This window comes from Aythya fuligula, chromosome 1 (assembly GCF_009819795.1).
Source record: "Aythya fuligula isolate bAytFul2 chromosome 1, bAytFul2.pri, whole genome shotgun sequence".
Lineage (NCBI taxonomy): Eukaryota > Metazoa > Chordata > Aves > Anseriformes > Anatidae > Aythya > Aythya fuligula.
Window position 1 is genome coordinate 181,009,156 of NC_045559.1, and position 242,998 is coordinate 181,252,153.

Genomic DNA, 242,998 nt, shown 5'->3' on the forward strand with positions numbered 1-242,998 from the left:
TTATCTGAGCATCCTCAGATAGCATTACAAGGGAATCAAGGCAGTGGATGGCTGTTAGGAGATTCTCCTCTTGAAAGAACTAGAAAAAGGATCAGGAAATGATGGTAGGAGCTGGTTAAAGGGCCGCACTGATTGGAAAGGAGGGATGATGGAGATGAACTGATGTGATGGTTTCACCCTGCTGGGCAGCTACAATACACCACAAATGTTCTCTCACTGCCCTTCCATAAAGGAAGATGGGGAGAAAATATGATGGAAAGGGCTCAAGGGTTGAGATAAGGACAGGGAGTTCAATTACCAATTAATGTCACAAGCAAAACAGACTCAGCCCAGGGAGATTAATATAATTTATTGCCTACCACTATCAGACAAACATAATGAGAAACTAAATGCAAACTAAAAAAACTTCCCCCATTCACCCTCATCTACCAACTCCCCCCAAGTGGAGCAGGAGAACAGGAAATCAGTCTCTAATGCTGGGGTCAGCCCCTAATGCTTCATCTCCACCACTCCTTCAGGGTCACTCTCTGCCCCTGCTCAAGTGTGGGGTCCCTCCCATGGGATTCTGATACCCCCAGATCCCTGTTCCTGCAGGGGCTCTCCATGGGCCACAGCCACCTGCTCCACCAGGGGCTCATCTATACACCTGTGTGTTGAATTTTCTTAAGATACTAAATTTTCTGGTCATTTCTGTAACTCATGGGAAGGGGAAAAACATGCTAGAAAAAAAAAATAATAATAATAATCTATTTTCATGTGAAATTCGTGGTGTAACTTTTCAGCTTTTGCGGAAAAAAAAAAAAAAAAAAAAAAAAAAAAAGATGTTTAAAATGGTAAATACACTATGATACTGATGATAAATCTACAGTTATTCAACAGGTGGGCAGAGCTACCTAATTATCTTTAAAAATAATATTTAAAAAAAGTCATTAACACATTCTAACAAGATGCAGGTGCACCTTTGGAAAGAAAAAAGAGGATTCTGCCCAATGTCTCTAACAGAGCTTGATTTTGAAGTGATCATTAATTAGGGCTTATCAGAGGCTGACAAATTTAGCTTCTATTTTTTGAATAAATTAGCGCTAGTAAAAAAGTGTGTTTTTTTTTTTCTTCTTCAGTCAGAAACCCCAAACTGTCTCAAGGAAGAAGAAATATAATTTTTCAATAGCAAAGATTAATGCCATGAATACTTGTGACCTATAATTTTTTTTTTTTTAAGGTATGAAATCATGTTTTTATTTATAACAGGAAACTAATTTTCATGTATAGCAAGACATACATGTTCTTGGAGTAAACTCACTGATAAGGTAAACAAATGACAACAATATCTACTACAGGTAAGGAATAGTGTTAACACAGTAGTGTAACACATATCAGTGGAGCCTGAGTTAGTTTACATGTGAAATTCGGAAAAAAAATGAGTCTTTTAGCCATCAAAATTTGAAGTTCTAGATGTGCTTTTCCACAAGTGTAATGCAAAGCACTCAATGCAACTTGTTTTAAACAGAGATTAAGACATTTGTAGCTGGTTCTTTCAGTTTGACTTTGATACTAGGTTCAACGTGGTGAAAGGGTTGACTCATAAGGGTGTTTTTGTGTGTGTGCTTAAAAACTGCTGATAAGATGAGAAAACATGCATTAAAAGCATTATCAGCAGTATGTTTTCATCAGGAAACAGAAAGAGAGGATTTAATTCTTATTTGATTTTTTCCTTGAAAAGAAGAAAGCTCTGCCGTGAGATCCAAACCAAATAAGTTGAAAGTTAAATATCTGTCAGACAGAAGAAAAGATATTTAGGGAGATAGCTTCATAACAGGAATTTTAATTAAATTCCAGGTTTATATTATTTCAGTGCTCACAAGCAATGTTGATGTACATTAGAGAGGTTGTTGGCCTTCATTTTGTCAGTGTTTAAATACATGTGGAAATCTAGTCAGCTCAACAAATAGAATATGTAAAAGTACTTAAATATGAAAGCAGTTATTCCATGAAGTGTTTGAGGTGTCAAAATGTGGTTTATTCTGATTTCATTTATTCATTATATTAATAATAATATAATGAATAAATAATAATATAATTAATAATAATAATATAATTAATAATAATATAATGAATAGCTTTTAGGTATAGCTTTTAGATATAAAGGACATTCGACAGTAGTGGGTCTGAATACAACGCAATATACATTTCCTATGCTTCTGAGATTTTTTTTTTCCTACAGGCAATTACATTATATTTTATATTGCCTATATAGTTCCCACTTCAGTAAATAAACAAATAGAAATCTACTAAGCTCTTGTAAGAAAGGCTTGAAGTGTGAAATGTATGTCAACTTTCATTTGTCTCAGCGAAACCTTTTCAGCTTATACATAGTCTGAAGGAATTCACAAAAACAAATGACTTGTCTAAGAGTGTTTGAGGGATATAGGCTACAATTAGAGATTTGTAAACAGAGGAGTGGCACTACCCTTACGTAGACAGGCAGTAAATTTAGATGTTACTTTTGAAACCAAGGAGGACCCTGCCAAAAAAAATCCAGTTACAGAAGTGACTTCTCCAAGGCTGAGTCAAGAGGGTTTCACAAAATCCTGTGATATTATCCTCTTCTCCTGCAGTTCTTATCTCAAAAATGTGTTGTATTTTCTTTGGAATAAAAATATATTGCATAAACCCATGTAAATTTAACACTAACCAAAATACTAGGATCTGAATGAACTTTGATGAAATGACCAATCTCATAACCTACGATAGAAACTAATCTTGCTAAATATGAGAATGAGAACACTTTCTATGGAATGTAAGAAGTTTCAGACAGAAATGGTCATTTAAATACACAAACAAACAAACAAAAAACGGTTGATGATGCATTAAACATGACTGATCACTAAAGAAGCAGATGTTTTTGTTCTCCTGCCTTTCTTTCTCAAAATGATTATCAGTAATTTATTTGCTTTTCCTATGAAAAGAAGAAAGACCAATATTTAGAAAGCCCTCATGTGATGGCATTTGCATGAAGTAGTAAAATCTTTAAAGTAAAGTAACTTAATACTTGGGGCAGTTGAGAGAAAGAAATAATTGTGGGTTGTTGATGTTTTTCTTCTTTTTAATGGCCCTGTCCACTGTCTTGAAAATATCTGAATAACAATAATAATAATAATAAAATCTAGTCATCTGTGGTGTTCAATACATATTGAGACAAAAGAATTTAATTTTCTCTTCATAGCATATGAGAATATCAGAAACTGTGCTAATAACAGATCCATCTCAAACTAGCTGTTAGATGAGTGAGTACCAATATGTAAAGAAGAATTTCTAAAAAGTAACAAATTTGCACCTCGGGCTGTCCTTTCTTTGAGGTATAGCTTAAAGAGGTTCTCTTGGAGCACTACAGTTAAAGCTTTTGTCTTTGTTGCAGAATTTTTATGTATGCTTTGGAGACTCAATTGTTTTTTGCAGTGCACAAAGCTCATAAATTGGACACTTCAAAATTGAGGATGTGAAGTTAAGAAATACTCAGGCTTAGAGAGTATATTTATGGGATCCTGTAGCAACAAAGTCAGACAAAAGACTGCAAAACAGAGACAAGGCAGTTGTTTAGCATGCATACAATCTGGGAAATGTAATTCTCTATTTCCAGACGCTCACATTCTTGCACTTCTTTGCTGGCACAGTCAGGAGATGAAGCCACAGTTTTGGCAAAATCTTGGAGACAAACAATGGTAACTGCTTTGGAAACTACTGGTACCTCATGTTTCCACAACATACATGTATGTGTGCATTATAGTTCCATTTTAAGAAATATAGGAAGTAGGAAAATATATGATGCTTATGTTTATCATGTAAAAACCTATCTCAGAAGCAATGCAGTCATGCTGAAAGTGGAGAGAAATAAGTGTTATCAGGGTGTAATTAATCTCTTCCTAAAGCATAGGAATATAGGCATATTGATAAAAGGATTAGCCCAGCTAAAGGATCTCCACAGCTGAAGTGGGAGAGAGAAACCAGTTTTTACACACTGTTGTGTGCCATAATCATATAGTTATAGTTGGCATACTACAGGTAATATAAGCTAAAGACATCTCCACTATCATCAGCAGAGCAGACATTAAAAAACACCCACCTTAACTCCCTTGTTTAGTTATTGAGATATAAAACACAGTGACTGGCAAGTTATCAACAACAACAAAAAAAAAAAAAGTTGCAGATAATTTAGGTTATCAAATCAGAGAAGCAGGTCAGCATATTCCTGAATTTGGAAGGAGAAAATAAGCAATTAAGACAGCAGCCAACCAGCATAGACCTGTTTTTTTCTTACAGTCAAGTAAAATACAGAATTTAAGGAAAGATTAGAAAACTGTTGGAAAGCTACAGTTCTCCCCAAGATATATCAATCACTGTCATTTCTCATGTGTAAGCATAACACTGCCTCCCTTTTAGGCTGCAAATTAAAGCAATTAATATATTGCTACGTGAAATTTGAATAATTTAAAAGTGTGACAACTAACCTCATTATTTAGTAAAAAGAAAGGAAGTCTTCACAAAATGCTCTTCGTTACTAATATCAATCCATTTCTGCCTTTCTAGTAACCTCTGAAGGCTAACTTAATGGCTTTGAAAGGTGTTCCAGCAATGATCCAGAACCAAAATAAACATCTTGCCATTAGCAGTCGCTCAACAGGCAGTGAGCAGGGGGAAGACTATTTTGTGGTTTGGACTCATTTGCTACATAATGATCCCCAGTTTCTTCTTTTCTATCTGAAAACTGCATGTAGAAGTGCTAAAAGGAATTAGGGATGATGGATACTTAACTAACCCATGAAGGGACTTTTGTGATGGTATTCCAAGAGCTGGGCAATGTGGACAACCATGGGTTTTGGAGTCAAAACAGAGGTTCAGTGATATGATGAGCAGTTCCAGACTAGGACTGTGAATGAGTGTGAGTCTAAAGGCATTGGTGTTACGGTGTTTAAGGAAAGGTTGTTCCTAGTGATTAGGGATGTGGGTTAGTGGATTACACTGGTGGTAGAGTGAGGGTCGGACCAGATGATCTTGGAGGTCTTTTCCAACCTTAATGATTTTATGATCTAACTGCTGTCAAATCTGTGTGAATGAGTTGATTCTGATAAATGTCATTTCACCTGAATATATTGTCAGCCACATTTAATTTACTTGTATTGACACATCCTGTGACTGTATTTGGGTGAATCCCTTAATTCCTCTCTACATCCTCATTTTCTGTATGTTTATGACCTGTAAACTGCAGTGATGTTGCCTTACACATAGTGCAAACCTGGATACATACTTGGGCTAATCTAGTGATATATCTTCTGAAATAGTCTTGTAACCCATTTCATAACGTGTACTGCTTATGTGAGTAAATTAAGAACTTTAAATTTTAGAAGTGGCCCATTTAGAAAGAAGAATTCTCACAATTTTATATTCTGTCTGGAGGAAAAGAGATAAAATAAATAATAATAATAATAAACAACACTTTCTATGTTCAATTACTCCTTTAAAAGTAAGGAATAATATTAATAATAATTAAAAAAAAAAAAAACTTGAATGAAAAAATAGTGTAGTCATATTTTTATCTCCTTAGTCTTTTTGATTCACTGTGGCAATGACCCATCTGTGTGATTTTCTGCAGTACATGACTCAATTACTGAAAAGCATTAGCTCTTGTAGGAAGCTTCCAAGCAAAACAGCTCTGTTCCCTCCTTTTCTTTCTTCAGCATTAATCTGAGCATCATGGGAAAGATGAATTCTTTGGTATCTACTTTCTCATAATATTTAGATTGTTGTGTTTCAAAATAGAATATAATCCCCAATAAAATAGAAAGTAATACTCCAGAATAGTTTTCAGAAAGTAGATTATGAATAATAATTTATTAGAATTGTACTCAATTAAAAGGAGTCAGAAGGTAAGAGTAGTTGCTGTGTTCTGCAGCTTGTACTGTGTCAGACTTTCTCATCTCTGTACTTTCATTTTTGTTCCAGAAGAAAACCCTAGAGTTTGATGCTTCTGGATGCAATGCATTAGTGGGGAATTAGTTATCCAGTAATCTTTCAATGCAGAAATTGTGTACTGGATGACTACATGCTTACTCTTGAATAAAAGTATACAATAGAAAGTACCAAAGTACTACAGTACTAAAGCAGATCATTGAGGAGTCCTTGAGTTATTTTATGTGTTTCCTTGGTAAGATATATATTTTTAATAGAGGAAGTCTTTGCTTTGGGAGGTGTGGGGGGTGTCAGATCTATTTTCCCACAGATTCTATGTAGATTTTAATTAATAAGTTGACAGTCACTTTGCATTTATTAGTAAAAATAAACTCAATGTTCTTTCACTTTCAGCCTTGAACAACAAAGCCAGTTTTGAAGCCAGATAGATTTATTGCTTTATGCTATGTTTCTTCACACACTTCATTTAGTGAGCAAGTCACAGTGGAAACAGAGTGACTCAGAAGTAAAAGTAACAAATCACAGAACACTTTGACCAGATGAAATTAGTGACAGAGAACCTAATCTCAATAATAAAGAAAAACTGTTGGGAACAGGAGAAAAATACAAACAAACAGAAAATCTCCACTATTTACTGTGTTTTGGTTGTGAGGACATATGGCACAAGGTTCATGCATAAAACAGTAATGTGGCAGTCTACATCCCTCACTGCAGTATGTAGGGTGTGATTCAGACATACAACCATAAGTGTCTACTGTCATTTTTGGCACTGTGAGGATAGTTACCAAGTTCTGGTTAAAGCTTCAGAAAGTTTTAAGTGGCCTGTACATACGTGCCATCTGTAAACAGGTATCTTGGATAAAACAGAACATTTTAAACAGCCATAAATGCCTACAGAATAAGACAGTCCAGTCCTTACCTTTTTGCTGAAGTATATTTTTTGGTGTGTTTACACATGTATACATGTATACAGCTATGTATTTATGCTGTTCACACAGTCCACAGTCAAAGGAGATAATCTATATTTATGTATAAGTATCCATATCTAAATGCACTTTCCTTTTTTATTTTTTTTTTTAATAATAATAATAATAAAAGGCTTTTCCCAGACTGTTCCACTACCTATAGTTTCCATAGGATATATTATATCACTGTAGCTGGTTCTCCAGCCCTTTCCTGCACAATGAATGCAAAATATTATTTTTCGCCATGTAACATTATTTTAGGAAGTTAGGCAGTCAGTGTTTTATAAGCATAATCTGATTTTCTTTTAGTCTAGATGATCTGATCTTCTGGTGGGGCTGATGAGTTCTTCCAGCGAACTGTCAGGGACCATCTGTTTTCACAGACAAGGTCTCATTCACCATTTCCCTGCTGCTGAAATATTGTCTGTCATTGGCTAATGTTTATGATGTATAATAGCATTGAGGTATTTAAAGATCCATAGTTTCCTCTCTGCCCCCAAAGGTGCTTTATAATTATTATTATTTTTTATTTTTTTTTGGGGTGGGGGGAGGAAGGAGAGTCAACATGGCTAAGGGGAAATTCACTCCTTGTTAATGAACACTCAAAGTAAAAATCAGACCGTTCTCTGAATCAGGTGAATCTGTTAATCAAGTGGGAGGCATAAAGATGTACTCCAGTCCTCTTCACAGGTGCTCTGAATTGTTGATAGTGGCATGGAAGTGGCCATAATTAACCAAGCAGCATGTCACCTCTTTACTGGGTGTGAACTGAGTGCAGTCTTGTTCTCTTCGCCCTTTTAGAAAACAAGACAAGGCTTGATGAGGCAGAGAAGGCAGAGAGCAAGTCAGTCTGGGAAACAGGATCGCACTCTCCATCTTGCCAGAAAAAAAAACAGAGTCAAAATTCTGCTTTTCAGCAGTAACTTTGTATTTACTTATTTATCTTTCCTGAGGGACAATCTCTCTTTGACTAAGCACCTACAGGCTAGATTTAGTACTTATAAACTAGAAAAAATAAATTTCTTTATGAGTGAACTATCATACACAAGTTACATCTACCATATAAATTCAAGTTAATAGTTTTAAATGAGTACTGCTTTTCTTTTAATAAAAGGGCTGACATACAGTTATACAATCAAACAGTCATAAAATGATTATAAAAGTTTTCATATTTTATGTAGGAGAGATGATTTGTTTCAATTAGAGCAAAGTACCTTACAATAATTGCCATTTCTCTAAGAGTTACTTTCTAAGAAAAAGCAATTAGAAAAAAAAAAAAAAAAAAAAAGTTTGAAATGAAAATTGCATTTAGAACTGTCACTCTTGTCCTGTTTCACTAACCTGTGATCTCAGTTGGAAAGAATTGTGTGATGATTATATTTTTGTACAGAAAGGAAGACTTTTATTTATTTAATTATTTCCTCTCCTGGTATATATCTTCATGGATCAGTCCTGCTGGATAGATTTCATCTTCCCTGTCTTTAGCCAGATAAATGTTAGTCACCCAGTTTTATTTAATTTCTCTGGAATTCCCAGAGACAGATGGGCACCCACAAAAGACATCTGAACATTCTCAGCTGTTGAGTACTATATGGCATGAATCGTACTCTAGATCATATTACATTTTCCTGGTAACTATAAAGAAAGAGTAAATGGCTAGTTTAGCTGTTTACCACTGCTGGAGTTGTGCTACGTGAACTCCATTCTTTTTCTCAGCATGACTTAATTTTTATCACTACAATTGCATCATTAAATTCATGCTGTACTTTTAATTACAATCCACAACAGATTCTAACTATATTTTGAGTACATACATCTTTACTGACAGGGCACTTCCACTTAACTTTTTCAAATAGGACAGCATCATTCCTTGTCCTCTATTCTCCAGAGGAAAATTCTCTTCCTACTTTGTTTTCTACTGTCTTCATTCTCTCTGGACTTTTCTCAAGATGACAAAGGAGGGTTAACTAGTAACTACGTTAAAAATAAAATAAAATCTAAATTTTCAGAATTTTCCGAGAAATGCCAACCACAACTTAGGACAATATTAGACAGCAACTAATAAAGCATTTTAAAATTCCATTGATGAATTTTAAAAGGTTTGATTACAGAGTTCTCTTGTTATAGAATATTGATTTGAAACAATTCTTGTAATACCAAGAAAGTTCATAAAGACTGGAAAAGGTTACTGTTGTACTCACAGTGTTGCTCAAATTAAAAATAGACCAATCTGACTAACATCAGTAAATGTGGGAATGGATGACACTCTGTTAATGAGTAATTAAGGGAATGATTAATCATTTATGGAAAACCATTAGATCTTTTCCAACTAGTTTGCTCTTTTAATGATCCCTGTTTGGTTAATAAAGGTAATGGACACTAATGTAACATACCTCCACTTTTTTTTTTTTTTTGTGCTCATGACTCAGTATTGTTTGATATTTTGATTAAGAACTATAATGACCTGAAATTAGTATGATGCAGCAAATGCAGACATTAAAAATAGTCATGAAAGATCTCAAAGGTAATTAAAGAACCAGCCAACTGTATTTCTGAGAGAGCAGAAAGATCTGTAAAGGTTGATTCTTAGTTTTATAAACCATCTACTTCTTTACAAAAAACAGAGAATAAAGCAAAATCACTACTAAAAATTGCTCATAGCACTTTATTGGAAAATAACAAATGCAAAGGAAGAGGATAGATTCCCCAGGTTTGAACAAATGGATTGTTTTGTCTGCTGAAAGGAAGCAAATGAATTTTTATTTTTTTATTTTTTTATTTTTTTTAATTATTCTGTTAGTGGGAGTTAAAGATTTTGAAAAAAGGTGTTATTGAAAGAACAGAACTGCTGTTTAGCAGTGCTACTGGAGAGGACTCTGGAGTGACAGAGGAGTGGCAGTTAAATCCCTTCCAGAATTTCAGAAGATCAATGTGGTGTCCCAAGCAGGACCTGCATGGTTACTTTTCCTTTGTAATGACAAAGCTGTGGCTGTCACTGTATACCCACACACTTATTGCAATTTATGAGGGATGTTGGTAGCCTAGAGACTATGAAATCAAAAATCTTGCCTTGTAAAAGCATCCTGGGAGCTGAAGCAATTTAGTTTATCAAAAACTATAGACTAATAAAGACTTCCCTTAAGTACCTACACAGAAAGTAAAACATAGATAATGGGTACTTCAATCTTCCCTCTAGCTGACAAAGTTATAACAAAATCCAATCCATACTGGAAGCTAAGCCTACACAAAGGATTGCTTAGATAGAGAGGTGTTTTTCAGCTTTCAGTCTAATGATTCACTGAGACAATTTACAATAACTTCCAGTGTATTCTGCCTCTGAAAGCTTAAAACTAAGATGAGATACTTATTTTAAAAAATGGAAGTTGAATGAAAAGCTGGTGAGATCTCATAGATGATGTCTCAAAAAATCAGATTGATTTCTCTGCTGGGAACCCTCAAATATATATATTTTTGTAAACATTAGTGAATGAAGGTAGTTGACCTATGAGATGTAAATAATGTTACTTTTTTAAAAACCTTTTCAAAAGTATTAACATCTGAAGTTCAGTCACCTGTCCAGCATCATACAGGATGTATGCAGCAGAATCAGACACTATATCATCACCTCTGGTGTTCTGAATACACTCTTCTTTCTCACCCTTTGGGCATCGTATGGATCCAGCACCATCCATGTTTTGAAAATGACAAATGTTGGAAATAATCAATGGAAATATAAATGTATTTGCAAAAACTTTTGTTTCTGATTCATTTTCAAAAGACTTTTAAGCAAACAAAACAGAACTCAATCCCCACTGTATGCTATATATGATATGGTTAACTCATTCAAGGTTGGGTAGTGTTGCAAAATCTCTTGTTTTCATGTTTTATATCTCTGATTTTCTTTATAGACTTGCTAAGGCATCTTTCCGTGCAGGCTATACTGTTTAATTACTGTACATTAATTACTGTTTAATACTGTATGTTACAGCCTCTACCTAATGTTGGTAATAAATAAATAAATAAATATACCAACAGCCGGTATCTCAACCTTCAAATGGCCTATGAAACCTTATGGAGAAGCACTTTATACCTTTCACACAGGCTAATTTTTTTTTTTTTTTTTTTTAATCTTTAGCTGAATGGCTGGCACCTTAATACTATCTACTTGTTTTATTTAAAGAATTGTTATTCCTTTAAGAATAGCATGCCTTGATGATTTGTATTTGACTTGACACCCAGACTTAAAACATGTATCAAAGTAAAAGAGAATTACATATCAAAGTAAAAGTAAAAGAGAATTACATGTAGAACTCAGAGTTTGATATTTGGACTAGATGCAGTGGTACCCAAGATCCTTGTGGTATACTATGACTTGTCCTATCAAACACATGGGGCTGGACAGATGGCTGGCACCACAGGAAATAGAGACATGTGCAAAGACAACAAAATATATGTAAAACTGAGCTTTAATGTTTTGTTTCCTCAAGTCCACCCACACTTCAGATGTTAAAAAATGAAGGCCCCATAAAACTTAATTATCTATCTGTCCAGATACAGTCATGAATTTCCAAGGACCTCTATGGTACATTTGTTTTACATCAGTGTTTTTCTTCTTTGTTTATTAAAAAATGAACCACTTTTCTTAATTTATCATGCATGAAAACTAGAAAGATAATTTCAGTTCCTTCTTCTAGATGCTTGCCGTTTCTTTTCTAACTTCTTAACTAGAGGTAGTTAAACAAGAGAAGACACTGGGGGAGGGAAAAAAAGAAGGAGAGAGGGAGAGGGAAAAGTGGAATAGCAACATGTTTTATGGACACATTACAAATTCTCATCCTGTGCATCAGTAAAGGTGTAGGTGGCTGAAAACTGGTAGGTATGTAGTAACCTACAAGGAAAGAGTTACTCAGTATCTTTCTTCATGTGGTGCCAACATAATTGTACATTAAAACATTACCTCAAAACATCCCAAATATTTCTTAGCGCGTTTCCTCCCCCATAAAAATGGGCTCAAATCAGAACCATTCACCCACAGCCTTACAGCCTTCCTGACAAGGGAGCTGGAGGTATCAGTATTCATGTTTCAGCCAACCTGCAAACAACCTCATCAAGCTGGCTAATGTGACAAACAAACAAAAAAATACCCTTCCCATCCTTGTGGGAAACCACCCTTGTTTCTCTCTATCCCATGCCCAATCCACTGAGCAGTTGTTAATTGGACACAGGAAGGCTTTCATAGTTTAGGACTGGTGTTTTGGTATTTCAATTTGGCATAGTATAATTGAAACTTATTGGCTTCTTTTATCTTCCATTTAAGCTGCTATATTACAAAAGCAGTACAGAAAATATCAGATGTTCTGGGAGCTGGGAACTTTATGTACAGTTCAGGAGACAGATTGTGATCATCCCATAGCAGAGTTCATATCAGTCCGTATTGTTTGTTAGGAGTGCTTTTTCTTAAGTATATTAGTTGAAGAAATGCTTTCTAGTGATCCAAAAATACAGAGTTCAACCAGGAACCAAGACTTTGCATCCAGAACTGTCACCTTTATCACTCTGCAAGTAATACTAGCCAAAGCAAATGATAGCCCCTCAGCCAAGCAGCAAGTCCTCTTTGTAACCACTTCCTAGGAATCACTATGCTATATAAGCTATGTCAAATAGCAGCTCTTTTATCTTTCCATAGACATTTTTATCCTGAAAACTAACACCAGGTAAGAAAGTTAAAGGTTGCCGTCATGGGAAATATTACCTGTCTCATTATATCAGGTAAGAAACAAAAAAAAAAAAAAAAAGGGGTATGTTTTAGCATGTACCTTTGCATCCATTCCTAACACACAGCTTGTTGCACAGCCCACATTCACTGAACTTCTTTAACAGCTGAGAAAAGAAGCAGTGAAATTGAAATGGGGAGGAGAGAGGGGAGGGAGAGATGAGAGAGAGAAAACAACATTTTTCCTAGGAAACTTAGAGTTTGAAGCAGTTCCAGAATCCGTACTAGGTCAAGCCTCTCACTTTAGTTAAGGTCACCATTCAACCATGTTTTTTCAGGTATGCTTCGTTATCCTAAAACTTTCAGTCCTAGAATAAAACATAGATAACCCAGAGTCATGAACCCTGTTGTTCTGGCAGACAGGCTGTTGTAGGTTTAGGAACACACTGCTTTTAGGGTCTTAAAACAATTCATCTTCATTTCCAAAGCAGATGTGACAAATTACTTAACACAGGTCTAGGAACTCTGAAAACACACATTTTTTATAGGGTAGTACATCAGGTATCCAGACCAAAATATTTCAAACTGACATGTTAGAAAGTAAACATTTCAGGCTCAATGAACTAGAATTTTCTGCCAAATTAGGTTTAGATAGATTTTTCTTACTATTTCTAACTCTGTACATCATAAGCATTGAATAAAATCGCTACAATTATATGGTCAGTTAGGGCTACTTCTGCAGAGCAATCAATGTATTGGGATGTCTGTCTCATTGGGCAACACTTATGTTGTAAGTAAATATTTGGAATAAGATTTGAATAACTGAGGCATCAAATGACTAGGTCTCATTTTCTCTATACAGTGTTTCTAAATTGCATTCCTTACTTTTGACAGTTGTATTCTGTTTACATTGTTTATTTATTTTATGCTATGTTTGCAAACTCTGTGACATGCAGCTAGCAGTATGGTGTTTCAATACCTTCTTTATGGTAAAACATCATCCAGACTGGAATAGTGCATATCTCTCTTAGAAGGAAAGTACTGTTAATAAGTAATCAAGATCTGAACCAGAGAGTTTATGCAAGATTTGTTACAGAACGAGACTTCAAAGCAGTCTCAATCTGTGCCAAATCTCCTAATGAATACAATTTTCATGTTACTGTATATTGTACATGATCCAAAGCACTGCATATATATTCTGAAGAACAGAAGATCCGTCACATACTACATGACATATAAAAATAGCAGTGCAAAATGCCAGGTCCCTAACTCAGGAGATACATAAGAATAGCTCTAACATAGCAGCAAGGATGATTTACACTGGGTTTGTAATCCAACCTTCTGGCACTGTTGCAAAGACAGTCAAATTGTTACTGAAGAAGTTACTCTGTTGTTGAATTTCACAGTCAAAATTGTACAGATTCTCAAAGTTAAAGAGCAAAAATTTTGAAATTCTACACTCCAGACTGTGGCAATCATGGAGCTATTTCACAAGAAGTGACCCAAGGACCTGAGAAGCAAACTTGTTCAGCTGTCTCTCTATCAACAACCCCAACACTTCAAAAACTGGATCTTGAGTGGTCATAGCAAGATCCCTGCATTTCTGCACAGGGGTATCCAGGCTAGGAACATTGTTACATTGAATCTGGATTTAAAAAATGTTTCTCTTAGGTCTATCTTTGTATTAAAGAACAGGATTTTGTTCCTAATTGATGCTAACACGTACAGTACTCTGAAAGTGCTGTTTGCCTTAACACAGTCACCCATTGGAAAGTCATGGAATCAGAACTTAACTATTATTCCTTATTTTAAGCTAATCAAGCCTCTGCCTAGCAATAGTGTCCTTTCCATGTCCTCCTACATCTCAGTGACCATTTTCATAACAGCATTTGTCTGGAAGTGATCTACCTAGCAGAGTATATCATCAGTTATAACAGCTGACTGGCACACCTAACACTCTGCCTAAATGGTTAACTCAATTACTTATAAGAATCCAACAGCTTAAAGAATTAACTTGGAAAAATTGAATGTGTAGACTGTTAGGTGCTAAAATTTTGTACATTCAAGTCTCAAAACAGGACCAAATGATCAAAGTAACCTTGATCTATGCTAATGTTAAAAATTGCATCTACAAAATATGATATATTTTTTTTTTAATTTTATAGGGGAAGTTTTTATACTTCAGAGTATAAAAGAAGTTACATATGAGTAAAAAGGAGAAAAAAAGAGTTAGAAACTTAAAATTTGTACAAGAAAATTTCACCAGATAATGTTGATGATATTGACCCCTTTCCTAAGACCTAGGCAGAATGTGTGTAAGCTTTTCTTTTTCTAGTTATTTTTCAAATCTGTTAGTGCACTGATATTTGTTACTGGCTTTCACAATAATACCTGGACTAGAATACCAGGAATAATAAAGATAAATAATATAGAAAATATGGTTTTTTTTTTTTTTTTTTTTTTTTTTTTTTTGTATCCCTTGTTTATTACCCCCTTTTGTTTCAATTTTTATTTCTTCTTGTTTTCAGTTATTTAAAAAAAAAAAAAAGAAATGAAACCAATGGAGATATAGGAGAGAACTAAATTCCTGGTTTAGTGGGAAATTATTCAATTAAATTATTATTATTGTTATTATTATTAATATTCTGAACTGGAATAAGACCAATGAAATTAGAATGTGTTATGAAACAAAATTCTGATGGAAAAAAATAGAATTCCCCAGTCTTAGTTGATAAGCATATGTATAATTATTATTTTTTTAATGTTCTCACTTCAAATTAAAATTTTAAAAACCTTTTCCCTGCCTAAATCTTTCATAACTCTCAGTTCCTACCGTTCCTTGATTCAAGGTAAATGTTCCCTTCTTTAAACTGTTGTCAGAGAAGGAAGATTCTTTGGGGAACAAGGATGAAAAGACAAAGGAAAGCAAAGCAGAAGGGAAAGACAAAGTATAAACAGAAAATTTCAGTAGATCTTTCCAGAAGCTTCAGCTACAACCAGTCTACCAGTCTTTATTTTTACTGCTCTACCTGGTGTTACAAATCAAGTTTGTTTGTTTGTTTGTTTTAACCTTTATTGAAGCTGTTTTGCTTTCTATATAATGATCTTAAATTAAGAAAAATGTGAGTTCAAATTCTTTACTTTGACCCAGAAAAACTTCCAGCATGAAACTAGTGGTTTTTGTAGCAATCTGACACTGCTATTTAACTTCCTTTAACACTCCCTGTTAGTGTTTCTTTCAAAGTGTTTCTTTGCTGAGGTAGGCTAAATATGTATGCTTGCTGTGCTCTGATTTTTATTCTTTGAAATAAAAATGTTTCACAACAAAAGTCAGGTTCATGAGCTTGTCAGTAGCCTACAATGTATTGTGTCATCCATTTTTTTAGTAAACAGCATTGTGAATTTTTCCAGAAAAACAAAACAAAACATTTTTTTAATATATTTGACACTCCATGCTATCTTCTTTCAACTGTGTTACCCTCTCCAAAGAGTAGAGGCATGCAAAACTAAGAACCCTTAGGATTTCTCTCAGTTCTTTTACCACAATTGAATGTTTTCTGTTGAAAAGAGAGAAATACTTTTTCCACCTCTATTTCCAGGGTGTGGAAACACTAAAATCTAGATCCAAGGCATTCTGCTGTTTCTGTGCAGGATATTTCACATTTATATCCTTCTGTTTTGATCTAGCCCGTGTTGGCTCCACTCTATCTGGCAATTTGGGCATCACCTGGCTTGTGATATCAGTGTGTAAGAGGGGACAGGGGCTGCTGCATATACCTCTGAATTCTGATGACAGAGACCCTGTCTTCCATATCCCTCTCCTTTAACAAAAGGAATGCCTGGGGATATACACATTTTGTGGAACTACTGACACCTTCTCCTGACATCACAAGTTAGTACCGCTGTTGTTCCAAGGTGGATTCTGAGGTTGCAACACCATGGTAGTGACAGATATTTGTTTTTTCTCCAAATCTGCAGATCAGGATTTTCATCTGTGGTATGAAGAAATACAGGCCTGATATGATAGCAGAGCTTCTGAAAATTGGATACACAGGATGCAGGATGGAGGAGTGCAGAAATGGGATAGTAAGACATGGAGCACATGTTGGCACTGGGCACTTCATTGCTCGTCAGTGATCAACTACAGAAATGTAAGACTGGAGTTTGACAAAACAGGTTTTAGAGTTAACAGAACAAAGTAGTATATATAAAGTGTAACAGGCAATGTGCATAATAAATTCTTATGTAACAGCATTGCAGACCAGAGAAGAAAGATCAAAGTGTAGAAAGAAGCATGTTAGCAAATATAAAAATAGGCCTGCATGGGTCCTAGAATGAGGAAGAAGAAATGATCAACATAAGCCTTCACTGAGCGAAGGATGCCAGCTGCTAAACACTACCTGTAATACCTGTGTGACCAGCACCAGGATGAAACCACCAGTATCAATATCCAGAGGATGTGTGAGAACAAGAAAAAGGGTAGAAAATAAGAAATGGTTTAAAACAAGTTTAACAGAATTATTATAATTTCAGGAACTTTTCTGCATAGATATATATTTTCTACAACAATTACTTCTGGACTAATAATGATTCTTATCTGACTGATTTTAGTTATACTATCTTTTAAGATTTTATTTAACAATAAATTCTTGGCTTTACATGAGGTGTGTTTCTTTTCTTCAAACCAGGATTTTGAGTGTAATACTAGCTTGATATCCCCCCCCCAAAAAAAGTAAGAAAACTGCTTACCAATGGTACCAATAAACTACATTGTTATGACCACAAGACATAGGTATTATGGTCATCTGACACCCACCAGTTGTGATATTGATATAAGAACAGGCCACTACATGGATCCCTGAAAAAATGTCCTTTAACCCACCTTCTGCAAAATGAAAGATCCAGGAAAAAAATGAGCAAGATGTGTGTTTATATGGCTCTGTGTATGAACTGGTCTGCTGTTTTGCCTTGCACTGAAATAATCTCAGATGATATGAAAAAATCAAAGAAGGCTCTTCCTTAGTCAACAGAGATCTGTAAGACTTGAGCAGTGGATTCTGTTCAGCCCTGGTTTTCCATGCCTTCCTGGATAGAGTGTTATTTATTGTCTTTTCATGGAAAGAACTAGAAGAATACTATCATGTTTTAGGTTCAATACCCCATGTTTTAGGTTCTATTACTCTTAAAATATTCAGGGTTTAAAGTTCACACCAAATCTGTAATTTAAAATGATAGCATTTCTCAAGTTTCTGTAGACTCAAATAAAATGCCTAAATATATCAAAAGAATTGGCTTTACAGGCTATAATCCATTACCCTTAAGAGTCATCATCTATCACAGCCAAAGACAATTTATTAGTGTCAGAGAAAAACTGGCATTCCTCCTGTCAGGACAAATTCTGCACAGACTGTTACTCAATGAAAAAGCCATCATACTCCCCTTAATCAGCAGACAATACTAAATGAAGAAGGAAAAAAAAAAAAAATAAAAAAGAAAACCAACGTTTTTTTTTCAGTTCCAATTTAAGGAGAAATGAAAAGACTACAGAACATTAATATGGGACAGCAAGGGACAAAGCACAATAGTGAATGTCAAATATAGGGTATAGCATTTGTTCTGAAGGCTCATGAGCTAAAAGACACGACCAAAAATAAGGACAACTGGTCCAGTTTTAAGTGTTAAACGGGTTACAATTTCTGATAGTGGGAATCAATAAGACAGACAAAAGCAATTGGACACAAAAACAAAAGAGGAAAACTGCCTCCATTAGACATACTTTGAGCTCAATCTGCTTCCTAATGACCCTGTACTTTAGTAGTTACACTTTCTTCAGTGGTGTAAACTCTAGATTGACACTGATAAAAAAAGATTATTCCAGATTTTTATACAAAGATTTGTTCCAGTTACTGTGGCTCTGCTGTAAATACATCATCAATTTCTATGCTTTTTCTTTGGATAAAAATGAGTAGTCGTAATTTACACAGCACTGACAGCTCCCTGCATATTTGTTGCTGTGCCTTGCAGGGATTCCTGTCAACTGGAGTCTCTCTGAGCCTTCACATTTCTAGTAAGTCTGGCCAGACCAGTTGCCATTTTGGCATTAATAATTTATACTGCAGAAGATATCTTTGCTGTGTTCCTCTTTTTTGGGGGGATATATTTTATATGGCTTATTTTGTTACCCCCTTTCCTTTTTGTCTGTTTTGTCTACAGTTGAAAGTAAATCCTACAGATACAAAGGACTAGCTGCTTTTGAACAAGGAAAACAAACAAAAAAAAAAAAAAAAAAAGAAAAAAACACAATCTCAAAATATATTATTTTAAAAGTAGACTCAAATCAGTTCTACTAAGTTTTATGAGCTCCTACAAGTAAATGAAACACTTCTTTTAAATCATATACACCAAATTAAGTCACATATTTGATCTTGAGACAGACTTTACACCTTCACAGGTGTTCCTTTACACCTAGGATGATGAAGATGGTGAAGGGCCTAGAGGGGAAGACATATGAGGAGTGGCTGATGTCACTGGGCTTGTTCAGCCTGGAGAAGAGGAGGCTGAGGGGAGACCTCATTGTGGTCTACAACCTCCTCGCAAGGGGGAGTAGAAAGGCAGGTGACCTGTTCTCTGTAAACACCAGTGATAGGACCCGTTGGAATGGTGTTAAGCTGAGGTAGGGGAAGTTTAAGCTTGACATCAGAAACAGGTTCTTCACCGAGAGGGTGGTTGCATTGGCTCCCCAGTGAAGTAGTCACTGCACCAAGCCTGTCTGAATTTAAAAAGCGATTGGACTGTGTACTTAGTCACATGGTCTAAACTTTTGGGCAGACCTGTGCGGTGCCAGAAGTTGGCCTTGATGATTCAAAAAGCAAAAAATGAGGGTCTCTCTTTTGGAAGATTGTTGCCAGAAATAAAACATAATAAAAGATTATTTTCTTGGTATTGTAGAGAATTTACAATTGATATTTCTCAAAACCAGTTTCAATATTTATGTATTTATATATTTATTATTTAAGATTTTTGTGTCCATTCTGCCTTTTTCACATCTACCACTGCTCTTAAAATGTTGTGCACATATACCCACAGTTTGGCTAAGCTGATCACTGGCCGTTAGCCTAATGTGACTCTCAAGGCTCATTAAGGCTCTGACTTAGTATCCTGTTCCATGGAAGACATGGATCTCCTTCCCATCTCTCCACATCTGTTCTTCCAGATAAATATTTTATTCTTCACCTGGAAGTAGCTCTGACAATCACTAGATCCCTCCATCAGTTGATTAAATTCACTATAATGTCAGAAATAATTATTTTAATAAAAAATGTAGAGAATTTTGTGACTTTGCTTTCATCCAAATCCAGCCTCTTTACTTGTTGAATGTGCAAGAAGGAGATGAGAATCAGAGAATAAATTTATTAGGGTTACTGTGGAGCCATGAACTAAAAGTTTTATTTTTTAAATATTAAAAGTTTGTTTTTTATATTAAATAACCTCTTGTTTTCCTCTTTTATTTTGAGCAATAAAATTATATGGCTTGCAGTAAAGGGAGACAGAGATGAATCAGAGTCATATCATATTAGTTAGAAGTGGTTTTGCTTTTGAAAGCATATGGCAGGAAATCATGTAACATTCTGAAAAAAATCTCTAAATAGGTGTAAGCAACAATCCAGTTAGCTGATCTTTTACAAATAATTTGCCTGAAGACAGCTTGTAGCACATGGAACAAATCTGAAGACTTCAACTGTCCTATAAAACAATAAAGGTGGATTCAAAACTGGATGAATGGCCAAATTCAGAAAGTGCTGATCAGTGGCACAGAGTTTTGCTGGAGGCTAGTAACAAGTGAAGTAACCCAAGGGTCAATACTGGGTCCAATTCTGTTCAACACCTGCATTAATGATCTGGATGATGAGCAGAGTGTACCCACAGCAAGTTCACTTATGAAAAACAAACAAACAAACAAACAAAAAAAAAAAAAGGAAGAGTGTCAGATACACTAGGTTCATTCTTTCGATCAGATGGAACTTGACAGGCTGGGCAAATGGGCTGTCAGGAACCTTACACAGTTTAATAAGGGAAGTGCAAAATCCTGCAACTGGGGGAAAACAAAACCAAAACAAATAAACAAACAAAAACAAGAAAGAGCAAACAACAACCAAACCAAAAACAGGTACCAGTGCATGCTGGGGCCACCCAGCTGGAATGTTGCTTTGTAGAAAAAGAACAAAGGGTCCAGGTGGACACCAAGTTGAATGTAAGCCAGTTGAACATGTGCCATTACAGTAAAAAAAAAGCCAAAGGTATCCTGGGCTGCATTAGGAAAGTGCTACCTCTCCTTTAGGAGGAGGTGAGGGTGAGGGAGGTGATCCTCTAGTCATCACTAGGAACACCTGCCCAGTCCAGTACTGTGCCCAGTTCTGGACTCCCCCGGTACACAAGAGGCATGAAGCTACTGGAGATTCCAGCAAAGTGCCACTAAGACGATGAAGAGCATCTCTCCTATCCACTTCAGTGTGTTCTTGGATTGCTTAATTTTGAGGAGAGGAGGCTCAGAGGGGATCTCATCAGTGTCTATAAATAATTGAAGGGAGGATGTAAAGATGAGGGAGACAGGTTGTTTTCAGTGTTACACAGAGACAGTACAAGATGCAATGTGCACAAACTGAAACACAGGAGGCTCTGTCTGAACATCAGGAAACTTTTTATATTAAGTATGAAAGAGCACTGGTACAGGTTGCCCTGAGAAGTTTTGGAGTCTCCCCCTTTGGAGATATTTAAAAGCTGCCTCGGCAACCTGCTGTAGGTATTCCTGCTTGAGCAGGAAGGTGGGTGGACCAGGTCCCTTCCAACCTAAACTATTCTGTGATTCTCTATGATTTTACATCTGAAACAGCCTTTTAGCATCATTTACTTCATAATAACTACATTTCTTTGGACTGATCCATGGCAGACTTGATCATCTCAATTTCATAACCATAGAACAAACACTCATTTCCCAGTAAACAAACTTCAGGATTCATCGAACCCGTGCTGTCTCAGTACAGAAGTTTATAAATTTTATTCTGACATCAAAAGACCTTAGAATAACTGTGTGGATGAACAAGCAATATGCAAGTTTCAGAATTAATTCACTGAGACTGATTACGGACAGAACCCCCATTCCTATGGGAGAACATTTTTGTCTGTTCAAATTTTTTTCCCTCAGTTCTGATCCTCTAGAACTTCAAAAGACATCATAGAGCTAAAGTTCATTACTCATATGAGTATTATAAGCAGGAAGAGTAATTTGGTCTCATGTTATAATTTTTGTTGTACCATTTGTACTTACCATTTCGCTTCACTGAGCTTTGTGTGATTATTAGACAGATTCCCCAGCTGACCAGAGGGGCTAGCAATCTGGTCAATTCTCAGATTGTTGCTGTTGCTCTATCTGTATCAATCACCTTTTTTTTTTTTTTTTTTTTTTTTGCATAATGTATTTCGGTTAGAACCAGACCAATGTTTTTCAAACTGTAAGTAGCTTTGATTTTTGTTTTGTTTTGTTTTGTTTTACCATTTAAAACCCAAAGAAGGAGTTTTGTGATGAAGAAAAAAAAATCTATTTTTCCAATTGTTTCACTTGATGAAATAAAATATTTATTCTTTGAAATGTTTGCTTCAGTGCTTGTAAATACTGAAAACTGTCAATAAAAACTTCACAACTATGTTTGTACAAGTCAATAGCCAATCAATACATGGACTGAGTTACGGTAATATAGTACTACTTTCTAAAATGTTATTATTATGATTTTTAATATTGCATGCAAAAGTGTGTTCAAAATGTTAATTAACCAGTTTTCATATCAGTTATCTTTTTCTAAGAAATATTAAGAAATATATTCATTTCAGACATGAAAGGCAAGACAATCTACTATATATCTAAACTACAGTCTTTGATTTTACATTTAACAATAAACTGTAATATGACTCAGTCTTTTTAATCCTTCATTTATATTTGAAGCTCAAACAATCTGATGCTACATCTTCTGATGTTAAATTAATTCACAATGATAAATCACTCCTCAACCTCTTAGCCTCTTCTGCCAGGATGTGAGAAAATATATCTGATATAACCATGAATAATTTGATTATTTGAATGTTTGAATGTTAAACTTAGAGGAAATGATTTATTTGTAAAATTTTAAGGAAGACACGTTTGTATTCACTAAATAAGATTTGACTATTAAAAACAACTCTAAATATTCTTTATTAGAACAACTCTGTTTTTATTAAAAACAACTCTAAATGTTGGCTATTGAGAACAACTATAAACCAGATTCATTTTAAGAGAAAAATATTTCTAATGTTATCGTATCATTAAATATAAGGATTTATCATGACTTAATTAGACTGATTGAAATGTAACTGTGGTAGAAAAATGAGTTAATCTGTAAAATTTGATTGTATGAAGTTACAGATGGAAGAAAATCAGTTTGGTGTTTTAATAATTACATTTTGAAACAAAATAGTTGAATGCTGCAATTATAGTGTTAAAGTACTGACTAACTTAAAACATCCATAAAGAAGAAAGAACAAATGTTCCAAAGGTTTTTCAAACACTAATAAGTCTAGTGTTTTTTAATTTGATCATGGTCTCTATTCTGCTAGCCTTCCTCATGTACATGTATATCCATTTATTATAAGAGCATCTTCCAAGACTAAACCTTTCAGCTTGGCTGAAAGTATTAGTCTACATTTAGTTGAACACTATTATGCATGTGTCTGCATTTACTAGTTAACATGAAAACAACATATTTTTCTATCCATATTTATGTTTTTTCATTTTGGGCTCTACATCACATTTTCATTTATCATGATGATACCTTGCATTAATAGTTAAAATGCAATTTAAAAAAAAAATGCATTATAGCTATCAGAAAAATAACATGCAAATGTAAATCCAGATAAATCCTGTTTGAAACTGTGTTCAAGCTATGCAAAAGCTTGCAAATATTGGACTTTAAAATCATATCTGTATTACAGAAGTGAAAGCTTTTCATAGTTTCAGTGTCTATGTGTATACTCTGCTAACATCTCGCCATCCTTAAAATATGATTAAGGAGGAACCATCACATTTTTTACTGTAATGGACCACAATTTCAAAGTATGTTATGGTATGCATTAGTCAGTATCTCTAACCTAGCTTTCAAGACAAATTCAGCATGGAATCAAGATTACATTAGCTTCTCAGAGATCGTTGGAAAATCTGTGGAGGTAAATATGAGTCAGTGAAATTTAAAGCTAAGATTACTTAGTACACTAAATTCAGAGCTATAACATCATACTGTTATACAATATATTATAGGTTATAACATTATCAGAGTACTATTATATAGCAGTATAATATAATGTGCTACGCTGTTGGGAGAGTGAATCTAACTTTCAACTCCTTTTAACCAATGAAACTAATCCAAATTTTTTTTTTTTTTTTTTTTTTTTTTTTTTTTTTTTCCTGAGATGAATGATGAAACTATGGACTTTTTGCACAAAGACAAGGTATGCCTCAGATTGATACATGTATAGCCTTTTCTGCCCTGTATAAAATTTTCCTTTGCAAAACTGGGGAACTGGGTTTCTGACTAATTGTGTTTTGTTGCTAATACCTTCATTTTTTCCATCACTGATGTTGGTGATGTTTGCTTTCCACCTGCGATAAAGTTTGTGACTCCCAAAGAACCAAGAAAAACCTAAAACAGTTTAGCCTACATCACAGTTTGTCTTTTACAGACACCTTTCTGGACTAGAGACTAGATGCTGGGCTAAAGCTTTGTCCTTCTCAGATATTTCTTCTGCTTTGGAGGAGAGTAAGTGAAGGTGTACAGATGAAGAAAGAACAAGGCCCAAATTCAACTAATTCCTCAAAAACATCAAAAGCAGTATATTTAGTATTACGTCAGTTTCTTTCTCCAAGTGCTTCTACAGATTTTCTCCATTAACTTTCTTCATATTTTCCAGTCAGAGGCTGAAATGAGATATCACTTGAATCACCATACTCACAGCTCCTCTGGGAAGAATTTTTCTCATTGGCTTCTCCTTGAAACAGGTGGATAGCAATACGCATGTGCTGGGCCAGAGCGTCACTAAATCTTCCTTTCCCAAAGCATTTTTGTATGTGCTTGTGTTTTCTGTTAACAGATAAGTAGACAACCATGAAACTGATCAAACCTAACTAAACCCAATAAATATAAACCCTAACTAAACCTAACTAAACTCTGGCCACAGTGACACAATAGGTTTCCTTTTTAATTAGACTGACACTCCAAAAGAAGAGGCCATATGTTGTGAAAAAGGTAGGGCAAACTGTGTGACCTAAAAATTAACCTGTGTAGAAGTAAGAGTGTATCCATGTGGAAAAGCCATCCTGTAAATTTACGACATTTTTTTCACCTGTTTTGCCGAGTCTTTTATCTTTATTGATCCCATGTGAGCCCTGTCAGCAGGAGACATGTCCAAGTAATTCTTCATTGCCCATGATTTCCAGGCAAAATATGTGAGATTGAGACAGTGCTAACTGGCATGGGAGCAGGCCAGATCCTACCACAGACCAAAGCGGGACCCACACTCTGGTCCCATTTGCTTTACAATATACAGTCAGGAATTTATTTCAGTGTTTTCTGTTCTGTTTTCTGGTGATAAAGCAGTGACAGATCAAAAGTTGAATCCAAGATGGGGACAGGGAGATCTTCTACTGGAAATGTTTACAGAAGAGAGGAAGACCTACCCCAGCAGACCAAGTAATCTAATAATCACAGAATCACACAGAATCACAGAATTTCTAGGTTGGAAGAGACCTCAAGATCATCGAGTCCAACCTCTGACCTAACACTAACAGTCCCCACTAAACCATATCCTTAAGCTCTATAATAAAAGATTATGGAGAATGCACAATGCAGAATGCCATGACCACAAGGGTTTGACAATTTGGGACTGAATTTTTCTCTATTATATGTGGAAAACTTGGATGTGGTTTTTTTTGTTTGTTTTTTTTTAACCTGGGTGAAAAATGAAAATGTTTTTGAAATCTTGAATGCTTTAATGGCATAAGAAATATGACTGTCTGTACTCAATAATTTGCCCATCACTGGGCCATTGATGTATGGGTATTGTCTTAAAAGATATTATCCTGAAACCTCTTAAAGCCATTCATTTTACTTTAAAGTCGTAAAATCCCTTTGTCTTATCTACCATCTCGTATGTAAACAGTACTTTTAGAGCCAGAACCAGGCCAATTGGAAACATTTTGTTCTCATAGTCAAGAGGGACTAAATTTAAAAGTGCTAGTGAGCCAACACCTGCTATGAATAAAAGATAGGCCCAACTGCATTCTCCAAATTTATTTTTCAGTGCATCTGGGAGATGTGATAAATCTACAATAGGCTGCTCAACAGTTCATAGGGGAAAATACACGTAAAGAGTAGTAGTATAATAACAAAGTATCATGCTGTGTAAAGAGTAAATCTTTCAATGGATTATATTATAGTGAAGGGATAGTCTCCATTTTTAAGCATTTTGTTATGGATTTTTTTTTATACCCAGACTGGTTAAAATTTAGAAGAAAACTGCATAAATCCGTCTCAGAGGAAACTGAATGTAGAGAATAAAAAAAATATCAGAGGCTTTAGCAACATGTTTGATTCAGAGATGTAGTTGATGAGATTAGACTTATATTTGTACTTCTCAGAAATGACGAGGGGCAGTGAATCATGACATTTCTCTTCCGGCAATGAAACGTACATTTAGTTCTATTGTATGCCCAGAATAAGATTTTAAGGCATTGCATATGTTTACTGCTAGTTCTCCACACAAGACAGAAAGTTGCACTGAGAACATTGACTACCTATAATATAAGTGGAAAAAAAATGAAGTTTGCTTTAAATATAATTTGAAACTTCAGTGTTACAAATATTAGATTTCCCATGCTTGCTCATTTAATCTTTTAAAAAATATATTTTCTGTGTTGTTGCATATGGGTCTCCTATGGATGGTAGCAGTCCAAAAAAAGACTTTGTCTGAATAACAAATCCAGCTGCATGCAATCATACTGCCTCATTATCCTCCCTATGTCCTTCCCTGAAGTACTCTTCTGCCAAGATGTCCACCAAAAGGATAAAATCTAGTTATGTTTCCTATGATTAAATTCATCAGGCTGGTGAGTTAATACTTATTCTTGTATTCTCTCCATCCATTCTATTTATTCACCTGTGGCCAGGTCCAGATAGCTTTAATTCAGGCATGATGTCACAGGCTTCAATGAAATCTCCAGATGCATAGCAAGGCACACCCTGTGCATGTGCCCAGGTCACTAGTGTATTTTGAAATCAATAGTGAACATTACTATTACTATTGTTTCCCATGCTACCTATCTTAAAGCTGGCATTGTTAGGACAAATTACAATATATGTGAATAAAATTTCTGAGCCTTCAAAACACAGATAATTTCTTCTTTAGATATTATTAAAGAATCTAGCTTTGACCTCTAGGAATTACCTTGCTAATTCTAGTGTTACTGCTACTGCTAAGAGGCACATGAAGAAATTATTTATTTTCTTGTTTCCTTGTTAGACTGTGTTTCTGAGAGCTTGAATAATGTAAATACACTCTGACAGCACTAAGACAGTACTAAGACAGTACTATCAGACTAGATGGAAATTACCATTAAAGCTGCTCATTTTATTGGATGGGTCATAGTCTGCTCTCAGCAGTTTCAGAAACCCTTGAGGTTGTCTCTGACAGTCAAGTTTCTGGATGACATCTGTTTAAACAATAATGGAAATAAAATATATTTTTTTTCTTGCTATTCTAATAGTTTTGAGGATGTGCAAATTACATAGTTTTCAGACTCATAAAAAATCAAAGTAGATCTATACATAGCTACCTTTTTCTGCCTGCTTGCTGCTCAAAACATGTAGACAGACAGTTAGTGATTCTGTTCCATCAATTTTAAATTATAAGGCTCTTCTTTTGCTGGGAACTGTTCTTTGTCATTATTATCCTCCTTTGTGGAGGACCACCAGTAAAACAGATTTTTGGTGTATGTCTAAAGTGCTAAGTAATACATAGGGTAGTAGAAACTCAGAATATTTTCCATCAAAGTAGAGATGGGGGATCTTGTATTTTGTCTCTCCTTTCCCACCAGTGATTTTGCCATGAGCTGTCTTTTATCAGGTTTGTAAAATCAGACTCAGAGACAGCTCCCCAGTTAGCACCCCTCAAGCTATAATTGAGTTTTACTATGTATTGATCCCATTTTATGTAGACTCAAAATCAGGGTTAGATTGATATAAATAAAACTTTGCTACTTGCACTTTATAAGTGTTTGGGATTCATTCATTCCTGTATGGATAAAGCATTCAAACTTAGATATTTTGTTTAAACAGACATGGATGACAGCTTTTTTTTTTTTTTTTTTTTTTTTTTTTTCCCCACAACAACTGTTTATATTTCATTGAAATTCAAATGATTAAAATATTTGAAAATTTGAAAACAGATATTTTAATATGGAAACATTATAACAGCTTTTACCCAAGCCTGATAGTAAAAGTAGTTCACATGCTTTCTGATATTATCATCCTCCATATGACAGAGTCTCTGGCCAGAATACATATTCCTGTAATGCACTATTGCCTGTTCCTGGGACTTCTATCTCAAGTAAATCATTGAAGTCTGAGTCTGCCTGGGAAGTACAAGAAGGAGAAAATGATGATATCAAGAAATCATATGAGAACTTCTATGACAGAAGCATTTCTAAAATGAAATAATTAATTTTTTATTCAATTACATGAATTCTGTTGTGCTCTTCCTCTTCCTCTTCCCCTCTTCCTCTCTTCCCCTTCCTCTTCCTCTTCCTCATTAAAACTTATACAAGTCTGTTATCAAAACATGATTTCCAGTATGATTTATCTTTTTTTCTCACTACACAGTGTATATGTAACATGCCAGGAGAAAACATGGAAGAATCATTTTGAAAGCTGCAGTTATACAGACTATTTTTACAGTAGCAGAACCAGCAAATCGTTCCTTTTCACACTCCTCTGAAACCCCTTCCCATGACAAATTATTTCCAGCTCATTCTACACCCTCAGCTGTGCTGTCACAAATCCTGAAGGACATGAAATACCTTGTTTAGCTTCTCCCCTTTTGTGAGAGGCACAGGACATTACAGTTGTATGTGGTCATAGTTTTCATGTATTAAGACTTTAAAAAATAAGTAACTAAATAAAAAACTTATTTTTTAATAGCCTACAAAAGACTTCCCGTAGCAACATTTTCTATTTTCACAAAATTAATAATTACAAAATTAACTTCAATTCAATCTAAATATTTTATTTGCGGTACTAAATAATTCTCATTATTTTATTTACTTATAAGAATGAAAACTATTAAGAACATATTTTAATATATTTGTTAGTTATTTTGATAGAATTGAGAAATATTAAATGACTTTAGAAAAGGCAGAACAGTATAGGCCTATTTTTTAGTAAGACAATAAATTATCGACACATAAAAGAATGAATTTTTCTTTGCATTCGTGATTGTTTACTTTGTTTCAAGACTGTAAAAAGGTTAATGATAGCCATATATTCAGCACAATTAAAATTAACAACAGAGTCACAGTTTAAACCAAAAAGACAATATTTAAGAGTATCTAGAGTTGTCGACAACACAAGTACTACATTCAGCTCTGGGGTCCCCAGGCTCACGGGGGAGCCCTCAAGGCTCCCCAGCCCCAAGCCCCAACAAGAAAGACATGGACATATAAGAATGAGTCCATAGGAGGGCCACAAAGATAATCAAAGAGCTGGAGCACTTCTCCGTTGAAGACAGGCTGAGGCAGTTGGGGTTGTTCAGCCTGCAGAAGAGAAGACTCCAGGGAGACCTCATTGCAGTCTTCCAGTGCCTAAAGGGGGCCTACAAGAAAGCTGGGGAGGGACTCTTTGTCAGGGTGTGTAGTGATAGGACAAGTAACAGTTTTAAACTCCAGAAGGGTAGATTTAGATTAAATATAAGGAAGAAATTTTTTACTCAAAGGGTGGTGAGGCACTAGAACAGGTTGCCCAGAGAAGCTGTATATACCCCATCCCTGGAAGTCTTCAAGTCCAGGTTGGATGGGGCTTTGAGCAATCTGGTCTAGTGGGAGGTGTCCCTGCTCAAGTCGGGGGGGGAGGAGAGGGGTTGGAACTAGGTGAACTTTAAGATCCCTTCTAATCCAAATCATTCTATGATTCTATGAAGACATATATTGCAGGATTCAGAACAAAGTGTCCTTAGCAACAGATCCTGAATAACTGGATCAAAATATTGGACAATCCCATTAAGTATTTTAAAAAGATATAAAATAGTGATCTAGGAAGTTATAAATGAGGTAGACAAGAATAAGTATCAAAAGGGATCCTGCAACAAATCACAGAATCATGGAACTGAAGGGGTTGGAATGGACTTTGAAAGATCATCGGGTTCAACCCCCCTCTTTAGAGCAGGCTGCTGAGGTAGGCATACAGACGGGCCTTGAGTATCTCCAGAGAAGGAGACTCCACAACCTCCCTGGGCAGCCTGTTCCAGTGCTCTGTCATGCTCAAATCATGCAATTTTAAAATTGTAAATATTGAAATACATCTCATAAAAAAGATAGTAAATGAGAATGATAATTTACTATCAATTCTTATACCAGTTAGATATATTTTTCTTCTTTAACATAACTTTTAAACCATCAGGTAGGAGACACATAAATGATGTGATAGATGTACCTTGAGTAAGGCTTTACTATCTCCTAGATTTTACTCCTTTAAACAAAATGGAGAACTATGAATTGGATGCAGTGATATTGTAAGGTAAGTACTAACTGAAAGATCATGTTCAAAGACCAGTAAAATACTTCAGTCATATTGAAGGAGTCTACCAACAGAGTTTCACAGGCTACCTCTGGAGAGAGTACTGGGGAAATGTGTTCCTGAACTTCAGAATCTAGGTCCCCAGGATGCCAGGACAGGAGTTGGCTAAAACACACTGTGAACCCCCTCTTCCCTCAAATTTTGCCTGATAATTTTTTTACACAGAAATCAAAAGAGAAATAAAATTCAAAGACAAGAATACAAAGGGGGGGAAACTAGCTAGATACAGTTACCATTAAAATGCATCTTGGTCCAGATCACAGGTGAAAAAGGAGTCATTGGAATAATGAATTATAAAAAAAAATGAACAAACAAAAAAACCTTATCTATAATTTTGAAGCGCACTGATGAACGTGTTATATGTAAGAGATAGAAACTCCTTAGTTATGTTTTGATGAGAACACTTATGTTCAGTTCTGGAATCCGCACCTTTAAAACTTTAGAGAAGTTAGGAAGAGTTAGGAGGCTGAAGGAGAAGTGAGAAAAAAAAAAATTAAAAAAATGAGCAGAGCATGGGTGAGTTGCATTTTTGTGTGACTTGGAAAAACAACCAGAAGAGGTGACACAAACATGTCTTTGAAAAGAATTCACTGGTTATTCTACCCCCATTTTCCTTCAGGGCAAGATGAGTTGTACAAAACTTATGTTGCAGAAAATCTGATTTTGAAAAAAGAATAATGAAATTATTCAAATTCTTTCTAATTTAAGGTTAGGTATAGCACTAAAGCACACTGTATCAGATGTGCAGATTCCTATCAAACAGGATTTTCAACAACTAATTAAGCAAATATTTGGAAGGCTATCATATGTGAGATATACTTGATTCTGTCTTACAAAACAGGATGAACTGCAGGTCCTCTTGCAGCTCTCCCTAGCCCTACATGATCCTGTATATAATGAGCTTCAACATCAAATTATTTTCACAGACTAAGAAATGAGGACCCAAATGTCAAATTACTTGCATTGATTCATGCTAATGTAATCAGCTAGGTAAGTGGTGTTGCTCCTGATAAGACATAACATGAGCAGGAAACAGAACATCATTTTGACCTGGGTTCAATCCTAATTAAATGCAGAAGATATACTCTTTCACCAGTGTTATGAATATTTATTCTGGCTCTCTTTTTGTAGGTAAATATAAACACATTCATGGAGATCTGAGAAACATTCATTTTGCTTATTCCTAATATGAGTGAAAAGAGGACCACACATGATTTCCTGATAAGAAACAAAATAACCATTGCAGTGCTTCAGGATTTGTTCTTTTCTTGGCCTTCTTCCCCCCAGTGTTAACTGGGAAATACTCACTGTTCAATGATGCATCACATAATCTTATTCTAGCTCTTGAAGTAACTTTTCTTTTTTTCCTACACCTGGCAACATGCAACTAGATGTTTTTAGTGGTAGAACTCAAGGTCTTCTTCAGTTAAATGATAGCTCATAAGTAGTAACTGGACTTTGGATTTTACCCATCAGTGAGGAACTTGGCAAAGCCATTCACTATGACTGCTTGCCAGCAGCACAGAGGAACACAGAAGCAGCGAGGAGTTTGGCACTTCCCTCTCTCCCAAATATAACCCCTTCACAGTGAGCAAACAGAATCAAGACTGAATGACAGTCTTTTGTTGATATGCCATGCAATTTACCTCTCTGTTTTTAATGTATCTTTCTGTGCTCTGAGCCAGCCCAAGCTCTAAATAATAATCAATCATAATCAGGTAATAGTACATGAGTTTCAGGCACCCTTAAGAAAAACATACCTTTTGAGATGGACTGCAAACACATCAAAATTAAATGTATAAACACCCCTCTTTTTGTTAATCTATTCTAGAGTGTCTTACGGGTACCATCATCATGATGTCCATTCTCAGATTCAGGAGTTTCCTACCAGTATGTTTTAGAAGTGATGTGCCAGCAGGCTGGTATACCACCTTGAGTTTTGACAATTTGTTTCCTCAATGTTATAAGTAATTTCCTCCTCCTTTCCATTGGCTACTGGAACCGACAGATGCCATTTCTTTGGGATATGAGGCTTTTCACATCTGGCAATAGTTTTCTCTGGATGAGGCAGTGAGTTCCTGTATTTTGCATATTCCCAATTTAATATTTTAAAATTGTTTTAGGGTTTTAATTTGTAGTCAGAATTTCCAGCTGAGTATTTCTGCAGCACTGCAAACTTCTCCATAGAGAAGTCCTGAATTAAATTATTTTGTAAAATAATCAGATTGAGAAAAGCATTAGATTTATGAGGCATTATCTGTGATACTGATATATACTTTTATCACCAATTCTGGGTTATATTCCTATCATTTGGCTGTAAAGTTAGGAATAGAATGTCTAATGTTACCCACCACAGTCAATAAGATGAAGTCATTGTAATTTTCACCACTATAGTAAGAGTGTTTCTGTTAGTGACAGGTTATAACAAGGTGTGCTTTGTTGATCTATATTAAGCCACTGACTTGCCAATTGTTATTGAAAGACTTCAGGTTTTTTCTTCTGTATATAAGTTGAAATATCAGTTTTGATAAGTTACTGAAATTCTTTTGTTCCCTTTCTCCATACTCTTGCTGGCTCCTAACTACAACCTTCCAATGTGATTTAAATAATGCACAAAACATGACTCCTGCTGATACCAGGGGAGGATATGCTGGGGAGACATTGCAGTTTCCATTGGAAACCATACAAAGCTCTACAGTTTTGCATGGGAACATAACACGTTAGCCTAATGTTTTGCTTTGAGTGTTAAGAGTTTTATGAAGCCAGAACTCCCAGAGTGAGTCTAAGAAACAAAAGAAAATGCTTACATGGAGTTCAGCAAGCCACTTGAAGATTGTCATGCAGCTCTGATAATGAATACTGAAGTTTTCAAAACCTTGGTCAGAACTAACTTCTGCCAATCTACATGTTTTCCATTGGCTTCATTAGTGCTGTAAAGAGGGGGGTGGGGAGCAGAGAAGGGGATTATAGTTAGCATATTTTAGGTGGCATGCGTTGTCTGTGTTTTTTCCCTTGGACATTGTCCTATTTGTTCTTCAGAAACTCACCCAAGCATATTTGGATATGTTTTGTTGTTGTCTTTGGTGATGGTGCTTTTGGTTTTAGTTTTATTTTGTCAAGGAATCTTTATTCACTGATCTTTGTGTTTTCACCCACTAGTAAAGAATATTGTGTACATTTGAGTACCTTCACCTCTGACCACTGCATGCGTCCTCTTTATCTGTGGGACTACGTGCAATTCAGGAAAAGTTTATCTTGTAGTGAGTAGAACAGTCTACCTTCACCATTATCTTTTCTGGGGAATACTAACAGTGGTTCTTGGAACACTACAGTTTTTTTTTTTTCTGGACAACTCAAAATTGCTTTTAACAGTAGTGGTGTAAATTTTTCTACTATGGCCACACAATTTATTCTATCTTGTAACAGGTTGCTCCAAAATCTCACCAGCTGTCTTACAGTAAATGAGAAAGCAAAAGGCCCCATATGATTTTTACTGATCACACACTAATGTAAAGATTGATTCCTATTGTGTGGAATGAAGGAACTGTTGTCTTAAAGAAACAGAAGAATGACAATTTTGTATACTGTATACAATGTCACATATACAACAGAGTCAGAAAAATGTTTTGAAGGACCACACTAAGAAACCACATTTTTCCAGGTTTGGTGTAAGTATTGTCTGGATCCTCATCCTTTGGATGAGGTGTGGTCCCAGAAATAAAAAAGAACTAGTTTTATTCTTATGATCACTCTAATTCCTCACTTTGATATTATTGTTACAGTCTTATGCTCAAAGTGACTCTGTTCTCACATTTTCTGTGAAATTTCTGCCACTTTCTATACTGCTTTGCCAAAAAGGACCTGATAAACTATCAATGTGCCTTTACCAGTAACAAGGCTAATGGTATTCTGAGGCAAAGTATTGCCAGCAAGTAAAGGGAGGTGATCTTTCCCTTCTACTTAGCATTGGTATAGCCATACATGGAGTACTGTGTCCAGTTCTGAGCTCCCAGTACAAGAAACACATGGAAAGAGTTCAGTGAATGGCCACAAAGATGATGAAGGGATTGGAGCATCTCTCCTATCAGCAGAAACTGAGAGATCTGGGACTGTTCAGCCTGGAGATCTTACCAATGAATAAAAATCCCTAAAGGAGGGTGTGCGAAGAGGCTTCAAGAGAAGAAATTATCTTTCCACATAAGCACTTAACTAGTGTTCTTGAAGCACTGTTACAAAAACACCAATCAGTAGAATTATTTGTAGCAACAGGACAATAGACCTGACTCTTGGTGGAAATTTGTGTTGGATAATTACATTTTACATGTTGCAGATATCTTTGAGGTTCAGTTGAATGTGAGATTCTTCCTGCCTAAATCAGCTGGGTACAGATGTTATTTTATGTTTAATGACTATCTGTTTCCTGATTTTAATACAGACATCTCTACTTTGAAGGCGAGAAACATTTTATCTATGTGAATTCTTTTCCAGAAGTACGTAATTTGTTAATAAATAAAATCAATTATTTTATTTTATTTTATTTTATTTTATTTTATTTTATTTTATTTTATTTTATTTTATTTTATTTTATTTTATTTTATTTTATTTTATTTTATTTTATTTATTTTATTTTTATTATTTTTACTAAAAGTGAAATAGACTATGGTGTATTCTTTTTTTTTCTTGCAAATGAAAGAGTTCTTATTAATTACTTACTCTTCTTTTATTTTGTTCCAGGATTTTTCACTACATATGAAATAAAAATAAAAAGAACATCTGTGTTCAGTAATGTTTACAATTTTAATAAACAAGAAGAATGGAGATAAACAACTACTTTCAAAAACAAAGATTAAGTCATACTTAAGAAATGGATGTGTTTTCCTTCACTCATTATTTCCATACTTCTTTTAGGCATAAATGGGTAGAAGACCAAAAGAAATAGTTACAGTCATAGATGTTGTAAGGAAAGATTTTATGTTTCTTCCTTCAAAGAGGTACTGAACCAGAAAGTAATTTCTACAGAGGTTCTTGCCCTTTGCAACAGCAAAACATGTAGTCCCAGTATTTTGCAAGATATAATGCAAAATTCTTTAGTAACGTGGCTTTGGAGACTATTTAAACGAAATCTTCACCAGCAGTATTTGGGGCAATACTTCCTTTCTTAGTGTGGCCCTTCTATACCTGTACCAGAATAAAAAGCATCATCAATCAACAACCTGTAAACACAGCTAACATGCTGGTGTAACCCATTGACCGTTTGGGTCAATGTCACAAATATATCTATTAGAAAACAACCTGATGTCCAAAGAGCAGGCAGGAAATATGTCTACAACATATTTCATGTTGTAGAACCGACTGTGGAAGAATGCTAATAATTTGGACATAAGTTGTCTAGAGAAAAGTTATGTTCACTCTGATGTCATCGTCAGGTTTGATTCATTGTTTCAAAAGCTTGATTTTAAATATGTGTAGGGTATTTGGGGTTCATTCTTACTATTTTGGATCCAACTGTGGTTTGATAGTGTGTGATGCTGTCTCACATCGACATAGTTCATTATTCTGGATGAACAAAACTGTAAAAACTTCTTTGAACAGGAATATTCCTGTCTGTGAATGTGGTTCAAAGAAACATAATCCTTATCACAGCTACCATAGTTAACAGTCTTTTAGACCTGCAGTCCTCTCTCATTATTCCTACTCTTGCTCTATTAGTCATCACTAATGCTATTTTTATCTTCAGAAAGATTTGAAAAGCTCAGTTTCAGAAGAAAAGAGCTGTCCATTGCAATTCTACAAAACTGCAAGCTAACTTAAAATAATAATAATAATAATAACCCCCCAAAATTCATTGCTTATATAATCACAGCTATCACTTAGAATGTCTTTCTCATTGTGCTTTTAACTGATTTATTCTTGGCCAGGTTACCTAACTCTTTAGCTGAGACATAATTTCATGTCAATTTATTTTAAAATGTATACCAAATGTATATTTAAATTAATAAATTTAAGGTGTAAATTTAAGATGTTGTTAAAATAACCAGCAACACTTCCTTATTAAACTTAATTGTTTAGTATGAATTGTTAAGTTTTTATCAATGCTTATTTTATCACTGATATTATTATTTTTTTTCTTTCTTAATATGGTATTTGCTGTAGTTGTTACAATTTCCCTAGGGACTGATATTGCCTGCCAGACAGCCCTATTTTGTTCTATACATTTTGACTGGGGCCAGTTGATGATCACTGATTCTTTCCAAGTTTCTGTCATGATGTTTGGCCTCTGAATGTGCTGAACTAAATAAATTATTAAGCGATTGGATTATGTTCTCTACAACAGTTGAGTGAAAGGTCTTCACTTACATTTATGCAATAAAGTGTCAGATAAATAAGCACTAGCTTTATAATAGGAGGCATTTCAGTATGCTTCTCATAATTAAGTATATATTTGTGGTTAGGAGGTCTTTCATCAACTTTCTCAGTGGCCTCAATATTTTTTCACCCACTTACTGACTTGCTGGATTGCCTGCATAGTCTTTCAATTTGTTTTATTCTTATTTTTCATTGCTATTTTCAAACTGGCATTGCTTCCTAAATTCACAGGCTATGAGGCCAAAAGGTCTGTGGAACCGGACTTTGGTGGCCCTAGTAAGATCACATGCTTGTGACAAGAGCAGAAGCTGACCACTAGCCATGCTGCTACATTTAGCCACCTGCACTAGACAGTGCAGTGACTGCCAGAAGCATAGCAAGTTCTTAGTTTTTATATTGAGAGGTTTAAGCATCCTCTGATAAATAGTTATAATTCTTCATGAAAGACAGAGGTGATGGCAGTGGTATCACTGTAATGAAAAAAAATGGCACCCCATCACCCCTTAACACCAGTTACGTTCTGCTGATTTTTTTTATTTTTATTTTTTTTAAAAAGCTCTGTAGTTTCTATACACAATAATTCTGTAGTTCTAAGCAATTATATTTTTCAGTCCATTCTGACACTTGCATGAATCCTACATAAATGCGTTCTGTTAAAAAAAAAAAAATGTATATATATATATATATATATATATATTTTACTGAGAGATAGGTCAAAAATCTTTTATTTTAAATGGAGATGTTGAGTTATTTCTATTTAAATAAAGCAACGCAGTGGTTCCAATTTTGCATCTGTGTGTTTGTGTTCCTGTGTGCTTATTGCTTCTCAAACCAGAAGTGCCTACAGTAGAAAGAAAGAAACAAGAAATAGTGAAAATAAGGTACATAGAGAAAAGAATGAGAAAAATGGCTTCCTATCTTACAAAGTTAAAATAAACGTGGTAGTTTTAGGGTGCATTGATGATTTAACAGAATTCTGTACTAATACATGCAATAACCCACTTAATGTATTAACTTCTGAAGTCCAGCTCTAAAACACTTTAATGTTAAAAGTTAAAACATAAATCAAATATTGTAAATATATAAAATTTGATCATTAAGCCACACAAAGTGGGATATAAAAGCACAGTAAATCATAAATAAATATGTGTTTTAAAATGTTTGTAATTATTTTCATGAGAGCAAAGGCTACTTATGTAAAAATAAATCTATGCAAGTATCTTGCTAAGGATATTGGTGACTTCAACATGAAATAGATAATATGAACTGTTGGCTCTCTGAAGTGTTATAACATTCCTTCTTAGGATAATGAGGCATTTGCATGACTTTATTTATGAACATATTTGCTAAGTGAGCAACAGTATTATCCCCACAGAAATAAATAATAATAATAATAAAAAAGTCATCTATAAAGAAATAAACAACCAATATCCTTGCTCTGAATTGCAATAAGTGAGCATAACAAAAACCTCAAATATACGGTGCTACAAGGAATCTCAGCAATAACCAAGTCCAAAAAAGAACAGCGCAAATACATTTGAGAAAATGATTACCACCAAATACACACAGCACAGCTTAGAAACATTATTATCATAGCCAAACTATGTTCATTCATGCATGGTAATACATTTATTCATCACAGATTGATGTCATAGATCAACATACTCTCTGTACAACAGGCACCTCCATGCAAATAGATGACAAAATTAAACATGCAAAATGAACTTTGGTAAATTACTCTGTGGACTATTCTGTCATTTGTGCTGCAGCTAATTAGTGGGCCCAAAATATAGTCAGAGAATGAGCTAAAAAATGAACTGTGTGGACTGGTAAGGTCCTGGGTCCAAGCTCACTCCATGACTTTTTTTTTTTTTCTTTTAAATATATTTTCCATCATGGTTATATTCATTGTGCCACTCTGTAAGTGACTATTTTAAAAACAGTTAAGAGGAAACACATGGTATTTGTTATCTGTGATACTCTGGGTATTTCTGCAGTGTCAAAACACTTCTCTCTATTGGCCTTTGTTCACAGATTGTCCATGCAGCATTAGCATTGTTTTATGCTAGAGTTTCTTTTTGAGTGTTCTGCTCACAGCAAAACCTACTATGGCAGGATGGGTGTGGAGACATCATCTCCATCTCCCTCCCCTTCTTTCCAACATTATCACAACAAGGTTTGTGCTTGTGCGTGTGCTTGACCCACGTAGGTCACAACTCTGAACATTCAAATCCCACTTCTGTTTCTTGACTTATAAATAGCATTGTAGTACAGCACTCCAATTATTTTCTATGCTTTAAAATGGGAAAAAAAAATACACAAAACCAACCAATCAAATCAGAACTAAAACAGAACTCAAAGAAATAATAGATCATACTATGTTTTATGTTTGCCACTAAATGCTGAGCTGCTGTGGTGATGACCTCTGTTTAAAAAAATATAGATGCTCCCTGTGCATCACTAATGACATAATATGATAACAATGACACACACGTTACAAAAACTACATTTTTAGGGGCTAATTGTTGTTAATAGGGCTAATTGCTGAACAAGACATTTACAAATCCTTGAATGTCACCCACATGTTCATACAGATTGGGTACCAGTCTGTGAAACACACTCATTAATGTCCTGGATCCTCCTAGAGCATGGGTTAGAGACTGTCTAATGAAGATTAATGAAGAAAAAAGAGAGGTAAAAACCAACAAGCATATTCATTTATTACATTAAGCAGAATATTACAGGTGAGACACCAATACATCTGACAAAATGCTAGACTTGAAATACTGTCTCTTTATTACATGAAGAGACATTAATCACAGGAAGGAAAATCACATATTTTTTCCTTCAGCTCCTCTGTTATTTTCCAAGATAGATTTATGTTTCATTAGTGACATGCTTTTACAGAGGATAGACAGAAAATTGCCAATGTTTCAGAGTCTGGATCATGTCCTGCTATTACAGGATATTTATCTCTTCACTTAAGCTGGCAAGGTGAAGCAGATGGTGACTGAGACCATTTGTTGCTTAGAAATATGTAATACATATATATATATTTATTTATTTTTCTAAAGGGGGTTCACAGCATAGGGTTAACTTTCCATGCAAGGCAATTCTGGATTAAGCAAGTTTCTTCCAAACCTTCTCATGAGCTTCAGTAGCTGTGAAAAACATTTCTGAAATATATCTGAAAGTAATTCTTCAAAGCAATATGTCAAAGTAGCAAAATTAAAGAATATTATTGGAGTACACCTATGAAGGTCAACTGAGTCTGACTTTCAGAATTATTGTTTCTGCTCCTGGTGAAAAATTTGCACATCTAAACAGCTTTTGATCTTTTAGTACAAGCCCATTAAATTGTGTGAGACAATACCAATGGAAAAAAAGCATTCTTCTTCCTTAAAAGAGATTTCTATATAATGTTTGAACACAGAATGAAATAGCCAGGGAAGTTTAAGCATATGTGTGTGATTTAGTGTCCCTAGAAGGGTTTTTAATAAAATATTTTAGGCTTCTAGAATAGTTTTATCTCTTTCTTCTTGTGCTAAAGAATCAAGCACTCTCCACAGTTCATGTGTGTGGTTCTTTTTTATTTATTGGTTTTTATTATCATTATTTTATTTTATTTTATTTTTAGAATTAGAAGTGAGAAAAAGAGGGAAAGAGGGAAACTTTGAAGCAATATGCAAGAAAAAAAAAAGGGGGGGGATATTCTGCTATTTTTAGTAGATAAATGTAGTTTGGATGGGCACCTGCAGTCAGTAAATCTCTGCTGATTATGGATGGAAAAGCTCACCCCACTGAGTTGGCACAACTTCTGTGGGTATGTGTCGTTTTACAAGACACCAAAATGTTATGAAAAGTTGTTCAGACCCATCCAGCCTTTTGACTCTTACTGTCTCATGCTTGAACAATCACTGGCAAAGTCTTTGCAAGATTACAAGACAGTAGAGCTACTACTACTATCCATGTCTTTGAGCAGATGCAGTGTCACTCTGAATGAGAAATGTCACTCTGAAAGAAGATAAAAGACAGTTCTTAATATCTCAGATGCTTGCAGATCGATGTAAGAAAAAAAAAAATAAATAAAATGAAGATATAAGTCAATGTTTTAACATTAATATAGAAGTGCACAGATTGTTCAGATAGGAGAGATGAATATTTATTTGTATAGAAATGGTCAGTAATAAAAATACATGGCCCAAAGTACTTGTATTGGCCATTTAGAGAAAATAAAATCAAGAAGAAATATGTAAAACAGTTTTTAAGCATGCACGTGAGAGTTGCCATAATGAATTGGATAAAGTCTTTCTATAGAATCTGAATGAAGTAGTTAACATTACAAAATGAGGAATTAGCCTAGGCTTTAGGAAAGCTCTCTTTCAATACTGATAGTCAAGCACTAGAGTGATTTAGGTAACAGGACTGGGGTATTTCTGTCTGAAAAAACAGCGCTGCACAAGCTTCTGTCAGGAATGTTTCAGGGATGGGCAGTTCTGTTTTAGGATTGTCCTGGTTTCAGTTAGGACAGAGATAATTTTCTTCCTAGTAGCTGGTAGAATGCTGTGTTTTGGCTTAGGATGAGAAGAGTGCTGATAACGTGCATTAGGTACCCTGACACAGAACTTCTGCTCCTTCTGGAAGCTCCAGAAAGTTCCTCTCCAGTGAGACTCAGCAGTCACCAAGCCTGTTGTGCTTCAGGACTTACAGAGATTCTAATGCAGAGCCTAAGGTTGAGCATCCTCACTTTTTAATAGTCCTTTCCTCTAGCAGCAAAATTGTCCAGCTGCTTTTTTATTTTGAAGAACTTGCTTGTTGAAGCTGAAACAGAACACAGTGCATCTCTATTCCTCCATCATCACTGTGCCTCTCAGGGCTGCTTCTCTCCTCCTGGCTCCAGCAGCCTTCTCCTGTAGCTGCAACACAGTGACAAAGTGAGCAACATCACCCATAAAGGGTACTTTTTCACCATGATAGGAGGTCTGTTTCCTCTCTAATAGCACAAATTAAAACCAGTCCTATCTGTATCTGGCACTGGCACTGTCTTCTCACATGGCTGAGACTGGCAGAACAAAGAACTGTGAAATGTAAGGCTGAACTCCATGAAGAGGGTTTCTCCCCTCCTTCTCTCCTGCAGGATTTCTCCAAAGTCCAAGAATAACCTAACTATACATGCTTTTAAAAAACTTGTTTATTGAAAGGAAATGGTGTTATGCCTTTATTTTTACTCTGCATGTATAATTTTACCAGAAGAAGTTTGACTGTAACCTAATTTGGAGGATCCTCAAGCTTCAATTCTAGCTCTGAAGAGTCAATGAAGCACTGTCTTCATTAGAAGAATTACACATATCTCATGTAACATGCCAGATATACTAAGAAGTGTTTCTAGGATGACCTCAGGGAATTAAACTGCTTTCAGTTTGAAAATTTATGACTAGTAAGAAAATACTAATGAAAAATGCGTTTGCCTGACCCTTTAAGCTTGGCTAGCAAGTAAACATCACAAAATGTTTATATTAAAGAAAGCCATTTCAAAAATAAATGTTAGTCATGTCAGTCCCTTTTTTTCCATATCTCTTTTCTGTAAAAACTTCTCTAAATAAGGTTGTTGTTTCTTCTCTTTGGAAAACCCTGTTTATGGAGTAAGTTTCTAGTAATACACTGTCATAGATAAAAATAGAAAAGAAAAGAAAAGAAAAGAAAAGAAAAGAAAAGAAAAGAAAAGAAAAGAAAAGAAAAGAAAAGAAAAGAAAAGAAAAGAAAAGAAAAGAAAAGAAAAGAAAAGAAAAGAAAAGAAAAGAAAAGAAACAAGATTCAAAGCTGAGAACAGTCTTTGATGTTACATTAACTCTTTCATTAACTGTAGTCAGGATTAAATATGGTCAGCTGACAGAAGAAAGATGGATAACAAATCATGGATATGTCAGACCTTAATGTTCTTGATCCTCTTTCCCCATTTAGGAAAAAAAAAAAAAAAAAAAAAAAAAAAGATATAAAGAATTATAGGAAAACCCAGTTGCCAGTCCTGTAGCAAGCTGGTTATCTGTATAACAAAGCTGTAAAAATTCTGTATATAATTACTGTTGCTGTAATTTTGGACTGAGATTCCATATGGCTGTGTTCTGATCTTTCCCTTGTCACTAGCCCTGTATTGAACATGTTTGATCATATTTGTGAATGCCACATCCCTGGAAATGTTTAAGGCCAGGTTGGATGGAGCTTTGGGCAAACTCATCTAGAGGAAAGAATTATACATTTAATTTCATGATGTCTTTTCACTAACAGTAACCTGTTAAGATTAAACATGCAGAAGGTTATTTTTAAAAGATTTATTGCCTCTAAATAAAACATATATATATATATTTATTTTTTTTTTTCTAGATAGGAACAAGACATAAGTGTCAGGTTTACTTTTTAATCATTTTCATATTCAGCATTTTATATGGCTGGTATTGACTATTTTGGGAACTGTTGTTTAGGAGCCAAAGCAGGAAAAATGTTCTTCATTCATGTGTGAGATATGAAAGTAGCTAGTCCATAGGAAGTTTTTTCTAGAGTGACAGATGAAACAGTTTATACATTAAAACTAACTAATAACAAATACAAAATTTTAGCAGAGGCAAAGGTCTCTGTAGACTGAAAGTTGTTACAGAAATCACTACAAAGAAAGAAGATTAACTAATAGTCACAAGATCTTTGATTTTTTTTTTTTTTTTCCTGTAGTTCAAGTCATGTTTTAAGTTTGGAAAACTATTCATAAATTTTAACATGCATAATAAACCTAAAATTCTTGAAAATAATGGCAATCAGTTGCATAAATGATACAATTACATAGAAGTATTTCCACCCACAAAATTATCTAGGAGGAAAAAGAAAAAAAAAAAAGACTTCTTGCAAGCCATTAAATGGTATTTTATGTATTTAAGCAAGGAATTTGGATAGTAGTGCAGAGTATAAAATCTCAATGAAAGTTACAGCAATATATTATTTCTGACAATGGATATGATGTCTCCAATGGTTAAGAAGGCAGTTAATGATAAAGCTTTTGGATATTCATATTCAGTTTTTGTTGTTGTTTTATAAAACCATGTCTCCAAGTTCTTTTTCCATTAACTCCTACTGGATAAAAGTCAAGGATTATCTCTTACAAGTCATTATTAATAAAAGTGTTGTGCTAGTTTACATAAGCACAGACTAATCTATTGCAATAAATATCCTTTGTTCAGTGAGTATGCTTATTTATTACCATTCTTCTACAGCAACGTGTATAACTTACAAATAGTTGCCTTCTAAATAGACTTTCAACTCTAATCCAAATTATCCAAACAGCTGCTTCAAATATTTTGCTACCCTAGAGAAGCATTATGAGTAAAGTTGGAAGATTACTGTAAACACATCCTCATTATCTCTCATTCTAATATTAAAAATGTATTTAACTACATCTTCTTCTTTTGTGTGCTCATCTCCTTAATAATTCTAGTTAACATATTCGTACTCAGAAATTTTCAGAAATTTAGTGGATTTGAGAGTATACTGCAGAGTATTTACAAAATCTAGATACTCATTACTGACCGTGAGTGAACTGGAGTTGTAGAAAAATGTTAAGGAGAGGATTTTGAACAAGTAATTAATGTCAAAGAGATGAAATAATCATTTCACCATTTTGCTCATTTCTATCTCTGATGTCTGAGTAACAGTGATTACAGAGTCTTTATACTCTGAGAAAGGCAATCCAGTAACTCCATTAAGAGTACACCACTGAGAGTAGAACAAGATAGTACAGGTCCAAAAGATATGAATATCATATCCTGTTGCCTCATAGATATCTTCAGCTGAAAAATGGTGCCATTAAATTCAGTTGCTTCCTTATGGTATCTCTCTTAATTACTTATCCCATCTCCATTACTGACACATCTAAATTTTCTTACTTGAAGATGTAGTATACCTTCATCATCCAATCATTTTTAGGTTACAGGACCAGGAGACACAAACCACTGCTGCCTGATGAAGTCTTTATTAATATCAGCTCCCAGTTATGGTATAGTTTTATGGATGATGCAGAATGGACCAATCCCCCACACGCTTATGGCCCACATGATGTCTAGAAAAAGAAGGATTAATTACTTATCAAACAAAATGAATCTTGACTTAAAGACTTCATCTGAGGTAATGCAACTCCAGTTTACTCTATACACAATGGATATCATTTTTATAAATTCCACTTTCCAAGTTGCAACTTTTCTTACATGTCCTTTTCCAAAGGACCATGTTCAGTTGTGTTTCGTTGATGTACAAGGATGGGATTCATTGCAGATGTTTATATGATGTCTAAAAGTGGTGTTCTATTTTTGTAGTCATTGAAGAAAAACAGGCAGTCCTATGGCAAGGTTCACCTTCTCTATGAAAATATATTGCTGAAACATTTTGTCTGCATATGCAAGGAAGTGTCTCATGCAGACATCTGTACTGTAGATGTTTAGCATCTGGTCAGGTGGATCTCACTAGAGGTCCTAGGAACTGCATACAAACTAGGCACCCATGAAAGCAGGATCTGAGCATCACATTAAGTACCAAACTATCCTGAGATACAGAGGATCTCATGGAGAATTTGCCTGTCGTACATCTCTATTTTCTTGATCCCCAGTAGTGATCCCACCATAGCATTGATGGAATATATATTCTTCTTGTCTACATCAGTCAGCCTTCCTGCAGCAAGAGCAGCAGTGACCAGAAGCAGCAAACAGACACAGCAAAGCTGCCACCCCTTGCTCCCACTGTTGCTGATTAAGTGACAAGAACTCTGTGCAAAAAGCTCTGAGCACTAAGACACACCTATACAAAACACAGAGAGATGACATCCTATACCACAGACTTTCACCAAAGCATATCAAACCAAGATCTATGATCAGTTTACAGTGAGTACAAAACTGAAATAAAATATTGGAAAGCTTAAATAAAAATGAAAATACCTAGATACATACACACACGATACATATTTCTCAACAAGATCATAGATGATTTCTGTTCTTTGGCTTAGAATTGAGCATGAAACTTTATAAGGCAAAAGTGTGTGTAAGAAAAGGGTGTGTAAAAAAAAAAAAAAAAAAAAAAAAAAAAAAAAAAAAAGAGAAGAGTAGAATCAATTCTTTGTTTGAGCCTATTTCCTACCTTACACAGATGTGTATTAATAAAATGATGTGCACCTTGCACATCTGTACAGTAATTGCAAATTGTCTCTATAGCACCATCTATCGGTCTTTCATTGATGGTAAATCATACCATGGAAAATACACACCTAGAAACCGTACCCCTCACGGCTATATTAATACTCCCATACTTTCTGAATGCTTGATCTTCCTTTCCCCCTGCCCAGCTTCTGTAACTTCTCTTGAGCTAATAATTATGGGAAAAACACACTAGAAACACAGGGGAAAATAATGGTATCCATTTAATGCAGGAAAAATAGAAGTTCTCTCTCTCTGGATTACTCATTAAGCAGCGTTCTGAAAATCTATGCAACTAATTACCTTGCTTTTCTGTTACTCATAATCAAATACTAAGTAAATTTCTTTCTGGGTTTAACGCTACTTGGAGAATATATACCAAAAATGTAGCTAAATACTGCATTAAGCAATTTAAAATCCAACAAGAGCATTTGGTATTCTGTCATACACAAAAACACACAAAAAAATATTGAAAAACCTTCCAAAGTACTCTAAAATGATAATAATAAAAACATGAGTTAATCCTCTTTTGGGTTATCTCTGCCTAGCTATATACAAGCATAAAAGATCTGGCTATCTTCCTGATACCTTCTGACTTTTCTAAGCTCACTAATATGATCTGCCATAATATAAATAAATAAATAAATGTGTATATATATATAGTTATACACAAACACACACACATAATTAGTAAGCTTAACTAGTAGAGTGTCTCAGTATACATAGCAAGACGGAATATCAGAAATATTTTATACACAGAAATAATCTTCTCCCAGTGTTTTACATTCATGAAAACATCTGAAACAAAGATTAACTTCTGTTATCTAAAATGCAGAATCAGTGCAGCATCCACCGTGGGTAAATCTCTTGTTGTTACCATTGTTACTATTTACAGGGGGTTTAATGGCTTTACAGACATTTATGATTTCTTCCTAGATACTGAGTGCACAATAATAATGTTCTGATAGAAAAAAAATAATATATATTGCCACATCACAGGTAAGAAAAATGAATATATAAAAAAATAATAAATAAAATAATAATAATAATAATAATAATAATAATAATAATAATAATAATAATAATAATAATAAAATAATAATAATAATAATAATAATAATAATAATAATAATAATAATAATAATAATAATAATAATAATAATAATAATAATAATAATAATAAAAACACAAAAGAAGCATTTACAAGGTAGGAACAGAACTGATATTTCAAGCCTGAATATCTTCCTTCCCCTTCTTGTTCTAGTGTCCTTCTGCAAATGACTTAATTTTATATTCTATGTCTCAGGTTTTACATACCTTCAACACATCCCACCACCAAGCTGAACTGTTGTTATTCTTCAGACAGTAGGAATTAGTATACTGTAAAAGCCATACATTTCTAAAAGTGTGTCCCTTTTTGATGCATTGAAAGCATTACTGATGGATTTCTTTGTCTGATGGAGAGAGAAGCAGAAGAATCATGTGGGGTTAATACTTATATATATATTTATTAAAGTTTGGGTAATTAGTCTATCATTTGCTTTTAAAACAGTTTAGTATCAATATCTCTTACAAATAGAAGTCAAAGAAAAATATAAAAATGTTAGCTAAAAAAAAAAAAAAAAACAAAAAAGGAAAAAAGTAAAAAAAAAAAAAAAAAAGGAAGTGAAAAACTAAGAATGCTAAGAAAGAACAGTGGAACACCTGGTTGGTGGGATATCCCAGTTGCTTTTCTGGGTGGGTGCAGATCTGCTGTCAGACTGGGACTACATCTGCTGGCCCTGTGTGGACCTCCACAATACACTAAGGAATCGAAAGTGGCCTACGGTTAGGCATATAAATCCTCATTTAAAGTCCTATTGTCCTAGAACACAATGGGCACAACCTGCATTTACATGAATTATTGTCATATTAGAATCACATGAAAGCTATCTGAAGGACAAAATTCACCATTTTCATACATAAAGGCCAGGACAGAAACTTTACTTGCTCTCTTAAGCTACATATGCTTCCAAATTTGAGTCACACTGTTCAAATGGCATCTGAGGGTGCAAACAGATTGGCTGCATGTGTCTTTTAAAAGCATGAAAACTCAGTTTCCCAAAATGTCATATAAAAAAAGGGGTACAGTAAGCTTTGGAGAAAAATCTCTCATTATGGCCACTTAGAGAATCCTAAAATAGGAAAAACAGCTACTCCCAGGAAAAGGCTCACGAGTGTCAAAAATAAAGATTCCACAATTTCCTGAAGTGAAATCTTCCACTGTTTAACTCTTTTTTATAGTCTGAAACATTCTACTTATGATTAAGCTTAGATTTTCCTTGCTAAAATCCAAAGTTGATTACTTTACTCCTCTATCTGTTGAATATGCTAGCTGTCTTTTTACAACTATTTTTAAACAACTATAAACTATGTAATTATATAAATATAATTTAAAGGCATCTTTTCTTACACAGAACAAGCCAAATACATTGAAACATTTCTGAAAGGTGACCAGGCCTCTGCATTTATTTATTTTTTTCTTAACACCACTATCAAACATGAAGTCCAAAGCTGACATAAAGTGATGCTTAGGTAGAGCAGAACAACAATTTTTCAAATATCATAACTACTCATTAGTTCTTGCTAATATATTCTGAAAGCCTATGGCATTTTTGCAGTTATTGCCTTTAAAAATATATATATGTATATTTTATTACTATTTTTATCCCTTTTTTTTTTTTTTTTTTTTTTTTTTAAAGTACATTGTAATTACTCCACTGCTTATTTCTATTATTTCAAAGTCACTATTATCAGATTTGTCTGAAGGGCACCCACCTGCATTTTCAGTTGTTTCTCTCCATTAAGACAGAATAAAACCTAGTTAAATACACTCCAAGTATTGAAGATGCAAAGCCACATCTCCAAAAAGTTTCCAGAAAAGGTTCCATTACTTTTTTTTTTTTTTTTGATTGCTTAAGGTGTTCAATGAGTTCTCTCAAATTGATAATTTGAGTTAAATTTGGCTAAACATCTCTTTTGAAATCCTGTTCATTCTCTGTCTAGAAACTTGTCATATGTCATTTCTTTCAGAAGATCCTAAACACGTTCCTGGTAATGTAATGTTTTTTTTTTTTTTTTTTTTTTTTTTTTTTTTTCTCCTGCCTTTCTTTCCTGAACAGCCTGTATCCTTCTATATCAACACTCCAATCCTTTGATTTATCCTACAAAGTCTCTGTCTTGCCAATTAAGTTAATTAAGTTATAGCTTTGTTTGTGCAGCAAGACATCTAATTCTTTCTGTTTATTCCCCATACTCTTAGAGATACCTAAAATGTTTGGCTAGTTGCCCTGGAATTCTGTTTCTTGATTCCCTTTTGAATTCCCTTGATCTCCCAGTTGAAACATCCCATTTGTTTCCACAATTTCAAACCTTTTACCATGTTACTATCCTCATAACCATAGGTAAAGGATTAAACTTTTTCAGAAAATGAGAAAAGGATGTCCCCCCGTCCAGGAACAGGACAAGGAGTAATGGTCACAAGATAGAACACAGGAAGTTCCGCACCAACATGCGAAAGAATTTCTTCACAGTGAGGGTCATGGAGCACTGGAGGGTCACTGGAGCCCAGGGAGGTTGTGGAGTCTTCTTCTTTGGAGATATTTAAGGCCCATCTGGACACCTACCTGGGCAGCCTGCTCTAAGGAACCTGCAGGGGGGGGTGGACCCGATGATCTTTCAAGGTCCCTTCCAACCCCTTCAATTCTGTGATTCTGTGATCATTGCTTAGGTTTGTTTTCTATTCCTTTTCAATAAAATTACCTTTTCCATCACTGTCTTAATGCTTTGTCATGCAATTATAAGGATTCATACATCTGATTTTATGTATCTGTAATGCTGACATTCACATGTGAGATAGGGGTCTGATCTCCTACTAGAGCCAAGAGGAACTCAGTGTGGATTCAGGTGCCTGTGCCTGGGTGTCCAATGCCCTGTAAGAGGCCACAGAGCATCTGATCTAACCTCAAAAAAGGTACAGATCACGTAAGACAAGTTCTTATTAAAACGAGGTGAAACAAATCCTATTTGCCTGCAGATGTCCTATAGACTGCAGATGTCTTGTAGAGCCTTGGGAACCTCAGACAGCATGAGACACCTCTATTTTGGTGTCTTCTCCTTTTCAGTATGGTGCTTAGACTATTCAGCATATCTTCAAGTCAAAATCCATATTCAAAGATGAACTTTTCTATGATTCCTTAACTGTATTGAATAGAGTTCTACTGACTATAGAGGGAGCTTAAAATGCTCATTAGTTCAAATATGTACACCTAAATAATGATGTCTCTAGTCTGGAGCTGAATCCCAATCTAGCACTGGATTTGTTCCATTAGATCTGTGTTTTACTAAAACTACTAAAAGACTGTGTCAAAAATAAATAAATAGATCAAAAAGGCAACAGCTGGGTCTTCTGAAAGAATATAAGTGTTTACTGGAAAGCACAGATATCTGAGAATAATCATGGAGGACAAAAGCTAAACAGTTTTGAAAAACACCAAAAATTTAAATTATGTCATTCTACTGCTGAGATCAATACTTGCCTGCTTTAAGGACTTTAAGGACTTAAGTGCTTTAAGGACTATTTATTCTCATCCCCAGATCAACATCTCACCTTTTACTTATCCTTCCCTTCACATGTTCCTATCACTTTCTCTCATGGCCCTTTTCTCTCTGTATCACAAGAACATTTTATACCCCAAACATTCCCAATAAATGCTTAATTAAAAATGAAGCATTTATGCTGCATTTTTTTTTGTTTGTTTATTTTTCTCCTCTCTCCATTCCTTTCATTTTTTTTTTTTTTTTTTTTTTTTTTTTTTTTTTTTTTTTTCCATGTTCTTCAATCATTCAATAAACAGAATCTCTTTTTCTCAAGTCTTTGGTCTTGGAAACTTTAGTTTTGACTAAAGTACATAAATGGCAATACACTGAGTTATGTGGAAGGAAAAGACTGAAGAGTATGGAATGCCTGGTGTGGGCTGGCAAGAACAATTTACCACTTGCAAAAAGTTCAGGCTGGGAGAACTGCATGGCCTGTAACAATAGAATTAATTGTTACTGTAACTTGTTACAGATTTCATAAATTAGAGTAATACAGTGAAAAAATGATAATCTGTATTTTTTCTAACAATGTAGTCTCCAAAACAAATGTAGAAAAAAAACACTAAACTGCAACAAGACATATTATTGTATTTTGTGATTTCAAGTTACATTATTTCTAATGTGTAATATATCAGTAGAAGCATACTTAAAATCATACGTAAACAATAGAAACCTGAGGAAATCTTCCTCCATCATCCTAAATTAATAAAAAATAAAATACATTTTTAATTAATTGACTAGATTATTTCAAATACTTGCCATAATTTTTTTTCCTAATGTATGTAAATTTTCGTCTTAGTAAAAATGATCTTTCATGCTGATATTAAGAAAAGCTTTCATTGATACAAAAAGAAAAGAATCTGAGCAAGAAGAATGTTAGCAGTACTTTTTACCTGGTACTGAGCAAACCTGCCTAGCATTTCTGCTGTGCTTTTTCTTTCCTTACGGATGTAAAAATAATGAGCTATGTCTTCGGTAAGCTGATTCAGCTTCACTGGTTTTGATAAAGTCATCCTGTCTCACACCTGCTGCAGATGTTCTTACCTATAGACAATGATATTGCAAGGCTAAATCAATTATCATTTGCTAAATTTTCAGCTTTCTCTTATTTTTCAAGCTTCCTTTTTTTTTTTTTTTTTTTTTCCTGTGTCTAGTGGTTCATGAAATAAAATACACCCTAGTAATATTCGCACAAACTGCAGAAAGAAGGGGGAAAAAGCAGCATGGCTGTTATTGCAGACACATAAAATTTAGCTGAACTGCAAATGGTCAACTGGTGGGCATTCATCAGTAGGTGTTCTTAGGAAAGTGGTGTAACGAGAGTGGTAGAAATGCACATCCCAAGGGAAACCTAATTTGGTGTGACACTGTGCACAGATAATGGAAGGCCCAGACATGCTGTTACAGCATAACTTCTACAGACACAGTATGTGTTACACATTTCACAGTATGTTTAATTTTCTCCCTATACCACTCTCTCCCTGACACAGTACCTACTGCTGAGAAACATTTGGCGTCTAGCTACATGCTGGGAATAAAATATACTAGCATACATTCAGGACATTGCAAAGATCCAGACCCCACTGTCCTGAATCAGAGATAAAATTCTATTTATGTTGTTTTCTTCTGAGTAAGACCACAGAGATTTTATCTGAACATTAATTTAATTGGGAATTATAAGCACTGGCAAGACCCACAGGAGACTGCTAATGGGTTATCATATGTAAAATGCCAGAAACCATAAAGCACATTGATAGTGCCATGTTGCATTCACCCCAAAAAGAACCAATGTCATGATACACATAAAAAGGCACAGGAAATACTGTTAATTATAGAGGTATTTGCTAGTGATAAATTAAACATGATACACTCAAAATAGAACTTTGCTTCTCAAGATCTAATAAGGAAATGCATGGGGAAAAAATGCTCTGTTCTTGGACATGAGCATCAAAAACCTCTGAAAGTTTTGTCTACAATTCCAGTGTGTAGTAGTGCAGTCTACCCTCACTACTGCTGATAGCAGATGAAGAATTCATGCACAAGGTGTACAAATACAATATCTAGATCAGCTCTCAGTAGCAGTTCCAATGCAATATAGTGGTGTAGGCTTTTCTGTACTTCAATGCAGATTGTCATTGTCTCTATGGAGTACCTCTACTCTCTCCTTATCTTTGCATGGATTTCAGGCGTATGACTACATGTCTGCGTATATAGAGAGAGATATACACTTATATGCATGAGTGTGTACTAGAATGAGTGGATCAGCTTACCAGAGCAGCTGCTTTTGCCATTTGATCTGTACTTGAATCAACACGAGTTGATCTCATGAGTGCAATTAACATCTCTCAGGAAGAGCCAGGCAGAGAGACCTGTTACAGCGTGTCTGGATTGCGCACTGCACTGCTCAGTGGCACCAGGCTGTTTTCTGCGGGGCTCCCCAAAGGCGCTATGTTCTGCCGAAATCTTAACAGTAACTAATTTGGGGCATGTCTAAAATATGTATCACAGTGGTTCACCCAGGAGGTACAGAGGCTCAGTGCTGCAACCGTGACAGTCCCAGAGCAGAATTAATCTGGCATTTTCACCGCTCAGCTCCTGCTGAGCAGTGATGCAGAGTGGCTGCATCATCGCTTCCTTTTTCTCTGCTGCCCGTGGAGGTCTGGTGCTTGTACAAATAGCTGCCATCGAAAGCGGTGCATCTGGCAGTTCCTTAACGCTTGCTGTAATGGCATTTCCAGGCGTGTGCGCTTGCCTGCTTCATCAAGCGTTTCACGTCTGTGTGCTCAGGTCTCCGCTAGAGATGTGGGGTGATGCATTTCGCATTGTTTTGCATTCCTCCTCCCCGCCTTGGACAGCCTTGCCCTGTCTCCTTCCCTCTGCTCCCCTGTGCTTATTTCCCTCTCCTCCTCCCCCGCAACCCCTGCTGTTCCCGGGAGCCCGGGGGTGGAAGATAGCCTCCCAGGGCTTCGGGCAAACTCGGAAAACTCTGAAGCAGTGCTTGGTGGTGGTGTAGTCCCTACGGACAACAACAGTGTCGGGCCGGAGGCCGGGGCGGTGCAGGCAGGGCTGGGGGGGCGGCAGGAGCTCCAGGCTAGGGGCAGGACCCTGCACCTGTGGGGCAGCAGGTGCCTGCCATGCTCCGTGCCTGACCCCAACACGGGCACCGAGCCCCCGAAAAGGTCTCAAATAAATAAATAAATACATATATATATATATATGTTTGTTTTTTTGGTTTTTTTTTTTTTTGGTCGTGCTATTTCGGAAACTGGCTCAACACTCTGCGTCTTTTTCATACCATTTCTAAGCTCGTGTATGTCCTAATTTTAGGGAAAAGAAAAGTGAGGAAATGGTACCTAGCCTCCCTCCCTCCGCTCTGCTATTGTGAATCTTGGCTCCGGCTCGGTCCCTAAAGCCTCAAGCGTGACTCTTGGCCAGCCGGACCCAGGGGTGCCGGGGCAGGGAAAAGAGCAGGGACCCTTCCGGACAGGGCAGCAGCTCGGCGACAGCCCTGCTCGGAGCGGTCCAGGTCTTCCCCAAAGATGCGAGAGCAAAGTTTGCAGATACACCGTCCGGCACGGTGCTTTCCTCGGCTCACCCATCACGCCCCCACGTTCCGATGGCCCTTTTCCCCTCTCCTCAATCCCCCGGGGGGACGCTTCGGGGTGAGAGCAGCCAGGGCTCCGCCGAGAAGCGGGGCCGGGGGGGTGCGCAGGAGCGCGGTGCGGCCGCGGGGGGGCGCGGGTGCGGGCGCCGGGGGCCGGCGGGGGCAGCGCCGCGGGGGCGGCGGCGGCGGCGGGAGGGGTCCCCCGGAGGCAAACGGTGCCGCCGGCCGAGGAGAGAGCGCCGAGGAGGGAAAGCCCCGGTGCTTGCCTCTCCGTGGTCTTCTCGTCTTCATTCCTGCGCCTTATCTCCCGCCCCACGCCTCGCAGAGCTGCGCTCCGGGGGGGGAAGGAAGAGTCGCGTCGGAAGGAGCGGGGACTTTTTGCAAGCAGCATGAGGTTCTCCGAGGCGATGAGGAGATGCCACACTGAGGAGCCGGGGTTGAAGCTGCCTCTCATCTGTTGCACCGGTGCCCGGCGGCTGGCGCGGTCCCCTGGGCTGGGAGTGATGGAGACCCTCTAACTCGTGGGCGTGAATCCGAGCGTCTGAGCGTGGGGCAAAGATGAAGAAAATAAAGTAAAAAAAAATAAAAATAAAAAATAAAATGGGGAAAAGTGCCTGAGGCGGACGAGAGCCAGTGAACTAAAACGAACACCTCTTAAAGGGATTTAACTTACAAAAAGGATTGAGAAGGGTACTGCCGAGGGAAAATGTGACCTGTTAAAGCTGTTGAAGGAAGATGCCGGTTGTCAACGCATACACCTAAACCAAGTAAGTTCTCATTAACTTTGTTATATTTTCCTTCTGAATCTTTAATTCCCTTCTTGTCCTTCTACCATAAATAAATAAATAAATAAATAAATAAATAAAACTCCCCAGGACGGTCTGAGCTAACTTTTGCGCCGGCACAAGCGCTGAACGACATTGCGCACCTCCATGATCACAGTCCAAGAAGAATTAGGACCCTTTTCTTTCCCCTGTACATAATAAAGGTATTTTTTTTGCCTCGCAGCTGCTACCGTGGGAAGCGGCATTCCTCGGTGGCTGGGTGAAGTGTGACACCTGCAGGACAGCTGAGCTCCCAGGGGCCGGGGGATGCCGGTCAGGGAGAGGGCAGGGGACGGCTCCCCGGCGGCTCACAGGGGAACAAAGTCCCGCATTTGTCCCCTGCTTCGGTCAAAAAGCAAGTGAGGCTGCAATGGGAGGCTCCCGCCCCCCCGAGGGGACCTTGCTCCCCGCAGAGAGCCGCGGTGCAGCCCGCAGGGAGCCTCCTGGAAAGGTTGTGGTCCTGCCGGGAAGGACCTCCTGCCTGGAGGATGGAGAAATGCGAGGTAGATAGGAGAGGAGCATGATAAAGCTCCTGGTGGGATTCATCCGTGCGTTAGGTTTACATTTGCAAGGTGCTCGCTGTTGGAGAGACAGGACAGAGGCCGTAGTCTTGTTGGAAAGAAGCAGTTGATGCCCTGGAGCCATGAATGCCGACAGAAAATTGCACTCTACAAAAAGGCAGATTTGCAAAAATCGCTGCTATTGGAGAAACCTGAAGTCTTGTTAATCTAATATATTTCCCCATTTTCACAAGGAAATGTCATTTATACACTTTTGTTTTACTGGACTCTGTTGAGTGATTTCCTGTTAGCATGGCAACCAAAAATTACATTTATTGAAGCATGCCTTAAAAGTGAGATGGCTCTTCCAGTTCTAAAACACCTTTTAGGTGAAAGTAAATAAACCCACTTTCCAGTCTCTGCCTTTCTTCAGAACAGGCACTCCTGAAAAAAATGGGTGAAAAGATGATAAAATGGAAATTGCATCTTGATTACATTTAAGAAAGGAATGCTTCTTTTTACAAGAATCTGATCACGTATAGATTTTCTGTAGCATACAGGAAGCACAGAATGGAAAATAGTCTTTTTTAGGTCCTACTTGCTTAATTAACGCCAACATTAAAGCACTTTTCAACACAATCTACTTAAAATTTGAAATGTAATTGTACTGCAGTGACATAGCACGTTTCAGTGTTTAAGCTTCTTTTTCAAAACCCAGACCCAGATAGCTTAGCAAGGTTACATATGGAAATATGTAGAATTTTCTATGATTTTATCTCATTCACATAAGCAAGAATTTTACATACAGAGAAGCCAAGCATGAGTGAGACTACTTTACAACTGTCTTGGAATAACAAATTCTGGATTTACAGAGGACCTGAGTTTACACCACTTCTTCAGGCAGGACTTGGGAATAGTCCTTTAATGTCAAAACATCTGAAACTTTTATGACACTCTCATGTTTTAATTTTGGTGTTACCTTCTATACTTAAAAAAAAAAAAAAAAAAAAAAAAGTTGTTTTTGCTTGCACAAGGATGATGTTCTTTACTACAGTTTTTGTTTCTCTTCTCTTGTTCAGACTTTGGAACAGATGAGGCTATATTAGGAAACAGCAAAGCATAAATATGCCTGTCTTTTAAATTTAACTTCGGCCACTTATTCTGACACTATATATAGTAGTCGATGCACTTAAAATAGCTCCAGAAAAAAATCTCATTTCTTCTTATCTCATCTTATTTAGAACCAAATACTGCTAGTTGAAATTTGAGTCAGTTGAGGTCACTCCAGATCTGGTATGATTTTGCTTCTTTTTGAGTATGCCCACTGCAAATACTGGGTCCTGATCAATGGAAGTGGATTTGCATTACCTCAGTTTGGAAAGTTTATACTGGAGGACACATATAGAGAAAACTATTAAGAGATTAGTTTTCAGCTTTGTGTATACACATACATATTTTTGTATTTTGTATTTTGCCTTAGGTGACAAGCAAAAATGAGCATGACAGCACCTCCTAACACCTGAGACCTTTCTCCATGCCAGTACACTGTTTGATCTGTCATTTTTTTTTTCTGGGACATGATTCATTGCAGTGAGGGGGCAAAATCAACAGGGAAAATCTTGTGTAGCATCTCTGCCTGCTCTGCTACATTGGTGATTCTGGTAATCAGTGCTAAAAAGGACTGTATTCCTTTTGAAAATGAAGAGCAAGTCAGCATGACTTCTCTTATGGAAAGGTAACATAGAAGCAGGAAGAAAAGGCATAACCTATTTCAAGAAAAAGCAGATAAAAATATAGAAAGCATTGTTCTACTGAGATATTTAATGGCTTTATGTGTATCAGATTTACCATTACCATTTCTGTTCAGTTTTAAGGTGTATCGGGTTATAGTTTGGTTATTTTATCAAGCATAATATTTTAAATTATTGAATTTACGTTGGAGATAAAACTTCATTTATAAACCAGTTTTCCATTACCATGTTTGTTTCAACAAACAAAATTCCAGGAACTATCTGCTTAAGAAGCCTTGATTCCACTGAGGAAGATAAAAGACAGAGATGTTCCCTTACTCTGATTTTAAGTACTGGGGCATAGCATAACACCAGCAACAAGGGTGCCAGGATCTTCATGCCTGTTGAGATTTGCTGCTGGAAAATAAATTCACCTGATTAAAAAGATATTAATTATTTTAGTTTATACGGTGAAAAAAAGAGAAAGGCTGAGCAAATTGAGTCTTCTTTTTGTAACAGATATCCATGCAAAAATCATTCATAGGTGCATTAACTCTCTGTCAAATAGACTTTGAAAATGGTAAAGAGCAATGGTAATTGCTTTGCACAGTGAAGTTTACAAAGGAATTAAAAGATGTGTTGAATTAAAAGTGTGCTGAACAAACAATAAATATATAATGCACCTTTTAAAATCATTCTATTTTTTTTTTTCAGGGATTTCTTTTTCCTCCTTTTTATTTTATTTTTTAAACTTCTATTTTATTCTCAACCACTTATTTCTAAAATAGATAGTGACTGGTGTGGGACAAGAATTGAAAGGAACCTTCGATAAAAAATATAATTTTTTTACAGCTAAGCTATTTTTTCAGTGATTGTGGGCTGAAGGAGGACAGGAAAAGCTACTTCAGTTTGGGTGAATTTTACATGTATCAGGGAGTCAAATTCAACCTGTAAAGTCTATGGCAACTTGTGCAATTGCTTGGTCATTGATTGAGCCTGTTCTGGATATGCTCACCTGAAGAGCTCCTCTCATACATATGCATGTCAGATGAACCATTTGAATATTATGGTAATAATATTGTGTAATATTGGTAATAAATCTGGTATTTTGTAATAATATTATCTGGTATTTTATGTAACAGGTAGAGAGGGAAACAATAGATGGAGAAAGACTTCCTCCTGGGATTTTCTGAAACAAATGTTATGGGTTATTCCATGGATACTTCCCACATACTGTGGAAAGCTTCTGAGGAGCAAACAGCCTTCCCCAAGAAGGCAAAGGCCCCATCCTATCAGTTGTGCATATATGGTTGGTGAGCAGCCAAGCCTTGCGGTGGTGCCCTTGAACTCTTCCAGTCCTACCTCAAACGTGCTTGTTTTCCATGCATGTGCTTGAGGTACAAGTTTTTTGTTTGTTTGTTTGTTGTTTTGTTTTTTACTTTTTTTTTTTTTTTTTTTAATGTGATTCCTTCTAATACCAGTTTTAAGAAACAGAAATACATCCCTATTGGCTCAGAGAAATGTAAAATTTGTGTCATCTACACTCACACCTAAGATCAGACTGGAAAAACAGTTCTATGGGCTCTTGCTCCTTGTGTCCTTATGCCAGATAGTCATGTAATGTGCTTTTCAGTTGCTGATACAGCAGTACATCCTATCCTTTTAGTTGATTTAAGGTATGTTCACTGACTGCTGACTGCCCCTTATTCTAGGAGGGCACCAGTGTCTTATAGGTCATGTACCACACAGGCCAGCCTTTTGTGGTTACTTCTGATACCCTGAACTGATGCCTAAATTGACATGAAATACCTCTGTGTTGGCTACTGAATCCTTTCTCTTCTGGAGAAAGAAAGGCAGAAGACAAGAGTAAACCATCCTCTGTACTTCGACATCTTCTTTGGAACAGAAAAAACATCCTCCAGGAGTGTCTGTCTCTCTTTGCTCACGATGCAGATATGAGATAAGAAACCTGCCTTCTTAAGCTGGGTTAGTTGAATCCCAGCTGTGCAGGGTGTACTGTGATAGTACAGCATGAAGATTGCTATAAGCAAGATAAAATGCAGGTGAAAAATAAAAGACATGCACATACATACACCAAACTTTGAAACAACCTGTGAATAGCGTGAATTTATGACTGTTTGTTGGATGTACACTTCTGGAAGGTTGCCACCTACTACCTCTGCAACCCCTTTTCCTTACAGAGGATTCTTCAAAACATCATCTTATGCAAACTGGCAATAACAACCTAAAGCTTCTGTCACTTTTTGGCTCGATGTCTGGTCTCATGTCCATCATAAAGAGGTAGAAACAGCCAAGAGAGACAGCGATGCTCTTTGTGATGGCCAAGTATCAGGTATGATTACTAACCCAGGCCATAAAGCACGAGAGGAGTATCAGTGCAACTCTGCATTTACCGTCCCGAAAATATATGTGAAGCTGGCCTGGCCTGAGAGCCTGGGAGCTCCTTACGAGATGTGGGCAGTCTGCCAGTAAGGACCTTCCTATGGTAGTTTCTGTGTTGGATTGACTGAGAATTCAATTTGCTCACTTTAACCATCATTTAATCAAAGTACCCGATCACATCACAGGAAGTTAGCAATCCTAGAAAAATCAATGCAGTCCTCTCTTCATTAGATTAATGGACAGACTTTTGCCTGTGTTCCTTTTTGTGTTGCCATAAATCAGGAGAATACTGAAGGACAATTTTTTGAAGATTAAAACTGCAGTATTCCACAGCATAGAGACTGTCTTTAGCAGACTGGCAGTCTAATGTGAGACCTAAATGTACTGGACTAAGAAGGGAGAGCACCAAATTTATTTCCAAGGAAAATTACATTGTTTTCTGAATTAAAACATTACTTTTATTTGAAAAACTGAAATTCTTTAAATATAGTTTTTTCTGTTTTAAAAAGTACAAACAATCAATTTATTTTTTGAGTAAAGGAATTGACAATAGGGTTTTAGCAGAAGATACAGGGTCATTTTATGTCTGATTTAAGATTAGCCCCAGTGAATTTGTATATTGTGATCTATGTCAAAAATATCTTTGCTGGTAAGTCTTGAAAAGTGCTAAAAGGGTTTTTTTTTGCAACAAATGTTGGATTCATTTCACCTAGCCACTATGAATTTGATTGCCAGTTGTAAACCAACCATCTATGTTCCTTGTATAGTCTGTGGAGAGATACAGAAACTGCCAGTGGACAAACTAGTCCATCTAATTCATACACCTGTAATAGAGTGGAAGGAATTGCTCTCTGCAGGTATATATTGTTGCTGATGTTGGATTTCATACAGCTAAATTTAGGTGAGATGATTTTTCCCTAATGGTATCAAAGGAAAATAAAACCCACATTCAGAGGTGCCAGAAAATAAGTGTCTTTTTAGTTCTGAAGTATCTCAAGGTCCTACTGACCTTCATGGTACAGATGCAGACATCTTAGCATCAACAAGATGACTCTACCATGGTAAATTAATACAAATATCCTGTTGTCTGTTCCCAGAGTTTTTAAGAATTTGTGGTTTGGTTAAGTATCTGAAATACATCTTGTAGCTGTGCCAAGGGAAATGGGAGTGTCAACTGGACCTTTGTAAAGGGAGAACACACAGTTCTGCGTGCTCACAGCCTGCTTCCTGTGAGTGCAAGATGTCTCTCTTCCAGAGAGCACATTCTGCTTCTGCAGAGCAAAGGAAAGCAAGGACAAATTCTTCTCAAATGCTCTCAGCATTGCTATTTCTACAGTGAACCATAGTGAAATGAATACATAATTACAATGAAAACTATCTTTCAGAGATGATATCATTGTTTGAATCTCTGTTCTTGTAGATATGTTTGTTATTAGCAAAACACTTCAAAATAAACTCTCTTGTTATGCTTCAGCGCTGACTGCTGCATATACCCTGCTTACCTTTTACTGAAAAATAACTAAAATATCCCATTTGTGTTTTGCTTATACTGAGAACATTTTATTTTAAATTGGGAGAGATGTTTACCTTTCATTTTTTATGGTAATGACATAAAGTGATTGGACCTGCAGTAAATCCCTTGAATTTTGTGCTGGCATGGTGAGGTTTTTTATTTATTTATTTATTTATTTTAATTTTGTTTTATAGTACATTCATAGCTGCAAAAACTACTGCCACCAGTTTCAAAAGCATACACTTTCACTATGGTGGCTTTAACTACCTAGTAGATACCATACAGAAGGGATTTTGGCCATGAATGAAACCAAAACCAAGTTGCCTACAGATTGTTCTCTAGTTTTCCTTACACATCTTAACTACAAAGTTGACATTCCAAAAACAATAACTGCTTGTCTTTGAATGTATTTAGACACTTTAAAAGAATCACAGAATCACAGAATCATCTAGGTTGGAAGAGACCTCCAAGATCACCTAGTCCAACCTCTGACCTAACACTAACAAGTCCTCCACTAAACCATATCACTAAGCTCCCTTTCGGTAAAGAAGTTCTTCCTAATATCCAACCTAAACCTCCCCTGGCACAACTTTAGCCCATTCTCCCTTATCCTGTCACCAGGCACGTGGGAGAATAGACTAATCCCCACCTTGCTACAGCCTCCTTTACTGTACCTATACCTAATGTACCTATACATTAAACATGACAAACTTTGTAGTCTGTGGAAGGAAATTAGTAAGTTTGTAGGGTGATTGATGTGACCTGTCTTGAAGAAGGTTAATTGTCCCGTACAGGGCAGTGCATTTCTTCCCATTACTAAGGAGGATTGGGATGACAAATCAACTTTGTATATCTGTTTTTGGGATTCCTACACTAGTAAATACTAATCTCACCTTTATTCTTAAAATGTTTTTGATCAAAGTACTTCTTAATGGCACATAATGATTAATAAAGCTTCATAATGATAATATAAAGAATATATTAGTATTTTAAAAACTGATCAGGAAGCTAACACAGAAGGCACTGAGGTCACATGTTGCAAGTTGATGGCATAGGTACTTAGTCCTTAGTTTGTACTTAGTCCTGTGCTATAATTACTCCTTTTTTTTTTTTTTTTTTTTTTTTTTTTTTCTTGTGCGGAGCAATTACAAAAGTGCATTTTGGTCTGCACACTCACATAAAAACATTTTATTTATGACTGTTTAACTTAGCGATATTAACTTTGAACATATTTGTTTGTGGACTGAAGCCAGTTGTACCAAATACGGAACTGATTTGAGATGATTAAGTACATTTATCACTACACTATCTTAATGTATAATGTATAATGTATAATGCACTATCTTAATGTATAATCTATAAACTTCCTTAAACTTATTACTTTTAATAATAATAATAATAATAATAATAATAATAATAATAATAATAATATCTTGTTTGAGGATTTGTTTCTTCCACAATATTTAAAACAAGGGCTCTGACCAAAGGTTTGAATCTCCTCTTTTCTGAGAGTGCCTTTGTCCATAGGGACAAAGTAGAGGATTCTTGGTGAGCTGGGTTGCATTTCAGTGGTCAGGTATTTGTCCTACCTGAGAGCTTGCACAGTCTGATCTAACTGACACACTGAATTTTGTAGGGGTGGGTTAGGATAAAAGAAGGATTTATTGCTTATTGCCAAAATGCTTCCTCTTCACCCACTTACTAGGAACCACCTGCTTTTCACAACTGCCTCTGCTGGCTTCAGGCCCATTGGGAACTTTCCTCTATTTGAAGAATTCCTGTGGGTTAACTGCAGACAAAGATCTAGCCTTTTAGGTTTTAATAATTCAAAAAATGTCCAAACATGAGATAGGGTCTGGATGAAAGCCTTTTAATCCTCCCTTTCATTGTATTTTTTTGAAGGGACGTTACTCTCATCACATTCTGTTTCCTTGTTAGGGCCATTGGTGAAGCACCACATTGTTTTACTGATGTCTTCTTACTGACGTGCCTTTGATCTTTTGCCTTTTACCCCTTATTTCCCACCCACTCATTCATTATATTAAGTCCAGAAACTGTAGTTGAATTCTTAGTGACACTGAAGTGGATTTCATTTTAGCTTTAGTGTCACCAAGCACAAGACTCTGGGATGTAACTGGCCATCCAAGCCATTAGGACGACAGTACCCATGTGTGTGCCTGCAGTGTCTGTCCGATGAGATATGTGCAAGGACCTTTTTATCTGGTCAGTCCTCAAAGCATCTGTAATTCTTCAAGACAATGCTAATAACACCCAGGGAACCAGTAACCTTGCACAGAGTATCCTGCACTACCTAAAGTCCACATTTCAGGGTCCTTACATTCAGGAATAATCATTGCTGATGTGGTAACATCATTGTGGTAATCATTGCTCCTCAGTGGTAACATACAACTACACTTGTCCTTTAAACGAGGTTTTACTTACTTACTTTGGACAAAGTAGCAAGTGCATGAATGAGACTTCATGGAAGACAGAAATAACTTGACATTTCAAAACAATAATAGGCAAAACAGTTTTCATTTCAAAGCCATCATATATATATATATAATAAATAAATTAATAATAACAATTAAAAAAAAAACAAACAACTGAAGACAGTTGAGACACTAGCACATTCAAATAGGTCATCTCTGATCATATTCTTCATGATATTCCCATTGGTAGATAGATAAAAGACATCTTTCAAGGCTTGATTTCCTTATGGAAATATACGTGTTTGGTAAACAAGTATTCTAGGACAAAATGACACTTCAGTCATCTTCCATTAGTTCTTTCTTGCTTAACTCAATGTTTACTGTTATTTTAACACTTTCCTTAAACCTTTCTCTTAAAAACAAATTTTACAATAAGAATTACCTACATGAGTCAACAGCTCAAAATAGTTAAGCTTTATGGTCAGCATGCAACAGATTTTATTTTAAAGAAACAAAATGTTCCATGTGTTTTGCAATTAAGGTCTTGATTCAAGGAAGTTTAAAGAAGTCTTGGTATTCTACTGATAACAGTAGAATGCTATCATTCTACTTCTTGTTAAGTGTTCACTTCATTCCTTTCCTCAGTATGAGACAGTTGACTGAATGTAGGCTTAAGTGGTATAATTTGAAAGATCAGGTGAATATTCTCTATATTATAACAAGGAAAATATTAGTACTATACTAACCCATTATGGAGAATCCAGCATAAATTTAAGAACTTTACATGTAATGTAATTATGGTAAAGATGTTTCTAATATGAATGTTGGCATTTTTCTGTGGAAAGATTACTTTGGTTCACAGAGATATGATTTTTTTTTTTAATTTTTTTGTTTTTGTTTTGGCATTTTTTTCCATTCCTTTATCACAAATGTCTGAGAAAACTCCTATTATTTTCACTTTTATTGTATGGGTAGCTGTGATTTAACAAGCCCATTTTATAGCCAAAGATGCCATATTCAAAAAAAAAAAAATTAAAAAAATTAGCAGCTTTTGCATATCATAAAGTTTCCTAAAATCCCACAAGCTACCTGCTCTTCTATTTATTTGCATACTTGTTTGCTCTAAATTGCAACTGTGTGCACTGTTTGGGGTGGAGAATATGAAAATCACAGGTTAATTAAAATTATGATAATAGTAAAATTCCTTTGAAATTCTAGCTCCCTATTGTGAAAGTCTATGAAATACAAAATGAAACTATTGTGTCTTTTCATCAGTCATACATGCATTGGTTTAGACAGAAGATGATATTTCAAAAATTTGCCCCCTTGGTTCCAAGAGAATTATAATGCTCTGGCAGCTTCTTGTTTCTTCTCAATAATTCATCAGTTTATAAAAAATAAATTGTCTCATTCTCCATTCCAATGCAGCCAATGCAATTACAAGTTGGGGAGAACCTACTCTAAAAACTTCCTGCTGTAGAGTGTTTTAGGAAAACATGTAGGCCTAAAACACTCATCTATTTGCTGTCATTGTTACCACCCATGGTTGCAACCCACACAGCTACCATAATGTGGCAAGGGCTTGCAACCATTCTGTCATTTTATTCTCTATCTAAATTCTTTATTTTTATTTTTTTCCTTTTGCAGTTCACATTGAATCTTTTACTGAAGGGAAGCAGTGAATCTTCTCTTTACATATATAGACATAGTTAACAAGAACTAAAATCTCACTGTATCTGATTATAAGAATCCCTGCATTTTTCTGTTGTTGGTAAATTAATTTTATGAAACCAAATTAAACAGATGATGACATCTGTAATTTTTAAAACAAGTGTTTTTTTTTTTTTTTTTTTTTTTTTTTTTTTTTTTTATGGTTTTTAGAACATTCAGGAACCATTCTGAACAGTTTTTGTTAGCATCACTAGAAAACTGGTTGCCAGTTCAAGATTATGGCACATCAAAGCAACAAATCAGTCTTGGAAGTCTCTATTACAAGCAAAACTCTAATGTACTCTTACATATTCAATACATTCAAGCTGTTATTCATAATTCCAGTAAATGACATATATTTCACTGAACATAAGGAAACACAGTTTTCATTTAATGTCTTATCTATTTATGTCAATTATGAAACCAGGTGCTGTGTAATGTAGGAATCATCAAGATTTTTGTTCAGTTTCCCCAACTTTGTTTTATGCCTTGTGATATCTCAATAACTTTACATAGTAATAGCTTGAAACATTACAATAATATTAATTTCCAACGTGGGGATTTCATTAGGAATGGAATATTTTATAGGAAATACAAGAAATTATGTTTATAGTTTGAGTATTTTGAAGGAAACGATAGTGTGTACATTGATCATCTGAAAGATTTATAGATTTATGGATGTCCAAGTTGTATTCTGTGACAAAATATGTTTTTAGATATATATGTATGTGCATGCACATTTGTACAGTATACACATATGCCTATATATATATACACATAACAGAAAAACACGTACATAAGTTTACATATACATAGATATTTATCTGCACTATGTGCTTGCCTTTTACTGGGACGCGTTAAAAGTTAATTTTGCTCCTGCAAGTGTAAGAGAAGGTCTATGCTGAGGTCCATAACATAACCTATTAAAGTATCTCTCTGTCTTGTGTGTGCATATGCAGGAAGTTATCTGCATTTTGTTGGCTGGGAATATTTAACTCTCTCTGCACTGGCTCATATGATTTAAAAGATAAGTGTTTAAGTTAAGTTCTTGGCCAACTGTAGCTTAATTGCCCCCACAAGCAAATAAAGGCTGTAAATTTAACTATAGTGGCAACCTACCAGGGTATGGAAAATTAATAGTGGTCCAGAGACATTTCCTTTCCTTACAAGTTCAGAAACTCCCAGGAGACAGAGGCTTCTTTAACAGCCAGCAACTTCTGGGCATGGAGCTGATGAGCCCTGACACTGTGCTAACAGTCACAGCTTCTACTAGAGAATGTTTTTCCTAAATCTGGTAGCAAAAACAGCTTGACTAAGATGGAGCCAGTATTTTTCATTTTGTTTATTATCAAGAAGGATTTTTTTCTAGACTTTTATGTAAAAATAATAACTCACCCATTTAAAAACACAGCAATCTATTAATCACATCCATGTAAATCTAGCAACAACATTTTTAATCCTAACATGAACTGAACAGGGCAGCTGTTAAGGAAAGGTTTTGAAAGCAGACAGGATACTCTCATGCTATGCAGCTTCAATCTTCCTCAGAATCCTGCTTCTGAGATTGGAGACAACAGTGTGCATGATACAAAACGAAAAAGTAGTTGATCCTTCAGCATCCTGCTGGTTGTTTCACAGAGGTGTTGCAATGGCAGATGCCTGGGAGCTGTGTTTTCTGATCTTCTGTAAGAACTGTAATGAGAATAGAGGAGGAGGATACAGAATACAATGAGAAAAGGTATTTTAGAGTAAGCAGTGTGTATCATCTAAGCCAATATAGAAAATGACAGCCTGGCCCAATAATTTCAATCCCCCTGTGACATGCACCTGAGTGTGGTCCTTGTCAATTTGTTCAGACAAGCAGTTATTTGAAATATCTAATAAATCATCAATCCAACTTGTTGACTTGGACTTCTTGAACATCCCTGTATTCACCTATCTACAGAACACTGAATAAGCAAATAAGCAGCATTCTTTTTGCATGGGTCTGTGAAGTAGCTGCACAGAGTAATTGAGTGTAAAGGGCTGAAGAGGACAAAACCAGACAATTCCTCTGACTTCTCTATATAACACTGTTGGAGTTAGTTACAGACTCATCCATAGCAATTACTTTTCAGATCTTGATCTCATATGCTTTAAAAAATATTTATAAGTTTTCTGAACTGTGGCACAGAAAGGTTAAATGGTTTCTTACTCAATATCTATCATCCATAGACAGTATTTCCTTTGCTAGCTAATAACTTATACAGTGGAACTGGTAACTTCAAGTGAGAGTAATAGCTAATACTAAAACAAAATGGGTAAAATGTAAAGATTTGGCTTGGGCTGCCAGATCAGAAACAGAAATGATAGCCAAAAGTAGTTTGCAAAACAGAACGGCTGATTCAAGGGAAGTCAGTTGCAGCTGTTCTGAATAACATAGGTAAAAAAGACAGACTGACCTTTGCTCAGGTCTATAAAGAAGGCTCTTTTCATCATTATTAGGGAAGATGATATGATTTTCAGTCATATTTTCGGCGTGTTTTCTCTCCTTTAATATTGTATCACTTTTCGCCTTATTGTTCACAATCATATATTCAATTTTTAATCATTATAATAATCGTCCCATGTCTCATCAAACAAAACACAAGAGCTCTGTCCCAGTGTTGGAGCAGAAACAGACATTGAGGGCACTTGGATTCTTCCTTCATCTGTCTAAATAAACCTCGAATGCTGGTGCAAAGAAACTGAATATCACTCTTCAGGGGCAAATCATCATCTCCAAATATACTAGAGGCTGAAACAACCTCTGGAAGCCCCTTAGTGAGTGAAAAATCTTAAGTTATCTTAGCTTAACATCTCCAGAGTTCTTACAATGAATCTGTTCCTAATCAGAGGTCTGAAGTTGCGAAGTGTGACAACTGTCATCTTCACTTCTCCCATCTTCCTCCATTGTCTTTCTAGGTTTCAGTATTTGTCAGAAACATGACTGAAATAATAGAAATAAATGCAAGCATCCTCAAGTGTTCTATAATGCTAAAAACAAGAAGAGGAAATTTCCAGAATTTCTACATCACATTATATATATATAAATTGGAAATTAATTGATACAGGATTACAGTTATAAAATAGATTGGAGATGAAAATAGAAAGTGGTAGTAATTAAGACTGACTTAAAAGAAGGTTTAACAGCTGTTCAATTCCAAACGATTAAGAGACTGTTTAAATAAAGCACAAAGAATAGGAGGAAGCATGCCAGGGAACAGAAAAATACTGAAGAGATTGGAAGAGGTTTTAAGAGTAGAAAATAAGTGGTTTGTTGAAGAGGAAAGAGATGGCTTGAAGTAGAAGATTAAAAGATTGAGTGGTAACACTAAAGCCAGATCACAGTGAGTCAAAAAATGAAGAAAAATGTTAGTTCTATCATTTGCTACTGTATATGATATCGAAATAGGTAGTAGTAATTTTAGATTACTAGTAGTAATCTACTAGTAATCAGTAGATTTTAGGATGTTCCAGAACTATTCAACTGTAATTGTAATGTAGCAGTATTGTTATATACATCATGCATGTCTTCATAGTTTTCTGATCTATAACATCTGTCACATTTAAACAGAAATCATAGATTCATGAATTAATTTATCATTTCCTTAACCACAGTCTTACAAAAAAATTATTCCATGCACTGTGAGTAATCTCCTACCCAGCTAAGTCAAAGTTTGCTTTGCCAGTGACTTCAGCTGTTACGTTACTTCAACTTCTGAGTAGTCCTAAGGCCTTTGATATTTTAGAAGCAATAAAGATTGAAAGATAATATGAATGGTGGGTCAGGCTGGCTTACTGGAGTGTTGGCATTTGAGGATGGAACATGTTACCATATATCATCTTGGAGATTTCACATTAAAGAAATCAAAGGGTAGACAAGAATGTATTTAAGATTGCCTGGGAAAGCAAAAGAAAACAAATATGATAATATCACTACAGCCTTAAATAACATTATATGAGTGACACCAAAAGTCAGATATGTAGTATCATGGTGTAGTGGTTTCACACTGATGGGCAGCTAAGCTCCACCATACTGCTCTCTTATTCTCACTCCTCAAAAGAACAGGGAGAGAAAATATGATGAAAGAAAGGCTCATGGATTGAGACCACCATACAGGGAGATGACTTGCCAATTACTATCATGGGCAAAAGAGACTCAGCATAGGAAGATAAATGTAATTTATTATCTATTGATAACAGACTAAAAGTAAACTTAAAACACATTCCCCCCCTCATCAATCCTCTTCTACTTCCTCCTCACCCTAGGCAGCACAAGGGAACAAGGAATGGGGGCTGAAATCAGTCCCTGACACTTTGTCTCTGCCACTTCTTCATGGTCACTCTTTGCCCCTGCTCCACATGAGGTCCCTTCCAGGGGATGCTGTCCTTCCCAAACTGAACCTGCAGGGGCTGCCCACAGGCAGCAGCTCTTCAAGAACTGCTCCAACATGGCTCCAGTACTACAGGGTCCATCTGTCAGGAATGGACTATTCCATCATGGGTCCCCCACAGGCAGCAGCTTCCATCAGATCTCCTGCTCCACCATGGGCTCCTCCTCAAAAAGCTACTGCTCTGTCCTGGAGTCTGCTCCTGTGAGGGATTTCCATGGGCTGCAGCCTCTTTCAGGTCAGCTCCACCTGCTTCTTATGCTGATGTTCTTCAGTAGCACCGTTCTTGGAAACGTGAACATGCGTATTTCATATTTTTACATCAATGCTTTCCACTCAGGCGGCAATGTCTTGCCACAATACCAGCCCATTGGGTTTAACGCTTTGCTGCCAATTGTTTCACTTCCACTGCTGTAGTCACCCCCACTGGGCATTTACCACCATCTATGTGTCAGTATAAAGATAGAACACTGGCCACTTTTCTCTTTTGGCAGCTTTTAGGGCCAGCTGAATGGCTTTATTCTCTTCAAACTGCCTCTGAGCCAGACATAATGGGGTGATTTTGCCACTCATTCCTATTTAGGCTCACTTTGGCCTCCAATACTGACAGCTGTTGGGATCCCTTTGTCACCCTTAGAATCATAGACTCACAGAATGGTTTGGGTTGGAAAGGACCTTAAAGATCATCCAATTCCAACCCCATGGACAAGGGCAAGGACACCTTCTGCTAGACCAGGTTGCTAAAAAAAAAAAAACATCCAATCTGGCCTTGAACACTTCCAGGGATGGGGCATCCACAACTTCTCTGGGCAACATGTTCCAGTGTCTCACCACCCTCATGGTAAAAAATTTCTTTCTTATATCTAATTTAAATTTACCCCCTTTTAGTTTAAAGCCATCACTCCCTGCCTTATCACTACACTCCCTGATAAAGAGCCTCTCTGCAGCTTTCATGTAGGCACCCTTAGGCCCCACTCTAGAAATACAGAGGGGTTCTGCCTCTTGGTAACTTGTTGACATTAGGGTACTCTGTGTGCAGGTTGTGAGAAACAATCTGTAGCCCATAACACAGGCTCGGGAGAGCATCTCAGTGAAGTAGCATTTTTACTCACAATTGTAATGGCAGGCATCCTGCAAGAAGGAGCACCCAGCAAAAGTATATCATAGCCTTATATTCTGTATTACCCAACAATTGATTCTCCCCCTGTTTCCTAGTTGGCTGAGTACTACTTATTTTGGGACAATGGGATCTTCCCCTTATCTATTTATCATACTCCCCACTGTTATACCACTGTTATGCCTGCATAATCACTTTTGAATATACAAGTTTAGTGGAATTTTCTACTGCAAAAACACAAATTTATTTCTCACAATTTGTCCACTAGAGCCTTGTACTCCTGTGGGTCTGATGTGCCAGGTCATCATATCCAAACAGTCCAATAAATCTGGTTGTCCCTTTCTTCTGCCTATCCAGAGGCAGGGTCCCTCTAGTCCTGACCATAGTCCTGACCATCATTTAATTCTTTCAAATGTGAAACAGAAGTCCCTTCCTAAGGGTCAATAGTAAGATGAGCCCTTCTGCTCCTTCTGGAAAACTTCCCAATAGAAACTGGAGCAGTAATTTTCCTAGAAGAACACCTTTTGGCTGCTATTTTTCCTTGCAGTTCACATACCCAAGGTTCTAGGCTCAAAGTGTGTTTGCCATTCCACTTCCTCACGTCCTCCTTATGGCCACTCAAATAAAACCACAGGGAGCAATGTGGTGCGCATCCACAGTATCCTTTCCCTTGAGCAGAATAGCACTGTCTCTGAGGTACCTCATAGCTGAGGTACTGGTCCATATAGGTGAGAAGGAAAATCTATGCTCTTCAAGCTGCTGAACCTGTTGGGACAGTTTCTCCACAACTGAGCTGCAGGCCCATAACAGAGAAAGGAGATATTCGTATTGAAAGAATTGGCAGACCACTACGTCCACTGTTGGTTCCTCTGCATCTTTCCAGTCCATTGCTGCCACTGGTCTGCTCTGTACAAATTTCCACCATGTAGACCACATGACTGGATCTTTGGATACCTGCTTGTCATCCATTTCACTATAAATCACCTCCAGCACAGCTATCTTACTCAGGCACTGGATATCTTTCTCCATGGTAGTCCACTGGGCAACATATAACATCTCCCTCGAAGTGTTACCAGTCCTTCATGCCTAACAGGAGGTGCCTCCAGAGTCGGAGGACTGGTGTCCCTTTCTCAATCACTTTGTCAATGGTCACTTCCCTAGAGAGGGATCCCAGCTGCTTGGCTTCTCTATCCTCTAAGTCCTGGCAACTGGCCCTGTTATTCCAGCATTGGAACAGCCAGGTGACAATGTGTTCACCTGGGTGATGGCTGAAATGTTTTGCATATCTGTCAACTCACTCTTCTCCTCCAGCTGCTGATGCACAGCATTTATTGATTTATTTATTTCATTTAATCCATGTTTGTCCTCTTCTTGACACCCATAATTACACAGATTGATATTACACCTTACGTTAGTCTTTCAAATTTTTTCAAACTTTAAAAAAAAAAAAAAAAAAAAAAAAAGATTTCAAACTTAACTTAGTCATTCAACTTTTGGAAGCTTTTCTGTAAGTTTAATTATTCTGTTGCCCTTCTCTGAGCGTTTTTCAGTTCTGCTGACTATTTTTTGAGAGGAGGACACTAAAAATGCATGTTCAATCCTTTGTGCCACTCTGAAATGAAAGAAAAATATATATTTCCATTAGTATAAGTGAAGCAAATTCTTTTTGACAGAAAATGGACATATTAATTAGAGAAAATTAATCTTATCTTTCTGGAACCATGACTGCAAATTCTTTGCCTTTCCCCTTGTTATAAAACAAGAGTAACAGAATACTTTTTTTTTTTTTTTTTTTTTCCTGGAACCAACTTGGCAGAGGTAGCTGAGACACATGGGAATGTAAGTGGTCATGACTCATTTAAGCTTAGACAAGAAAAGAAGATTTATAAAATATCTGCTATTTTGTTTATGGAAGTCTATTTCAATGCTGGGAGCATAAATTTTATTCTTCTATTTGAAATACAGATCAAATGGCTTTGTAAAATCTGAATCATTATCTTTTGGAAATGCTTGTTAATATCAGCAATTAGGACTTTTAATTCCCATACATTTGTTAAAATTCTGCTTATTACTCACTGCAGCATATGGATCAAATGCAAATTGCATAAAACTTCCATTATTCAGTTGAGCTTTTACTGTTTTTGCACTCTAATGACTCTCCACCCAGCTGATCTTGTAATTCTGAGTTTGTTAAAAACACATAACAGCCAGGCCTGTGAAACTGTAGAATTTAAGAGAATAGGAATTTACTGAGTCACTTAATAATGAAAATAAAAGCAGGGAGACTACCCACTGAGCCATTCAGAAACTGCAGTTCTTTTCTGTCTTTTATGGTCTAATTACATGTATCACAAAGTTACATTCACTCATTGAAATGTAATTTCAGTACATGTGTTCCTCTTCAAGAAATCCAAGGAAAATAAATTGGAGATCCTTTAATAAAAAGTTAACAGAATACCTCATTTGTCTTTCCAGTTGTCCATTGAGGGGAAAGGAGTCATCATTCAATCTCATTTTTGTCATGTGTACCTGAAAAATTAGAATCGATATTACAGTACTGTTGAGATGCATTCGTAGTCAAGTTCCTACTCAGTTGGCATTGACAGAAACATAACCCAGCCATGAGCTAGAGAAATTTTGATTTTCATCAGGGATATGTCTGAAGATTTTGTGCCTGTCTGAGTGTTGTCTATTCCCTAACACTGTGAGGTGTCGTCTGTGTTTGACAACACAATATATGAACAGCCAAAGTACAGGGAAAGCCGAGTAGGCCAATGCCCCACAGAAAACCTGTGGCTGAGACGTTTCCAAATTGTGAGAAATACCACTGACCTTATAAATGTTTCACTGTCTACCTTCCACATCCTGTCTTATAATCCAGTTTTTAGCTACAGAAAATATAAAGGTAGTATGATTCTATCATATGCATCTATGGCATAGCCTTAGGGATGATAATCCTGTAGTTCAGAAAATCCGTGAAGTCTATAACTCCAGTCACTGCTATATAATCTGAAAAAAAAAAAAAAAATTAAAAAAAAAAAAAAGTTGACTGTACTTTTCATTTCCTGTTGTGTTGCAGAGTTCTTTTCTCAATGGCTGCATGGCAAAGCTTATTCTGCTTCTGATGTGTTTTGATCTGGGATTCACTTGATTCCAGTAGCACCCCACATCTTGATCTTGTTGACATAGATCATTCTGGTTGATAACATTTCTCCATGCAAAGCTTTGGAACATTTGCATTACTCTTTCATAAAGAAAAAGGTTCAGTCTGCAATGGCTCAGTCCTACTTTTGCTAAAAATCTTGACAGGGTTGCAGAACCATACAGATAAGGTTTAGTCATATTTGACTCAAGAAAAAATGGTGAAAATAAAAATGGAGACATACAGCATCTTTGAGGTCCCTTGGTTTTCCCTGCTGGACAAGAGTAATTAAAAATCCTTACTGTTATATGTGACCAACTTTGATTACTGTACCCAAAGGGATTACTCTTGCCCCATCCCAATGGGTCGGAGGCTGCAGTTACATGTCCACATGTCCAACCCAACCCATGTATTCCCTAAAGACGCATGTGCAAACATATGCACATATAGAAGATATAGCCACACAGATCAACACAGGCAGAACATAACACCTCTACCAGTGCTTATAAACTATATTCACATAAAAGCAGGATTACTGCAGAAGTTCTGGTCCTCCTCCTCATCTCTATGTGGTTCCCTTTGGTTGCTGACCTTAGGCACTCAATGTAGCCAGTAGCTGGCTCCAGATCCCATCTCTCCCTGATGTTGACACCTGCTCCTGAAGTTCATGGTTCCCCTCCAAGTGCTGCTACTCAGACTTCATAACTACCTTGCCTGCTAGTTAGCCTGAAGTTTGCAAGTGTTCACTCACAACCACTCAGAGTAGACAGCACACCCATGCAGAAGGTGGTGAAGAATAGAATTTAATGAGAAGGTGAGGTAGACCACAGCAATCAAGTGCAGGCTTTAGTCAAACAAGTGTGCTGACCAGAAACCTGTCTGAACTTGACCAACCCTTCTTATCCCATTGTCTATTTTCACATATTTATTTCTTCCCAATCCACTGTAATCTCTCTCTTCCCCTCCTTTTGATCCTTCTTCTAAACACACCATAATAAATTTTGTACACGTCTCAACTCCTTGGAGCATTCTGCAATAAGTTTTACACAATCCTAACAATTTCTTCTCCCTGAATCTCACAAGAAGTTCTATGCCTTGTAGGCAATAAACTCCTCTTGTTTGCATGGACTTATAGAGAGAGTTTTCTGCTTTGACTCTTCTGGATGAGTTTCACAGCAGCAGGTCAAATTGCTCAAAAATTTGAGTAAAACCCTCAAATCCCCTTTGAGGGTTTTAGGAAGCAGACAGGTTCAGATGGGTTATTGGGTTTCCTTCACTTGCTATGGTTCCTTTGGCTCTCATGGATCACTGTTTACTGCAATTAGCCTTAAATCAGATGATCTAACACTTAGTATCTTCTTGGTTAAACTCATGAATGAGCCATTATGTTGGTAGTCATCCTAGAGGGTAATTTCACCTTTTTAATTCTCCCTATGAAAACTCTTCAGTTCTCACTGCAATTTGTACCATGTTTGATTAAAATCATCTCAATAAAAGTGTAAAATATGACAGCAAATCATCATTAAGGAAAAGGCAAACTATATGAATGCAAAACAACAAACAAACACTCCCCCAAAAAGCAAGCAAACAAACAAACAAACAAAAAAAAAGTGGCTAGATTTTGTCCTTTTTACTTCAAGCTGATGCCGTTGGTCTTCTGGCAGAATTGTTTATGCGCATTGTAATCCTTTGCTTTCTTCACTGTGTCACAAAGCAAAAGTGCCAATAAAACATAACTGGACCTGTCTCAAGAGCTTTGGGGTAGGCATATAATCACCTCTGTACTGTGGGTCAGCATAGATATGATATTCTTTTCTTTCAGTATACATAATAAGAGACAATATTGTGCTCTTCAGCTTCCTGGACAGAAGACAACAGGTGTGCTATCTAAAGCTCAGCTTCTTTATAGCTTAAGGTGATGTTAAACTCTCTCTGTGCAACTCATGCATTAGAGACTGGTATTTTATAAAATCTTGGTTTACCTAGAAAATTCTATTAGACTCCATATCTTTGCTTTCTCTTCCAGTGAATATAAGTTGCTTGAAGAGAATGTTGTTCCTTCATCGTTTAAAATGTCTGTGATCATTCACCAAAATTCATAACTTCTACTGTGATGAGAGCTACACACTCCATTTAGGGCTCCGCTGAGCCCCAGACTAATCTAAGGCTTGGCCTATTAAATTCATGCTAATAGTTCAAAATCTTTACATTAGATCTTAGTGGCTCTACAATTAAAAGATCTCACTTCTGATTAACCAGTTCATCCCTTCTCTCCCTGATGTCATTGTATTTATCTGCCATGATCCAAAACATACATTACTTACCCTAAAGAATGATATTTCCTAATGACATGATTATTGTCAACAATAACACATTATAAGACAGGAATTGGTCAGTGATTGGCTACATTGTTTTAGGCTTTTTTTTGTTCTTGTTCTGTTTTTGGTTTTTAGTTCTACCAAGATGAATAAAGAAATAGTCATCCAGAATTTTAATTGTGCGTAAAGTAAAAACTAAGCATATGTCCATTTGAAGGCTGCTTGGTATGAGAAGTTTTATACATACACTTTAGAGGTAATTATCAACAGAAATTATTATTTTGTATATAAGAATTAAGATAAATGTTCTATCCTGAGACTCAGAAATGAGTCAGAGAGAAGCAGGAGAAGAGAGAAAGTCCTATGAGCCAGCTCAGATAGACCTCTGTGCTCCATCAGCATTGCTAGAAGCATAGCTAATGAAGGTACAAACCTCAAAGGCAGACATTGGAAATACATTCCTAAGCAAGGCATCTGGATCTTGCAGTTGCCAAGTGTGGTCTGTTTATACTTATCGTAAATGTTAACTAGAAGAGAAAAAGGAGGAAGAAGGCAGGACAAAACAGGAGTCATAGCAATAACAGAACACGGTAGTAAATCATCCTACCTGAAATGGACTGCTTATGTTAAGAGAGATGAGGTCTTACTTCATTCTAATCATCCAGCTATGCATTTACAAGTTGTAGGTAGCTAATAACTACTGCCTTGGTAAAAAAAAAAAAAAAAAAAGAAAAAAAAAAAAAGAAAGAAAGAAAATAAAATAAAAAGATCATGTTTTAATAAGGGACATACAATTGCAGATGAGTATTGTTGAACTGCACATTTCACCTATCTGACTGTTAGAAGAAAAAGTACCTAAACGAAAAGTCATGCTTTAGTTTTATCATAGTACTTTTAGTGTACAGTAGGAAAAGTTAAGAACTAAGAGATATATATCAAAAAATATTGTCAGTACTTCCTTCCAAACCAGAGACTGCACTAGACTTTTAGCAGTGAACAGAATAATAAACATTGTAGTATGTAGGTGGGACTACTTCTGCAGGGAAAAAAAAAAAAAAAAAAAAAAAAAAAAAATCTTGAGAGCTTGTGATAGCTAATCTAATGAAATTTTTCCTAAATAATTTCTTAAGGAAAGTGCTGGCCCTTGTATTTGATAGCATCCAAATGATTTTAGAGAAGGGATTAGTTTTGTGTCAAGCTTCCTTTTGTTAACAATTGTAAAGTACTCTTGTAAACATTTGCAAAGTACTCTGTGATATACCAGAATGAAAAACAACCTGTATATACATTATTTTCTAACTATCACGTAGAGAGATACAGGATGGATATTTGTGGTCTTATCTAGTATCAGTAGTATCAGTCAAGACTTAGTACTATTTTGATTGCTTTAATAAGAAAAAAATATTTTAATCTGATGAGATTTATTATTTTTTTCCCCAGAAGGTGTTTATTCACTACTATTTTTTTCAAATGACAATTCAGCTCAGTTTCCATGAAAATTTTGTATGACAGGGTTTAAAACTTGTTCTTTATAGACATTCCTGACTACATGGGCTAAGTTTACTTAATCAAGGAACAGAGGCAGTGCTAACTGACCGCAAGAAATACATTTACAATAAGCATGCCTGCTACTCCATCTGTGTTGTTAAAGACAGATTTTTTAAAAAAAAAACATTTTAAAAATACTCTTAGTTATGGTGATTCTGCACCCTTTCCTTCACTGTACTTAGAATTAGTTTTCTGTTGATGTCACAGCTAATTGGAAATGAATAAATAAATAAAAAAAAATAGAATAAAAGTGAAGAAAATTTTGAAAGTATGTTTTAAAAATGATATATTTAAAGTAATTGCTACCTGTACATATATATCTCAAAAGAAATCTGAGAGCAAATGGAGATTTAGAAAATTTCTACTTTTCTCTCATTGTGCAGGCATTCTCTAAAAGGAATTTTAGTATTTTAGTAAATTTAAATTTTTAGTAATTTTAGTAAAAGGAATTTTTTATTTTAAAAGTTTAAATATTTAAAATATTTCTTGGAAATTGGGTAAAAACAGCATTGTTGAGCCAGTCCAGCAGCTTATGTGCAGTTTGGATGCATATACAAGTAGGCTCAGTGGCTTCATCCCAGATTCATTCCAACTTGTGAATGTTGACTTTAGTTTGAGTTTTGAGCCATATCAATTTGTAATTTGTTCATTAAGTTAAATAAGGGCAGTATTAGACACTGTTCCCTTGACAGGAATGACAGTAATAGTTCTTCTGCATGCAGCACTTGTCCTGTGGTAAGCCAGTTTCATAATCCTAATTCTGTGAGTCACTGGGCAATGTGACTCACCCAATCTCGCTGATATCTTGAATTCCAGCCCAATGCCTTGCTCACCAGGTAACTGAACACAAGTACAGCTATTCTGATGTCTTTTGTTCCACTTCTAGGAGACCCTCCTAAGCACGTTATATAAGCATGATCAAACTTTTCACTGATGCAAGAAGAGCTGTGACTATATATGAGTGCATATATATAGTCTGTAATATGGAGCTGCATACATGAGTTCTCTTTATTCAGTGTTGCGAAATTTATGTCTTTTTGTATCTTTGAATGGAGGTGAAGGTGGTATGCAGCATTATTCTGGAAATAAAATATTTGCAATTCCTAAGCATGAGTTTAGGGTTTAACTAACACTAAGATAGCACAGTGAACTTTTAATGTCTTAGGGAAGGGAAAAAAAGAAAGTGTGATAAACTGATCTGTAAGCGAAAAATTCAATAATTTTACTGTTGTTGTTAGAGAGGTCAAAGTTAAATGCACTGACTACACATTATATTCCTTTTAATCAGCTACATTGCTTGCATTTTAAATGCAATGGAAATTTTTGCATGTTCAGAAATAAATTCTCCTTTTTTTTTTTATCACCTGGCATTTATGCTCTGAAAATATCACACACTTTTCTTGAAGTCCAATTATGAAATACAGAAACCCAATCTTGAAATCCAGAAATGTATGGCTTAATTCTGAAATGCATTACCTCAGTTTGACCTAGATCTTTTGTTTTGTTTTGTTTTGTTTTGGTGATGGGTGTTTTCTTGGTGGTGGTGGTGGTGGCGGTGTGGGTTTTTTTGTTTGTTTCTATGTTTTTGCCTTTCAGGATACAGTGTTCAGGGAGTGATGTAAGTAAATATAGGTTAGCAAAATGATCTAGAATAATGGTCTCCTTAGAATTTTGCTTCATGTAAAGTGGTGTGACTAAAGGGAAGATGCAAAGGTTTGTATAATCCAAATGTTCTGTGTCATTCACAAATACTTGTAATGGCTGTGTAGGGCAAAGCCCATTAAATCCCACTGAGATTTAAGTAGATGCCAAAGTGTTTTCTGAATCAAGGAGCTTCTATCTCTGCTTGGAGGATACTTTTTATTAAAAAATAAATAAATAAAATAAATACATTTAGCATTTGGGAAAATAGTGGGAAATACATTATGTCCCACATCTAAATTGAAATCCATCATAGTCCATTTGCATCCTGGTCCCACAGTTGCTGATTTCCCATGTGCGGGTTCAATCAGTAGTGAGGCTGAGTGTGTATCCCAGAGGCACACACAACTGTACACAGAGGGCAATAACTGCTAGCCATGCCAACTGTCACAGACAGTGCACAGACTTCAACAGCACTCACACTTAATGCTACCAGAGCTCGCATACACATTGTACAGGTAGTCCAGTCTTGTTCTTCCTTGACAGCTAGTCACTAGTGAGAACACACACCCCATCACTGCCCAGATTCTCAGGCACCCCCACAATCACCCCCACAAGCACGGGTTCTCAGGCGTGCTGTCCAGCCTTGTTTACACATGACCAGCTCCTTTGATTGTCCCCTCCTATTTTATTTTTCATGCTTGTTTCTCTCTGCTCAGCCATGACCCTCACCTTTTCCTCACTCTTTTCTCCTCCAGCCCATAATAAAAAATCACATAGTACCATAAAATATCCCATAATAATGGTTTTAATGTTAGTCTTTTTCTTCTTATGAGTTACAAAGTTGGGGATAACCCTCTTCAGGGTTGACCCTCTTTGACTTTGTGCCTGCGTAATTTTTAATGGCCTATCAGTCAGTGGCTAATGAGTTCTGGTCTTTATTGTCACCTTTGTCACCTGCTTCTCTGTTTTGTTTGCCTGAATGTTTAATTTATCACTTCATGTGTTATTTCTTGTTTCTTTTATACTAAATAATCCCTAAAAGGATAAATTACTGAATCAGACACTCTCACATTCTTCATTTCCTTACAAAAGGCAGCATCCTGCTTATGAGAGGAACCAACATAGCTGGAGAAGTCCTGCCTTGTGTACTGCCAGTTTTGGGCTGAGCCAGTATATGGGCTCAGGAGAACAGCAAGGAAGGCTTTATTATTTATCATATTTTCCCAAGTAATAATAACATAAGTGGTAAAAACTCTCTAGCTGTACATCTTGCAGTGAATTTACTTTGAAGTCATTACTGTCATGTTGCTTCAGTATGCTATGATATTTGAATGTCAGTGCCATATGTCACAAAATGTAATTTATTTTAAAAATAGTTAAAAGAATAGGAAAAAAGAAAAGTACAGGTTTCTCTTCCAAAGCATCTAACTTGTGCCTGTTCTAATGTCAGTAATTAAAGTGTTCCAATAAATATATTAGGAGTTTCAAAATATTATAGGATCTTGCCTCCATTTCAGCTGCAATCTCTTGGCATTATAATAAATTAAGGAAAACATAGCAGTTTTTATTCAATATTTCTTGATTTGATTTTTCCTGTGATTATTTCTTGATATGTAGTAAAAAATGTGTCATTCTTAATTAATTTTTAGAGTTAAATAATGTTTAACTATGATACTTTTAACAATAATTAGTAGAGAAATCCTTTGCCTTTCACTAACATTTTCCCTGTCAAAAGACTTCTGAATAGACTGAGACTATTTATTATCACTACTTTGATATAGCTGATTTGCAATGTGAATTGTAACCCAGCCTCATGTATCCTTCAGGCAAGGAAAACCAAGGCACAACTGAAGTAAATTTTAACCAAGCAAAGCAAAATCGCACAACCAAACAAAAAAATTCAGCCTTTGGAAGCAATCTTCATACCCAGACTGCCAGTAATACTGTGTGAACACAGTGCAAGCTGTTCAGCATTTTGCAGATAGTAAAACTCATCTGTAAATTAATTTGAGGTGTGTGGCACCTGAGTGCTCCATTGCCTGATGAGGAGAAGTCTCTTGTACAGCAGTAAGGCAAGATTGCTTCTGATGAGGCACAGCTTCTGTGAAGAGTGTGTTATCCCAAGCAACAGGGCTCTGTGCCTTGTGGGCAGAACTGCTTCATTATTCCCATCATAGGAATTTTAAGTTGCTCAAAAAACATGTAAATGTCTGTTATTTGAAGTTGCCATCATATTTGGCAGGGTTTGAGATCTGTTCCATTTTAGTCCTTTTACAGTACATGTTATGGGGTATTAGAGCTTCTGCCAGTGCAACCTTAAAAGATTTGCATAGGACCTTTCCCAGGCAGTCTGATTGCATATCTAGCCCAAATGGAAGAATAGTGAAAACAAATATATATATATACATACATACATACATACATACATATATATATATATAAATTATGGCATTCTGTTACCTCAGTACGAGGCTTAGTATGGTTGAAGCTTATTCTCTTATCCACCTCTGTAGACAAGACACAAAACACCAAAACATCATATTAACTGTAGAGGACAAGATGCCCAGAGAGGAAGACATACACAATTCTTCTGCACAAATCTGCCCAGAAAGTGGAAAAGTAGTGTGACACAAGTTGTGTCTGGACCAAGGGAGGAAACTGGGTCCTCAGCTCTGTCTTTATCCTTCTGTCCCCATTCTTGTATAACAGGACACAGGAGAAGGTTGCAAATGGGTTGATTCAAGCTCTTTAGAACATATGAGTGGGACAGTCCACCAACAGCAAAATCCCCTCAAAACTAGAGGGCATCCTCCCTGTAGTCCTCAGTAAGTCAGAGGCTACTGGGTCTCATGGCAGTGTGGTACATCACCTCTGAAAACATTTTGCTGTGAGCAACAAAGGACCATTGACAGATCTTCACAGACAGCAGGAATGGTGGCAGGCCAGCATAGTTAAGCACTGTGAGGATCAGTAAACAGCTGAATAAGGCTTTAACTTACATGTTTGGTTCTATGGAGATTCTTTAATGATACTTCTATTGTGCCTGTTATGGTGTGTCCTAGGCTCTTACAAATTCTGTCTCCTTCATGAAGGTCTCTACCTGTGCAAAATATCTACCTCAGGAAATGCATCAGCATTCTGGATTTATTTCAAGCAGTTAAACATGGGCACATGGGACCTCTTCTATTTTTTTTTCCCCCTCACATTTCTAATTCCATTAAGGTGTAATGGACCTTGCCTTAGGGTGCTTTATGCAGATCACCTGAATTTTTTATGGCTTCCATTTGCATATTTTATATAAAGAACCCTGAATCTCAATGTGGAGTCCCTCCTAAGCAAGCATGCACACACAAATCAGAGGGTTTTATTAGCTAACTTTCATTTATAATGGAATATTTCTACAGAAATATGTACTCAGACTACATTCCTGTTATATGATAGAAATTTCTTTTAATATGATTTGGTGTCTATGTGAATTAATAGATTCTATATATAGTAGGCCAAGGGAAACCAGTTGATGCAATCTTTCCGGATTTCAGCAAACCTTTTGCTACTGTTTCTCACAGTATCCTTCTGGACAGAAAACCCAGCATACACCCAGAAAAATACAATACAATGACTGAACAATTGGCTGACAGGTCAGGCTCAAAGGGTTATAGCAAAAGTGGTTACATCAGGCTGGTGGCCAGTCAGTAGTGGGGCTCCCTGGGGCTCAAATTTAAGGCCAGTTCTCTTTAATGTTTTTATAAATGATACTGGCGCAGGATTCAAATGCATACTGTGTTTGCAAAAGATACTAAATTAGGAGGAGCTGTTGACTCTTTTAGTGGTAGAGAGGCCTCGCAGAGAGATTGTGACAAATTAGAAGGCTGGGCAATCACTGATCACATGGACTTTAACAAGAGCAAGTGCCAGATTCTGCACCTAGGAATGGGCAGCCCTGGATATATTCACAGACTTGGAGATGAGAATCTGGAGAGCAGCCCTGCAGAAAAGGATCTGGGGATTCTGGTTGATGACAAGCTGAACACGAGCCAGTATCATGCCCTGGCAGCCAGGAGGACCAACCATACCCTGGGGTGCACCAGGCCCAGCACTGCCAGCCAGGAGAGGGAAGGGTGCCATGGTGTAAGGAGGGCATAAATCTATTAGAGAGTGTCCAGAGGAGGGCTATGAAGATAGTGAAGGGTCTGAAGGGCAAGTATGAGGAGGGGCTGGTTTGTTCAGCCCAGAGCAGAGCAGACTGAGGGCAGGCCTCATGGCGGCCTGCAGCTCCCTCACGAGGGGAGCAGAGGGGCAGGCGCTGAGCTCTGCTCTCTGGGGACAGCGACAGGACCCGAGGGAACGGCATGGAGCTGGGACAGGGGAGGGTCAGGCTGGGGGTTAGGAGAAGGTTTTTCACTGAGAGAGGGGTCGGGCACTGGGACAGGCTGCCCAGGGCAGTGTTCACAACACTGAGCCCACTGGAGTTCAAGAAACATATGGGCAATGTTCTCGGACATATGATCTGATTTTTGGGTGGTCCTGTGTGGAGCCAGGATCCCCATGGTCATTGTGGGTCCTTTCCTACTTGGAATAGTTTATGATTTAGGATCGTAAGATTCTATGATTCTATGATTCTCTTAAATAAATCACATAAAGTGCTATATATACCATACATTTAACCTTACATTTTGATCCAAAAGTCTGTTTAATGTTACAGAGATTTGGACCTATTTCAGTCTTTTATAAGATAATTGCAATTGATTTTTGTCTTTAAATCTGTACTCTATAATAAAAATATCAACACTTTTAATAGGAAATAGAAAATATATATATATATTTATAAGTATTTAAATATAAATATCCCAGTAGGAATACAGACCTGTTATACAGTAAGAGCATCTCTACTAATTATTGTTGATGTTATATTTTGTTCAGTGTCTACAGATTTAGTAATGTGTATTTAACAAATGAAAAGATAAAACAACTTACATCACTGCTTCTGAACTATGAAGCAGAAAGTAATGAACATAATCCATTTTGTTAATGAGACTCATGAGTTCCTGCTCAGTGTAAATCAAAGCCAGTAAAATTTAAAGGTGGTAAAAATGAAGACATTAAAATTTTGTTCAACATACACCAGAACGGTTTATATTAGAATTGTATTTTGTATGAAAACTTCAGGGGCAGAGAAATATTCTCACAATGTTAAATCGTCAGATTTGATATTTTTAGAACAATGTTTCAAGAAGCTGTTATTTGATTTTTCATTTTATTTTCAATTTATTTAAATGCACTATTTATGTCAATATTGTAACATTTTTCTTTGCTTTTGATTAATCAACCTATTCTTTCTCCCCGTACTTTTATCTCCTGGCACTTTAACTTCTTGAAGAATATTGAAAAAAAATTTCATTTGGAACAAAGCCCGGTTTTGAAATTTTGAACTCCACAGTAAAATGTTGTTTTGAACTTCAGCAGAGCCTTAGCCTGTCAGTAAATAATGACCCCAAACTGAAAGAACTTGTCAGTATTTCAGCTTGACCACTATGGACCTCCATCAGAATTATCTCTGGCTTCACCCTGCCCAGAGGTTGCCCAGGGAGGCTGTGGATGCTCCATCCCTGGAGGTGTTAGATCAGGTTAGATGAGTATGTGAGCAACCTGATCTAATCAGTGGAGTCCCTCCCTGTGGCAATGGGGTTGGAACTAGATCATACTTAAGGTCCCTTCCAACCTGAGACATTCTATGGTTCTATGATTTCAGCTCATATTTCTTTTGGCAGCACATTTCAGAATAATCTGTAAATTTTAAGAATTGATTAGCATGTTCATTAGCTGTTTGTACTATTGATATAATGATGACAAAATTTTAATGTACTTTGTGTTATGAATTATTGACATAAAATCTGCAGAGAAAACAAGGCCCAAATAGTGCACTCTGACTAACTAACTATCGCAAGTATTGTGCATTTCAAGCAGGCTTTCTAGGCAGAGGGGGTGAAGCCACCGCCTCTGGCATGAACCTTACATATGATTAATTTTTCCCACAAAATTACTTTGTGTTAAGTAATAGATAATAGATAAACAGATTAATGAAGGACAAACTGAGTGCACATTGATCAAAATTTGCATAAGTTTTCAAAGAAATGCAGTGCTGATGGCTCTTTGGCTCTGACTTGAAGGTTTTCTCTACAGAGAGAGCAAAGGAAAGGTGAAAGAAACTACACAGACAGTCTGTTCACATTAACTTTATTTTCCTGAACACTTCCTTGGGTTGTTTCTGCCCTGGGGAAGAGAGTGGAGATTAACTAGTGTCATTTAACAGTTATAAGCTCTCCCTCTGCTCTCGGCAGGGTTAAATTAAATGATTTTTGGAGCTCTGTCTGCAGCAATATTCCCTAGTTGGAGCTAAAGTGGGACAAGTGGCAACACTGGAAAATTTAAAAACAAGTTACCTACTGAAAGATTAATTTTTAAATACTGTGAAGCAGAAGGAGGACAAAATACAAAGGAGGAAGCTTATTTTTATTGGCTGATATGACAACATGGTTTCTTTGTTACAGTCTCTACAAGCTGGTGTTGTGTTGAAAACACAAAAGTAAGGGTCCTTTTTGCTATTTCTGCGGAAGGTCAACAGGTTTCTGCACCAGTTGATAATGAGCTACATATTCACATCAGACAGTGAAGCTCCACATTAATACAATGACAGCAAATAATCCAGAACAAACAGCTCTGAAGAAAATACAGGGGCGTGGAGATGTGTGTCCAAACATTGCTCATGTGACGTACTTATATTAAACAGGCACTTATGTGAGTGCTGGGAAAGGGCTGTGCAGCCATGTGCTAGCATTCACACCACTCAGCACAGGGTCACTAGATGCTCCTTAGCATCAATGAAGGACTAGACCCACCCTAAGCCCATCAGCATTGCTTTGATTAACACGCTTTCTGAGCAGATATGAAAGACAGGTGTAGGTTATGTTTTCAAACATTAACACAGCACACTGTTTTCATTCAGAAGGGCTACAGGGAGTGTAATTTATTTCAGATGAAAATTGCTGCATTTCACTTCTTCCATAGAAAAGAAATCAGCAAAGAGAAGATTACTACTCCAACTTTAATTAAATAATTCTACACCATCTAGCTCCCAGGTTATTGTTTACTCCAAGTAACTTTCTCAATCTCTGTTGTCCTTCTACTGAAATAGACATAGTTTGTAAGAACTACTACTGCAGCCCTTCATATATATAAATACTGTATCTCTAGACTGTAGTACTTGGCAGTAGCAGCTTATACCCTAGTATCTTACCCTTAGATCTGTGTGAACAAGAATTTGATTTTTTTTTTTTTTTCTCAAATTTGGGTATTTTTCTTAGATTGAAAGTAATATATTGAATACAACTATATATAAGTAGAATAGAATTTGTCAAAAGCTTTTTTCCATAAACTTTATTCTACAAGCAGGAGTATGTCCACATTCATGTCAGTGGAAGGTGATGAAATAACTTGTCATTATCAGTAAGGCTACTAATCTCAAACCTGAATTTGATCAAATCATAATAATAAGCACACCTCAAAGGTCAAGCTGAAAAGCACCTGATGTCATAAAAATTATGAGCAGTATAATCTGGTTTACATTTGCTAATATACAGGATTAAACAGGAAAAAAAAAATAAAAAAAAATGGAGTCTTATCTTTATAGAGAAATATCATGAAATATGGCTCTTCAATTTACTAAAGTAATCTCAGTTATGTGTATTATTTTCTTTGGACAGTTATGATGGGTCTTGAGAAAAAATAGGTATGGAGATGCTATCACAGGTGTGACTTGATACAAGAAGTTCGTCGTTCTGAAAAAAAAAAAAAAAAAAAAAGACAACAAAAAAAACCCTCTTATTTCCAACTCAACTGTGTTCCCCTTCCAGTGTACTTCCTGTATCAACATTTATTCTGTAGTTTATTCAAAAGACCTTGTAGCAAAGAATAAACACCATTTGATTCTTACCTTGTGAGACAAACATGTATGGTCATTAAGGTTTTGCCTTATCAGTGACCTTTTATGGTCACTATGGTTTTGTCAGTTTGTCAGTTTTACTTTAAATATAAGAATCACGCCAAAAATCAGCTATTATAACTGTATGTAAAGATATCATATTTGATCCTCTGTGTTAATATATTCTGAATATTTACAAATAAATCTAGGGATCATTTAATAATCATTTTAGTAATCATTTCAGCCTCGTTTCCTATTAGACTTAGCAATTAAGGTTGTGCCAGTAATCGGTGATTTTAGTTTAAGATCCTATTTTCAAGACTGCATTCAGAAATGTACTTTTGGAGAGGACATAGTATATCTAGTGAGTGTATGTTGCTGTTTTTTTGTTTGTTTGTTTGTTTGTTTTAATAATCTTAGAAAAGATTATTAAATACAAAGTCTCTAAAACACAGAGATGAGAAGTTAAGAATTTTGACATGATCCAAAGAAAGGGAAGAAAACCTTTAATTAATAGGAAGGGATAGAAACACTGAGGGTAGATAAGCCTTCAGTCATTTCATAGACTTCTTGCTTAATTTTGAGAGATGTCTATTGAACTATTTTCCTTGCATATTTATGTGATTTAACTGGATGAGAAAAGCTATACTCATCAGCAAACACACCTATACTTACAAAAATGCTATGGCAATGGTTGAATGCTTTTTTTAGCATAGATTACGTCATTTATGGAAGTACTGAAATTATTTCAGATGCAGTCCCCTGAAATGTGAGATGTTTTTCCACTTTCCAGTCTTCACTTAGCATGTTTCTATCCAGAGTGCAGTCTCTAAGGGAAGTTACTGATGGCTCTGGAGCTTTCCTCCTAAACCATTGTCTTATTCTTTCCTGATAGTGAAGATTTTATTTCTCCACGCATTCTCCAGTCTTCTGTGGATTGCACACTTCTCTGTCACTTTTCTGCAATTGGTTTTCCTGGATGTTGGTATCTGAACTTTTCAAGACATTGTACTCAATCACCTGCCTCCTTCTCTGCAGGTCTCCTGATATGCTCATGACTCTTTGCACACCTGAAATGGTGACAACTTCATGCATGAACACATTTCCTTTGTTTCAGTTCAGACTCATCATGATTATTGCCTGATTCCAATTCATTGCTGAACATATTCAAACATTAACTATATTCAGAAGCTCATCATAAAATGAAAGGTGTTGTGTCTTGATTTAATAAAGGTAGGTGAAAAAGAGGTAGTCACAACAAAATGACTGTCTGTGTGGAAGAGCTTGCTGTGCTTAAAAACAAACGTGAAATTTTTAGTGGATTAGGTAATAAGCAAGCATTTTCACGGCTTATTCTCAGGGTGTCATCTGATCGACCTTGATCTTTTTATAGGACGACAAGAAAGAAACTGTGATTTATCAGAGCTGGTGAAGTTCTGTTACATGGCAGATATAATTTGCGTACATGCTGCAAAGACACTTATTTCTAAAGATTTTTATTTATTTATTTATTTATTTTGTAGTCTTCTATGTGGCTTTAGTGTCTCTTTAAGGCTGTTGTGTGGGAATGAAATGCTTAGTGGTGAAGGATCAGATCCAAAAATAGAAAAGAAATACTTTTGTACATAAGCAACCATCTGAAGTACAAAGCCTAATGATGAATATCATTATTAAAAATAGGAAACAGTGGTATAAATGCTACTGAACGATTCCTTTCTACTAGCAGTTTATTTGTTCTGTCTCTAGGAAGATAAGGGTTCTGGAGAAACTCAACAGAAAGATGTTAAATTAAAGGTAGTAAATTAGAGTTTCCCACCACCACATTTTTAAAGCTGAAGTGTACACTCCATTACAGCAGAAACTCTGGATAATTCTTCCTTCTAGTTATTCATATGACCAAATTAGTTACAAAAATTAAAATAATTAAAAAAAAAATATATCTACAGAAGCTAACATCTCCTTAAATTTTCTCTTTCAGAGTTTTACCAGCTGAAAATCCTAACAATAAATGTATACGCTGTTTTTTTGTTTGCTTGTTTTGGGAGGAGGGGTAGGTTTTATCCAATTATTTACAACTACTGCCCTGGCTTGAGGATGGCTTTTCCTAAGTAATGTGCAAGAATAGTTCTAGTGATGTCTCAGCCCATATGTACCCTTTCTCAAGTGGTGTTATGTGAGGCAGATGTTGATGTTTCAGTTTGCAAGGTGAAGGGTCATGGAATGTTTTGAGTCTCAATTTAGGCCCAGGAACAAGCCCTGCAGCCACTTGGGAAGAATATTCTCAGCTGAGAAACAAAACATTCCACGGTCCTTAACCAACTCAAACATCAACATCTGACCTTCACACACAGGCATGAATGAAAGATTTAAAATCCAAGAATCGTACCACTTTAGTTATGAGTTCTTCAATGTATTTGGCATTGACATATGGTGACCTAATAATTTTAAGTTACACACTGTACCAGGGACATTGTGTTCATTTAATAAGTGAACAAAAAACATATTCACAGATCATCATTTCTCTTATATACCAAGTATATAAAGGACTACATGGTTTGGGGTCAAAGAAGTTAGTATGAAATTATTTCATAAGAGATTAAAAATAAAAGAAAATTTTCTTAAATATACAATAATATAGTTTCACAAAACTGATAATCATAGAATTACAGAATCATTTAGGTTGGAAAAAAGCCATAAGATCATCAAGTTCAACCATCACATAACACTACCAAGTCCACCACTAAACCATGTCCCTAAGCATGTCAAGCTTCAGAGTAACTGCTCAGAAACATAAATTAAACAAAGACCTATTTTAATTAAGGTTTAAATTACAAATAATATGTTAAAATTAGGCATGTCACAATATTTTTAAAGGTATCATTGTTATAAAAGTTAACATGACTTCCACAGAACAAATCAATTCTAAATCTATAAAAAAAAATGTTTACTATGCATCTAAATAGCCATCTATCCAAAACACAATTTAATATTAGGCCTTCTCCTCCTGCCTTTCATCACTCATCTGTGGCCCAAGTGAAAGGAGTTTAGGAGATAAATCCATCTTCTAAATGACCAGATAAGAGTCTTCCTACTTCATTTAGGTATGTCTAAATTGAAGCAAATCAATTTCAGCCCACCATGTAGTCCTCAAGACCTGCAGAAAGAATTAATCTGATCCTAAGGAAAGTATCTAAGACATGCATGAGGAATCTCCCCCTGTAGCAGCCTGTTTCACTACACTGAGTATAAAGGAGGACTCCCCTAAGTTAATCCACTAAATTTGACTAAGCCTACTTGTAGACAACTAAATTTAGATAACTAAACTTAGGTGGGAGGAATTCCTCCCCAGCAGTTTACATGCAGTTAGAAATTATGCTCGCTGTCGTGGGCAAAGATGAAACTGGCTGTTTGTCTTGATGAGACTGAAGGCATAGTATCAGGACCCAGGGAGGATTTCACAATTGCCCTGTTCTGTGTCTGTTTTGAGAACCTGCTAGAGACTTGAATTAGTCACTCCAGTATGTTCCTCATACAATTCATTTTAAAACTGATAGTCATTTCATTGTAATCGTATGATGATTAGATGAGTTTCTTCACCTGTATCCTCTCACTCAAGCTGAAATAGTTTGGTATACTCTTAAAATGTACATCTCTGGGTACGCTTGCAGTGTGAAATAATGGCCAAGGATCAGGAACACTACAGAAAAATCTCATCTCTTTTTTTCCAATAAGTTTTTGGCATGGTATGTGATACCAGGCATTTATGGTTCTGTTTCCTTTTTCATGCATCATCTACTGCAATTCAAAGTAACTTTTGCAAAAGTAACTTTTGCAAAGTAACTTTTAACTACCATTATGGTAGTTTGCATTTCAACTATTAGTTTCTAGGTATTCCAATAACACTATATATATATATACACACACACACTATACATATATAAACACACTAAATATGTATATGTATATGTATAGGGTTTACGTGGCAAGGGCTTAGACTTGCGTAGCAGGGGGACTGCTGGGGTAGCCTCTGTAAGAAGACGCCAGAAGTTGCCCCACATTAGTTCAGATCCAGTTTCAGCCAGCTTCAAAGTGACCTGCTGATGATGATGAGAACTGAGCCAATAAGCAATGATGGTTGGGCCTCTGCAAGAGCAGATTTAAGAATCTGCTGCACAAAAGCAGCTGGCAGAGAGGGGTGAGAACCATCCCTGCAACCCCCAAGGTCAGTGCAGCAGGAAGGCAAGAGGTGCTCCAGGCACACAGCAGCAGTTCCCCTGAGGCCTGTGGAGAGGCCCCTGGTGGAACAGGCTGTCCCCCTGCAGCCCATGGGTCCTACATGGAGCAGATCTCCACGCTGCAGCCCGTGGAGGAGCCCCCTGTGGAGCAGGTGGATGTGGCCTGGAGGAGGCTGCGGCCCATGGAGAGCCCCAGGCCGGAGCTGCAGCCCGTGGAGAAGAGCCCACACAGGAGCAGGGGGTCTGGGAGGAGCTTCTGCCTGTGGGGGACCCGTGCTGGAGCAGTTTGCTCCTGGGGGATGGAACACGTGGTATGGAGCCATGTGGGTGAAGTTCTTGAAGAGCTGTTGCCTGTGGTTAAGGCTCCGTTTGGGAAGGATGGCATCCTGTGGGAGGGACCCCATGTGGAGCAGGGGCAGAGAGTGACCGTGAAGGAGAGGTGGAGATGAAACGTTAGGGACTGACCACAGCCCTCATTCTCTGTTCCTCTGTACTGCTCAGGGGAGAAGAGTTAGAAGAAAGTGGGCATGAGGAAAGTGTTTTTTTTTTTTTTTTTTTTTTTTTTTTTTTTTCCAATTTGACAACTGTGGAAACTGTAGTTAAGAACAGCTTATTTTAGTTACACCTTTTCTTGATTTACAAGGTCATAATGGAGGACTTAGAAATATTCACCTGTTGGCTGACAAAGTGTAGAATTTTGAACTTGGCAATTGACCTGATCAGTTTGGGATTGACAGTGATGGTCTTACAGGAACAGTATTTATTTGTAATGCATTAACTTGATGCAATATGACAGCCCCATTTTTATGTTGTATTACAAGTTTGATGGAATATTCCTTAGAGTTTCATTATTCTGCAAATCTCCATCTATTAAAAATGATATAGCCAGATCCACTTTATAGATTGTTTAAGCAGCAAGAAACATCTTCCATTCCTTTTACTTGGCAACATACTCTGCCTCCATCATCTTCCAACTTCATTTTGAAAACTATGCTAGTAGAAGATTCAAGTCATATAAATGTATTTTGTAAACATTCATGATGAAAATGTATTCGATCCATACAATCCCTGTGATTTAGAATACATCCATGTCCACTGTTCCAAACTTTAAAAAGGAACAAAGTTGCATCATACAAGGAGCCATTTTTAGATATTTTTAGCAATAACTAGAAATAGTATCACAATACAATGTAGCTCCATTTAGGTATTCGTAGATGGTATGGGAAGAACATTATCTTAAGAAAAAATATACAAACTATATTTATTTAGAATCAATGTAGCAGGAAACAAAACAATTTACTTCTAGATTTAAAATGTCATGATGTAATTAATTCATGAACTTTATGGTTTTCTAGATTTTTTCTAGAGTTGGTTACAATCTGGAACTGAACATAAGCGATGGAAATCCCTCAATTACTGTTCCTAGAAAGCTTTTCTGGAGGTATTCTAAGCATAAAATAGTTTTCCTTGTCTTACCATCTGGATCAATATTTCACTATCAAGGTTGATTTGCAGAATTTCTGAAGAATAGTTATTAAAGCCAATGAATCTTTTAGTATGCCTAGAACATTTCTTCCTGTGTTGTTCCATTGTATATAATACTTTTATAAACTTAAAAACAAACTAATGAGCAACAAAAACAACAACAAAACACCCGCAGAGATTTATTTTCAATCAAGAAGGAACAGAAAATAAACGTAGCTAGAGACAAATCACTCTTGACTTGTTCTGGGAGTCAGTACAAAACCTTGGGCAGAGTTTAATGAATATAATTGAAAAAGTGTGCATTGCCATCCAAAACAAAATGCCTTTTCTTTGTTTAGCAATTATATTCTATTACTTGATTATATTCTACTTTCTTAATCTGTACTGCACAGTGCATAGAAAGCATAAATCCAAACTCTTTTCAATGCTGTTCAAAATTAAAATTATATACTGGCAGAGCAAGACTTTGCTAAACCTAGTTATAACTGAGGCATTTATTGGGCAAATCGAGTTCCTGTATCAGTTAATTTCCTCTATGCGTAGAATATGAATGTATTCCTATTAGCATTCTGCTGTAATTCTACCATTGTGCATGGTAAAAGGCAAGTCTGAGTTAAGAGGTTCTTCTTTTTATTTTACCTCCCGACCCCTTAGTACCAGTCAGTCCTGAATGTAGAACCAAAGACTGACTCTTCCAAGTGCCATAAGCAGTTGTCTTTGGCATCACACTCTCATCCCTTGTCTCTAGCCTAGTCAGATTTGAATCTCTTCTTTAGTGGTTCAATTCAGAAGGAACACTGAAAGATATGATCCTTCATTGCAACACTGCCATTAGGAGACACAAGTTTAAACCATTTCAGGATATTCCTACATTATTTGGCCCAGTGCTATAAGCACTGAACCATTTCATGAAAACCAAGAATAACGTCTCTTTCTGGTTTGAAAGCAGTGATGCCAACTCATTTGCCTGAAAAACAGGTTAGATGGTCTTACCTTTAATAAAGAGTTTCTGACCCTGGGTCTTACCTGAAGTAGAACAATTTCCTCTAGATCAGTAAATGAGGGTGGCAACTGTCTTCCCAACAAGAAGTGGGATTTACAGGCATCTGTTCTCCTTTGCTGTGTCTTTTTGCAATACTGTCACTTTGAGACCCCATCCTGAAAGATGTGCTTTGCTATGCACATAGTAAGGAATCTATTCATGAAATACAGGATAATTCTGTTATATAATTGAAGCCTTTTATCGATCAAGCTGAGTGTTTCTTTAAAACATAGCCAATTGTGTGTACAAGCCTCCAGAACCCATGAAAATAACCCATAATACACTCAAGTACCAGTAAGACGGGGAACTTTCGTGCATATTTAATTATCAGAGCAATTTATATCAGTGCTATAGTTTCAATTCTGAAAATAATGAATTCAGCTACTGTAACTGCATCTACATCAGTGTGCTATCATATCAAAAAAGTATTATTTAAGTGAATTTCGTCATTTTCCTTCTCCTACCATGCTTTGTCTGATACTGCAGAGCAGCTTGTGGCATGAGAATTAGATTCCTTCCCAATTACCCAAAGCTAAAGCATGCACTCCAAGCATATGCCTAGTGCATCCCAGCTGCTGCTTCAGTTAATAACACCGAGACAGAGCTCATGTTGGGTAAGTCCCTAGAAATAGAGGGTTCTCAGAACCTTCTGTGTCACTTCAGATATCTGGTACTATTGCATTACATTAATTGCTGAGGCAGGTGCAGTGTTAGAATATCTTTTCCACTGCATCTCACAAAAAAGAAAAAATAACAATTTCTAGTGCACTGTTGTGACCCACTAAAGGCATGCAGATGCTTTTAAGGAGCATAAAGCAATTCTCAGAAAGCAAACTGGTGCCTTTCTTTATCCCTGGTAGCAGGTGGTTTTCTGAATATAGCCAAGACAACAGGTTCTTGTCATGTCAGGCACAGGTATACACCTGCTCCAGCTTCCTCTTTGGTGGTTGCTCTTGATAAGGCTTGATTGCTTTTCACAGTTAAAAGCAAGATTGCAATGTTTAGTTGTTTTAGCAATTGCTCAGCTTCTCTCATCAAATAAGCCTGGACTTGTAAGGGAAAAGCAGAGCTGGTCAATAGCCAATTCAATTCTTCACTTCTACCTTCTCACCTGACACAAACTGAAGTTTGGTAGATCGGCTGTTAACAGCTTTTTCAAGATGGCTGACTTGATTTCCTTACACTTACTATTTTTGGTTTAGTCTGGGTTGTTTTATCTATTTATTTATTTATTTTGGAGGAGAGGTGTGAATAAAACAAGAAGTTAATTGAAGTGTGAAGGAAAAGGTAAGGATAAAAGCTCTTGCTTCAGAGGTGGCACATGATATTGAAGTCATCTTATGTTGTTACCTCTGAAAATATTACAGCAACAAGTTGTGAACACATTAAAAATCATTGCTCATTGTCCCGTAGCAAAAGGCACACATATAACCAGTGTATTCTAAATCTTTCTAGTTAATAGATGTCATAGATAGAAATAGCTAGGTGGAATGGTTGTCAATAAACAGGCAGTTAATAAAATTTGTTTAAGTAGGTCATTGTGATTATAATTAGAAGTAAGAGGGTAAAAGTTAGCGGAATAAAATATCAGCTAAATATCTCAAAAGCATTTTGAATAGTGACCTGTGTTGGACTGTGAAACTTTTTCCTCTGGTGTTGAAATACTTGCATATGTATTCATCATTTATAAGCTGTGGTGTTTTGCCTTTCTAATGTGGTATGAAAATCATGTTTCTATGAAAATTATTAGGAAATCTTGCCGTCTCTGATTTAATTCTAGCAGTGTATATCTCTAATGGGGCAAATAGTGAGCCAAGTATCATAGATCAGAAGCAACCAGATGGCAGCCCAGAAGGGCTCTGACGTCTGCTCAAATGTGGAGTAACAAGGTACCAAACTGTGGGATGATGACACCCTGTTGCCTGCTAGCACTTTGTGTCAAGGCAAAAACTTTAATTGCCCCCAAAGTGCCTGCAACAGCTCTATATGTGCCAAGTGATGACTGCTAATGCATCTTGTCTTCATTTTTTCATCAGATATAGATTTAATGGGAGACATTCTTGACTTCATTATTAGAAGCAACAAGTGCAGAGTAAACTAGCTCATGCAATGAAGTACAGCTGCACAAGCATCTCCCACCAGTACGTTGCCAGCATCTTCTTTGAATTGTCAATATTTTCTAGTGTTTTTAGCACTACAGGAGAAAGAGACATGCTCCTTTCCAGCCTTCTGCTCTAAGGCATTTTATAGACTGCACAGCCAGGGAGCAGTTTTGACAGTAACACCCCTGGCATTGCAACTGCCTTGCTGTGCATCATGTGTATTCCTCTCTCCCCAGTGGACATCTACACTCAGTGTATTCCTTGGCTCTTCTTAATGAGTAACCTGGCAGAGCATACCTGCTGGGGAGGCAGCCTGTGTCCTTCCTGTCATGACTTTCTCCTTACCCGGTTCAGTGTTCTTTCTCTACTGACATTTTATGTCTAACAACTATTAAGTTGAGGTTACTCTGGGCAGCCATGTGGAGAATCTGTGAACTAGAGCTTGCACTGCTGATCTGAGGCTTGGGACTGCTTACCAGCAGCATTGGTTCTCAGGCAGAACCACACTGCAGGTGTGCGTGAGCCAGAAACATGTCTTGCCTGTCTCTCCAGAAGGGCATGGGTCTCCCGCTGGGCTTGTTTCATACCTCTTACTCACTTGTTGACATCTCTGACAGCCTAATATATCATCTTATGCCTCTACACACCACTTTTCAGACGTCTTGAGAATTCACTGAATTCTGCTCAGCATGTGAGATTTGGTTCCAGATCTACACAGTGTCTGTATGGAGGTATATATGAGCATCTTAGGTGACAGTGTAGCCTTGAGAGTGTTGCAGCTTACCCAAGATGAGTTGAACAATGTTGCATGTTCTCCTAATCCTGCTAAGGTTGTTGTTACGTGGCCTAAAGATAGATGTCTAGTGCCATCTGAAATGTCATCTTGTCTGCCTTCTACCTGTGTCCAAAGAAGCATATACTCTTTTTGGCTAGTCCCCAGGAGTGACTCAGACATATCTCAAAGATATGTTAAAGGTTGTTAGACTCTTTGTTAGTAAAATTAAACCAATCCTGGCTATCCAACAACAGAGGTCATTCAGGGACTTAGCTCAAATGTTGGTGTCTACATTTAGACAGTTAACGTAGGTGTCTTAACCCTGAGCTGAATCCCACCCACAGTTTTACCCTCCAAAAAGAAGTAGTCTAAAGAGATGAGATTGCCTGAAGCAAAACGACAAGAACTTGCCAGTAAATGATTGTCATATATATGCAGCACTTTGACATAGCTCTCATTCAAACAGTTGGTTGCTTCTTGTAAATAAATATGAGTATACTTTTAGGGTCCCTGGCAGTAGGTGTGATTCTCAGTTCTGTGTAATTTACTGTATTAAGATGGATACATTCTGTTTCTTCTTCCACTGCCCATTGTGTGTGTGTGTTACAATTCATGTATGGCCCAGTCCTGCCAGTTGGTAAGCCACTGCTAAAAATGGTGAATATTTTCCACTCTTACTGATCTCCACAATTTGCAGAATCAAGCTACCCTCATTCAGTCAAACAGAAAAATTGTGTCTCAGAAGAGGAGAGTTTTATTGCCAGCTGTTTTTTCTGCCTTGGGGTTGACCTTATGTTTTTATAAAATTAAGTTGATTAAGTTCTCCCTGACATGCCACTATGCAATAAGGAATGGAACTACTCTGCACAGAAGTTTAAATTATACTACCTTTGAATTAGTCCCACTTGTCTCACTAACTAAGCAGCTCTGAGTGTAATTATTCTAGAAACAGTTTGACCTCTGAAAAACAAAGTTGATGATTTTTGCCATGAATGGTTACTGTGAGTGACATTAAAACCTCTTCCAAAATTTACTTCCTCAACCAGAGTTGAATAAGCACTCAAGAAGAGCATGTACCAATGACAATTTTGTTTCCCCCCTTGTTCCAAGTAATGAGTATAGAGGACTGAGGAATGTGTACTCCATGAACATGCTATCCTAGGCATCTGATAGCCTAGCATTTTTTCCTTCTGTAAAAATATGACTTTGAATTTTTCAGTTCTTAACCTTTCCCAAAGGGATTTTTCTTTACATCCACAAGCCTTCACTTTAAATGGGGTGATTTAAAGATAATCGACCTCTTTTCCCCTCAGGGTCCTCGTAAAACAGTATTAACAGTTTTTATGGTAGATGACAGGTTAACAGTTCCTTATCATTTCTCAAGGGCTATTGCACATCTGGAACTGTAGCTCTCAATGGAAAGAATGTCATTACATAATTTTAGATTTCCTCAAATAGAAACCACCAGCGTTGGCTAAAGCATCGGTACACTAACCCATTACAGAACTGTTCAGCACTCCTTTTAGTTGGCTGTGGCTTGCCCAGTGGCCATGTGTGCCATGTGAGTGTGGTGGTTTTACTCAGGTGGGCAGCTGAGCTCCACCACAACTGCTCTCTCACTCCCCTTCGTCAAAAAAGGAGAAAATAAGATTAAAAAGGGCTCAACGGTTGATAAAAGGACAATTGCTCAACAATTATCATCACAAACAAGACTGACTCAGTGTAGGGAGAATGGAGAAAATTATTGCCTATTACTAGCAAGCTAGAGAAACAAAGAAAACAAACTAAAGACATCTTCCCCCCAACCACTTTCTTCTACCTCCTGCCCCAAGGCAGCACAGGGGAAAAGGGAGTGGGGGACGCTTAGTCTCTGCCACTCCTTCATGGTCACTCTCTGCCCCTGCTCCATGTGGGGTCCCTCCCACAGGATGCCGTCCTTCCCAAACTGATCCTGCAGGGGCTGCCCACAGGCAGCAGCTCTTCAAGAACTTCACCCACATGGCTCCATACCATGGGGTCCATCCCCTAGAAGCAAACTGCTCCAGCACAGGTTCCCCACAGGTGGGCGGCAGCTCCCCCCAGAGCAAACTGCTCCTGCATGGGCTCCTCTCCATGGGCTGCAGCTGTGGCCCAGGGCCTGCTCCTGCTGGGGCTCTCCATGGGCTGCAGCCTCCTCCAGGCCACATCCACCTTCTCCACCGGGGGCTCCTTCATGGGCTGCAGCATGGAGATCTGCTCCATGTAGGACCCATGGGCTGCAGGGGGACAGCCTGTTCCACCAGGGGCCTCTCCACAGGCCTCAAGGGGTCTTCTGCTCCATGCCTGGAGCACCTCCTGCCCTCCTGCTGCACTGACCTTGGGGACTGTAGGGCTGGATCTCACTACTCACTCTCTCAGCTGCTGTTGCATAGCATTTTTTTTTTCCCTTTCTTAAATCCGCTCTCAGAGAGGTGCAAACAACCTCGTTTATTGGCTCAGCTCTGGGCAGCAGCAGGTAATTTTGGAGCCGACTGAAATTGGCCCTTATCTAACATTGGGCAGCTTCTGGATTCTTCTCACAGAAGCCTCCCCTGCAGCCCCTTGCTACCAAAACCTTGTCACGTAAATCCACTACAGTGGGGAAGCACAGACCAGCAAGGACTGGTGGAGATCCCTGCCGAGGACACCAGGAGACAGTTTGGTGATATGGAAGTGATGGCTGGAGTGTATGTTTCTGAGATAAAATGCACTAGCTGTGCTTTCAGGGAAAATGCTATTGCCAACCCAGAATAATGTGTTCTTCATTTAGTTAATGCACCCCATGAGCATGGAAATCATAACAGTCATCATTAATTTTTCAGCATTTTCTTTGCTGTTTCATTTGTGCTCTGCTGTTCTCCCTAAACATGTGTCCTGAATACTTGTTTTTGTTTCATCAGTTCCTTATATGTCCCCTCCTACCAACTTCATGGACAATTTTCTTTGTGGCTTTGCTTCTCTCTTTTACTTTAGCAACTTTTCATGGCAACTCAAATTCATCTTGGCCTAGGTTTTTGTCTTCTGTGCTGCACTGGAACCTGAAGCCAACTTATTCAATGTGGATAAACTTGTATTCCAAAATCTATGTGTAAACACTGAGATGTGTTCTGATTTTATAAAATACAATTTTCTGCAAGTCTGCATCGACTTGGATGGAACCTGATGAATTTATGTTTTTTGTTTGCTTGTTTGATTGATTGATTTTGGTTTTTAAATCATGGTAAAATGTGCTCAAATGAATGTTTAAACCTGTGTTTTGGAACAGTGTGCATATAATTCATAACATTGGCCTACTCTTATATTAACATAGCAATCTAATAAGTGAGAAGAAATGCTGTAGATTGTGTCTAAACATATATTGCCTTTACAAACTCACTGTTTTTTATAGCTACATCAATGGTTTTCTTTTATATTAGTAATATTACTTTGTTCCTTGCTCACAGGAATAAGTTTGTTTCAGAAGTTCAGTACTAAAATAACATTATTTCATTTTTTTTCTTATTTCCTGAAGACAGAGATAAAGTTGAATTCCTTCCTAAATGGAAAATGACAGTGCAGGTAACCTATCTATTGCTGCTAAAGATAACTTTAATCCCTCATTTAAAATGAATCCCAGAGTGACTCAGAAATTCAGTCAGCATCAAAGATATTATTGTTTTCTACAAATGCATCATGAAGTTGGGGAGTTAGAAAAGTTTCTTTAAAAGCCGGTGCTTGAAGAAGAAAAAGTGGCTATGAGCAAATTTAGACTTGAAATTAAGTTTTTAAGCAAATGTGTTGTGCAATGATATTCTAGAAGAAGATATTCTAGTATAAGAAACTAACTACTTTCAAGATTTCTTAGAAGTATACAGCAGCGTTACAAATAGCCTTTTTGTTTTTACTAACAGTTTTTCATTTGGTTTATGTGAATTATGATCAGCTTCAGTTACCAGACTCTCATCTTTAGAAGAAAAAGTTATTTGTAAATGGAAACTTTGTCACTAGTAACTGAATTTGAAATAATTCCTACATTCAGTATGTTTACTGTGCAATGTTAGCATGCTGGGGACAATAAAAAATACAGGATTCACCTGCACAGTGATGTTTAATTGTTTGTATTTTCACCTTTATGTACCTTAGGGTCAATTTCAAGGAAACTAATTTCAAGGAAAAGTGGGTATTACTTCCTGTATATTGTACATATATATCCTTTTAACATAGGTGATCTTCTTTGTTCTTTCAAGGTATTTTAGGAGATTTCCAGTGCTCCCCAATGGTTTGGAATGTTGGTTTAGCATGGTATCTGAAAGAGGATGTATGACACAAGTTATGGTGTAGGCCATCACTGCTGCGATATGCATACATATTTAGAAGGTAATTAGAATAGGAAGTAGGTTTTCTGTAAAGTGAATTTTTTTCCAAACTCTGATAATCTCAGACCTTAGACTTAGTTAGGTCATTGCTTTACCCAATTTAAAATAGTGAAAGACATTATCCCACATAAGAGGAGATGTCCCTAATCAAGGCAGGGGCATATCTTCCATCATCTTCCTTTAGTTTTGACAAAATGCCAGGTCATATTTACAATTTCTTTTCAAAATGAATATTTTGAACATATTTGCTTAAGAAACATCTTACCATGAAGATGTTCAAGCCTATGATGTTCAAACCTACCCATCAACAGAAAAAAATGTGGATTTAACTGAATTGCTTGCAGCTGGCCTCTCATTCTCTTTCTCCATTAACTTTAGAAGGATTCCAAGATAAATACATTCCAAATAAGCAACTCTAGACATGTATCTAAGTTTAGGTAAGTTGAATCTAGGTGCAGCACTACTTAACATGTTTATCTACAGTACTGACCCCTTATATTCCACTAGTATGAGATGGCTTCATTTTATTGACTTGAAAAACAGTAAACACTATAAACTTCTCTTCTTGATGACTGATGTCTGGTTTTGGTCACTGACAAACCTGATATACTGGAAGAAAAAAAGATTTTAAAACTCAAAGAACAAAATACTTTCTCATATTTATGTTTTACCTATCTTGCTCGATAAAGAAAAATGATGACAGGTATATTTAGAACAAAGTTTTCAAGAAGAAAGTTCATGCAGTTCACAGGGAACATTTGACATTCATAACTACATGAGGTCACAGAGTCAAAGACTTACTGAGTACTAACAGAGCCAGAGAAGTATGTGATGCATGTAAGTAGAGAAAACTGACTAAAAGTCAAGCACTGGGGAGGAAAATGATTACTGCAAGGGTGAAAGAAAAAAATAAATAAGTAGCAAAACTTATATATATGTTTTACCACAGAATTAAATACATTCATCAAGAGGCTTCTTTTCCTTTTCCCTTGAGACCAGTTATTTCACTACTGCAGGAAGCAAAGTACAAAAGTTTAGTCTAATTTATCTAGCAGAACAAAATACAAAATTAATACACAGACTTATAGAAGAATATTTTTTTTTTTCTTTTCCCATAAAGCATAAAGTGGAAGCTCATTGACAGAAAACATCTGAAGAAGAAAAGAACATGAGTTATCAGCAGATTTAAGATTAAGATCTAGAACTGTATTAAGCAAAATATCTAAGCATGAGATATGGAAATATTAAAATAATTGTCCAAGAGGGCATGGAAGTGTGTCTTGAAGCAAAATGCATCCTTCAGGTAACACAGAGAAAGATTATGTGGCAAAGCAATAGTACAAATGTGAAAAGAGACAGAAAATTCAATTTGATTGCCCGCTTGTAAACATTTATTGCCATTTGAATGACTACGGGTACCAGGGTGTTTGGTGTCTGACACCAAGAGCTGATGGGAACCCGTGTCCACCCAGGGAAGTGGCTGTGTCATGGATCAGACACCCTGGGATATTTTAGATGGTATCGAAGCATGAGCAGCTGGCCAGAGGTATAAAGGACCTAGATTTGTGCAGCCTGGCAAAATGAAGTCTAAGAGAAGAGAGAGCTTTCTCTGCAAGTATGGGAGGATAAACCTGACAGCAGTCCTTAACAGCTGAACCTTATTTAGGATTGAGGAAATTGTCTCATCAGAGAGATGAGTCTGCCACTGCTAACAGGAACAGAAAAGAAGGTGGGTCAAACTGGGCAATCCCAGCTACTTCTAACAGGATGTCTGATCTGCTCTAGCAAAGATTGTCTAAAAGTGACAGTGCTGCCTGTGATAAAGAGGCTGGGTTTGGTGACCCAGACTCTTCTAGTTCTGGCTTCTCGGGACCAGAAAGCTGTGCTGATTAGACCTGTCTGATGACAGATTTCAGCTGAGATATTTGAGCTAATCCTTACGTCTGTGACTTGACCACAACTTCTGAGCTTCTTGAAAGAAAATATTTCATAGAATCATTAGAATCATTAGGGTTGGAAAAGACTTCCAAGATACCTGGTCCAACCATCACCCTCCCACCAATGTCACCGACTAAACCATGACCCTAAGCACCACATCGTTCCTTTCCCTGAACACTCCCAGGGAAGGTGACTCCACCACTTCCCTGAGCAACCTGTTCCAATGCCTGACTCAAAGAGCTCCTGGTAACCAACTTTAAGTTTGCTAAGGTTTTCATAGAACTCCTTGTTCTATTCAGCTTTTATTAGATTGTCTTGCCAAGCAAGAATTCCCATACTGAGAATAATGCTTGCAGCTCCGAGTTTGGCTAGTTTGTGTTTAGATGAACTTGTCCCCTTCTGGCTCTAGGTGCAGGAAACATACCACAAATGCTTCAAAATGAAGCTGTGTACTCCCTAATTCCAGAGATAGATCTGAATTATTGCTTTTTTAGCTAGATGAGTGGAATCATGGCCTAAATGAGTACAGAATTAATCCACTGTTAATTGGAAATCATGGCAAGACGTATTTTCCACATTGAAAGTTTCTACATCAATTATTTATTTCCTATCTCTATCCCTGTCAAATAGTTTTCCTATGAATACCATACTGGAATAATTATGTGTCTGCAAGAGGAGTCATTATTTAGGATAAAAAGCTTCACATAATATTTGAGAAAGCATCTGATAAGTGAGTGCCGGCTAGCTAGCTAGATTTGTTGTGAAGATTTTCCAGTGATCTGTTTTTAAAGGCTTTGTGTTGTAACATCGTGATGTACATTCTTACTATCTTCTGACCCAAGAAAGAAAATACAAACTTTCTGAAGGCTACTCAGAGTACTTTGACTGTTACCAAGCTAACATAATTACTGCTAGATAGGTTATCTATACAGCAGTATATTAAACATGCCTGTAAGAGTCAGGCAATCCACATGAAAACTTTCTGGTTTCAACACTTCCTGGGAATGAGAATTCTCTTATTGTTACTCTTTATATTTTTAACTCCTATTCTCATTTAGCAGGAGACTTTTAGTCCTCCATTTATGCAAATGCATAAATCACAATTTGGCCATGCAGACAATTTTCTGAAAAGAAATGTTCTTCTGGATTTAAGCAGCCTTATGTAATACCTCATCAAAGTATTCATTAAGGTATGTTCTGTGCTATACATTTAAAGGTTCTGAGTGACATGAAGCTGTCATTTTATGACTTCTGGTAAATAGAATTTGTCAGCTTTCTGGTTTTATATTCTATTCTTTGAAGCCCTTATTGCTACAAGGGCAAGAAGGGGTTAGTCATCATATATGATAGAAAGTATTAAGGAAAAAGATTATCATTATTTTTGTCAGGCTTTGGTCCAGACAGTAGTTTGGTTTTGGTGTTCATGTAGTTAACAACCCAAAGTACAGATTTGAGTCATTTCAACCATTTTGTTATTGTCATTGTTGGGGCTTATTGCCAATGGGCAACCAACATTTTTAGTGTTGTATAACTATTTTTTTTTTGTTATCCAATAAGATTGTAGAACATACTATCAAGTCTAATTGGTGTGCTGTGATCTCAGTTTGATTTTGATTTATCTTTATAATTCTTTTTGCTTGAGCTAGTGTGGTATTATTAGTAGCTGGGCTTAGGTGAAAAGCTTTCCTGATTTTATTTTTTAATAAAGTCTTTTAGTTAAATATACTAAAATGCACTGACTCATGTGTCTCTGAACAAGAAGTGTAAGGGCAAAACCATTAAGGGTCTGAATGGAAGCAGGCCAGTAAATTCCAAAGACTGACCAGCTTCCCCTAATTAGTCTTCATTTCTTACCAGCTTTTGTTTTGTTTTAGTTCAGTCTCTTTCAGAGCTCCCTGCAAAATACACATACCACTCTGAGGGCAGCAGCCAGTAAAGAAATGTTTATGTGAGCACATATATTTGTACACAGATCTCTTCACAGCTGGCTTGCTATCAGTCCTAAATACTAGAAAGTTTCTTAACTTTCTCGGGGTGGCTTAGCTTGTACATCTGAAAATGGACCCCCATTGGAGTGTTTTTATTAGCAAGTCTTTATTAAATGTATTTGGGCAGTCTGCCCACAACCTCCCTTTTCTGGTCAGACTGCATGCTGCTTGGAGCTTCTTCATATGAAGCATGGAAAGACATGTGGATCTGCATGTAAACACATTCTGAAGCACAGAAATGTCACTCCCACTTGTAGCATAACTCTTACAAGCAATGAAAAGAAAAGGGTCCTGCCCTATATTTCCCAAGCTGTTCTGCCTCCCCTTCCCTTCCCTCCCCAAGCCAACATTTACATCTACACCCTTGCTGCCCAACCATGGTGTGAATTCTCAGCAGAAATTGCATACTTGCTGCTTCTGCCATGCTTGGGAAGAGTTTAGAGAAACCCTCCACCCACCCTGTAAGCATAGGACAACCCCCTCCCCAAATCTCCTGAGAAATGTTGATGTACTGTAAGAATACTGCAGGATCACACCCACAGAGCATAAGGTCAGTGCTACTGTTGGGAATGCTGGAAGAAGACCTTCTGTGTAGCCAGATGACACTGGAGTACTTTATCTTGAAAATTATTTTGGAGAGCTCCTTGAGTTTGCCCAGGAGAATAATCCCAGCCAAGCAGACAGGGAGGTCAGCTCAACTGGATGGTGCAGCAATTCATTAAGATCATTATCTGTGTTACTGCCGTTTCTGTCCTTCCCCCCTCAAACTGTCTGCCTACTCCATGTAGCCTGGGCTTACATCATTCATGCTCCATCATTTCAAAGAATAGGTATGTGTCAGTCCATGGAAAGAATTCTTTCTCTCCTTTGTTCTGCTAGTATGCTTCAATATTCTCCTCTGAGCAAGAGCAAATAGTTCAGGCTTCAGGCTCATTCCCTCACTTTCCTGAGGGTATTTGCATACCGCTACTCATCATCAAGATCTAACCATGGGTGCCATTGGGTTTTTTAAAGGAATGCCTCTTTCTAGTCTGCATAAAACTGGAAAGATGAACTAATATATTATGTACTAGAGAGTTGCTATCATCTAATAATATTTTGTGTGTTTGTTTGTTTGTTTAATTCGAAAAGCTGTATTTTCTCTGATAAGTTAAATGAAATTATGCTCGGTTTTAGCTGTATTTGAAGAATTGAGTTGAATACCTCTTTTTAACACTAATGCAGATTCACAATAGCAAGCGCCTGGCCCCAAATCATCCTACCCTGATATGATCCTTTGGTCTGTATATGGCATTTCTAATATCTCTCAGTAAGTATTTTTTTCCATAAGCCCCTGAATCTGATCTTTTGGTATTTCTCATTCTGATAAGAATCCTAATCTTAAATGTCACTGTTACATGAAGAACCTGTCATTTCCCACTGAGATCTGATGTGATGTCAGCCCTAGGAGATGAAAGTTCTCTCCTATTTGTGTAGACTAAGTGAACATACAGAGCATACTTAATCTGTAGAGGAAGCACTATACTTTAAAACCAAGATATTGCTATGAAATTGCATTCTGTCTCAAAATTGACACAAAATCATCTAAGCAAGTAATCCATGTCACTATGTTAAAGGTTTACCACATTCAATGTCAGTATTGCATTCTCTTGGGAATCAGTCTTTAAAGCTGCTAATGTAAGAAACTGGTAGAATTTCATCAGTTGTATATCCATTCTGTCTCAAGCTCTGGAATTTAAGAACAACTTCTTAGCTGATGTCCTGCTTTGCTGATTGTGAAGCCAGAATATACATAAGCAGAAAGCATGACAGCCTGCCTCCCGTCATCCACTGACAGCTGTGTACTACGTCATGTTCTTTGCTTTACTGCAACTTGGGTTTCAGTGTACTTTAAGCCAGAGAACAAACAAGAGATTTAGCTCTATTCAACATGAATCAACAGCCTTGTAAGGAATGTATACCACATTATGCTATTCAGTTTATCTCCTAATTACATGGCTATATGTTAAAGTCCAGATTGCTACTTCTGTTCTTGTTAGTTTTCAAGTCTGAAGCTGACTGTAGAGCTAACTAACAATGACAAATGACTTTCAGGAGAGGACTCTGTATATTATATTCTCAGCTATAACAATTGTATAATAAACAGTGCTGGAAGACATATATGGACAGTGGAACTCCATTATCAGTCCCAAGAATGGTCTTGGCTCCAGCAAATTACATTGTCCCGTGCAATTTTCAGACACAGTTTGAAAGTTAGCATGGACCACAAATTATTCCCACTAAACAGTTTTTATTCAGCCGTCTTATTTTGGGACTGAGAGAGTTTAACAGTATGGGCACAGCTTATCCAGTTGACCTCAGTGTTAGAGATATGCTTAGTTTACCTGTCTAAACATGTGTCTATACACAAGTATTTGGACAGATTCTGGGTTCATAAAAGGCATTTCTTTTGTTTTTGTTCAAAAAACAGTCTGTCCTGGTGACTGAAAGTAAAGGAACTTCAAGTTTCTTTTGGACTGAGGCTTATAAGAGCTGTAGTCTTGTTTTGAAAAATTCACTTTGAATATCATTTTTACTGTGTATCAGATAGGTTTCTGTGTCAGATTAAAGCTGGCCTGTCACATATCTACTTTAGAAAGAAAATTTCATGCTCTCATGAATATATCAAATGTCAGAATCTCTCCTTTGTCATGAAAAGTGCATATAAAATAGTTTCAGGAAGTCACACATAAATCCATGAGTTATTCACTTGTCATAACTGTGCTGGTTTCCTGAGAAAGGTATCTCCACGGTTACTTCTGAAGTTTCACTTTTTTTTTTTTTTTTTTTTTTTTTTCACCCAGTCTGAAAAACAAACCGATAAGCAAAGTGTGGTGTTTTAGTGTGGGCAGCTAACCACAACCACTCTCTCACTCCCCCTCCTTAGATGAGGAGGGGAAGAAGTAAAGCAAAGAACAACTCACGGGTTGAAATAAGGATAATTTAATTAAAGGGAAATAATAATAATAATAATTAAAGAAAGATTATTATGAACTAAACAATTGAACTAAAGGGGAAAAAAAAAGGGGAAAGGGGAAAAGGGAGGGAAAAAAAAAAAAAGGAGGAAAACAAACAAAACAAATGAAGGCTATGTGGAAGTGCAGAGGAAAGAAATTACTCACTACTTCCCACAAATGAGCAATGCTTCACCACGTCCTTGAAGCAGGGCCTCAACGCACGTAGCCGGTGTTCGGGAGGAGGACCGATGTTTTCACGAGAGCCCACCCCTCCCCTCTTCTTCCTGTTTCCACCTTTTATTGCTGAGTGCGACATCATATGGTATGCAATATCCCTTTGGTTGGTTTAGGTCAGCTGCCCTGGTGATGTTTCTCTTCTCACTTTTTGCCCACCTCCTAGGAGGGTTAGAGAGAGTCCCGATGCTGTGCCAGCACTGCTCAGCAGTAGACACAACACTGGTGTGATACCACTGCTGTTCCAGCTACAAGTGCAGAACACAGCACTGTATGGGCTGCTGCAGGGAAAGTTAACATTCCAGCCAGACCCAGTACACAAATTCAAAAGAGTACTTCTGATGACATCACAGTAGAAGCTATAAAGTGTCATAATGCTTTAGTAAGTCTAACTTAGAGATCAGTGCTGGAAGTAAAGAAGGTCAGTAACAGTGATAACTTGAGAAGTTGCACATGCAGGTACTGTGGAGCACACCTGTGTCAATCCAGCTTTCCATCTGAAGGAGATGTGTGACTGGGTGTCTCTTACTGTCTCTAAAAGGGTAATAATAATCAGGCACTGAGGCTAGCAGCAGGAGTGGTTTGTTATGGAAGCCCTTGATGCCTGCTAGTAGGTCACTTTGAAATCATGCTGTGTCCTCTAGTACACTGTGGGCTACAGTAGCGTTTTTGGGTAGGAACATTGGAATGCAAGTCAAGGTTACAGAATCATAGAATCATAAAATGGTTTGGGTTGGAAGAGAGCTTAAAGCCCACCCAGTTCCAACCCCCTGCCATGGTCAGGGACATCTCCCACCAGACCAGGTTGCCCAAAGCCCCATCCAACCTGGCCTTGAACACTTCCAGGGATGGGGCATCTACAGCTCCTCTGGGCAACTTATTCCAGGGCCTCACCACACTCTGAGTAAAGAAGGGTGGTGCAGGTTTTTCAGATTCCCCTAGGGAAAAAAAAAAAAAAGAGAGAGAGAAAAGAGAAAAAAGAAAACAGAAAAAAAAAAAAAAAAAAGTAGTGAGGATATGATTGTGCACTTAGGGAAAACTAAAGGTTGAATAAAATCCAAGGAGTTCAGATTGCAATAATTTAGCTTTAACTTTGATTGGGAAACTTCTGAGTAGCTTTGGTTTACAGTATGTTTACATATACATTCAAAATATAGCAGCAGAAGGTAATTTCTGGTGATTTCTTTTAAAATCAGTAAAATTAGTATCAGCTATAATCAGTAAAATTATTATAATCTTTTCTTAAAAGTATTAGACTTCAAGAGTAGAAAAAATTAAGTTTGCAAACAAGACAGAACATTTACAGAATATTTTATTTTTCCCTGGAACAACCAATATATGAAAAATTGTGTCAAATCATGTGAAATATTAGTTTGTAGCAGGTTTACATGAAACTGCTTCTGTAAATGAAAAAAACCTTTTCTCATAAGACTGACTTCACATCAATTTTCCATTAAGTATTATGGCTTTCTCCTTTTATAAATTTCTCCTACTCAGATACTGATGATGTTTTCCTGGTTTCTGCAAAAGGCAGGGAGCACTATACAGTGTGTGGTATGTTAACGTGTATGTGCGTAGACACACTTTGATGTATACAGCTGCTGTGAGACAATGATAGCTGAATATCTCAGTTAATATCTTGTCTTCCAATATTATAGTTATTTTGCTTATTTTCCTATAACACTGGCTTTCTGAAAGAGGGGGGGACAATGGAAAAGCCAGTAACTCAGTAATTACCAGGCCCTCCTGATAAGAGATTTAAATAAGTTCTTCTTTCTTTAAAAAAGAAAGGGACTGTTCTGAGCCCTAAGCTACTACTTATTCCAGGTCTGTAAATATTTTTTTTTACTTTTTTTATTTTTTTCCCTGCTGGAAATAGCATCAAACCATTGAAAAACAAATTCTGTTGCTGCGACTACTACACACTATATATAATTACCAGTGTATATGAAAAGTGTATATCTAAGCTTTCTGAATTTCAATATGCTCTCTGGCACTGGTTTGTTTCCTTACATCAATATCCAACTCAAATTAATTTCACTAATGCAAAGGTGTGTTAGAGTGCTTTTGTTTTTTGTTTGTTTTTGTTTTGTTTTGTTTTGTTTTAAGATAAAAGCACAAATGTAATTTAAAATTTTGCTTCCAAAATAAAGATTTTAAAACTATGTGGAAAAGGGTTTAAAAACTAATTTTCTTAGTCAACTGTTTAAAAATGAAATTAAGAATAACTGGGAGACTACAAACAAGTGAAAAAGGACTGATCAATACAATAAAATGGGTTTTATAGGTCACAAAGTGCAATACTGTAAGAGTGGTTATCATAAATCAAGCTGATGAGACACTTGAAAGGGAAATTATATTTAAATTATTTTTTAACCATGTTAACAAAGAAGGGTATGACTTTTTTGTTCTATTGTATCTGTCTAAAACAGGCCAGACAAATCACTCTTGGGAAGTGCTTTACTCTCAGCTTTAAACTCTGAGGGCAGGAATCAGTTGCCAAGGCAGAATATGGGTGTTTGGGGCCATCTGAAATGGCCAGGACTTCAACACAGGGCTGGCAGATGCGACATGAGACCTGCAGGAGACCTCTGCCCTTCTGTAGAAACAGCAGAATATGGCATGACATACTCTAGACAATGCCATTATGATAAATGTCAATATTTAAATAAATGAATTATGGTCCTAAAATTAATTGAGAATAATCTTCCATTGGAGGTTATGCACCATTCAAAAGTGTCTCATGCCACCGGAGAAGCCCTAAAGCATACTGCATGGCCTTGTGTCACTGGAAATTGCTTGACTCTAGGTGGTCTGTAGTTAATCCATTATATTTCATCAGTTATAATTACCTAGCCTATAGCTAAACATTTTACAAATGTTGAGCTGCATTTTTTGGTAGATTTAGTACTTTATTTTTGAAAAATTCATTGAGATTCTTAAAGTATATCATAAGTATAGATTAGAGTATGTAGTACGTGGTATTAGAGTATACATGTATATTACGTGGTTAGACCAATGGGATTAAAGTCATTGAATACTTTTTATAATAATGAATATAAAAGTAATCAATATCTGTGTTAATATTTGTTCTATCATTTTTACAAATAACATGAATAGCATAATTGAAAATACTGCTAAAGAAAAGAATAAAGATAAATTATTTGGCACTATTTGAAGCTGATTTGTTTTATCTAGTTGTGGGAAAGTTAGTTTCATTTTTTTAATGGTTTGTAATTCTATTTGGAGAAACATGCACTTTTAAAACAGATATATTTTCAGCTATGACATAATTACCTAGTAAAGATTATTTCAAAATAAATACCTTTTCATTAATGCTTTTTTAATGCAATGATATATATAGATATATATATTTTAAATCCCTAGCATGAATCTTAATCTTAAAATGTTCCACAGCTGGGTTTTCAGCTAGACATCAGAATTTCAAATTATTCTGTGCATGTTTTATAAATAAGGAGAATAGGTATTGAGGTATTTGCAAAACACAAAATGCAATATAATCTCTTCATCTGAAGGGTCTTAAAGAGTGAGCATCATACTTGCACAGTTATTAAGTTTTAGCTCTTTTACTGACAGTGCCATAACTCCCTTATCTGGATTAACAGATCATGGATTAATAGAGAAGATTACTGATCAAAATACTATTAATTTTTAAAGCAGTTGTAATTTTCAGTGCTATCAGTTGCGTTAGAGGTGTCATGGTGTCATCCAATTTCTTGCAAAGTTAGTTGTAAGAACTTGTTTTGAAAGGAAGGAAGGAAGGAAGGAAGGAAGGAAGGAAGGAAGGAAGGAAGGAAGGAAGGAAGGAAGGAAGGAAGGAAGGAAGGAAGGAAGGTCTGATGCTATTTCCAGCAGGGAAAAAAAAAAAAAGTCTATCTATCTATCTATCTATCTATCTATCTATCTATCTATCTATCTATATATTTACAGACCTGGAATAAGTAGTAGCTTAGGGCTCAGAACAGTCCCTTTCTTTTTTTTTTTTTCAGGGTAAGTCTCCTCTGAAGTAATTTTACTCTATTAAGTATCAGGTGTGTGGACTGCAGAAACTGTAGCTCCACTCTTGCTAAATTTTGGACCTTATGTTTCATATTTTCTTTTGTCCCCCTGTCACTGGTCTGGTGTACTGGACCTCTTGTTTCTTAAAAATCTTGATACTGCAGAGGAACTCAAGGCAAATAGAGACATTGGTCATCTCAGCTTGCTACTCCCAGCTCTTACAGCTTTCATGGTATGCCCTTGTAGATGTTATACATAACTTTGCAGGTGACAGCATAGTATATTTGTCGCACAAAACTATCTGTACATAAAACCAAAATAAATATTTTACTTCTCTAAACACCTGTGAGCTATTACCTTCATAGTATATATGATCTTCCAGCACTGTACTGCATCATCTGTAAATCTTTACTTTCTAATTGCATATAAGGATGATTACTTTCAGGAAGTGTTGGGTTTGAAAGAAAGACTAGCAGAAGAGAGTTATTTAGGAGAAGGACAATGTCTGTTAGAGGTGTCTCTTCTGTAAGAGAGAAACTAAGCTTAAATCTAATTTTTCCCATTTGATAATCATGAAGAAGTAAACACAAGAGATTCCAGCAAGTGTTTTCCTTAGGGCTTACCATGAAGCAATATAAGAGCTTCTTCAGTCTTTTAAAAACAAGCAAGCAAACAAACAAAATTATACTAATGCAATCATAATAGATCCCGTCTGTAAATTACAGTACTTCTACCATAAACATCTCTGTGATTCCCAATTTCAATGATCCAAATTAGTTTCAGGTTAAACTACCAATAAATGAGTAGGCATCTATGCATCTATTCTTTCCTGTTCTTTCAAGAGGCAGGAACTTACAGCAATGGTGTCCAAATTGCAGTCACTCGTTTTTCTCCAGGAGTCTTGAGGAACTCTGTAGATATTAAGAAACTGAACAATATTAGTTCAATCCTACATTCAGCAAAAATCAGGGAGTTATTCAGCTGACCAAGTGTCGGTGTCTATTTTAGCATAGTATCAATAGACTTCTAGGCTGCACTTAATTTATTGAGTAGGACAACATTTAATTATCCTCTCTCAAGCATCAGAGAGACTCTCATAAACCATAGCATTAACCAAAACTTCTCTGTGGAGCTGACAACTAGGAATGAGACCCCATGTGAGACCTAAGTCATCATGATGTGGCACCTGGAGCTAGGCAGGATGCCCTTCAGCATCCAGCACCTGTTTATGGGCAGTTTATAGGCAGTGGAATGGAGCCCTAAATCTCCATAGCTGTAATGAGAATGTAGCACCTTATCTTTTAAGTAGATATCCACACGTAAACATCTACATTTAGGTTTGTTAAATTGGAAGTGATAGTGATTTTGTACATCCTTTTTTTTCTTCTTGAACCTAAAAAGTAAGAGTGAAAGACAAACTATTAAATACAATGCATTAAAAATAAGAATATGCTATATCTGTTCCAGGGACATAAAAATGTACAATGGATATGTGCTCTACATACAGTGAGTTTACCAGAACATAATCAACTGTCTGTACAACTTCTAGTAGTCCATGGTGCAGACAGATATCACCTCAAGGCAGAATTCAGAAATATTTTGGATGCAAAGTAGTGCAATCACTTAGTTGCTGTACGTGGATTTGGAGGGAAATTCTTTCTAACGTATCTCCTTTGCTGCTACATACCTGCCTCAAGTGCTGTTGATCTGTTCCAGAAAATGAAGAAAACAACTTGGTAACAGCCTTTGCACGCACTTCTCATTGAACTGCATATGGAGACTGGAGCAGATGAATCACTGTTTCTCACAATGGCTACTGAAAATTTTTGATGAACTGAAACCTCACATAGTAAAAATAAACTCTGCATTTCCAAAATTAGATTCTGACAGAAATTTGTATGATTTTTAATGACAGAAGGAAATGGAGGAAGAGTCCTTGTGTTTACCAAACTTGCATTGTCAACTGAGAACAAGACAAGAATCTATAGTTTTAGTTGATTAACAAACTAGGTGGGCCTTTGTAAGCCTCCTGAAGTTCAACAAGGTCAAGTGCAAGGTCCTGCACCTGGGCTAGAGCAATCCCAAGGCCTTTCAGTACCTAACGGGGGCTTACATGAAAGCCAGGGAGGGACTCTTTGTCAGGGGGTGTACTGATAGGATAAGGAGGATTGTCTTTAAACTAAAAGAGGGCAGGTTTATATTAGACATTAGAAAGAAATTCTTCACTATGAGACTGGTGAGGCCCTGGAACAGGTTGCCCAGCAAAGCTGTGGGTGCCCCATCCTTGGAAGTGTTCAAGGCCGGATTGGATGGGGCTTTGTTCTAGTGGGAAGTGTCCCTGCCCATGGCAGGGAGGTTGGAACAAAACCATTCTATGGTTATATGAAACTGCTCAGCCATTACTGGAACAGCATTTTTGTGTGTGTGTGTCTGCTCTGTTCTTTTAAGTCAATCATTTTCTCTCTCTTTTTTTTTTTTTTTTTTTTTTTTTAAGGTAGTAGGTACAGTCAGGATAAATTGTTCCTGTTAGAAGGAACTATTTTTGCAAAGTTCTTGCACAAAATGTACAGACTAAAAGAGGCATTAAATGCTTTATCATCTGTAAGACGTTAGAGTTGCTTTATAGTTGTAGCATCTCAGTATTCATTCTAGTTTAGATTTTAATAGCTCAGAATCAAAGCCATGATCTTTATCTAACCAGTCTTTGTGACTTTATCTTATATGGCTTTTGTTTTTCCTTTCATGCTCTGAATTCTAATTAATATGTTAGCAAGTACTGGCTGGAAAAGTATTTTGTATGACTGTTTTTCTTTATAGCATATGAGACTGAATCAAAATCTTAGTAGGAAAGCACTCCATTGAACTGTGGAATCTGGGTCTAACTATCTCAGATAAGTCAGGAGAAACTAATTCAAGTTTAAAGGGTATTTCAGGAGCAGTCAGAAAAACTGAAGTCTAAACCTATTCCAACTCTAACTTATTTTTTCGACTTATTTTCCAAGCTAAAGATTCAGACAAAATGGTCTGTATTCAGTGGTCCACACACAACCACCAGTAACACCTGGGTTGCATGGGATATCAAAGACATGTGTATGCAAGTTCTAAATGTGAAAGACCCGTGTCATAATGGAGTGCTGGTGGGGTACCTAATATATCTCAAAGAGGACTAGGTACCTTTAGAAGGGCAGATGAAACAGCCTCTAAGTGACATAACTGTTACCACAATCAGGCTCAAAAAGTATAAATGCCCTGTAGTAGTGGGCAGCAGTAACTGTGTATGAGTGTACTCTCGAGCTGTGGCAAACGTGAGGTAGCAGAATTTACTACAAAAATAAAGGATGAAGTGGGACTACACATTTGGTGCAAAATGCATTATATCACCTCATACTACATGTTTAAGGGATATATATATGGGAATGGTGTGCTGACATGCTTTGGCTTGGTAAATTTGAGCAAGATGGTTATGTTTTTGTTTCGCACACTTTGTTGGTGATCTCACAATTATTTTTTTTTGGATACTTCTTAAAGTTATGTTTATTTTCAACATCAGTTTATTAGTTTATTATTTAGTTTAAATTATTTCTTATTTAAATACTTATATATTAAAAATATTAACTTGGTGTACTGTACCCCAAAATACATTATTGATTTATTCTTTCTTTTCATATTTCAGAGATAAAGTATTAGAATGGCATAAAATATGGCCCAGTTCTACTACAAAAGAAGTGTCAATGCTCCCTACAGAGATCGTATCCCTCTTCGTATTGTACGAGCAGAATCTGAACTGTCCCATTCAGAGAAAGCCTATCTGAATGCCGTGGAGAAAGGAGATTATGCCAGTGTGAAGAAAGCTTTGGAAGAAGCAGAAATTTATTTCAAGATCAATATTAATTGCATTGATCCTCTGGGAAGAACTGCACTCCTTATTGCAATTGAAAATGAGAACCTTGAGCTAATTGAACTGCTCTTAAGTTTTAATGTATATGTGGGAGATGCTCTTTTGCATGCCATACGAAAGGAAGTAGTTGGTGCTGTGGAGCTGCTGCTAAACCACAAGAAGCCCAGTGGGGAGAAACAGGTATGTACCAGGTTTGTTCTAGGTTTTTAGTCTGCTCTGATGAAAAGAGAAGAATTTGCAAAGGGAGTACACACACACAAAAAGTAAACTGTCATCCTTGCACACAAGTATTTCAAATGAGAAAATCAATGGTTTTGATACTGTGTTTATTCTAAGACATCTCTCTCGATCAGTCAAATCTGCACATGTCCACAGGTTTATTGGCTTAAGGTAGTTGTCACTTGAGACTTAGCTTCCAACTAGTACAGATAAAAACAATTGCATCCTTTTTACACCCTCAAAACACTCTTTTGGAACAGTGTAGTGAAAATAAATAAATAAATAAAGGCAAAATTCTTCAAGTCAAGAGTTTTGCAACCAGGATAAACTCACTCAGGAAAATCTGGAAGTTGGTAAAATTGTTTTGCTTGTGAAACTGCTGACATGGTTTAAAAAAGTAACTCCCCACTGACTGCCACCTTCTGAGCATAGATTGAGCTAAGACTGCTGGAGACTGCCACATAACTCCCTCTTGTTTTCTAAGCCAAATAAAACATTTTCTTCTACTTCAGCAAGAGTTTACATAAACTTGCTTTAATCTGCACTGAATTTGCACTGAAGGCAAATGCAGGGTCCTGCACGTGGGGCAGAATAACCCCATGAACCAATACAGGTTTGGAGCTGACCTGCTGGAAAGAAGCTCTGTAGAGAAGGTCTTGGGAGTCCTTGTGGACAGCAAGCTAACCATGAGCCAGCAATGTGCCTTTGTGGCCAAGAAGGCCAATGGTATCCTGGGGTATATTCAGAAGAGTGTTGTCAGAAGGTTGAGGAAACTGATTCTTCTCCTCTACTCAGCCTTGGAAAAGCCACACCTGGAGTACTGTATCAAGTTCTAGGCTCTACAGTACAGGAGGGACATAGATAGACAATGCTACAATGGAGATCCTGGAGCGGGTCCACCAGAGGGTTACTAAGATGATTTGGGGACTGGAGTATCTCTCATGCGAAGAGAGGCTGAGAGAGCTGGACCTGTTTAGCTTGGAGAAGAGCAGACTGAGAGGGGATCTGATCAACGTATGCAAATATCTGAAGGGATGGTGTCAAGAGGATGGGACCAGACTCTTTTCAGTGGTGCCCAGCGACAAGGCAGAGGCAACAGGCACAGACTGAAACACAGGAAGTTCTGGCTAAATATGAGGAAATGTTTCTTTGCTGTAGGGGTGACAGAGCACTGGAACAGCTTGCCCAGAGAGGTTGTGGAGTCTCCTTCTTTGAAGATATTCAAAACCCACCTAGATGCAATCCTGTGCAATGTGGTCTAGGTGACCGTGCTTGGCAGAGGAGTTGGACCAGCTGATCTCCAGAGGACCCTTCCAACCTCAACCATTCTGTGATTCTGTGAATTAGGCAAATAATATTCATGCAGTCGCGTGTCAAGTCTCATCTAAAGAGAAAGGAAAAGAAATGAACAGATGAGAAGCAAACCCAGCTAATACGAAGGTATCACCAGGAAATGATGTATTTTCCAGCTGTTTGGCCATTCTGCCATTTCACTGGTATTTCAAAGATATTTGTGGGAAATCCTTATTCATTCAAAGATGCAAATCATTCCAAAAAGAATAGCACTGTAAAGACATGGTCTATGGGAATTAATTTAGGAAATCCTTTGAATCATAGATTCCCTTGAATCATAGAATCATAGAATGGTTTGGGTTGGAAGGGACCTTAAAGACCACCTAGTTCCAAACCCCTTCCTGCTAGACCAGGTTGTTCAAAGCCCCATCCAGCCTGGCCTTGAACACTTCCAGGGATGGGGCATCCACAGCTTCTCTGGGCAACCTGTTCCACTGCCTCACCACACTCAGAGTGAAGAATTTCTTAAATTCAGTAGAGGTTTTAATGTCTCCATGTAATGGAGGCATCTCTCTGCTCATTGTAAGACACGACCCAATTAATCAGAACTTCAGCCCTGTCTTCAATTTATGGGTGATGGCATAACCCATAAATTCTGATATTCTTAAGACTATTTCAGGAGGAGAATCCTTATAAATAGTTATAATGTTGTCTTCTATTTTCATCTGTTTCATTTTTTGTATATTATAGTTACTGTATGAGTGCATTTCAATGAATAATAAGTTGAAGTGATTAGAGATGTCTCAGATAATGCATACAATAAAATTTAATTACAGTATTATGTACTTGCTATAGGTAGAATTGCAGATGATAAGTAAGTGTATAATTTTTGCTGATAAAATAACATGAATTATATGATCTTTTTGTTAAGGAAAGAAAGAAATATAGTAGGTCTTTGTACAAATGTGAGTGTCTGCCTTATCTTCTAGACAGTAAAAGCAGAATTCCTTTATATGACAACAGATTTATGTCAGAGAAGGGGAAGAGAACTAGATTCACCTTATTTTTGGCTCATTTCATTATTTCCCCACTGACAGTACAGATAAGAATACAACAAATGGAACTTCTCTACGTGAAGCACCAGAACCCAGAAGGTTCCGTGCAAAGCCCAGTGCCAAGTCAGTTAAATCACCTGTGTCACCATTCTCCAGCCTCTGTAATGGAAGCTGCCATCTGCAGAGCAGAGTTTGTCTCACTGAGCAGTAGCCACCTCTGATCTGGCTGCCTGGGATCCCCTTACCAATGGAGAAAAATAGAGATACTGGGGGAGAAATTCATGCTGCCTTTCCAAATTACATGTCTTAAAACAGCATAAACCACTTTTTGGACTGTAGAGAGAGCCTGCGTATTTACCTTGTACTACGCTCTTGATTTCAGACTGTTCTTTAGACTTTCTGGGCTGGTGTGTGCAGTCTCCACAATATAAGAAGGACATGAACTATTAGAATGTATCCAAAGGAGGACAACAAAGATGGCAAAAAGTCTAAATGGGGAGCCATGAGGAGCGACAGATCATTTAATTTGTTCAGCCAAAAGAAGAGAGAGACTGAGGGGACTCGGTCCCCACAGAGCACAGCAAGCTGAGGGGATGCCTCATGGCAGCCTGCAGCTTCCTCAGGAGGGGAGCGGAGGGGCAGGTGCCGAGCTCTGCTCTCTGGGGACAGTGACTCAGTGCTGGAGTACAAATAGTAGAAGCTCACAGAATCACAGAATCATCTAGGTTGGAAAAGACCTCCAAGATCATTGAGTCCAACCTCTGACCTAATACTAACAAGTCCTCCACTAAACCATATCACTAAGTTCTACATCTAAACGTCTTTTAAAGACTTTCAGGGATGGTGACTCAACCACTTCCCTGGGCAGCCTGTTCCAATGCCTAACAACCCTTTTCGTAAAGAAATTCTTCCTAACATCCAACCTAAACCTCCCCTGGTGCAACTTTAGCCCATTCCCCCTTGTCCTGTCACCAGGCACGTGAGAAAATAGACCAACCCCCACCTCACTAAAGCCTCCTTTAAGGTACCTGTATAGTGCAATAAAGTTGCCCCTGCTATAGCATACTATAGAAGACAAAAGATAGGTTTGCCTGTTGAGTACATACTACAGTGTTAAATTAGGCACAAACTGGTTGGTCCAAAGTGGAGGGTAGCACTATTGGCTCAAACTTAAAAATATTTCAGTGCCACACTCCACAACTGGATGGTATGAAGAGTACTGCTTCTTTTTCTTTTCCCGTCTTTCCTTGTGGGATAACAGTATTTACATCCTCCTCACATTTAACATGGCAAAGTGTTTTACAAAAGCTCTTTTTTCACAACATTTGCTAAGGGTCTGCCCACTACTGTAAAACATGAAGAATAATCACAAATCACTTGAAAAGTAACATCTCCATTTGTGTCTGTACAAGGCTAGGTCTGTCCATTGCAAAGAAAAATATTGCCTACAAGCTAGTGCTTGCAAAAAATGACCTTTAAAAAAGCTGTGATTATTTGCATGTTCACACCTTTGTTTGCACTGGTGACCCCACCAACCACTATGTTTCTATGGGTGTTGTAAATGTAGATAATAACATTGGTTCATTTTTAGGAACAGTTCATGATGAAGTCAATGCAGATATAGATTACATTTTTGTAGTAAGCATTTTGCTGCAGTGAAGCAGATAATACTGAATATTTAGCATAATCAAAAGCAGCACTCTGGCTGAAAATTCATTAAAACGGATTAAAGATATAAAATCTGAATGCTTAGAATTATATACTAAAACTTATATGTTCAGTATTTAGAAAGAAAGCTACATTTTCCCTAGAGAATCAAGGTCCTTTCAAAACTCTATTTCAAACTTTTATTTGATTACTTTTGTAATTTATAAATATTTGCCATATTGTTTAGATGACGATTCATTTTCAGACTCTGTACTTTAAATAGCATGATATCTTTGTCTGTTTGTTTTCTTCTCCTTTGTGTAAAGCTGGTCATGTGTGCTAAAATCCCAGCCCTTGATGTTAGTGGGGGTTTTGCCACTGATTCAGTGAGGTCAAGATTTCACCCTTTTGCTTTTTTATTTTTTATTTTTGTTCTCCTTGAAGAGAAGTTATTTGCAGAGATGGATGAATAGGGAATTAGAAAAATGTGTGTGCTAAATACTGCCAAGCTCAAGAAAGAGTTTAGATTCCCAAATACTTTATTGGTGATTAAAGTTGTAAGCATACAAAGAATAATATAATAAAAAGTAATAATATTAATAAGCATTACTTATGATTTACAGTTAAATCAATTAGCTTTCACTGATTTATATTAATGAGATAATATCCTATATATGAGGTATAGCTAATTTCAGCTTCATCTTCATGCAATAATGTGATAATATTCATAAAACTAAAGGATTTTTAAGCATAGGCTTTCAAGAGTTTATTAGCAATAACAGAGAGCCAAAAAAAATAATAAATAAATTGCTTGTTGTCAACAGAAAGCTACGATTCTTTAAGACAGTTGAAGTATCTTTTGAAAGAACTATTTTTTTTCTCAAAATTTTGATTCTTTAAAACATTGAAATATTTAAAAATAAAAAAATAAAAATCTGTAAAGAGATTTGAAATCTTTGCCTCAGTCTTCATTAGTAGGACCAGTTGTTCTCTGGGTGCCCAGGCTCCTGAGCTGTTTGATTGGGACAGGGAGCAGAATGAAGCCCTTAGAATTCAAGACAAAATAGTTAGTGACCTTCTACTCCATTTAGATGTACACAAGTCTATGGGGCCAACCAAGGGTAATGAAGAAGCTGGTGAAAGTGCTCACTAGGCCACCTGACATCATCTGTTGGCAGTCCTGGCTATCAGGGGATAGTCAACTGGCAATAGCTGATTGAATATGAGCCAGCAGTGCCTCAAATGTCCAAGAAGACCAACAGCCTGTACTAGAAATAAGCTTGTATTAGAAATGGTGTGGCCAGCAGGATTAGGGAAGTGATCTGTATTTGTTCCCCATACTGGGCCCTGGCGAGGAAGCACCTTGACTACTCTGTTCAGTTTTGGGCCCCTAGTTACAAGGGCATTGAGTCCCTGGAGTATGTTCAGAGAAGAGAAACAAAGGTGGTGAAGAGTCTGGAGAACAAGTCTTCTAGGAATCAGTTGAGGGAACTGGGGTTATTTAGCCTAGAGAAAAGAAGGGTCAGGTGAGACCTTATTGTGTTCTACAGTTACCTTGAAAGAGGCTATAGCAAGGTGGGGGTCAGTCTTTTCTCCCAAGCAACAAGAAATAGGACAAGACAAGATGGCCTCAAGTTGCACTAGGGAGGATTAAGTTGGATATTAGGAAAAAATTCTTCACTGAAAGGGTTGTAAAGCATTGGAACAGGCTGCTCAGGGAAGTAGTTGAGTCCCTGGAGTTTGGAGTAGTTTTGAATCCTTGAAGGCATTCAAAAGACCTGTAGATGTGGTGTTTAAGACATGGTTTAGTGGTAGATTTTGCAGTGCTAGATTAATGGTTAGACTTGATGATCTTAGAGGTCTTTTCCAACCAAAATGAAATGAAATGATCCTAATTATAACCAAAAATCAATGCATTTAATTAAAATAATGGTATATTCCTTCATTTTTGTAAAAAAATTCCAACCATTATCTTCAGATTTGGAAGATGTATCTTCATCTTTGATGTTTCCCTTCTTCAAAAAATAGAATAAAATAAAATAAAATAAAATAAAATAAAATAAAATAAAATAAAATAAAATAAAATAAAATAAAATAAAAATCAGATCTTGTTAAAGCTTAATATAAGGTCTGCAGTCTACTGACCACTCAGCTATTGGGAGCAACTTAATATCCATAAGTGATGTGCTTTGCATTTCAATGACCACAAGGGTTACAGTAGCTTTAAGCTGATTATCAGTATATGGATATATCTGGTGCCATCTGGTGACTACGGATGAGCCATGTATATTTAATAGCTTTGATCTGTATTTGACTCCTACTGTTATTCAGTTTCTGAGTGAGGTTTTTATGGTATACATCAACATAACTAAGGAAAAGGTTATTTGTCAACTGCATTATATTTTCTACACATTTTAGCTGCAGCAGCTGCTACAGAGTACATAAAAGAAAATAACACAATTTAAGGTGAATGAATTGAAGAAACTTGCTCAAGTACTTTTAAATTATCAGTTTTTCAAAGCCATATGTCCTGAATTATCTGCCAAGACACTTGTTGCTTACCCTGATAGATAGTCAAATGCCAAATTAAGAAGGGAAAAAGGCCATCGTTCTTTAAAAATTAGTATCTGTCAGAAATATATTTATATTATTAAACTACATATATCACCATCCACAGATGGGATGTGGGTTAGGAAGCACAAAAAAAAAAAAAAAAAAAAAAAAAAAAAAAAAAAAAGGAAAAAAATACCTGTATCTAAACCACAATATGCTCTGCTGGTTGACAAACCCAGGCATCAGTCTCTACCTGGGTGGCTGACTTCCTAGATATGCATTTATATTCAGGGAAGATGGCAGCAGCCTCTTGAGGATGCTACAAAACACATAAGTGAAACTGAAGTCATAGTTATTTAACTTGAATCTATGTAGTACCATATTACCTGACAGTCTAGATTTAGGGCACTGGAACATAACTGCAGTATTTACAGGCATTGCCTGCCTAGCAAAAGCACATGGTAGCGCCTCCCTGTTTACTGTTAGAAAATGATCTTGTGACACTGCCAGTATTTTGAAAAGTGGACACCCTGGAGATAACTTTTTGCAGGTGTCTGAAAAAAACAACAGGCTAATGCCAGACTAGCATTCACAAATGTAAGGGGATTGCAAGTGGAAGGAGTAATTGAGGACAGTACTTCAGAGAGTATCCTGTCAAGGTACATGATACTAAATTTTTCTTATCTTTTGTATACGTACTTTGTGAAGACCTAGCTTAGGAAATGCCTGTCAGAATTGCTTCAGTTAATTCCACCTTTGAAAAAATGTTGTGAGATGCATGTTTCATTTACAAAAGGGGGAAAAAATGATTAATTAGAACAAACAAAACCCAAACCTCCAAAACTTCATATCTACCGAATGAGTTAAATACATTCAGCATGTGCCTTGACAAAGAGCCTATTGCATATTGGTGCCAGAAATGAGATAAAAGAGTCTGGCATGTGTTTGGAAAGTGGTAAAAGATGCTTATACCTGAATTAGCATCTCAATACCTTCATGATTTTTTTCTCGCCCTTTCAAGACTACAAGTTAGTGAAAATGGAGATAATTACAGCAGGGCTTGTCAGTGCCAATTGGCTATAGTGGACCTGGAAATGTCCATCCAACCACCCCAAAGTAACATATATTCACTTTACAGAAACCTCTTCCACCACCTCACTTCTTTCCATGCTTTCTACTAATCTGGTTAGCTATCATTTAGGTTGCACTCAGAGCTCTGTGTTCAAATTTCTGATTTCACTACAGTATTATGAGACTCCTTCAGAAAAAGCATATGTATAGTTATGATTTTCTCTCCAGGTAGACTCGTGAGCAACCCTTCTTCCTCAGTTTTTAAGGACCTCTTCAAGTAACTTCTCTGGTCATGATAGACTACAACAGGCATTTTTCTGAGCAGCTGAATAAAAGGGATAGTATGTTTTATCCTTTATCACTAAGGGAAAGGACTGAAATTAAAGGGATTAAGTTTTGGTGAAGGGGGTTAGGACAGCAAACTGTGACTATATGTTTTAATTTTACAAGGAATGTAGCATCAGGCAGAGATAGGTGAGATGTGAAGTATGCAAGAAGGTGACAACTCTGATACTGTTCTTACTAGATGTGAATCCATCCATATAACTCAGCCAAACATATACTAATGGTACTGTATGCCACATGCACAATGCTTGACATGGACATTTAGCTATGTATGAACAAGAGGATCCAGGACACACTGGAATTCTGGGTCCCAGGGCATGGCGTGGCAGCACCTTAACTCTGGGAGGTCCCAGTCCATCGTCCCACATTTGGGTGTTGAAAGAGCTAGAAGACAGCTACAACAGGGTCTGGCTAACTTCTTGCTTTGGGTGACAGGCAGAGCAGCACCTCAGAGCTTGCTCTGGCATTTATGTGTATTAGCAACCAGTGTGTACTCCTGGACAGGAAGAGTTACGGCAGAGTATCAGCTGGCTGTCCCAAGAGTTTTTGGGAGGTGGGTTGAAGGGACATTATTGTGCTGTCACAAGCTAAAGTTATATTTTATAAATCTTGATGACTTTAGCTGATTGATAATTATTTGGAGTGGGGGAAGGCAGAAGAGAAGACGAGGTGTTGACAATAAAAGTTGTGTTTCACTTGACTCTACTGCATGCAATTCTGATTAGAATAAAACAAGACTGATCATATGTTCAACATCTGTTTGTTTTTGTTTGTTTTGTTTGTTTGCTTGTTTTTGTTTGTTTTGTTTTTAGCTGTATTGCCATCTAGTTTGGGGAAGAATGCAAGTATGTGGGAGAACAGCTAGGGAGAGGAGTGGCCCCATAAAAGCATGTGTAAAGAGTGTTGCACAGTATAGTATCTAAACCATTGACACTTGGATGTTCAGGCACTCACTTAAACTGACTAGGAAAGGACACAAACAGCAAAGCTAGGCAGCTTTTCAGGCAAAGTGTCTTCAGTCTGGCAGTATCCCAAAAATAGATAAAAAGTCTAAAGTTGAAAAATCAGGAAACAGCATGAAAGCAACACAGAGCCTAAAGAGTCATTTTCCTTGATTGAGATGGTAGCAGCCTAGATTTGACACTTCTTTAACAGAAGCTGACAGAGCTCTTGGCTCCTGAAAAATCCCCCACATGTGGCCTCATCTCCCACTTAGTAGACTCTTAGTAGACCCAGAGTATTCAGTTAGCTTCAGTCCATTATTTTCCTTTCAGGCCAAATGAGATAATATCATTGTCTCAGCTCTGTGTTGCCCCACAACCTCATAGTGTTTGGGGGTTGTACCTCCTCATAGTAAAAGTGCAGGTCATGATGGAGAGGACCAAATGAATATGTACTGGTTGTAGGCCTAGCTCACCCGCAATGGACTTTAAACCCAAAGATGTTGGATCTGATATTTTAAAAGGTTATTTCAGATTTTCACCCAATTACAGAACTGGGACTTATTTTGATGAAGCTGGGGCAGAAAGAGAAAGATTTTATGAGGACTGCATGATGCCTTGTAGTTTTTCTTATGTTTCTCCAGTAACTTTGGAAAATATCAGTCACAGTCACTTTTGTAATGCTCTTCGTCTATTGAGATTAAAGCATCACTTTTGTTTTGAAAATGTCTCCCACAAAAGTTCATGAACTAAGTGCCTTTTTGAATGTTCTGATTAATGACAGTCTAGCTAGTAAGGAGTATGGAGGAGGGAAGCGAAGCTATTTTGTAAGGCTTCAAGTACATAGGCTTGAAGTGGAATATGAGGACACAAAGTTGAATCTTCCCACTCTGAGTGGGTAGACGAGTTATTTATTTATTTATTTATTTATTTATTTATTTATTTATTTATTTATTTTTCCAGTGGCATCTTATTAATTTAAATTCTCTGGCAGGTTTTAAAATATTGATAGACAGAGATGAATGGGAGAGGCTGTGTAAAGTATAAATCAGTTTATTAATGAAATTTATATAAAAGCCTATCCACATATTCAGTTTTTAATACAACATTTTGGGCACATGCAAAAAAAAACACGTAACTCTGAAGGAGAAATGTACCATAAAGGCATCAGTGACTAATTGCACAAAAGATGGAGATATGGATTTACAAAAATAATGTTCTTTAATTCATTTTTAGAGAGAACTGTTTTCAAGTTCAATAATAATAATAATAATAATGAAAAGAAGCCACAAGTGACATTACATCTTGGCAATAAACTCACATATCCTATGTTTATATGCATCAGAAGTAGGGGGGTGGCTGTATAGAAAAGAAAAAAAAAAGAAAAAAAAAGTGACAATCACTAAAGAAAGACTTCAGAAGCTGATATTGGTGCCCTTAAATAGAGCTGTTGGCAATTTCAGTATTCTACAATATGCACCCATCACCTTGTAACAAATGCTAAATCATAAATTCCAAATGTAAAGCACTGTCAAACAAACTAACAAACAAACAAAAAATAAGCATGCCAAAATATGGGGGAATGTGATAGTTTCTTGAAATGTACAAAATGATGAGCCATTTTGCTATTGGCAACATACATATATACATAACAGTCTACAACTTCCTCGTAAGGGGTTGTCAAGAGGCAGGAGACCTTTTCTCCATTAACACTAGTGACAGGACCCGCGGGAACGGGGTTAAGCTGAGGCAGGGGAAATTTAGGCTGGACGTCAGGAGGGGGTTCTTCACAGAGAGGGTGGTTGCACACTGGAACAGGCTCCCCAGGGAAGTGGTCACTGCACCGAGCCTGTCTGAATTTAAGAAGAGATTGGACTGTGAACTTAGGCACATGGTCTGAACTTTTGGGTAGACCTGTGCGGTGTCAAGAGTTGGACTTGATGATCCTTAAGGGTCCCTTCCAACTCAGGATATTCTATGATTCTATGATTCTATGATATTGCCAGAGTGTCATAGTCTTTAAGACTAGATTATTGGTGGGTAGCAGTATCAATGGTAATTTAAACAAAGTATAATCTAATCCTCCATTTTAGCAGTTTGTAGAATTTAAAAAATAATTAAAAAAATAAAAATAAAAATTTGATGATGACAAATATACATTTAGTTCAAAGACAATTGGTGAACTAAACTTCTACCCAAACTCTAAATGTTACCAATTTGTAATAATTATTTTATGTCATTATTCACTTGCTTTTTCACACTTCTTTATTTTAACTTATCCTGCAAATAAAAGCACTTTTCTACTGCAAGGAGATGCATGAAAATTAGCCATAAACAATTAAAAATCTAAACTATATTAAAATCTTTAGAAAATTTAAAATAAATCAAAATCTCTAAAGGATTTATGCAAAAATGAGATCTGTAGAAAAGTCATATTTCTCCTCAACAGTTCCCATATTCAATACTGTCTTCTTTTCCCTTCTTTTTATATTTGTTGACTGCCATTTTATGACACTCATTCAAGTTTACTATCCAAATAGGTACAGCATACACATAGAAAACAAACAAAAATTCTAAAATCTCTGCCTTCTACAGTTATTAGACCCTGTACTGTTATTTTCATAAACCCCCATGCCTGGAATCTATTTGCTAAACTTGTCTGCCTTTACTTCTCGTTAACTCAACAGCTATGCAGATAGTTTTGACTAAAGATTCTAATGCTTTTGATGCTTGAAAAAAAATCTAAAAACCTAGCCCTGACACCAGTGTTATGCATCTATTAAAAAGACTGAAAGGTTCAACAGACAAAACCTTCTTTGATTGAGGTAAGGTCTAGAAATGCACACAGCCAATTACTTTTCATTTGGCTGTGCAAGTAAACTTTTGAAGTTAACAAAATACATAGACATTCAAGAAGCAATGTAAACAATCCAGTGTCTCTTCTGACTAGAGCAGCTTCTCAGAGGACAATTAATGGTTTTGTCCATGATGAGATAGACTAAGATATGCATTATATATAAGCAATATGTATACAGGTATATTTATGTAAGGGCTAGGGTGTCCAGCTCACGATTCAGATTCCTGAATGTAGTGCAATGTAGTACTAGAGCCGTGTCTTTGTGAAGAGATGTCTTCTGCCTCAGGACAGGCCTGGCCTCCACCTACACTGCCATCCAAATCTGAGTGTTACCTTAAGCTATGAAAAATAGTTCTGTAGACCTTATTGACTGAATTGACCAGGGGCCCAAGTCAGGGGCTTACGAGTCATTACCAAGTGATATGTGAGGCATTCTAGAGACATTTCAGAGATGAATATGGGGCTGGAAATACAACACAGGACCTCTGAGAGACCAGTGCCTGTCTGGAGTGACAAGTGGAGGTCAGACAGGACACCTACAGAAATATCTGAAATTGCACCTACATGGGGACAAGTGAGCTGGGTCCTAGATTTGCACTGGGTTTAATGGAAGCTCAAAAACCTAACTCATATGTAGACACTATAATTGTTTTCAACTGGAGATAAATCCCGTCCTCTTGTCACACTCTTGTCACAGGTCACCTTTTGTCAAATTGTTCTATAAGAAGTGAAATTTATGAAATCTGATTTTCACACTACCATGTGCATTATGATAGAATTATATTTGTTTTTAATTAATTATGAATACTCATAAAAGCTTTTTAAGAAGTTGGTGTTCTCATTATATATATATATATGTATATACATATACATATATATATATATATATATATATAATTATTTTTTTCCTTTGGTAGGTGTGTGTGATTTTTCTGGTATTTATTAGCATAGTTGAGATGACACTCCAGAATTTTCTTAAGACCTCAGTCATCCACCTCCAGAGCATTTTCAGGAAATTTTTGGGATTTTATTATATCTAATATTCCTTCCTGTTAACATTCAGCTGGAACAGCACAACAAATTCAAAAATCACAATGGGGTGGCTGACAGAGTCCATTAACATGATTACAGAGGCTTATTTTTCTTAGATTACTACCAATTTACCCTGTCAATTTAACAACCACTTTCTGGGTGGAAGTTTCACATGTCACATATTGTACTGATAGAAGTCTTTTAATTGCGTATCATGCCAGTGTCAAGATCCATATCTTCTACATCTTCACCCTGGACTGGCAGGATGCAAAATTATTTCTCCTTCAAATTAAGCTAGTAGAGGCTGGTACTAAAATATTATCGAAGTCCTCAGGCTTGTCACCATGTGTGAAGCCTTGTGGCAGGAAAAAGGAAAACCTGAAATATTCACCACCAAAACCTTATATTTCATGCTATGTACTGGCCCAGGTGCTGCTGAAAATTTACAGAAAATCTCTGCTTATTAGTTCTCTGTAACTGCCATGTACTTAATAGAGTAAAAATATATTTTCTTAAACAAACAAACAAACAAACAAACAAACTTTTTACATCTTAGAGCATCGTAGAATTAGAATCATAGAATGGTTTGTGTTGGAAGGGACCTTAAAGATCATCCAGTTCCAAACCCTCTGCCATGGGCAGGGACATCTTCCATTAGAACAGGTTGATCAAAGCCCCATCCTTGAACACCTCCAGGGATGGAGCATCCACAGCTTCTCTGGGCAACCTATTCCAGTGTCTCAACACCTACATTGTGAAGAACTTCTTCCGAATATCTAATCTAAATCTACCCTCTTTTAGTTTAAGCCATTCCTCATCCTATCAGTATGCTCCCTGACAAAGAGTCCCTCCCCAACTTTCTTGTAGGCCCCCTAAGGCCACAATGTCTCCCTGGAGCCTTCTCTTTTCCAGACAGAACAATCCCAACTCTCTCAGCCTTTGAATAAGAGAAGTGCTCCAGCCCCCTCCTCTGGACTCATTCTAACACTTCCACATCCTTCTTGTGCTGGGGGCCCCAGAGTCATACACAGTACTGTGTATGGGGTCTCATGAGAGCAGAGCAGAAGGGGAGGATCTTAAAGCGTCCATCATTAAGGAAATGAACACAGATGAAGTTATCATTAATAAAATGTAGTTGACAATCTTTTACCTCTCAAAGAAAGTTCAATTTTTCTATGCCAGCATGGCTGCATGAGCTTCAGTCTCCTCAATTACACAAAAACAAGTCTTGTTCATCTGTCAAAGTCGGAAGACTTATAGTTTGATGGTTGGAAAGTTAGAGCTGCTGCTTAATAACAAACCACTAACTGAGCAACATACCAGAAATAACATGGTTATGAAACTTCTCACTATAATATTTCTCTAAATCCTCTCTATGGTTTATGGGGGTTTGTCTCTGCCATACTCTTTTGCATTCATTTGTCATAATATTTTGAAAATATATAGAATCTTTTTTCCTTAAGTGTTTTGCAAATTTGTCTGATTCCCAATTTGTTCTTTGAGTGTATAACCTTTTTTAATTTTCTTAGATGTGAAGTTTACTTCCCAGCTGTGAAGATATCTCAGATTAATTTATAATGCTAAGTAATTGCAATCAGCTGTAAAGAAGTTTAGCTAATTCCTGCCCTTCCCTCTGAAACACTTTTATATCCTAAACAGTTTGTTGATTTCTCAAGATGCCACCAATCTATTATTCCTCTTTTTTCAAAAGCTCCTTTTTAAAAACCACGTTTCTCATTCCACAGCCAGCAGGACACCTTTTCTGTTTCTAGAACTGTGAAATTCAGGAAATAAACAAAGGATCCATTTCAGACTGTTAGAACTCATTTTTTACCATTTTTTTCAAGACCTCCCTGGAGAAGCAAGTCAATTTCTTCTGCCTCTCCCACTGAGTTTTGGAGCCAGCTTGGGTGAAGGCTAAAACTAAGGAAGAGCAAGAGCTTTTCTTCTATGGTGTTTTTGATCTGCTAGAGAGTAACAAGAGCCTGCAGAGGGACCTGGACAGGTTGGATCAATGGGCAGAGGCCAGTGGGATGAGGTTCAACATGGCTAAATGCCTGATCCTGCACTTTGATCACAACAAGCCCATGCAGTGCTACAGGCTTGGGGCAGAGTGGCTGAAAAGTTGTGCAGAGGAAAAGGATCCAGGGGTGTTGGTTGATGCTTACCTGAAGATAGACTAGCAGTATTTCCAGATGGCCAAGAAGGCCAACAGATCCTGGCTTGTATCAGGAATAGTGTAGCCAACAGGACCAGGGAGGTGATTGTCCCCCTGTACTCTGCTCTGCTGAGGCCACACCTGGTGCTGTGCTCGTACTGTGTTCAGTTTTGGGTCCCTCACTACAAGAAGGACATCAAGGCCCTGGAGTGTGTCCAGAGAAGACCTACAAAGGTAGAGAAGGGCCTGGAGCACAGGTCCTGCGAGGAGCAGCTGAGGGAACTGGGGGTGTTTGGTCTGGAGAAGAGGAGGCTCAGGGAAGAGCTTATTGCTCTCTACAACTTCCTGAAAGGAAGGTGTGGAAAGCTGGGGGTCAGCCTCTTCTCACTGGTAACTAGTGACAGGACTAGAGGAAATGGCCTCAAGTTGTGCCAGGGGAAGTTCAGGTTGGAAATGAGGAGACATTTGTTCTCAGAAAGAGTATTCAGGTGTTGGGATGGGTTGCCCAGGGAAGTGGTGGAGTCACTGATCCTGGGGGTGTTCAAGGAAAGGTTGGAAGTGGTGCTTAGGGACATGGATTAGTGGGTGATATTGGTCATTGGGGGACAGTTAGACCAGATGATCTTAGAGGTCTTTTCCCACCTTAACGATTCTATGATTCATCCTGATAGCTATTGAAATTACAGTACACAGCTATCTCTCACTCCCTCTCCTCAAAGGGACTGGGGGAGAAGATACAATGAAGAGGGGCTCAAAGACTGAGAGAACAATAGGATATTGCTCACCAATTACTGTCACAAGTTAAACAGACTCAATTTAGGGAGAGTAATTTATTTCCTATTACTAACAGACTAGACCAATGAGAAACTAAAAGCAAATTAAAACACCTGCTCACCTCATGTTCACCCTCATCCCACATCAAGCTCTATCTCTTCCTGCTGAGCAGTGCAGAGAAATGGCAAAGGGGAGTTGTGCTTAGACATAATGCTTTATCTGCTGCTCCTATATCTTTGCTTTCTTCCCCTGTTCCAAACTGGAATTTCTCCTACAAGATGTTGTACTTCTTGAACTGAACCTATATGGACTTCCCATAGACAGAAGTTCTTCAAGAACAGCTGAAATATGGATCTGGACCTTGGCATCCATCCTTCAGTACCAAGCTGCTCCAACATTGGTCCGCCACAGGCAGCAGCTCACACCAGGCCTCTTGCTCCACTACGGGCTCCTCTACAGGCTGCAGTGTGGAGATCTGCTCCACCATGGTACTCTGTGAGCTACAGGGGGACGCCCTGCTCCACCAGGGTCCTCTCCACAGGCTGCAGGGGAACTTCTGCTCTGGCACCTGGAGCACATCCTGCTCTCCTTCTGCATTGATTGTGGTGTCTTCAGAATTTTTTCTCCCTACAGTTTCTCCCTCCTCTCCCAGCTGCTGTTGTACAGCAGTTTTCCTCTTTCTTAAATATGCTCTCAGAGATGTGCAACCAGCATTAGTCAGCTTTGGCCAAGTATCTTTCAGAGCTGGATGGAGCTGACTCTTACCTAACGTGGGGCAGCCTTTGGGCTCTTCTCACAGAAGATATCCCTGCAGCACCCCTGTTACCGAAACTTTGCCACATCAACCAAATTTTTCTAATTAAAGCAGAAACACAGGACCTCTGGGGAGAGAATGTCAGATATAAACATAGTTAAAATGATTTTGCCTTTACAAACCATTTTGCCTTTCAGAAAAGAATCTACGCATGCATTTAAGAAAATTCTCTTGGGAAGGACCCAACCACATCTACTTCTGAATATTCAGGAAGTTTTGATATTTGCTTTTTTCATCATGCTAATTTTGTGAGAGGCTTATATGAGTTTTATTATGATGTGTCAGAAATAATCTGAGTTCTCCTTTAATCATTTCCATAATAAGATCTTTTTTCTTTGTCAGGTCTCTTTTTTTTTTTTTTTTTCTCAAATCATTTCCATCTTCTTCTTTCACTGTTCTTGAGTGAAAACAAAATTCTTTGATTGTCATTTTTCATTATGAACACTCAAGGAATGTCCAGAATTCCTACTTGAGAAACCCTTTATTTGTGTTGTTTCAAAAAGATGTGCAGTGAGAGGGCAGGTAAGAGTTGCAGAGCTGGAAACAAGCTCAAACTATCTTGACAGTCACTTATTGTGAGTCTATTTTCAAGTCATTTCCCTCTGTTGCTCAAGATATTGACATTGACTGCTGGAAGGACATATCCATCCACTAATAATGCTCACAGGAAAACATTAATTGAAAATGACCACTTTCTCAAAGAGAGAGAGAGAGAAACTGCTGAAGGCTTTCTCATCAGTCACACCCAACAAATGCATGTCCCAAATCTATCAACTCAAATATCTTTTTCTCTTATTCCATCTGGAAACTGTCATCAATTCCTTTTTGCAAGATTTTCTTTCCATTCTCTACTCCCCTTTTTCAATAAAATAAATCCATACTTTTATCACAGCAGGAAGGATTCTGAAGAAAGTAATCAAACATCCTTCTTGTAAGCATCAAGAAGAAAACCTGAGTATGCGTAGCAGCCTACCTGGATTTGTCAAGAACAAATCTTGTCATAACAATATAATTTTCATTCATCACCAGATAGCAAGCTATGTAGGTTGGGGCAAAGCATATCGTATAGCTTGAGTTTTGTAAGATTTCAGAACCTGTCAATCAAAATATGGTCTAAGATGAAAACCACAATCATAGTAGTTGCCAACAGTCCTCTGTAAAACATGATGAGTGAATCAAACAGAAGGATGAAATGAGCAATTCTGTAAGGGTGTATCCCAATCAATATATTCATTCATGACATTTAAGATGAAATATAGAGAGAACATGTTAAATTTGTAAACAACATAAAACTGAGGGCATCACAAAACTGTTGCAAGACAGAAATAGAATTCAGGATGATCTTGGTAAATAAGATAAATGATTTTGTAAAAAATAAAATAGTTCAGTAAGGAGTACAAGGTTATAAATGAACAGATACAATCAAGTATAAATTGAAATGGAATATGTTTAAGGCAACAATTTTGCTTGGACAATTAAAACAAGACAAATATAAAATGGCTAGACTATACCATGTTGGTGTGAAAAAGTCAATATCACACTCAGTTACATCAAACAGGGTACAGAATACAAGTAATGTCAATTTGTCCTTTGTTATACTGAGAAGTGGTAAAGAATGTGCAGGAGGAAGTAAGAAGCTTCATAAAATTAGGAAATATACCCCATAAGGAAGTCTGAAGCAAAAAGGGTGTTTAAAAGAAAAAACAGGAGGTATAGCAAATAAATAAAATATTCCTTGTATCCACATTTTATAAAATGGGTCATTATAGGCTTAATCTGCACATAGGCAAAACAAATTAAATATCAGAAAAGTTACCTGGAAAAAGTGCAACATATCCACCCACTGCTGCAGGTCATCACGGGATGATGCAAATCATCCTTATTTAAAAAATTGATGTTATTTTCAGTGAGTTACTAAATGTTATTGTATTTGTTTATTTATTTATTTTAAATATATCAATACCTTTCATGCAATATGGCTGGCACAGTAAAAGGAAGTCATCAGTCCATGTTGTGATTATTGAGGCACAGAAACTGATTTGGCTGTAATAGCATGAGCATGATAAATCACTAAAAAAAAATCTTATGGTATTTTAAGTGTAACTGATAAGGGAAAAAATTAAGGTTTTGAAAACCCAGCTCACACTTGGATAAAATAGAATTAAAATAACTCAGGCTTGTAAATTTAACTGAAAAATTCCTATATATATGACAAGATAAGCACTGAGGACACCTTAATATGACATGGATTTAGTATTGGCTGTGGCAACATCCCTGTTCCTTGTCATGTCCCAGCTAAGCTGAAAGCAAATTTCCAGCAAAATAAATGGATGTGATATCACATAGTATTCTAACTAACTGGGTGTGGGGTGAGTGTGTGGGGTAGTTAACCCTTGTGAATAGGAATGCATATTATCAGCAAGTAAAGATATATATGCCTGATCTCTGGACAGATTTATGGACGTTATGTTGTACACTGAGAAAGGCTTTCAGGAGAACCAAAACTGGCAGCTCCCTGCCATACTAAAAGGAGACAGAAAAAAAAAAAAATCCTAAAGATAAAATATTTAGCATAAACTGTTAATATCTTCTTTCAAATTCTGGAAAAGAGGATAGAATTATAAACCCAGTTCTTTTGAAAAATATCCAACTTGTATCCTACTGTTACAGGTTGTGAGGCATGCATTATGGTCAGTTGCAGGTTAGTATTAGCATGGGATAGCTCAGCCAACACATTTTAAGCTAATTCATAACATAGATTGTTAAATAAATTCTGTTGATCCCCAGGCTAAGGGGAGTATTAACCAACTTGAGCTATCTAAAGTTAGGTGTTTCTTGCTGAAGTTGCCATTTGGGTGAAAGAACATCTAGAACTTTTGGAGCATTGCCTCCAGGTGGTTGTTGAGCAAGTCAAGAGCTTATAGGTAAGGGTTAAAGGACAGACTAACGATGGGGACACTATTGTGGGTATTTGCTACAGGCCACCTGATCAGGAGGAGGAAGTAGAAGAGGCCTTTTACAGACAGCTAAAAGCAGCCTCGAGATCACAGGCCCTGGCTCTCATGGGGGATTTCAACCACCCTGACATCTGCTGCAGGATCAACAATAAGGCACAAACAATACTGGAGGTTCCTGGAAAGCACTGATAACTTTCTGATACACGTGATGGAGGAGCCAATGAGGAAAGACATTCTGATGGACCTTGTACTAACAAACAAGGAAGGACTGGATGGAGATGTCAAGTTTGGGGGCAGCCTTGGCTGCAGTGACAATGAGATCCTGTATTTCAGGATACTGCAAGGAGGAAGCAGTGCAGTAATATTGCAATCGTGGACTTCAGGAGAGTTAACTTTGCCCTTTTCAGGGATAAATTTGGAAGAATCCCATGGGATCAGGCCCTAGAAGGAATACAAGATAGATTGTTAATATTCAAGGATTACTTACACCGGGCTCAAGAGGTGCATTCCTATGAGCAAGAAATAGAGCAGAGTGTGCAAAAGACCTGCAACAAGGAACTCCTGACAAAACTCAAACATAAGCAGGAGATGTACAAGATGTGGAAGCAGAAACAAGCCACTTGTGGTGAATATAAGGATGTTGTCAGAGCATGCAGAAATGTGACAAGTAAGGTCAATTTGGAATTAAATCTGGCTAGGGAAGTCAAGGACAACAAGAAGGGCTTCTTCAAATACATCAATAACAAAAGAAAAAATAGGGAATATGTTGGCCTACCAGAAAACTGGTGACAGAGAACAGAGTGAAAGCAGAGATACTGAATGCTTCAGACTTCACTGCCAAGACCAGCCCTCAGGAATCCCAAACCCCTGAGACCAAAGAGAAAGTCTGGAGAAAGCAATTTTTTTCCTTGATTGAGGAGGATCATTTAGGCAAATGTGATGTCCACAAGTCCATGGATTCTGCTGGGATATATCCATGAGTTTTGAGGGAGTTGGTGGACATCATTGCTGTCCATCATATTTGAAATTTCACGGAAATCAAGAGTGATAACTGAGGACTAGAAGAAAGCTAATGTCACCCCAATCTTCAAAAAGGGCAGGAAGGAGGACCCAGGGAACTACAGGCCAGTCAGCTTCACCTCAGTCCCTGGCAAGGTGATGGTCATTCTGGAGGACTTCTGTAAGCATATGGAAGTCAAGGTGATCAGGAGTGGTCAGCATGGATTCACCAAAGGGCAATCATGCTTAAACAACTTGATTGCCTTCTGTAGGGGAATGACTGGCTGGATACATGAGGGGAGAGCAGTTGATGTTGTCTACCTGGACTTCAGCAAGGCTTTTGAAATGTCTCCCATGATATCCTCATAGGCAAACTCAGAAGTGTGGGCTGGGTGAGTGGACAGTGAGGTGGATTGATAATTGGCTGAATGGCAGGTCTCAGAGGGTTGTGATCAGTGACACAGAGTCTAGTTGAAGACCTTTAGCAAGCAGTGCCCAGCATGGTTCAATACTGGGTCCAATATCGCTTAATTTATTCGTTAATGACTTGGATGAAAGGATAGAATGCCTCCTCAGCAAGTTTGCTGATGATACAAAACTGGGAGAAGTGGCTGATACCCCAAAGTACTGTGCTGCAATTCAGAAGAATGTCAACAAGCTGGAGAGATGAGAAGAGAGGAACTTGTTGAAATTCAACAAAGGCAAGTGCAGGGTTCTGCACTTGGGGAGGGATAACTCCATGAACCAGTAAAGGTTGAGAGCTGACCTGCTGGAAAGTAGCTCTGTGGAGAATGTCCTGGGGTTGTGGTGGGCAACAAGTTAAACAAGAGCCAGAAATGTGCCCTTGTGGCCAAGAAAATAATAATATTATTAGTATATATATATATATAATAATAATAATAATTAAAAAAAAGTCCAGAATTTTTGTTCAGAAAATTCCACACAGAAATCTTATATTTTAATAATTATTTTTTGCTAAATCTTCTTGACATGAATTCATAACTGCATTTATATCCTGTGTCAAAAAAAAAAAAAAAAAAGTGGATACAGCTGGGAAAAGAAGGAGAAAGAGACGCTCTTCCTAGGCAACCTGGAGTTAATAGCAGAATTGCGAACAAAACCTGAGTTCTGACATCCATATGAATTGTCCAGCTGCTATTGTCTTAAATCAAATTTACTGTTTTTCCTCCTGAATAAGTAATTTTTTCTGTTCACAGCAACATTTAAAATCTAACAAAAAATATGTCCATCTCAAAGCTGCAACACAAAAAAATCATTGCACCACAAAAGCTGGACTTATAGTTAGAATTTCAGCTAGTCACTCCTTCCATTTTGCTGTGAACCAGTCCATGATTTAATCCAAATGGATTATTTTATGGTTTTATGAGTCTAGCATTTTGAATGTTAATTTGAGGTCGTCATATACTTTATATAAGAATCAGTATCTTAATATTTTAAACATACATTATTTAACAACCAACATTTCTTTCAGATTCAAAATATAAGAATCCCTTAACCTCACATATGTACTGCTCCATTTTTATTATCATTCTTGCTTGTGGTTTGAATACAGAGAAAAGCGAAAGATGAGCATTAAACACCTTGACAGCACTGAGCTGAACTGAGAGTGAAAATGTTAAAGGACACAAATTGAAACGAAACCTTATGTGCTAAATTTACATAGGGAGCATTTCAGCTGTTTAATTAGTATTCAAAGTGTGCATTCTGTAGAAGTTATAATATCTCTAAAAAATTTCAATACTCATTCATGTGTTGCTGTACATTTACATCTAGCTATCTAGCTATCCTCCCCCCCCCCCCCCGCCCCGGCCCCAGACTGTTGTTAGTTAACTTACAGTGCCTTTGAGCAAGGGTGAGGTTTTGTGAATATGTCTGTATATATATATATATATATATATATATATATATATAAAAGTATAGAGACAGAATTTTGTAAAAGAAAGAAAAATATTTCAGTGGCACATAAAACATGTGGTACTTACATCCCCAAATAGTTTAGGAAATGAAATGAGTCCAAGGGCAATTAACAAGTTGAATCCTTTTCAGAGAAGCCAGGGAAGCTGCCTATGGAAAGCAAGAAAATATGCCAGATGGCTGTTATATGGCATGTATCACACACACTGCTCTGAAATTATGCTTTTCCTTAGCTCAGTTTGATGACTTCCTTTCACTTGTCTGCCAGTGGTGCTCAGTAACCAGGCAACATTCCAGCTGTGCAAGGCACAGTGAATACCCTGGAATGGGGAGTAGGACCTTCAACCACATCTTGGCCACTACTGCCTCCCTGCAGTTTTTGCAGACTTGTGAGGATAGTTTCAGCAGAGCTTTCAGGATAGACTAAATCCAGCCCCTTTCAGTGGTGTGACAACTGAATTCAAGTTGTCTTGAAATTATATCTTCAAGTTATTCAAATTATATATATAGCAGTTTATCAGCAGCAGCTTGGTACATTTGGAAAGAATAGAATTAGAGTGATGTTTTTTCATTTTTTCTTCATGGAATAACTTCTATGATCATAACGTGTTTCAGCTGATATTATAGTAATATGGAATCAAAGAAGGGAAGATTTCAAAAACATAGAGGCTGACTGTATATGCATAGAGATATCTTGTATACCATGGGCTGTACTGAAATTCAGAGTTCAGCATTTTCAAGGAGTTCAGTTGATTAACAGCTACAGAGCAAGAGTTATGAAATAACTGATGAGCTTGATAACACACCTTTATAATATTAATTTCCTAATATATTGTGGTACTTCATCAGAACACATATGCATTCATTTTGTTATTTGTCATATATATACGTATTTCCTTTGCTTTATTTTTTCCTCCTTTTTTTCCATGATTCCTTCATTCATGCTGTCATGATTGACATAGCTCACTAATTCATTCATCTAACTACTTGCAGTCATTGCAGGATTTGCTTCCCTTTTACAAACAGGCAAAATAACTGTAAATAAATAAACAAGGCAAGACTTGAAAATTAAACGGGAACTGAGCTATCCAAGGAAATAGGTTGCTTTACATAAATTCTGAGCTCTTGCGCTTAAAAACTAAGTAAACAGGCATTTAATTTTTCATTCTTTCTATTAGAATACTGCAGGAATGAGGGCTACGAGAAACCTAGATATGGTTTGTACAGACCTGGGGTTTCAGTTCCTCTTTCCAAAGTGACTATTTCCTGAATATCTAACAGATCATAACAGAGCAATTGGTCTTTCTACCTTGATATCATATTGTTAGGAACAGAAAATGTCTCAGACCTGACTGGCATTAATTTAGACTCTTTCTGTCATAGCAAAGGGAGTTTTCTTCACATAGACCATACAAGGAACTTAAACACATATTTAAGAGGGTTGTTCCACTTGGTACCTAAAAAATTCTTAGATATCTAAGTCAGACTGACTCATTCCCACTTACAGCAAGCACAGGGGAAAAGAATGCAACAAAAAGCTCATGTCCTTGAGCAATGAAAAGTACAGGCTTTGAACTATGCTTTCTTCTTTTCTGTTTTTTTCCTACTCATCCCCATACAGATAATCATACAAGCATGCAATCCTCAAACTGCTTTGCTCAGCCATATAAATAATGTTGAAGTAGGAAAAAAAAAAAAAAAAAAAAAAAATAAATGTAAGAAGGCAAAAATAATTTGACCTTTCTAAGTTTAGGCAGCCTCACACTTGATATATTAACTGCAAAGTGTATCATATATTCACACAACTCCTAAGCCTTGGGGAGTTACAGTCACAGTCAGTGACTGTAAAACCCAGTAGCTTTCCATCCTCCCAGGATTTAAGGAATATTCATATGTTTTCTGTGACTGCTTTGTCAAAGATTAAAATTGGGTGGCTAATATCTGTGAGTGCTGATTATTTGTTTTGGCTTACTTAAGAAGAATTGTTTTCAGTAGTTTGAAAGTAAAATTCTTCATAAGTCTGGTGATTTCAGAGCAAGTACAAGATCAACAGTTAAATACAGAAATATCCTGAGTGTCTTGAGAGCACTCAAAACTTCAAAAGATAAGTACTTCATTATGCTGCAGATAAGGGAATAATTTGACCTTATTGCTTTGGCTTTCTTTATATCTTTGGTTTAAGTGAGTCGGAAATCTTAAAATAGGATGTGAAGGATCAGGGGTTAAACTCATGATGTAATTAAAATTGCAGTCTTAAGGTTTGCCCTTTAAGCTTAAATGTTTCTGTAAGTTAAGGCTGAAATGATTTAATGCACACTACTATATTTGGGTAAATTGTGATGTTATGAATTCCAGAATGTGTGCATCAGCTGAGTTCCTTTAACATGAATGATTTAGATAAACTATGAGGGGAAAAAAAAAAAAAAAAAAAAAAAAAGCAGCTTTTGAATTAAAGGACCCCACATACAAGTCAGTCATTGTAATGCTGTGTTGTTTGGAGCTTTGTCTCTGTTAACATTTAAGAGAAGATTGAGGTTAATGACATGTTACGATAGCCTTCAGTCTGGAATGGCTGGAAACGAATATTAGTTTAGTACTGCCAGACAATTCAAACATAATAACATCCTAAGTGACACAGAAATACCCTGAGCAGTCAGCGAGATTTGGAGCTATGTCTTTGTATCCTTAAGCTTTCTGCCCTTCCAGCTCTCACCTCTGTGCTGTGGTACTCAGACCCCAGGGCCAAGAGGGGAATCTCACTAGTTGTGGCAGATGCTGTCAAAGCACAACATATTCCTCTCAGTAATGTTTGTTCAGCCAAATGATAGCCCAAAGCTTGCTTCTACTAATGCAGACTTTGAGCCTCTACTGCCATTTTCTTAGCATAAAAATGTTGATTACGGTTGCAATTTAGAGAACAGAACAAGTGTGTGTGCATGAGTGTGCTCCTTTTGTTTTCTTTTTTTTTTTTCCCCCCCATATAATATGTAACAGACAAGACAAATCTATGATTGAAATAACCAGTGAGGTTTGGGGATTGGAATTGTCTCATTTTGCTCACGGACACCACAGACAAATGAGAACACAGATGTATTTCAAGTCCCAGACCAAACTGGACAGGCATAATGAAACAATCCAGTGCCCAAGGTGCTCCATGCAGTAGCTAGTCTGGAGGTGCCAGATAACTGTGGGTTTCCAGCACTGGGAGAGACCTGACAGAACAATGTGGACACACAGAGAGTTCTCTGAAAAGTCACATGCCGAGGTTGTGCTCTTGTCCTGACCATAGCTGACACCAGGAATAGTGTAGAGACCTTCTGCTTGTTCTTGTATCTGAATGTCCTCTCCAGACTTACGTAACTCTAGTATATTCTCAATCAGGTTATTTACTTCCTGAGTAATATTTGAACACATATATGGGAAGAGTGACTGATGTCATCTACCTGGACTTCTGTAAGGTCTTTGACAAAGTCCCACATGACATCCTGGTCTGGATGAGAGAGATGGATTGGAGATAGATGTATTTGATGGGTGAACCATTCAGTGGATAAGGAATTGGCTTGAAGGTTGCACCCAGAGAGTGCCGGTCAAGTCCAGGTGGAGGCCGGTGACAAGTGGTGTCCCTCAGAGGTCTGTCCTGGGAGTGGTAATTTTTAAGAACTTTATCAGTGACATAGACAGTAGGACCAAGCGCACCCTCAGCAAGTTTGCAGATGACACCAAGCTGAGTGGTGCAGCTGACACAACAGAAGGAAGGGATGTCATCCAAAAGGACATGGACTAGTTCAAGAACTGGGCCCATATGAACCTAATGAGGTTAAACACGTCCAAGTGCAAGGTGCTTCACCTCGGTCAGGGCAATCCCAGACATGAGTACAGACTAGGAGAAGCACTCATTGAGAGCAGCCCTGCAGAGAAAGACTTGGGGGTTCTAGTGGACAAAAAGCTTGATATGAGCTGGTAATGCACGTTTGCAGTTCAGAAGGCCAACTGCATCCCAGGGCTGCATCAACAACGGAGTGGCCAGCAGTTTGAAGGAGGTGATTCTCCTGCTCTACACTGCCCTTGTAAGGCCTTACTTGGAGTCCAGGTCTGGGGTCTCCAGCACAAAAATGATGTGCATATATTAGAACGGTCCAGAGGAGGGCTACAAAGATGATCAGAGGGCTGATCAACTTTATTCACCTATGAAGAAAGACTGAGAAATCTGGGGATGTTCATCCTGGAGAAGAGAAGGCTCCAGGATGACCTTATTGCAGCTTTTCAATGCTTAAAGGGGGTTTATAACAAAGATAGAGAGCAACTTTTTGCTCAGTCACATGATGACAGAACATGGAATAGTTTTAAACTAAAAGAGGGGAGATTTATATTAGAAGTTAGGAGGAAATTCTTCACTAAGAGCATGGTGAGGCCCTGGAACACGTTGTCCAGAGAAGCTGTGGATGTTTTATCTCTGGAGGTGTTAAAGACCAGGGTGGATGAGGTCCTGGGCAATCTGATCTAGTGGGTGGTGTCCCTGCCTATGGCAGGGGGTTGAAATCTTTAAGCTTCTTTCCAACCTAAGCCATTCTATGATTCTATACACACACTATGCAAAGATGTTACTTTTCATTTGCACTTCAGAATATGGAACATGAAAGCAGAAAAGAACTTGCTCAGGAACTGCTGGGTTCACAACTGCCTGCTGTAAACATCCCCCATAAGACGTGGGAGGACTGTGAAGCTGGCTGCTCCTTCTGTATGTGGTCGTGAGGGTGGGTGGGCTATCTCAAGACACCCTGCAGCCCTGAAACAACATCTGTGCCAGCTTTACTCAGTGCTTCACAGTTAAGTATGTTTGAAAGCGTGGGAAGGGAGAAGGTGTTTCTGCCTGTTGAATTCATGTACTGTCTCAGATCTGGTCATCAATACACTATGGATGGGAAGAGATTTTTTTCCCTAGGGATGTATGATTATACTCCTGAAGGCTGGATCTATGCTTTTGACTTTCTACCCCTTTTTACTTGAATAAATGGCCACCTCTCAAAGTAATTCTGATTCAGCTGATTACTGCTTGAGGTCCTTGTTTTACAGCCCACACGCATAGCAGTTCTTATACGTAGATGCAGTCCCATTGAACAAACATAAGTTGTTTAACATGCAGAACAGCTAAAAAAGGTACAAAATATACACAGTGTGTTCATTAGAAAGAGGGGGAAGGGAAAAAAAAAAAAAAAAAAAAGCCATGATCTTAATTAAAATCAAAGCCATGATTTTAATTCTGGATTTAGATCCACAGAATACTATTTGTTTTCAGTTTAATTTCATTCTAGTTTTCTTTTCTCTTGCATTTCTGCCTGATTCTGTGCATTTCATTTTTTGCACCACTTCTTTCCCTCCCAAGACTCAAAATGTAGTTCATCTCAACTAATTCTAATACTGTCCTCACATGCTTTACCTGTTTCTTATTAGCTTCTCTTGGATGTTTGTAGTTTTTCCACTTGGCAATGAGCTAATACTGCTGTCATAAGACTATTTTCAAATATTTTTTCCTCCCTCCAGTGGCCATATACTTCACTACGCTTCAGCTAACTTTTAGCTGGATGTTTTCCCCTTTCCTCCTCCTAAATAAGCATTGTCACTCGAAGTACCTCGCTGACTTCTTGTAGCATGACAAAAGTCACATTGTGCATCTGCTTCCAAGACAGCTACAAAATCAGAGAGTAGTACTGTGAATAGTAGCTCTCCATGTGCTGTTCTGCTTGTTGTGCTGATATACTAATAAAAATACTATTTCCTAGCAGCACTGCAAATCTATCAAGGGCAAGAAGACTTGTCCTTTCTCTCATTGCCAGTCTGTGTTGTAGAATTGCCCTATAAGGTCTTACATGTATCAGTAGTGACCAGAGATGCACAAGGGAAGCACTTCAACTTCTGGATAATGCTAGCAAGTGGATTTTGTGTATTCTGTACTTTGAACGTTGTTCTGACTTTCAGCTTGGAAAATCCAGAAATGGAGTGGATGTGTTGTGTTTGTCAGTTTTCTTCCTCAACTATATGACTCAGTAGTGAATAGACCAAAAAAGAAAATAAGTCCTGAAGTTAAAATTGAGTAATAAAAGAGAAATGCTGTAGATCATATAATACAATGATATGGAAGGAAAACAGATGGAAGAAACATGATTATATGCTGACTGATACATACATCAGACAAATCTACATATCCAGATACATGATCGTGAACTTAGATTAATATTGGTCACCTTCCCCCTGATGCAGATTGAGTTTGCACTAGGTTGCTGAACTAAGAACCAAAGGTATTCCATAAGCAATGCTGCCAATATTTTTTTTATTTTTATTTTTAATTACCATTGGCTAATCACACTTGCCTGGCTTCATTATATGAATCTAATAAGATGTCTTGATATATGAAAAGCATTAAGAGTCAGATATTGTAAAGTATAGAAAACAGCATAAAATGAAACATCTTACAATCTTCTGATAAAATACATAATATAGCAGAAAATTAAAAATGCAGTAATGTTTCTTCTTTGGGAATCCTATGTTACCAACTGTCCCATTTTACTACAAAAATAGTATGTTTATGCATGCAAATGTAGAAATGAACCTTAAGATAGTAAATTCTTTGTAACAGGTATCTTTGCTTCTCTGCACGCCATGTTTCTAACCTTCTCCTTCAGGAAATGTATCTTTTCTTTCTCATTTACTTGCCATTTATATTTTGTAACTCCAGCTTTCCTGCCCCTGTTAACTGCTTCCTTCAGAGTATCATAATTATGCCTCCATGAATCTCTTTCCTTTACAAAATTGAAATTAACAAGGGAGAGACCAGAAAGTGTTTACATCTTGCTCACAGCTGGGACTTAAGAGACTTGACAGGAACATTTGTGTCTAACTCTTCCTTGTGTATCTAATCATTTGCTCTAATGAATTGCTGCCTATGGACTGTTTACGTACAAAAAGGCTTTATGAAAAATCATACCCTGTTTATTGCAATTTATGAACTGAAAAGAGGCTATCTTGGTTAATTGAATTGTTATATTTAAACTGTTTCTTTCACCTCCAGTTGGAAGCAGAGATACATGAGAGAGGGTACAAGCTGGTAAACTATTCATAGTATAATTTTCTGTAGTTCTTTTTCTATTTAGAGGCCTGTAATGGTTTTTGCCTTTTTTATAGGTGCCACCAATACTTCTGGACAAACAATTTTCAGAATTTACACCAGATATCACACCCATTATTCTGGCTGCCCACACCAACAATTATGAAATCATAAAGCTCCTTGTGCAAAAAGGTGTCTCTGTGCCCAGGCCACATGAGGTCCGCTGTAACTGCGTTGAATGCGTATCAAGTTCAGATGTGGACAGCCTTCGGCATTCTCGATCCAGACTCAACATCTACAAGGCTCTGGCAAGCCCATCCTTGATTGCTTTGTCCAGTGAGGATCCTTTCCTTACTGCTTTTCAGCTGAGCTGGGAATTGCAGGAACTGAGTAAAGTTGAAAATGAATTTAAGTCAGAATATGAGGAACTGTCGCGGCAGTGCAAGCAATTTGCAAAAGATCTTCTGGATCAGACACGGAGTTCCAGGGAATTGGAAATTATTCTTAATTACAGAGATGATAATAGCTTGATAGAAGAACAAAGTGGCAATGATCTTGCAAGATTGAAACTGGCAATTAAGTACCGTCAAAAAGAGGTGAGTGTGATGAAGAATATTTAAGCATATTTAATAATAGTAATGTGATAGATAATAGCTTGAAATACATCCTTTTAAATGAGACAAATTGCTGCTTATTTTTTTCTCTTCTTCTACAGATTTCTTATTTTTTTTAATTAGATTAATTTGAGTAACATTTTATGGTTTAATAGTATCAGAATCTGAAATGCTTTGTTATAGCACAGATCCAAATAAACTTTTATTTTCCTTTTACATCTGAATAGACACTGTCTCCAGTAGCTGTGCTACTGAAGCTGTGCTTCAGATCTTTTTTTTTTTCTTCCATAAAATCCAAAATAGAGATACCCGAGCACTGTTTTTCATAACAGTTAGAAAAACATGAATTTGGTTTGTTGATACGGATATTCAGCTGGAATTGGAGGATGCCTGCATTTCTTTTAAAAATATTGAAGTTTTTACATGCATGCAGAAACAAAAGAATCAAGACAGAAATATGGGTTAGGAAAATAATTCTCCTGAGATTTCCAAAACTTCACTTGATCTCTGCTAGAAATCACATCAGAATGTATGTTGTCATCTCGTTTGGAACCTGCACATCCAAGATAAAAAGAAATGTGGAAATGTATAGGCAAGAATAAAAACTTTAACAAATAAACAAATATTACTTGTTCATATTAAGTATGGTAAGTGCTTAAGAAAATTCTGTGTTCTGTTGAGCCAGTTTATCCCCATTAAATCTCTGTTCTGCGAAATATATTAGTAAATGCATTAATATTTTAGGTACATGAGAAAAGCTTGCAGGAACAATAACTATTGCTCCCTACAACTACCTGAAAGGAAGGTGTGGGGAGCTGGGAGTCGTCCTCTTCTCGCAGATAACTGGTGATAGAACTAGAGGGAATGGCCTCAAGTTGCACCAGGGGAGGTTTAGGTTAGAGATTAGGAGACATTTCTTCTCAGAAAGAGTAGTCGGGCATTGGAATGGGTTGCCCAGGGAGGTGGTGGAGTTACTGTCTCCGGGGGTGTTTAAGGAAAGGTTGGACGTGGTGCCTAGGGACATGGTCTAGTGGGTGACTTGGTAGTAGGGTGATGGTTGGACCAGATGATCTTGGAGGTCTTTTCCAGCCTTAATGATTCTATGATTCTGTGATATGTAACAATTATTTTGTCCATTTAAAATACAATTTAGTAATGTTAAGAAGGTATTGTGAAGGTAGGGACCCACTGAAGTTCTACTACAAAAATATCTGAATTGGTCTCTAGCTTCATGATAAGTATTCTAATAAAAATCTTTTCCTTCAATAAATGTATTGTGTTGTTTCATATTTGATAGTATAATGTTTTAGGTAACATGTTCTCTGCCTTTGCAAATTCTTTTCAGATGATGCAATACTAGACTTAAAAAAAAAACAAAAAACTACAGTTTCCTTCAATAATTACAATTTGGATTTCTTGAAATGCAAATCCTGTATTATAATGCATAGTTAATGCATTATAATGCATAGTAGAATTTAAGAAATTCTACTTTCACTGAAATGCTAGAATACATATGCTTGATATATACAAGGCTTGAATTTCCTTAATTTGATATAGAGACTGCTGAGGGGAAATGATTTTTATAGTCACATCTGATTCCCTTGCCTAATTAAATTGCAGTAACACAGTTGATTATACTTTATTGATTCTGCGTAATAGCAAACGTTAAAGCAATAGTGACATAGTCACAATAGTGCAACAAGTCCAAATCAGAGGATCTTTTATATTTTACCTACATTTTTTATTTCTATAATTATTTACCACTATTACCCTGTGAGTCTTCCTGAAGTAAAATCAGATTTTATTAAACTCCTTATCTGTGGACCTTCTCAAAACAAACGAATAAACAAATAAACAAACAAAATCAGTGAAAGGTACTAATCTTCATTTCCAGTCCTTTTTCACTTGCTCCAGGTTTGTGAACATCTCTTTCATACACTGTCAAAAGACATCTCAGAAGTATCAGTTCTTAACTCATGCAGGCATGTCAAAGGGAACCTGCTGTGTACTACCAAAGAAAAAGTTCAGTGATAAAACCAACTACCTTCTTTTATTAATAATTAATAACATTGAAATTAATGTACGGTTTCATGTTTGCACTGCAGAATGATGTCTGACAAGACTCTGCAGAATATCTCCACAGTGTTTGGTGGCAGAACCAGAGTGTCCATCAGCATGTACATTTTTTGTACTTAGCTGCAGCTTTTTTACAGAATAGCACAGAACACCCAATGTACAACTTTTTTTTCTGTTCATTTTGCACCACTGTTGGTGGTTGGTTGTAAGAAAAAACAAGCTGCTTATGCTTATAGTGCCCATTCCTGACACCTACCATTTCCTGGGCTACAATTAGCAGCAAATAAGAGACATTCCCTGAAGTCATGCAACTACTCTGCATTGGGTACAAACCACTTGTTAACTCTCTACCATATAATATTATCTCAACTAAGGCAGAGTTTGGTTTTATAAAGGCTGTCACATTTTCATTGTGCTAGATTGTAGGCATACAGTGAACAATGAGAAATAGTTTCTTGTTTTGCTGAAGCAAATAAAAACATTGAGTGAAATAATTGTTTCATTCGAGTACGTAGAAGGAAAATCCCCAATTCTGTATATGATTCACAAGCAAAAGTTATTCTCATATGTCACATATGACTCATATGTCATTCTGACTTAAGCAAATTGCAAAACTTTAGTAAAACAGTACAATTAAATATCAGAGAATAATAACAGTCTATAATAAGGAGTAGATACTGTCATTGTTGCCACTGATTGCAAAATACATGTTGTGTCTCATATATTGGGAATTTGTAATAGAGAAATCCCAGTAAAACCACATTGTCTCCCACTGCTCAATTATCTTGTTTTACCTACGGTTCTGTTTAGGTGTTACGCATATATCTACGCAAATGGGAAGAAGTGTTTACTAAAATGCTTACTAATTTTCCCACATACCTGAAATAAAGAGCAGGGAGATTAATAGAGTGAATCAATATCCTCTGGTTTCACGACAACTTTTGTTAGGGCAATTTGAATAATTATACTTGTAATTTACATCTCTGTCTTGCCTGGCCTGCCCAATACTAACTGGTCAATGTCATTTAAACAGTTGTAGTATGAACTCAAACATGGTAGCAGGGTGTGGTTGTCATTACTGGCAGTACTATCTCATTTTGCTTTTTTATTATACGTTCAGTTACCAACACAGAGAAAACATGAAATTTTGAATATTAACCTATTAACCTTTTCTCCAACACTTTCCAAATAAATAGATACTAGCTTATTTTTGTTTGTTTTGTTTGTTTTTTTCCCATTCTTATTTTACTGTTACCATTTTTTTTATTCCTCTGTAAGTAGAAGATAAAAAACCAAGCCACCTTCTTTGTCTCTGGCTCCTAGTGCAACAGTTTTTTTGAAGAAAAAAAAAAAAAAAAATCATTAGAAATGAGTAAGAAATACCTTTGCAAATTTCATTTTTCCTGGGACTGTACAGTCACCTTGTCTTTTTGATACCATTAGGATTTCTATACAAAAATATATATTTTATTTCTAATAAAAAATATTTTGTGTTCTACTGAGAAACATCAGTTCTGTGGTAGAAGAGTGAGTGAGAAATCAAAAGCAATGTGAAGGCAGATCTATCACATTACAGGATAGGAAATAAAAACAAGAACTACCAACAGAATATTTGAAGATTAAGAAGGACATTTTTTCCTGATCCTGAATTATTTTTCAAAGGTTTGATTTAAAACATAAAACAGTTAATAAATTTTCATTTCTCTTCCCAGTATTTTTTTTTTTTTGAGCTGAAACCATTTTTTTTTTTTCAGTGAGGATTTAGCTGTCTAATTACTAAAACTTTTCCAAATGTCTCTTGTTGGTCTTCTGAAAGTTCCCAGTTCCCAGGAGCATGCTTATTTCTGAGTCATTGGTACTTGCAGAGCCTGAACTAGCAGAGACAATGAAACAGGGAGAGAGGGACAAGGTCTTAAGAGCACGGTTAAAGACAATTAGATTAAAAAATGTACAGAATTTATTAATTAGAATTTCAGGGAAAATATTTCAGGGAAATCAGCTTCAAACTACCTTGATCACTTATTTGCACTGAATTATTATATTACCAAATTAATATATCACTATATTATAACTTATATCTATCCATATATATTATTCATTATATAACATACTACATTATATACTAAATTATTATATCATTATCACTGTACATTATTATACATTATAAATTATTACGTCGCTAAATTATTATGTCACTAAATTATTAATTGGTTAATTAAATTTTAAACACAATAAGATAATATTCATATTTCATGGATCAATTCTTGTTTTCTAAGAAAATTAGGATACAAGATAACGAAAAAGTTAGCTTTGTCACTGACAATACAAACTGTATGCTCTTCTCAATACAAAACTTTTAAAAATACCATCTTCCATTTTTCACCAGTTCTCTATGTAAAATAAAGCCTCCCTGGAATGAAAATGTTTCACAATAATGTCATAAATTCAGTGAAATTTTCAATGAAAACATGTCAAATCACTTAAGATCTGTCATTTCACATTGATGTCTAAATACTTCGTTTCAGTAAAGCATTATTTCGCTACTGTTTCTTATTTCACTTGGACTTTATCATTTTTGACAAAGCAAAGTTTATACCTAATATCCTACATATCATATTATTGTACAAAACAGTATAAATATTACATAAGCAAAAAATATTCCTTATTATAATTGAATATTTCAACAAGGCTGGAGAAGTATATTTGAAAGTACTAGAATAAAAAATTATCATGTTCTAAGTAATATGTTCTAGTGTTTAAACTGTCATTCTTTTGGAAATGTTAGCTAACATGTAATAAAATATATGTCTGAAAACACTGGAAATTTCCATACAGCTCCTCTAGCAGTGATACAGTTTAAAAGTCTGAGTTAATTTTCCTTTCGAACCACAGGTTGATTTTGAGTAATTTTAGTGGCCATTATAATGTGTTTCTGTTTAAAATTCTTTGAGATGCAAAAGCCTGAATTATTGAGTATGTGAGGAGAAATAAATTTGGAGACACATCTAAGAACTACCTTATATTTAAAAACAATTAATCTGAAAGATAAATGGAAAGACAGGAGACCTGTGTTAGCCAGTCACTGTAACTACATGAATATTCATCAAAAGACTGGAAAGGTTCAGTAAGAAATTCCATGTAAAAATACAGAAAAACCACACACACAAACACACACAAATATGACTCTGATAATATTTGGACGTTTTTAACGCCAAAGGAAGATGCGTTTAGTCTATGAATCTTGTAACTGAGAAGAGTGATGTATGTAGGTTTAGGATCATGTCTTCAAAAGACTTATTTCTGCAGATTCGCATTCATAGTATTCAAAAAGTTTGATAAACATTTTGCCAGGCAAGAGCCAGGTATTCTTAAGCAGGTCATATGTTTGCTTTGTAGATAACGTAAATGTCTCTGTGTTTACAGATATAGACTCCACAAACTGTTATATAGCAGAAAATATGAAAGTAGTTTATCTACTATATATACTTGAAGTTTTATTCTATTTGGTTATCTATTACCTCAGAACTTAATGTAGTATAGGTGTCCCAGTGGAAGCTGCAGTTAGTGCTGCTGGAAAAAAAAAAAAAAAAAAAAAAATTAATTACAGGGTGGGAGCACATCTGTTTCACATGGGTATGTAATTTTTCCTACATTTTAAATGCATTGTGAAACAATCATAAAGTATGTGAGCAAATTCCATATACAGTCAAAAGAGAGGTGTATGCATTCAGGGAGATCCCATCTTCTCAAGATAAGACATCTAAGTTAACTCTGAAGACATCTCTTTCTGCTCTCAGCTGGGTAAGGAAACAGGAAACTTCAATCAGTAGACATTGAAAATGTGCATGCAAGTTACACACCTGATTGCAACAACTGCAATTTCTACCCTGTGGTAATAGAGATTTTAGATTCTGAAGGCTCAGAGCCCACGTAAGGGGAAATGAATCTCAGCACTAACTTTTTAATGATGTCTCAGAAGGCATCAATAATCTTTGAATGCTATATGCTGCACACAAGTTCCAGTCATCTCATCCCAGTTCTACTTAAACTATTCATGAACTGACACCAGCATCTTTTTATTTTGAACTCTTGGCAGAAATAATTAACTCAAGAAGGAGGAGACTTGCTGTTAATTAAGTACAGTGTCAGTCTCTCATTTCAGTTCCTTTTTTGCATTATCCTTCAAAGAAATGCTGCTGTGATGTCTGCCTTAAGCAGGAACAAACAGTATTGCATATCCCTAACTAGCAATGCACAGTTTTTCTATTAGAATATGACTGCAAGCAACAGAAGTTCGCACATGGTTTGAAGGAGTCACTAATAATGCACCAACAAGCTTCCCTAGAAACCTTGGATATATTTAGCCCCAGGAACTTTTTTTTTTTTTTTTTTTTTTTTTGTATTTAAAGCCATAAAGCTTTGGCTTAAGAAGCAAAATATGAGAGACAAAAAATCTTTCACATAGTGGATAAATAAGGTAGCACGCAGTATTTCATCGGGAATGTAGACCTATACCTATAGGAATTTTACAGCTCTCTTTTCTCCCTTCATGTACTACCTTGTGGTTTTGCTGTTCTTCCACCAGCCCCTGCAGGAGCTACAGTTCAGATTCATTAGTTTTGCTGAGGGATGAACCCCAGCATGAGCTGTGGAGGAATTTGTTTCTGCTGGCTGCCTCTAATCCTCCCACAGTCACCTTCAGTCCTTCCTGATGCTGCCGCCTCCTCCCTAGTGCAGCTAGCTATTCCTTTGTGCTCCCCACACATGCTACTGTAGCTGCACCAACAGCTATGTTTCACCCCGTTCTTCTCTACAGGTGATTTTGGCAAAGTCTAAAAGCTTCAGATAATTTATGCTATTTCAGCTCTTAGCTCTTAGTATCTTTTGTTTTGTTTTGTTTTGTTTTGTTTTGTTTTGTTTCCTAGCTCCTACAATGCTCTTAAGCAACTCTTCTTCTCTCATATATCTTTTATGTTTTTCTCACAGAAAGCTTTCTCTCCTCCTGTCCAAGATCTAACCTTTCCATGTCTGTGCTAGGAGCAATTGACCTATGACTGCTTAACCAAGACACATTTGACCAGTTAGCTGGCTGAAACTTCTGCACACTGTTGTGGTGAGATATTTTCCCCTGGCAGGTCTCCCTCCATTAAGGTTTATTGACCAAAAAATAAAAAATAAAATAAAAGACAAGCAAAGCAAGCTAGCCTGTCTGCTCATTCTTTTCATATAGCTTCCCTTTGCTCCACCAAGTTTCCACAGAGATTTCTCTCTTCCCTTCTGATCCCCGTTAAAAAAAAATAAATAAATAAATAAATAAATAAAATAAAATAAAATAAAATAAAATAAAATAAAATAAAATAAAATAATAATAATAATAATAAAGTTAGTGCACTCATGTCTAAGGAGAGGTCAGATTTTTTTTTTTTTTTTTGGTAGAAAATAAGTCCTTCTAAACTTTATAGCTCCAGGTAGAAAAAATGATGGAGAGGTGCTGAGTATGGCACTGGCTTGACAAACAAGGACGAAGGTTTGTGAAAGCCATGTAGATCTCAAGTTTGACTGGTGGCATTTGAAATTCTATTTTTTCATACTGAAAATAAAATGTTCATACAAAACTATTAACAAGTAATCCTGACAGAGATGCTTGGCTTTCTTTTGAAAAAAAAAAATAAATAAAAAATAAATAAAAAAAATAAAATAGAATGACATTCCTCCCCATCTCATTCCCTCTTCACTAGATCATCCTTAGACTATCTCCACTGGCACGGTCCAAGAGTGGATCTTCTACCCATTTCCTTCTAGCCCAACACTTCATAAATTCTGATGACCAGTGGGGGTATCACAAGAAAGGCTAAATTGCCAGTCTTCGTGGCTTATAGACAATTATCCCCTAGGCTGACCATCAGGAAAACAGTGTCTCAGATCCATGCAGTGTCAGGCATTTCTGTTGAATCTTGTTTTCCCTAATTTAGTGACTCCATCTTGAGACTGAATAGATCAAACAGAATTCCTGAGACCAGAAATACTTGAAAAGACACATGGATCATAAAGGAAAGTTCTTTTGTTTCTAAGGCCAAGTTACACAAGAGACAGTATGGCTAAGTAGATCAGACAGGATTTTAGTCCTTCCTCTAACACCAGCTTGCAGGTTACTTTGGAAAGATGATTGCACATCAGATTCACAAATATAATATAGGTATCTTCAGCTTTTGTCTGTCTTTGTAAGTATGTAAAATCCCTAGTCACTTATGAGTTCAGTGGAATGATCACTTCAGTTGCTGTCTGTTCCTTCTGGATATTGATGCAGTCATTGACATGTTTGTATGTTGACTTGCCTGGTGCCATATTCATAAATGTATCTGAAAAGGGTTCCTGAGGAGGGACTTGAACTCCCTTCTCTGTTTAAAGGACTGCTCCTTGAGGGTGCAATAACCATGGAAAGTGCCACAATTTATCCTGTCTTAGGGCTGTCTGCACTGGTGTGGCCTCACCTTCAGTACTTTGTACAGCTTGAGGTACCAAAACAGAAGGAAGAAATAAAACTATTAGAGACTGTCCAAAGGAGGGGTATGAAGATGGGTGAATGGTCTAGATGGGGAGATGTAAACAGCTGAAATCAGTTGGTCTGTTCAGTCCAGAGCAGAGCAGGCTGAGGGGAGGCCTTATGGCGGCCTGCAGCTCCCTCATTAGGGGAGCGGAGGGGCAGGTGCTGAGCTCTGCTCCCTGGGGACAGCGACAGGACCCAAGGGAAGGGAATGGCATGGCACTGGAACAGAGCAGGGTCAAGGTGGGTGTTAGGAAAACATTCTTCACCAAAAGATGGTGGTCGGGCACTGGGACAGGCTCCACAGGGAAATAGTCACAGTACCAAGCCTTACAGAGTTCAAGAGTCATTTGGACAATGTTCTCAGACACATGGCCTGGTTTTTGTGTGGTCCTGTGTGGAGCCAGAAGTTGAACTCGAAGATTCCTGTGAATTTCTTCGACTTGGAGTATATTATGATTCTGTGATTCTATGATTGTCTCAGTCTTGACTGGTGAAACAGACAAGGGTGCTTCAGATCAGATAGCAACGTGGGCTTTGGGACATAGCCAATCCAGAGATCAGAGCCTCAGAGCTTCAAGATCAATTTCCATGTCAGTCCCACTGAGCAGATCTTATGTCCTGTATGTGCTATTGTAACACATTGAAAGCAATAAATACGGTACAAGTGTGATTGCAGCTCCTCGTGGTGAAGGGCGTAATATAACAGGAATCGCTTTCTTTATTTCATAAGATTTTTATTTTACTTCTGTTATGTATAATGTATCCATGACGATGGCAAAACAAATCACGTAATTCTTCTTTTCTGCTGAATCCAACCTACCTCAGCATAAAGAGGGTACATTTAGGCCAGCCCATGGAGCTCACTGACTCAGCTTCTGCCTTTGTGTTACTTGATAAAGATCCTGCTTAGGCCTGTTGTGGAACTGCAATTTCTTATGCTTTACTGATATTTTATGGACATTTTAAAGTTGACCAACCAGCCTAAGAGAATGTGTTTTTGAGACAAGAACATTTTTCTTTGCTTCTGAAAATACATTCTCATTCACTTCTTTACCTTAAATATTTTTAACTTACTTTTAAAACTTGGAAAAAAAAAAAAAAAGAAAAAAGAAAAAGAAAAAAAAAAAGATTATGCCTTTTGAGGGCAAAACACCAGAAGAAATAAATTGCTGATGTTATTTGCAGCTTCAGTTGTCTGGAAAACAATGCATCAATATCTGCTAAGTACTGATTTGGGGACTGAAGGAAGAATTGGGAAAAAACATCTGAGTTGTTAATAGAAGATTGTGAAAAGCTTGATAGCTTTGTTGCTTAAAGAAATAAGTTTTATTTTATTGCTATCATTAATTAATATAAAACATAACTGCCTTTCTTTTTTTTTTTTTCTCTGTTGCTTCAGATTTCCTGGTAGTTTCACTTTATATAGTGCTAGATTATCGGACTGATACAACTTAAAACCAGTGCAAAAGTGTATTGAACCAGAATAAACAGGGGAGACAACTGAAAACATTTTTTTTTCAATGTTCTTTTCCTTTTTACAGTACATTTGGCTTCACAGTAATGGAAATAGACAATTTAGAAAGTTATCTGCTGCAAGTTGTGCTCTGCAAACATACTCAAAAAGTAGTTTGTTTATCTGATATGTAAGCTCTTTGGGTTTGATTTTCTTTCTGCCTACGTAAATGCTTAGCAAACCCAGAACAAATAGCTGAGATTTCAGACTCATCCAGTCTTTTACACTCACTACTAGAAGGTGTGTCAGGGGCTCAACAGATTAACACTGTTTTGTTTTGTTTTGTTTTTTTATGATAACCCACTTTTCCTATATCAGGTATGTGTCTTATGCAGATGTCTTGGATACGTTTGGGCACATCAAATGGTACAACACATGAAAGAATTAAGACCTTCTCAATAAGATAAGATGTTTTGAGGAAAGATTTTAAGAAAGTGAAAACTCTTTTGCCAGAGGCAATAGGCTTGGTGTTAGTGAACACTTGCAAATAAGTAAGAACTTGATAAGGAAGTATTTTGCAGAAAATTTTGAAGAACAGGGGAAAGCCAAAGGTGAGTAGGTGAATGTATATGAGGAGAAATGAAACCAGAGCTGAACAGAGCTGAACTGAATAGTATATTCTTTAACATATCATACACTTTTATTTTTTCTCTGACTGTGCTTCATTCCTGAATAATGTTTAAAAAAAAAAAAAAAAGTAGCATACAGATCCTTAGCATCTATAGAAGAGAAAAGACCACTGCAGACCTTCAACACAGAAATTTCTGAAGGTCCACAGTGAAGATAATGCACCTATGCTCTGTTGCTCAAGTACAAGGTCTGGCTCATTATTTTTTAAGCTGGATGAAGAGAAAAAGGAAATGTTTTACACTGCCTGCTGTGAAGAAAAGATAATAATATTTAATTAGCAGGGTAATGTATTCATTTAAATTAGAGGTTGTTTTAAATAGCTAACCTTAAAGGTTTCATTAGCAGCCCTGTTAGGGTTCACAAAAAGACATGACTCAGTTATGCAGCATTTGACATTAAGCTAAGCTGAAAATGTAAGAGAAGGTAAAAAAGGTTTGACACGTTATTAATAAAAGTAGTTCAAGGCTTGGACTCTTTTTTTTTTTTTTTTTTTTTTCCCTTTTTATGGCATGCATATTGAAACCAGAAATAGCCATTTTTGTAGTGTGTTGGTTGGTGCTGTGAGTCCTTCCACATAACCAGGTATTTAAGTAAGGTACCTGTCAGCATCTTAGCCTAGGGTCTTTTCATATTTGATGGGAAGAGACAGACATCTCCAGATAGCAACTCAGACTGTCTAAGAACAAAATTATTTTTGGCACCACCTACGGTTCTTCCACTGATTGCAGAGGAGGCATGAGATAACTAGATGTGTTATACAGGGTAAAGAGAAGGTAAAATTATTTAAGAAGGATAGAACAAAATTTCTGGAAGGTAAGTAGCCTTAAGCTAATTTTGTGAAAGTCTTAATATTCTATTCTGAGAACTCCTTAACTCCTCAGTTCTCCTTCTGAGAACTGAAAGCTCCTTAAAGTGGGATAGATGAACCTGGAGTGTCTATTCACTGGAATCTCTTTGGAAGTCCAAGATACAACTTCCCTTCTGGGTCTGTATTAACCAGAAAGTTCAGAGACAAAATTGAGTTTCCCACAGAGACTCATCTACATTGTTTATACACTGTCATGTGTTTAAGCATGGACTTAGACCTCATTTTAGAGTTCTTTGGAGTGTAAAGACAGAACATGTTAAATTTTTGTACTGCTTTAGGGAGAAGGTATCATTCATACAGTCTGGACAGGTTGTGTTTGGTTTAACAAAGTGATTAAACATAGTCTCAGATCAACCTTTCCTAAACAATGTTATGTTTCTGGCTACGTACAGATTAAGAGTCAGCAAATTTAATAGAAACATGCAAGACTGTGTTCACTGAACTGCTGTCCATATTTGAACCTGCTCTTCACTTTTCGATGAAATATAGCTTTCCTTTAACTACCATAACCCATGTATCTACCTTACAGAGGAGCTGACAAAGCTCCATGGAAAATAGCTTTATAGGACTTATACTGGTCATACAGGTATCATTTTCCTCCCACCAAAATCAAGTGCTTGGGAGCTCCCACCAATATACAGAGATTGAATGATGACTTTGGATTTCATGTAGAGAAATAAACATCATGTAAAGCTGCATTCCAGAGTTATGGTTTGAGGGAATTTTACTTGATTTTCAAGATTAGATGGAAAGTTTGCAGGGAGTAATGGCTGTTAGAAGTATGGCAGCCTGCAAGACTCCTCTCGTATCAAGCCATCTTTTCATCATTATTTCCAAAGCCGGAAATCAATAGTGAGCTTATTCAAAACCAAAGTCAAAATCTTGAAATAAAAAGCTTTTATATGTAATGAAACAAAAACAAAAACAAAGACAACCAACTTTTCTTTCACTTTTTTCTTGAATTTATTTCTCAATACAAATACATTAGTCAAATCACATTAAAGGTAAGTAGAATAATTACACTTGAATGAAGAGAAACCATTGTCATTTCCATTAAAGTAACTTAAGGCTAGGTCTTCCTAGCCTGGCTGTGAAAAATTGTTCTTTGCTCTGTACTAAACCTTGGCAGAATTGATCTGGGAGGGAGAGAATTTTTATTTTCAGTGACAGATCTTTCCAGGTATAATCATTGCAAATTATTGTGTAAAAATGACAGTTAAACAAAACCTAGTGAATACTTACAATTATACATGTATAGATTTGAAGATGGCTTGCTTTTGAAATTAAACATTCCATTGAGACTTTTGCAATCAGAATATACATATTTGCTTGGATACTAACTAGATTTGTAGCCAAAGAGATTTCCTTTATCTTGACGTTAACAAGACTTTCAACACCATTTCTTGCTATATTGTTGTGTCCAATTTAGGAATTAGGATGTTACAGACTGGATAGTACAATAAGATAGGTAAAAAACTGGTTGGATGGTCAAAGTCAGAAGTTTGTGTTTAATGAGCCATACTTTACCTGAAGATGAATAAAAACTTCAGTGCTGCAAGGATCTGTACCAGCCCTTTGCTTATTCAACAGATGTAGCAGAGAAGTGAAGGTGATAAAGGAGTCCAGTCTTGAAATCTTTGCAGGTGACACCAAGTTAGAGAGACCAGTTGATATCCTCAAGGACATGGTTGCGAGGCTGGAGTAAGAGGCTGACAGGCCTAATAAAATTCAACAAGAACAAATGCCACGTCCTGGACCTGGGAAGGAAGAAGCTCCTACAATGACACAGGCTTTGGGATTGACTAATTGGTAGCTTTGCAGAAAAAAAAAAAAAGCTGGAGGTGTGAGCACCTCCAGCCAAGCACAGGCCAGTAGCAAAGAAGGTTAATAATAACATGGGCTGTAGTAACAGGAATATAGCCAGTATATTTAGGCAAGTGCTTGGCTTGTCCCCCTTTAAATAACACTCCTTGGACCACATGTGAATACTGCATCCAGCTGTGGATGCAAAAGTGACATCAATAAACATGAGATAGTCCAGAGGAGGACTACTGAGACTGTGGGGAGGCTGAGTTACTTCCCCTGTGAGGAGGGACTGAGGGAACAGGGTTGGTTCAACCTGGAGCAGGGACAGCTAAAGGTGAGCCAACATGACCTGCCAATGACTACAGAAAGATCATTGAATATACGAAGCCAAGCTTTTCACAGGGGTGCACAGTGGAAAGACAATAAACAATTGATATCATTTTCCAGAAGAAAAATTCAGTCCAGATATACAGAAAAAAGATTTACCATGAAGACAGTCAGGCAGTGGAAGAAGTTTTGCAGAGAGTCTGTCTCCATCCTTGGAGGTTTTCAAGATTCAACTGGATAAAGCCCTGAGCAACCCAGTTTGATAGCTGACCATGGATTGAGCAGGAGGTTGGAAAAAAGACCTCCTGAGGTCCCTTCCAAACTGAATTATCCTATGATACAATGACAGAAATCAAGGAGTCATATACATTGAGGCCAGTGTGCTTGGAAGTCTCTGTGAACCTGTCATCAATTGTACAGGGGATGACAGATACTTACCTCTCTCTCCTTCTGTGACATTAAGAATTCTGGTCATGTGAGTCTTTCTTACATGTATTTACCAGTATATGTCCTGACATTTCAGCTGAAATCATAAAGAGAGGAGCATTTTTATATCTTCTTCATTCTTAGCACCTTTTAAGAGTACAGAAAAAACATTGTTGTTGTTATTAATATAGTAGCAGTGCTCCAGGGATATTTAACTTTACATATATTTTAATGCATCTGAAATAACCAAGCAATACAATTTTTTGTATGATTAAGGAAGAAAAAGGGTAGATCAGTACAAAATGATTTATCATATCAGAGGAGAGAATATGGAAGTGTTCGTTTACAGATTTTTTTTTTTTTTCCCCAGGAGTGGAACACACAGTATTGGAACTAAAATTAGAAACAAAACAAAACAAAACAAAACAAAACAAAAAGGAAAAGAATGTTTTTTTTAGCAAATGTATATTACTCTTCCTCTATCAAATGTTGAACAATTATTGTGATACTACCTCAAAATACAAAATTCTTAGGTGAAAATCATTATCTTGTAATTTTCAAAGAGAAAATAAGGCAGCAAATTTCCTTGGATTTCTGCGTCAATTTCTTTGCAATTAATGTAAATTGACCATAGTTGTAACAATACCAATACAAATATTCTGCCCATACAATTGCTCTCTCAGCTGTGGGTCCTTTAGCTTTTGTCCTCCCTGAATTTCCATGGAAAAGCTGGGTTCTGGAACAGGTCCAGAGGGTGCAGAAAAAAATAAATAAATAAATAAAAAATTTCCCCAAAACAGGAGTGAGATATATCTACCATCCAGTCTTCTCTTCAAAATAGGAGGTGAGTTTTTGCCCTTGCAATCCATCAAGGTTGAACAATTAAAGGTTTTGTGTCTCAGATCCCTTGTTGAGATTTTTTTAAATCACCCATACACAGAAAAAATAAATAATAATAATAATAAAAAAAAGGCTTGTCTTTGAAGTTCTGAAATTAAGCACTAAAGAAGCTTACAGTTAAAACTTGAGAGCTGTTGCTTTTTCCCTGTCGATGAAGATGTAATCTAGTTAACATTATAGTTTAGTTTCCAACAATGGATTGTTTTGGCTGACATCCTCTCTTCCTTTCATTGAAGTGTAGTGATAGAAGCTGGAAACAGAAGCATTACAGCATCTGCTGGGGTTTGACCTAACAGGAGGCTCAGCGAGGTGGTATTTAGGGAGTAAATTTGAGAGTGCTGGTTAGTAGGAAAGAAGCTTTATTTCTCTGATTACCATATTTGATGCTATTAGCATTAGGCATTTACAACTGCTGGGTGGATACTGTGGAGAAGAATAAAGAGATAGAATAAATAAGAAGCAAGATACTAGCTCAGAAGACATCACCCAGCCTGCCTGTGGGTCAAGACAGAAGTCCATCTGGCTGATTTTGTTAGCACCTGCATGTTATGCTTAAGTGGAGGAGATATGGAGGGCATGCGCAGTCTAAATTTAAATCACACGTCACATAAAAGCTCCAATGTTTTTGTGGTTTTGCTTGATTTTTTTTCCTCCTTATTCCCTTATCTTTTACTCTACAATAATTTCCTTTATTCTTAATTATAACATATGTCTTGTTCTTTAATTAAATTTTAGATTAGGGAATCGTGACTTCATGCATATGATCAGATTGCATCTGCTTAACACAATAGGAGAGTGAAAAAGAAGCAACAGATAATATTCCTTCAGAGCACCAGTGATATGTATTTCACATGGATTAAAGAGCAGCTGTTTCTTACAAACATATCCTTTCTGACATGCTGGAGTAGAAGCTGGGACATGCATGTCATGCAATGTCAACAGCCTATGGAGTGTATTTCTCTGCCAATGAACAAATTGTCCATGATTTCTTAAGGAAGAATGTGCCCTCAGACCCACTGGGACCATAGCACAGCATTTGCTTATATCAGTGCATATACACAATATGTCTCCTCCACTTCTAGCTTTTGGCAAATGGTAATTTTTTCCCATATTTTTAAATAAAATATACCTCTTTACCTAAAAAATATAAGTGAATGAGTTCTGCTCCATCTCCATAAGAATATCTGTGGAAGTTGGGCAAAAAAAAAACATCTTCAAAACTTTAGAAATGTCAGTCTAATGTAGAAATGCACCATGCAGTTCAGTAAAATATTGTTTACCTAAGTGGTATCTGAGGCTTTGTCTATAATGCTAAATGAAAGAAGACCATAGTTTAGCCCTGAGACCAAGTGACACTAAGGGCAGTTGCAGATGGCAACTGGCATAAAGCCATCTGGAGTGGTCAAAACTGGAAACAGACCAATAGGTAGAGTGAATGACTGGGATCCATTGCTCAAACTCAGTCACTATTTGATATGTTGGTGTAAATATAGCCTGAACATCCCTAAAAGTCATGCATATGTAAAAATCAAGTACACCCTTATTGGTTCCTTCCTTTGTTCTGGGTCTTTACCATGAAAGAAGACAGTAGTGTTCTGACATCTTTCTGTACAAGAACAGTGAGCAATGTTTCATTGAGGTACCAGACTGCAATGGCTAGCTACAAATAACAAGGCTTCAAAGGGATAAAAAGACTACCAAAGGGCTGTCATTATTTCTCAAGTCTGACAGATTCCTGATACATAGAATTTCATTAACAGCTATTTTAGATATCTTCTCATTATGGGGAAGTAAGTATTTCTTAGGTCTGTTCACAAAAGAATGACATTTTCTTGAACCACAGTTTGCTCATAAGCATAAAGGAAATTTTGGAGCAATTATACTTCTTGTAACCCTTCCCAAGTTTCATATTCTGTGTTATAATCACATAAGCTGCACATGGTGGTTGTAAAGAACTGTGGTTCTGAACTCACATAACGCAAAAATGGGAAGAATGGTGAATTGCAAAGATAATGAACTGATGAAAACCACCATCTCTGAAGTACAGAAGTTCATGAAGTGCACACTTGACACACAATTGATGCATCGGCTATAGACTTACTATGAAACATGCATTTCTCCTGCAAATGGTCTCAGAATCATGCTTACTGACTGTCATTGCCAAAGACCTATTATTTCATATGAGTCTTTATGCAGGAACTGGGTGGTTATCTGATTTTTTAGGTAAATGCATAACCATATTAAACAAGAGGAACTTAAAGATGGAAAACATTGAAGTTTCTCATTGAAAGAGAAAGAAAAGTCGGTTGAGTGACTATATATATTCTTTTCATGAATACTAATGAAACTACAAAGCCAACCCTCCCTACAACAGCTTAATAGAGAACTTTACAGAGAAAATATGGAGTTTATTGTTTTATATAGTCTAAATGCCTTTGTAATCAGTCAGTGTGTTTATTTTTCTGTCATTTCCCTAATTCTGTATTCAAGCCTTCAAATGAGCATCAAGCTTTCTGAAAACAGGATTTACACTGATTTGGGGAATCTTGGGAGAACAGTTCCACACAAGCTTCATATAATAAACAGATAGTTCCAAAGAAAATGGGAAACCTTGGAGTTCAGCATGACTCAATTGCTGGCTCTCTGATCACTTGGCTAGAACACATAAGCTTGGAGTCAAAAACATTTGTGTTCATATCCATTTTTCACATCAGGATGCATGATGGTACCTCATAAGCTAAACCAAGGGAGTGAAACCAAAATTTGCCTGGTACTAATGGAAGGTGATTACCATTGTTTTTACAGGAAGAAAAAAATAAATAAAAAGAGCTCATCTGTAAGTCAAATGACATGACAATACATCAGTGCTCCAAGAATTCTTCACAGAAAAAGGCAGAGCCTGACAATGGAGAAAATAAAAATAAAAAGTTTTGTTTTTTTTTCTCTGTAGTCAGTTTTCTTCCAAATAATGACCTGCTCAAATCTGAAAGAATGTCCAAAAAAAGGAAAATGAAGCTAAAAATGTCACTCTAACTTGTTTGACCCCTGCTCAAAGGAGGAGCAAGGCAGTCTCCAGTGATGTCCGTAGAAATTCTCAGATAAGCAAGTATTGTCCAGAGAAGGAACCTAATTTTCTAGCCCCTTTCCTATCCTTCCCTTACTCAGAGCTTTTCCCAGCTAATTCTTCTTGAATTGAATCTTGCTGCTTTCCGTGCTTCAGTTGCTTTCAACGTATTTGCAGTACCCTCATGAATTTTGAAAGGTTGGTATATTAATTTGTAACTCTTCCTTCTGGCAATCTGGCAGCTATAAAAAATAGACAAAATGGTACAATGAGCTGGATATGAGTGAACTCACTGATTCTGTCATACTCTGGGTTTGTAATAGAAGCCTTAGTGATACAGGACACAAAAACAGTTTCAGTGTAACAAAGATGCTGCTGGTATTTGCTGAGTGGTTTGGACTCCCTTACTTCCTTTCTTTCTTCCTTCCTTCCTTCCTGACCATCTTTTGTATAAGTGCCTGTTTGTTCCCAAATCAATTTGACTTGATAAAATGACTTACATGAACTTTATGCTATGAGTGACCCATGTAAATATATGAAGTTGCTTAGAATATATATTGATTTTGGTCTCCTAAAGTTATGAATAAAAGTGTTCATAATCTCATTTTTTTCAGTGTTAGAATGAGTACTGGGAGAATGATTATCTTCTTTTTCTATTCTCTCAACAGTTAGTTTATTTTGTAAAAACTATTGGTGCAAACAGAAAACATTGTCAGAAATATCTGAAAACAAACAAACAAACAAACAAACAAACAAACAAAAAACACCTTGGGAAATAATAAGATTGAAGTGATAGAGAATTAAACAAATATTTTGACTATTATGCCTTTTTATCTAAACATGATGCACGTATTATTACAGCACACATTTGGAATAGCTGAAATGGTTTTATGTATTTAGCAATAATACGGTTCAGTGATATCAGGCAGACAGGCAGAAAGTCTCTTCCTCTTTTCAGAGGTAATAACCAACCATGAAAAAGATCTTAGCAATAGACTGTGTTCCTAGAAAACTTATTCAAACCTAAATATATTAATTCAAACCTGTAAACACAATTACTATGGCTCTTACTAAAAAATGTTTTAGTATAAGTCAGATCATGAAAATGCTTACTTCAAAAATACCTCTCAAGCTCATCTCATTTGACCTCATTCTCAAAACCAGGCTAATATCAGAGTTAAAACAGGTAGCTAAGGAACTTTCCAGAAAAATTGTGAATATTTCTGAGGATGGAGAATCTGTATCTTTCCTTTGCATCCAGTGCTCATAGGGAATGTAGGAGCAGTTTTCCTTAGATCCAACTAGAATTTGTCTTGCTGCAGCTTGTAACTATCCTCATCCTTTCTTTTTGTACCCCCCAAAAAAACCTGCTTTTGTCCATAACCTCCTTTTTGTTTGTGTAAGACAGCAAGTGAAACCTATGATTTGTCTCTCAGGCTCACAGACTTCTTTTCTTCTCTCCCTGTGCATCATGCAGTCAAGTTCCACAACCTCGTGGGAGTGCCCTGCTTGACTTATTCAAATTTTCCCATATCTCTGTCATAGTGGGGGACCCAAAACAGAACACAGCATTCCAGACGTAGTCTCACAAGTGCCAAATAGATGGGAATTACCACCTTCCTTGCAAGTAATGCTTGCTACGCTTGCATTACTGCAGCCCAGTGTGCACTGCACAGGCACAGTAATGTTCAACTTCCTCCTTTCTGCTGTCCCAATGTCTGTTCTATACAGTCAGATCCACCCTATCCTGTTGCACAGGGTTATTCTGTCCCACGTGTAGAACCTTGCATATAAATATCAACCTTATTTTTTTAGATTATTATGCATGAAAATTCACCAGCTAGCTATGTAAAAATAGCAATCTGATATAATGGCAGCAAATTCATATTGTATTTTCTCTGTAGATATTAACAGATGTTCTTTAAATGTTTTGAAATATTTTTGAAATATTTCTGAAATGTTTTTGAAATATTTTGAGTTGTGGTAAGCCTAATACTTGCCCAGAAAGGGAGCTAGAGACATTATACCCACATGTTAGTTCTGAAGTTTTGAGCTATTTACATACTCATCCCCAAGCCCAACAACTGATTATTTTTTCTTTATTACTGGAAAGTCTAACAAGGCTATTCATGCATAGCTGGTTCCTAAGAATTGCATTCCGTTTTCAATGGCTATTGCCTTTTCTAAGCAATTAATCAGAGTCATTCCAATTATAGATAAGTCTTCACTTATTAGATATTTAATAGTTTTCTGTGTGCAGATTCATTTCACTGAAAAGTACTGATGAATCAAATGGAAGGTTTCTGCTTGTATTGGTGTGGCAAAAAGGAAATTTAAAATGTTAAAAGTAAAAACTACATCATTATTTGTACAATAATGTTCATTAATCATTTTAATGAAGCATTTCAGTCTTTGCTTTTATGTTTTCTTTTTCTTTTGTTCCTTCTCTTACTATAAGTTAAACATTAGGATAGGAACTCAGCCCAGAAAGCCAACTGTATCCTGGGCTGCAACAAAAGAAGCATTGCCAGCGGGTGGAGGGATATGAGTCTCCCCATCTCTTTTGCTCTTGTGAGACCCCACCTGGAGCACTGCATTCAGTTCCGGGGCCCCCAGCACAAGAAGGACATGGAATGATTAGAACAAGTCCAGAGGAGGACCGTGAAGATGATCAGGGGACTGGAACACCTCTCCTATGAAGACAGGCTGAGGGAGTTGGGGTTGTTCAGCTTGTAGAAGGAAAGGCTCCAGGGAGAACCTACAGTGGCAGTCCAGTACCGAAGGGGGCCTACAGAAAAGCTGGGGAGGGACTCTTTGTCAGGGAGTGTACTGATAGGACAAGGGACAATAGCTTTAAACTAAAAGAAAGTAGTTTTAAGTTTTATATAAGGGTGGTGAGGCACTGGAACAGGTTGCCCAGAGAGATTGTATGCGACACATCTATAGAGGTGTTCAAGGCCAGGTTGGATGGGGCTTTGGGAAACGTGATCTAGTGTGAGGCCCATGATGGGGGGGGGGGGGGAGGAGGGGTGGAATTACATTATCTTTAAGGTCCCTTCCAACCCAAAGCATTCTACAGTTCTATGATTCTATTTTATAAGTACTATAGAAAACACTGGCATAGTATGCTGTTCTCCGTGTGAGCTGTATAAATGCATCTTTATGAAGACATCTATGCAGTCAATTTGTTTTGCTAAAGGAACTGAACTGAAGCTGATTGCCCTTTCAGGTAGTATCCTGAGTTAGCTGGTTAGTTTCATTAATGACAAAGCTACAGACAGAGCTGAGGAAAAATTGACCCAGGTTTGGTTCCTGGAAGAATCATCATTATAACAACATCCTTCTCCAGTTGGCTAGTGCTTGCACAGGATGGACATCAAAGATTCATAGCAATTGGCACAGGAGTGCCCAGGTTCCTAGCCTAAGGCAGAAAACAAACAGTAGAAATGTAGCCAAAGGAGTCCAAAGAATGATTCCTAGCATTTAGAAAGGAAAATGTAGTGCTGGTCAAGGAAGTTAAAGAATTTAAATTGCATTTCAATGTTATTTGACTTGATGAACCAGTCCTCACAAAGTGCCTAACTCTATAAATATGCTTTATGGACTTAGGTCAATAAACAGGCTGGGGGGGGAGGGGAGCAGGAGGGAAGGAGATATAGAGGAGAATATGTAGTAATGTCTCTAGAAGGAGAAAGAAAAAAATATATACCAACTTTAGGAATCTACTTAATGATACTGGAACTCAAATCTGTCATTTGTCATCTGGCAAGCAAATACAATTTTCACTATCAGTAGAGAAAGAATTTTGACATCTAAATTTGAAGTTACATATCAAGAAGAGCTTAGGTTTTCATAACGTATCTGGGAAAATGTGTAAGCTAAGAAAACATAAAACATTCTAGAGAACGTAAAAGAAACTGTGCTTAATTTTTGTTGAACTGGAGCATAATCATTGCAAAATGTGTGTGATAAAGTAGAAGACATCAGTGCTAACCTTTCCTACCAACTTGGCTGTAATGGCAGTAGAAAACAGCACAACAAAGAACCTGACCCATGGCTTTAAAAATATATTATAAGAAACTTTGTGATAACCATTTATTTTTCCTTCACACCCTTCCCCCATCTCTCCCCTATCCCCAGTGGCTTCTTTAATATTAATGCATTAGAAAATGATATCAGGGATATTTTTCTGTATTACAGCATAAGCCACTTATACATAAAGTCAAAAAGATCAGTTTTCTTTGGCAACTTTCTATTTTTAGATGATAAATCACATTCTTTTTACTTGTTATATATACTAAAACACCTATTAACCTCAGAACGAGAATTTTGACCTCAGATTTTGTTAGACTGCTTTGTAAGCATAAAAATGAGCACTCTGTAACAACTGTTATGTTTTGCTGAATGTTTTTGTATATTTCCTAATATAATGAAATGAATACTTAATGATGTTGTGCTACAGGCAAAAACTAGCTTAACTTAAAATGACTGATATCTACTTCATAAAAATACTTATATTTATAAAAACTATTACTTCTAGAAAGTCTTTATATAGTTAACAGTACCACTTATGTTATTATTTCACAATTTCCATTCACAATAGAATATGTATTATAGCAAAATTACAGATCAGATGTAATAAGCAGTGAAAATGAATTTATGCACAATGTATCTACTTGAGTATCATTAGAATCTGGCTCTGCTATTATTTATATCAGACTGTTTTTTGCTGGCACTGTGAATAATTGCTGATGAAGAAGAGAATGAATACCAAAACATTTTTAGACAAGCAGACATTGTGAAGTAGCAAAAGTTGTGCAACTAGGAATAATCATTACAGCAAAATCCCTCACATAATTATAAACTGCTGGAAGCTAGTGGAAGGCATTGTAATGTGAAAATATAAACATACTGATTGCTAATTATATGGAGACAATGTCAAAGTCAAATAACATAGCACTGAAAGTACAAAAAATACTTTGAATTTTAATGTAATATCTCCAATTAAGGAAGAAAAAATATATTACAGTGAAAATATTTTGGCATAGGCAATGCAGAACTGGCAAATTACTGTCACAGAGTACTCTTAATTTGGCTAGTTATAAAATATTTGTGCAAAACATATTTATTTATTTATTTATTTATTTATTTGTATTTTTTATATATATATATACATTTATTTTTTTTTAGACCCTCAGTTCAGCAGAGGACCTATATCATCCTAGATGTGGTCCAACCCGCTTATAGAGGAAGTATCTTATTGCTTGGAGCATGTCTTTTTTTTTTCCAACCACATCTCTCAGTCCTTTCTAATGGAAGAGCGTGCAATAGTTAGAGTATAAATCTGATGTAAGCTTTTTTTTTTTTTAATAAGATTTTTTTACCGAATTAATCAAAATGTCAACTGGAATACTCATTCACAATCACTAATAAAATTGACCTATATAACCATATGCAACATATGAGTTATATCTCTGAGACAGCCTATACAGGCAGCATTTACACAGTGGGGCCCAGGAAGATCTTCCAGCTCCCAGTTCCTATATGATGTGCTCAAACACATGAGAACAAAGCGTGGGAACACATCATCTTCCCTTCATTTGCTTGGGAGGAGACATGTCCCCAAGGACAAGAAAGGAGATGCAGTGTTTGGTAACAAGTTCCCCCTCTCTGGGAAGTTGAGAAAAAAGCCAGTAGGTTCAGCACCGACTGCTGCCATCTGGGTGCCTGAACAACTTTTCTCCATTTAAGAATGTGCCACATTCTTCAGCTAATATAGTAAATGTAGTTATCACCACTCAACAACTTTTGCCACACATGGTGACAGTGCCTTCAGCACAAAACATGGAGCCATTAGTCAAATGGTGGAAACTAACATGGACATTTTAAAAAATGTTATGCAATTCCATAATAAACAAAAGCAGAAAATAACTCTAAAAGAAGTGTCAGCAAGATATTTAGGTTAATTTTCTGGATACCTGAAGACACTTTAGAATAGTTCATAGTGTGTATATATATATATATACACATATATATATATGGCCAATGGAGCTCAGAACCATAACGAAAAGACTGCAGTGAAGAGTTTGCTGCTTTAGGACATTGTTCACTAACATTGCCAACAGTGTTATTCAATAAAAGTGACAGCATGAAACTAGCTATCTGGATCTCCCAGAAATTGAATATATCATCTGTAGACATTGTGTTGTCAGTTCTAGTTATAGTCCCTTGCCCACACTACTAGAACTGCTTCCTTACAAGTGCAGTTCATAAGTGCTGACATAGTATTTTATATGCTTGGTCCATACCATCCAATTATTCCTTTTATATTTGTTTTATATTTGTTAATTCATTTAAAGTACATTGCCAATGGTAGTCAGCCTAACTCTAGCCACAAAAATGTATAATATAAGTTAGTTTTCCCTTTATTGTCAGAGGGATCTGAGCGCTGCGTAAATTGTCATGTCACTCTGGTAACAATCATGAGTTACCATAGAATCCAGAATACTATGAGAGATAATTTACTGAAAAAAATAGAATTATATGGATATTAGGAAGCAGCAAATTTTTTTTATGTCTGCTCAGGAAGTGTTGCAATTATACCTCCTTTCCTTTATTAACACTGGATATTTTGCATTATAACCGGTATAGAAGTTAGGACTAAGCAGGCTACTGCCAACAGTGTACAGCATCTTCCTGATGGTGTTGTCGACAGCCATCTTTCTCTTCATGACAAGAGATAACTTCTGCATCAATTCTGGTCTACACTGTCTCAGAGCAGCCCAGTACTTGGTGGACATAGGGAAAAAAAATAAATAAATAAAATAAAAATAAAAATAATAATAATAATAATAATAATAATGTCAAGGAGTATGCCACCCTGCATCCACCACTATCCTTTGAGGGTAAACACTGGAAGTTGTTCCTTCACTTGGGTACCCAAAATAATGAGGGTGGCCTAAAAGATCTTGAGAAGGGGACAGAGGCAAGACTAAGGAACTACTTTTAGAAGTGAGAGGATTTGTATTAGGATACATTACAAGAAGGTGAAGAAGGGAAAACGAACATGGATCTGACACACTTGGAAGGAAGAGAGAGTAAGGAAAATACTGTACTCAGGAATTAATCCAAAAGTCATATTATTTTCACTAGTCAAGCAAAGCAAGAATTTGTGTCTACCCAAGCAGTTGAGGTGAGATTTGTTTGTAGGGAGACCCCCATTAAAAAGTTTGGCAACACATAACTTAGAAACTGTCTGTTCTGATTATATGCAGTATTATTCTAGGCATTTGTATCTTGAAATAAACACCTTGAAACCTTGTGAATGCATTTTTCCCAACAGAAGAGAACACTCTGTTATTCTTTTTTAAGGCTATTTTCAAGATGGTTATGGTTTGAGTAGATTATCTTTCACAACAGGCAGTTTCAGTACTGGTGTCTGGTAGGCAAATATGTCTCTACTAAGGACACTGGCATTTCATTAACATATATCAGGTCTTAATTTGGCTCACATTAACATTACTGACAAGATCCAGACATATATGGAAAGATGCATGCTGACTCTCATTTCATTCCAGTCTAAATAACATTTTCTCCTAGTAGGATTCCCAATAATTTCAGAAACTCTTTAAGTTGCCTATTACTCATCAAAAAGAACTTGGCTTCTCTGGTTACAAGTGTTGCCAAAATCATGTAAAATTCAAAACTAGGTGCATTTAAGTAGGACTCAAATATAAAAATATATTGTGTAAATTAACATTTTTATTATTTAATAAGATAAAGAATTTCCTACATAGCTTTATTAAGTCTTTCTGATTTAATCCAATATATTATGATGTATGTATGTATGCATGCATGTAAGGTAAGAAGGAAAAAGATTCTTTTGCTAATTTTATTTTAAAATAGAAAATAAAAAGTAAAAGAATACAACTGGTTCTCTTTGGTGCATATGTTGCTTTTATTCTATATTTCTTATGTCAAGTCTAGCATGCTACTACTGTATGTCCCCTTTTAAAAAAGAAAGCATTAGGGAAAATAGGAACTAGTGATCAAATAAAAATATGACATAAAAGGCTTGAGTATACTTATAGAGAAAAAATAGCTGAAACAAAATATTTACTGATAGATTTATTTTTGTTGAAAATAAATTTTAAGAATCATATTTTAGAAACTGAAACTATATCATAGAGAATAGACAGACCATAAAATAATGTACAAAATAGGAATATAGCCTGACAAGGTTTAGTGAAGCACTGGGGAATGCTAGTGCTTAGTTCATATTGTGCAAGCATTGTGTAATATATCTGTAGGAACTTTGTCTAGTATAAAAGTATGTAAACTTGATTCTTAAAGAATTAGCAGGGAACATACTGAGAATAGTTAATTTTGGCTGTTGAATTCAGTTTTTCTGTTTACAGATCTATATTTTGCTTTGGTAAGAAATATCATGCTTTTCATTTTCATAGTGTCTTTCACCTGGTGTTCTAACTATTTTCCACAAGTTTTGTTATTTAAATAATGGAAGCAATCTTTGTAAACATATTTTTGAATTTGAAATCAGGTTTTGAAGTATCTGTGGTTTACAGTTCTTTCGCTCCCTGTGTACTATAACATGGGGAAGTCCAGCTTTACTGTGAAAAGTGAATCTTGGGAGGATATGGGGTTCTAAGCATATTTTTTACATTGAAGGAAGGGAAGGCTGACCCAGCCCTGCCTTGCTGTTATTATCACCATGAATGGGCATGCGAAGGCTGTGGATTTTTTTATTTTTTTTTTAATCTCCATCCAGAAGTTAAATATTGTAACATGAATTAACTTGTAGAATGGAATGAACTTCATAATGATAATAGAGAAATAACTGTCTCCCTTTCTTCTTCTCTCTGCAGTTTGTTGCCCAACCTAACTGCCAGCAGCTGCTTGCATCCCGCTGGTATGATGAGTTCCCTGGATGGAGGAGGCGACACTGGGCTGTGAAGATGTTGACATGTGTTGTGATAGGGACTTCCTTTTCCCCGTCTTCTCTGTGTGCTACCTGATAGCTCCCAAAAGCCCATTAGGGCTATTCATCAGAAAGCCATTTATCAAATTATCTGCCATACTGCATCCTACTTGACTTTTCTGTTCCTGCTACTGCTTGCCTCTCAACACATCGACAGGCCAGATGTGAAGTTGCAGGGACCACCACCAACCATCGTCGAGTGGATGATATTACCGTGGGTCCTGGGTAAATGTATTACTAAAGAAAAATACAGTGAAAAGTGTTTTGAAATCTGTTTCTTTTTTTTTTTTTTTTTTTTTTTCCAATAATTTCTGATGCAGGAAGATATGGTGGAGAGTTCTGTTATAAATTATTGATATATGAGAACAGGCAAATGGTACATCTACTCCAGTACTTAGTGGGATTAGTGTACAATTTGGAAAGTGTTTAAAAATCCAAAGTGTACCCACCCAGTAGTGTCTGACATACTACAGGAAGGGAGAAGATTAAGCAGTATGTGATTAAGTGGAGGCCTGAAAAAGAAATTGTGATAATATTTTTCATATCTATCTTCTCCTTTTCTCTGGGGCAGAAATTGCTCCAATTCCTCTCATTCCTTTATTCCTTTCTAATATCCTTTCCTTTTTTTTTTTTTTTTTTTTTTTTTTTTTTTTCCTTCACTAGTCTAGCTTTTAAAAAGGGGTTTCTTTACCACTGAAATATTTTTCATGTATTAGAACAAGGTACAGTGCTAATTATGGTGTTATCACGGATCTTTGTTACCTATGAAAGTAACAAATACTTAATGTCACAGACCCACCTGTAGTAAATAGTGCTGAACAGCATTTTCAATCGACTATTTTTAATTAAATATCCATACAGAGTAATTTTTCTGTGCCAAAACACTGATGAGAACTTGTCACACAACTTCAAGCAAAACATTTTCTCACCAGAAGGCATAAGAAAATCTGCTAGGATTTTTTCAAAAGAGGGAAAAGATTAACCTTCTGTCTTGATAGTTCAAAATAAAATTTCAGTTTGGTTTTATTGAAAGGCTATTTTGTATAGGCCATGTCAGCTTTAAATGACTGCCTGTGTGATTGCTCTGTCCTATAAAATCACATTATCTTTGGTCTTCCCTGTACTTGCCTTTCTTCCCTGCTAGATGTTACCTCTCTTGGCATGCTCTGTTTCTTGTTTCAATCAATATAAGTTGATTCCTAACCACATCAGGCCAAATATACCTGGTCTTGACTGAAAAGAAATTGTAGAAAGGAAGGACTTAGGAGGAGTTTAACTGCAAGGATTTAAGTTTAATATTTTCATATCATCACCACATAGACAAATTCATGCACAAACTCTCTGAAAATGTTTTGGTGTGCTTTCGTTACACTTACCTCTTCCAGAGCCTCCCATTAAGACGCTGCTTCTCTTCAGTTTTGCAACTTTTTCCTAGGCTTTTTTTAGAGCAACAAAATCAACAAGGCTTTTGGCATCATATGCTGATATAATTTACAATGTAATATTGAATTTATAATGCACTAATTGGCAGTGTCTGACACACAGAAGGAGAATGAGTCAGTAGATTTTCCTCTATATGTTCCTTAGTAGAGCACTTGGCCACTACTACATGAAGCATGAGGCAGAGGTACATACTTTGTTCACTTAATCAAACAAGCAAGCATGACCAAAAACATGTTCACACTATTTGGGAAGTTCTCAGAAGGAACTACTGTCTGTGGTTTTCAACATGATAGCACAGCATAACATAATCCTCACCACTCACCACCAGTCTTCACTGTAAGGTGTATTTTCCATTGCATGAGTAAATATTGTTGCAGCATGTGACAAATATGTCTTTTTTTTTTTTTTTTAATAAATTAATGTCAGATAAAATCTGATGCTTTCTATTCACATATATATATATAAACTGTGGTCCGGTCATCTTTTAGTAAATGAAATTACTTATTTTGTTAAGTTCTTATCAATAACATTAGGTTAGTTTCCAGGACAAAATTTAATCTGTTAGCTAATCTCTTCACAGTATACTGGTATGCAATATCCTTAAAGAGTATATAAAACACTCTTGAATTGCATGAGTTATCCTATCTCAAAGGTGCAAAGATATATCTTTGCATTTACGGATGTAGATGAAAAATGTTGAAGTCTGAGATGAAACTAATATAACACAAGGGTTATAGCTTTACTCTGAAACTGGGAACATGACCAAGTAAACCCTTTTCCCAAATTAAGGTTATTCTGGAACAAATACAGCATGTCAAAACTATTAACATTTTAAACAATATAACTCTTTGTTTGTCTTTCTTTCCATTAAAATAGTTCTGCATGTAATTTACATTTTAATAGCTGTATTTTATATACCTCTATAAAAATGAAGAGAGGAAGAGAGGTTCTGCTTTCCAGCTTCTCTTCCAAATGAATTTCAGCATTCATATATTTCAGAATTTAAGAGGTTTCGGGATTGTCCATAGTGAACTTAGCTCTCCAACAAACAAACAGTAATTAGCATTTACCTACTACTTCGCAATAGAAGACTGAATGTGCATAATTAGCACATATTAAAAGTGTCACTAGAGTAGGAGGTTCAGAGGAAAAAACCTGTATTGGGCTACATTTCCATGGAGACTATCAATTTTACATTTAAAAAGTCTCTTAAGGAAACTTCTGCATTAATTTTGTCTTTTACATGATTAGATGATTACACAAGAGATTACACAAGGTGATTATCCATGGAACAATAAGTCAGTATAACAAGGCTGATGTTATAGCTTTAAGAAAGAGTTGTGGAAAGCTCTGCAGGTAAGAAAAGTTGGAATCTCCTGTCCTTACATATAGGAAAATATTAAGTAGGCTTTTGTCAGTAAGGACAATTATATTTTTTTCTTCTTATCAGCTGTTAATTCAAATTTCCCAAGCATGCAAGATGCTTCACGTTACAGAAATATAGGACCAGCTTCTACACTTGAAAATCTGTCACCACTGGAGAAAGAGAAAAAGAGAAAAAAGAAAAAAAGGAACAGCAAACCCCTATTGTTAAAAAAGTGAGGAAGAACATTAACTTGCATAATCAAATTTCCTTTCCAATTCCTGACTTGCCTTGGATCATGCAAGAAGGCAACTCTTAGTTGATGAGAAGCTGGTAATGTGCACTTGCAGCCCAGAAAGCCAGCCATATCCTGGGCTGCATCAGAAGTAGCACAGTCTGCAGGGCAAAAGAAGTGATTCTTCCCCTCCGCTCTGCTCTTGTGAGACCCCACCTGGAGCACTGCATTCAGTTCCGGGGCCCGCAGCACAAGAAGGACATGGAATTATTAGAACAAGTCCAGAGGAGGACCATGAAGATGAGGACGATCAGAGGGCTGGAATACCTCTCCTATGAAGACAGGCTGAGGGAGTTGGGGTTGTTCAGCTTGTAGAAGGAAAGGCTCCAGGGAGAACCTACAGCGGCCTTCCAGTACCGAAGGGGGGTGACAGGAAAGCTGGGGAGGGACTCTTTGTGACTCTTTGTCAGGGAGTGTACTGATAGGACAAGGGACAATAGCTTTAAACTAAAAGAAAGTAGATTTAGAACACTATCTTTTTTTTGTTTTTTTGTTTTTTTTTGTTTTTTTTTTGCTTTGTTTGTTTGTTTTTCTGTCAGGGATTTATGCAGATTATTAGAATGTGTGAATCTACAGAGAATATTCAGGAACTGTGCAAACTGCAAACATTCATGGTCAACAAACTGCTATGGGGAATATACACTCTTGCCAGTACTGAACAAAATGAACATCCATACTGACAGTCTGGATGAAGGGATCATAGAGGTGGCATGTAAACTACACATCATATTCTAAATTTGGTAGGAAAAAATATGTGTAAAAAAAATATGAAACAGTACAAATTGACATGGTCTGGGGAGCAGATAAAAGGGATAATACAGCCAGTAAGATGAAACAGTACATAACCAATAGTGACAAGTAAAGTGTAGTGGAGGAAAATAATACCAAAAAAAGCCGGAACACAATTTCAGTCACAAAGAAGGATAATGCACATAATGACCACTCAAGGCCTCTTAATCCAAACCACTGCTCAACACAGGCTACCTACAAAGATATATCAGTTGCTCAGGCCCTTGTCTAGTCAAAACTTGAAATTTCTCTGGGGATGTATATTCTACCACCTATTTCAGCAACCAATGCCTACATTTAGCCACTGGTGATTTTTTTTACAGGTATCAATGGGAATATCCCATGCCACAGCTTGCAACTTACCTTTTTTCCTTTCAATATGCACCTCTAAGACAGGTCTTTTTTCCAATTATTCATAAGCAGCATTTTCATTAGTGGATGACAGCATTAATATCCTCCTATTAGTGTCCTCTTCTCCAGGCTGAACAAATCCAACTCCCTCAGCCTTTCCTTGTACATCACGTTTTTCAGCCTGCAATCAGTTTGATGGCCTTCTACTAGGTTCAGCTCAGTCACATAACATCTTTTTCTTGGGGTATCCCAAAACTGGATCCACTAATGAAGTCATTTATTTAAACATCCAGAGAGTCAGTTGTCACTAGTGCCTGAATCTTATTGTAGCAGGACCTTTTACTTAGTTCCTTGGAGATTTACCACATTTCAAATATTTGAGCTATATAGATGATTTCATTTTATTTTTTGGTTGTTGGTGGTGTTTGTTGATATGTGTGTTTGTGTGTGCAAGATTTAGCTTAGAATTGTCTTGCCATTTCCAAAACTGAGGCCAAAGAGATACATCTTGTTTTGATTATGATTATAAAGTCAGAAGACTTTTTGTTTGGGAAAACAGTTTAATTGGCTCTGTAAATTCCACCTAAGCATAGGTAGCTTTTATGTATTTTTTTCTGTTTTAGTAAAACTCTATCCTAGATTTGAAAAGCTTTTGGGAGTATGTCTTCCATCTACAATGGAGCTACAGCCTGTTTTTTGGTTACTGAATACCATCCATAGTGTCACAATCAGCCATAATCAGTGGCTCTTAGTCACAGTAGTGGAGATGTGGTATCTGGATCAGGATATCCCTGAACTTAGGAAACCTGGAAGTTAGTAGAGACTTTACCTTACCCTGTCTTCAAATCCTTTCCCTAAACATCCAGAAACAATCACAGCTGAATGGGGGTTTAGGCTATATGGAGCAGTTCTCTATCTTTACTGTCCCTTTTCAACATTTAAATAGAGTACAGAAAATAATGGACTTTGTTTCCTTAAAACTGAGTGTTCAATTAGCATTCACTTTTATTAGTTATGGAAAATTTCCCTCCCACAGGCAATATCTGTAAATGAAGATTCTGCTTGTACATGATAATATCATATATAGAAAAGTATTCAAGTATAGACAAGTATTCAATGCAATCAAATGTTTTCTTGAAATTTGCTGATGGAAACAGGTTTTGACAGTATCCTGAGATCATCTTCAGGCCTCAGGCTTGTTTTCAGTGTAGTACCACTGTACTTGGTCCTCTAAAATTCAAATATTTCACATTTAGACATTATAATCATATAGCTTAAGGATCACAGAATCAGAGTCATAAAATGGTTTGGCTTGGAAAGGATGTTTAAAGGTCATCTAGTTCCAATACCTCTGCCATGGGCAGGGATACCTTCCATGAGATCAGGATGTTTACCTGATCAGGATAAAGATCTTTACTTGATCAGGATAAAGCAGCGTGTGTGTGTGAAGCCTAGCTTTGATGACGGTGCTTCCTAGTAGATACCCTAGTAAGGAGGCTAAAAACACTAAGCTTGTCACTGAAGTTGTGGGTTGTTTGTTTTTTTGTTGTTGTTTATTCATTTGTTTGGATTTAGCTTCTTTAGCTCCCTCTTCTTCAGTTTCCCTTTGTCCCCATTTTTATCAGGAAGGTGAATGTTTCTCCCCTCTCTCCCCTTATGCCTTCCCTAGTACTCTTCTGAGAAAGAGGTTCCATCTTCCCTCATGCTGAGAAAAGGCAAGTTTCCTGTTCCCTGAGAAAGAATTTTACCTATAAAGCTGCAATGTCAAATGTTGACAACAATGTTGGATATAGTTTCAGCATTTCAGGAAAGGAAGGTGCTCTAAACTCTGAAACTCAGTCTCATGTGGACATTTAGATGAAGGTGTGAGATAGGACGCTAAGTGCTGGTGAGATACAAGACTCACTACTCTTTCCACTTCTTGTTATTCCTTCAATGTGTCATAACTGTCCACATAACTTGTGGATCTCAGCTCAACATCTGAAACTCAAAATGAGCATAAAATGGAATTTATGGGGAATTTAGGTGCCCTGCATGGTGAATTCTACATTCAGTACTGTGTACTTAAATTAAGCATTGAAGCACCAACTATTTCAATGACTAGACTCTTTCATAAGATTTCATTCTCAGATATGAAATTTGGATCCTCATTATCAAGAACTTCAAATCCTTACGTGCCTGTTAATAGTGTAGAAGCAGATGAGTAGTTTCAGATATCCCTAAATATCCACTTCTGGCCTTAGCTGCACGTTTAATGCTGTGCTGCACTGTTCAGAGCTCCAAGAGCTTTTAAGCAATACTACAAAAGACTTTCTGTGCTATACATTCATTTATTCTTCCTCCAGGTCTTGCATCTTTTTGTGGATTTAAGACTTGCACACACTTGAAAAATGTTTTTGTTTGCTTGTTTGTTTTGTTTTGTTTTTCTACTGACTGCATAATATCTTTATTATATTATTCTAGCAACACCAAGAAAATGCAATTAATGCTGGGAGCAATAAAGAATATATAGATGTTTGTAGATACAACAGTTTAATGGGTATTAGACTGCATGACCCTACTTCTAGAATATATATATATTTATAAATTAATGCTTTCTTTGGAAATAATGTATCAGCTTTGCTCTTTACCCTTTCCACAATATTTTTTGTGAAAGTAAGAAAATAATTTCTATATTAAATCAACTTCAGCCAATGGCTGCCACGAAGTTTCAATGAAACCATGGAGATTAAAGGATAATGAGTAAAACTTTGCATGCTCCACTCCTCATGTAAATTTGTAGAGCCTAATAGAGATGTGCAAGCACTAAATGAGGATATATTTTTTCTTTAAAGGTATTTACAGATCCCTGTGCAAAAGTACCTGAGAGAATGGACCGATACTTTGGATAGGTAAATTTCTATCTACAACATTACTGTAGACCTGAGTTCAAACAGAAATGTACAGAATTTCTGCACTGTACCTCCACATTTATATCTGTCCATAATCCCTTACTCCAAACTCAGGCAATTAGCAAGTCTTGTCATTATGAATTAGGAGATTAAATCAGAGTAAACATAAAGAAAGCAACTCAGGTGCCTACAAAGATGAAACTGTTACCAATTTTGAAGTCTTTGAGAATTGGATATACTTACTGAGAGGTTGTACCTCTGATAAATACCCTACAGGAAACCTGTACCTTTTTTTGACAATGCATGGGATGGCCAGTTTGGATATGTATCTAAACTAACACCAGACACTTCTGTTTAAGCACACAATCCATTCCAAAAATACTGTCTTTCATGCTTCTCCAGATTATGACAACTACATTGTCACTGTATACAGTCCACTGATATGAAAAAATTAGGTACACAGAAAGGAAATGTTAATCCAGGATTTACAATTATTTTCACGTACACTACAGGAAGAGGATCTTAAATACTTTTTTTTTCTTTTCTTTTCTTTTCTTTTCTTTTCTTTTCTTTTCTTTTCTTTTCTTTTCTTTTCTTTTCTTTTCTTTTCTTTTCTTTTCTTTTCTTTTCTTTTCTTTTCTTTTTTTTCTTTTCTTTTCTTTTTTTTTTTTTCTTGTAAAACCTGTTTTTTTTGGAGGTGTAAAAACAGGACAAAGAAAGGATCAATAAAGTTAAGATAGACATACTAAGTAAAATCTCCTTTAATCTTCCACTATGAAAATGAACGACAATTCATTTGCATTGCACCGCATTTTGAAAAGGAAATTAAAAAGATTAAAAAAAAAAAAAAAAGTATGCTAAGTACATATATTTTCTTTTATCACTTATGAGAGTACTGCAAAATTCAGACTTCTTGTTAATTAAAATACTGGGTCAATGGAACAGCTATCCCAGTTATATGGACACCTTGCTGCATAAGTACTTAAGCAACTGAATAATCTGATAGTTGGTGAAATATTAAGCCTTAAATATTTGAGGGTCTGTTTGACGCTGATTGTCCAGACTGTTTGCATTTGCCATTCCATAGTGGGTGAAACACATATATACATACTTCACAATGTTCCTAGACCATTTTCATTTGTAACTGATCAGTGTTTCTTGGAAATTGTAATTTTCTTTGAACATGAGAGTAAATATACCGCTGATTTATAATCAGCACTGAATAGTTTCAGCTCTGATATAGTACATTTCATCCAGAAAGTTTGAATCCTTCATAATCTTCATATTTTCCTTTATATTCTCCCTATACTCTTGAGGCATTATCAAACTAGTCTTCACTGTTCATGCAGGGGAAGGAATTAAGCTGAATTGTACAACAGGAAAGCCAGGACAGAGAGTGAACTGAGGTTAGATATTAAGTATTCTCAGTGTTGAGTTGTGTGCTCAGATAATTCCCAGATTCAGATCACTTAAGTGTCATTGTCTTGAGAAAAAATCTGGAACAACAATGCCTCTAGCTATGTCATTCCCAGCCTCTTGCCTGACCTGACACAGGACACAGACACTGCACAGTTGTTCCCCTCACAAACATCCATTTCCCTATTCCTAGGAGAAAGCAGAAAACTTGGTTTTAATTTTGTGTATATTCCTTTGAATAGCTGTATTTTACTTTAAAAAAAGAAAAAAAAAAAAAAAATCCCATAGATTGGGAACCCATGAATTACAACAGAATGTCTCACAGTTCTTCTCACAACCTTCATACCTCTTCAACAGAGATCAGATGTCAGACCAGATGTAAAACAGAAGAGAGATTTCAAGCCTTATTGATGCTCATTTAATTCCTTGGAACAAACTCTCCTCAGTTCACAGAGTTTAAATCATTAGCAACTTGTCTCATTTCTTGTACCTGTGAAAAACTTGAGTGCATTGCAGAGCAAAGTTGAGTATGTCAGTTAAGTGGTTTCACAGTCCAGTGAAAATACATTCTTCGAGAAACATACTGAAAGGTTGTTGTTGAACTTGGCATGTAGAGACTGATCCTGAGGAGCCTCCTGCTTCCCATCACTAAATGGTAAGGAATGAAAATAGAAAAGAAAAACAAATCTTTTTTCAGGAAAGGTAATGCCAAAATTAGATAGGAATCCATTGATTCCTTCCATTGACTGAATGCATCAGTCAAGTTGGACTTCAGTCAAATGGTTGCAAATTGATCAGCTTGCATGTGTAATAACTCACAGTGCTTTACACAGTCTGTCCTAGGCCTCATGTGGGGTGTGGGGTTCTTGCCCTGACTTTAAGTTTATTTAATTCCATTAAAACTATGGGATGTTTAATCACATTTGTTTCTATCATTTCATCCTGTTTCCAAATATCCATGTTGCTATTTCTCTTTTACTACTCTAGCTTTTAATTTATAAATGATGGTAATAAATGCTTGAAAGTATCACCTTCAACATTTTGATTTATTCCTCAATTAATGAGGTGGAATAGCTGCATAATATTGGTAATTTCCTTTTAAGTGGAAATAAATGATAAAAGCAGAATGATGGGGAATGGACAGGTGAGGCTGTAAGAGACAGGTGTGAAATAAAGATTACATGAAGAGTGTACAGGGTCTGGCTGGGATGTTAACTTTCCCTGCAGCAGCCCATACAGTGCTGTGCTCTGCACTTGTAGATAGAACAGCAGTGGTATCACACCAGTGTTGTGTCTACTGCTGAGCAGTGCTGGCACAGCATCAGGACTTACTCTAACCCTCCTAGAGGGTGGGCAAAAAAGTGAGAAATGAAACATCACCAGGGCAACTGACCTATACCAACCAAACAGATATTGCATACCATATGATGTCACACTCAGCAATAAAAGGTGGAAACAGGAAGAAGAGGGGAGGGGTGGGCTCTCATTGTGAAAAATGTCGGTCCTTCTCCCGATCACTGGCTACGTGCGTTGAGGCCCTGCTTCCACGACGTGGTCAAGCATCGCTCATTTGTGGGAAGTAGAGAGTAATTTCTTTCCTCTGCACTTCCACATAGCCTTCATTTGATTTGTTTTGTTTTTCCCCCTCCCTTTTCCCCTTTCCTTTTTTTTTTTTTTTTCTTCAGTTAAATTGTTTAGTTAATAATAATCTTTCCTTAATTATTATTTTTTTCCCCTTTAATTAAATTATCATTATCTCAACCCGTGAGTTGTTCTTTACTTTACTTCCTCCCCTCCTCATCTAAAGTGGGGAAGTGAGAGAGCAGTTTTGGTGTTTAGCTGCCTAGCACAGTAAAACCACCACAAGAGAAAGGGTTGGAAGAAGAGAATTGGAGCAAAGAGACAATCAGGATAAAGCCAAGTTTATCCAGCTACCACAGTGAAATCTGATTTGTGTGGAATTATTTCAACTAAATACAAGCACCTGGAAGTTAGACATCTGTTTTAATTCAAGCTAATCCTCCACAGCTACTTTTTCAGTCAATTCAGCCACCTGCAGATGACAGGATCTTGGAGATGATTCTTTCCTGCCAGAGAGACAAAGGGAGCTTTGGGCAATTAACTTGTTCCCAATCTAACCGTCTAAAAGTGTTCACTTGTACATCTACCCCTTATATTTGGCTGGTTCCTCTTAGCACCTAGTACCAGGGTACAAGGAGAGGATGCACTCCTCTGTTGTATTGAGATATCCTTTTTTGTTGTCACACATGTGGCTCTACCATTATGTGATAGCATTGCTGCTTTTACACAATAATAATTATGCAATGCCTGGACCCTAGATCTCTTTCCTACCTGTAAGAATGCACACATCAGACAGTCTTGTCTCTGTATCTCTTCATCTCTTATGTCAGGTCATATTTTGGAATTGCCTAAAAGACTCGTTAGATAATAATGTCAGGTTGTGTCCAGCTACCCATAAGTCCACCAAGTAGAAAAGGGAAGTGTGTACAACGTCACAGAAATAATACTGCTTTGATCTCTGGGTGTTTTTGTTGTTGCTGCTGTTGTTGTTTTGTTTGTTTTTGTTTTGTCTTGTTTTGTTTTGTTTTTAACACATCTATTTATGTATTTATGTATATGTTTAACTGATTCTCCCAATGAATGTAAAAAAACAAAGTTGACAAAATGTGTCAGACACTGTGGAGAGAACTGGCTGATGTCTTCTCTCTGATGACTTTTCTTGCGAAAGTCTACAACAGGATTTCAAAACCTCTGGATATGTGACTGCAAATTAATCCTAAACTGCACAGCTTGGAATCTCTGAGGTTCCTTGCCCAGAATAGCTCCATCATGTAAGCTTATCAGGCCTTCAAGAAGTCTTCAGAATGCAGAAAGGCTATCAAACTTCAGAGTACACTTTCTCAGGCACACCTGGGAGGACTTACAGGATGCTAGAAATTCTAGTTCTCCCCTCATTCACTGATTGAGCACCTCTCAGGGCACCTAGGTATAGAGATCTGGTACCTCCAAAGACAGAACTTGGCTTTCATGTTGTGATTACCATGGAGTTATGGACTTACACAATCCACCTTAGGAGTTTCTACTTTCCAAGATTTCTCTTCAAAGAAAGCATAAGCATTAGGTATCTGGCATGTCTGAGAAATGCTACTACACATGTATGGATAGCATGTGTGTCACAAATTTATAATCAATTTACCTGGAATATCCATCTCAAGCCTAGTCAGCTGACACCCAAAGCAGTGTTAAAAACAGAAAACTACCACAAATAGGTAGAGTCATCTGTCTCCAAATTGCATTGTAGCATCATGGGCCCTGAAGTCAGGGCTGGAATGTCCCAGGCTCTGAACTTCAAGACATGGAAACTGCTCAAAAACAGTAAAATTTTTCAAAAATGATGGAAATAAATGAAATCTTTGAAATGCTCTTAATCATACCTTTCAGTAATTCTTGCATTACGGGTAGACTGCGAGTATGGGATTCATCCAACTAGATGTAGACATCTGCAGTGCAGTGTCTGTGTCTAAGCCAATCCCCAGAATCAACTCTCTCTCTCCATTGATTTTAAAGGGAAAATAGGGTGGTTACTTCAGGTGGAGCTGTTTGTACTGTAGAAAATTAAAGCTAGGTAAGAAAAATCTCCTCCTCAAACACAATGCTCCATGATCTATCCACTGAATTTTTTGTGTCAGCTGCTGTATGGAAAATAAAAAAATAAAATAAAATAAAAATATCACTTAATTATCACTTAATGGAGAAATAGAGTCATCCTAGCTTCAAGTTCTCTTGGGTCCTATAAAATCTTAGTAACTGTACTTATTTGAGGAAAATGCACTTAGATTTTGGCTGGCAAGAAAGATTAAACTATCATATCTCCCACATAGCCAAAAATAATGTAGGATTTCCAGTTTCTAAAATCATTTGATTTAAAGGAACAAGCCCTACATCAGGATAAACATAAAAGTAGTCTTGAACCAAGAAAAAAAAAAAAAAAAAAAAAAAAGAGTGAATCACCAATATTATAATGTCAAACTATACTCCGAGCTTTTTAACTGACAAAGGACTTCAACATTACTGATAGTTTGGGTTAATTGTGTTTCTCATTCTAAATGACAAAAAAAAAAATATAACAGGAATATACTTTATTTCACTAGGATTCTTTAATTGTTCAGTATTTCTCTGCTAATATCAAATTTACAATTACATTTCATTTTCTGAAGCCAAGGAAATTGTTGGACTGAGTCTGAATTTCACTTACAAAACTGATCAAATGCAGAAGTATTAGTCAGCATTTCTTTTTCAGTCTGTACATAATTCTATTATATTTCAGTCGGTACTGTCAGAGTATGTGATGCTGAGCAACAGTCTTACAGAGAACAGCCCTGTTACATTTGTGAAAGTTCATGTTTTTGTCCGAGTATGAATCATAGTATATCTCAGTAGAAGACTTTAGGGAATCTACAGCCTTTAGAATCATAGAATCATAGGATCACAGAATCATAGAATCACAGAATGGTTTGGATTGGAATGGACATTAAAGACCGACTAGTTTCACCACTCCCTGACATGGGCAGGGACACCTCCCACCAGATCAGGTTGCTCAAAGCCCCATCCAGCCTGGCCTTGATTACTTCCAGGGATGGGGCATCCACAGCTTCTTTGTTCCAGTGCCTCACCACTCTCATAGTAAATAATTTCCTCCTAACATTTAACATAAATCTACCTTCTTTTAGTTTAAATCTATCCCCCCCGCTCTTCCCCCTGTCCTATCACTATCATGTAAAAAGTTGCTCTCCATTTTTTATTAGCTCCTTTTAAGTACTGAAAGGCTACAGTGAGGTCTCCTTGGAGACTTCTCCAGGTTGAACATCAGCTCTCTCAATCTTTCTTTGCAGAAGAGGTGCCCCTCTGATCATCTCTGTGGCCCTCCTCCGGGTTTGCTCTAATAGATCATATCCTTCTTGTGCTGGGGGCCCCAGACCTGGATGCAGTACTCCAAATGGGGCCTCATGAGGGCAAAATAGAAGCATGCTTCCTCTAAGCCTTCATCTTACTGATTACCCCTACGCTCTGTTTTTAAAGCATGTTTTAAAAGGATTGTTTAACTGTGATGAATTAGAAAAGAGCATATTTAGTTCTATGAATGTGCGCTTCAATTTCTGTGAAGTTTTTTTTTTTTTTTTTTTTTTGGGGGGGGGGGGGTGCAGGAGGAAGGGAGATTTTCTGTCAATGTAACTGTCTACTTTCTGACTCACAGGAGTCATCCTAGTGTCAAGATCACTTAATTAAAAAGGGCAAGAAACTGTTCTCTAACACTAAGGCTTAGGGACTATACCTGTATTATACAGCCTTTGGCTCCAGATCTCTTCTGAGCCCCACCTCAGACTCCTGTGGCACAATGGTTAATTTTATACACTCTTCTGCAGTTTGAGCAGGAGCAATTCAGAGCAGTGTCTGAAATGTGAGGCATATACTGCAGCCCACAAAACCACTGCTTTTACGACATGATGATGCTCAAAATATTGTGCCTAAAACATACCAAAAGACCAAAAGACTGAGCAGAGATATTTGCAAGTACATGGACTATATGCTGAATGTTAGAGGGGATTGTGGAGCAAATTGGGAGCCAGACCTTCTGGCTCATATTGTGTGACAGGAGTGAGCAGCTCTTTGAAAGGAAGATGTCTAAATCTTTGCCCAGGCTGAAAGTGGGAGGCATTTAGGAGCCCGCCTGGTAGCCCTGTGATGGTGCTTGTGCAACAGCAGCAATGGACACTGTTAGTGGACACTGATACCTGCCATGTAATAATATTCAACTCTTTTCTCACTACGAATCATTACCTTGGATAAAGCATTAAAATAAATGTTAGCTTCTTATCAGTGTTATATTTTATGTATTAGTTTTATCTGATCAATTAAAGTAGAGTTGCAATCAGCCTGTCTAGGCTGATGTAGATATTAAATTGGCATGTCCCTGTCCACATGTTCCCACTATGGTCCTTTCTCAGAATGTGTTCCTACAGATCTGCAGATAGAAATAGTGATGTTGGTGTATCTGAAAAGGAACTCTATGAGTATAAAATTTGCTGGATCTATTAGATGATTTAGGTACTCTGAAGTTCCTGATAGCATGCAGGAACAAGACAGGAAGGTGTGGCTGAGATCAGAAGGGGCAAAGCTGTGAGGAAGTTTTCCTTTCAAAAGCAATCAGGAGACAGAATGACTTCAGACAAAACACTACAAAATTAAATTGTACTTGTCACACCTACTCCACTCCTCTAACTCTCTTTACCATTGTAGTCAACTAGAAGACCACTGAAACAAAATGTTGAGTTTCAAGGTAAATTAAGCCCTGACTACAGTGATGCAGGACTCTGAAAATCCATGTATGAAATCTGTTCAACATTTTTTAAAGGAACTTATGATAAGCAGCTGGAGGAAAGCCATGATGAAGTAACTGTATCTCAACATCCATATGTTTTAGATTGTCCTCTTAGCTGTAAATGTTGTCCCCTTAATGAGCACACAAGTATGAAAATCCTTTCAGCAAAGAATTTACTATGGAACATGTAGAAGCTCTACCGAGACTGGTAACCAAAAAGCTTTGTAGATAATAATATGAAGTATGCATATAAAGATTACATTGTTTTTTATATATTTTATCATTCTGTATTATAAAATAATGTGGAGTATCCTCTTCAGACATTTTATTTTAATGTTTACAGTACTAAAGTCTCCATACAGTTGTCTCTGGAGCTGTTAAATTGAGGTTATGTCAGACAACTCGCAAAATGTCCCACTGGGATTGAATATTTCTGTGTCACATTGTGTCCAGAGCAATGCATACTTTGCACACCTGAAAACAACTTCTATTCCTTCCAGTCCCAAAGGCAAGCACCAACAAAAAAAATATTCCACTGAAGACAGTGGTCTTTCCTATGGGAAAGGCAGACTTTAGTTTAGCATTGACAGCAATAATGAAATCCTCTCACCATGTTTGTTCCAATTGAAACAAAATAATGAGCTGGGTTGGTTCCTGTAGTCATACAGTTTACAGTTAGAGTTACATTGCAGCAGATACTGAGGATAAAGTTGGCAATAATAATTGCTTTGGAGACCCTTTTTATACTTATTAGGTTATAAGGGAGAAGGAGATTTAAGAAAACCAAATAAATTGTCCTCGTATAAGCAGGTGATTTTTTGTTTGTCTGACAATTCCAAAAATATTAATTGAAAGATAAAATTTCACATGACTAGACATGTAATTTAGAGCAGTCATCCACTTTTCTTTTGTAATTATTGTAGGGAAGCTCAATCCAATGTGAGATAAGTGTCTAGGATACTCACAGACTTTTTTTTTTATTATTATTTAGCATTCATGCTTAATGAATTATGTTCTGTTTACAGGCTTTATCTGGGGTGAAATTAAACAGATGTGGGATGGTGGACTGCAGGACTACATTCACGATTGGTGGAACCTCATGGATTTTGTAATGAACTCCTTGTACTTAGCAACAATCTCTTTGAAAATTGTTGCATTTTCAAAGGTAACTTTTATTTATTTATTTATTTTAATTTTAGCAAAATATTTAAGTTAACTGAGACTGGACCTGTTCAGACTTTCTTTTGTATTTGATGGTTCTCAGGTCTAATAATGTAAGAGATGTTAGATTTGCTCACTGAATCTTCTGCAACTATGACAAGAAGCTAGGCCAGAATAAGAGCAAACAAAAGATTACAAATTATTATTTTTTCTGTATTTGGACCAGACAATCTCTCTCTCTTGTTCTGAATACTCATGCTATGATATTCTTGGAAAAGGCAAATCGTTCCTAATACTTACACTGCTTGCACAATGTTATGTTTTGTGTTAGTCTCTGCCTATTTTCCAGTAGGAAATTACAGCCCCTAAGAAAATGTTACCCTCTATGCTAAACTTCAGGGCAGGACTGCATGAAAAATATTTACTCAAAATTAGGGGAGGGGGAAGAGGAGAGGGGAAAGCTAAAGAGTAAGATTTTAATTTTGTTTTGAAAATTCATGGTAAGTGCAACTTGATTAAAAAGTAAAACTGAATGGGATTGGTTGGATAAGAGGTTGGATATTTTCTCACCTGTTTCAAAGGCTTTTTATTACCAGTGTCTGAAATGTCTTCCAGCAAAGTAGTTCTTTGCAAAACCACAGAACATGTTGCATTTTCTGTATATTCAATGTGAATTTATAATATATAATAAAATCCTTGTAAAAATGAAATATTTACATCACAAAATGGCCTCAAATGCAAGGAAACCACTTCTGAAAGCATTTCTTAGTATCTGTCTTAAACTTCTTGTCATACCCAAGATAACAAAGCCTTTTTTACTGGCCACTCTTGCAGCATTGCATTTCAGCTCTTTCAGGTTTCCTGACACCAGCTACTTCATATGTATGAAAGGAGTGTCTCTCCTCTGCCAAGACTTTTTTTTTTTTTTTTTTTTTTTTTTTCTGGAAAGAGCTAAAAAGCTATCAAATAGTCAGTTACAGCTCCCCGTCCCCCCAAACTGTTGCTGTTCCCATTGCAGCCCTGCCATAAGCAGAGAGTGATATAGGAATAATTTATATAACCTGATGACTATCCACAAGGGTCAACATCAGCTGATGAGCGACAGGGATGAGCAAAGACTTGATCAATTGACACAACAGCCTCCCCCATCACAGAATGTTTCTGATTGCAAACACTTGGAAATCTTCTCATTAAAATATATTTGGAACTGTTGCCTGAAAGAGCAAGAGGCTCAAAGATGTGGGGAGAGCTGTAATATAAAGGTGATGAAATACTGATCATAGCTAATGAAAGCCTCATCATAAAGTGACTGGAAAATAAATAGTCATTTCACCTTCCCAGGTAACAAAGCAAGCAATTCATTGAAAATGCATGTTTCCAAAGCATTGGAGATGGCCAATTATTCACTTTAGAATGATATTAATTACAAGACATTACAATCCTTTCATCTCCCAGACAGTTTCGTCTCATGGCAATCAGATTCCAAGGTGACAGTATCAGTGTTAATGTGCATCCATTACTCTCCAAATCAGTGCTTGCATGTCAATCATAAACAACACATTGCATAAAGCACTATTTTTGGCTCTGCAGCTTTTTTTTTTTTTTTTTACTGCATGTGCAATATTGCACCCAAATACTTTTTCTGTTCTTCTTTAGAAGAGCCTCAGTTTTAGTAGACAATTGAAACACAGTGTGCAAACAATGAGCAGAGTAATGCAAGAGTAACTTACTGCCCCAGCCATGCTTCAAATAGCTACAACAGAGTTCTCCAGCTCTGAGCAGGGGTTTTGAAGGTAACTGGTACATTTTGGTACAAAACTTTCATTTTCATTTCCTAAACCTTGGAACACACATTTTTCAAAAATACAGCTTTTCTGTATTTTTTTAATCAAATCTATAAGCAAGTTTTTAGATGTATTTTACCTTTCTGTGAGTCACTGTAGCAGCTCAAGCCACCTAAGAAACTATTTTTAACTAAAACCTTTGAATATAAGGATGAGAACACCCTCATATCTCCTTTGTGATAGATGTTCCCAGAGACAAACTTACTGCCCATTCTCTGACTGACATACTAGATAAGAAGATGGTTATTATTAACAGCAGCTGATGGGATAGTGTAAAACATACCAAAGAGTATAATATCAGGATGAGGGAACTGCTAAGACAACTCAAAGTTATCTGCTTCACTGTCAGCATTTAAATAAAATGACTATATTTCATAATTTTCAAAGGGCTATGCTTTTTGTCTCTGATTGTATATCAGTGTGAGAGATTTTTAAATTATCCACTGAAAATGCTCTCTCCTCGATAAATAGCATGTGACTATAAATAGTGCACTGTCACATGTTTTATATGAGTACAAGATGACTGATTTTAAGCAACACATCTGTTTTGATCAAGGGTTATAAATATAAACAGAAGCTGTTGAGCTCTAAGAAAAATGGATGCTTTCATGTTTTTGGAGGATTATTTATTTTGTACTGATAGGTCAAATGATGTGCAATGGTAAGTCATGTGCAGACACCACTTGTTCTACCTTAAATATTTACCGGGCTTGAGCATTGGATGCAGTGCTTTTTTCCAACTGTACTAGAGACAGCATGCAAATTCATATTACTGATTATGTGAGTCTCAGCTGCTGACATGAAAATCTAGTAGGAAAACATGTTCCTATTCAAGGCAAAACTCTGAAAAGTAACTGAAAATAAATTATTTGTCTCTATATTTATTATCTTAATGATCACCATGTCAGATCCATTCTGCTTAGTAAGAAATAAGATGATATTTCTCTACTGTGACAAGTTCTGCAGAAGCTGACAGTTTTTCTTCTCCCTTTGCACTGTAAAATGGTTTTGATTGATGTTTCACTGGTTTCAAAGACCAAATGTTCATCTAAATGAATATTAACCCCCAAGAAAAATTATTGACTCCATTCCTGAGTGTAATTAATATTTTAAAGATCTTTGCTAGCCCCCTCCCCACTTCCTGACTCTTTCTACTTTTAATTCCAACTTCCCTACTCTGAAACACAGCAAAATGAATGTAAAGATTGAGGCACATATTTTAAATAGCAAGAGTTCACATGCATATATGGCCTTTGGAAAAGGATTTAATGTTTTTGTGTTTGTTTGTTTTTATTATTATTTTTTAATTTTATTATTATTATTTTGTTGTTGTAGTGATTTGTTGTTGTTTTTTCTGCAGTGGATAAAGTTATTTAAACTTTCTTTTTGGTAACAGAGTCAAGGTGTGGTGGTTTCACTCAGCTGGGCAGGTGAGCTCTACCACAACCATTCTATCACTCCCTCTCCTCAAAGGGAAAGGGGGAGAAAATACAATAAAGAAGGCTCAAAGGTCGAGGTAAGGACAGGGAGATCACAACAATCATAATCACAAGCAAGATAGACTTATTAAAGGGAGATTAATAAAATTTATTGCCTATTGCTAGCAAGCCAGAACAGTGAGAAATGAAGAAAACAAGCTAAAACACCTTCCCCCACCCACCCACCCTCTTCCACATCTTCCCAGAGTGGCACAGGGCAACAGGGAACGGGAGCTGTGGTCAGTCCCTGATGCTTCGTCTCCGCCACTCCTTCATGGTCACTCTCTGCCCCTGCTCCACGTGGGGTCCCTCCCATGGGATGCCATCCTTCCTGAACTGAACCTGCAGGGGCTGCCCACAGGCAGCAGCTCTTCAGGAACTTCACCCACATGGCTCCATACCATGGAGTCCATCCCCTAGAAGCAAACTGCTCCAGCACGGGTCCCCAACAGGTGGGTGGCAGCTGCCCCCAGACCCCCTGCTCCTGTGTGGACTCCTCTCCACGGGCTGCAGCTCCGGCCTGGGGCTCTCCATGGGCCGCAGCCTCCTCCAGGCCACATCCACCTGCTCCACAGGGGGCTCCTCCACGGGCTGCAGCGTGGAGATCTGCTCCATGTGGGACTCATGGGCTGCAGGGGGACAGCCTGTTCCACCAGGGGCCTCTCCACAGGCCTCAGGGGATCTTCTGCTCCTGCCATCCTTCTGCACTGACCTTGGGGTCTGCAGGGCTGGTTCTCGCTCCTCACTCTCACAGCTGCTGTTGCGTAGCATTTTCTTTTCTGTTTCTTAGATCTGTTCTCACAGAGGTGCAAATGACATTGCTTATTAGCTCGGGTCTGGCCAGCAGTGGGTCTCTTTGGAGCTGGTGGGAACTTGTTCTGATCTGACATGGGGCAGCTTCTGGATTTTTCTCACAGAGGCCACCCCTGCAGTCTCCTGCTACCAAAACTTTGCCATGTGAACCCAGTGCACAATGGTGTCGTATTTGACCAAGGCCCCGGAGCATATTCAACACTGAGGTGGCCTGATCTACCTTTTAACTGATGTCTGTTGGTGATCTCATTAAATCTACAGCTAGTGACTTTAGTCCTAAAGAAACCTAGCATTCTTCTGACAAATAGTTCAGATATTAGATTTTCATTTGAATTCCTCTGAATAATGACCAAAAATTGTTACCTTATATTCCTTGGGTGATATCACACACTCATCATACATTTGCTTTGATGTTCTATAGTTTATATGCTGCTCAATTTGTTCTCTGGTCTTAATTTTCTATTGACATGCCACATGCATTTTTTTCAACCCATAAGCCTATGATAGTCATCATTCAATCGTGCTTTAAAAAATGGCTGGCTTTATAATCTATCAACAGATTGTGTTTGCATTTGAAGTGGAGTCAGAAATTCATCAGGGCCACAGAATAACAAAACAATAACTGCAGAGAATTGAAATCTGAGTTACCACAAGCTTGGCATTGCTATATATGTTTACTTCTCTAATTCTGTACAATATGGATTGTTTAGTTTTTGGCCCTAAACTATATTTTTTCTTACCTTTATATGTGTATACACACACACACACACATACGTACGTATATGTGTATGTGTATATATATATATATACTTTTATTGCTTGTTTCTGGTTTTAACGTGCCTAGTTTCTTTGCTCCTCTGCTTTCTTTTCCTTTTCATGTAAGCCTCTTTGTCGTCTTAATTCTTCTTTTATCTTGCTAGATTTCTTTTCAGTGTCTTCATATCCTCATATCTCTGCCTCCTCTAGTTAGTAAAGTCAATGGGGTTTTGTTGTCAGAGCCATTTCATACTCACGATTTTCTTTATCACATTTATTGTCTTCTTTCAGCTAGTATGTTTCACAGATCATTTCCAAACCTACTTCTCAGGCCTTTACTTCTATCACTATATATATATTTTTTTTTCATTTCTCATCTCTTAGAGCACATCTTTTCAAAACTAAATTAGCCCTCATTGTTTATGCCCTCATTGCGTTTATGACTATGAGACCTTTTGCATCATCTCCACACATAATGGAAGCATTTGGGTCCAAGAAAGGCAGTCAGTAAAGCTGAAATAACACTGTTGTGACTTTGATTTCCCATTTACAGACCAGAGGTCACTTGATCTTTTCTTATTTGGATAACAAGAAATAACAAATAGGTTGTGTTAATTTGTTAGACTGGGATATTCTGAAACTGACTTTGAACACACCAGTTTTGCATCTTGGTCGAGATCATCACTGATAAAGTCCTTTCTTCTCTTTTCCTTAGCTTCATCATTTCCTTTAGAAAAAGTGACATTTTGTCAGACTACTTCTTAGATATCTAAGATAACTGTCCCCTACCCCAACTCATATAACTAATAATGAGAAAAATATAGTGTTAGACCACATGTGACCTATTTTATTTATCTGCTTTCCTACTACTCTAGAAATGTGAATGGTGACTGTAAAAGAAGCTGACAGAGAGATCGGATGTGGCTGTCTTCACCTAATTGTTTGAATATGATCCTTCTACAATAAATATGATCTTTGAATATGATCTTTCTACATCATATGCTATCTCTGTTCATTGCCATGTAGTTCTATGTTTTTCTCAGAAGGGTATTTCCTTACTTTTTTAAAAACTATTATTATTTTCTACTCTTTATTTTATTTATTTATTTATTTATTTTTACTTGCTTGTTTAACTTCCTTGGAATCTACTACTACATGCCCTTCATCTAAAATATGTTTGCAGATGGATGCTTTTGTATATACCAAAAATTCCATGTCTTCTCAGTTTATTTTTTTTTTCATTAATGGATTTTACCTTATTCCAATAACACACAGAGTATACTTTTCCCTAATTTGAGCATTTATTGCATTGTTCGACATCTAATATTTGCTTATACTGGCAACTGTTCCCAGTTATTTAACAGCTATGAGTTTTCATACACCAGGACTTTAAAGTACCACCAGAATTCACAGTAATATATTGTATAACATTATGCAAAGACACTATAGAAAACACACAAAGGATTTCTCACCTCTCTTTTCTCAATAAACATTGTAAATTTTCCATATTCATTTTATTTGTGCTTTAGCTGGGGGCTCTGGAAACTCAGTTCTGTTTTCTACTGCCTTTATCATTGATCTTGAGTCAGTCAGAACTGAACTGAAGGTCAATAGTAAATGAGGCAGAATAGCATCTCTCTTGGAGTTACAATGTCAAATATAGTAAGACGTGATTTTACAGCTTGGTCATTAGAGAACGAGGTAGTCTAATGAACAGAGTAATGACCTATGACTCCAGCAGGACTCGATTTAATTTACTGCTCTGTAGAAAACAAATATCACTGGTGGTTGAAGCATAAGGCAATGTGGTTCTTAACTCTGCAGTAGACTATTCTCCAGTTCTGCAGTTCCCTTCCCCCAAACTGCAAGACTGTCAGATACTGTTGGGACTACATTGTATATACTTATACATAAATAAAACTGCCAGGGATTATTGTGGTGCACTGGCACTGTGCAGATTGATTGGTGCACCTGTCCTGCAGATTGATTAAAGCATCCTCAATGTGGTAGGGTATTGTGCCAACTAGTACTGCCCCAGAAAATGCCCAGATCCCATCTGCAGTTCAAGAGCAGTCATGCTATTTGGTGGCTGAGCGTGGTGTTGAAATTTTGTGATGCCTGGCTATGTTACATCTGGCCACAGCATTAGGGAAGGGTACCTTTCCTTACTACTGAGGGCATGTTCACCATCTTTGAAGGATGCATCTGGGTGGCCCAGAGTGGGTAAATACAGACTTCGTGACTGTCCTTATTTGTATCTGCTTCATATTACATTATTGCGTGGTTTTAGAGTGCTCCATAGCTTAGATCCTGTCCTCTGATACGTCCTATAAAGCAGATTAATGAGACCCAATAAATAATAATGAGTCTGACACGGTAGTTAAGCCTTAGTTCAAAGTAACATCTTTCATCTTCAGTAAGTGCTTTGGTAGAACTGGAACAGTAAAGAATCATAGTCCCAGGCATAAGACTCTTTGATAATGAGATACACAAGCAGTTTGTCATGGTTCATTAAAAAACACTTTTTCTTTATTGGTCCATTGTTTGTGATTAAATATTTTCTTCCAACTTTTTCAAAGTTTTTTTTGTGTTTCTATTCATAACTGTCATATCTTCACAGTTCTGCAAAAACAAAGCAGTTGAAATTTTCATCAGTTCTAAAAATCTAGATGTTCAAAAATGGTTGATTTTCTCAGATTTGTTAGACATGCTTTTGCTACTGTAAAAATCATAATCAAATGCAAAGCACAATAAAACCCAAGAAAGTACAGGCTATTCTGCAGATGGAAATGAAGGACAAGTACCCAGACACCATCCATTTTAAGTTTTGCTAAAATACAAAGGTCTCAAACAGACATTTTTCTCCAAAATATGTTTATTTTTATTGTGCTATCATCAAATTAATGGAATGGCTCGTAAAAAAAAAAAAAAAAAAAAAAAAAGACACTTTTTTTTCCTGCATATAAGTAGTGAAGTAATTTTTTTTTCCCTTCTGCTTGTTTTCAGTATAGTGGGTGTGTTCCACGACAGAGTTGGGACATGTGGCATCCGACGCTGGTGGCTGAGGCCCTGTTTGCAATTGCAAACATCTTTAGCTCTCTACGTTTGATCTCATTATTCACTGCAAATTCTCACCTGGGACCTCTGCAGATATCTCTGGGAAGAATGTTGCTGGACATTTTGAAGTTTCTCTTCATATACTGCCTCGTGCTGCTAGCTTTTGCAAATGGATTGAACCAGCTGTACTTCTACTATGAGACAAATGAAAGCAAGTGTAAAGGGATACGATGTGCAGAGCAGAATAATGCATTTTCAACGTAAGTGGCTGATCTACTTCTAACCCTACCCCAATATTTTACTCATGTAGATGTTTTTCACAGGAAAAAGGCTGTCGTTTTGTTCCCTATTTTTCTTACAGACGCATCCTGACAGATACTCCTAAAGACACTCTATAAATAAATAAATAAATGTTAACATTGTATCAGTCTGAAATAATATTCATCCTATAGTGGGATTTTTTAAAAGTGGGATTTTGTTATTTAGCTTCCTAGCTGCTGTCCCAAACTTCTTTAAGAGAATACCATAACATTTAGTTGTAAAAGAACAAGTGCTATATGAGAGTGGCATGTTTGCTTATAAATATTTCCATTCTCTATGAAAGCAAATGCATGATAAAGATAGTAATGCCCTTCTAATTTTAGAGTATTTTTTAATCTCAATGATTCTCAACACAAAGTAGAAATGGCATAAATTGACAACACAGAATAGGTACAAAAATACCATAGTTATTTTAACATCTTGCTAAAACACAGTCAATGAGTTACTTTTGGATCCTTGTTCTACACTCTAAAGACAAGGCAAAGGGCAAAATACTTCAAAGACAAGTGTCCAAAGTAAGATCTCTAAAATGACATCTATCCTTTAGGAGTTTGAACAGAATCAGCCTTGAACTCACAGGTTTACTTATAGATTCAACATTGGATATCTAGAGGTTCATATCTGAAACATTTAGACAATGTTTCTCCAGAAAAATATTCCATATAGGTTGCCTATATTGTGAATCATCCACCTCAATCAATTCAACGACATTTTGTGGTCAGGGGAAAAAATGAATAATCTGAAAAGTATATGCATTGGTATTATACAGATATTCCTTTTGGGTTTTGTCTTTCAGATTATTTGAAACGCTGCAGTCATTATTCTGGTCTATATTTGGACTCATCAATCTCTATGTGACCAATGTGAAACCAAAGCATGAATTTACTGAATTTGTTGGGGCTACCATGTTTGGTACCTATAATGTAATCTCTCTGGTTGTTCTACTCAACATGCTAATAGCCATGATGAATAATTCTTACCAGCTAATTGCTGTAAGTTGATCATTTGTAATATATACCTTCTCTCTGTTCCTACATACCACATTTTTTTTCTGTCAGAAAATCTTTTTTGAAGACTGAATGTAGGGTTTGTTCTAATTCTTTTGCGCTATTCTGGAAGGACACAGAAGCCAGACCACAGCTGAGTTGGAGCAGAGGGGAATTTCCCCAGAACTCGGAATGGGGAAGAGGTGGCCCCACTGCAGAAGCCAGCTTGAGGGTAGAGAAGGGTGTCCTGGCAAGTGACAAAAGCTTCAGCACTGCCCTAACTGCTCTGTGCAGGACCTCTGTTCTGAATGAGACGCAGACATAGAATATTTGATCTCTATTTTTAAAGTCTTGATTAACCTTTAAAAGGCTGTTATCTTGTAATTCTTATATAGTACGGACATATAGTGAAGAGAAATTGGATGTCTGCATTTTGTGGACAATTTAGAACCCATTAACAAGTGAAATAAAAGGTCATGACACCTCATTAAGCAGTACCTTGTTTTCCTGTGTAATGAAAACTGTCTTTATCCTTACCAGAGCTATTTTTATTTCTCATCTCTCTATTATGAGACTAATGAAATTAAACACTGGTGTATTGTATAGTAATTCAAATATGATCATGCAGAAAGCAAACAATGAAAGAAAACTACACATCTTTAAGATTTTTTAAAGGGCTGCTTTTTATTTTGCTTTTTTTCCCTATTTTGGAAATAAATTACAATTTTTTCCACAGATGAAATGTGTTTATATAACAGTAGTTGATGAATTCTATTACACAATACCATGATGTATTAATGTTCATCAAAACTCATTCTGCAGGCAGAATACTTTCCTGATAAAACTTCTTAATTACTGTTTTGGTTATAGTAAATCTGTCTAAATATTAAAAGTTAGGGTTAGGTCTATAGAGTAAGTTCTTGGCTACTATTTTTTGTTGTCAAAATCAAACATTATTCCTTTAAAATTCTTGTTCAACTGCTAAGACTTAGCAATCTTTTCAAGCTCTCAGTTTTAGTTTTGATTTTTTTTAACTTTTCAAAATGATTAATATAATATAGAATTGAAAAGAACCATTCAAATTCAAAAGAAATAAAGAAAGAAAGAAAGAAAGAAAGAAAGAAAGAAAGAAAGAAAGAAAGAAAGAAAGAAAGAAAGAGAGAGAGAGAGAAAGAAAAAAACAATACCATAAACAATTCCAAATATACAATTTTGAAGTAGTAGAAAATAATTCTGCTCAACTCAACAGTTTTAAGTAACCTCATGATTTGTTAGATAGGTTATTTGTAAATTTCAGGGGCTGGCAACAAATGAGAGAGTGCATGAGGCACAGACGTGTTGAAGCTGCTACACAGTAGAGTAATTAGAGTGATCTATGTGGAATAATGATGAGCTGCTATTATAACAAAACATCTCTACCAGAGATGTAACATTTTTCTGCTTGTAATTATCCTTTGTTTGAGAGACTTTGTTTGAGAGACTGTTAATTATTTAAAAGCCCGTAGCTAAGCAAGAAAGGTTGAAAGTGGAGATATACTGTATGTATGTAACATCTCTTTATTGGAGTAAACCAGCTTAGCTTTGCTTTGTGTTAAAAACTTTCTGCAAAAAGAAGGTTCCAGTATTTTAAAAAGAAAATTCATTAGAGTTTCAGGGTTGTTCTAGCTTTATGTTCAGTTTTTTTTTTTTTTTTTAGAGGTTTGTTTCATCTCCTTAATTACAGCCACGTATGTGTTGTTGTGTTTTTTGTTCACAGGATCATGCAGACATCGAGTGGAAGTTTGCTCGGACAAAACTTTGGATGAGTTACTTTGAAGAAGGAGGGACTCTGCCCACTCCTTTCAATGTCATACCAAGTCCAAAGTCCCTCTGGTATCTGATCAAATGGTTATGGAGACACCTGTGCAAGAAAAAAATTAGAAGAAAGCCTGAAAGTTTTGGAACAATCGGGGTAAGTCCTATGTGCTACTCTGCTGTTAATCCTCCTCTTTCATATACAGATAAGTCTTTCTCAGCCTTAGAGAGATAGAAAGGCTCTGAACTGTCAAATAATGTGAATAGGAATTACAGAGTAATTCTAGAATTCAGAGAATTATTTTTTTATTATTATTATTATTTACATTCATGTCAATGTATCTGACTGGAGAGAAAGCATCACTGGATTTCTGCACAATGACAGTATGAAACATGACTATGTCTACCAATTCCAGAGTTCTGGTTAATGCTCTCCAGCTCAAGTGTCACAATGCAATTTTGATCAAAGTTTCATGAACCACAGAATTGTATAGAAACAACTTGTCATGGCATATTCTCTCTCTACATGTAGTGAAATGGGTTTACATAAAATCATTCTTACCAAAAGCTGTTCACATTAAATAAAACATTTTGAAAGGTAACCTATTACTTAGAATTGCTTACCTGAATCTTCAGGTCGAGTTATTTCAGAATCATATTATTGCCCTATTCTAATAGTGCTTAATAGCAGTAGAAGTTTCTAGGGGAAAAAAAAAAAAAAAAAAGACACATGAAGAGATCAAGAATAATCCTGCATTTAGGTTCAGCAGATGTCTGCGTAATACCTTAACCACAAACTCTCTGGTAGCTGCAGTGCAAGGCAAATTTGAATTTGCTTCTCATATATTTATTCAGTTGAGATTCTCCTGTAAGCAGCACAATGTTCCTATATTGTCAGAGGAAATAGTCAGGTAACAACTTGACCAACCAACAAGTAAATCTCTCTAGGAATATTTCCTTCATTTCATATATAAATCAAGTGAGTACCTTGTTAACTAGACTGCATTTAGACAATTCCAGCATAAAAAAAGTGAACAAACAAATCAATCTATTGCGAGTAAAATAGGGTAATTTTTTCCCTATACTATAGGGATTTGATGAGTACAAATGTTTTCAAGTCTGTTATGAGCTCAAGTGGCAAAGCATTAAGGAAGTCTATATGATTTCCATGTATGGGTAATGGGAAAAAAGGATTGTAGTCCTCACAATGTTTAAACTATTAGCAATACACTAAAGAAGCTGGGAGTATGATATGATTCTTTGTTGGACCATTATCTACAGACATTTACTCTACGTACCTTCTTTTCTTGTGTGTACTTCTTCCCAGTTTCCTGAGAAAGTGAGAGAAATAAGTAATTTTTTTCTTATCTATTCTCCTGTCATATCCTGGCATTCAGCTTTATCATCAGATACACCTCAAGGAACAAGTTTGCAGAGATGCACAGATATGTCATAAAGAGGCAGTGTGGCAAATAAAACCATTTCACATTTCCTTATCTGATTAGTAGATTATGCAGTCTGTGAAAAGCTTTTAATCAGGCTTATTGCAATATCCTGATCTTGTTGGACATTGTGAAAGGAAAGTATGCTTCACTTAGCTGTCATACTTGTAGATAGGAAAGAAAGGGACAGAAAAGGTAGCTTATAAAACATGAGGATGATATTGAAACAAACTAGCAACTGCAGAAAAGAAACACCAAAAAAATCCTTTGGATTAATATTAGAAAAGCAGTGAAGACAAATAAGTAGTAATTCAGATAGAAATAAAAATAAAACACATGAACTGAGAATGAATGGTGAAGAACTTCAAGAACAAAACATCACTGTGTAATCTAGCAAAGAAAAGAAGTGCAGAGAGCGACTGTAGGAAAAACTGTGAATTTTTGTTAGAAATAGAGAAACTGATGTACTTGTGTGTAGGGGAGAGTGGGTAATACTTCTAGGCATTTGTTGAGCATTTGGTAGGGATGATTATCTAGTGTAAACTGATAGAATGATATTAAAATTAATGGAGAGATGCCAGTGCGTAGCAGCTGAGTATCTATACTTGGTTAACACAATATCTGTGTTTGACTGGGACAGATTATGAATACTCTTATACATCCCAGAAAAGCCTTCAGGACAATATTTTCTGACAGACTTTCAATCCAGGATAAAGGACTTTTTTTTTCTTTTTCTTTTTTTTTTTTCCTTTGTTTCCCTCTCAACGTGCAACTCTGGGAGTAATCTTATTCCTGGCTGTCTGGAAGAAGGAAGAAAGAGACAGGGTGCTTCCAGCCCCCTGCTGATTTACATGGTGAAAATGTAAATGGGGGTTCAGACAAATCACCCCCTGGTTCCTGCAGCTACCCACAGCTGGGGGAATAAATAAAAGCTTCTAGGTATCAGGAGATTTGTTTTCTGCAAAACTGTTGCAGCAAAGGGTCAACAAGAGTGTATACACAAAGCTCTCTGGGAATTTTTTCCACATAGCATTTTCCTTACAACCTTTTTTTTTTTCATTTGTTTGTTTGTTTGCTTGCTTATTTTCTTTTTCATAAATATATACCAGTTCCAGAAAACTTTTTTTGTTGGGAAAGACAGATTCAGGACAAAATTTCTTGTTGGAGTACATGCTAAAAATAGCTAATAGTTTGGGCTATAGGAGACCCAGGTTCACTTCCATTCTCCAGTAAGTACTTCATTATTTATGCCAAGCATAACAGCTCTGACAAGAGGTGATTCCTGTCCCAAAACTGTGAATCATAGTCATAGAATCATTTAATCATTTAGGTTAGGAAAGATATCTAGGATTATCAAGTCCAACCATTAATCTAGCACTGCCACCACCAAACCATGTCCCTGAGCACCTCATCTACATATCTTTTGAATACCTTCAGGGATGGTGACTCAACAACTTCCCTGAACATCCTGTTGCAATGGCTCACCACCCTTCCATTGAAGAATTTTTTCCTATTTTCAATTTAAACCTTCTCTGGTGCAACTTGACATTTCCTCTTGTCCTCTTGGTTGTTGCTTGGGAGAAGAGACCGACCCCCACCACATTACAACCTTCTTTGAGGTATTTGTAATGAATGATAAGGTCTCCTTATCATTTCCTTATCATTTGTGACCTGCTGGCCACACTATTTCTTATACAAGCCAGGATGCCATTGGCCTTCTTCGCCACCTAAACACACTGCTGGCTCATATTCAGCCAGCTATTTATCAATACTCCCAGGATCCTTTCTGCCAAACAGCTTTCCAGCCACTCTTACCCCAGCCTGTAGCATTGCATGGGGTTGTTGTGCCCCAAGTGCAGAACCTGGCACTTGGCCTTGTTGAACCTCATGCAGTTGGCCTTGGCCCATTGGTCCAGGCTATCCAGAGCTCCTTGAGCAGATCAATACTCGTGCCTAACTTGGCATTATTTGTGAACTTATTGAAGGTGCACTTGATCACCTTGTCCAGCTCATCGATAACGATTTTGAAGAGAACTGGCCCCAAAACTGGGCCTGGGAGATACCACTTGTGACTGGCCACCAACTGGATTTAATCCTATTTACCACAGTTCTTTGGGCCCAGTCCCCCAGCCAGTTTCTCACGAGGGTGAGGACACTGGGGGAAAAGGTGTTCTCTTCAGACAATGTAAAAGAAGGAGATGAACCCAGCTTCCCTATGATCTGAAAGTGAACTTCCAATAACTGACCTCTTTGAAAGCAGTGGGCATAGGGGAGGGAGAGATGTAGGGGGTTGTTGCTGTTGTTTTCTGTACAGTAAACTTAAAAAAAAAATGTTTGATGAGAAAATGCAAAAATTATGAAGCTCTGTGAGACAATAGGGCCATGTCCATCACTAATTATAACTATAGAACAGACAGCTGTAAGTGTAGCTGAAATCCCTCTGATGCAGAGTGTTCACCAGCTGAATCATCACAGCAACAAGAATTACAGCTTCTTGGAAACGGTGAACGGCTGTGGTCGACCAGCCAGATTCAGTCTACATATCTGGGCATCTCATAAAACTATGAAATTCTTAAGCCATACTCAGGTGTAACAGCTGCCCCAATAGAGCTGTCTACATTATGAATATTTTGAAGTTTCTAGGCCCAGCTATGCACTCAAGCTTCAAAATGGGCAAAGATTGGCGTATGCGCTATAACTTCTGCATAAGGAAAATTTATCTGAACATGTGTGAGAGCCACTCACTCCATCATTCAGTTCTACACACTGTCTGGGCAGATGTAAAGCAGACACTGTTAAGTGGATTTTCTCCAATAAAGAGATTAAGTTGTTAAAGAAAAAATGGGCACATTTTCATGATTTCAGAGTTTGTCCTGGAGAAGTGCATTGTTTTCTGATTTTGAACAACTTATTATCATCACCTATATCACCCACAGCTCAGCCTTTGTGTTCCCAGAACTCTTTCAGTTGTCCCAACAAACTGTACCAAAAATTAAATTTAGAAACTTTATACCTTTACAAACAAAGAGAAATGAAGAGTTATCACTGCCTTTTGTTTGAAGACTTCAGCTGACAGCTCTCTGACTCCAGCTCACTGGAATTTCTGCCTCAGATCTACAAGATAAGCTTTTTTGGGAAATATTTCTCTTCACTGAGTCTTGTATTATGAACTCTGATATTTTTTTTTTTTTTTTTTTTTTTTTTTTTTTTTGTGATCAGTAGTGGGGAAAAATGCACTTGACTCCATTTCAGGCTCATTTTCTTACATCAGCTAAATAGATGTATGAATGCCAGGTTGTCTGTGATGCAGAAGTCAGATCTGAAAACATTTTTTTCCTGAAATTTCTGTATGCTAACTTTGCTATTAGGAAGCTGTGATCAGCAGTGGCATACTGTGGTGTTTTCCAGTAGGAAAAACAATAGTGAGCATCCAAAGGCTGAGTCAGTGCTACAGGGTAAAAAACAAATGATAGACAGAATATAGGTGTCATGTTAAAGCCAGCATTTTTCAAGGATCAGGCATAAGATCTGCATAAAAAAGCATCAATCAAGAGCTAAAAGGAATCAAGGAGGTATAAATGTGTCACCAACAATCTGCTCTGTGTGTATATATATGTATAGTATATATAGATTATATAAAGATAAATATATATAAAGAATATATATATATACACGGTATATTGTTGGATTATATATGTAATGTTAGATTTAATACATATACATAAAGAAAAAAGCGCTTGAAAAATTATACGTAGGTAGAACTTGTAAAGAAAGGTTTTAGGGTCAGCATAATTTACAGTAGCACCCAGTGAAAAGATTTATGTGGCTCACACACAAAAAATGTCAGTAGAGATACCTTTGTCATGATTGCTTGGGAGGACCGTCTACAGTGCTACTTACAGAAAAGCTATCGTGGGAAATAAGAGGGTCTGCATGGAAGTGAGGAGCCTTTGAAGAGAGATGATGAATTTTATTCTCCTTGACTGTCAGTTCTGTTTCTAGCATCCTTTTTTTTGTACCGGGACAGATGAAGAGGTGGGCAGTGGAGTCAAGTGGAGCTTTTTCAAAGAACAGTATCTTTCTCCACAGGCTGCCCAGCCATGTTGATGGCATGATCTTTAGCCACAACTACAACTGGCTTCCTCAGTACAGGAAGGACAGTATGCTCACACATGATTCACTAGCACTTCAACATGCTATTAATCAGACAGAGATCTTCTGCCTTTTCAGATTTCAGCAAATTTTTATTTTGTCATTTTGACATATCCCAGGTACGCAGCATTCTCTTTAGCTTTTATTACAAAGTATCTCCTACACTCAAAACTCTGAAATAACAGTGTGTGCTGCTCTTAAAGCTATATATAGCAGTTCTGCCAACTTTTTCAGCTTGCCTTTGCAAAAGCCAGAATGGTAATTCAATTCCGTTGATCAGGCTGAAGTTTTCCTGACTACCCTTTGGGTGTCTCAAGGTTACTCCTGTTGGTCATCTGAAATCTATTGATATACTCCTGTTGGTCATCTGAAATCTATTGATATTTCTAAAGAGAAGAGATGTAAGAAAAGAAACCCCAAGCCCGCTGGAATAAATTGTACTGTTTTCCTCAAATTATATTTCAGTTTGTGTCTGATCAGTCACCAAAAATTTTTTATCTATAATTTCAAGAATTTCAGAGGATAAAATTGAAAGGACTTGCCAGACATACCTTCAGTATTTTTTGCGCACCTAATGTTTAGATAAATAGCTACTTTTTTTTTTTTTTCCCCTAGCTATCCTGATTTTCTTGCCATTTTTTCAAGCAATCTACATTACAGTGATAAGCATTTGTCAGAGAAAATCTTATTTCGCATTCTCTTAGCCTTCTTTCTCCAAGTGGAAAATGATGCAAGTCCTCAGTCAATACAACTGTTTTGTATTTTCCTTGAAATGTGTCTTGCTGAAAACTAGGGCAAAAACAAACCACCTTCCACCTGGAATGGAAATCACTAATCTGGAACACATATGTTGTATAACCAAAGACCACCATCTCACAGGGAAACCTTTCTGAAGACACAGATAAGTTCTTTCCCCTGTACCACTGTAATGTTTCAATTCCAGATGAGGAATATTTTTTATGACTTCAGATAATCATTACATTTTCTGGACCTTTATCACCAAGCAGTTTGAGGTCAAAGATAGATGTGAAATTTGAATTCATATTTTATAAAGGATATAATTTTGATAAATCACATCAAAAGAACTAATTTGACTTTTTTTTTTTTTTTTAACTGCTAAAGAAATTTTTCTTCCAAAAAAAGTACAAATTACTAGCAATGCCATATACAGGAAGACCAAAATGATTGTCAATGCCAGTAAAGTGCTGTTAAAGCTTCATAAAACATATTAGGGGCCCCCTTTGGGAAGTGATAAAACATTTCTTTTTATTTCGCCATCTCAGACAATATCTCCATCACAAAACTGTTTCTTCCCTTGTTGCTATTTTTCAATCAGATTTAACGTTTAACCCTTTGTCAGCCATACTTTTCAACAATTCTTCTTGCACACAGCACAGCAGTTCCTTGAAACAAATTGTGAACAGTGACAGGTTAGACTATGACCAAGTAGAGAAAAGCCAGCTAATTATAAACTAAATAAAGAAAAGAAGTGTCAATATCATTTTTTGTATCAATTAAATATCAATTTTGGGGAGTAATTTGATTTTCAGACATATTTATTTAAAGATTCGTTCCACTTTGACAAGGAAGCAAAAGGAGATTATGATCTGGGGACTGAATCTGAGCATTTAAACCAGAGATAATGAACTGATGTGGTTAATAACTTTGATAGTCTAGGTGTATGCATATTCCCTTATGCTGTGTCTATGTGTATGCAAATACACCCTTAAATGCATTCTCTTTCAGCTTCTGCTTGTGAGTCAGAGCAGTTGTGGAAAGCTCTTGTACAGCCTCAGATTTCCCTAGTGCTCTCTCAGCAGGAATGAAATACCTCCATCGTGTGGTCAACTGCAAAAAAATCTTAAAATTAAATCTGCTTTAAAATAGGTGGTGGGAGGGTATTACCTTTCCCATAGCTACCTTGTCCCCTTCAGCCCCAGCAGTGGACACAGACTCCCATCCCTCCCTCCTTAAATATGAGGAATCGCATCCATCTTGCCTTTGGATGTGATATAAGATGCAGAAACACCATATGGAAAAAACTTTGAAAGCAAAATGTTTATGTACAAACTCATGGTATCTGAGCAGTTTGGAAATCATGGCTTTCCCCTTTACGTGTATATTCTCTTTTGCCAACCCTAACCACACAGGTACTGCATCTCTCAAATTAATTACAAAATGAAATCAATAATAAAATGGAAACTATTCCCAAACAGGGAAATTATTAATCATAAATAAATTGCCAATCAGTTTCAAGTAACAGAAGATGACAAAATACCTTGTTGTGCCTGGCTCATTATGAAACTGAGATCAATTTTATTGAGTCTCATGGATGCCATTTTATCCTGTTTTAAGATACTCTAAGTGTTCTGTTTTGTAGAAATATGGTTAGTGGTCAGACACCTACTTTTCTCACCAGCAGCAGATATAAGAAGCCAAGTAAAAACTATATGACTCTCTTCCACCAGCTGGGGATAATTAAGGTAGAAAATAAAAAGAAATGTTACTCAGTATGTTGAGGACAACAGTAATTCAAGGCTCTTTTTCACCATCTTCTTCTGGACTCCCCCTAGATATAGCAGCATAATCTAATGCAACATTTTCTTGAAGCCTATACTCTATTTTCATTCTGCTAAGCTTCTTTTTGCTGTTCCTCCTCATAATTGCTATCCCTTATACCCTCCTTCCTTATTAACATAGAACTCTCTATCACAAAGCTAAGTTTCTGTCTTTCATACTTCTCTATGTATCAAGTGGCTTTTTAACAAAGAACTAAGCAGGGAATTTTCTTTTTAAAATGGTTTTATATTGCAGGCTGTGGATAGCTCTATCCTAAATGAGATGTAAGGAGACAGCCGTAGGTAACACCTTGTATATGTCAAGCTCTTCTCAGTTCAGTAAAATATCCTTCAATTTGCGCAAATGAGTGACATAATCACATCTTCTATCTCAGATCTGTGACTTCAAAGCTTTGCAAGCAGAGACCTCGCTGCTCCACCACATCCACACCAATGCCAATTCTAGCACCACACAAGAAAATGTAGAAAATCAACTTTGCCTCTCCAGTGACGACATACTCCCTTCTGTAAAGCTAATGACAGGATTCACTCTAATGTTGCAGTTTTTCAGCAGACATTGAACCATTGAACCATCTCTCAGGTTGTTAGATACCCCACAGACTGCACAAACCTGCTGTTTTGCCATGATATATTTTTCTACCAGATAGAGATTCATGTTTGTTTGTGGTTTTTTTTTGTTTGTTTGTTTGTTTTGTTTTGTTTTTGTTTTTTGGTTTTTGTTTTTTGTTTTCTTCCAGAGGCGTGCAGCTGACAATCTGAGAAGACATCATCAGTACCAGGTAAAGGTCCATGTGGTTTTTTTTTTGTAATTGTTTTTCTATGGCTGTGAAAAAGTGTCAGGAGGAGAAAGGGAAAATTTTCACAAGAAAGCAGAGAAAAATACCAAAGGGAAAAAAAAAATAAAAAAGAGAAAGAAAGAAAGAAAAAAAAAAAAAAGCAAAAGGATAGTACATTTTGTCTTGAAAGAGCATTTGAAATATAGAATTTTCTTCTCTTGGGGTGCAAAATGATATTTCCTAATGCCACAGTATGCTGACTAGTATTTTATCCGCTGTAACATAGAATCACTGAATCATTAAGGTTGGAAAAGACCTCCAAAATCATCTGGTCCAACCATCCCCTTACTACCAATGTCACCCACTAAACCATGTCCCTAAGCACCATGTCCAACCTTTCCTTGAACACCCTTAGGGATGGTGATGCCACCACCTCCCTGGGCAACGCATCCCAATGCCTGACTGCTCTTTCTGAGAAGAAATATTTCCTCATTTGCAACCTGAACCTCCCCTGGTTCAACTTGAGGCTATTCACTCTAGTCCTGTCACTGGTTATCTGCAAGAAGAGGCTGACCCCCAGCTTTCCACACCTTCCTTTCAGGAAGTTGTAAAGAGCAATAAGGTCTCCCCTGAGCTTCCTCTTCTCTGGACTAAACAACCTGAGTTTCATCAGCTGCTTCTCATAGGACTTGTGCTCTGGGCCCTTCACCAGCTTTGTAGTCCTTCTCTGGACATGCTCCAGGGTCTTGATGTCCTTCTTGTAGTGAGGGGCCCAAAACTGAACACAGCACTTAAGATGCGGCCTCACCAGAGCAGAGCACAAGGGGACGACCACTTCCCTGGCCCTGCTGGCCACACTATTCCTGACACAAGCCAGAATGCCTGTGGCCTTCTTACCCACCTGGGCACACTGCTGACTCATGTTCAGTTAAGCATTGACCAAAACTCCAAAACATTTTCCTCTGCACAGTCTTCTAGCCACTCTGCCCCAAGCCTGTAGCATTTCATGGTGTTGTGACCAAAGTGTAGGACATGGCAATTAGCTATGTTGAACATCATCCTGTTGGCCTCTGCCCATTGATCCAACTTGTCCAGGTCCCTCTGCAAGGTCTTCCTACCCTCTGGCAGATTGACACTTCCCTTTAAAAAACAAAACAAAACAAAACAGAACAGAACAAAACAAAACAAAACAAAAAGATAGTTCCACCTCCCTTCTGGGATTAACCAAGTCCATATGTGCAGCTAACTGACATGCTCCATCAGAGTCAGCTCTCCATCTCTCTCTATCCCCAGTTCTGTTCTCCCATAGACACCTCCTTGTTCCTTAATAATCCCTTTCCCTAGATGCCCTGTAAACTGTTCTCCATCCTTCCTGCTTCAGAGTCTGGATTTTTTGAGATTATTGTAGCATAAGGAATTTTCAGATTTATTTTCAATTTTCATTCTGTTAAAAGGGGTGCAAGTTCACCAAGATGTGGGCTGTACACTTATAAATTTGGTAATGAATAGATTCCATATGGGAAATGACTGAGTAAACCAGGACTTTCCAACCTGAAAAACAGACAGCTGTAGAGAGTACAACAGGGATCTATAAAATCATGGAGAAGATGAACACAGAGCAGCTCTTTACCATCTATCCTCAAACTAAATACCAGACAAGTACTAGGCTTCATTAATAAGGCTGTAGGCAGCACTTTGAGAGAAGTGATTATTCTCCTCCAGCCCACACTTGTAAGTCTGTATCTGGAGCACTGTGTCCTGTTTTGGGCCCCCTGCTGCAAGAAAGATGCATCAAACTGGAAGGAAATCAGCAAAGGGCCACCAACAAGGTTAGAGGGCTGACCTAAAAGGAGAAGCTGGGATCCATGTTTTTTTAGCCTGGAGTAGGTTTGTGGGGGGGGGGGGGGGGGGAGGCAGAGGCATGCTTATTGCTATCTTCAATATCACAATGTTGGTTAGAGAGAAATGGAAGCCAGATTTTTCTTGGAGGAACATAGCAACAGAACAGGAGTCAATGGACACTAGTTCCACAAGGGAAATTCTGTAAAGAAAATCATTATCACGATGTGGGTGGTAAAGAACTGAAAAAAAATTGCTCAGGGAGGCTGCAGCATCTCTAGCCTGGGAGTTGTTCAGCACTTAACTGGACCTGAGCAACCTGATACAACTTCAGAGATATCCCTGCTTGGAATGGGGCAGCTGGATCAGGCTGTCTCCAGACATTTATTCCAACCTAAATAAATTTAAAATTCTTAGAAGTAGAAGGCAACACTGGAAACTATCAGAGAGAAGATTAAAAATAAGCAAAACCCCACAAGGATTATTCTATCTATACTTTGGTTTATATCTAGGTTTTAGTCTATCTATACTGTGGAATTCATCAGGAGAGAATTTGTGGATGCTGAAAGTTTACATGAGTTCAAAACCCATGGGGAAAACCTCTCATGGACCATTAAACATAAAACTAACATTTCTGATTCAAGAAGTCCCTGAATCTCAGATTGCAGGAGGCTTGAGAGAGTATAGCTGTAAAAAAAACATTATACAATTGCCCTAGACTTATACTTCTCATGAGGCATCAGCAACTGCTCACTGTCAGAGAAGACGTTACTAGCATGAGGCATACCTTTGATCAAAGCCAAAGCAGCCATTCTTAGGATAATTAATTATCACCTCTTTCAATTGAAAAGCAGGACAAATTTTTAACCAGATCAAAGGTTTATACATTTTTTTGTCATGTTCCTTAAACACAAGAAGACACAGTGAGTGTAGATTTAGTAACTATTACCAAGAAAACTAACACAATATTTTACATTTTTAGGAAGTTATGAGAAACCTGGTTAAGAGATATGTTGCAGCAATGATAAGAGATGCCAAAACTGAGGAAGGACTGACAGAAGAAAATTTTAAGGTATGTATTTAATTATATGTTCATGCATGTTTTTCACTTGCAGCCCCAAAAGCTAACTGTATCCTGGACTGCATTAAAGAAGCATAACCAGCATGGCGAGGGATGTGATCGTTCCCTTCCACTCTGCTCTTGTGAGATTCCACCTGGAGCACTGCGTGTGTGTGCACTGCGTGCTTGCAGTCCAGAAGGCCAACTGGATCCCAGGCTGCATCAACAGAGGAGTGGCCAGCAAGTGGAGGGAGGGGATTGTCCCCCTCTACTCTGCTCTTGTGAGGCCCCACTTGGAGTATCGCATCCTATTCTGGGGCCCCCAGTACAGAGAACGGTGTAGATATGCTAGAACAGGTCCAGATCAGTGGTCTGGAGCACCTCTCCTATGAAGAAAGGTTGAGAGAGCTGGGGATGTTCAGGCTTAATAGATGGAAAACTTAAATAAGGAGTTAACTATTAAAATCTGTTTTATCTGAAAGATTAAATGAACAGGTCCATATGTACCACAACTTTTACATTAATCACTGTGTATTTCTAGCATCAAACATTTTGTTACTATTAGTGCCTCTACCTTCAAATATCCAAAATTATATCCATCAGTCTCAGCTTTGGCAAGAAGAAGATACAGTTGGAGCCTGAGCTAGCTGCTCTAATATTCCTCTACAAAAAATGAGGAGAAATAGGCATTTTGTAAAGGCAAGGAGTTTTCACCTAATACAGGTCTTTAAGAAATAGAGGATGCACTGGCAGAAAGTAGTCTGCAATGATTAGCTCTTGACTTACCTGACAGCTGCCCAACATTTAAAAGAAACGCACAAAGTCCTACCTGCAGTTCCTGCACGCTACTCATAGGGAAGCAAGCACATATGTCCCCCATAAGATCCTCACAGAGAAGCTGTAGAAGTACAGGTTCTATGAGCAAAGAGCAAGGTGGATAAAAAAATGGGTGAACTGCTAGACCCAGAAGGAAGTTGTCAATGTACAAAGTCTGATTGGAGGCCAGTAATGAGTGGAGTTCCTCAGGGGTCAATACTGGTTCTAGTCCTGTCTAATAGTTTCATTAAAAATCTAGACAATGGGGTAGAATACACCCTCAAGAAATTAAGATGATATGAAACTGGGGGGAATGGCTGATAACCAAAGGATCATGCTGCCATTAATAGGGACCTTGACAGACTTGACAGAAACCCCATGAAGTTCAACAAGGAGAAGTACAGAGTCCTGCACATGTGGAGGAATGACCCCAGTCACCAGCTGGGAGCTACCCAGATTGAAAGGAGCTCTGCTGAAAAGGAGCTGGGGGTCCTGGTGGATACCAAGTTGAATATGAGTCGGCAACATGCCCTTTCCACTAAGAAAGCCATTGGTCTCCTGGGCTGCCTTATGAGAAGTATTGCCAGCATGTACAGAGAGGTGATTCTTCCCCTTTGCTCAGCACTGTTGAGGCTGCACTTGGAGTGCTGGGTCCAATTCTGGGCCCCCCAGTAAAAGGGAGACCTGGATATACTGGAGAGAGTCCAACGGAGATTCTCATGGGACTGGAGCACCTCTCTGAAGAGGAGAGGCTGAGAAAGCTGGGACCTTCAGCCTGGAGAAGAGGAGGCTAGGAGGGATCTCATCAAGGCTAGGAGGGATCTCATCAATGTCTATAAATCCCTGAAGGAAAGGTGCAAAGAGGTTGGAGCCAGGCTCTTTCCAGTGGTGACCAGTGCGAGGACAAGAGGGAATAGGCACAAAATGGCACACAGGAGGCTCCCTCTGAACATCAAGAAGCTCTTCTGTGCTGTGCAGGTGGATAAGCACCGGCCCAGGTTTCTTAGACAAGTTGTGGAATCTCCCTCCTTGGGGATTTTCAAAAGCCACCTGGACGTGGATCTGGGCAACCTGTTATGGGTGTCCCTGCTTGAGCAGGGTGGTTGATCCAGATGATTTCCGGAGGTCCCTTCCAACCTAAACCATTTAGTGATTCTTTATGCCTCTTTGTGTGTGTCTGTATATTGGGGATAGTGTTAACATCTGGTCATAAGGCCGTTATGATGATGGGACAACACTGTCCTGCAGGTGTTTAAGTTATCCTTGCTCCTTCCTCCACCACTGTTGATGATTTCCGTGCTAGGCCAAAGTACATTTCCTTTGAAGATTCCCCTGATAACATTGATTATCACTATTTTGCCTCACCTGGAAGATCCATTAGACAGAGTATGCAAAGCACCTCAAAGATCTCAGGTATTGTCCAGATGATGAGGCTTCTTATTTATCCCTACCATAACTAACTTCTTTATCCCTACCATAACTGACTTCTTTTTTCTTTTTTTTCTTTTTTTTTTTTTTTTTTTAATTACAAGATGAAAAGTTAAATTAGTGTTCATCCTTTGATGTTTCATCTTTCTTCCTCATTTTTAGGAGTTAAAACAAGATATTTCCAGCTTTCGTTTTGAAGTCCTGGGTCTACTAAAAGGAAGCAAGCTTTCTAATTTGCATACTCCAAAAATGAACAAAGATGCAGCATCTCTGTCAGAAACTGAAGAAAAGAGTGAGAGTGAGGGAAACAAGAAAGGAAAGAAAAAGGCCTTTAGCCTTTTTGACATAACTACAATGATTCACCCAAGATCAGCCACTATTGCCTCTGAAGCACATAACGTAAGCAATGGCTCAGCAATGATGGTATCAGAGTCTTCTAAAGAGAAACAAAAACGTGTGAATTTTGTAACAGACATAAAAAATTTTGGGTTATTTCACAGACGGTCAAAAACAAACTCTGTGGAGCAAAGTACAAATAAAATATACACCGTTTCTGAAGAAGTTTCCCGTCAACAAGCAGAAGAACAATGTGAGAAAGCTGATGAACTGGAAGAGGGAGAGCTGACCATGAACTGTGAAGTAAACACCCAAAGTCCTGATGAAAAGTGCATGTTAGCTGAGTCACAAAATAACAGCGACACTTCAGATTCGCAGGATGAGGGAAGTATTTGTGCTTTAGAAACAGAGAAAACGGAGTTACACAACTCTGAACCAGCCACACCACAGGATCAGCAGGACAAGGAGTTGGACATTAGCATTGACTGTGATGGGAAACAGGAAACAATTGATCAGGGTGACTATGTGATAACAAGGTTGTGATGCTTACAGGAAGAAGCATTTACAAATATATATATTTTGCATAGTGCTTTTGGGGGGCAATGTTTTAAGAACATATTAGCAAATGCAGAATTACACTTTATAGTACTCAACTGTGGCACATGATCTTGTAACATAGTAGTCAAGAGAAAGATAATAAAGGGACCTTCTGTTTTGTAGCCTGCTTTAGCTTTCACAATTTGTTTTACATTTTTTAATAAATGGAAGCATCTTGTATTCTTGTACTGTTGCAATAACCCACAGAAACTTTTTAGCTATCTTTTTCAATTACAACAAATGCAATTTCTCTCATATGATAGTTGACTCCTATGATAAATATTTTTCTATGCAAATAAAAAGTAGCTTAAGAGACTTGTAAGCCTTTATTTAACTTTGTAGGTTCTTAAAAGATTCTGGACAACATCATTATCATAAGTGGTTCCTGTCAACGTAATTCATGTCAAGCTATTAGAATCATTTATTTAAATTGCTAGAAAGTTGATTTGCTTCAAAATCTATGAAGAAACAGAATATAAAGTATATTCTTTTATTTATTGAAGGAATATGAATACCTGTAAATTATGAATGATCAGTCTATTTGATTATTCAATTACATCTTCTCCCACCCAGGAAGAGGACTATTACCTTCCTGATACCAATGTTAGGAATGCATTTTGCAGGATCTGAAGACTGTAAAAATGTTTCTTATGGTAAAAGAAATATTTGTGGCTTGCTAAAATTTGATGACGGATTACTCCTCAGGAATCCGTAATCACAACAGCTACTGCTTCTTCAACCATTTATTTTTCCAAATGTGGACAACCTATGCACTTTAATGTTTAACTGCTTATTAGCTTTTGCCTTCACAATACACTTGTATTTGCGAAGAGAAAGATACTTCAGGAATAAACAAGCATACAAGGATCCCCTGAGTACTTGGGAGGACATGACAATTTGCTGAGAAGTTTTTAAAGGCAAAACTTAGGAGAGTTTCTTCGACAACTTCAGAGTTTGGGAGAAACTGATTGGAGGTTTTATAAAAAAATATTTAGACATTTAAATGTATAAAGATAACATAATAGTATTTTTCTTAACGGAGTGACTTATTGTCTTAGTCAAAAACAGTATTTTTAAAATTAAACAGTCTGTTGCTTTTTAATCAGTGACTGGTGTCATACATTATTAAAAATAATAAGTTTACAACTGACCTAAGAAAGACCACCCTTGAGCTCCCAGCACCATCCTTCTTCTCCCATGGAAACATGAATATACCACTTCAGTGTGGTCATTTCATTCTGAACTTCCCTAGCCCTGCTATAATAGATTTCGAAGTTCATTTTACCCTGTATTAAGGGATGTGCAGATGCATAGAGTACACTTACATAACATAGCCCTATAAATATAAAACAAGAAGAAAATGAGGACAAAACAGATGGAATCCATGACATTAACTCTCACCATGTAGGACATGACCTAAAGCCTTTAGGTGCATTCTGTACCTAAACTATGCTTGTACTTTACTGAGTTTTGAAAATTCAGACTAACCTCCTCTCATTGCTATACATTTGGGTGTGTTTTCCTGCTCTGCTTTACACGTGTACTACTCTCTCTGAGTTCATATATTGAGAGCTTCCTTCCTGTACGCGTACCTGTGCCATGGGACCTAGGAGTGAATTAGTTGAACAAAAATGGACAAGTAATTGGGAAATAGTTTGTATGGCTTTGCAACACTGTGTTCACATCACATTTGATTACTAAGTTATGGTTGATTTCCACCTTGGCCTCTTGAATGCTCTGTGAAACTCTTCTCCTCATCTCTCCCCTTATCCACCTTTAGATTGTGAGCTCCTTGGGGCAGGGCCTGAAGCTTTTCTGTTTGGAAAGCACTTGAATTATTACAAGCATAACAAGAAATAAATAATAATAATAATAATAATAATGGTGGAATAACTTCATATCATTTTTACCAGGTCAACTCTTTTAGAGAGTTCTCTTTTCTTCTGTAACATCTGTGCTAAGAATGACATAAAGTCAATGTGTCCCATGTAGCTTTCGTCACAATCTTCTCTATATCCCAGTTAACAGTCTTTTACCATCACTGATTTCATATAACATTTAAATCATATTTTATTAAGGCCTGTACAACCATTTGGGATGCTAAAATTTGCTACTCCAGAGATGCAGCTACCCAAAGATACTGGATTAATTTCCCATGAGCTTTTAGAAACTTTTTTTTCCTTTCTACTTCTCCCTTTGGCATCTTGCCATTCTGCCCATTTGAATTGGGATGATTAACTCATCTGGTTGCCTGATGTTTTGCAGTCTAACATAACACAGAGAAAAGTATCCATGCCAAGCACTCATGTTTTATAGACATATAAAACAGGGCACAGATGAGTGAAACCATAGCATAGGTGTCATTGTAAATGATTTCCTCTTCCATCACAACAAATGAAAAATGCATTAGTACCATAATGACTCTACAGGTTCTTTGTTAATGACAAATGATGGTGACTACAACTGTTAAAAAATTGTAAAAGAGAAGGATCTCAGTACAGGAGATTTCTCCCTATGGGAATGTAGAGTGCAGCTTGAGTGCAATGGCACAAACTGGCATCTGCAATTTTACTGTAATCATGGCAGAATTGGAACTTATGAGTCTGTGAAATGTGGCTACATTTTCTGTCCATGAGCATTGCTTGCCCCAAGTAGACAGGAACTGTGAAGAGTTCCACCTTCTCATCCCACAATGACTTTCCTAATCTGAAGTTTTCTGTGAATAAGTAGTGTCTACTTTCAGGACAACGTGTATCTTCATCATAACTGTAATTGTTGAGAGGTATAAAAGGCAATGAAATTTGGGTGTATGGGCACCAAAAAGTTCTTAAAAGGAATGCTTGAAACAAGAATGTCTTCCTTCAGAGAATCCTTGAACCAATTTTCAGGATAATTTCTGCATAGTTACCTCACATACATATATTGTAGACAAAAGACATGAAGAAACAATTATATGTTCATCTCAAATTCTACTATATATATGTATTCCAGGCCATAACACCCCTTTTCCTCTCTAGATTTCAATAAGCAATTAGATTCTGGTATGGAAATGTAGGGAAAATAGTGAGGGAGGTAACAAGAAAGAGAAAATAGGTGAGCCATATGCTTAAAGAGGGTGGTGAGGCAATGCATTTTTGCTTCCAGTTCAAAATATTTGTTTCTATCTGGTATCAAGACTTTTTATGGGAATGTAGAGACATAAATTGGAGAAGATTATAATCCATTTTCATTTTAAAGTCTCTTAAAAGAATCCAACACCTTTGCTGAGTAGGGCAACCTCATAAAAGAGTATTAGTAATGGCAATGGTAATAATTATTACTAGTAATATTAAATGTAATAATAGCAATCTTGTACATTTACCTGGGAAACAGAATTCCTCAGTTTTGACCCTTATTCAGAAGACTTTGTGTCTTCCACATCAAACTATGGGTTGATAATACCAGTAAGCTGTCCTTGGGGCAGGGACTGGAACCTGGAGTTTCTTCCTCCCACAGAAGTACTTTTAACCTCTAGGCTAAAAATCTTACCTCTCCATGTTTCAGCTCTTTGACTAGCTTTAGTTTTGAACCCTACAGCCACTGTAGCAAGAGCAGATTAGAGATCCTCTGAGACAGTCCATAGTTAAGTAGTTGGGTGTGCTCCAAAATAAATCACCAGAGTTAAGGGTGAGTCTGAACCCTCCAGATATGAAAAGGATTTGAACACATTGAACAACATCAAATCAAGTTCAGTAACCACTGATCTAATACTTGAGAGTTACCTTCTTGTATGAGTTTAAAAGAATGCAGCAGAGAAGGCTTTTCTTTATATTAAACAACAAGTTTCAGTCTTTCACCTTCATGAACATAGGACCGTAGCAAACCAGTCCTACAATATACTTCAGTTTTTTTACAAGTCGCCCCATCACATAATTGTCATCCTAAATCAATCAAATCCTCTGTTGTTGTTAAATATAGTTCTGAAATGTTTATACTCATGAAATATTTCAGCTGTTTTTATTCATACATTTTAGGTGGTCAGTAACTTTTAACATTATAGCTCTTCTCCATCTAATATTTGTTCTGATAGCATTCTTTTCCTTTCATCTTTGTTTTTCTTTGGGTTTAAAGAAATTATGCTGTTTACATTTCAGCAAACACTTTCTGCTCTCTTTAGTTGACCATCATAGTTACTGTTGAGTGCTGTGCAGCATTGGGTGTCATAGTGTTCACAGTGGCTTTTCAGCCTGGCCTTTAGCCATTTGTAATCTATTATTCTTTTATTGTGGAAAGCAATTGGTACAGAAGCCAACGCATCTTATTTCAAATTGAGAGATACTTTTCCCACTTTGTACTTTCTAAAGGGAGTTTAGAAAGCTGTCTATTACTAGAAATTTAACTTTCCAACAGCTGATGTTAGATACCAGTTCCATAAGGTGCTTCTTCAGTTTATTTTCTCTCACCAATTCTTCTCTTCTAGCTTGCTGATAACAGACTCTCATTAAGGCAATATATGCACTACTGTATTTTAAGAGTATAAGAGCAGTGCTTGCATCAGGAACAGAAGGAGTGTTCAAGATGTAAAACTGGAGCTTCCAACAAGACTAAGCCACAAAAGACATTGCTATTACTTATGTTCTCTAGTCTGGAAATTAGTAATAGAACCTCACTCAAGCAGAACTCATTAGAAATTATTCAATCACATGAAATCAATAATTAATTCAAAAGAGCTTGCACACTTTTCACTCAGTGGAACTGAAAAAGCAAAGATAACACTCCATATTTGTTACATATGATCAACTTAAAAAAAAAACAAAAACTTTATTATATAATGATTTTCTAGAAATCCATGTGTTTCAATTTAGTAGCTTGGTGAAAGGAGAAAAAAAAATAGAAGAAAAGAAAACAACAAGAAAGGAAAAATAATAATAAAAAAAAGAACAAACAAACAAACAAACAGATTTCTCAGACTTCAGAGATTTATAGTTTTTCTTAGTATAATTAATACCCTCACAACATCTGAAATCATTGAACTAACCTTTCATAAATTGAATGGGCAGCATAAACTGCTCTTTAAATGTAGCAAAGTAAGAATCATAACTGCAGAATAACTCATTCTGGTAAATGACTAATGGTTTTAGTACACAATATGTAATTTACAAGGTGGGAGATGCATACATCAACCTTTGATGAGTGTCACGTATGCCTTAAAATAAATATGGTAAGTATTCATATACATATAGAGAAAGCGTACAAAGTTCTGTGCAAGTGCTTATTTCTGCAATAATTTTCATCATTTTTCTTTCTTTCATCTTCCCTTTTTGATGATTTGTTTACACGGAGGATGTGTTGTTTCCCCAGTAAAGATACCTTTTACATTTTTCCAGTATATGCTTTGCAAATGTAGACACTAAGACCCTTTAGTGCAATATTTTATGTCGCATCATCTGGTGTATAACATAGGTCCTTGTGTCCATACCATAACATGAAAGTTTATTATGAAATACTAGAAATAATTTTTTTTGGATGAATTACATTTAATACTGAGAGATACTACAAACATGAATACTTACATCCAGACACCAAAGCATGGAAATAATCTTTCTCCATGACTAATTCAATTGAATACAGTTCTAACTCAAGAAGTAAGCAGCAAAAATAAACTTTAAAAAGACACATATAAAAAAAAGAAAAAAAAGAAAAAAAAAAAAAAAAAACATAAACTTGGTATAGTTTTTTAGTATCCTCAGTTCCCTTCACTTTAATTAAGTAATATTAAGGGGTTTGTTTTTTTAAGTATTTATCTTTAAAATTATAGTTTCTTTTTAGTTTTGCTTTGCAAAAGATGCAGAATTTGTATTTAATAGTTAATGAAAGTTTCATTAGCTGAAAGATTCTAAATCATGAGATGTTAAGGGAGATCTCATCTGAGAACTGGTTCCACTGATTTGGTTTTTACAGAACTGTAACCTCCCTGAGTTATAAAATTCACTGACCATTTTCCAAATAAAGTCACAGTCCTTGAATTACATTGATCTGAACTGAAATCAGATTCACATAGAGGAAGCATTAAGATTTCAGACATAGAGAAATATGCTGTGCTCATTTTGAGAGTCTGCACAAAGAATTTGTTTTCAGGAGGGTCACCCATTGAGTATCATCATTTAACATAGTGTCAGAAGAACAGTACAAAAAATAGACACAAGCAATATATGCTGAATAAAAGAGGGGATAATCCATGTTTTAATATTGAAGCAACAGACAGTCTAAAACATGCCCACCCAGAACCTCAGTCCAAACATCCAGACTTTTGGAAAATCACACTCAAACCTAAATCTGGCCCAAATTTCCCCAGAGAAAAGAATACGGCTACTGCTTTGCTTGTTTGTTTGTTTTCTATTTCTGCTGAACACAAATAAACTCTGAAATCTGACATATTCCCACACACTCACACCCAGAGTCTGATGAAGAGAGAACCAGATGTATGATACCGAGCCAAGAGTTATGCAGCATGGTCAAGTAAGTAAGTGATGAAAGACTGAGTGAAAGCAATCATAAGCTTGAAACTGGCTGCAAGTATTATAAAACATGAAAGTTTTTATAAAGAACTATGTCACAATTTGCTTGGGAAAATATTTTTTCGTATAAATTTATTAAAATCCGCTGTAGTTTAACCCAGCAGGCAGCTAAGCACTACACAGCTATTTGCTCTCTACTTACCAGTGGGATGGGGGAAAGAATCAGCGAAAGGCAAAATTTGTGGGTTGAGATAAAGACATTTTAACAGGACTGAAAAAGAAGAGTAAACACTAACAACGACGACAATAATAAAGAATATACAAAATAAATGATGCACAATGCCACTGCTCATCACCCACTGACCAGCCAGACCCCAAGCAGCAGCAGCCCCCCCAGCCAACAACCCCAGTTTTATTGTTTAGCACAATGCCATAAGGTGTGGGATATCCCTTTGGCCAGTCTGGGTCAGCTGTACTGGTTTTGTCACCACCATTGTGCACTCCTAGCCTCCTGGCTGGCAGGGCAGTATGAGAAGCTGGTAAGACCCTGAGTTAGTGTAAGCACAGCTCAGCAAGGAAAACATTAGTATGTTGTCAACATTAATTTTCTCCTAAATCCAAAATATGGCATCATACCAGCCTCTGTGAAGAAAATTAACCCTATCTTAGCTGAAACCAAGACAAATCAATTGAAGAATTCTCATTAGTCAGCTTCTGAAATCTCACATGGTATTTCACAGAATCACAGAATTGTAGGGTTGGTAGGGACCTCAAGAGATCATCAGGTCCAACCCCTCTGCCAAAGCAGGTTCCCTAGAGCAGGTTGCTCAGGTAGGTGTCCAGACGGGCCTTAAATATCTCCAGAGAAGGAGACTCCACAACTTCCCTGGGCAGCCTGCTCCGTCACCCTTACCGTGAAGTTCTTTCACATGTTGGTGCGGAACTTCCTGTGCTGCATCTTGTGGCCATTACCCCTTGTCCTGTCTCCACAAACCACTGAAAAGAGGTTGGCCAAATCCCTCTGTCTCCCACACTTAAGATATCTGTAAACATTAATAAGATCTCGTCTCAGTCTTCCTTTCTCCAGGCTGAACAGGCCCAAGTCTCTCAGTTTTTCCTCATAGGGAAGATGCTCCAGGCCCCGTATCACCTTTGTGGCCCTCCACTGGACTCTTTCCAGGAGCTAAATCCATGATTTGCTTGCTGATCTTCTCTAACACTGTCACCAGCATCAAGGAAAGTATAACACCAACAACTTAAGTTATCTTATGACTCTGCCAAAGTGATTCTTCAAACTAGTAGCAACATTTCAGGTTTCATGTTGGCTGAATTCCCTCTCTGAATTAAATTTCTTTCTCAGTTTGAAAAACAGAGAGGGAATACAACTCAAAGAAATAATTTATTTAGTTCACATCTTATTACTTCAGACTAGAGTAACTATCCTATTCAAAAAGGTAATGGGTCATGCTAGAGACAGGTACATTTCCAAGGAAGATGGAATAGCTCCTTTCTGTATATCCGTGTAAGAGAACAGATGTGCTGGGAACTTCAAATGTAAATTACAGTAACATTAAAATGTATTATTGCTTCATCTACAAGCCAAAACTGCTGCCTGTGGGAAGTATTTATACCTTCATTTGATGCAAGGCTAAGCTGCACAGTTTGAATAGTAGGGTTATACAGCAGTTCCCATGCAATGAGACTGGAAATACATCATAATGAACAGAATTTTTGAAGAAAATACACCATGCTAAGTCATGTCCTCAGCACCTGCTTTGGAAATCACACAAAATCATTCAATCAATCAATTCAATCTTTAAAATTAATTCTATCAGTAAATGGCATAGATGAACAGTACACCTACCTCTGCGTTCATTTGGTTCTTTATTTTCCAGGCTCTCTCTGGTATTCCAAATTCTCTTTTCTTACATTTCCGTCTTTATTTATTGATGACTTTTCCCCACTTCTAAATCTAGTCCTTCAGTTTCTCTTCTTCTTCCACCGTTCTTTTTCCTGTCATCTTATCTCCTAGTCATTTTTCATAATTTCTTTTCCTCCTCTGTCCTCCATGTTCACGCATTCATGTCATTCACAATTTCTGAACTATCCTATTCTCTAATTAATCATGTCATGTGATCAAAAGAGTTGTTTTTTTTGTTTGTTTGTTTGTTTGTTTTTTTGTTGTTGTTTTTTAGTTATTTCCTCTCACTAATCCTGGGTTAGAACACAAATTTTCTTTTAATCTCTATGTTTTTGATAATGCAATTGCAGGTGGTGGGAAGATACTTCACTTGCCATGCCCACAGGTTCCTATGAATAAGTTCAAGGTAAAAGGATTCTCTGCCACTTCAAATGGTGCAAAGAATCCTTTTTTCCTCCTTAAATCTAACATTAACTTGTGTTTTCATACTATTGCGGCCTTTTTTCATCTGACATAATGCATTAAACAGACACTACAAATATTGAATAGCACTCTAAAAGCTTAAGTTGAGAGTGAAGAACACTGCATCACCGGAAACTGCAGTTGTAATTTACTTCCAGTACAGTTTTAAGCCTTTCAGTCTGAGACACCTACTCACACAACAAGACCGTCTGCTTTTTTAATGATGACAAGCACTGAGGATTTAGTATTATACTTCATCATTTTAATTTCCAGCTTGGGGCCTATTTTGTGTTTTACACCTTCCTATCTGAAGTTCATACTGGTGCTTTCTGATAAAACTATTTCAGTTAATGGTAGGAGGAACTGAATATGAAAATGACTAAAGTATTCCCATCGCTTGCAGAAGGATTTTCTAAATGATATTTTTTTTATTTTCTAACCTTTTAAAATGCAAATGATTAATAATAATAATAACAACAACAACAAAAATAATAAAAAATATAAATTAAACACATTTTTTTTTTAGTTTCATACTTTCATTTGTTGGCTCTGAAACAAAGTTTTCACTTTTCACCTCTTTCCCAGAAATGCTCTATCCTTCCACTCCCTAAGAATAGGGGATTTACATGGGAACAGAAATATCTTGTATTTCAGTAGTTTATTTTCTGCTCTTAATGTTTTGTTTGCTAATCATGACCTTGTGATCTTTGTATTTTTCTGGCATATGAACTGGGCTTGTTTAGGATGTGCTTTTGATTTGAGATCAAGGCAGTGAACAAGCATATACTTTTAATATCCAAGCATGCTGCCTAGTAGTTAGACCATCTCTTCTCATAGAGGTTCTTGAAACTTACTTGAAATATTACTGAGAAGTTAATGTTTGTTTTACTGCAGTGAGGAGTGGTGGAGGAAACTGGGGTTGTTTAGTCTGGAGAAGAGGAGGCTCAGGGGAGACATTATTTCTCTCTACAGCTACCTGAAAGGAAGGCGTGGGGAGTTGGGGGGCAGCCTCTTCTCACAAATAACTAGTGATAGCAATAGAAGGAATGGCATCAAGTTGCACCATGGGAGGTTTAGGTTGGAAATCGGAGACATTTCTCTCAGAAAGAGCAGTCAGGCATTGGAATGGGTTGCCCAGGGAAGTGGTGGCGTCACCATCCCTGGGGCTGTTCAAGGAAAGGTTGGACGTGGTGCTTAGGGACATGGTTTAGTGGGTGACATTGGTAGGGGGATGGTTGGACCAGATGATCTTGGAAGTCTTTTCCAACCTTAATGATTCTATGGTTCTATTAACTAAATATAATATTGAAAATTAAATAATTCAGTGCTATACCTTGAACCAGACTTAGGTAGTGTTATTAAAAAAACATGTAGATATTTAGCTGCCTCATTGTTTAGCACCTAAGCTTACTTTACAACATATGAGAGTTAGAAATAAAACCTCTGAATATCAAGCCACCTCAGTTACTCCAGGCAAAATGGAAGATACAAAGGAGAAGGAGGTGTTTCTGTCTGGTTTAGATTCCTAGGTAAGAAAAGGACTGATCTTCCAAAATATTGACAGACACCCAGTTCAGAAGAATAGGTTCCAATTTTTGCTTTCTCTGAGTTAAACATCTACAAAGAGATAGTCTGTACTTCAAGACTTTTAGACCGTAGCAAGCTTCCCAATCTCAGATGAAATATCTACTGTAAAGGAATATGATGTTACTAACTCCAGCTAAGTACCCTCAACAGTCTCTCCATTTATTAAAAAACAAAACAAAACAAACAAACAAACAAAAAACACGTTAAAATAAAACACATCTAACAGGAGAATATAAGAAAGTTGCTTATTCAAAATACTCCAGTGGATTTGGCTCTTGTCTCAGATACAACACACTGTCTCTAATGGGGCTTTATCACACTATCATCAGCAGCAAGTAGCTAGGTCTCCCCTGAGACTACCGGAGTTCTCTCAACATTAACCTATTCTTGGATGAAAGACAAGCATAATCCAGACTTAGCTGGGAAAATCCATGGCTTGCCAAGAGTTCATTACTCTCTGGCATGGTTGACTTGAAGCTGCACCTTAGCCCAAGCTGTGGAGGGTTCTTTACTTGCAAAGAACTGAGTTGCTGGTTTGTCTTTGTCAGCTGAACCTCTGCTATGAGCTGGAGCCCACAAGCATTTCTGAAAGCCTCACAGTTCCACTCACTAAATCCCTGGGAACAGAAATGTATCAGATGCTAAGCATTTATTTGAATCTCAGAGGAAAAAAAAAAAAAAAAAAAAAAAAAAGGCTAAGAGGTAGCTTTAAATCATTTCTCCCTTGTCCTTGCTTCTGCCTTGAACAAGTTCACGGGATTTATGTTTTATATGCTGTGAGAGAGAAAGAGATGGAAACATGGTATTTGCAGCAATGTACTATTGGTTTGACCTTGCCTTTGAAAAAATTAATATACGAAGAGAATTCGGTGACTAGCTATTGCTGCCTTCATTTTAAAATTCTCTGCTATTTTTTGATGGATTGTTCTTGATGCTTATCAAGAACAATTTATTACCTATTTTTATCAATTCAGTGGTTGAATTTTCAGACTTTTGTAGAGAAAGTACAGACCCCAGGTAACTTGAGGCTTTTTAGCCTCAAGGAACTTTTCAGAACATCTGAAATTATTGAATGTGTTCACAAAGTTTAAAATCAGATAGGATAAAAAAATATTATAAGATAAAATAAATGTTTTAATCACACTTACAGTAATTAATTTAAAAATAAATAAATAAATAATGCATTGGAGTAGCTTTATAGGTCTAATACCAACACACCTGGAAGTCTAAGACCTATTTTCAAAACAGTTTTAGGACATAAACAGAAAAATAAGTTTGACTTTCTATTTTTAGAACAACTTAAGCTGAAAACCATGTATTCTCTTTATTAAAAAAATATGTATATATAACTTGTATATATTCTGTTCTTGCTGACTTGTATTTATTTCAGATAACTTTGTTATTTCAGGGAGGCTTTGACAAAAAGGTTTATTTTCTGCTTTTGAAAGGATTTTAATTTTACCAAGAGTAAACTATCCTTAATCCACAAACACCAGTGTGTTTAGCTTCGAACATACAAGTACTCCCACTGAAATTGAAACTGTATGGAACTGTGCATTGAATGCACAAATGCAGCTTCTCTCTGAAGATGACTGGCCCTCTAACTTCTGTATTGCTAACTTGTAAACTACTCAATGAAGAAACAGAAGACACTCTGCACTTTAATTCAGGGTACCATCAACAACTCAGTTTTTCAGTTAAAACTAGTTTTTTATGTCAAAAGAACGACATGAGATAGCCCCATGCAATGAAACAGAAAAACTGATATCTAAGAAGTACCTCTCTCTGTGCAACTCAGAGGGAAGATTTCCCCTCAGAAATTGTCCAGGGTTTTGCTAGAAAGCTGCAGACTTCTTCTGTGATGCTTGGAGGCTATCATAGTTTGTGCTAAATAGTTTGTTCTGATGTTTCTCAGAAGTTTTTACTTTAGCACAGACTGCTCCCCAAGCTTCTGAGGAAAGACAGGAATGTAAAATTCAAATTCTCCTTACAGAAATGACCCCAGAAATTCCTGAGTACTATTCTATACGTGCTTTCTGACTACCAGGAAGATTTATTTCTGCCTTTATAGTGAAATCCTGCAAAATGTACTAGGTTTCACATCCCTAGGTCTCACATACAGGAGTCGAGAATGACGGTGATCAGGACTCATTTTTGTTTGTTACACTGCTCCTTTTTCAGGGTCTACTTATAACTATTATAACAAAACTATAGCTACAAACTGTAGCTATTATAACAAAACAACATCTGTCCACAGATCTTGCTGGGAATCCAGCTTTAGATCAAGCTGTGCATTGAAAGTAATATCAACAGTATGAATTCCCTGTATAGCTCTATGTTGCCAACACATGGATGTACTATTTCAGCTTTTAGGAACTGTTTTTGTTTTGTTTTGTTTTGTTTTTTATCCATTTCCTTCTTCTCTGTTTATAGTTTCCTTTCAGCTTGTAAGTGAATTATCTTGGGCTCTGGTATTGGGACAATATTAAGAATGACTCTGGATCTGAGCTCAGCCTCTTCTTCTGAATGATATCTGGTTCTCATTGTGAGTAAAGACATGAATACAAACATGTACCTAGCAAATACAGGGCATACTGTAGATAGATCCTACTTTCAAAATGGGTAACACTGGAAATAGGGACACTGCAAATCTATTTATAGTTTTTTTTTTGTTGTTTGTTTGTTTGTTTGTTTTATTAAGTTTCAATTTACCAAAGAAGAAGAAGACATTATTACAATAATGGTTCCACAACATTCATTACATAGCATAGGTGTGGAAAAAAGTCTTTCACTTTACAATTGCAAAAACAGATTGAAGGAATTTTTATAGAGATCTATTAAATTATCAGCTCACCTGTATGACTGTAGTAAGTATTAAAAAATTAATCTATATTGCTTCTTAGTGATGCATTTAAAATGTTATTTTCTGTTCTTCAGGTACCATCTGAATTGATACAATTATTAGAGACAATTATGCCCTAGAAAGCCAGAGCAGGAGAGATCCTAATTTAAATATATATACTCTGAAGGTACTAGATTGAGAACAAAGACACATGTAGATGATTCCCCAAGACTTTTTTTAAAAACATGACATTGACTGAAGGAAGTGAACTTTTACCAGTTTACATGCAGCTTTTTACATGGGTGTATTAATTTACCTTGTAATTACAATTCATAACACAGTGGTATTAATATTTCCATTGTTGCTCAGGCCATACATTTCCTGTTACGTTATTTAAATTATTTAAACCCTTCCAGGTTACTAAATCTGCTGAACATACTTGGTCTGTACTCTATATAAGCAGTTTCTTCTGTGTACTCAATATCCAAGACTGACCTCTTTGGTCTTGACTGGCTCTGATGAGTCACTGAAGTCTCACAGCAGCTGATCCTTGTTAAGCTTTCACATACCTAAGGCAGAGGAATTAGAGTATTTCAAGCAGCTTCTAAAGTTTGTTCACATCTATAAAGTATTTTTAGTGTGTTTGTTTTTAATATTTTACTGGAAAAAAAAATTAAATATGTGGGATTTGTTCTTGCTTTTTAAAAAACTGTTCACAAGAATCTGATACTTACTTATGGGGAGGTGTCTAATGAAGCTTAAGATTAATTCCTGGAGATATTCCAGGAATATTGCAGCTCCAAACAAACCGCTGTAGCTAATGAGACTTTGAGCAGGGGGTTGGAGTAGGCAATCTCCAGAGAAGCCTTTCAGTCTCATTCATTTCTAGCCCCATTCTTTTAAATCACAAGAACTTGAAATGCAAACAGGACAAGAGAGTTACCATATGAATATTTGCTCTCCATTGACAAGTTCATTACTGAATTTTTAGATTCATAATGCAATGACATCCTATAAGCTTCCAATAGAGGAAACTTGGGAAAAAATGATTGTAGACAGCCTAGAAGTTAAGTTTTTGTTCCCTCATTTGTCCACCTACCACAAGAACAGTATCGAGTCTGGTGGTGCAGGCTACTTCATAGTAAATGACACAATGGGTTAAAACCTGTACTGTATCATTGAACAGTCCTTTGCTTTTTTAATACACAAATGCCTCTAATCAGGGTTAGTCAAACACAGTTGTTCAGGCTGAATAAAGACCAACAAAAAGACATTTGCAATACTGCTTTTTTTTTCCAATGAAAATCCCGTGTGGAATCAAGTAGAGGGCTAAATGATATACTCTGTGGAATTAGGTGTACAGATTTTTTTCACAGAAGAAAAGAAACAGCTGGCTGCAAACTATTTATTAGACTGTATTTTATTCTTAATTTCTGCTTCACTTTACTCAACTGTTTTCCTCAACTTAAAATTATGTTTATATTCTCCAAGGTATTTCTGTTTTTTAACAATATCAATGAAAAAGGAGGAAGTCTAATATCAGAACCTGACTTGATATCACAATCTTTGCCTTCTAGATCACTCCCCAAACGTCTTCCAACATCTTTTGAGATGTCTAATTCAAAACTTCTGCACAGGCTGAAACAATTCCATCCATGAGGGGGGTCTATGTCCAGTATAATAGACTCTCCCTCCCTGAGACCAAGTCATCCATACAGAAGATGGGGTGACAGCAAAGAAGCTGATTTCTCTGGCTTGTGGAATCCTCTTTAAAGTGATGCATTTTTTCTTATAAGTAGTGTGGGCATAGAAAGAGTTTTGTGCATCTGTGGAGTTTAAGATACATACAAATGTTTTAAACTTTATGCTATTTATGTTGCAGCAGACTATATATTTTCCAGATAATCCATAATTATTGCCATGGACAATGATATAGTAGCATATTGTTAAGACAACTATTATTTGCTTTATAAATGACTCATTTAAAACTCTTGCTATTCATTATGTCAGAAGATACTTACATAATTACTAGAGGACACGTGCCATAGTTAACTATCACTGTTGTTTAAGTCATTACTCTTGTTCCAGTATCTGCAGTCCCTAGAGAAATGTTTTCTTCACCAAACAGTACCCTGATAAGGCTAAAATGTATAAAACAAATTAAGTAAAATTCTCTGTTCTGGAACATAACCTTCTGTAATAGAGTAGGTGCCTTTGAAATTCCCTTTTCATGTTTATATGCAGTCACTTATTTTAAATATGAACCAACTACAAATTACCTATAAAGTTGAAGAGCAAAATGAGCTAGTTTATGTAAAACAAAAACAAACAAAACAAACAAACATCAAGAATCTATTTGTTCATTATGGTTTGAATATTTTATATCACTGCACTGTCCCCACCAACTATTTACACAGTGTCAATACCACAAGCTGGGGTTTAGATCCCCCTCAGGGAGACAGGTGGAAAAGCTCTTACATTCTTAAGTCATTTAACTTATGTAGCCCTAAGTCTACATTACGTTCTGTGCAAGTGTATTTAAGTGTTCTATGTTATACGAACATAAATAATAAACCTTGTATGTAATATACTCATTTTTAAATGATATGATCATGCTTTTTATTCAAAACAATTCCTGCAATATTTAGTGCTTAATAGCCATGTATTTCAAATAGTTGTTAGAAGTTATTCAAATTCCAGTCCTGAATTAAGCCTTCATCAGAAAGGAAACTTCCATCTTCAAAGACGTTATTCCAAGATGGAGGATTCACACTATGTATACTGTGATCATATAACAGTAGTTCAACCAGACAAATACCTTTTAGAAAAAAAATAGCCATGCAATTCCTCATGTGTACGAGTTTAGTCAACAGTGCATCAAATGCATCTACAGAAACATGTTCTTCCTGAGTCACAAACTTCAATTTCTGATGGCCAGCAGTTGACAAAAAGGAGAAATTCCAAAACTGGAGGCTTAAATTTTCTGCATGCATGTGGTGGTTTTACCCAGTTGGGCAGCTGAGCTCCACCACAATTCCTCTCCCTCCCCCTCCTCAAAAGAAAAGGGGGAGAAAATACAATGAAAAGGGCACAAGGGCTGAGATAAGAATGGCGAAATTACCCAACTATTATCGTCACAGGCAATTGTGACTTAGCATAGGGACATTAATGCAACTTATTACCTATTACTAACAAGCTAGAGCAGTGAGAAACCTGGTGTCTGCAATGCTATTTCTCACTCCTTGCTCTTCCGCTGCTGTTGTGCAGCAGTTTTTTTTTTTTTTTTCCCCTTAAATTTGCTCTCCCAGAGGCACAAACAACACTGCTCAGCTCTGGCCAGTGGCGTGTCCCTTTTGGAGCTGGCTGGAGCTGGCTCTTATCTAACGTGGAGTAGCTTCTGGACTCTTTTCACAGAGGCCTCCCTGCAGCCCCCCACTACCAAAACCTTGCTACATAAACCCAATACAATGAGCTAATAAGCTTCACTAAGCAGCTGGAGAAAACTCCTCTGTTGGTTGCACATCAGCACTAACCCACACACTCCACCTCTGCAACAGGTGTCAACACTAACAGAACAACCCAGAACCAGTACAAAGTTCACTGGCTCAGTTGTATTTGCAGGATGAGTTCTACCAAATTTACTTTCCGTAATCATTCTCTGAAATCTACCTTATTAAAACTTGCTGTTTCCAGAAGTTGTTTCTGAAAAAGAATCTTGCCTGAAGAAATAATCACAGCTGGGACACAAGTCTTGTATCTTTAGATATGCAGGACCTATTACTGGCAAGTGATGGCCCTCAATTGAAAATAAGCAAAACAGTGGTGGTTGAGAAGTATATGTAAACTATATTGCTAGATTGCTAGATGCATTCTTTTTTTTTTTTTTTTTTTTTTTTTTTTTTTTTTTTTTTCATTTCATAAAACATACAGCTCCAAGGGAGCTCTGAAAAAATACCACATGAGAATCTCCATGCTGACAAAGTCAAATTAATCCAAGTTTTATGGAGAAGAAAAGCCCTCAAGACAACCTGTGATTTAAATTGAAATAAATCCATTCTTGTCTTCAAACACAAATAATTAAAAAAAAAAAAAAAAAGATTAAAAATTTTATCAGGATTGTGAGATCCCTCTCATTGCATAGAACATTTCTAGAGACGGTAATGCTATGGATTGTCTTGGGTGGGAGAATTCAACAGTACACTATGAATACTGAGGAAGACAAAAGGATGCCCATACATCCCACCCCTTGCTTCATAAAGCAGGTGTTTGAAAAACTGTTTGAACATGCACCTGTTACAAATGCCACCCTTGCTCCCAGGGTGCCATAGGGACTGATGTTTTAAGGATGCATTCACAGCCTCAGTAAAATGTCACCTGTCACCCCCAAAAAACACACAGCCAGGAAGGCAGCAAGGGTCTGAACATTTCTCCATGACAAACTCCATCCTGCTCTCTGTCCACCAGTATGTGGGATGTAGAACAACAATTAAAAAAAAAAAAAAAAAAAAGAGTAAATGTTAATGAGAGTAAAATACTTTTTGCTTCACCTGGCTTTATGAAGCTTTCAAATATTTGAATATTAGAGTCCATGTAAATTGCAGATCCTATTTTTGCTGAAGGTATTTGTGACCTAAGCCAGCTGTGGAGACAGCAAAGCTATTGCAGCCAGATGGTTGTGTAACACTTGGAGCAGCTTCATGGTGCTTAAGGAAATGGCAACCAACTGATGGATTCTGGGAATGAGGAAGGAAAACATAGTTGGCCAGATTTTCCAATTAGCTGTGATATGGCAGAGAGACACTTGGCTGTAAATTGTCATTTAATGGTCTTTCTGTCTGAACTGCTGAGAACCAGAACAAACCCAGGCTGCCATTTATGATGGCACCTTAAACAAAGGGGAGTTTCCTTAACACTATGTGAACCCGGCTGTCCAGTGCACAGGGCTTCAAAGGATGGGTCCTGCCCTCTCTTGCATATTTCATAGCTATATTCACTTCAAAAGTCCAGGGGTTCCAAGGTGGTTATTTTTGGTTTATTTGTTTGTTTGTTTTGTTTTTTCTTTTTTTTTTCCTTTTTTTTCTTTTCTTTTTTTTTTTTTCCTCCCAGCTTAGAAGGTAACAGTTGGAGCTTTAAGAAAGGTCTGAGCAAGATATCAGATAAATGCGGAGTTTTTCCACAGTGACTCAAAATCCACATGCAGTTTCATCTCTCATTAAATGTTAGCAGTATGTTTAAAATTCAGATGTGAACTTTATATACAGTTTGGACTGACTACAGTGTATTTCGACAGCCTCATTCTCATTTCAATGTCTTCCATGTTAATTTTCATTTAAAATCTAAAGGGCTTCCTTAAAGTGTGTGCAGGTCTGTTTCATTTCCATTTAAGCCATCCTTATGGTGACAGAGGGAGCTGTATGAAATAAAGGAGGTTTAAGTGTTTTTAAGCAATGGTGTGACAAAGGGCAAAGAAATTGAAAGTACTGCTAAAAATTACAGAGCAAAGCATTGCATTTTTAATCACTAACTCTAGAGCTGCACCTTCTGTTAGAAAAAAATATCAATCTTAATATCCTCAGGACTGCTCTTTTCCTATTCTTGCCCTTCATCTTATTTAATTCCAGCCTTTAATTACAGATTGGAGGATTATCGTATCCAAATTCAGGCCTGTGAGAACTGAACAAAGGAAGAAACTCTAAATTAATTTCAACACAACCACTTATTAAAAAAAGAAACCTTGGAACTGATAATTATTCATGCTTGAATTATTATTACTCAAGCTAGAACTGGAGAGTATTGTGCAGTTAAAAGTAACTTAAGTCATAATATTGACTTAGCATTACTAGATGTTCACATCAAGGACTTGTTTGCATTAAACTGGTCAAATATTGGAACGCGAAACAAACAAAAATCATCCCAAATCAAACTCAGGAGCTCTGAGTGCTCAACTCAGGAGAAGCCACTTTTTTATGACTGTCTGGACTCAATGATATTCTTCTCTTGTCAATATTCTACAATATAAATTCTACAGAACAAGAACCATCTTGATACATATCTGCTACCCACAGTACACTTCTTATGTGACATGTATCACAGAAAGTCATATGATAACTGGGATGAATGGAAATATGTTATTTGTAACATAGTGCACTGCAAAACCTGTGGTTCAGTGGCTTGAATTTTGCATCTCTCTTCCTTCATCTGTTTATCATTATGGTAATTTCTTACATGGGCTGCCTGATCTATGCAAGTGGCAAGTCATCACTGAAGAATTCAATAAATATTTCTATATCCATTTTTGTGACAAACATGGATGGAACTTCTGAAAACTCACAACACTAAAAACCAGTTGTAGATGGGAAGTCATTAAACAGTAACCAGAACTCACTCAAAAACCTCCCTCTTTCTCTCAGTCTAATGAAAGTGAATACACTGCATAAAAGTGTCTGCAGTAGCCTTACAATTTAAGTAATCAGTATTGTTATCTAAATGTTTAAAAGAACAATCCATGACTTCCTGGAAGATAAGGCATTCCCATTATTTTGAATGAGAATCAGATTAGGCATTAAATTAGGCAAGTATTATTTTCTCCTAATTTAAAACAAACAAACAAACAAAACAAAACAAAACAAAACAAAACAACAACAACAAAAACAGTTTTCCAGTTTTCCTGTAGTTTTGTCAGAGTACTATGCACCTTGCATAATACCAGTGTAAAATTCATTGCCTGATAGTTCAAATCCATTTGAATTTTTATATGGGTGTATAATTGACCTCTTGGCTAGCTGCAAAAAAGCAGGAGCACAGTACAACTTTTTCTTTCTTATTATAAATATAAATAAATAAATAAATAAATTTTCTTCCTGTTTTTGTTTTTGGTGGTGGTTTAATTCCAAAATCTCACTTTTGGATTTCCTAATGTAGTGGGTTTACGTGGCAAGGTTTTGGTAGCAGGGAGCCATAGGGGTGGTTTCTGTGAGAAGGATCTAGAAGCTGCCCCATGTTTGGTAAAGGCCCCACTGTTTTCCAGAGCTTAGCCAATAAGCGATGTTGTTTTACGCCTCTGTGAGAGCATATTTAAGACAGGGAAAAAAACACTGCGCCACACAGCAGCTGGGAGAGCGAAGGGAGTGAGGAACGGCCTTGCAGGCGCCAAGGTCAGTGAAGAAGGAGGCGGAGCTGGAGCAGAAGTCCCCTGCGGCCTGTGGTGAGGACCATGGTGAAGCAGGATGTCCCCCTGCAGCCCGTGGAGGAGACCACAGTGAAGCAGGTGGCCCTGCACCGACGGAGGCTGCCGCCTGTGGAAGACCCCTGCCAGAGCAGATTCCGGGCCGGACCTGTAGCCCGTGGAGAGGAGACCACACAGTAGCAGGTGACCTGGCAGGAGCTGCTGCCCGTAGGGGACCCAGGTTGGAGCAGTTTTCTCCTGAGGGATGGACCCCATGGTACGGACCCATATCTGGAGCAGTTCTGGAAGAGCTGCTGCCTGTGGGAAGCCCACGCCGGATCAGTTCATCAAGGACTGTATCTCGTGGGTGGGACCCCACAGCACAGGGGACGAGAGTGACCAAGAAGGAGCAGCAGAGAAGAAGCGCTGTAGACTGACCATAACCCCCATTCTCCCGTTCCCCTGCGCCGCTCGGGGGGAGGAGGTGGAAGAGGGTGGATGGGGGGGAAGGTGCTTTTGTTTTCTTTCCTTTGTTTCTCACTTCTCTAGCTTGTTAGTAATAAGCAATAAATCTTACTATCTCCCTATGCAGCGTCTGTTTTGCCCATTACAATAATGACTGCGTGGTCTTCTTGTCCTTATCACAACCTTTGAGCCCTTTTCATTGTATTTTCTCCCTGTTCCTCTTTGAGGAGGGGGAGTGAGAGAGCGGCTGTGGTGGAGCTCGGCTGCCCACTCGAGCGGAACCACGACAAGTCCTTTTTTGGGGAGCTCGTCCGGCACCTATAAAGAACATCTTCTCATACTTTATATTGTCAGTTTCCTATATTCTCCATTCTTTGTTCTCATAATTGTTTATTTTATCATAGACTGTACTAAGTATATGTTCATCTACCATAACTTAATTGGTTAAAAGTTAAATGTCACTTTTGTACTCATTGGGAAGGTATATAAGTAGAGCATGATCCTTATCAAGTTAAATTAGGCCCACTGGAGATGCTCAATTCACTCTGTTAAATGGATAAAACCCAGGGGATTTAGGTACCTAGCTTTAAAATGTCTAAATCTGCAAGAGATTAATGGTATGCTTTATTTATTTAATAAATTTATTTTATTAAATAATTATGAGTATTATCTTTCCACATCAGACCCTAAAGTCATCACAATTGTTAAATTTTCATACTTTTCAAAAAATGTATTTTCTTGTTCTGTACTTACTTTCTATCAAAACTTGTCACGACAGTCCATCGATTCTGCTCTAAATAGCAATTATTTTATGTCCTTGTCTTATCTGCTCATCATTTCCACCTCTTCATCAATAAAGTACTTTTCCATTTAACGTTTTAATTTTTTTTTTTTTTAATGACAGGTAAAATCAGCATATTCAACCTTTAACATGTCGATTCAGAAATAACAGACTTCAAAATCCTTGTTAGTTTTTTCTTCTACTTGTGTTTGAAGAAGAAAACATGAAGGCCATTTTTAAGCGTAGAATAATTAATTAACTATCCCACTTCCACAGTAAAGAATCCAGATTGTTTTCACCATTGCTGTTGAAGTGTAATTTGCATCTCCTCATAAAAAAATTGCACCTCTTCAAAACCAGACATCTTTCCATGATACTGATACACCCAACCTGTTTAAACTCCAAATACACATATAGAAGACTCAAAATCTATCAGCAGAAAGCATGAAGACACACAGCAAGAAACCAAAGTCAATTAGTAGTAGGAAACATCTATGCAAACAAAGCTATGAAATTACTGGTATTATGGTTAATCGATTAATGTTTTCCTTCACTGTCTATGCAAATAAAGCAGCTATGATTTTAGTTACCAGCTGAATGAAAGAACTGCAGAAGCTCTGAGTTGAAAAAGCCATGAGACATTGTCTTTAGTTGCCCAGACAAACAAATGATTATCAAATGAAAAACTACAGCTGCAGAGGGTCAATCTGGTAGGATTGGCTTTGGCTGGAATGGGTCAGGTCTTTCCCCACCACTTTCAGATGGATACCAGATGTGTGATTTAGACAGACCCATTGCAGTGGCACAATTCTGGTTGGGTGAGATGTTTCTCGTTAGATGTCTGGGCCAGATGCTGACAAGACTGCAGGAGATGCCCTTTGGATCATCAGGGAAAACAGTGATCCAAGAGAAGATAGGACAGCTGTCATTCCCCAAACTCCAAGAAGCCCTGCATCCACCATCCATCCATCTTCACAGCCGCAGCGAAAGCGAAAGTTATGTTTGCACCCTTTCTCCCAGCAAGTAATGATGGCCCCCCTCTCACCACAGACATACAGACATAGCTGTGCTAGAAGGAGCACAGGAGCCTACCACCAGAGGCGTGCTCAGAGGCGTGCTCAGGGCTTCAAAGTCTGCTCAATACATTTGGAAAGCGCAAGGGGATCCAGGTGCTGTTGAGTCACATTCAGCAGATAAACCCTGTGGACTGAGGTTGTTGCTTATACTGGAGCCTCTCTGGAGCATAGAATCATAGAATCATTAAGGTTGGAAAAGACCTTCAAGATATCTGGTCCAACCATCACCCTACCAATGTCACCCACTAAACCATGTCCCTAAGCACCATGTCCAACCTTTCCTTAAACACCCCCAAGGGATGGTGATTCCACCGCTTCCCTGGGCAACCCATTCCAATGCCTGACTGCTCTTTCTGAGAAGAAATGTCTCCTCATTTCCAGGGGGACAGCCTGCTCCACCAGTGGCCTCTTCACAGGTCGCAGGGGAACTTGTGCTGCGTGCCTGGAGCACCTTCGGTCTTCCTGCTACACAGACCTTGGGGTCTGCAGAGCTGTTTCTCGCTCCTCACTCTCCCAGTTTCTGTTGCGCAGCAGTTTTTTGTTGTTGTTTTGTTTTGTGTTTTGTTTTTTGGTTGTTTTTTTTTTTCATTTTCTTAAATTTGGCCTCAGAGAGGTGCAAACAACCTCACTTATTGTCACGGCTCTGGGCAGCAGCAGGTCCCTTTGGAGCCATCTGAAAACTGGCCCTTATCTAACATGGGGACACTTCTGGATTCTTCTCATAGAAGCCTCCCCTGCAGCCGCCCTGTTACCAAAAACTGTTCACATAAACCCAACACAGGGTAGTCTGTGCCATGCCCACCTTGGGTGGAGCAATCATTACAGATAGACAGATAGTTGGGAGATAGGAGCTTGGCCTGCTCTGTGGCTGACAGGCACTGAACAAGAGGACCCTGGAGGGGGGCTGGTGGCCACTCCTGACAAGCTGGTCTGCTGGGTTTACCGTGGCTTGCTGATGAGGCGAGCCTGAACAAAGCCCAGGGAAGAGACTTCAGGAGATGCAGGAGGTATGCTGGTACTGCTAGGAGGCAGAAGCAACAACTACAGAGCCCTTGGGATGGCATTTTTGGGTGTGCCAGGGGAAAGCTGGAGGTACATTACTAGGCAGTTCTCATGGGTGCAGAGACTGAACTTCTGGCTTTTCTGCACATAAATATCTGGGTCAACACACGCCTGACAGCACAGCATGCATGCAGCACAAGGAAGAACAAGTATCACAACCACTGAGCCCCTTTCTGAGGCTTGGGAAGTGTTCTTGAGGATCACAGCCCACAGGAACCTGTTCTGTCCCTCCCTTTATGGGTGACTGAAGCTGCTGGAAGGGGCTTTATGGCTTTGTAGATGAAAGGGACATCGTAGAAGTGTGTGTCACACAGGTGTCCCAGCAGATGCAGGGCAAGAGAGGCTGAGGAAGGCTATGGCTGGTGTCAGAGGTTGTCTGTGTGGTGAGAGGTTCTCAGACAGCATCTGAAGTCACCTCACAGCTGTCAGCAGTCCCTCTTCCTGTGGTCGCCTGTCACTTCTTTTGGATCAACATCACCCTTATTTTTCTCTGGACTCATCAGATCATATAGCTCGATGGAGAATTTCCCCCCAGAATGGAAACAAAATAAAACAAATAAACAAACAACAACAACAACAACAAATGAATCTAATATAACCTTTTTCCTAATTTTTTTTTTTTTTTTTTTTTTTTTTAAAGAGCTATTTCTGCACTGTATATGTGGCTTCCTATATTATTGTGACAAGGGGTTGACCCTGTATTGGGGCATCCTGAATTTGAGAAGTACTCTTACAGTCTCTGACAGTGACACTTCTGTCACACTTACAGTCAGGAGTTCTGCTGCTGTCTCTGAAATGTCACCTTTTCAAAGTTGCCTTGGGAACAGAATTTCAAAAGTATTTAAAGTTGCATGGAATTGCAGATGGAATTCTTCACATGTTTGAGAATGCATCTCCTAAGTTGCTAAATAACTTTTAGAAAGTTTGTCAATCAATGATTTAAGAATCTGGCATCCACTGAAAGTATGTAGAATACATGTATATTCAGTTTAACTTTCTGCGTTATCAGTTGTAACTAGATTCATAAGGTTATTTCCATTTGTGTTAGTAGAATCTAAGAAGCTAATCCTTTGCATATTGTTAACACTAATCAATCAAACTTCTGAGTTTGATATGAACTGTAACTACTGGTTATTTGCTTGGATAGCTTCGGTGTCAGTCACATAATGTAAACTTCCTGGTATCGATGCACCACAGCAGTCAGCAGCACTGAAGTGAGAAAGTCACAGTCTGGTTATTTAAAGAGGTGGTTGCCATGTGTCTAATAGCTTATTAGCTATCATTTCATTAAAATTCAGCATATTCAGCAGAGTTTAAATATATTTAACGATCAGCCAGATTTGTACCATCTGTAGCATATTTTTTAGCACTACAGTGGCATAGTCTGTACTGCAAAATATGTAAGTTTACCCACTCACTCAAACAATCTGGTATAAACTTTTATGTATGACTGAAAAGGAAAAACTGTCCCTCACATACCTGCAAAAAATGCATCTCCCTTAGCAATACAGAAGATCTCTCTTTTATCCAAGAAATACAGTACAGTGTTTGTGCTTCTACTTTATTATTTAGGTGACATAAGAAATTATAAACTTTCTTTTTCAGAGCCAGAAGTCTCAAAGAATGATTTTGTTCATCAACATAACAGCACAGTTCTTTTAGACATCTTTTTATGCACTCTTGAGAATCTGTTTTTTAATTAGGCACACATCTGATCTTCTGTGGATGTGGATGCTTGCTTCGTCCTGTCGCTTTTACTACTAAAAACAAATATTATAATTTAATTATTATTAATTCACCTTTTCTGCAGCAAGGGATTATCCGATATACAAATGTTTGCTTGCACTGAATACTGTCTACAAAATAAGTAAGTTGTGTTGCTTAAAGATGCATCAGGCAGACTTTGAGTTTACTTTTTGCACCTGCCTTTCATGAGGACACCATTTTAAACCAGTGTCAATGTTAACAGACATCACTTATCTGTCATGTAACTGTAGCTTTTAGTGTTCTGCAGACACGACACAACAGGTGGGAAACACACACAGTCACAGAATGGTTCTTGTAACATGAAAAATGACCACCTGAGAAATCTACTATGGGTCTTTCACAATATATTGATGCATTAAGTAGTACAAAAAATTATTATTTCAAAAGACAGATCTGTAAATAAACACTAAGTATATTTGGTGAAGCTATGGATTGTTCAGTCTAGTTGGGGTGAAAAAATGATTCTGTCATTTTGATTAAGCTTTGTTCTGAATACAATAACCCCTCCCCCAGTGGTTAAGCTAAATAAAGTATATCAAAAGCCACTGAGTTGTATTGCTATGGTAACCCACTGAACCACTGAAATAATAATTGTGTTCCTGACATTATACATAAAGATTCCATTTTCCCTCCAAAATACAATACTGATGTACTTATTTTTTTTCCACAACCCTTTCCACAAGTCAAAGAGAAAATCAGTTTTCTGTAACCTCTCAGCATTAAATCTACTGATTTGTCATATTATATTCTGCATAGGTTTGTTTGTGTAACCTTAAAAGTCATGATCTTTAAACTGAACAGAGTAAAAGCTATGGAAGAGATCACCTTAAGTTAAAAGTCACGTGTTTTAGGAAGGACTGAAAACAAAATTGATGTGTGAATGGTGAACTGTATCTGGACAGAAAGTAAAGATC

At 37.0% G+C, this 242,998-nt stretch overlaps 1 protein-coding gene across 1 annotated transcript; it reads left to right on the forward strand.

Annotated features, from left to right (window-relative positions):
- The first annotated feature begins 54,651 nt into the window (after positions 1-54,651).
- TRPC4 (transient receptor potential cation channel subfamily C member 4) lies at positions 54,652-216,580 on the forward strand. The gene is given in 13 exon segments (XM_032208288.1): positions 54,652-55,165; positions 116,531-116,935; positions 146,585-147,103; positions 174,164-174,277; positions 174,280-174,361; positions 174,364-174,501; positions 190,250-190,389; positions 198,283-198,593; positions 199,451-199,646; positions 201,397-201,591; positions 210,345-210,386; positions 213,205-213,294; positions 215,689-216,580. Coding segments are annotated over 12 exon segments (2,922 nt in total). The 5' UTR covers positions 54,652-55,165; positions 116,531-116,557; the 3' UTR covers positions 216,406-216,580.
- The last annotated feature ends 26,418 nt before the right edge of the window (positions 216,581-242,998 follow it).